The following is a 260,954-nucleotide window of genomic DNA, read 5'->3' as shown; positions in this document are numbered from 1 at the left end:
GATTTTATACTACACCATGTAGGCGGCCTGACCACTTCAGGTAATAAAAACAACCACATTCTATGCTAAAATGTTCAAACTAATTGTCCTCATACAGCATCTCGCATGGCCTGGCGTGAGAAAATTGCACTTGTATTCTTATTTTTATTCTCTGCCGCCTTCTTTTGCTTTTGGTTAGAATATATATCCAGCCTATTTTGTGATCCTGAAAGAACATATGACTTTGATACAGTCTTTTCCAACGAATCAAGGTTTACTGCCATCAATGGAAAAGCAGTCAACTGGCATCATTATGAAGGCCCACCTAATCCAATGATAGACTACGTTAATCAACATGCTCATCAAGATCTGTCCTGGAATTTTCCTACTTTTTTAGACAATCGTTTTGACTGTCTATATGGTAAAGAGGATCAAGTGGCTGCTTGGTTAGAACATCTGATGACTACTGATATTGGCTATAAATTCATCGATGGGGAATTAGAGAGTTGCCCTATACCAGGTGCTCGTAATATTACAGGTGGTCCTTGCTTTTATGGCAATGCCGTAGAGGAGACTTTGAATACGCTGCTTATCCAAGGAGGTAAAAAAATATAAAAAAAAACTTAATTTGTGCGCCCATAAAAAAAAAGGTCATTTATACGATTTTAGATATCATGTATAATCCAACTGAAATTTACAAGTTGTATAACGCTTTACCTACACCCACCAATTCTACGAAACAAGCATTTGTCATCTTGGATGGATATGCGCTGGATGTAACAACATATTTAACCATGGCAACCAACATTGTCTCACTTTCATCCACCATGAGCTCTCGATCATTTGCGCTCGACCGCATGTTTTTACCGTTAGATTTGACCATGTTTCTCTACATCAACCTAGGACGAGATATAACACCTTATTTTGCAGGCAATGTCAGTAACTCGGATCTGTATCGAAAATGTCTTGTTCAGTTATTTAAAAGAGGGGTTGTCCCATCCTATGTGTCATCAGGATGTTTGCGTATTAACCCAGCGCTTTGGGCTACCATGGGAGCTGGGTTGCTGTACTTCTTTGTCAAGATGAATTTAGCTTACCTTTCTCGAGTTTCGTTTGTTCAACGTTTATTGTTCTCATCGGCGCCCGAAAGTTCGGCCTTCTTGTATAGTGGCGGTGGTAGTCGTGTATGGCCGCATACGATCTTAATGGTACCGTGCTTTGCAGAGTCAGCAGATACCTTGAAACAGACTTTAGATACGCTTTCGAGATCCGCCTATGAAGATGATAAAAAGCTCTTATTGTTCGTATGTGATGGTATCACCACCAGCGCGCAGGAACAGAAAGAAACGCATACTTTGCTATTGGAATACCTTGGTTATAGTTGTACAGAAGATCCGTTCCCTCAGCCTTATACTTCTTTAGGTCAAGGGCGTAAACGTACCAACTATGCAAGAGTCTATTCTGGGTATTATGAAACAGGTCGTAATCGGGTTCCTTACCTGGTTATTGTGAAACTAGGTCAGCGACAGGAGCAAGTGAGGGAGCTAAAAAAGAGGGAGGCGCCACCTGGGAATCGAGGTAAACGAGATTCTTTAGTGCTTGTATTTGGGTTTCTTGAACGATGTATGAACCTTGCAAATAATTTGATCACACCGTTGGATTATGAGATCTTTAACCAATGCTATAATGTACTGGGTATCGATCCAAGGTACTTTAAATATATTCTTGTTACAGATGCCGATATCCAAGTACAGAGTGATGTCGTACAAAAGTTCGTCACACGCTTGGAAGGAGACCGCAAGATGTTGGCTGTAAGTGGCCATGTACGACCTGCCAATCCTGAAGAGAACTTGACAACCATGTTACAAATCTTTCCTGTCTATATGGCATTTTATTCTTGTCTGGCATATGAAGCATGTCTAGGTAGTGTCATGACCATTCAAGGTGGACTTGTCATGTATAAAATATGGACAGAAAATGTGCCTCATCCCACAAAAAAATTCACCAAGAAATGGAAGTTATTGCAACAACAACAGCAACAGCAGAATAGTAACCATACATCTCAGCAATCGTTTCATACCCATAAATGGCCTAAATTAAGTGATGAGATTATGATTCGTAACCCGTTTCAGGATCCATCTACCACCCGACGTAGTAGCTCAAGTGATACTACCATCACTACCACCACCACTTCCTATCATCATGAACGACCTGATTCGCGTTTAGTTTTGTCCGCACGCGTGGATATTCGAGCATGCTGTGTTCATCCTACAGTACTTAGAGGAATTAGCACACCGCAGGCAACTACCATGCATATGCAAAGTGTACTATTACTAGGCGAAGAAAAGATGATGCCGATTGTACTACTGAAATCACACCCAGGACATCGACTTGGGTTTGAGCCTGATGCTGTGGGATATGCCACATTACCCACCAATTTTTTCGCTTTGCAAGGTCTTCAAGCTCGAAATATTCGAGCAGCACTTCATAACCAACTTGAGATGCAGCGTGTCTCTTGGCAATTGGGTATCACGTATTGGATCCTTTCAACCACCGAAATTCTAGACCTGATCTTTTCCATGCCGGTCATTGTTTACTTGTATGGCATCTTTGGTCGATCCGTGAAACAACGTGCTATTGCCTACATCATTATTGCGTTATCATTTACAGGTTTGGTTGTATTGCATATCCTGTTTTTTCTGTTCCGAAGGCAATTCAGGTACATTCTTTGGTTCGTTCTGTACTGTCTTTTCTCTCTGCCCTTATTTGCTATTTGGTTTCCATTGATTTCTGTTTGGCAAAGTGACAGTGCGCATCAATGGTATGATGTTTGGCCCATCCAAAAGGGGTATAGTGGCAACTCTAGGCTGCATGGTATCATTGATACAGATATCCATAAAAAAGAAGACGCCGAAAAAAAGGACGAAGATACGGAGGACAATTATAACGATGATGTACCTCGTCTGAGATTAAGTGAACACGAAGTAGTAGAAGCAAGAAGAGTACATCAAGCTGCAGAAGCTGCATTAGACTCAAACTTTACTGGATTTACAGGCTTTGTGGATGCAGATGTCTTGCCCGGTGAACCTGAAATTACTTCACCTCCATTAGCTCAAGTGAGAGACGGACTCCATTTGACACGCATTACTACTAATTATAGACCCCCTAGTGTAGAACTCTATGGTGGGAGCACATGGAGACAACGATACCCCAATGAAAAGGAGACCTCGTCTCCTATCCAGTCTTTTCCGGACACATATAACCCATTTGATGACGAGTTTCAAACAAGAGCGCAATCAGAAGAAAGTAAAAGACATCGACAAAGCCATTCACAGTCTTCGTATTTTACCTATCTCTCACGTAACAGCTTACAACAAGATACAAAGGCAGCGCCTACGGATACTTTACCTAGCAGTTTAAACAGTAGTGGATTTGCAAAAATTCAAGATGGTGGTGGATATGTAGAAAACATGATGATGACAGATGTATCACCTATTATTGTAGATGAACGAAAAGAAGATACACAATTTGATAGAGCGTCGACTACCCTTTCGATTAAATCCAATACGTTTTCTGTCATTGCCCATCATACTTTACACGAGGACGAAGAAGAAGAGGAGGAAGAGTTGCCACGACATCAAAGATTAATGCATTATGAATATAAACCGCGTACACCGGGAGCTGATGAAGGACGAAAGACGGCATTACATAATTTTAGTAGTTCAGTGAATATACGTCAAACCAATGATGCAAGGCGATTATTGATTAAACATGCAGTACCTTCTTCCAACTCACTTTCACGTCATTATGAAGCGAATCATGCTCCTCCTATCAGCCTGCGTACTCAACCGTCTAAAGTGAATTTGATTACGCATGATATGACTATGCCAGAGATACAACATACCATCAAGGCAGAAATCAAAAGTTATTTATTAAAAGCGGATCTAGCTACCACGACACGAGCACAAGTCAAGTTACATCTGGCACAGCATTTTGGGAGTTTAAGGATAGATGAACAGGATGATAAAATGATGGATTTTATTAGCGATTGTACAGAACAAATAACATTTGAATTACTGAATTAAATTAATAAAGAACGAAAGGCTTTCTACAGTCAATAATAATAATAACATACACTTTTAGTTTTTATACAGTGACATATTATTTATTTTTGATTTTAAACTTGTTTCAAATGGACTACAACACTGCTATAAGCCTGAATAGTTAAGTAAGGCAAGTTTAAACCGATGTTCATCAGTGCACCACCCGTCATTTTTCCTTCGAAAATGGTCTTGGTAGGATCACTGCTCCAGATATTGACACTGTATTCTGCATCGGAAATTAAATCACGCAACTTGATAGGAGGTAAAGGAAACCAGAAGGGACTATATTGTCTAAAAGCCAAAACGACCGATTCATCCATCTTCTTGGTGGTAGATTGAGTCACAGCGGTGTAAGTCTCGGTAGCAGATGTCATCTTGTTTGCATGAGGAGGCACCACCAACCAGTTCAAGTTACCCTTTTGAACAACGTGTTGGAAACTCTTGTAGATTTTAATCCACCCCTTGTATTCCTTGAGTTCGGCATCGGAAAGTTTATTCAGGTTGGAGCCAATACCAAGTGCACCCATGAAGGAGACGTGGAATCGGTAAGAAATGGGGTAGACAGTACGGTCATCATTTCCGGGAGAATCTGTAACCCAACAACTCATCATATCAGGGGGGATAACAAGGGAGCTACCATATTGTATCATTAACCGAGCATCAGGTCTTGTATTATCACTTGGCCAACTGGAATCTACCTTTTTTAAAATAGACATATCCGCTCTTCCACCACCACTAGAACATGTTTCAAAGCGTACACCTTCCTTTTTGACCATCTCTACGAGCTCATAAAATGCATTGACATGACCGACCCAAACCTCTTGACCAAGAGCCGAACCAGTATCGGAGAGAGGGCGATTCATATCCCATTTGATAAAGTCAACACCCACTTCGCGGATCGTACTCAAAACAAGATCAGCAACATATTTTCTTACATCGGTTCTTGTGATGTCTAACACGAGTTGGTTTCTTTCCAAATGTCTTGTACGTTCATCATAATGATAAACCCAATCAGGATGTTTACGATACAAGTCAGAATCGGGGTTGACCATTTCAGGCTCAAACCATAGGCCAAACTTCATGCCTAGACCGTGAACATAATCAGCCAAGGGTTTTAAACCATTGGGGAATTTGGTGGTGTCAACAAACCAATCACCGAGACCAGCATTATCAGCATGACGACCTTGAAACCAACCATCATCCAGAACAAAAAGATCAGCACCCATATCAGCAGACTTCTTGGCCATTTCCATTTGATTCGTGATATTGACAGACATTTCATAAGCTTCCCAACCGTTGTACAAGACAGGTGAAAGTGCGTCAGGGTCAGACACAAGGTCGGTGTCTTTGTTATCCCGGATATGATTTGTCAGTAACTTTCTTGCACCCGATAAACCGGCAGGTGTATAACCAGCTACAAAAGTAGGCAACTCTAATTCTTCTCCCTTTTTTAAGTCATAACCAAAATCGCGATCATGCATACCACCAATGATGGTTACTTTGCCTTCGGTATCTGTATGTACTTGAATTTTCCAATTGCCACTCCATGCAACAGAGCCAAAATAAACGCCATTGTCACTATGTTCACCATCGCTGGAAGTATCCTTGACAGCAAAATAAGGGTAAGCACGAGCAGAGGGAATACCACGAGTTGATTCTAGTACATGGGAAGTACCAGGATGAAGCGTGTGTCGTTGAACCTGTGTCTCCGCAGCCCAAGCACCAGCTAAAGTGACCAGCTCACGGTTGGCGTTACCAGCAGGAGGAAGAATATGCCAAGCAGCAGTCAATGCTTTTGAAACATGATAAGATTCCTTGGTTGTTGCCTTGATCACCGCGCTTCTGAGAATTATGTCATTTTCCACATCGATGGTGTAAGAGAGTGAGACCTGGAAACCTCTATGCGCTTTGTCAGTTAATACAATAGTCAACGCATTCTTTTTCAAGTGAGCGCCCGTATAAATCAAGTCCAATTCACGTGTACCATTTTCAAAACGTGTCCGCAAGACATCAGGTCCATAACGTAAGCCACCAAAGACAGGAAATTCTTCATGGGCAGCAGTGATAGCAGGTTCTTGGGAACCTCTTTCGACAGGAAGTTGAACAGGCAAAGTGATATCGGCCATGGAAGTCAATCGGGGACCCCAATATAAATTCAAAAGTTCAAGTGTGTCCGGAACGACCCCGACCACGTACGATGTATGTGTTGTGGTTAGAAACCAAAGCTTGCCTTCTTTACTGGCGGTAATTCCAGTTTTAAGTACGGATAAAGCTGTGCATCCATAAATCAGAATGATGAAAACAAATGAATAGAGAAGCATTTGTCTAATGAAAATTGAGTTTTACTTTAATTGTTCATTGTACAATAGAAATCAGCCTTTATATACAAGTGTGTATACTTGACGTCGTTGAATCAAAATTTCACAAGCTCCGGGCGGTATAAATTTACGTAAGCCAGAAGAATGCGGAAATCTTTTCATGCGCGTGTGTATAGCTTAAGTAATCAGGAGCTAGTAACGGGAAGGATAGAGATATCCAAACTATCGTGGGACAATTTTTGTTAGTTAGAAGCAGGTTAATATCGGTGAACTTTAATTTCAATTTTTTGTTTGGTTGTGTTATATCAGTTCCTCTGTACTCCCATTAAGCCATATTTATACTTATTTAACCGCCTTGTAAAAGATAAAACAATAAATGTTGCTACTTCTTCCGTATTGAATTGAATGATTTCAAAATGGTTATTTGTAACAGATATGCGCAAATTTAAAGTCAACAACTTCGGCATCTTTTTTTAAAAAAAATCTCTAGATCCGTGGCTCTATGAACTTTTAAATCATTTTTAGTTTTATTGTTTTGATCATTTGAGGTTACCCAATCTAGTAGCATAACTTGACGAATGAAAAGACACTGTTTGCCTTCACTGAGAGTGCATAAAGATGGCGCTATGAGAAAAAGAACCGGAACCAACTGCGCGCTGCTTAACAAACGTACTGTCAAATACCCACCCACCGCGGAATCATTCTATCAACCGAAGTTACCTGGTATACCCATTCTCGCTTGCAAGAGTTCTTTCTCATTTTACTTTCTCCACACGTTTTAATATTTATGTCTACTGCTCCTCCCCCCCCCCCCTTATTTTTTCACACTGGCAGTACAGCATATATTTGAAATGAAGTCGCATTTGTAAAATAATAACTTCAATAATCCCGAGATAAATTCGTCTGACAGTTCATGAAGAATTCTAAAAATTTGATATGCATAGTAATATGCATAGTAGCACATAATCGTCATAGTGGTGTCACCTTTCATAACCTGGCTTTGTAAAAATTTTAGGAACTGCTTCATCTGGGAGACATAGTTGGTCTATTTTTTTAGGCTGAGATGTCCATGAATATTACTGGCTTCAATAAAACTCGCATAAGTTTACCAAGTAAATACTTCCTTCAAATTTGAATCAAATGATTTGAATTTAATTTATAATACTACATACTAAACTCATGCTTTAATGAAATCCATGCTTACGAGTACAAAATATGTTACATACTTTACAAATGCATATTGAAACTACATGATTGTCCTTTCTCAGATATGGTAATTACATAATACGTGACGGCTTTTCGCTGTTTAGAGCTGCTTCAGAGTGTGGCTTTGTAGAATGGGTTTGAACAAAATTATAAGCAATTTTTTTCCACATAAACTTTTGATACACTTTATAAACAACTTTGAACATGGATCTCTTTCATTTGCTAGGTGGCGGAGCACGATTCGATAAAAATCGATTCAAAAGCGATGTAACCCTTTTTGAAGGCGAGAAGGAAGCTAATCAGAAACAATCCAGAAAGAAGAATGCAGCTGTTGTCGATCCTAACGTTCGTTCTCAGTTGCTTGACGAAATCGATTTCTTCAAGACAACTCATACCATTGTCAGCAAGAAACCTAAAGCTGATGACGATAGTGAGTCTGAAGACGAAGAATTAGTCGAAAAAACCGAAATTGTGAAGCCTAAGAAAAATTCGGCCAAAACGACCATTTTTAACAGCGTGGAAGAAGCCAAAGAATTTAGAAAGCAACACAAAATAAAGGTCTATGGTACCGACGTACCTAACCCTTTCAGAACGTTTGAAGACTTAGCTTCACCAGCATACAACTTGAATCCCGTCCTCTACAGAAATTTAATGAATATGAAATATAATACACCAACACCTGTCCAAATGCAATCTATCCCTATCATGATGAACGGACGTGACCTCATGTCCTGTGCTCCTACTGGTTCCGGTAAGACCATGGCTTTCATTCTTCCTATTTTGCAAGATTTAGAAAAACCCGAGAAAAAGACTAGTTATCGTGCCTTAATCATTGCACCTACCAGAGAATTGGTTCAACAAATTGCTCGCGAAGTGAAGCACTTAAGTCAAGGCACCAAACTCCGAGTCAATGTTTTGACAAAGGCAACTGCTGCTGATAAATTACAAACCCCCGAATCTAGACAAAAGTTTGGTACGTATTGCATAACGATCCAGAAAATTAAAACGATAATTGACTAATACGCCGAAAATAGATATTTTGATTACCACACCATTGAGATTAGTGTACGCTATTAAGGATAAGGAAGTAGATTTGTCTGCTGTTAGACATCTTGTTCTTGATGAAGCAGATAAGTTATTGGATCAAGGCTTCTTGGAGCAAACCGATGAAATTTTTGCCGCTTGTTCTGGAAACAGTATTCAAAAATCATTATTCAGTGCCACATTTTCATCTCACGTCGAAGAACTCGCAAATACTGTAATGAAAAACCCTATTCGTATTGTTATCGGTGCCAAGTAAGTTAACTTGGAGTAAGGATAGTATCAGGTGCTGATCTGACCATATTATTTTTTAATAGGAACGCTGCTACTGACACTATTAAACAAGAATTATTATTCACTGGTACAGAAGCAGGAAAGATGATCGCATTACGCCAATTGGTACAAAAGGGTATTAAGCCACCTGTTTTGATCTTTGTTCAGTCCATCGAGCGTGCCAAGGAGCTTTTCCATGAATTGATTTTCGATGGTATCAATGTTGAAGTTATCCATTCCGACAGAACCAAAGCTCAGCGTGATAACATTATTGATCAATTCCGTGTTGGTAAGATTTGGGTCTTAATCGCTACAGAATTAATGGCGCGTGGTTTGGATTTCAAGGGCGTTAATTTGGTCATCAATTACGATTTCCCTCAAACTGTTGCAAGTTATATTCATAGAATCGGTCGTACTGGTCGTGCTGGCCGTCAAGGTGAAGCTGTCACATATTATACTCAAGATGATTTACAATACATGAAAGGTGTCGTTAACGTCATGAAAGAGTCTGGATGTGATGTGCCTGAATGGATGCTGAACATGAAGAGTTTAAATCATAATCAAAAACAAAAAATGCGTCAAGGTCTCTCTCGTGACCATATTGATAGTACCTCCAAGTTTGACAAATATAATCAAACCAAAAAGAAGTAAGTTCTCAGAATGGTTGGTTAAACGTTTATTAATTTAACCTTGTCACCAAATAGGGAAATGATCGATGCATCCAAGAAACGTAAGAGAGTTGCTGCTGAGAAGGAGAAGAAGGAGAGAAAGGAAAAGAAAGAGAAGAAGGAACAAGATAAAAAAGAAGCTTAAAATAAAAAGAGAACCCTCCCACTTCTTACTGTAAATACACATTTCTTTATCCCGATTAAGGAAATACGACGAAAAAATAGAATAATAACCTGCATATTTTAACTTACCCATCAATAAAAGACGAATTATAAATAGTCTTTATTCCCTGACAATTTAAAATATACATCCTCAGTAAAATCTGATTCTAGTTTACTCCAGTTATCAAATTGTTGTAGCCAGTGATTGTCGACCAAGAACCGTCATAAATACAATGCGATTGTTTCAGCTGTAAGTGGAAATAGTATCCAAACTCACGTTCCTTCCTCAGTCAGATTAACTGACTAAAGTCTTATAAGACCCATCTGGATCCTCAGAAAAGGTCGTAAATTAGAATTTGAATGCTACAAGAGAAATACAGAGGCAACCGATAATGATTTCATAAACGCAGCCATAAATGCTGCCACCTTTTCATATATTAAAGAAGACAAAAAATGAATTTAAAATAGGTTTTATTATGGTTTTTAGGTATGAAGTGGTAAGTATGATAGGATTGGGAGTTTCTTCAAATTCCTGTTGATATTTTTAGACTCATCGTATTGTCTTTTTGTTGTTGTTGTTTTAAATAATTTAAAGGTTGAAGCTAGCGGATTGACGAATATCACGACTGGAGGCACCAATATGAACGGTGAATTTACCAGAAGGAATAACCCAAGCCTTGGCATCAGTATCCCAGATACTGAGTTCGGTCTTGGTGAATTCGATATCAACATTTTCCTTTTTACCCTTCTTCAAGAAGACTTTTTCGAAACCACGGAGTTGTTGAGGAGGTGAACCAGCACTTTCAGGGAATGAGATATAAGCTTGAACAATTTCAGCACCGTCAACCTTACCGCTGTTTGTGACAGTAACAGTAGCCTTAACACTAACGTCAGCATTCTTCTTAGCCTTGCTTACTTTAACCTTCAACTTGCTGTAACTGAAAGTAGTGTATGACAAACCATGACCGAAGGGGAACAAAGGTTCAATCTTGGCGTGGTCAAACCATCTGTATCCGACCAACAACTTCTCAGAGTACTCGATATCGAACTTGGGATCAGGCTTAACATTGTAATCGGTAACTTCCTTGGCAATAGTGTAAGGAAGACGACCAGATGGGTTGACAGCTCCAGTAACAACATCAGCAAGAGCATTACCAGATTCTTGACCAGCAAGACCAGGCCAGAGGACAGCCTTAATGTTGGGATGGTCAATCCAGGGCATGAGAGTAGCACCCACAGAGTTGATAACAACAATGGTGTTTTTGTTAGCATCAGCAACAGCCTTAATCTTAAATAGTAATATATGTTAATAACCAGGTCTTTTCATGTATCTAATCTTTTGATAGCGTACCAAGTTGTCACCATTGTTCCACAAACTAAGATTGTTACGATCACCAACATTTCCATCAAAGACAATATATTCTTCGCCAGAATCTGTGGCAGAGAATACAAATGCAACATCAGCACCTTCAACAGCAGTAGCAGCGGCTTCAAGATCCCAATCGCTGTCAGAGGTTTGGATCTTAACACCTTTACCCAAAGCATTTGTAAGACCAGTAAGAGGCTATGAAAAATTTTAGTCAAGAGTTTCGATAATTTAGTAATGTAATGGGCTTACATCAATTAAGTAAGGGAAATCGGCAGTACCGGAACCCCAACCTTGAGCGAGATGACCATCAAGACAACCGTGATCGGCACAAGCGTCCTTACCGTTAATACCACTGAAAATAATAGTTAGAATTTTGAAGTTTTAAATTTAGTATTTTAACTTACGAAGCAGAAACCTTGATACCACTACCAACAAGAGCGATACTCTTGGTTGACTTGGAAAGAGGGAGAATGCCTGAATTCTTGAGAAGAACGTTAGAGGCAGCAGCCATAGAACGAGCTAACTTCTTGTGATCTCTTTGAACGTTGACAATTTCAGCTTCGTCACGGTGGAATGCATTGATTTTAACGCTAGGGAAGTTCTTGTCTTGGCCAACCTTGTACCATGCAGCAACAATACGAGTTACCATATCAGTTACACGAGATTCGTCAACAGTCTTGGCATGTACAGCATCAGTCAAGTTCTTACCGAAGTAAGAGTCATTAGAATTGAAAGTAATATCACCAGGCATGGTCATATCAAGACCACCATTGGCAGAGGGTACAGTTGACATAGTAGCAGACCAATCAGATTGAACAAAACCCTTGAATCCGAGTTCACCCTTTAATACTTGGTTTAAAGTGTAATCATCTTCACAAGCCCAGGTACCGTGCAACTGGTTGTAACTACACATAATGGAGCCAACACCGGCCTCGACAGCACGAGCAAAGGGCCATAAGTAAACTTCATGCAAAGTTCTTTCATCAGCATTTGAGGAACTGTTTTTACGATTAAGTTCTTGATCATTCAAAATATAATGCTTGGCTGTAGCAATAACACCTTCACTTTGAATACCCTTAACACTTTCAGCAGCAAGAACACCAATCAAATAAGGGTCTTCTCCACCACTTTCCCAACCACGACCACCTTCGTTTGAACGACCGAGATTCATAGCAGGACCGAGAAGAACATGAACACCCTTGTCGTAAAATTCTTGACCGAGATATACACCACGAGCAAGAATAGCTTCTTTATCGAATGAAGCAGCAGCATTGATACCGGCTACACCAGAGGTGACATTGTCAGCAAAACGCATACCAAGAGGAGCATCTTGTAAACAAAGGGCAGGGAAATCAGGCTTAGTGATAGGATATGTGTTACCGACACAACGACCCATCATCCAACCATCACCGGTGGTGATGTTAACCTTTTGCTCGAGAGACATTTGGCCAACGAGAGCCTTGGCTTTAGTGTAGGCATCATCCCAAGAAAGAACCTTTTTGGCTTGAGCAGTATTGACGGCTACTAAAAGAGTTAATGCAGTAGCAGCGAGAGAAGTAAAATGCATGTTTAAGGATAAGAATGCAAAGATAGTTTGTTGGTTTTAATTTTGTGCGATTTCTCTTTTGCTTTTATATAAAAAAAAAAGTAGAAAGGTTGTGCATGAATTCCTGTTCCTCAACGTTATACAAGCCCATACTGCTTACGGGAAAAAAAAGGCCCCAGGATATTTAATTCGTTCGTGTTTTGTACTTTCAGGGTTTTCGTCTAATTTCCGGAATTGGCGTGGGCAACAATGGTAGTTTGCTGGTAATCATTTTCCAGTAGCTAAGAACACAAAAACATGTTTAAATTTTTTCTCATGAACAATTTAATACAATTCTCCGCTCAATTTAATAAAGGGACAGATTACATAATCTTGCTGACATTGTATAGCTTAAAGGCTTTCATACTCTCAATGTTCACGCGTTTTTCATATCATATTTGTCTTTACATCCCAGATAGAAATTGTGATTTTATGAATACTGACTCATAGTCTACAGCAATACTACGCAAATGATTGAAGGGAAGGAAGGGTATAGAGAGTATGTATAGGGGCAGTGATCTCATCTTGTGAGATGACAGAAACCCGATCAAAATCAGTCGAATAAAATTGCATAATGCTCACGTATTAAGAATCGTGTGTAATGGCATTTCTTCCCATTTTCCCCACCATTTCAATCAGGTGCTGTAAAAAAGAGAAAAAAGCGTTCTTTGGTTTTTTATGGGTATGAAATTTTATTCCGCTTTCTCCACATATTGGTAATGTGTCACGAATATATTGCGGCTTAACCGTAAAGTCAAAAACTATGTCGAACTCATGAAAGACAATGTTTTCGTAAAGGTATAAGCGGTAAGAACACGTAAGGACAAGTTATAAAACAATATTTCGCTGTAAATTATCATATGATTGGCAGTGACGACTATATGCTGTGCACAAAGAGACGTTTTTGGACGGAAAGGATCCGGTAAGCCATTTTATTACCCACAACCCCCCCAATGTTACTTTAATTGTTCTAGAAAGTCTACCCAGACAATGCGTATATTCCGTGCAATTCCAGTGATTGCTTATAAAAAAAACTATGTAGAAAGGGTAAAGAAGAGAAGGAGAGGATTCGCTGTTCTCAACATTTTAAATTAATTAGAAGAATAAAAGACAGAGCGGACTTGACACAATTCCTTCTGAATTACATGAATCCTATTCATCCGAATAATGGGTATAGATAACTATCATGCCCACAATTAATATATTTCCTAATTTTTGGGAAATAATTTTTTGTAAATAGAATGTCTAGATATATGTTTTATGAGAATTAAGCCTTGTTTATACCGCCAACATACTTGTTCTGGTTAAACGTAAACTTTAATCGGACTACTGTGAATTATACGTATTATAGGTTAGCGGAACTGTCGTACCGTATTACACCAGTCTGGTTGACTTTAATTCCAATTCTTTCCCGTGCTTACATAATTGTAAATTTGCTTTTGAAAGTTGGTTACATACTTCCCTTCGCTTTACTTACAACACCAAGTGCAGCTATGGCCGTTTTTTTCAGAATAGAAGCTAAAAGGTATCGATGAAAAGTATATATACTCTCTTACAAAAGAGTCGCATGTGATTGTGTAGACTTTTGTTAAAAAATTGGTGCCACCGTAATAAATGGGTCGAGAAGCTACAAAACTCTTGTTTCACAGCAAGGGTATGTATATCGTCATTCACATACAATTACCGTGTATCAAAAAACAATGAGGTGATTATTCCTGTAGTCATGCCTATCACGATTCCAAATTTTTTTTTTTTTTACATTTGTTCTGCAGTTAACCGTAGCAGTGCTATTCTTTATTCATGAATCTCTTTGGGGTAATATTGGCTCAATTTTTAAGTCTTCATGATCACTTACAACATGGCAGAGCTCCGCCGAATAATTTAAGCCGGTCTACGGATAGATGTGTAACTCCAAACTAGCTTCGACAAAATACATCGCTTATAAATACGTCCCTCAAAAACGGTTGCTGTGTTTTAAGAGTCAACACCCATGTTTTGAACGTAAATACTCATGTTTTGACGCGAATACATAAGATAATATAAACAATGCACTAACAGACAATTGGTAAAAAAAAATACATAATATATTCAATTGGTTGGTGTATATTTTTCAATACCCCAGATACAATTACGGTTTTTTTTTGCGATTTGTAATTGCTTGACAAGCATTTTAATTGACTGTCCCAATATTAATGGATCATGCGGACCCAAGCTATTTATAAACGTAATAGTTGCAGACAAACAAAATGTATTTATAGATTCATGCTTCATCTGTTATGTTTTTTTTCGAAAAAAAAAATACATGCGATTTGACAGATCTTAAATCCGCAACTTATTAACTGATGTTTTAAGTAAACTACTGGTCATAATTGAAGGCTTGAATGTTATTGTTTGGATCATCTGTTCTCGACTAAAATGGGGGATAACAAAAATAATCGGAGCCACAAACTTAAATTGCAAGCAGTGACAAAAAAGAGTAATTCGACACCAAAATCTTTTCCCCTGAGTATAGGTATAATACAACGAAAAATTTCATGCCAGTAGAACGGCTTTGGCTCGGAAATGATGGGAAATATCAAGTGCAGGCATCATATGTATGTCTTTTCCAAGATAAAAAAGTAAAACTTCGAAAACCTAATGGCGCCATGATTGCAATACCTCTAAATCTCTTATGTTCTGAAGACATTGCCTTCATTGCGACTCAATCGAAATTGCCAACTAGAGATTCGACAATAAAAAAAACTCAGAAAAGTAAAACCTTGGTAACGCCAGAACTCTCAACAAGCTCTTCTTATTTTTCTGGAGAGACGCTGGCCCATACTGAGAGCCAGAAGATTGAACTCGATCAGAGACCTCATATTGGCTCAGAACCAATGCCACTTCAAGTGACTACATCAGCGAATCGCCAAAATGTTCGACATTTAAGTGAAGATGAATCAACACAAATGATACCCAAACGTTCACTCTCTTCAATAACTGATCAATTCAAACGCCAAACATTTCTAGTAGAAAGTCGACAAAATGCATATATCGATATTAAAAGTCTTGCTAATCTCCCGAGCAGAGCTGCAAGCTTAATTTCATCTTATTTAGATTTCCGATCACGACTTCGATTATCGTGTGTCAGCCGTCGATTACATCAAATTGTTTTCAAACCAGAAGTCTGGGCAACTGTCTCGTTTTCGAAATCAGATCACTATATGGTCAATGACGAATATTTTTACCAGGCAGTGGTATATTTACAACAAAGGGGAAGTTTACAAAAGGCAATTAAACACGTTGAATTGGATGGCACAGTGATAACATCTGCCTCTGTCTTACTTGCCGTAAAGTATCTTGAAAATTTAGAATTTATATCAATCCAAGGATGTTGGAGTGTATTAACATATCAGCTGGCAACAGAATTGACAAAAGTAGCGGCAAGGCATTCTGACAAGTATCCATCCAAAATATCTAAAGTCACATTGGGTAAGGTACTCCATCGTGGGCCTATGAGTACAAATGTTGCAAATGAGAAAACCTGCTTAGATAGCAAATCATTTGGTCAAGATGCCTGGTTCATGAATGCTGCATTAAACAAGTTAACTGGTAAAAATGTCGCTTTCGATGTGGTGACTTGTGGTAATTGTCATATTGGTGCGGCCTCTCAGGATTTTGTATGCGTTTCTTGTGGAATTTTACCATTAAAGAAATGTGCGGGTTGTGCTCCTCGTTGTGATAGGTAAAAATACGCAATGTGAATTTATTGACTTGTTAAACTCATCAGATAACTAATTTTAGATGCGGCAACCGAACTTGCGGATTACCGACTTGCAATGACCCTAAAATTAAAATTCAGATTGCCCGATGTGGTCGATGCGAAGCGACTTTAGCTTTGTGTAATAGAGAAAATAGCAAAAGCTGCCAAGATGCACGTAAACCTTGCGAATCATGCCATCGATTATATCACGTTCGTTGTCGTACCACCGATGGCACATATTTATCAAACCAATGTACAGGATGCGGTGTTGTAGCTTGTCCGCATTGTGATTTAAGCGGCTGTTCCGGTGGGTGCCATGGTCAATGGTGCAAGAAGTGTGTCTCAAATGTCCATCTAGGTCACTGCAAGTGTATTGTTATACAAGGCAAAGCTGAAACTTCCGTTAAAAGTATGATTAAGAGAAATGTTTGCGGTAAATGTCAAAAATCTTGCAATCGGTGTGGAATCGATCATTTTTGTGATCGTTGCTTACATCTACACAGCGTAAAATGCGCTTAAACTTTTTTTCTCTTTTTACTATAATATACACATATCAATTTTGGCATTTAACAACTCATAACACCACCCTCTTTCCCCATTTAAAACACTCCTAATATCACTATCATTTTATAAAAACTAGAGGAGCATTTGAAAGCCCCGAGTTCGTATGTTAAACCAATAAGAGTATCATAATATCAGTGTAAGTTTAAAAGATCTTGAGATTTCATATCTATAAGACTTTAGAATAATATCGAATAAGTATTTGAATAAATATAGAATAGACTATAGTTATTCAAAAGAATGTTAGTAAAAAAATCTTAAATTTGACGATTGTCAAAATATCATGTAATACGTTAAATTGCTTGTTCCGACTAATGGTTTTTTTTTTTTTTTTTTTTCATTTTTTTTTTTTTTTTTTTTTCATGAAATTTAAACATTCAATGAAATCTCTTGTAAATTGTCCTTTATCCCGCCTTTACTAAATTTTAACGCCCTTCCAAAATCTTTTAGGCTCGAATGTATCGTGGTGCTCTTCATGGCAATGGTCGTGATGTGAGCAAACAAAATTCTTAATCCGTAAGTAATAAGTATTTCATATCTTACAGGTTCTATAAGAAAATCTTACCAAGATATGGATCAGGGTGGTTTACAGCCACATCATGATAGACAATATTTTGTAATGTCAATCTCCTCGAGGTAAAAATCAAATACTTCTAGTTTAATTTATAAATAAACAGACTACACATGAAAGCTTAAAAAAATTTAAGAAGATAAAACTTACGTATATTTTAACGAATATAAAACTCCGGAAGTATGTTATCAGTTTAGTACTGGCTACTTTCATCACCCCTTTTTGTATCCTCTGTTCAAAAGCAACCTTCTTTAATTTAAAATATTTGTATAAATTTTTATTTTTAACTACTGGTAGTTTTTTTGTCTCAATGGCTTCCCGAAAACGTATAACATGCATTTAGTGCTTAATTGGATTATAACCTTCAAAGCATAAAAATACGTTCAATTCTAATTAAAGAGCCCGTTCGATCATATGTTAATTATACATTAATATTTTCATGTGCGTTTTTCGTTTGTTGATCAAAAAAGGGGGTATGTTTTTGTTTGATAAGTATTGATGCTCCATCATGTAGGCGTTTGGTGATTATATTCACAAAATAAAGCTACCCTGTGTCATTGTCAACTCGAAAGAAAATACTTCGATTACTGATTATTTGCATTGGTACTTAGTATTAGTTTTATGAAAATGTGCAAATAATTCTAAAACATGAACTGTTTCATGTTTGACAATATTCAAAGTCGCTCGACGGCTGTAAAAACATTAGGCTAAAAATATAAAACAGGTTTGTACCTTTGCGAAGGCTGGGAATTTTGATTTACTAAACAGTAGCGTCATACATTTGTTTGTTTCAATAAATATAGAATAGATGATTTAGACGCAGTTTATCACAGGTCGTTTAATGATATTAGCAAACACAGCACCTGATAAGGATCTAGATTTTAAATGTTTCTTTTAAAAAAGTTGCGTCGCACTGGGAAGACTCGTTATCTTTGATTTCGACTCATTATAATGTTGCCAGGGTTTATCAAAGTTCATCATATGTAAGTCAAGTTACCAGAACTTATGAGAGTAAATAAAAAAGGCGCCGCAGTCTTAATTTAATTTTTTAGGATGAAATATTTACGCGTATTTTGTTATGTTTTTTGCAATAAAAACAAACGTAATTAATGTGCCTAAGTCATTTCATTTATTATATAATTATATTTGCAGTTGTAACGATCTGATATTGGAACTGTAATCATATTCTCTCGACATGATATCCGAGCCTAGAATGTAATTTGCACTTACAATACGTCGTCTGATATATAAAAAGAGCGGTATGTTGGACTAAGGATACTAACTTATACATGCTTGGAAATATTTGATGCGATTTAAGTGATACTGGAGAAATAAATCATGCAATAGCTTTTCAAGTCGATTGTTTTGTCAATTAACGTTCCAGATGTGGTCCCTGATTTAAAAAAGTATGTTGTAGGTAGCGCTTGATTCTTTCCTGTTATTTGTATTAGGAATGTTAGCGGATAAACAATAAAAGAGGCTGCAAACATTTTTTTGGTTTTTGGACTAAGATACCATTCTAGAACATGATTAATGTCATATTTGATACAATTTTATCAGTCGCACAATTTGTTCCAAGTCTGGAAAATTATGCCCACCTTCATGCCCCTGTATCTCCATGGTTAGTTACAAAATTTCATAGAAATTTAAAACAAAGGGTCGCTCGAACAGAAACATGAATGCAGAATAACAAATCGTCGTGCACTGCTTGTTCAGTTAAACAAAACTTTGTGTACATGTAGATAGAAACTATCTTACTCAGCCTGTGTGAATAATAAAGCAGGCTAAATAATTGTGCTACTGTTCCTACTGAATTATTCGTCAAAGATGTGTGTAATCAAAACACAACATCATCGTGATCACGGGTGATGTAGAGCACAGGAACGAGGGGAGTTTTTTTTTTTTTTTTTTTTTTTTTTTTTTTTTTTTTTTGTCAGCGATCGGTATGACCAATAACAAATTTGGGTGTATTATGTAACGAGGGTTGCCATTTGATCTCCGTGTTTAGACACTAAGAAAGGATACCCTTCCTCCGCACCGCTAAAGAAATTCTACTTGAAATCCACTAAAACTTATAAATGAAACATTAAAATGTAAATTGGTTAGCCTTACCTAATTTAGATTACTTCGGGCGCTCAATTCACAAGAAAGAAGTTACCCAGGTCGTTTTTTTTTTTTTTTTTTGATGAAAAATGAGCAAGAGACGATTTTTATTAATATTTACAGTGTATGATAATAGAAATGTACAAATAAAGAAGGTATTAAAATATTAAGGGAAGGAATAAACAGAAGGAGTGATGGAATATACAATGAAGTTGCTATACTGTTGAAGTTGAAGGAGATAAAATAATTGGTAACTGGTTGTCATTGGATCTAGTAGAAATGAGAGCCGAGACGGTGTTATCAAGCATAGTTGAGACGGTGCTTAAATCATCTGTGATAGGATCGCCTTGTTGAGATAATAAGACAGCTCTTCTTAGGTCTAAAAATATCTCCATTTGAAATTCGATTTCTTCCAGCCACATTTGCCAACAATAAGAATTCTTACTCTTTAAAGAATTGTAAAATAAGATTTGTTGATATTGTTGCTGTGGTTGTTGTTCTGAACGTTTGAATTTTCTTTTTTGTGGGTCTCCTGCAATATCATCGTTAGTGTGAACGACTTGCTGGAATGTCAAAAAGAAGAATTGAATACGCTGCCGAGTGATGATATCCAAATCATTAGCCGAGAGTAAATCAGTTTGTACTAGGGTGCCAATAAATCGAATTAAGATGCGAAAGTTTAAGCGTAAGAATTGGTTATGTTGCTGAACGGCAGCCAATGCGGTGACTCGGGTTGATCGCGGAGAAGTGTTTAATAAAAGTCGACGTCTATGATGATTATGGTAGCGACTAGATAGACTGTCTAGATGGCGATTAATATGGTTCAGTAATAGTCTGTGGTGTATTTCAGTGGTTGGTTCAGTCTCAAAAAGAGCAATCATTGTAGGATAGAGAGTGGTTAAGAAATTTGTCATTAACCTGCCTGTTCTTGTTGGATAGAATTCAGTTACCAGCAAATGTTGATTTTTACTGAGGTTAGTAATGGTGGGTTGGTCTAGAATTGCTGATGTGGTCTTTCGATTTTTTTGCAGGCACAAGTCCGTAAAGGTCGAATGCTTACGCACGGTGTCAAGCAGAGGATCAAGAAACACATGATCGAGGATGATGCCAAGGGTTTTGTCAAGAAAAAAGTCTAGACAAGGCTCCCAATTTTTGAGAGGCGATCGGTCATAAATTTCTACAGCCAATCGATTTGATACGCTTTGTATAATGGTTTGGTCGATGGCGTTATTTTTGTTATATCCATGTCGACTAATGTAGGCTAGCGCTGCATGTACAATATGGTTGAAGGCGTTGAGCTGTGGTCTTGATAGATCAATACGGTATCTATGCCAAATAATTTGATGTGATAGTGCTCTACAATGACGAGAGCCTGTTGCTAAATACCAAAGGTCTGCGAAACTAAGATACTCTGATATTTTTAACAATAACTCAAGTGGTAATTCTAATAAATTAGGTGGTCGATAGTGTAAATGATTGTTTGCCATAATTATAATAGAGAAGGAGAAGAAAAGAGGAAAAAAAGGGAAAGAAAAAAAAATAAAAGGGGGAGATTATAAAAATGATGATGGAAGAACGTCGATCGCAATCGAGACCCTATTAAGTTTTGTTCTGGGTACTTTTTTTTTCACAGTTATTAGAAACCAGCAAGCAAAACTTGACATTTGAACTTTCAATTTCATTACCAGACTAAACTTTAATTGGTAACTATGGGTGGGTCCAGAACAAACCCGCTGTTTTGATGTAATACAGGAAAATTTATATTTAAATTGTCCTGTCTTTGCAGCTTGCGTATTAAAATTGGGAGCTGCTTGCATATTTTTGCCACCTTTGGTCAGTCTAAATAAGCTTTTTTCTAAATAAGTTCCTATCCAATTACAAAAAAAAAAAAAATGAAGTAATGATTTTCTCACTTTTTTTTTGAGCCTAATATTCCACTCATCGAGTCCATTCGCAGCTTGGAACAGAAAATACTCACATGATTGTGTGCATAGACAGCCTTTTGCACCCCTTTAGCTAATGTGTATTTTGCTGTATATAGGGACTTTTTCAAATGTATAAAATACCTAGTATATTTTTGTCGGCCTTATGAATAGTAAATTAGTCAGTTATTGAGATTATATAAACATCCGTTAAATAAATAGAGCATAAAGTTCTTGTTATGATTAATGAAACATCCGGTGCCTACCAGACCGTTCGAAGATCTTTTGACATTCAAGTTCAGCCCTTTTTTTTTTTGAAGCTAAGATAAGGGTCCCAAACCAAACGAAATCCCGCGGATGGTACTACGCTTTCAAAGAAAAAAGTAAATATATAATTTGTATTGTACGTCATGAAGATTATTCTGTCAATAGAATTATGCATAACAAATAGAAGTTTTTTTCAAAAATAACAAATCTGCTATCAATATTGTCATATCATGGTTTAATCGTACGCAGGTGTAATGCACTGTAAATTTACGAGGTCTTTCTTTTCTTCTTTTTTGATGTATTGTTTGTTATTATGGTGTGTAACCAAATATGCGCTGGATAAAAATAGAACAGCGAAGAATATATGTCATGTGAATTTTAATGGTATTAAGATGAATTAGGTGTATTAAATGTATATAAGGCAAATAATAGAATTACATTAAAAGGGAGTATGTAAATGTGTGATATTATGCGGTAATGAATCAATTAGTAAGTAAGGGTGGATGAAGGGTAAAGGTTATATAATTACAATGTGTTTCTAAAAGGTGATTTACCATTCTTTCATTGTTTGACCGAGTGGCGTATAATTAGGAGGGGAAGAGATGGGCGGAGAAGTACAACTATCGCCCGAGCAGTCCATAGACATAAATGAGTTATTCGGTGATCTTTGTAATATAGAGAATTGTATATCTTGTTCCATAACGTCGACTAAAGTACGAGCCATCTCACAATCGTATGTGTAATTGACTGAAGATTTTGAGATTTCTAATGACTGTAATAATCCGAATTTCCCAAGCTCATAGTAACGGTCATTTGGGTAGCTCAGTAGTTTACGATAAATGATGTTCGCAAACAAAAATCCCATCAGTGGAACATGACACTCTTGTTTTTGTTGAACCATGCGCTCGAATATTTGACTAATACTCTTTGCCGCATTTAGACTAGTGTCTAGGCAACGAATTGAGATTGCTGTACCTGGTATACGATCCATTGGAACAAATGCTTGATATAAAATAATTTGATTTATGCTGTAGTATGCGTGAACGATATTGATGGAATAACTTGCGAATGATTCAACATCGATTTGGAAGTCTTCACTCAAATGTCCAGTTGTTGATTGCGATAATGTTGGTGGATCACAGCACGACTGTTTGTTATTCGTATTTTCTAAATGCGGTGATTGCCATTCAATAGGGAGACTTTGATGAAACTCCTTTAAAGTTTCCTGCATGACTAATAAATCCTGAGGTAAACTGGTATCTGGGCGTCCGTTGAATTGATAAGAAATGAGTCTAGCCAAAGATTGATCACGAAGAACTTGTAAGTTTATAAGATAAACCCAAGAATTCCAAACATAGTAATGTATAACTTGTTCTTTATGTTCCTCACCGAGTTCAGAACTTAAAGTTGGATCAGGACGACGTATCAAATTTGGAATAGCACAATTCGGTTTGCACTGACTTAACCCTTTTTGATCTCCACCGGTACTACCTTGTATTGCTTTATACCACGTATTAAAGTAATATATACACCAAACGAGCATCGATTCGTATTGGGTTAATTCTCGTTTAGCATCGTAAAGACCAATTTGCACCGCCATTGTATAAGCGAACCATTCATAGTAATAAATGACACTAGTGTATCCGTTTTGATAATTACAGTAAGACAATAAAAACGCACCTTGGCAACGCTCAAATGTTGGTTCATCAAAACAATCTGATAGCTCTTCACGACCTCGGAGAGAATAAGCAACCGACAAGGCCTTTCCCATGTTATATTGAGGTGCCTGAGATGATGGACGCTTACTCCAAACATGCATTTGGAATGCGTTTCTTGCCGCCATCGCACAGACCGCATAGATTAAGACTTTTTCAGGGCGCTTTTTTGGATCCGGACTACGGTAACGGAGCAAAAAATCTGATGTGTCGATAATAGGTATTCTGGTGGATGAACAACATGGTGTACGACAATATAGCTCAATTAAATTATCTGTCAATTCTTGTGAAATATCAATAGGATAATCTTGAGGCATAGCACGAACTGAACTTGACCATGCATCCCAAATATCAAATCCAGACGTTGAATGGAGTAAGCTAGTGCTATCAAATTCCATAATAGGCACATTGGCTAAGTCTGTAGATGCACTATGCTGATCATTGTTTTGGGGGTTTATTGTCTGTTTGAGCTGGTCCATAAGTTTTGAAAAATCACTACACGAATTAACATTGGTTTCCAAAGATAACTTTTTCTTTCCAGTTGTCAAGTTCCACTTCGTCTGATACGGCTTAACTTTGAGTGAGTAGTTTGCTTTAGCAGATAATTCCCTTGTCCGCTGAGAAGATTCCTTAGACATTCGATCAATCGAATCTTGCCACTGATCCATTACTGTATTCATTGTTGTCAAAACTTGAGAGACGTGATTTGCTTTAGGCTCTGTTTTTTTAAACTCGCATTCAAAATTATTTTCCTCGCAGCGACTACACCGCGGTAGTGTCAAATCACATTGTTGTAAATCCTTAAAACATTTGGTACAGGGATAAACCGAGAAGCTATTTGTTGAAGCAACTTTCCTTCTTCTCACTCTTCCTGTTGGTTCTTCGTCCATCATCATATCGTCAGTATAAGTATCCTCGGAGTAAGTGGAGATCACACTTTCAGCAAAGGGTGAGCTAACTTCATTTTTCGATTCGTAAGGTGCCACCTCTCCAGTCTTTAAACGGTCACCAAATTCCTTGATTCTAACGTCTAATGTCTCTGTAGCCTGCTGCAATTTTTTTAGTGTAGGTGCTGCTTCCGGGTAGACACAGTCAATCCCTCTACGATGACAACGTGAGCACGACGGCTTTCTTCTGTCGCAAGCATGTCTGAATTTTAAACTAATTTAGTCACACATCATCTTGCCGATCTTGCCATCATCAATCTAAAATACCTGAATCCTCGACAACGAAAGCAAGCAGCTCCCAGATTCGCTTGTTTGTCTGAAATTGTTGGATCAGACATCTGAAAAAAAAAAGCAGAATCAAGAAAAAAGGGGTACAAAATCAAGGTAACTGAAGTTAAACCGGGAGAGGAGGTTATTTGTTTGCACTCAGAGTAACTAAACCCGGTTGATTTATCATCCAAATTATTTATATCTATGTCGGATTGCTTTTGCAAAACGTGCATTCCGATTCAATTGCATTATGCCTTCATATTTTCTGTCACCACTTGTCTTATTGTATCGAAAAAACATTGGGGCTATAAACTTTTTACCGTGATGTGACTGTTCTAACAGCCGTATTTGGTTTAACAACATAGATATTCAATCAATAAGGGTTGACAATGATCTTGTGTCGTAAAGTGAGGTCAAATCACTACAAATTATCAATACAGTTGAGTGTTACACCATAAGTGGTTTCACGTTCGGGCCATTAATCGCCGGCCAATTGTTCCTTCCCTGCTTTATTTATTTATGTAGCACAATTTAATGGTGCTACATCTGATTTTACACTTGCCACTTTGGTAGTGAACACACACTTGTTCAACTATCACAATGACATGTGAGTTGTGTTCAAGATTTATTGCCAGACCATTAAACATTACCAGCTCCTTAAAAGTAAAGGGAGTAACGGGCGACCAAAATAACTGTGGAAAAATCAACATTAGTAAAGGCACAAACCATATTAACAAACCAACTCCTAATTTCTATTTCTGTAATTTGGCGTTAATGCTGCTGCTGCCATGCTAAAAAAAAAGCTACTGGCATAAAGCATGGCTTTTATACTGATGTTTGGCTTTATCTCGTGTGAAATGAAGAAAATTAAATGATAACGAAATGCTAAGCATTGCTGTCGTTTGTGGTATCCAGCAGAGTCTTTTCGATTCCAAAGAAAACTACAGTTCTGGTTATTTCCTTGTAGGCTGATACATTCATATGTTTCGTTTATAAGAAAATCACAAAACCAGCTGATAGGGCGTAGTCATGAGGTTGTTATCAAAAATATTTCTATTGCCAAAGAAGTTACAAAAATCTACATTATTACGGTTATTACGATTATCTAGACGTGAATTTAAAAATTGATTGCTATTAAATGCTTGAAAAAATAGCATATACCCAGCTTAGGTAAAACCATCCAAGTCAAAAATCACGATTAAAATTACAACGAGATTTATTCAAATCAATCTACTTATGATACTAACCAATTGAAATACGCGTTCCTTTTCTCTACCAGCACAAGATATACACTTGTTTAGGTATACGTAATATTTTCATCAATCTTGAATGATATACTATTATTATTATTATTTATTCATGATATTAGTTGCATTGATTTATAAATTAAACAGGGTAACTTATGACAATAAAAGAAGCAAAATAATACAATGGCAGTGCTCCATAGCCTCATAATAAGTTGACAGTATTATCTAAAAGCATACTAAATGAGCTATTGCAGTCGATAATGTCGTAAACGTGTCAAAATGGACAATATTTTACCCGAGAAAGCCTACGTGTTATACCGTTTACACTTTTTATATGCGACACAATACGCGGTAGTTGTTGTCAATAAATATAAAATATGCTGTAACCAAGAGTTTACATGTAAACAAAAGCCATTGTGTGCACAGGAGAAAATCTGCAAAAGCTAATACGGGCCGCATAAATTCACCGATGAAACATAAAACTTTCCTTTTTAGACGGCCGAGAACAATTAAATTATAAACAAAGCCCTTTTCTTTTTTCTTTTTTTTACAAATTTGAACAATAAGAGAATATCTAATACATGTCCGACATGGCGCCGCTGCTCTCTTTGTTTGCTATAATACCGGTTCTGCTTGGAGGGTTTTATTATTATGCCCACCAGCGTACTTTAGGACACTTGGACATTACAACCTCTTCCGTTGCGTACAACCGTACCCGTTACCATGACTTGTTAGATTGGGATAAATATGCACTTACAATTGAAGGGGAACCTACACAGATTCATTCGGGGGAGTTTCATTACTGGAGAGTACCTGATAGAGAACGTTGGTCGCCCATTTTGAAACAGTATCGTTCAGCAGGTTTCAACACCATTAGAATCTACTTCCATTGGGGTTATCATTCTCCTGATGAGGGAATCTACGTATTTGATGGAAACAGAGACATTGACTATCTTCTAACGCTTTGTGAAGAGTTGAACCTATTTGTATTAGCAGCTCCAGGACCTTATATCTGTGCAGAAACTCAAGCTGGTGGTTACCCTGGTTGGGTTGTGGCCAAGAGAGAACTGAATATACGTCATAATTATATTATGCTGTGGCGTGTGTATGACGAGAAATTTGCAAACTATGAAATTCAATGGATGAACGCCATTTTACCCATTATCGCCAAACATCAAATTACCTCTAACACGGGAGATAAAAAAGGTTGTGTATTGGGTGTACAAATTGATAATGAATTATTTGAAAAGATGGCAGGTATGTTACCTATCGGTCTTCACGATCAAATGCGCGTATTGGCAAAAGCAGCAAGAGATGCTGGCATCACAGTCCCTCTTTTTACAAATGATGGGTTTGAAGAAGGCGGTTGGGTACCACGTCCAGAATTAGACGAAAAGAGTGGTCAAAAAAAGTTTGGTATTGATCTTTATGGTTTCGACAAATATGTTAGTAAGTACGATTTCAGAAACATTATAAAAAAACAGTGAACTGATTCATTGCATGTTCAGTTTTTGCGCCTTCTAGCTCTCCTAAATCTTGGCTGATTAATAGTGGTGTGTCTGTTGGAGATTGGGATGAATGGGAGCCTAAAAATATGGAGAACTCGATGGATAAACTGGAAACTACCATTCGTAATTTTGGTGGTGGAGCTAAAAAGGTAAGCTGGCTTCATTCGCGAAAGGACCCAAGACTAAGTAAATTATAAGTCTCCATTATTTATTCCTGAACTCCAAGGCGGATGGTTTAATCATTATCAACTTCAACATACTTACGATCAAATTTTTGATTTTTACGGCCCTGAATACACCAAACTTTTAGTAGAGACCTCGTTAGCGCAAGGTGTGACAATGACTAGTGTTTATATGATTTACGGTGGTACCAACTGGGGCACTCTTGGTGATCCGTAAGTTAGTGTAAGGTTATCTGCTGCACTTAATTAATTATCTGTATTCTAGCGATGTGTATACCTCTTACGACTATTCTGCTTGTATTCGTGAATTTGGTATGCTCTCATCAAGGGGTAGAAATCTTCGTAAAACTATGCTCTTTACCCGTTCATTTGATCCCTTTTTCACCAAAACGGAAAGAATCGATCACCCTAAAATCAAGACTTCTATTCCCCATACTTTAAATTTACAGCGTCAATCCGTATCCGGCGATCAGGAGGTTATTTTTACCTTTTTCAGAAATTTTGATCGTCAAAGACGCGAAACGTTTGATGTAACAGTAGAAGAGAATGATGGTAACTTTACAATGGGCTGTCATTTACCTTATAAAACCTCGTTTATTGCTGTGGGTAATTATGTTGCACAAAATGGTTTGCACTTGCTCATGTCAACTATTCCTATTTTGACCCGTATTGTAAACAAGCAAAGTAATGAAGAAGTTTGGATTGTGGAACCTAATCTCGTTGGTGCTATGGCTTTTAAGGAATCAAAAATTACTATCACTGGTAATATGCAAGACAGCACTTTGCGTACTGACGGCCCCGCTATGGTTCTTTCATTTGAAAAAGACAACGGATGGACCAAAATCGAAACTTCCACTGGCAGTCTTTACATTGTTGGCCTTAATAAGCTTGATTCCAGTACTTTATTTGCTGAATTTGAAGAGCCTTATTGGAACAAAGGTAAAAAGAATTATCCCTCCTTTGCTGCTTGGGGTGCCGATAGTTTCTATTTTGATAAGAATATCCAAAAGCTTGAAGTCAATCATCGTCCCACTGAAAATACCGCTCATATTATTTCGTTTGGATCTGTAAATGATCCCCGCCTAACCAAGACTGTTGGTTCTTATGATCTCCCGTTCATTCGCTCGATTGAATTTAATGACGATGTCAAGGCCAGTTTACCTGTTGAAATTACTTTTAATAATTGGGAACAGCGCACGACTGAATTCGAAAATATGCCCTGGGAAGATTTGAAGAGTTTAAAGACGAATGGAAGCTTAACCTTTGATGCTATTGACTATCATTATCTTAGTGGACATGTATTATATCGTAAGGTGTTTAAAACGCCAAGCAGTGCCAACCCCAAGGTTACATTATCCCTGAATGCTCGCCATCGTGCTACGGTTATTATCAATGGTGTGATTATTGGTGGTCATACCACTTATTCTCGACAATTGTTTATGCCTGGGGCCAAAATTGGACCTGACCCGTGGTTTTTGGATACACACAAATATGATCTCACACCTTATCTTTCTCGTGTTGACCAACTTGAAAACCAACTGATTGTACTCGTTGAGAGTTTTGGGTTAAATCGACAAGCATTTATTATGAATGATATTCGTAATCCTCGTGGAATTACAAAAGCCAAATTGAGTGGAATTAAAGAACAAGGAAATTGGGAGATTGCTGGCGTTGATGTACGTAAATTATCAAATCCTTTTAGCTCAACCGGTTTCCCAGATGAAAAGGAGTCTACAGGTTGGATCAAATTGGCAAATGAAGAAAAAAAGGAAAATGTTTACGAAATCCCCATTACTGTTGCACAGGGTGTACAGTGGTTCCGGTTCCGATTTGATGACATTCTCAAAAGGTCTACTTCGTACAACGTACCCCTTCGTCTTCACATGGATGGTGAATGGACTGCCATGGTGTTAATTAACGATGTGCTTATTGCAAGATATTACGGTAATGGTGATGGACCTCAGCACGACTTTTACATACCTGATGATTTGGTCAAAGAAAAAGATAATGAAGTGAAAATTCTTGCTTACACTTGGAATGATACAAGAGGAAAGCTATTTATTGCTGGTTGGCCGGTATTGCCTGATAGTGGCAACTTAATTACACATTTCGACCAAAACAGTAAACCTGCTGAATATATGATTTACAAGGATCAAATTAAATTTTAAAAATAAAAAGATTCGCACAAATTAAGGAGATCCTGAAAGTGCATATCTTGCTGAATCCGGGTAATGAAAGAGGAGCTAGTAATTATTTTTATTTGATTGAGTAATATACCAGAACCAATGTTTATAAGAGCTAATTACACAATCGAGTGAAAAACAGAGGGTGGTATTAAAAAGGGCCGAAATTGCCATTTTCACTTGTGTCTGGAAATGACGGTAGTTTGGTATGGCATTACGTATACCCAAGACTTTAGATATTCTAGACTTCCAAAGACTTTAGACAGTGATAAGTAACTATAGGGATGTCATGTAAAAACAAATATATAAAAAGAGGAGAGGTTAAACTGGCAGTAACACGAGTCCTTCCAAAGGGTCTCTTTGTCTCTCAATTAATTTATAGTTAATTTTTCGGAACCCAAATGGAGCCCCAATCATTCAACATGTTTTCTTTGTGTGCCATTATTACTTGAGCAATCTCGTTTTTCTTATTCTCTCTATCTCTCTCTCTCTCTCTCTCTCTTTCCTTTCCTTTCCTTTCCTTTTCTTTTCCCCTTTTTTTAGTTATCATATCTTCGTGCACCACGCAGAAAAGACAGGATTATATCCAATCAATTACAAAAAGGATATAACTTTACGAACATTGACATAACATATTTGAATAAAAAAAAAACTCCAATATAATGGAAGATCCACAATCTTCATTAGCTCTTGCATCTCACCATTTTGACAATGGTCAAATAAAAGTGAGTTTTAAATGATATGTAATGAAAAAAAAAGGTTGTTTGTATTTATAGAATTTTTTTTTTTTTAGGATGCCTACAGTATATTTTTATCCACAGCCCAAAGTGCTATAAAACCGTTGTTTGACGTTAAATTTGTCCATAATTGTAAGTAATTCATTTTCCAGATTGAGAAAGCATACGCTTATGATTTTTTTGTACAAAATAGCGATTGTATCGAAACCAGCAAATTCTGTAGCATTATTATCTATATTACATACATGTGTTGATCATATTGAAAAGATAATGGAATATCATTCACCTACTACCAAAATTGCACCTCCTTTACCACCAAAACCAACTCATGTTAGCAAGCCGGTCTTGCCACCTAAACCCACCTCCAAACTTCCTCCTATACCCATTCCATCAAAGACGACACCACTTCTAATGAAACGATCTGTATCAAACAGAGGTAAAAAATAAACATTGATGTTTGTTATGTTTTTGACGCAAATTTAATCATATCCCCAATTAGAAAAAGTAACGCCATCAACTACTCAACAACATACCCGATCCAATTCATCGATGCAAAATAATTTATCAAGCCCACAACCTGAATTAAACAGTGAAATAGCTGACGGGGAAATTGACCCCACGCATCTTGTTCCTGCCCAGACAAGCAATAGCGATAGTTTAACACCCACTGGTGGTTCCAACGGGATTAAAACTGACCACATACCTCTTATACCCGTACCGCCTCTCCTTACAACACACAGGGTATTACAAGCAAAATTAGATGAGCTTGAGTCATCATTAAAAGATTATCGTGTGCGAAAACAACAGCTGAGTCGAGGAGAAGAACAGCAATTTAACTATCAGATGACAGAAATTGAATTAAATGAAGCCATTTCCAAATATACCCCATTTGTGGCAGAGGCGAAACACACGCTAAATAGAGTTCGGACATTATACATGAGTGCCGCTACTATACCTAGTATACTTCACTTCGCGCCTGGTTTAGTTGCTTACCAAATCACAAGAATTGAATCAGCCATCTTTCTTGCTATTCCTAATCACGCTTTATTATCTCACGCTCCCAAATCACCTCACCCTCGCGTAGTCGCTTCCACCGATTTCTTTAATTACATAACTAGACTAATCGAGCATTCGATTTTACTGCCACAAGAAGCATCTGTGCGTGCTCAGCATATCAATCATTGGATTAAAATTGCCAACAAATGTCAAGATTTGAACAATTATCAGACACTCAAAGCTGTTGTATCTGCACTAGGAACTCCTCCTGTTCAAAGGTTGAAACGCACATGGGCGTATATCCCAAAAAAAAGCTTGGGACGATTGGATGCAATGAACGAGCTCATGTCTGAGCATAACAATTACGGAAAATATCGCGAACATATGGGTCTTGTATCCACTGCCGTTTTAAATGGCAAAAGTGTCAACTTGATTCAGTCTGAGCATTACAAGAGACCGACAGTTCCGTTCTTGGGCACTTTCATTCACGATATGACCTATCTGCTGGCAGCCGTAGGTCAGCAACAGCAAAAGACAAGTACCGAGCCTCCCAGTATTCCCATGAGAACCTCTTCAAGACAATATCATGGTAGTGTACAACCTCAGCATCAAGATCCTCGTATCAATAAACTTTTGGAAACCTTAAGCAAGTTCCAGGCAACTCCGACTTATGATAGAAAGCCCAATGTGGCCAATGCAAAGATGATACAAAAAAGTCAGGGCCAAGTCCGACCTTCTTTGTCACAGGCTATCCATCGTAGTAAGTCTAGTTTTGGTCGATTAGGAGGCGCGATTGGTTTCGGCAATAGTAACACAGCAATTAATACCGTCGATGGTAGCACAACAACCGACTATTTCAATGGAACCAGTCATGGAAGCGAAACCAGTGCATTCGATGGTACAGGCAAAGATGATTTTGACACCGAAGAACAACAAAGCTTAGTCACACAATACCTATTGATGCGTTCTTGGGTGAGTCAAAACACAGTAGACGAGCTAAGTTTATTACGCGAACCTGCATCTGCATCTAGTAAAATTGGTTCGGGAAGATCAAGCAGTATGGGAAGTCATTATACGAACTCCGTGATGAGTAACACAAGTTCATTGATGCGTATCAACAGCAGCCACAGTCCGGCTACAAGTAGCACTCTGACGTTTGCCTCTTCAATGTATGACAACAGTAGACCTGCTAGTTTTGATGATTATCCTTTGCATTCTCCCAGGTCCTATATCTATGGAAGAGAATCTGCAAACACAGCTCCTCTTACTTCTTGTTCAACTTTGGAAGATAATGATGATGATGAATACGATCTTTTACCGCACCATCCAGTTATTGTGTCACCGCAGGATGGCTCTTGGAATGAATCCATGTATAACCAAGGTAAATGATTTTGTGTTTCGAAAACCAGACAGATGATTAACCCCCTCTTCTTTTTTTTTTTTAAAAAAAAAGAAAAATTACCAGGTGCACCTTTAGTACCTCCCAGACCTATCCCTAATAATCAAACACCGATTGCAACTTCCTTCAAGACCATTCCCCCAAGAATGTCATAGAAAACCACTGCGAACAACTTAAGGATAATGTTATTTTTTTTGGGGGGGATATCCACTAAATAAAATAAAGTTTCTTTGTATCCAATCCTTTGCATGAATATAAACCCAATGGGTTATTTCAAGCACGTACACACGTGCGTGATTGGTATTTTAGATTGAGAAAGACTTGACATTCCGCCATTTTTTTCACGTGTAGTAGTTGAACTAAGTACACCTTGTACAAGAGACTCGGTAAGATTGACGCTTGATGCCGTGAAAGGACTTCTCCGAAAAGAAAGAGAGAAAAAAAATCCCACATTCTTATAACTCTTAATAATCAAGTATGAGGCCTGTATCGCGACCCCCCAGCTTACCTTTTCTTAGAGTTTGTCCGGAATTTTAATTTTTGAGGTTCGAATATGATAAGAGGTAATGCCTTTATGGCACCCCCCCCCAAAAAAAAAAGAATTAATGGTCGAACATGACTTACTGAGACAGAGGTTCACTGAACGCTGTCTTCTTTTCTCAGGCTCTTTTTTTGCATGGTTTTGGCAATGAGTTGCTAATATAATCGATACTCTCAAGATTTTGTTAAATATATAACCCACCCGAGGGACAGACATGACCCGTAATTTTTAAACAATTTTTTTAATGTGCAGTAGATTAATTTTTTCCCAAATTGGTGTTCGATAAGGCTATTGTTCCTTAAAAAAAAATCCAACTTTTTTCATATGCACTAATGAGAACTATTTTCGTCTTTTTATAACTAGGCTATTTTTATTTGTAAGGTACCGTTTAGGCGACTGTTGGATATTTTTTTTTTTAAAAAAAAAATAAGGACAAGTTAGTTTAAAGAATTGTATCACAGCGTGATGTGTCAATGTTATGACAAACGTTTGCATTTGGAAATGTTGCGCTGCATTTAAACTCGTTAATTTAAACCTAAAAATATATCACTGTAAAAGAGAAAAATAATCAAGAATTTCGTTTGAAGACAATCATAATAATTTATTTGTTATAAAGGGTGAATTGGGGGGATAAAGAGAAGAAGATGGTACAGTGAGGATGATATATAAGTGTAATTATTTTTTTTTAGATTTATATTTAGAAACCAGTCATGGCCAAGACAGCAGCAGGGATAGCCATAGCAACACCAGAGATCATGTTACGAGCAGCACCGGAGGCAGCGCTATCAGATGAAGCAGATCCACCGGCAGCGGAGTCAGTAGCACTAGCAGCGTCAGAAGAACCCTTAGCTTTACCAGAGGCAACGGCAGAAGGGGCACCAGCAACGGCAGATGTGGCTTTGGAGCCAGCAGAAGCAACAGCAGATGTAGCTTCAGAACCAGCTGAGGCAGCAGCAGAAGGGGCATTAGCAATAGCAGATGTGGCAGCAGCACCAGCACTAGCAGCTCCAGATGTAGCAGCTCCACCAACACTAGCAGCGGCGGATGTGACAGCAGAACCGGCACCACCAGAGGAGGTATCTTCTCCGGCTTCTTCAGCAGCACGCTTGGAAGGAGGTGCAGAGGCATCACCACCAGCAGCAGGATCGGCAGTAGCATCACCACCAGCAGCAGCAGGATCGGCAGAGGCATCACCACCAGCAGCAGGGTCAGCAGTAGCATCACCACCAGCAGCAGGATCAGCAGAGGCATCGGCACCAGCAGCAGGGTCAGCAGCAGCATCACCGCCAGCAGCGGGGTCGGCAGAAGCATCACCAGCAGCGGGGCTAGCAGAGGCATCATCAGCAGGAGCGCTATCAGCAGGAGAAGCTTCAGAAGAATCTTCAGCAGAAGAAGAAGCAGCACCTTCAGTAGCTGTGCTTTCCTTAGAGTCCTTATCACCTTCCTTGGAGATAGTTAAACCACCAATGTAGGCCATTTCAGATGGGCTCTTACCGACAGCAAGAGAATAATCGGAACCTTCAGTGGTATTCTTGGGAACATCAACAGTTGTAGAACCAGAAGCGGCATCGATTTCAGTAGCTAAAGCTTGAACCAATGTAAGAGCATTAGGATCACCCTTCATTAAGTTGACAATCAATTTATCGACACCATCTTGAACGTTTTGCCATGCGATGGTTTCAGAACCACCAATCTTCCAAGTAGAACCTTCAATGGGATCTGTGACAGATACAGGACCAGTCTTTCCAGCTGAAGCATCACCAGAAGCGCCAGAGGCACCACTAGCAGCAGGGTCGGCAGCAGGAGCAGCAGGTTGTTGAGGAGCAGCTTGAACGAGAGCAGCGGCAGCAACAATGGTAGCAAGGAAAGTAGTAGAGAAAGAGGTCTTCATTGTGTGTGTATATAAGTTGTTAATTCGATGTGAAATAATGAAGAAAAAAAAATTGGAACTGAATAGTGGGGGTTTATATATGTTTTTTTTTTTTTTTGAAAATGATGGTATCATTAAAACGTTAATCATGTTTTTTTAGTGTGTTTCTGATACTATTAGTTGCCAAGTTCAAGTAATGATGGGATATAATTGACTATTAGATGTTTGAGTTTTTTTTTTTAGCTTGCAAAATTTTAGTTTGGCGGAGATGATGTCAGTGATTTTACCTTCTAAATTATCTTATTCTTCGAGAAAAAAAGATAGTTTATCTAGAGCCGGACTTTACCATAAAGAATAAACCAGCATTCACTCAACTAAATTTTATAGGCTTGTATTTTCGGAACGTCCCTCAAACTTAACAAGAAAGCGTGAAAGGTTTGTTTCAGTTAATTATCGTTACTCTTTCTTATGGCCAATAAGCAAGGATCGCCAAGATTTTTTTTTTTTTTCATTTTCACAGCGGAATTTGAACGGTTTTTAAATTAATGGGTTTAGGGCTAATGGATGACGATCACTCTTTAGCTTAAATATAGCGAATCTTTTAATAGAAACATCAGCCCAAAAAAAAAAAAAACGTCACTCGTAGTTCGTATTGATCGTTTAAAATAGCATAATTAGAAATCTATTATTTAATAAATCAGATAATAAAAAGTTACCGTGCCTTACAGGCAACTTGATGATTTCGAACAATCAAGAGCTGTTCTAGCACTTGGTTCTGTGAAACATATCGCATAATATTAGTTTAAGTGTAACAAACTTTGCGAATCTAGAAGGTAGAAAAATATTTATAGATACACAACAACAACAAAAAAAGACTTGATGTTTTTCTTTTATAAAATAGCCTAAAAGTCTAGCATCCTATTTTATGAATAAATGAACCAGTCGGTTAATTCGTAACTGAATGATTTAGCCTAGCAAAATAGAGTGGCTTCGTTTTCATTAATTTGATATTAGTGAGGGATGCCCACATTTTCAGTCATTGTGCAAAGTCCGTCGTCAAGGATATCCAGAGCATCTTTACTAAAGATAAAAGTGCCCTGAACGTGTCCAAGTTTATTATTGTTACGTACACGATTTCTCTCATCGGGATAAATGCACAGGTGGATTTAATTTTTTTAAAATGAAGAAAGCTGTTTTTGTGTTGATCTACTTATCATGATGGCGCCTTTTATCATAATAAACAAACAAAATTTTGGGTGTATTTTTTGTTTTTCCCATCTGTTATTGTTTACATTAACGAACATGTCACATGTAACCGGAGCTACGGTTACGAATTGGGCGGATCGGATTGTATTTTACACGGCCATAATATTGTTTTCGGATTGTGCCGTACTTTTTTTATTCTTATAAATATTATTGTTTTTTTTGTTTTTCGTTGTCACTATGTTCCAATTTCGATGAATTGGTCAAGATCAATTCGCATTGTTCTAGATTTTGCCAGATGTTTTTTTTTTCAAAGAAAATAACGATATATTATCTTTTTTTATTATTATTATCGTAACTAAACAATAGCGCCCGATGAATAAAGATAATATTATTTGTTGTGCATTATGAATTATGATGAATACAAAATAAGGAGTTCTTACACTCTTGTTTAACAAATACGCACGGCCGAAATTACGCTTACGTGCCTAGATCTATTTTATAATTTATTATCGTGGAACAGATAACAAACAAAAAAAAATCAAAGCTAAAATACAATGAATGTCTATTTTTCATAAGTTATGGGTGTCTGGGATCTCGACCTAAATGTAAAATTTCACTTTTCTTTTTTTGTTAGATGAAACGCTATAATGTTGATAATTGACTTGTCAATATAAACCATGACTCTGGCGTAATGTTTTTTAAACAAGACAACAAAGTGTGATCATTTGCGCTAAATTTTGTTGACAGATGTAGGTGTTTCATCTGTACTTTTTCTTCTTTCCCCTGAGGCTTCACCCATCATTTATTTACTTTTTTGTCCAACAATCAACATACTTGTGTGACCATACATTTGGAGTCGTTCTCAAAATGAATTCACTCTATTCATGAATGCAATGCGATATGTAATCCTATTAGACAGTGGATATATAAAAATGTCATTGTCAATTAAAAAAAAATTGACATACAATATCCAAGAAAGAAGAAAGGAAATTGCCCTGTTTGTTATTTTTACGCCAGAGAAGAAAAGATGATACACAAATGAAAATAAAAAAAAAAAAGTATAAATACGATCGGTTTTTGGGATGATAATTTTCCTTCCAATTTAATCAACCCTTCAACTTAAAAATGCCCTTCATCAGATTATTAACTTCAATTGCTACATCAACAAGTCAAAGCAATACTAATTGTTCTCATCTGGAGCTTCCTGTCAATAGCATGTTTACACCAAAGCCATTAGATTTATCGCAAGGACAATGGTACGTATTCAATAGAATGCGTTTTTTTTTAAAAAAAAATACATGAAAACTAATGGATAGTAATTATAGTTCATGGTGTGGTAAATACGGACATGGTCGCGGTGGGTGTCCCTACTTGAAGTAAATCCCAAAGAATTTACATACTATGCATCGTAGCCGCGGAAAAAACAAAAATCCCAAAGAAAAAAAAAAAAAAGAGCCCTAGCTACAAGATTATCTTCCAAAAAAAAAAAAGTTTCTTCCTTTCCATGTACAACCTTTCTCCAAACCCAATTTGTATCTATATTATCATTATTGCATCTTTTTATATTTATCAAATAAATTATAAATCATCTTCTCACTATATAAAATGTTCTTATGCATACGTCCGCTCACGTGTTGACTATGAGGCGTTAATTTCTATATATCACAATAATAAATGATTGGCAAACCGCTAATACGTAAAAATAAGAGTTCTGATACAGATTGAATATAATATAATTTAAGGCTTTGCGTTTTCTGACGATAGTGTTTAGTATAATTTTAAGACAAATGAAGGAGTTTATGGAGAAAGACCGGGTCGCACACGCCTTCAATTCAACGGCATAGATGTTGACTGTGCAATAGCACCAGTCAATATTTATCAATTGCATCATTTTGTTTTTTTTTAAAGATAGTCTGAAAAAAAAAAAAGAAACTGTTTATTCTATCCTCTTACCTATATTTCTCCTTTGTTTACTATGTTTCCCGTTCTCTCCATTTGCAATAAAATCAAGTGTTAGGACTGTGAGAAGAGCTTTTGACTCAAGAGCAATTAAACTCATGTGAGCAGGACCCGAAACACGGCGTAAAATTGTCCAACTGTTTATAGGTCATTAATGGTAGCTTCTTTGTATGTTCTACCAGCAAAACATCTCTAACTGGCGTTTCAGAAAGTACATATCAAGCAATGATACAAACACAGCAGGGAAAGAGAGTACATATGATGCTGTCTGCACAGAATGAGGTAAATCGGCACAAGAACGTACCGTGAATATGGAGAAAATAGTTTATCGTGACAAAATCAACATTTGGGCTTCTCAATTAAAAAAACAATTGGCTTTTAATACTACTGTCTCTAGCTTGAGTAAATTAGAAAGCTTGATAATTACAAACCGTGTTCACTGGCTCATAAGCATCGTCTATGTGATGCTGTTGCACACGCTAAATAACCATGTCCCATTGATTCATGCAGTTTTATCAGCAAATACCCAGCCCAAGATATACTAGAACTTTGAGGGATATCACGCTTCATGATTGGGTTATGTGTGTTAATGGCTTAATGCGGTACTATATTGTAGATAGCTGCGTACACTATATATTTTTGTGACATTGTTAGACCGATCCCAACATGGTTGACACCTTTTTTTTCAATGAGGAATCAACTAAAACACTGTAAACAATTCAATGGTGTCTTCAACAGTTGTGGGGTGTCAGGCTGCACTCCAAGATCTTTCTACCTGACCTTAGCTTCGTTAATCAGTTTACACTCCAATGCCTTCTTCTCAACAGCTGTAGTTTTATCTATTATGCGTTCTTATGATTATAGTATTGAGAAGGAACAGAGCGTGAGAGAAGCTAATTTACAACATTGCCCAACTAGATCAATCCTTGTGTTGAAGAAAAATAAGCTCTCATTTATACATAAAATATGATTGAGGGCGTGTGTAGTGTAATTCTTTGGATCTGATGACGTAAAAAAATAGGATTTTTGCACTCAGCCTTGGCCCTTGTGGAAAACTGGGGGATATTTTCTAGGTAGACAAGAAAAAAAGAAAAAAAAAAAAGGGCCCACAAAAAAAAAGGTTTCGTTATTTATTGTTTTCTCCCCACTCTAATTTAAAAAATCACAAAAATGGCTTCAAGGCTTCTTTCTAATACCCTTCAAGCTAATGTTAGCTTGACCAAGCAGGTACATAAAGAAAAAGAAAAGAACAATGTGACACTTCTTTTTTTTTTTTTTTTTTTTTTAATTGACATTATTGTTAGTTCGTTCGTCCTATGGCCACTGCTGCCAAGCAAGCTACAGCTACCCGTGTCACCAACTTGCCTAACGGTCTTACCGTTGCCACCGACGAAAACCCTTCTGCTGGTGCCGCCACTGTTGGTGTTTGGATCGATGCCGGTTCTCGTGCTGAATCCGCCAAGACCAACGGTCTTGCCAACTTTTTGGAACACGTTGCTGTCCAGGTAATGCTCTCTCTTTTTTTTATATATATATTTAGAATTGGATGGAAAAATGCTGTTAGACGAATCAACAAAAAAATACACTCATACACACTCATACACACACACGCACGCACACACATATATATATTTAAACGAGAAAAAAAAAGAGATTGAGACGGGGGGTTGTGTGGAGCGACATTACACATCTTTTTTTGTTTGAAAGAGTTATACGGCATTTTTCACGACATGGGTTGAACATGAAATTAACATTTTTTCTTACTTTTTTTAGGGTCAAGCTGCCAAGTTTGAAAAGATTGGTGGTGTCCTTACTGCCCAAACTGGCCGTGAATTCACTTCATTTGCTGCCAAGACCTTGGGAGCTAATGTCGGACAATCTGTCGAAGTTCTTGCTGATCTCATCCAAAACACCAAGATTGATGCTGCCACTGTTGACAAGCAACGTCAAGCCATCTTCAAGCAACAACTTGCTGCTGAGTCTGATTATGAGTCCGTTGTTTTCGACCATTTGTATGCTACTGCTTTCCAAGGTGAATCCTTGGGTCGCCCTGTTGCTGGTATTAAGGAAACCGTTGAAGGATTAACCGCTGAGGATTTGATTGCCTTCCAAAAGCAATACTATGGTGCTGACCGTATGGTCTTGGTTGGTTCTGGTGATGTTGATCATGATGCTCTTGTTCGTCTTGCTGAACAAAAGTTTGGTGGTCTTCAAGCTGCTACCCCTGCTGCTGCCAGCCCCAAGGCTATCTTCACTGGTTCCGAAGTTCGTCTCCGTGATGATGTTTTACCTTTGGCCCGTGTTGCTCTTGCTGTTGAAGGTGCCCCTTACCTTTCTGACGACTACTTCAAGTTGCTCGTTATGCAAGCCGTTATTGGTTCTTGGGATAAGGGATTAGGTGGTGCTGCCAACCTTTCTTCCAGATTGTCCACTGTTGTGAACACCAACCATCTCGCCAACTCTTTCTCTGCATTCACCAAGGGTTATAAGGATACCGGTTTGTGGGGTATGTACTTTGTTACTGAAAACAAGGATCAAATCGATGATTTCGTTCATTTCACTCAAAGAGAATGGGCCCGTCTTTCCACAAATGTCACCTCTTCTGAGATTGAGCGCGCAAAGCAACAAGTGAAGGCTAGTTTGTTATTGAGCCTCGATACTACCTGTGCTGTTGCTCAAGATATTGGTTCTCAAGTCCTTGCCTCCGGTAAGCGTTTGGATGCTCAAGAATTAGAGTCTACTATCAACAAGATCTCTGCTGATGATGTCCGTAAGGCCGCCAACAAGTATTTATGGGATCAAGAAGTTGCTGTTGTTGGTCAAGGTCCTATTGAATGTTTGACTGATTACCTTAGAGTTCGTGGTTTCATGGCATACAACAGGTAAATTATTTATGACTGTACTTTTACAAACATGTATATCTAACACATTTATTATAATTTTTCATTAGATTCTAAACTATACAATCTATAAATTCAAAATAAAAAAGAACGAGAAAAAAAGATGATGGGGAAAGGCTTTTTTTGAATATGGACACACACTACTTCTTTGATTTTTCTCCCAACCTTATCTTCTTCTTTTTCCTCCTACCATGTAATAAAAAAAAAAAGATACAATAAAAAAACGACAAAGGTTTTTTTCCCTTCTATTTCAATAGGGAACCACAGAAGGAACGTAAATAAGGCGTGTCTAAAAGGTAATGACGTACAATATCTTCCACTGGGGTAATCTTATCTAGTCTCCAAAGACCCCAATGAGCAATACCGTTAATGAAATAATGGAAGAAATAGTAACATACACCAATGACGTAGCAATGCAGCACCATTCTCACAATACCTGAATTCATGGCAGGTAAATGCAAGACCTTTGTGTAAATGTATTTAACGGCTTTTTCCAATACCACCAAAATACCATGTGTACAAAAGAAGATCATTTGATCTCCTATGAATGTTTTCTTGTACAGTTCCCATCCAGTGTTACACAGGACAACATATTCGTGTGTCATGCCAGACACCACAAAGACAGCCATGGAAGCAAGACCAATGGCTAATTGCTTGTATTTTGGGTTCTCGTTGGTCCATGTACGAACGATATAATAGAGAGGTTTGAATGCACTAGCGACCCAAGCAGGACGTAATATACGGTGCCAACGACTTGACCAGACTTCTTCCAGAGACAATCCCAGTAGTGGATAATCCATCATGAGTCTCCAATTATCTATGACGACGAGGGTTACACCAACCTGCTTTTTATTGTCATATTTTTTTTTTTTTTTTTTTTTTTTTTTTTTTTACCTGGGCAATAGGTGCCGTGTTCTACTGCGATGCAGTACAGTAATTGCATGACTTTACCAGCAAAATTTAGCAGGCAGGATAATGCATTGACGACCACCAGGAAAAACACAAAGGACTGCAGCAGATTATTTTTCTGCATGAATAAGATGTCCTTTGCGGAAAATGTTTTGGCCCACGCTGCCAAGGCATCATACACCATAGCGTTTAAAATAATAGGCGGTAAAAGATGATAGAATTTTTTTTTCTATGATATTCATCGGGTCCCATTAGTTTTTTTTTACAATGTGACGCATGTTCTTCCAACATTACCTCTTCTTTCACGGGTCGGACCTTTGTCTTTTCACGATGGGGTTTTAGATCTTTTCTTATGCTCGACCATAATTCAATGTTTAATTCAGAAGCTGTAATGTAAGACTCTTGTTTATATAATAAGGGAGCTATCCAAAAAATATCAAGGAAACGTAAAAACATCACAAATGGAATGATTTGACAAAATACCGAAAAGGAACCTTAAAGTCAAAAAGTCAATAAACAAAAACAAAAAACAAAAACAAAAAAAAGCCGTGGTGCATAATAAAAAGCTTTTCTATGTCTTATTTACCATTCTCTTCATCACAATACTTGTACGGAAAATATAACAGACTGGTTAAGAGTGGCACGGAAAGCATTTGCTTGATTCTTGTGGTTATCACATTCACAGGTGTCACTGCTAAGCAGCCTAATAGCAATATCGGTGCAAGTGCATAGATTCCAAATTGGACAACAGGTAAAATGATACGGCCAGCTTCATCATGGATATTCATATTTTGAATAATGGAATAATAATAAAAAAAGAGAGTCTCTAAAAAGTTTGAATCGAAACTATTTTATTTTATTGACTAGTCCATATAAAAAACAACCCGAGATTTTAGCGCTGGGGGAAAGTACAGTCTTTCCCAGAGGTTGGGGACGAAGGGAAAATTTATCAATCCAATAGGCTATCTTTGTAACCTTATAAATATTATATTACAAATCTTTAAAATAAAAGAGGTTCAACATTAGTTTCCTTCAAAAAATGTAAACCTTCTTCTTTATTTGATACGGAATTGTTAGTCCGCCGTTACTCAAATATTGCTCAATTCAACATCATAAATAAGACAATAATTTCAATCAAATGTAAAATAATCCTTAATTTTATTATATGAATGATTTTGGTGTTTATTTGATTTGGTATCTTTAATTATAAACTATATGTGTTATATAGTTTAGACATTAAGACACCATCAAATATTATGTAGTAGAGATATTAACACAATGCGTACATAGACATCATCGAAACACCAAGTAACTTCAACAAAGGCTTCAACACTGACAGTCCGACTCCTTCGCTTTTCCCAACACGTAGCGTCTACACTCACGTCGATACTCGTGCTGTATTCACTTCGACACTGGTTGAGTCCCTGACTTAAAGTAGGGCACGATGCACTTCCTTCAACACTGGAGTGTGGGCACTGACATGGACACTTGCTTCGACACAGGTTTAGGCACTGGCATGGTTGCACTCGCTTTCAACACTGCTTTGGGCACTGGCGTCTACCACATGAGGGGTATCTGCACTGGCGTCGATACTTGTGCTGTACTGGCACTGACACGTGTTTTGGCACTGACATGGACACTCGCTTCGACACAGATTTGGTAGGCACTGGCATAGTTGCGCTCGCTTTTCAAAACTGCTTTTGGCACTGGCGTCTACCACTTGAAGGGGTTTCTGCACTGGCGTCGATACTTGTGCTGTACTCGCTCTAACACGGATGAAGGCCCCATGGAGGGCGCAGTCGCTTTCAACACTTGTTTTGGATACTTACACTCGCTTCGACACAGATTTAGAGCACTGGCATGGCAACTCGGTTTCGCATTGGCTTGCAACTTTGCTTTCAACACTGCTTTGGGCACTGGCGTCTACCACTGTAGGGGTATCTGCACTGGCGTCAATACTCGTGCTGTATTCGCTTCGACACTGGTTGAGTCCCTTAAAGTAGGGCGCGATGCACTTCCTTCAACACTGGAGTGTGGGCATTGACATGGACACTTGCTTCGACACAGATTTGGTAGGCACTGGCATAGTTGCACTCGCTTTTCAAAACTGCTTTCGGCACTGGCGTCTACCACTTAAGGGTTTCTGCACTGGCGTCGATACTTGTGCTGTACTCGCTCTAACACGGATGAAGGCCCCATGGAGGGCGCAGTCGCTTTCAACACTCGTTTAGGTACTTACAGACACTCGCTTCGACACAGGTTTAGGCTTTTGGCATGGCACTCGCTCACACTGGCTCGCAACTGGCGTTCAATACTGCTTTCGGTACTGGCATTCGCAAACGGAAGGGTAATTAATGAAGCAAAAGAGAAGGATAAAAAAAAAAAAAAGACTACGCCCTCTATTTTTAAGAAAAAATCCGTGACTGCTGTACTGCGCAGCTGGTCGGAGGCCAAAATAATATAGGCGTGTCTAGGTGGGAACGTAAAGGGGGTTATCGAAAGAAGGTGTACATGGATACGGTGGGAGTGATGAATATAATAAAATTGTGATTGACTTAAGACCATGTCATTCCAATTGCCATGTTTCAGAATTCATTGCCTATTCTTTACCAGATTCAATCACCAAGATGTTTTAATATAAAACAGCGGCGTCCTCCCTTCTGCGATGATCGTTTCTCCATAAGTTAATTAAAGGATTACCGAGACTTATTTCTAAAATACTTTTTTTTTATCTATTATTTTACAAATATCAAAATATCACAACGTTGGTTAGCTTACATTTGATTGTAAGTCTGAACCATGAAAATCAGAAAATAATGATGCTAGGAGTATTATTAAGAGTATATTGTTAAGAAAAAATGTCATTACCTTTCTTTTGCAGCATAAAAGTGGCTACTTCACATTTATAACCGAGCGAGCTGCAATCAATGCTCGATCCAAAGCTCCCTCGAATTCAAAAAAAGTAGCGCGCAAGATCGAAAAGTTCGAACACTAAACACTATATATTTATAACACAATTAACCATAATGACCAGATTTACCCTTCATGTCAAAAATATTTATTTTCTAACCATCAAACTGTAACTTCAAGCACAGAAGGGCAGGATTTTGAAAAAAAAAAAAAATCTACACTATCCGGAAGCTTTTCTATGAAATAAAGAACTTAAGACAAGATTTGAGAATGATTATAAAGTTTCCCATGAAAGTATAGTCAGAATGAATTCATGCCTAAAAAGTTACGGTCTGCGAAAGTCTGCAAGACAAAACTTGCTGACAACAATGGTATTAAGCCCCACTATTTAAACAGTTGTTACATCTGTAATCTTCTAAACTCGCCCGATGCAAAAATTGTTTCAATGCATTCCAATGCTTACGCGTCAAATAATGTCAATGTAAAAGGACGTCTTCTGCTGTATGCTATTTGTCAACTATACCGATGTAGGATAATGCTTTTTTCCACAAGATCAAACGCCGTAATGATAGAATGTCTTATCGAGATTTGTATATTTGGTTGTGGAAAGTAGGTATCCGTTAACTCATACACTATTTCTTTATCAGTTGTATAATTTATATCAATATATAAGTAAATGAACCATCTACATTAATATCTAGCTGTTCTATTCTCTCTACGGGTAGCTAATCCATAAAGAGAACTATTAATATGAAGTGTCTCTTTCTTATAATTTTTGATCTGATCTGAGAAGATTCTCTTCTCGATCGGTGATATCGTAACTCAGTGGTATAGCATTATGTATCCAACTGTCATTCGTATATCGTATTTAGGCCAATCATGCAATCTTTAATATAGAAGTATGTACTCGTAGTAGGAGAAGTTGTATAGCAGTATACAAGCGTATGCTGATATGCAACATCAAAGGTTGTTTTAATTTCATAATTCGTTTATTTAAAGGATTTGCTTAATTGTTCTTAAGTGAATCGTACCCAAATACGACAGGACAGACAGGTGCAGTGATCGGATCACATGGCCCTTTAAGTATGTCGATGAAGAGAAAATTGGCAGAACATGAGTGTTATTATTATCTAGATACAGATGAACAAGTGGTGGACAAAGTGTTTGAAAAACACACATAAAAACAACGTGCCATTGCACGATTACAGTTGCCTCAACCAACTGAACAAGAAAAAAGAGTCAAGTTCATGCAATTGTTCCAAAAGATGTATCAGCACATGGAGCAGGATACAGCATTTTGTATCACCACAGATTATAGAAGCAATGCGCGACGTGTAGCGTAAGTACTGCATCTATTTCATAATTTCTACAACATTATATGTAACTCTTTCCTTTTGAAAACGATTTAGACTTCGCGAGAAACGTCTGGATTACAAAAAGAAATTGAAGAAAGTTGGCCTGTCTGAGATTCCAATGGAAAAACGATGGAGTATCGAGGATGAGCATGAGTTGGAGCAAATAGCCGATGCAACTCGTCGTGCCTTTATTTTTGCATCTGTGAAACAAATAAATTCGCATCCCTTTTTGGACGATGTCTTATTTTTTTGAGTGGTGCTACACACTGTTTCTTAAATAATTTAATTTTCTGGAAATAAGTATGACTTTATTTGGGGGGTACCTATTTATAGCTTTAGATAGATCCAATATATCTACGAACCCCTTTATTCAGTTAATAAGGGCTCGAGTAGTTGCAATCTGAGTCGTATTCAGGAAGACCACAAAACGGACTTCTAATCTTTAACTCAAGCCAAGCTGATCAGAAAGTGTCAAACTGCAAAAAAAAAAAAAAAAAAAAAGATCTGACGAGGCCTACATATCCGGGGGGTTCGGTATTCGTGCTTCTTATTCGAAGCTTGCAAGAATTTTCTACTCTCAATTCCACAGGAAGGTCGCCCAAGTTAGTTTCGTTAATGTCAATTGAGAAAAAGGCCCTTTTTTCTTTTTGAAGAACTCTGGATGCTCCGAACTTTAAGGTTTCATAAAGTGGATCGCACAAACACAAACATGGATTGGATTTTTTTTTGCGCCCTTTCCTGTGTTAAGATATGGCGTTCAAGTATAGTGATTATGGTATAATCGTTAGCATAGGTAACAAATGAACAATACTCCACAGCAGTGTGATTTATTTACGAGTGCGACATGCACAGATTTCGGCACCACATTTTCAGGGTCGTGTTACGCTATTGAAATATTCCAAGAAATAAACGGTTAAATTATTTGAGACTAAAACTAGATATCTTTTTATTAAATGGAAAAGGGGATCCTTTTTATAAGGAAGGATTGAAATAGATTGTTATCCGGGAAGATCAGATGGGAGCGTGGATTGGAAGTAGACATTAATATCTTGATCAGTTAATGGTTTATGTTTCAGTGCTGGGTTGCTATTAAATGTCAAGTAGATTATAGGCTGGATATATAGTGTGTATATAACTGGTAAAATGTCTCCAAAAGAGTTGAGGGAAACAATCTACCCCAGCATTATTCATGTTACTGATTGGTAAGTTGATAAAACAAAGTCCATAATCTTCATACGAATATTTAAAACATTTAGGCCGAAGCAAAATAACTTACAGCATAAAACACCATCTATCATTGTATGTGATCGGAACTTCCACCTTTTACATTGGGGAATGAGTGCCTTTAACTTTATACAATCTGGTCAAGTAAAGGATACTCATCGAGTCTTTGAAAAGTTTAAATTGCAACTCCCTTCGTCCATTGCACAAAAAGGAGCTTTCCGTTGTACTGGAAATACTAGCCAGCTCGAACTCTTATGCCTAAGAGCTACAATTGATTACTTTAGGGAGCTTTTCGATCATACAGCTAGAGCTATGCAAAATGCAAATATAGTAAATGGTTTAAAAATTGACAAAGAAGATATTCGTTTTATTATCACCGTCCCAACACAGTGGAATGACGTTCAAAAATCGCTTATGCGTTTAATCGCTATTGAAGCAGGGCTGATTTCCAAATACGACAATGAAAACCGTTTGAAAATCATTAGCGAGTCTTCAGCTGCACTCCTCTATTGTGAACGAATACCCGATATGAAAACATCAAAGATTAAGGATACCGAGTATGTGATTATGTCAGAGGGTGAGAAGTATATGATTTGTGATGCTGGTGGAGGAACGGTTAGCATTGCTGTCTTTGAAGTGCTCAAGCAGAGAGACCAAGATGGCAAGGAAAGTTATTGTAGATGTCAAATTACCGCAGAAATTCGAAAGAACTGTGGATCGGAATATTTGGATCTTAAAATGAAAGAAGTCCTTTTGGATATTTGTTTTGGTGCCGATAAAAAATCGTGGAAGGACAACAAGTTAAAAAGAGAAGAGCTTGCATCAATTATAGCACCTCTGACGGACCAGTTTCTCGTAGACAAGGTGAGTATAATACTTATAATCATTTATGGCTTCTGATAATATTATATTCTAGACAATTTTTGGACAAGCTAAGAGAGACTTTCTTCCTGATTGCTGTCGTAAATTTCGAGAAATGTATAGCGGCAACAGTAGCGACAGCAACTACGACAGCAACAGTGAAAGCGACAGTGAAAGCGATAGTGACAATGAAGGCGGAAGAAGTTACCCCAATAGGGTTCCAGAAGCAATTCCTAGTTGTGAGGGCTGTAATTTTAGTGAGGGACTTGACGAAAAGTACGTAGAGCTTGATGATTTTGGTGATGGTAAAGTTTCCATTCCAGCATTTATATCGTTCTTCCTATAATGATTGTGTTTATAGATACGGTATATTTAATTACGTGGGGTAAAATATTGGATGAGCTCAAATTGATGCGAGGTCTGGACGGTGATATAATTACAGACGAAGGTGTAACGGTCGAACATGATGAAAATCATTTTGAAATTCGACTTTCATACAAATTCATGCGAGAAAAGGTTTTTGATGAAGTTATCGATAACACAATTGATCTTTTGAGGAGACAAATAAAGAAAGCTAATGGAAATATTAAATACACCTATCTGGTGGGAGGCTTTGGCGGATCACCATACTTGCGCAAACGTATTCTAAACGAGTTTCCTTTGGGGCACCCATTACACATCGGGAGTTTAATCCAGGATGATCGAGGTGATACAGCAGCAATGCGGGGTGCCTTGATTTATGGTATTGAAGGCAGTAGATATGAGCCTCAATCTGATGTTGTACTTTACAAATACGAAAATGTTGCCACATCGAAATACAATACCCTTGTTTGTTTAGGTGAGAAATAATATCGACATGATTTCACAAGTGACTTATATTGTTATTTTATTTGTAGATATGGGATACAATGGAATTGTATGTTCTTATAGAGATTTAAGAAATAATGATGATAACATGACGGACATTGTGGATTGGTAATAAATTGGAGTATAAGTTATGAAGTATATTTAACGTGTGTAAATAGGCCTGGTTTAGATTGGGATAATCCCACTATCCCCACAGCAAAAGAAACATTAGATGGAAAAACTTTATGGGGAGCTCAAGTTAAAGAGACTGACATCCGCAAGCCAGAGTCATTTGTTACGTTGAGTAAGCTTATGTCTGCTATGAGGGGGAGCTTCACAGCATATCTAGTTGACTTACTCAAACACGTGCTGGAACATGTGCACAAATCAATTATAAAGACTAATCCGGATCTTTCAAATAAAGACAAGTACAGATATGTTATCACTATGGAAAACTGTTATCAATTCTTTGGCAACAAGTCCGAAATGCGTGAAATTGCTCAACTCGCCGGTATCATTAAAGAAGATGATTCCGCCAAACGACTATTGCTTATTCGCCGAGAGGATGCAGCAGCTATATATTTTGAAAAGAACAAATTCCCTGGAAAAAAGGCGCAAAGTAACTGTTTTCTTCAAATAAGCCTGTATCACGATACCTGTCATTTGTCCTTACATTTATCAACCCAGATTGCCGGTAATGACACACCAAAAGACAGCGATGCTAATCGATCTGGGAAAGGGACTTCAGATAGGTTTAGAAATGTCCGAAGCATGAGGTCTGCTACATTTGGATTTGATTTTGTTGCTAGACTTGTTACAAATCTGAGCTTCTTTATATCTAATACTGTATGTTGTAAATATCAGAAATCCCATAACACAAATGACACAGCTTATATTTTGGAGCTTAGACAAAACTTTCTCGAATATTTAAAAGTCTGTAAAAATAGTAGCGCCAATATTATATCGGTTATTGACGTTACTATAGAACAAACTAGATCATGACAGTAACGAAGCACAAACTATCCCGGTGACTCAATCGCCAGGCTGTCAGGTATCTATTACGAAATACGAATTTTTGGAACATGTTTTTTGGCCTGCTATACGTGATTTGACTTCAGCAATTAAGTGTAACGGAATGAAACGTAATGTGTTTCGTCTATTTGACATCGATGGTATATTTTTATCCGGCTTTTCAGTAGACGCAAAGAAAGAAACGAGTGATTTTCTTGAAAGGATTGTTATAAAAACTTTGTCCGAGGCTCTGAGTATCCCAAGAAGCCGTATATGTTTGTCTGATGCCAGCAGTAAAGAAGCCTTATTAGGTGCAGCGTACTATGGTAACTACCCCGAGATCTTTACAGAGCGGGTTTCTAGAAGGTCTTATGCTATTCAGGTTTGTGGTTACAAACGTCAAAAGTTTGAATTTGACACAGAGAGGAACATAACGAAAATAAAGCTAAGGGGAAAAAAAACGTGAAGAATGATATATACAATGAAGAGGCAGCAAATGCATACAGTGATGTGGCTAAACCAGTGAATCTATACTATCAGTCATCCTATAATTCATCTTTAAAAGATAGTGATTCTTTAAGAACCCCGGACGATGTAACATTCCTTATTAGTAGAGGTGACAAGATTTCGGCGCACAATCAAATGCATGGAATTTTAAAGAGATTTTATGCCGAGGAAGAATGCATCGTTTATGCCTGTAAGTCTATATCACACATTGTATTGTGTTACATCCTCTTATTGACCCTTGTATCTGATTGAAGCAATTTACTCTTCTGATGATCCTAACTATATTGAAAACGGAAGCAAACATGATCTTTCAGGCTTTTACAAGATCCACCAATTCGAGCTTTATATTAAACGCGATATAGAGGACCCAACCACTATAGCTCCTGGATCTCGACTTCATTTTGATGTAAGTCTAAAGTTTGATAGAGATGAGTCCATATTCGAAGCTTTTGCTAGTTCAAAGCTTGGACAGAAGATCCCCGAATTTCGATTTGAAGATCAGTTCTTGGTAGCAAATATCTACGGCGATGAAAATCGGATAATGATTGAAGAATCACAATTGACAAGGACGGAATAATACAAAACTACTGACCTATAAATAAATATTTGTATACGCCACTTTTTTTTTGTGTGTTTCCTGCATAAAACCTTTTGGTCAATTAAATAAAACTAACGAGTATAAGATTTACCTTTGACTAAATACAGATAGGTACACAGTTATCTACCAATAAATAGTTGAAGGCAACTCCTTGTCCTTAATTTTAACAGGATGTGTTAGGTTTTGATACAAAATTTTCACATATTCAAAAAAAAAAAAAAAAAAAAAAAAAAAAAAAAAAAAAAAAAAAAAAAAAAAAAAAAAAAAAAAATTCCAGACATATGTGACAGATGATACCTCCTTGTGGGTCACAGTTTTGTAAATAAAACAAAATGCTCAAGATGCCCCACCCCAAATCATTGATACTCAGCTGTAATTTACCATCATAAAAACTGACCTCCTTATAAGCCCTCATTGCGTGGCTTGACCACACGTTACCTGAAGCGCACAATCCAAGTCCTCGACGAAGACAAAAAGCCAGGTGATGTACAAAGCCATGATCCATGTGAAGATGTTATTGCCAGTCTAGAACTACTGGAACGAAAATTAGTTTATGAATCAACCGCTCTGATTTTGGAATAAATCTATACCTGTTGTTTCCCGCCTTGGGTTAAATGAATACTACTCGTTAGAACTGTTTTCAGTCAACTTTGTCCTATATCAGTGGATCAGATACATGAGTATTCTAATAAATCTTTAGTGTTACGATACACCTATTTATCAGATCATGCAACGGTTACTAAAACTTGTTTTTTAAGTGTAATTAGCAGTAGAACATAATAGTTATAGTTTATCATTTATTCGTTATCTTTCTAATGAATAAAATACAATCCCAATATGGAATGTCTTATCGATATTTGTATATTTGGTTGTAGAAAGTAGGTATCTATTAATTCCTTTAAACTATTTCTTTATACAATTTATCAGCTGTATAATTATATCAATATATAAGTAAATGAATTATTTATATTAATAGCTGTTCTATTCTTCCTATGAGTAGCTAATCCATAGAGAGAATTATTAATATTAAGTTTCTCTTTCTTCTAATTCTTAATTTGTTCTGAGAGGATTCTCTTCTCAATCGGTGATATCGTAACTCTGTGGTATACAAGCGTATGTCGATATGCAACATCAAAGGTTGTTTTAATTTCATAATCAAGAAAAGATGGGTGTATGTAAGTGAAAAAAAAAACTAGTGATGAAACGATTGTTAATTTGTTAAAAGAAGTTGAATCTATGTATGATAAGAAATGGAAACAATTTTCTCATCAAGAACAGTAATACCACGAATAGCAGCAGCGGTAAAAGCTCTTTGTCAAATCGATTTGGTGCAACGCTATTCAAGAAAAAGCTTCTTACGGGAGCAATACCAATTATAAAACAAAAAATTGAACTTATGCTGCATAAGAATGAAGTTAAAGGCATGTCTGCATAAGCGATATACGAAAATCAGCCATGTGGCTATACAACAACATTAAACAATTGAAAGAACAAAATTTGATCAATATCCATGATTTGGCCAATAACTTATTGAAAAGTGTGTTAATAATCAATCATCCAGCAATAATATCAGTGATTAAAAAAAACAGCAAAAAAAGTAATGATCAAAGCAGCCATAACTGAGGAAGAAAAAAATGACACGGGCTACAGAACAGTGAGAAAAACACAAGTCAGTAATCAATAATAAGTTCGACTATGCCATTCTTCGTAAAAAACGATATGTTACAAACAGCATGTAAAAAATCAATATTAGGTCTTATGCTGAAGCTATTGAAACGCTAATTGAAATTCTTTTTTCTGGGAAAAGCTTAACAAGACTAAATACGGCCATTATCAACGATACTTTTATAATGCTGGATGTCATAGATTCTAGTAATCAAAACATCGGAAAAGGTGAATAAGATATTGCTAATTTTGTCGAATGATTGAAACTTTGACATCACTGGAAGAAGCAGATTTGTTTTCGTATGCCGGTTTTTGGACTTTAATGTCAACATATATAGGCAAAAAATGTGTCGATAAAAAAAAAATAACTTGTAAGCATTTCATTGCATCCTTGTGAGGCCGCTTTGCTAACATATCTTCAGTTTTATTGATGCAATCAATGCCAACATGAATGAGGCTGATGCTTTTGATTTTATTACTACACTTGCTCTTACTAGCGCTTGTAAACAGTGCCACACAAATTTTGAGAGCATGTGGTCAAACGAATCCTACAAGCAAGATCTAAGAGTGGTGGTAACTTTGCTGCTTATAATAAATCTTGCAAAGAAGCGGTTTTTTTGGCTCCAGAAAAAAGGCACATTAGGGATACTAAAAAAAATCTCAAAGGCTAAAAAAAACCCAGTTGAGGAAGGTTTTTTTGAGACGAAAAAAAAAAAAAAAAAAAAAAAAAATGGAAACTCTCTTATACTCGTGATGTATCAAAGCGGTAAAGACAAAATGCTACACAATCAATCTATTTCCTTAAAGCCTAAATCACGATTTGTAGTTTCAAACGAGATGAGAGAAAGATTGAAGAAGGATATCATGTATCCCTGCACCAAATTTATATTAATCCAATCGGTCTTTTGAAACAATTATTATATTACAAATCTTTAAATAAAAGAGGTTCACGTTTCTGTTTCCTTTGTATACCTTTCAAAAAATGTAGAGCTTCCGCCCGTTACTCAAGTATTGCCCAACTCGACATTGTGAGTAAGACAATAATTTCAATCAAATGTAAGATAATCCTTAATTTATTATATAAATGATTTTGGTGTTTATTTGATTTGGTATCTTTTATTATAAATGATATGTGTTATATAGTTTAGACATTAAGAATAAATAGACACCATCAACTATTATGAATGATCCATGTGCATTAGAGATATTAACATAATGCGTACATAGACATCATCGAAACACCAAGAAAGGCTTCAGCACTGACAGTCCGACTCCTTCACTTTTCCCCACACGTAGCGTCTGCACTCACGTTGACACTCACGCTGTATTCACTTCGACACTCGTTGAGTCCCCTGACTTAAAGTAGGGTGCGATGCACTTTCTTCAACACTGGAGTGTGAGCACTGACATGAACACTTGCTTCGACACAGATTTGGTAGGCACTGGCATAGTTGCGCTCGCTTTTCAAAACTGCTTTCGGCACTGGCGTCTACCACATAAGGGGTTTCTGCACTGGCGTCGATACTTGTGCTGTACTCGCTCTAACACGGTTGAAGGTCCCATGGAGGGCGCAGTCGCTTTCAACACTTGTTTGGGCACTTACATTCGCTTCGACACAGATTTAGAGCACTGGCATAGCAACTCGGTTTCGCATTGGCTCGCAACTTTGCTTTCAACACTGCTTTAGGCACTGGCGTCTACCACATAAGGGGTTTCTGCACTGGCGTCGATACTTGTGCTGTACTCGCTCGAACACGGTTGAAGGTCCCATGGAGGGCGCAGTCGCTTTCAACACTTGTTTGGGCACTTACATTCGCTTCGACACAGATTTAGAGCACTGGCATGGCAACTCGGTTTCGCATTAGCTCGCAACTTTGCTTTCAACACTGCTTTAGGCACTGGCGTCTACCACATAAGGGGTATCTGCACTGGCGTCGATACTCGTGCTGTATTCGCTTCTACACTGGTTGAGACCCTGACTTAAAGTAGGGTGCGATGCACTTCCTTCAACACTGGAGTGTGGGCACTGACATGGACACTTGCTTCGACACAGATTTGGTAGGCACTGGCATAGTTGCACTCGCTTTTCAAAACTGCTTTGGCACTGGCGTCTACCACTTGAAGGGGTTTCTGCACTGGCGTCGATACTTGTGCTGTACTGGCTCTAACACGGATGAAGGCCCCATGGAGGGCGCAGTCGCTTTCAACACTGGTTTAGGTACTTACAGACATTCGCTTCGACACAGGTTTAGGCTTTTGGCATGGCACTTGCTCACACTGGCTCGCAACTGGCTTTCAATACTGCTTTCGGTACTGGCATTCGCAAACGGATGGGTAATTAATGAAGCAAAAAAGAGAGAAGGATAAAAAAAAAAGACTACGCCCTCTATTTTTAAGAAAAAATCCGTGACTGCTGTACTGCGCAGCTGGTCGGAGGCCAAAATAATATAGGGCGTGTCTAGGTGGGTAAAGGTGGTTATCGAAAGGTGTACATGGATACGGTGGGAGTGATGAATATAATAAAATTGTGATTGACTTAAGACCATGTCATTCTAATAACCATGTTTCAGAAGTCATTGCCTACTCTTTACCAGATTCAATCACCAAGATGTTTCACTATAAAAAAGCGGCGTCCACCTTTTTGCGATGATCTTCTCTCCATAAGTTAATTAAAGAATTCTGAACCAATAAAATCAGAAAATAATGATGCTAATAGTGTCCTTAAGAGAAAATGTCATTACCCCTCTTTTTGCAGCCTTAAAGTGGCTGCTTCACATTTTATAACCAAGCGAGCTTCGATAAATGCTCGATTAAAAGCTCGCTCGAATCAAAAAAAAAAAGTGGGGCGCAAGATCGAAAAGTTCGAACACTAAACACTTTATATTTATAACAAAATGAACCATAATAATAAGATTTACCCTTCATGTCAAAAATATTTATTTGCTAAACGTCAAACTGTAACTTCAAGCATAGAAAGGCAGGATTTTTGAAAAAGAAAAAAAAAATCCTACACTATTCAGAAGCTTTTCAAGAATGTTCTACTTTTAATTCCACACGAAGGCTTCCAAACTTATTTTCGTTAATGTCAAATGAGAAAAAAGGGTCCCTTTTTTTACGAACTCTGGACACTCCGAACTTTAAGGTTTGTTGTATAGGGATTTTAATTACCTGAAGGCTTAATAAATGGTTCTTTCGTTACTCTTCCTTGACTATAATCTAATTTTCCAACGTCGTATGGAAAGTATTAGATATCGCACGAATTGGGGTTGTAAAAGGACTTAATTTTATCAGGTTTCCAGTTTTACGATTTTATATTGACGATGTGGGTGGGTATAAAGATAGGTATGAGAAAGGTGACGCAAAGCGGATATAATCTCAAATGGTCGAATGTTAGTTCTTCCTTGTTCCTTATCCTCTCTACGTGACTCGTACTACCATATCACAGGTTTCATAAAGTGAATCGCACAAACACAAACATGGTTTGGAATTTTTTTTTTTTTTTTTTTTTTTTTTTGCGCCCTTTCCTGTGTTAAGATATGGCGTTCAAGTATAGTAATTATAGCTATATCGTTAGCATAGGTAATGACTGAAAAATATTCCACAGCAGTATGATTTGTGTACTAATATGACTTGCCTAGACTTTGGCACCACATTTTCAGGGTCGTGTTACGCTATTACTAGCAGATTGTCACCAAAAGAGTTGAGAGAAACAACCTACCCATCCTTCTTTCATGTTTTTGACTGGTAAGTTAATAAAGCAAAGTTCTTCAACCTCCATATAAATGTTTGCAACCCTTAGGCCTAAGCAAGATAACTTATATCATAAAACACCATCTATCATTGTGTGTGATCGGAACTTCCACCTTTTACATTGGGGAATGACGGCCTTAGACTTTATACAATCTGGACACGTAAAAGATGATCATCGAGTCTTTGAAAAGTTTAAATTACAACTCCCTTCGTCTATTGCACAAGAAGGCGCTTTCCGTCGTACTGGAAATACTAGCCAGCTCGAACTCTTATGCCTAAGAGCTACAATTGATTACTTTAGGGAGCTTTTCGATCATACAGCTAGAGCTATGCAAAATGCAAATATAGTAAATGGTTTAAAAATTGACAAAGAAGATATACGTTTCGTTATTACCGTCCCAACACAGTGGAATGACGTTCAAAAATCGCTTATGCGTTTGATCGCTATTGAAGCAGGGCTGATTTCCAAATACGACAATGGAAATCGTTTAAAAATCATTAGCGAGTCTTCAGCTGCACTCCTCTATTGTGAACGAAGACCCAATATGAAAAAATTAAAGATTGAGGATACCGAGTACGTGATTATGTCAGAGGGTGAGAAGTATATGATTTGTGATGCTGGTGGTGGAACGGTTAGCATTGCTGTCTTTGAAATGCTCAAGCAGGTAGACCAAGATGTCAAAGCCGGTTTCCATAGATGTCAAATTACCTCAGGAATTCGAAAGAACTGTGGATCCGTATATTTGGATCTTAAAATGAAGGAGGTCCTTTTAGATATTTGCTTTGGAGCAGATAAAGAATCGTGGAAGAACAACAAGTCCAAAAGGGAAGAGCTTGAAACACTCTTAACACCTCTGACAGACCAGTTTCTTGTAGAAAAGGTGAGTATAATACTTATAATCATTCATGGCTTCTGATAATATTATATTCTAGACAATTTTTGGAAAAGCTAATAGAGACTTTCTTCCTGATTGCTGTCGTAAAATAGAAGAAAGATATGACAGCAACAGCAGCGATGATGTTAGCGACAGCAACTGGGAGAGCGGCAGTGACAGCGAGATTCCTATTTGTGAGGAATGTAATTTTAGAGAAGGATTTGACGAAAAGTTCGTGGAGCTTGATGATTTTGGTGATGGTAAAATTTCCAATTCAACATTTATGTCGCTCTTCCTATAATAATTGTGTTTATAGATACTATATTTTCAATTACGCAGGGTAAAATATTGGATGAGCTCAAATTGATGCGAGGTCTGGACGGTGATATAATTACAGACGAAGGTGTAACGGTCGAACATGATGAGAATCATTTTGAAATTCGACTTTCATACAAATTCATGCGAGAAAAGGTTTTTGATGAAGTTGTCGATAATACAATTGACTTTTTGAAGAGACAAATAAAGAAAGCCAATGGAAATATTAAATACACCTATCTGGTGGGAGGCTTTGGCGGATCACCATACTTGCGCAAACGTATTCTAAACGAGTTTCCTTTCGGGCACCCATTACACATCGGGAGTTTGATCCAGGATGATCGAGGTGATACAGCAGCAATGCGGGGTGCCTTAATTTATGCTATTGATGGCAGTAGACATGAGCCTCAATCTAATGTTGTATTTGACAAATACGAAAATACTTCCACATCGAAATACAATGCCCTTGTTTGTTTAGGTGAGAAATAATATCGACATGATTTCACAGGTGACTTATATTGTTATTTTATTTGTAGATATGGGATACAATGGAATCGTATGTTCTTATAGAGATTTGAGAAATAAAGACGATAACATGACAGACATTGCAGATTGGTAACTAATTGGAGTATAACTTATGGGGCATATTTAACGTGTGTAAATAGGCCTGGTTTAGATTGGCATAATCCCACTATCCCCACAGCAAAAGAAACATTAGATGGGAAAATTTTATGGGGAGCCCAAGTTAAAGAGACTGGTATCCGCAAGCCAGAGTCGTTTGTTACGTTGAGTAAGCTTATGTCTGCTATGAAGGGAAACTTTAAAGCATATCTAGTCGACTTACTCAAACACGTGCTGGAGCATGTGCATAACTCAATTATGAAGACTAACCCGAATCTTTCAAATAAAAACAAGTATAGATATGTTATCACTATGGAAAACTGTTATCAATTCTTTGGCAACAAGTCCGAAATGCGTGAAATTGCTCAACTCGCCGGTATCATTAAAAAAAATGATTCCCCCAGACGACTATTACTTATTCGCCGAGAGGATGCAGCAGCTATATATTTTGAAAAGAACAAATTCCCTGAAAAAAAGGCGCAAAGTAACTGTTTTCTTCAAATAAGCCTGTATCACGATACCTGTCATTTGTCCTTACATTTATCAACCCAGATTGCCGGTAATGACACACCAAAAGACAGCGATGCTAATCGATCTGGGAAAGGGACTTCAGATAGGTTTAGAAATGTCCGAAGCATGAGGTCTGCTACATTTGGATTTGATTTTGTTGCTAGACTTGTTACAAATCTGAGCTTGTTTATATCTAATGCTGTATGTTGTAAAGATCAGAAAACCCATGATACGGCTGACCCAGCTTATATTTTGGAGCTTAGACGAAACTTTCTCGAATATCTAAAAGTCTGTAAATCAGGAGCGCCAATATTATATCGGTTATTGACGGTACTATAGAACAAACTAGATCATGACAGTAACGAAGCACAAACTATCCCGGTGACTCAATCGCCAGGCTGTCAGGTATCTATTACGAAATACGAATTTTTGGAACATGTCTTTTGGCCTGCTATACGTGATTTGACTTCAGCAATTAAGTGTAACGGAATGAAACGTAATGTGTTTCGTCTATTTGACATCGATGATATATTTTTATCCGGCTTTTCAGTAGACGCAAAGAAAGAAACGAGTGATTTTCTTGAAAGGATTGTTATAAAAACTTTGTCCGAGGCTCTCAGTATCCCGAGAAGCCGTATATGTTTGTCTGATGCCAGCGGTAAAGAAGCCTTATTAGGTGCAGCGTACTATGGTAACTACCCCGAGATCTTTACAGAGCGGGTTTCTAGAAGGTCTTATGCTATTCAGGTTTATGGTTACAAACGTCAAAAGTTTGAAATTGACATAGAGAAGAGCTTATCAAAAATGAAGCTAAGGGGAGGAAAAAACGTGAAGAATGATATATACAATGAAGAAGCAGCAAACGCATATAGTGATGTGAATAAACCAGTCAATCTATACTATCAGTCATCCTATAATTCTTCTTTAAAAGATAGTGATTCTTTAAGAACCCCGGACGATGTAACATTCCTTATTAGTAGAGGTGACAAGATTTCGGCGCACAATCAAATGCATGGAATTTTAAAGAGATTTTATGCCGAGGAAGAATGCATCGTTTATGCCTGTAAGTCTATATCACACATTGTATTGTGTTACATCCTCTTATTGACCCTTGTATCTGATTGAAGCAATTTACTCTTCTGATGATCCTAACTATATTGAAAACGGAAGCAAACATGATCTTTCAGGCTTTTACAAGATCCACCAATTCGAGCTTTATATTAAACGCGATATAGAGGACCCAACCACTATAGCTCCTGGATCTCGACTTCATTTTGATGTAAGTCTAAAGTTTGATAGAGATGAGTCCATATTCGAAGCTTTTGCTAGTTCAAAGCTTGGACAGAAGATCCCCGAATTTCGATTTGAAGATCAGTTCTTGGTAGCAAATATCTACGGCGATGAAAATCGGATAATGATTGAAGAATCACAATTGACAAGGACGGAATAATACAAAACTACTGACCTATAAATAAATATTTGTATACGCCACTTTTTTTTTGTGTGTTTCCTGCATAAAACCTTTTGGTCAATTAAATAAAACTAACGAGTATAAGATTTACCTTTGACTAAATACAGATAGGTACACAGTTATCTACCAATGGATAGTTGAAGGCAACTCCTTGTCCTTAATTTTAACAGGATGTGTTAGGTTTTGATACAAAATTTTCACATATTCAAAAAAAAAAAAAAAAAAAAAAAAAAAAAAAAAAATTCCAGACATATGTGACAGATGATACCTCCTTGTGGGTCACAGTTTAGTAAATAATACAAAATGCATGAGATGGTCCACCCATATCATTGATACAGCTGTAATTTACCATCATAAAAACGGATCTCCTTATAAGTCCTCATTGCGTGGCTTGACCACACGTTACCCGAAGCGCACAATCCAAGTCCTCGACGAAGACAAAAAGCCAGGTGATGTACAAAGCCATGATCCATGTGAAGATGTTATTGCCAGTCTAGAACTACTGGAACGAAAATTAGTTTATGAATCAACCGCTCTGATTTTGGAATAAATCTATACCTGTTGTTTCCCGCCTTGGGTTAAATGAATACTACTCGTTAGAACTGTTTTCAGTCAACTTTGTCCTATATCAGTGGATCAGGAACATGAGTATTCTAATAAATCTTTAGTGTTACGATACACCTATTTATCAGATCATGCAACGGTTACTAAAACTTGTTTTTTAAGTGTAATTAGCAGTAGAACATAATAGTTATAGTTGATCATTTATTCGTTATCTTTCTAATGAATAGAATACAATCCCAATATGGAATGTCTTATCGATATTTGTATATTTGGTTGTAGAAAGTAGGTATCTATTAATTGATACTATTTCTTTATGCAATTTATCAGCTGTATAATTATATCAATATATAAGCAAATGAACCATTTATATTAATATGCGGTTCTATTCTCTCTATAGGTAGCTGATCTATTGAGAGAACTATAAATATTAAGTTTTTATTTCTTATAATTCTTGATTTGATTTGATCTGAGTTGATTCTCTTCTCGATCGGTGATATCGTATAACAGTATACAAGCGTATGCCGATATGCAACATCAAAGGCTGTTTTAATTTCATAATTTATTTATTTAAACGATTTGTTTATTTATTCTTAAGTGAATCGTACTCAAATACGACAAAATTAAAAGAGAATCAGGCAAAAAGAAATTAGGAAAAGATGGACGTAAGTGGAAAAAAAAACTATTGATGAAACAATTGTTAATTGGAAAAGAGAAGAAGTCGAATATATGTATGATAATAAACGGAGACAATTTTCTCATCAAAAACAATAATACAGCGAGTAGCAGCAGTGGTGAAAGTTCTTTGTTAAGTCGATTTGGCGCAATGCTATCCAAGAAACAGCCTACGGGAGCAATAAAAATTGTAAAACAAAAAATTGAGCTTATGCTTCATAACAATGAAGTTAAAAGCATGTCTGTATAAGCGATATACCAAAATCGGCCATGTGGCTATACAACAAAATCAAGCAACTGAAAGAACAAAATTTGATCAATATCCATGATTTGGCCAATAACTTCTTAAAAAGTGTGTTAATAATCAATCATCCAGCAATAATATCAGTGATTAAAAAAAACAGCAAAAAAAGTAATGATCAAAGCAGCCATTACTGAAGAAGAAGAAAAAAAAAGACACGGGCTACAGAACAGTGAGAAAAACACTCAAGTCAGTAATCAATAATAAGTTCGACTATGGCATTCTTCGTGAAAGACTCGATATATTACAAACAGCATATAAAAAATCAATATCATGTCTTATGCTAAAGCTATTGAAACGCGGATTGAAATTCTTTTTTCTGGGAAAAGTTCATCAAGACGATACGGCCATTACCAACGATACTTTTATAACGTTGGATGTCATTGATTTTAGTAATCAAAACATTGGAAAAGGTTTACAAGATATTGCTAATTCTGTCGAATGAATGAAACTTTGACATCACTGGAAGAAGCAAAATTGTTTTCATATGCCGGTTTCTGAACTATAATGTCAACATATATAGGCAAAAAATGTGTCAATAAAAAAAAATAACTTGTAAGCATTTCATTGCATCCTTGTGAGGCCGCTTTGCTAACATATCTTCAGTTTTATTGATGCAATCAATGCCAATATGAATGAGGCTGATGCTTTTGATTTTATTACTACACTTATTCTTACTAGCGCTTGTAAACAGTACCACACAAATTTTGAGAGCATGTGGTCAAACGAATCCTACAAGCAAGATCTAAGAGTGGTGGTTACTTTGCTGCTTATAATAAATCTTGCAAAGAAGCGGTTTTTTTGGCTCCAGAAAAAAGGCACATTAGGGATACTAAAAAAAATCTCAAAGGCAAAAAAAAAACCCAGTTGAGGAAGGTTTTTTTGAGACAAAAAAAAAATAAAAAATGGAAACTCTCTTATACTCGTGATGTATCAAAGCGGTAAAGACAAAATGCTACACAATCAATCTATTTCCTTAAAGCCTAAATCACGATTTGTAGTTTCAAACGAGGTAAGAGAAAGATTGATGAAGGATATCATGTATCCTGCACTCAATTTATATCCATCTAGTAGGTCTTTTGAAACAAATATTATATTACAAATCTTTAAATAAAAGAGGTTCACAATTATGTTTCCTTTGTATACCTTTCAAAAAATGTAGAGCTTCCGCCTGTTACTCGAGTATTGCCCAACTCAACATTGTGAATAAGAATAATTTCAATCAAATGCAAGATAATCCTTAATTTATTATATAAATGATTTTGGTGTTTATTTGATTTGGTATCTTTTATTATAAATGATATGTGTTATATAGTTTAGACATTAAGAATAAATAGACACCATCAACTATTATGAATGATTCATGTTATGCATTAGAGATATTAACATAATGCGTACATAGACATCATCGAAACACCAAGAAAGGCTTCAGCACTGACGGTCCGACTCCTTCGCTTTTCCCCACACGTAGCGTCTGCACTCACGTTGACACTCACGCTGTATTCACTTCGACACTCGTTGAGTCCCCTGACTTAAAGTAGGGTGCGATGCACTTTCTTCAACACTGGAGTGTGAGCACTGACATGAACACTTGCTTCGACACAGATTTGGTAGGCACTGGCATAGTTGCGCTCGCTTTTCAAAACTGCTTTCGGCACTGGCGTCCACCACATAAGGGGTTTCCGCACTGGCGTCGATACTTGTGCTGTACTCGCTCTAACACGGTTGAAGGTCCCATGGAGGGCGCAGTCGCTTTCAACACTTGTTTGGGCACTTACATTCGCTTCGACACAGATTTAGAGCACTGGCATGGCAACTCGGTTTCGCATTGGCTCGCAACTTTGCTTTCAACACTGCTTTAGGCACTGGCGTCTACCACTGGAGGGGTATCTGCACTGGCGTCGATACTCGTGCTGTATTCGCTTCGACACTGGTTGAGACCCTTAAAGTAGGGCGCGATGCACTTCCTTCAACACTGGAGTGTGAGCACTGACATGAACACTTGCTTCGACACAGGATTGGTAGGCACTGGCATAGTCGCACTCGCTTTTCAAAACTGCTTTCGGCACTGGCGTCTACCACTTAAAGGGCTTCTGCACTGGCGTCGATACTTGTGCTGTACTGGCTCTAACACGGATGAAGGCCCCATGGAGGGCGCAGTCGCTTTCAACACTGGTTTAGGTACTTACAGACACTCGCTTTGACACAGGTTTAGGCTTTTGGCATGGCACTCGCTCACACTGGCTCGCAACTGGCTTTCAATACTGCTTTCAGTACTGGCATTCGCAAACGGATGGGTAATAATGAAGCAAAAAAGAGAGAAGGATAAAAAAAAAAAGACTACGCCCTCTATTTTTAAGAAAAAAACCGTGACTGCTGTACTGCGCAGCTGGTCGGAGACCAAAATAATATAGGGCGTGTCTAGGCGGGGGAGTGATGAAATATGGGCTGGGATAACATATCTGGGGGTTACTCAGACCTTTGGATCCTTCAGTGATTGGATATTGAATTTAAAAGTGACACTCAGCAGCCAATATATTTTTGATCCAAAGGCTGTTATTAAATACATTGACCAATAGTTTCTGAATCCAAAGGCTGCAGTTCAAAGTTCGACAGTTGCTGTTAACTTGGCATGAATGTAAGGACATATTCAGTACACCATCTTTATAATGGGTGGTTAATAAAATTCACTAGAGCCGACCACAGTTACCGAACTTCAATAAGAAATTTGGCCAATGGGGTAATATTTGATATGATTTCTTTATGACAACAATGTTATATAAAAGGGCTCATTATATACTTTTCTTTCTATTAATTAATTTAACTGTTGAAAGTTATTCGACAATTGAATACAGTTCTGTCTCCTCATTTAAACAATGGGCTCTCTGAAATTAGCTGTATCAAGATAAAGACTTGTTGAATTTATTGCATCAATAAAAAAAAATCATGATAAAAAAAAACGGAGTCAAAAAGAAGACATAAACAAAAAAAAACACAATCAAAAAAAACACAATCAAAACAAAACATAATCAAAAAAAACATAATTAAATGTTATAGAACAATAAAATACATGTGCATGATATTTATTTTTAGAAAATGAACCGTTTTTAAAAATACCAAGAACCCGTTGGCTCTTTGGAAAAGTATTTAAGAAGTACGTTACTTAACGGAGGTGAGCATCCCTCCTTTCCACTTTTACATACTTTTTTTGTTTTGAATTGACTGACTTTTTGCTTATGAGCTTAAACGATACCTACAAAAACAAATCGGTGCGTGAAATTATACAAATGATGAAGGAGCGAAAGAAAAGGGCCATTCAAGCAAAGGAGGAAGGCGAAGAAGAAAACAAAGAGGAGGATAACGAAGGAGAATACGAAGGTATTACATGTCTCAAAATTTAAAACTTTTTGGTGATGACACTTACCCTTTTTTTTTTTTAGAATATGCTGAAGATCCTGGCCCGAGTACACCAGTTAAAAGAAGAAGGCAAAGCAGAAACAGAAAATACCAAGAACTTTTTGAGAAAAAAATGGAGAAGGAAGCGGGAAGACTTCAAAAGAAATCTAAAGTTGTTGCTGGTGATGGCGCAAAGAAGTGTAAACGATGTACAGAGGCAGGCGTTTATAATGAGGAAAGAGCTCATACCACGACTAGATCCCCATTGTGTCCTTTTCATCAGACTACGAAGCAAGAGGCAATAACTGCTGCATTAGAGACAAAAATCACTTCAACATTTACCAGAAAAATTGGGTTGGAGGCATCACTTACTTCCAATATGGATGAGGAAACAAAGACCATCTTTTGTGACAACGTTTTGACGCTCGTCAACTTTATGCGCGAGACTGCAATAAAATCAATGTTATTCGCAAATTTCTATATTTTAAAACTATTACAAAAGAACAAGGCTGACGAAGACTGGGTGCTGCCAATGATATTTTTTTCTCCTGTATTTTTCAAATCCTGTCAGCAACTGGTTTGTGGGCGTAATATGAGCAGCAATAACACAATGTTTGATAAAGCCGATATAATTGAAAGTTTCAGACAGTACAAATTACTGTATCCGGGAGGCTCACAAGTTTCTACCGATACTGGCGGAATATTTTACGGCAGTGCCCAATCTAGTTTAGCAACACAGAGCGCCACAATTTTCTCAAATCATGTAGTAGAAAGTTTTGAAAAAAGAATGAAGTCATATTTTATATTTTGTCTGGCCAACGTAAGTGACCCACTGTGTTAATTACTTAATCATATACTTACATTATCATTGTATTTAGTTTAAGTTCACAAAACCGGAAAAAGTTGCTCTAGCGGAATACTTGTTTAATAAATGTACAATGCTCAAAACACCTGTTTGGCCAACAAATATGGTGTCCTCTCCTGCACTCACGGAATACTTGCTGGCATTAATAATGATGTTCAAGGTTAGCAGCGTCCATACACCTTTGACGGTCTCTAAAATTTCTGAAAATCCCGGTATTGTCATTACAAGCTTGTTTAAAATCTTAAGAGCTACGGAAATGTCCAATGTGGCTCAAACTGTTGCTGCGGAGGAGCCTCAAGATTCTGTATCTTTACCTTGGGTTTACAATATGTTGAGCATAACCTGTGAAAATGAAGTTGAAGATATCAACAAAAGAAGACGGTCAGCTTTGGCAAGAAAGATTCGAAACGCTATTAATTCAACAACACCTGTTGCTTTAAGTAAACCATCATTCCTATCTGAAGTGAACTTTAACAAAGTACAAGAAAACGTTGGAGCAACACGTCTGCAGTTAGCACAGTCAAGAATATACCTCTCCGATCCTGAAACCAGAGACCCAGATGTTATTATACCCGAAAGAAAAGATTGTTTTATACCAGAAAATTTCTCTATTCACCATTCCCGTAAAACGTTTTCCATGATGCCTCACTACGGACTGAAACGCCAATACGTAACAATTGATATTGCTACTTTAAAAATTCTTGTTAATAGATCTGACAATATCAAACGTATTGCAATTTATGATCAATCGCTGGATGCATATGCCCGAGATTCGACTTACTTCATGAGTCTATTTGATTTGAAAAAACTAGGACAATCTGGAAGGTAACGATTCTGTCTTATAATTTTGGTTCATATAAAAAAAATAACATTTTATATTATTGCAGTGTCACTGAAATGCTTAACAGAAGAAAAGTCATGATGCGTAATATACTTTGTACGGACGGGCGTTCGGCTGACTTTTTGTTTACCAGACCTGCAGTTCCCAAGGACAATGAAGATATAAAGCTTGAAATGAACGATTTTGAAACATGGGAGATGCAAGACGTAGTCAGATTGTGGGGTGCTGATCCGGGTGTCACTGACATCTTTGTTGCGAGCGATGGAAATGGAAATGATGCGCATGAAATAAGGTCCATATCGACAGCGGAGTACTACGTTAAAGCTGGCTATAAAAAAAAATCAGGTAACAATGAATTCGCTCAAGCAAGAAGAAGGGATTACTACAATTGAAACGAATATTCCAACCCATCGAACTTCAAAGCTATCAATCTTTGAACAACATTTACAATATTACTTCACCCATCTAGACACGCTATTACAATTCTATGATGGTCGATTTACGGATCTTCGTTTCTCTAATTACCGTGGTCAGCAAAGAATGGATAATGAACTTGTAAACATATTTTGTTCAGGCGGTAAAAAATATAATCCGGACAATAAAACCCATCCGCGCAGAAATAAGGCAGATTACAAGCAAAGGCGCGAAAAGAAAAAGAAAAAGAAGAATAAGAAAAAATTGACTTTGCAGGTGGGAAAAAGCTCACTATCGGCGCCAGCAACAGCTTACACTACTGTATCTGTAACAACGAGCGGCCCTTCAACCGAGACTCAAAATCAGAAATGGAAGAAAGCTCCCTTCAAGAACGAGAAGAAAGTGCCTTTGATCGCCTTAGGAAATGCAGTATTTAACGTGACAATGAAAGGAAAGCAATCTGGTATGCTTCGTAGGTTAAGGAAAAAGATATAAGAAGCAAGCACCCTAAAATAAATCAGCGATCAAAAATTGAAAAATATCGCAAACAAATTAGAGCGGAAATAACGATCTTTTTTTTAAAAATATCGCGATTGGCGATATCGATCAAATTTTCCAAAATATCGCGATTGGCAATATCGATCAAATTTTCTAAAATATCTTTATTGGCAATATCGATCAAATTTTCTAAAATATCGCGATTGACAATATCGATCCTTAAATCAAAAACAAAATATCGTTGGATGGGGTAAAAAAAATGGGGTAATCGATAATCGATATAATATTACTTTTACACTTCTGCTAAATCAGTATGCAGGCTTGAAATTGATACGTTTATATATATTGGGAAAAACAAAATTTTATTTATAAAAAAAAGTAAATAACATCAAATCTGATCATGATGGACCTCTTCAAATATGGAAAATGACCAGTGAAATATGACCAGAGGTAGACATAATCAGAGGAACTACGATAGTGACCACACGAAGACCTCAGAAGAGCAGCAGTATCACTTACCTGCAAAAATATGATTTACGTTAATAAGAGAATAAATTATCATGTTTAGCAATGTGTACCTTTACAAAACCGTGGGATGTACGAGCCTCAAATAAACAGTAGTATCAATCAGCTTTAAAAAGTTGGGTTAACTTAATAATAAACAAGTATACCAAAGTCAAGTTATTTACCTTTCCACAAGTAATCAATGTATTGATTTCTTTAGCTATAAAAATGTGCTAATAGATATAAGAAAGTAGTTAGAGTTCCTTACCGAGCAAAGAGCATTGGTCTGATGATATTATAAAGTTGTAACACGTTTATTATTAGTCACATAACTAAATCTAAATTAATTTAAAAATGGTTATGATGAATCAAATACCATTAACTATTCGCATATACATACATTAACCTGGAAGAAAAAGAAATGGGGAAAAAGAATAAGAATAAAAAGGTATAAAAAACAAAGTTTGTTTAAATAAGAAAAAAAAAAATTCAGACTCAATTCTTTTTTTTTTTTTTGGCAACGCCGTACGGGTTGATTATTTTCTACAGCAACTGATTCATCAGTCTTGTAAATGACAGATTCAAGGCACTCTCCTATTTTTTTTTTTTTTTTGGCAAATCTAAATTCATGTGTGCTCACTTAAAGTAATTTGGATGTCTCGACCTGTTGAAAACTGGTACGTGTGTAAACGCTTGTTCTTTTTTGACTTTACATATCAAGAAAGTACTCCAGGCTCGAACTTCGTTTTTGGTAAACTTATAAAGAATCATGACGTTTCCCCTTATTCAAAGGCCATCCCGCGCATGATGAGGCAGAGCAAAAAAAAATTGTCGTCTTTGATGCAAAGGACCTTGTGTCTACTATTGGGTTGGTGAATGGGGTCGACAAGTCTAACAACAAATATGTAATAAAAACTAGTAAGGCTTTCAAAGTCGATAAGAGTAGTATTACCAGCAGTGTTGGAAAATCATTAAAACCCACAGTCACATGTCCCCTTTTCTCATTTTACTTACGTAATCTGAAGTGGTCTTTTTCTTACCCTGGCTATCATCCCCATAAACTTTTTTTTTCTTTAAAAAATCACGCTTATCTATTAACATGGTATTGCTACATCTATTTATTTATGTATAGGTTGTTTTTATAGAGATTTGAAAATTTGGCTTTGCGATCAGCGATCAAAAAATCAAAAATATCGGAGATATCGATATTTTCGATTTTTTGAGCGATATCGCCAATATCGATCAAAAAAAACATTTTGATTGCTGATTTATTTTAGGGTGAAGTGCAGATGAAAGGCTAATTCTGGTGTATACCGACGAGTACCTTACTTCACAGGTAAAATAATGAACGATTCGGATTGTCACAACGGCGAACGTTTTGGTTAAATTTTGTTTCCCGAACACAAATTCAACCCAAATTATTTGGCGTCTCAGGAATATGATCAAAATTATTTTAGCATTTTGATCACTTTTTGTTATATATACCAAACATTTGGTGTAATTACACAAAAAATGAAAAATATTTTGGTGTTATCTGACAAATTTTTGGGGTTTTAACATAAGCTTTGATCACAGAACCAGAATCGATCAGAATAAGTTGCGTTTCATGACCATAGTTTGTGTCATAGGACAAGTATTTATGTTGCATGATAAATATTTCTGTAACGATATGCAAATATGTTGTGTTGACACATCAAAATTTTATTAAGAAGCCATGTATTTTGGTTATAAGTAAAAAACATTTTGGTCATACGAAATATATCATTCAATTGTAATATTTTATAAGTATAACATATAATTTAAGAAACGTTTTATTTAAAGGATGCAAATGGATGTGGATATAGAGTATAATATATTTAAATGGGTCAATTAAAGTGTTATTAAGCTAGTGAATAATGTTAGTTATACGACCTCTACGTAATCATACCTTAAATATAGATATATTTGAATGTGTCTTTTCAAAATTATTTTAAACTAGTAAGGGAGGTTAGTTATACGGTATAGGTAGCATGATATATGTTAGGTGCAAAAAGTACCTTAGGGTTCGAGCGTATGATATGCCTTTATGTGAGTTTTTACATATCTACAATAAATAATACTTTAATGATCCCAATATTCAAGATAATGTAGTATAAAAAGAACATAAAAAATGGATATTAGCTTCTTAAATCAAGAGAAAATGTATATACCACCCCTCTTTTTCCAAATATAGTAATTACCACCCCTGTTCGGTCACGCCGGACAGTAAATGTCCGGTGGAAGTGGATCACTTAATACGCATTTATTAGGCTCAATTGTGGATCACTTTATACGCATTTATTAGGCTCATTTGTGGATCACTTTATACGCATTTTTTAGGCTCATTGTTGGATCACTTAATACTAATTTTTTAGGCTCATGTATAGTGTATTTTTGGATCACTTAATACTTAGTTTTTAGGCTCATGTACAGTGTATTTTTGGATCACTTAATACCTATTTTTTAGGCCTATGAACCAGGTCCGAATAATTGTTTGAGGAGGGGCGGGGGGGGGGATTTAGGTACCATTTTGCTTTTTCCATTTTACAATTTACAACGATTATATAAATAAACAATCAAGAAAGTATTGCTGAAGGCAAGAGTCTTATTGTTCCTAAAAGAGTAGAAGTAGCCCCAAGAAATCCTTTAATCGAGATACTCTTCATAAAATTGAACCAGTCAAAGAATGAAGTATCACTTGAGGAAGTTGATGTCGAAGATGTTGATGACACATTAATTAAAGACAAGCTGACATGTGGTAAGTGCCATAAGACGTTCAACTCGAGATCATCCCTGATCAAGCACTTGAAGGTCAAACACCATGTTGTAATCGTTGGTGTCAAGCATGGGCGTCCTGACCAAGGTGGAAGGCTTGCATACTGTATCCGCCAGCAGCAAAAGAAGGTCGATAGAAATTCCGTTTTGAGAGTCGACGAAAAAAAACTTAAGAAGCAAATAAGGAAACAAATCAGTTATGAGGCGGTAAAAGCCAAGCAGAGAGCTGAGTGTGCTATGTTGGAGAGTAAGGACCTTCTTGAAAACCTTAAGGTTTTATGGGATACGTCTGATGGTGTATGAAGACCAGATTTTGCCTATGTACAATATATTGAAGATGTCTCTCCCATTTACCAATGTCTCATCACCAAACTATGTTTGGAAGATTCATATGTATGAAAATATAGTGAGCCTAAAACATAGGTATTAAGTGATCCAAAAATACACTGTACACGAGCCTAAAACATAGGTATTAAGTGATCCAAAAATACACTGTACATGAGCCTAAAAACTAAGTATTAAGTGATCCAAAAATACACTATACATGAGCCTAAAAAATAAGTATTAAGTGATCCAACAATGAGCCTAAAAAATGCGTATAAAGTGATCCACAAATGAGCCTAATAAATGCGTATAAAGTAATCCACAATTGAGCCTAATAAATGCGTATAAAGTGATCCACAATTGAGCCTAATAAATGCGTATTAAGTGATCCACAATTGAGCCTAATAAATGCGTATAAAGTGATCCACAATTGAGCCTAATAAATGCGTATTAAGTGATCCACTTCCACCGGACATCTACTGTCCGGTGCGACCGAACAGGGGTGGTAATTACTATATTTGGAAAAAGAGGGGTGGTATATACAGGCTCTCTAAATCAACATAAAAGATTCTTACATAAAATAAAAGGGTATACAGGTAGGGAATGAGCGAACTCAATAGTATAGAAAGCCTGTAAAATAAGTAACGACATTAGTATTTACATCAAAAAACAAAAGCAGGACTTACCGATTGATTAAAGTCTTTTTGTAAAGTATGTAAAAGAAAGAGAAATAATAGTAAAACGACGGATCGCGCACCATTAGTTTTAAAAAAAATAGCCTAGCGTAAATTAGTGTGATTTTTTACAAAATTATTGGTCTAATGAAATTTAGTGTGATTTTAGTAGATTTCATAACATTTATTTATAAAAAAAAAAAAAAAAGAGAGAGAGAGAGAGAGAGAGAGAGAGAGAGAGAGAGAGAGAGAGAGAGAGAGAGAGAGAGAGAGAGAGAGAGAGAGAGAGAGAGAGAGAGACTAAAAAGAGATATTAAAACAATGTCCTTAGCTCGACCCGAAATGCTTGGTTTGTTGGAAAGGTGCAGTGCTTTATTCAGCATAAGCAGGAAAATGAGGTTGCCTTCTTGGCAGTGATTGAGGTGATGGAGCAGCACAGTCTTGACAGTCATGGTGTTCCTGTTGTGGTTGAAAACACAAAAGATAAAGCCTATCGCAAGATTGCTGTGTGTGATGTGACCGTCACTGTTGAATGTGTTGGCCTTGTGCAGTACTCGGCTACAAAAAGTAAATTCAAAGTCGTGTGGCCAAAAGCACAATTTCATAAAAAGCTTGACCGAAAACTTTGTGGCCAAACAACTGATTACTAGTAAATAGAATAAAAAAAAATTTAGACAGAGCTCAATATTTTCAGTTTTTGGAGTCTGGAATTTGCAACATGTAAAAAAAAAAAAAAAAAAAGAGGATGGTAAAAAAAAAAAAGCGCAAGATTTAAGATTTGTGTATTTCTTGACAAATTTGTGTTATGCGACCAAAACTTTGGTCGCCCGACACAAGTTTTGGTTTTTTACATAAATAGTTCGCCGTTGTGTGTTGTACTAGATATTAATACTTTAATTTAGATGTGTTCCAATCCTTCCTGCTTGCTGAAAACACTGGAAAATGTTCGAATCCCTGATGTCGGAAAGATCCACAATTTGTTGACTTGCAAAAGTTGTAACAAATTATGGAATAGAGATACCAACGCGGCTCGAAATATTTACTCTATTACAAGTTTCATGCAAAAAAACAACAACTTACGTCCAAGTAGATTCCAAAGACCTGCAACAGACCCCCAATCATCCATATCGTAAACATATGTTGATAGTTCGGTAAGTCAATATATTTAATTCAAAAAAAAAAAAAAAAAAAAATTGTAATATATACGATTTATTCTCCCCTCAGACATGTCCCCCGTGTCGAAATATAATAAAATAGTGATTGACTTAAGACCATGTCATTCCAATTGCCATGTTTCAGAGTTCATTGCCTATTATTTACCAGATTCAATTACCAAGATGTTTTAATAAATAGAAAAGCGTCTTGAGTATTATGGTAGTGGTTTTATTAGAATATATATAAGGCTTATTTTCATGATCTGCCTGACATTGAAATTTACTTGGATTAAGCTTTGTTCATGAAGAGTGCATTCTATTTTCCAGTATACCTTACTCAAAGCCAGCTGAAAGACTAATGGCTCATCATCACTCAAATTTTAAAAGAGGTGGTTACTCGCACGCATATAAATCGTCGTCAACTGTGGCTAAAAACGGGGTTTTCTATTTGACACTCCTATCATTAGCCACAATTTTAAACTAATGCATGTCATCCTTAAGTATAGTATTGAACCTTCCCTAATCATGGGTAAAAAAAAAAAGGGCTGAGTATGCTCCCTTAAAAATTCATATGAGGCTTACAACAGTGGGCTTAGATGTAATACCCCCCCCCCCAAAAAAAAGGGAGGCGGTGGCATTTTCTTGTATGGTTACAAAGAAGGAGAGCATATTTCAATCGAGTCACAGTCAGTTGTTGTCAATAATAGGAAATAACTTTTTTAGGGACTTGGCTGATTTGAGATGACACTGACATTTAAAAAAAAATACATTTTTTTTAAAAGGAGAAAAAGCATGGGATGCAATCGAGAAATGTCGGAAATGACTATTTAATTATGGGTTTTTTAGAGCCTAATGTCGTACGGGGGGAAATTTTAGATCATTACTTAGGGGAAAAGTGCTGTCAAAGAGGATCTTGTCATTGGTTCTATTGCCGTATGATAATTTAGCTGTTTAGCGCTCTTCTTGTAATATACGCTCTTTTAAAACTTTAGATTAAAAAGCTTATTAAAAAAAAAAAAAAAAACCAAATAGTAGGAAGAGGCCAGCCCCCTCACACTTTTTCTTTTATCGTTTATAGAGTCATGACACCCGTTTGTGTTATTCATTTGTCAGCAATTAAGAGATACAGGGTGAGGAGAGACCTATAGCAAATATTTATAGTTGTGTAAAACAAATTAATTTAAAACATTAGAACAGAGCTGTCATTTTTTGAGAGTTAATTTTAAATTGTTTGTTGCTAAAACGGGTTCTATTTTAGGCCCACTTTTTTTTTTTTTTGACCAATGAGGAAAAGGGTAGAGATGTTCTTCTAGTTTTTTCTGTTGTGATATAAAAGAAGAAAAAAGAAGAAATGTACAGAAAGAAAAAAAAGGAAAAAGAAGAATAAAGGAGGAGGAACCAATGATATGAAATTTAGACGCGGGTATAAAGACAGACATAAAGGACGTGTTGAATCCATAACATATTATTGTAGTATTCATCTGAATTTTAAAAATGAATAATTGAGACCAATTGTTCGGTAAGGAATTTCTGGACTTTTTTTTTTTTCTTGGGGGGAGGGATTATTTTATTTATCGGCCCATCAACACATAAAATCCCCTTTGATGATTTATAAAAAGGACATGACACATATGTTTTCTCCCATATGTTGTACGACAGACTTCAATTTATAGCCGATGTAAAGTGTCACATATGAAACTGATCTATTAAATATCCACTGGCATACTCGCATAAAAAAAAAAATATATATAGTTGAGAGCTAAGATATATTTGAAACATTCCGCTTTTTTTTTTTTTTTTTTGTTCTGACTTTTTACCAAATTTAAACACATTTCTACCCTCACCAAAAAGTCGTAGGCTCTAAATTGGGCTTATTCCCCCGAGGATTTGTTATACAGGTCCATCAAGTACGACTCCAATAACAAGTTCACCACACAAAAAAAAAAAAAAGGTGTTCTTTTTTTGATATTCTTTCCCTTTTTAGGCAATTTGGTCCCTTCAGGTTTTTATGTTGTAAAAATATTGATTGTGTGTTGTATAATAGTACAAGGGCGGGGGAGGGTGGGGATGGGGGGGGGGGGTTCAATACCTTGCCCCCCTCCTCCCCTCCCCCCAAATAAAAATATTTCTAGTGTGACACAAAACACCGCCTAAAGGTTTTTTATTTGAGCAGATGGTGGTACTTGATTAGAGGAAAACGGTTAATTGCTTGGATATACGTATAGACGGCCCTAAAAAAGAAAACTACTTTTTCCGATAATGCGGGGTAAGCTAAAAGAGAAAGAAAGAGAAAGAAAGAGAGAATGGAATGACCACATGCTGATGAACAGAGATCAATGGGAAAATCAAATCAGAATAAAAAAGAAAAAAGATTGAATGATAATGACGTTTTTATCAATTGTTATCCATTAACACCCGGAAAAACATCATTAATGCAAAAGTTAGATCATTACGTAACATGACGAGTCTCCCCCTTTTTTTTTTTACTCCCGTGTCATAGTCATGATGAGCCACGATTCTTTCGTATTGATTTCATGCTGATGAACACAAGAAAGGATCAGATCATTTTTCACATGAAATAAAAAATTATTCTTGTAAAGTATACCCCTTTCATGATAGAATATAAATAAGCAGCTTTAGCCCACATATTCAGTTTGTACTACGTGATTTTTTTTTTTTTTTATAATACATTTTTTATTACTAATTTAGCATACAAAAAAAGGTTTGCTTTTTATCGATCAAAAAAGAGTCATATTTTACTTCCCCTAATAAAAGATCTCTCTTAATGAAAAAAGAATGAAATAGAACTTTGCTCTTTTTTATTTTATGTTTCGAGTGATTGCACCACGTTACAATATTCCAGAAGCATAATCGGCTCATAATAATTCAAAATAAAAAGGGAGGGGGGATGTCAAGTAGAGAAGAAAAAAAAACTCCCATTTTTTTCGCGTAATACAATCTAATTCGCCCGGGTGGCTTACTAAAATAAAAATCTCCCCCCCCCCCTTCTTTTTGAATCTTTTTCATGGATGATGGCACCTGCCTTATTTTCTTGCGATATGGAATTTACCGGGACAAAGTCACAGGTCAAAGAAGCTCCCTTTTTTTTCTTGGGGAAAAAAAAAAGAAGATCGTGAAAACCCGGGAAACAAAACTTATTGTAAAGGGGGATGGGGGTAGGGGGTAAAGGGCGGTGCGCGCGAGGGAAGTGAGGGGCGCGTTTGGATGGTACGTTTCATTGTCAAATTATTATTATATATTTCTGGGTTGAATTTATTTTTTCTTTCTAAAAATACCCTTTATTATTATGCAAATTTAAGTGCGTACACGGTTACCTTAAACTGCCACTTTTTTTTTGCAGTAGTAAAAATATACATTTTTTTGAAAGCAACCCATTAACCTACTTCATGATTCAGGATCTGACTCCCCCCCCAAAAAGAAATATGGTCAAAATCATGAAATGCAACTTTTTTTTTTTTGTTTGGGCTGACTGACCGATATCAACCGGCATTTGTACAACTTGCTGTTGCTTCTTGATTGGGGTAAAGTTTAATAATTTCGGAGTTGAAGTTTTTTTTTTATTATAAAAAAAAAAAAAAAGAAAAAATTGGGAATTGGAATTAGAAAAAATTAATTATATATACAAATTAATAGTAAAGGTTACTTTTTTTTTGGGGGGGAAAGAGTGTTATGTACAATGAGAGGGATGAATAATTAATTTACAATAGATAATAAAAAAAAAAAAAAGGTATAATTTTTTTTTTTTTTAGCAGTCTTCAATGTCGGGTAAAGCATCCAATCTCTTTTGAAGACGAAGTAATTTGGGTGCCATGGAGGATTGAAGACCTTCACGTGTTAAGAGATCGTTTATCTGGGCAAGAAGTTGCATGAAAGCATTTGCGCAGTCATCCAACGCTTCACGTGCAGTAACAAGATCTCCTGAGTAGTAGGATGATCCCTGTGAATCTTCAGCATAGTTGATCTAAAAAAAAAAAAGAGAAATGTTATTAAGATAATTAAAAAAAAGTGGTTGCTTATAAAAAAAAAGTTACCTCATCTACAGCAAGCGTGTAAAGGGATTTAAGCTCGTCCAGCTGCTTATAGTAATCACATGTAGCCGTGCAGACAGTGACAGGGGCAGCCGCTGTTGCTGTTGTAGTAGTGACGGTGGCGGTGGTCGGTAAGTTTTCTTCGGATGACATGTTGGAACAGGTACTTCTGCGAAAGAATGGAATCACTTGACGAAACTTATCTGCGATACTGACGTTAGACTCGTAAGTACCAACAGATACGGCATCACTGTGTTTTCTACGTTTTTGATTCTTTATGTTGTTATTGCTGTGATCTTCAGCACTGCTGCGTCGTCTTCTTGGTTGAGGTGCATGTTCGTGTGTAGGAGATAATTTAGTGATGAATGTATTCCATTTAGATTTTAATAAGGTAGGAGCAGGCATAGTTGTAATTTGCATTATCATTGATTTTGATGTATTAAAAAAGAAGGAAAATAATAATTGTAATTTAAAAGAAAAAAAAGGATAATAATAAAAAAAAAATTTTTTTTTCTTTATTTATAATAAAAATGGAGTTAATCGGAGGGAGAACCAAATCGGAAACGAAAAAGCAAAATGTGTAACAATCAATATTTATGGGTGGGGGGAGGGGGCGGTTGATTAACTTTAAGCCAAAAATGGTAACCATCGGTTACTGGAATAATAAATAATACATTCAAATTACATAACTCTTAAGAGCCATCAGCTGTGGGTTGGGTAAATCCCCCCATTATTTATTTTTTAATTTACCATTTCATTATTTATTTTTTTAATAGCCTAATGCTCCTCCCACAGGGTGGGAGCATTGCCTTAAATCGGTACTACAAAAAGATAACATTTACCGCATTAAGAACAGAGACTTCATTTTACAATCCAATTCAATAATAGATGAGGGGGATGGGAATAGTCTTTATCTACCTTGTGAACACGGGGAAGGTTTTTGTTTAGCATATTAAACACTCACATGTGCTACTTGTCTTTTTAGCATTCATTTCTCTCATCCCATAGAACCACATTTTATTTTATTTTCCCTTTGTGCCACGTATATGTGCTTTACATTGGTTCATTATCTTCTTTTTGTTTCCGTTTACGGAAATTCTTAATGATGAAATTCTTAATGATGAAATCTTTAATATATACACACTTTATAATTACCCATAAAGGAGATAAGCAGCTCTTTTTTTTTTATTTTTTGCACGCGACTATAAATTATGGCTGAGAGACAACAAACCATTTCAGTAAATCAATCTTTTTATTAGATCCTTGTTTATTTAGCCTCGTCTTTTTGACTCCGATGATAGTACATATATTCACACACCCCGTTTTCATGCGCATGAATTCAAATTTACTTCTCCGAAAATTATTGGTTTTTTGACATTTGGAATCTTACTAAAACTGGGCTTGTACCCTCAAGTACGTGTGTGATATATATTGCGCCCCCTTTTCCCTCCCGCCGAGCTGGTTAGACGGGGATTTAAATAGGTGTCGGATGGGGTTCATCCTTAATACACACACATACAAGATAATAAAAAAAAGGGGAGGAAGAGAAGAAAGGCGGACTTTTTTTTTAGCAGACATTCTCTATTACACAAAGGTTGTCAAACCCAGTACAGTGCGGCTGGTAAAAATTGTCCGTACATATTGAAACGATTTCCGAAAAAAAAAAAAAAAAAAAAATGGCGCTACCCTGAAAAAATGGGATTTTTTTTTTAAAAAAAAAGTACTGTCCCCCCCCCATTGCTTTGGATTATCGAATGATAAAGAATAAATGTGGAACATGTTATGAAGAAAGAGAAAGATAGACCCCCGAGTATACTCTACTACGAGATAACCTGGGAGACGGACCCAAAGTTGCTTGTAGACTGAATTTATACCCATTTGTTATTTCTAACAGACAAAAATAATAAAGTGACATTTAGGAAAAATCTAGTTTTTTCGCGATCAGATTGTAGTGGGGGATCCGCCATTTTGGAAGAAATCGCGTATCCAACCATCTTTGACATACTGTTCCGCTGTGATAAAGGAACAAAGACCACGGAACATATACAACCGGAATCATATCAAGAATGAGAAGCTGGCATGTGACAATGGAAGGCTGCTGAAGTAATAGGTATACTTTGGGACTTCTTTATTTTAAAGTTCCGAAGCTTGGTATATAAATATCAGGTTTTTTTCACTTGTTTTAATAAATTTCATTTTTCTATCTCGTATATATATACATATACACGTTCAATTTCCCTCAGTCGTAAAAATGTTCCATCTTCAAACCACCCCTTTTCTCCTTCATTCTATTATTTTACTATCACTGCATACCTATCATTATGACGTGTGACTTTTATTGAATCTTCAAAATGTATTTACAAATATTGGCCCGCATTTAACTCTTTTTTTAAAGCTCAGTTTTTTAAAGATCCGCTAACGATTAGACAAAAAAAAAAAAAAAAAAAAAATTTATATGCAAAAGGAATATAAAAATGAACCCAATGACGCTATGAGTACAATTAGAATAATCAATTCGTCATTGTACAAGAGTGTGTTACCGGTTGATGTAGCGGTAGGAGATGGTTTGTGTCCATGATTTGTATTGCTATCATCACATACGGATCTAGACTTTGGTGTTTTCACATTTCCGTCCGTAGTGTAATTCGTTTTGGTCAGTACGGTGGAATAGCCAATGGAATCCAGTATCCTCAGAATACCAGGACCGATGGGTGAAAGATAGAGCTGCTCGACGACGGTGTTATTCACTGTGCTCACATTGTATTTGATGGGTGGTATCTTGTCATAAAACTGTTTTACCAGATCTTCCAATGTTTCGCCATGATGATAGGCTTGAGTCATCAAGAAATCAGGTGTTGTATCATACTGCTCGTCTAAATGTGAAATCATCAATCCTGGCCTATTGAGGGTTGGATCGATTTGTTCATCGGGGGAGCGTTCGAATAAATCAGCTCCTGTTAATAAAGTCATGCTCTTGTACGTCTTGTTTAGATACGGTATGCTATTGTAACTACTATCGGCTACCGTAGGTGGCTGGAACAAGAAACTGACGGTCTCAGGTTGTGACATACTTATCCATAGCTTATGTGCTGTCCTTGATTGATTAGCGGCATTGAACGATTTGATAAAGTTTAGAATGAAGGCATTATTATTCTGTACACAGAAATCTTGCATTTCAAACGCCAAATCCGATAAAGGTGACGTATTGGTTACATTTAATTCGGTATCGACATTGACTAAATATTTATCAAAGATCATGGTCGGTTGAAATCCAGTGACATAGGTAGGACCGGTGTCCTGATTGATATACCAGTATGGACCTGGCGTCACAAGTTGAAGTTCCAATGGATCAATGATCCCATCCACCAGTGTACGAAAGGGAGAGGCATCTGTCCAGAAATAAGCAGCCCATGAACTGAGGAATCCTAGGCCATGTAGTAGTTCATGTAAAACCACATAGCGAAAATCCACTTGATGTGGTTGAATCGGATGTGGGCTAGTGATATTTTCGTTCTTTTTTTTTTAGGGGGGGGGGGAAGAGGCATAGGTTGTAGTTAATAACCTATGTATGCAAAAAAAAAAAAGAGTGGCCAATTTTTTTTTTTTTAATATATAAGATATACGTACGATAAACCAGAATTTGCCATTGGGCGGTGTACCAGAACCATTCCATCCATCCTTCATTTCTTGTTCAATATCAATACCATTCATATAGGCATCATGATTGATCTCTATTTCAATGTCGTATTTAGCCCATACGGATGTGCTACTGTAGGGTGCTAATTGTTTAGCCAGTGCTTGCGGATACACATAATTCAGATCCGCCCCATCTTCAAACGGCAATGTAAACTAAACTCTATCGAATTAAAAGAGATCTTTTTTTCTTTCTTCTTATTCCAACCTTAATTTATTTTACCTGAGATGTAGGTGTACCCCACCCTAGAGTGTCATTAGCACACATCTTTTCACAAAAGCTGTAATAAGTCACTTTAATTCTGCGTATAGAAAAATTGTTTTTTTTTAGTGATTTAAAAAAAAAATATCATGAAATTCATTTTTTTTTGTTTACAGTAAGTTGATTTTCACATTAATAACCCGGGTAAATTCATCAATGGCCGCTCCTACTGCTCGGCTAACCTTGATACAGAACTCATGGTTGACTCGACACTCAAGATCGTATTGTACAAGAGGATCGGATGTATTGGTATATTGCGTCGTAACATTGTTGTTATTGTTATTATTATTATTATTGGGAGTGGTTGTATTAATAAAAGAATGAGAAGGTGTACTCGTACTACTTGTAATAGAGGTTAATATGCTTAATGGTAATGTCATGGTAGGTACAATGTATGAGGGCGAGCTATTGTCGGATAAGGAGGTGGAAGGAGACTCTTGACTAGTCGTACTTTCTTCTGTCGTCAATGGGTCTGTCCATTCACTGAGTGCCATGGCTGCACTATGCTTATTACTTTTTGATTTGCTCGTTGTTGTTGCTGTTGTGGTTGTTGTCGTGGTGGTGGGTGTTTTTTTAGTGCTTCTTGTATGAGTGGTGTGTGTGGTGGTTGTATGAGTAGTAGTGGTTGTGTGAGTTCTGCTTGTGGTAGTAGAGGTGGGTTCCAGTAAATTGTAGTGTATTGTTTCTGTTCCATCAAACAAGTCCATGGCGTCTTCTGGCGGTGTGACAAGCACCAGATCAAGATTGGCACCATGAAAGAAATCGAAATCGACTAATTGAAATTCTGCTAAAGGTTCTTCAATCTCGTCTGCTTTTGTTCGTACAATGGCAAGAAATATTAAAAGTAACGTTTGTAAAACTACACTCCGAATGTTACTTGGTGTAATATTCATTGTGTGTATGTGTGTGTGTGTTATGTGTGTTTGAAAATGGCCAAAAAAAGGTAAATATAAATAAATGAGACTTATTTTTAAAACGACCCAAAAGGGTTATGGGAGGGGAGACAGTCACTTTTACTGATATAAAAAAAAAGAAGCCCTTTTTTATAAGAAGATAGATTTGAAAGGGGATGCTATCTATGTCAACAGTTTTTTTCAATTATTTTGTTTTGACACCTTAAAATGACATTTTCATTTCAAATTTGTTATGTTACATTGTTTGTATGTTTCACAAACTTTTTTGCGGTATAAAAAATTTATACTTTTTTTTTTTTTTTTGTGTGGCAGAGTTCGAAATCATGATTGATTCTTTTTGCCTTTTTCCTTTACAATCTTATGGTAGTCTCATAAAAAGAGAAATCCCCCCCTTCTCTTCCAGTGGCAATTTTAATCGTTAAATATTACAAGTTGATTACTCCCGCCTTTCTTATTATTATGATTTGACGCGAGTTGATGACATTCCGAATACCTCTCACTCTTTTTTATTATTATTACTTTTGTGTTATTTCGAGGTCATTGTATATTTTAGTACAGAACTTTTGATTTCTCCAAAACATTGAGCGTATGCTAGTTACGGGATGGGATTTTTGATTTTTTTTTCAAAATCTGGGAATGAAAGAGCTTTCATTTTTTTTTTTTTTTTTTTGGTATTGAAAATATGTAGAAATAAGGGCATTGCGAGACATTCTTTTTTTTTTCAGTGATGATGAACCCTGAAGAGTATCTATTAATAGACAAGTCAGTCCAATGAACATGACTTGTCTATCACATGCATAATTTTGATAGAATATATAATATCATTGTTGAATTCTTACCATTTTATTTATTGCTGTAAAAATGGAATTCTGATGTCCTTTTGTTCTTCTTTTGCCTTGACAATAGTGAGACACTGCATCGTCATTATGGAAACGAGTTCAAGCTTCTTCTCTTTTGTATTTCAATCCGAACTTTTATTCTCGGTCTAGATTTTAGTTTTTTGTGGGGGGGGTATACGAATGTGTAGTGATAAGGTCATCTTTTATGCCGTCACATTGTATATAAAAGAAAAATGACATGTTGGAGACACAAGATGATCCTGCTTTATTACCCGTCATTTAGCCACTCGAGAGAAAATAATTTTTTTTTCTATTTTCTACTCTATGAGGGAGAGAAGAGGGGTAGGTTCATTTCCTCTGTTAAACCGTCAAAACCAGCTTTTTTCAGAATAAAATTATGCGACTCACTCCCATATTTTTGTGGGTGTTGACGGTTGTTGATTTTCTAACCAAATGTTATCTTTTTTCCCGGACCGGCAAATGATTTTAGGTTGTAAGCCGAGATAAGACGAGTCTGTCTTGAGATGCAGACATTTATAAAGACAATACGTCTTCTAAAAAAGATCAATGATTGAGACTCCTCAAGAAGACACATTATGAGAGACTTTATGTAGATAGTTTGGATGTAAATGATTTATCATCTTTACATTGGTTTTTTTTTCCCTCCCTTTTTCAACATTTGGGGTTTTTTATTATTATTATTATAATTATGCAACTTGGTTCTAGCCCCTCCCTTCTCCCTCCTCCCTTTAAGTTTTTCTTCTGATCCTTTCTTATTTTTTTTTTGAAGTGTCTAAATGCCTGAAACCCAAACTTTACAAGTTTCTTTTTAAGAAAAGAAGAAGAATTGAATGGTCTCCCTTTACAATGAATTCTAAGTGAAATAAAACAAATTGTCTGAAGGGGGGTGTTTGATGTATTATCATTGATTTATTTTATTCCATGTATTACAACTTTTACATTACATAGATTACAAAAAAAAAAAGCCACATCTTATTCGGCATATCTGCATTGTTGATAGGCTCGTCTCCTTGAATATATAATTCTATAGAGATCTTCTCGTGCGAACTCTTTCTTTTCTTTCTCTCTCTCTCTCCTTCGTGTGTCATTACTCTGCCTCTAAAAACTTCTACCCCTTCCCCCCCCCTTTTTTTTTCCCACTCTTGCCTTTTCTATAGATCTCCTCTCTCTTTTCCAAAGAACTACTTCAAATAAGACTATCAACATCGATTTCCTTTTCTTTCTTTTTTTTCTCTCTCTCTCTCTTTTCGTGTGTGATAAATACTACTAAAAAAAAAACGAGGTGTGCGCTGGTGAGCATCCATCATACATAAAATGTCCCAATTTTTACTTTTACAAAAATACTTTCAAAATATCAAAATCCGACCCTTCATGGATGGATTGAATGAAACCGTGTTTCAAGGGTGGTCTCAGATGCATAACCTACTCTTTTGGATGGTCTCCGTGATGAGTAACCATTGGAAGCTGAAAGGAAACGGGCATCAGACGGCGGTGATGAACGGTACTAGCTTTTTATCTGTTGGTAACGGTGGTAGTGGTGATGAGACCGTCCCATCATCACCTACAAAACCATCCCTGCATAAACATCAGCATAATATAAACAGAGCACATAAAAGTCCACAGGCAGCGATAAAGCACTCATCCTCTTTTAACCCAGCAGCAACTGTACCAGGAACGATCCATTTCTTACAACAGACAAAACCAAAATCGAGTTTGGGAAAGATGAAGCATCCGCTCGCTACCATAGATACGGGTGCTAATTATTCTAGAGAAAAGGGAAAGGTGGTTACAAAAAAACAGTCGCTTACATCCATGAAGAACCAAATGTTATGGTGGAAACAAAAACTTAGTCATAGGCCGTCAGCCGAAGATATGATGATCTCTCCTACAGCGACAACGATGATGACAACAAGCATGTCCAAAAAATCCTTTTTACGCCGTGGTAGTGGTGGTGGTGGTGGCAACACTAGTGACAGTAGTAGTAGTAATAGTAGTAGTAGATCAGAACCACCGTCACCCACCACTAGCTCTATATTAAAATCCATTTCCTTTAAATTAAAACGACAACAAGAAACTGTGTCGGATTCGACTGAACATCTTGGTATGCGTCGTCTTTCTCTCTCTCATTTCAAAAGAAAGAACTCTTTGGATTCAATATTAAAATAAATAATAATAAAAAAAAAAGCTGTTTCACATTTTTACTTTATACCCGTGGTCATTTACCAAGAATGGGGGTAAAGGGCCACTCGCAAAGGAATGTCTGTTTACGCACACACACGTAATTTTATATATATGTAGCATTGTTTTTTGTGAACCACGTGCTTAAACCTTTTTATAAATGACGTGAGAGGATAGAGTTAGCATAAAATTAAAAAGGTTTGAATGGGGAGATCTTACAACATTTGCATATATTTTATGTGATAGAAAAAATCTTGTTTTATACGTACGCTAAAAAGACCACAACGACCCTCATCCGAATTTTTTTTTTTTTTTTTTTTAATTTTAATTTCATCCCGCAACAAAAAAAAAAATGACGTTCTTTTGAATCATCCATGCTGCTGCTGAAAGATGTTGTCACTGTGTTCAATTCAAAAAGGATGGGACGAGGGGAGTTCCAAAAAAAATTAACATACAAACAAATAAGTTATTGAACGACTAAAATTCAGGAACCAAAAAATACAACTATAAAAACAAGAGATTTTTAATTTAACAGCGTACTTTAATTTTTTTTTTTTTTAATACAGGCACAAGGTCTACATACACTTTGACTTGTGCCCGATGGTGAATGACATGCCCACCTAGGGTCCAATTACTTTTTTTTATCTCCCTTCATCCTTATACTTTAATATTTATATATAAAGAAAAGAGTAGGATTTCACACTCTTCTCTTTTAAGGATGGTTAAACAAGAATGATTTACAGGAAATAAATACAAATGTAACATGAATGGCTTGGGGAGGAAAAAAAAAAAAGATTTTCGTTTAGAAAATAAAACGTGCACGCAGACCCAAAAGACGAGTTTAAATTAGGGTTTCCTTAATATTTCATTTAATCTTTTTTCTTTTCTTTTTTTAGTCACTCTTTCTCCCCCTTCCCCCCCCCCCTTTTTTTCTTCTTCTTCTTCCTTAGAATTACGATTTAAACATGCATCTGTAAGAAAGAAAGGAATTAGCTGATGACGAAAAAAAAGCTTTTCACAATGAAGAATAATGCCAAAAAAAAACTAACCCCCCTTATTTTGTGGTTGCTCTAGTTACGTTAAGCATGCTACACTCATCAACAATTGCTATCCCGAGAAAGAAGGTGAGAAGGGACCACGATCTTCTGAATTGAGTTATTTGGTATTTTATGCCAGTTCAAGACCTGTCAAGCTTACAAAAGTTGGATTATTTCTGGAAAAAAAGGTCGAGCGTGATATAGCCAAGGGCAGAAAACAGTAGGCAATTTTTTATTTTTTATTATTAGAAACTATCGAAAGCGCACCTCTATTTAAATTGACACCCTCCCTTTCTTGTATAGAAGCAATCAAGTTTCCTTGGAAATTATCAAGGCGTTAATTGAAGCGTGTCATCGTGATTTAAACTTATTCTCTAAATACGTTGTGAAAATCATTGACATGATGTTGGAGACCAAAGATATCGAAATTATCGATCTTGCTTGTCAAGTGGTAAATTTAAGAAAGAAAAAAAAAAAAAAAAAAGGAAAACAGTCAATTAATATGCAATCCTTAAAAAAAAAAGTTTGTTGTATTTACAAATTATCATGATGGTTCTACTTTAGGTGTAGATGCTGAACTCACAAAAGATTACGAATTACTCTTGCAGAAATTTGCAGGATTTTGCGCCTATGAAAATGCATCGGACGAAACTTTAAGATTACAGTAAGAAAAAAAAAATCATTTTGTTTACTTTAACTAATATGACGTTTATTTTCATAAAGAATGATGTATATAGGTCAACGTGCGTTACAAGCGGCAGTAACATCCGTTGCTCTTCAAGCCTCAGACTTCAAAGTTCAACTCGACCTGATTTTATCTCCTCTTATCATTACACTTTCGAAATCCACAAATCCAGCCAACGCATTAGCCCAAAGGTATGATTTGTTATAGATATATATAAATTCGGAAATAACACCCCCCCCCCTTTTTTTTTTCTGGTATGCAGTAATCATGATGTGGATATGCAACAATCAGCCATTGGACATGAAACATTGAATGCACATGCTGTAGAAATTTTGGCTGCAAAAACAGCAGCACTTATCTTTAGTAAAGCAAACGGTGCAGGAGTAAAATCTTCGTTGGGTCCGATTTTCACGTAACAATAAAACACAAAAAATTGGCTTAATTAGGATCATTTATACTTACTCTCAATCATATTTAACCCTCCCATTTAGATTTATGGATTCCGAAGAAAAATGGTGGCCACCCAATTTTGCTGTATCCATGATGGAATTAGCACTCGAATCACTTCAAGTAAATTATCTATCTACATATATACTAAAAAAAAAAGGAAGGGAGTATCTAATTTTTAGATGATAGCCTCAATATCGATACCTTTTAGTTTCTGAATTACTTCAACAATTGGAAAGTTCAACAAAATCACCAGGCACCCATTATAATATGGAAAAGCATGCTTCATTAGTTTCCATTCTGGACACCATTTTAAATGCAAATATCCCACTTGTGGGTATCTCTGTACTTGAAGTCCTCAACTCACTTTTCACACACTTGATCAAATCTGTCCAAGACGGTCATTCGTTCAGAGAGACAGAACCTTCCGATGTATCCGGTTCCATGGAGTACGTAATTCAACAAGGGTTAGTGCATAGTATCAGTGGCATGGCGTCACAGACCTATTATTTGAATCAATTGAATGATATAACGGGTTATATCATTTCCAAATTACGTGTGGGTCATCATTCATCTGTGGATGTCATGGAAGGTTTACCCATTGTCGAGTATCGAAAAGTGGTGCTTCAATGTTTGGATCGGGTCACGGTATCTTCTGCCGCAGCAGAAAAGGAATCCAGAACGGATGACACAGAAAGCAATAATGAAAATACACCGGTTTATAATCATTCGGTTACCATGGATGCTTGGGTACCAGCATTAGGTTTATTATTGGATGAATCTCCAGGTATATATAAAATGGAAGGGGGTTCGCATCAAGGTTATCTCTTCTTCTTCTTTACTTACCCTTTCTTTATAAATATATATACATATGACACACAGAAACACGAGTTGATTTTGCATTAACTCTTGTACACTATTTGGAAGCGACTTCCGAAAACGAAATTGCTTTAGAGTAAGTTGTATTCAGACACGTTTAGGTAAAATTTTATTGGATTAACACGTGTCCCTTTTCCTTTTTATAGGCCCTATCCCAAGGTAATTTTTTTTTTGTTAATTCATGTGTGTTGATGTTACAATAGGGATACTTAAAACCAAATGATATTTTTTTATTTGTTAAATATAGCACACTTTGAATCAACATGGTGACGTATTGCTAGTCAATGCACTTCATCAATCGATTGTGGACTGGATCCAATTACCCAATCTTGATGTACACGATGTTGTTTCCGTATACAAGATATTAACAGCACTGACCAAAAAATTTGGAGCGGATGGAACGATCAAAGCGGTACCTTTAGTATTTAAGCTCCAATCGTTAGTGAAAACCTCAACGATCAAGAACACAGCCCGTCAACGCGCTGTAGCTGCCATTGTGGTAGAATGGCTTGCGATGGTAGGTGAGTTCTATCGTATTGATAGTTTGATCCAGTACGCTGAGGACTTGAAAGCCGAGCGTATCCGATGCAATGAATACTCTCCCGTGTTCATGGTGGAACATGTGGGGGATCACAATACGTTTGAGAATTTGGAGCCCGATAATACGACACCTGTGGATAAATACGCGGATCGACATTTGGTTGTGGAGATGTTGTCAAAGGATGGACCCTTGAGAGATGAAGATGACACGGAAGGAACTGAATTGGATAGTAAACTTTTGGTTGAGTGGGGTTCGGAAGCTTATGGTAATGATTTTGGGATAGGATGGAACATGTTCAAACATGTACTAACAGTTTGTATAGTCAATCATGATCGTACCTTCAGAATTAGAACTTCTCGTAATTTGAGTGACTTGAAAGCTAAATTAGCGACCCCTTGGTCTCATACTGAAGTGAATGTAAACAATGATACGACGATATATATATTGACAGAGGTACTAACATCCCCCTTTTTTTTAAAATAGAGAAATGAACCTGGTAAAAAGCAAACTATTCGTGTCGAGAATCTGAAGGAGGCTTTAGTAGGACAGCCTCAACAAAGCGATGCTTCAGGATTGCAAACTTTGACAAATACATGTCTTGCAAAGAGACCTAATGAAACGATCTCTGATATGAGCTCTCTTCTTCAATCTCTTTCATTAGGCAATGATATCTCAAAGTGAGTTTTTTGTTTTATTATTTTTAAAGTATCTATTCTAACATTTTCTTTGATATTAGCACTACATCTTTGGTTAACCCTCCTTATAAATAAAACAAGATTTTTTTTTTGACGCAGAATGAATTATTCTGCATAATATAATGATAGTAGGCCTCCTTATAAAAATAAACTTTCTCTTCAATGAATCGTACCTCAGTGCTGGCTAAAGATCAAGAAAAAGTTTCATCTGTAATTGTTAAATATCACACATAATGCATTGTCGTACATACATGCGGATTATAATTCCAGTGACTGTGACTTTGTTCGACCTTGGAAAAAAAAAAAAAGTAAGGAATATTTTTTTTCCCTTCTTTGTTCTTTTAAATATACTTTATACAACATGGACGTCATTGTCAACGTCGCAGAAAAGAGCACCGAGCAATTCATTCAATTCTTTTATCCTAATTACGATACACAACGCCAAGTAAGAAACTGTTCTTTTTTATATAATCTAGTTTTGATCTTTATTATTCAATGTCTATTTTTTTTGGCGTGGTGGTTAGAATCTTGGAAATTTATACCGTGAAACTTCTGCAATTTTATGGAATGGTAAAGCAAAGAATCTTATCGTTGGGAATGAGAGAGTCAATATGCTAATGTCAATATAGGTAACGCATTTGGAGCCCAACAGTATTCTGAATTTTTAGGCCGTTTACCATTATCTCACCATGAAGTGGATGTATACGATTGCCATCCTCTCACAGCTACAATGAATGCACAAGGCTCTTGTGGCATTCTGATCAATATTGCAGGCACTGTAAAGTACGGTGATAACCCCTCCAAGCGTACATTTTCACAGACCTTTATTCTGATGCCAGATGAAAAACAAGCAGGAAACTATTATGTTCAGAGTGATAATTTCAGGTAAAGAGAGAAAAGAGTCGATACATGGAATACTTTACTCATTTTTTTTCTTTTGGATAGATTTGTTTAAAAAAAAAATAAAGATAAAAAGATCCAAAAAAAAAAAAAAAATGTATATAACAAAGAAACCTACATCAAAATCGAAACCTTTTTTTTCCTCTTTTTTTTTTATGAAAAAATAAATACCAGCATTCGAATATTAAAATGGACAACGATTCAGACACTGTTAGAAAAATATGTAGATAAACTGATTCAATGAGGACGAGTAGGAACAGATGGGATTAATTTCAATGGGATTATCAGGATGAGCAGATTTATTTACATATCGAGTGAACGACGAATAGCACTTTCAAATTATATCAGTAAAAGAAAAAAGTGTGCAAAAACTGAAAAAAAAAAGTGAGCAAATTTTTTCTTAGCGTGGATAACAGTATGTGTAGTCTTCACAAAAAAAAAGGGGGGAGGGCAACAATCAATCCATAAGAGTAATTTAAACATTGGAAAACTTCATCAACTATAGATATTTAAAGGGCTTTCAGTTGAAGTGATTGTCAAGACAAGGAAAAGAAAACAGTTAATTATTATTGATTACAAACTGAACGAGACAGCCGTCAAAAAGTTAAAAAGGACCCAGAACGTGTTGAAAGCGACTGCAAACGACAAGGTCCGTACCTGCGAATTATATTATAAGTTCATCTTTGATAGTTATAAGATTACTTTAACTCAAAGGGGCTTGTACTGGATTTAGTACACCTTTATGCGGGACACTCAACAGCTCTGTTCGTCACTAAATGATATTGAATGATAGCTTGTTCTGGAAAATGCCTCTCATTTAGAAAGTCCAAATTTATGTGTTTTTTTGTTACTATTTCTCAACCAGAACCAAAACTGAGGATGAGAAAAAACCCAATTAGCCAATCGTCAAATCATGTCCCACGTGTTATTATGCAAGTATTATAAAACTTTATTTGCTTCAGTTTGTCGAAGCAACCAGACCATATAACTTGTCGTTATGTCGAGGTTTCCCTAATGTTAAACAAATAGCCAGTTTTAGCTAAAGAATATGAAATCAAAGGACGTTTGACGCTCGCCACATTAAGGCTACACTGGGGTTTAATTTTAAGAGATGACTTTCGATTTTTGGTGATTTTTTGTACTTCTGCATTGATTACTGGATCTTGACATTCAATAGTAACAGTGACTCCTATATGCTCTATCTGAAGACTAACTGTGAAGTGAATTAATTTTCCATCCATTCCAGCCACATACGGCATAATAATTTTGGCTTCTACTATTTTATCATGATTCCTAGTTATGTATCTACTGTTGGCATAATCTCTACTGTCACAAGAGAAGATCGCTGGAATAAAAGTTAGCCAGTTTTGAAGAGCTAATTGGAATTACTATTATAAATACCTATTACTGCAGCTTTGGGGTATACAACATGCACATCTTTCTTATAAACCGTTTGTCGCTCGCCCTCTAATACTTGACCTCTTGTTACAAAATATTCTAAGCGATCTTTTTCAAAATTTTCGTCTCCGTCGGGGCCTTTCACTCTCTTCTTAAATGAATCCGCCAAGCTCTTAATAAAAGGTGCTTGTACCTCTAAACCGAGGGATTGCCCAGCAGTTCTTCTTGATATCATACGAGAATTTAAGGCATAAGAAGCAGCACCGTGAGAAATAGCTGTACCACCCTCATAAGGAACGCTTACATGACACACACCTTTATACTGATCTTTGATGCATTGCTGCAGATATCTGGATTGAGAAAAGCCACCAACCATCAAAATTGCGTCAACTTTTCTGCCACCTTTTCCGGCTTGCTTTAATTGATTATCGATCAGAGAAAAAATACGTTGAACGACAGGGTCGAATATTTGCTCTTTCATATCTTGATTTTTCATTTTAAGCGTTGTATTTCCATTAGACAGTCTGTACTTGGGATTACTGAAGGCATTTATAATACCCTTTCCAGGTAAATTAATATCGTAGTAAGTATCACCATTATAATCAGGCATGAAATCGGGCTATTTTAAAAATCATGTTAGCAACATCTATATAATAAAAGTAGTGTTTATTACCTTCTGGTTTTTAATAAATTCCTGCATTATATCGTCTAACTGGATATTTGATCTATCAATATCTATTCCGAAGCTACGATAAAAATCGAATATGTAATTTTTAAATCTCACATCGAGATAAGTTGATCCACAAGTATCACCAATGCCATCATCGATTTGGGAAATCATTGACTCCTTTTTTTCATTATATTGCAAATTAAAAGTAACTAAATCAACAGTTCCTCCGCCAGCATCACAGACAATAAAATTCGTACCGTCTATGCTACCTTCTTCCTTATTGAAATATTCGGTAAATTTATTTTCACATGACAACGCTGCTGCCTCAGCCTCACTGATTATAAGAAGCCTATCTAACTCACTTCTTGTTATCATTCCAGCTTCAACGACAGCCTGAGCCATAGTATCCCGCGCTGACGCATTCCACATTGCTGGTATAGTAATCACATATCTCATTTTATATTTTTTTAAAAGTCTTGCTCTAGTAAAGTGGGTGAAGTTATCATCCATTTCTTTGGTAGCGATGTGTTCGATGATATGATTTTTGAAAAGCTTGAGATAATCTGCGATAATTTGTACTGCAAATATTTCTTTTTTTACGTCCTTCTTTGGGCCCTGTTTTTCAGTAAAACCTACTCGCTCCTTCAATTTTTGAATATCATCATTTCGACCATAAAATTTTTCTAAAGAATCCGGGCATAAAAACAGCTTGAAATTTCCCAGAAGACTGAGATCTTGATGGCGCCTGGCTTGAAGCTTTGCCTCTTCACCCCAGTATTTTGGCTTCATATTCTTGTCGTACATTAACAAAGTAGGGACTTTCTCGAACTCGAGTGCATTACCCTCTGGCCTATATGTAAATTTTAACTTAAAATCCTGTTATATAAAACTCTTAAACAAAACATTACCAATCTTCTTTTATAGTCTTGATAATCTTTGTCGTTACGGGGTTTCCTTTATTATCCCTTAGTTTGATATAAGAGCATCCAGAGGAAGTGGTACCAAAATCTAAATAATCAAAAAAATTGAGAGATATTTTAAAAAATAGTTGGAGTTTGGAGACTTTAGCAAATACAAACCGATTGCAACAATAAAGTCGTAACCATCATTCCCGTTAACGATATCACTAGTTTCTTCCAAAATAGTTTCTTGTGCAGACGTTTTTTTGTCAGAAAAAAAAGGAATTTGTGATTTGTAAGTGCTTAGTACAGAAGATACTGCGCCGGAGGAAATCCTATCGATTGAATCTTCAACAAAAGAATGAGAATATTCTAACTTCCCCTGGTCGACCCTTGTAAGTTTTTCAGCCAAGTATGCATCAACCCCGTACCTTCCAGAGAGAAAGATCCAGCATGGGTTATGAGTTTCGTCAGCATTTAATATCAAATCAGTTATGCCTTTGATAAAGGGCTCGAAGACAATTCTGTTGAGTTCTTCATAAGTAAATTTAACAACATCGTTGTTAGCATCCACTTGTGAGAAGGCAGGCGTTTCTGGAGCATCCATGGTAAATTTATACTATTAGAACCATTAGATGGGAACAAGACTTAATAAAAGTGGCATATTTTACCTTAATGTCTTCTGTGAATGCGTTGACAAATTTATCGATCAGTGAAGTGTTTAAGTTTAACTCTGTCATATGTTTCGTCAAGTGGTCTCTAAACCTGCCCTCCAAATTCATTGATCCTTGTGTGAAATCATCAAATACTTCCGTAACGGTGCTAAGGGACTCATTAGAGGCAGCATGGATTTCGGCTATTCCAACAGACGCATCGCTTATATTGCAGACAAGATAGTTTTGATTATTTTGAATTCGGGTTAAATTTCTGTCAAGGGAAAGTTGGTAATGAGCTGTAGCAACTGCTTCAGTAACAAATGAAAGCCGGTATTCAGCCTCGGTCTCATCGATGATCCCGGCCTCGATAAAGCAATCTTTCATAAATTCTTGCCGACTAGTTGGACAAACAAGACAATAATGAATAGTGTTGATTTCTTCATATATAAATTCTTCATTAACAAAAATTTTGAAATATTTATTTTTGACAAGTTTGTTGTGTTTTTGCAATTTTTGAATACCAAGAGGAACAAAGTATTTTAAGTAATCAGTGACAACTTTTTTGATCGTCAGACCGTTCATCAGTTGGTTAAGCATTTCATTTGAAGTCTCGATATCGACAAGATAATGGCCAATGTTGGCTAAGTATACACCCTTATTGTCGACGTCTTCGAATTTCACACCGCATAATAGATTATCATCCTCGTCGCTTGGATACAGAATGGAAGAAAGGAATTTCCGAGAAGAGTAGTTTTGAGAATTTTTCTTTGAAACCTTCTCCGTATCGTTCCTATACTAAAATCTTAATATTCAACGCGTTAACTATACGTCTTCTGCGACATCAGTACCAAGATAAAACGGTGATAATATTGAATGGGTCTTGTACATGAGCAATTGAAACTCCTGAAGTGGTAGATCCAAATTCTATTGTATAAAACGTTGTAATATTTGGCTATGTATTTGTTGTATTACCACTAACCTATACCGACAACATAGTTAATTTGTTTTGCATTACTCATATTTTAGAACAAGCTAAAAATTGGAAGAAGTAAAAAAACGATGTAAAAAAAGACATTTTATTACACCGTGTTTTTAAGTTGTTCCGCGTCGTACATAATGTGTGCTACCACGACTCAGCCAAAATGATCACAAAGTCAAACAAATAAAATAATGCAAACAAACACTGCCCTAATTTCTGTGTTAATAACACCGATATTTAATAACTTGGACATTTTATTTGTTCTCCTGGCTGCTATTTCGATAGGAACAGTCATTAGCAGCTGCATTTAGGTAGCGCAAATCGCTCAGTACAACCGCAGAAGAGCTCTAATACGAAATTGAGTAATTTGGGTACCGCTGTTCATAACTTATTATGCTGGAGATCGTGCCATTCGTCATTTCCCATCAATTTTCGGTCAGTCAATTGGTTTTTGTCTATTTAAACTATTGGCATTGATCCCTTATGTTTCATAATCTCCAAGGATAGAATTGGAGCTAATGATATCTTTTTTGGGTAGTTACTATGTGATTACTTTTTTATGTTTATGACATAGGTGAATGGTTGATCTACATTTTAATTTTAAACCAGAAAAGAAGAGAACAATTATCTCGTATATTAAAAAAATACATTCTCTTAGACCCAGCTGGAAATTTCCAAACTATCCACGTTTTCATCTCTACAGATTGCCAAATCTCCAACCACGACTCGCTCATTGTCTCCATATATATTCGCCACCAAGAATTCGTCTCTGAAACGAAATACAGGAATCTCGTTTCCAAGTTTTGTGCCAATCGTAGCTTCAAATACGACTTCGTTATTATCAAGTATTATTCTGATATCGAAGTGAAGGCGGGAGTCAGGTGCTACGGTTATCGGGTTGTCCTCATCGCGCTTGATATATATTTCAAATTGATGAAGCTTGTTAAACCTTCTTAGATCAACCTTAACTTCATGTTCAGGTAGTACAGAATCTTCGGTGTAGTATACAGCTGTTTATCTATGTCAGTATAAATCTTTCTAATATATTTATCATATCTCAGGGTTACTTACTTGCATAAACAATACACTCTTCTTGGGAATAAAATCGTTTAGAGATGCCGTGTATTTGATTATACTCTGAAATCTTGTCGCCTCTGTGGATAAGGAATGTTGCATCATCGGGTTCTCTTATAAAATCGTCATTTTTCATAGAAGAATTGATAGGTGATTGGTAATACAGTTGGACAGGTTTTGTGTCGTTAATAAAAGCATTATATGCTTCTTCATTGTAGATAGCATTCTTCATGCCCCTTCCTTTCTTTTTTTTTAATTCCAAAATAGTGTTTTCGACATCCTTCTCAAACTCTTGGCGTTTGTAACCTCGTACCTGAACCACATACGATCTTCGTGATACTCTTTCTGTAAAGTCTTCGGGATAGTTTCCGTAATGTTCAGCTCCCATGAGAGCTTCTTTACCATATTTTTCAGATGGTAGAATGAGTTCAGCTTGAATGTTCATGACCTTAGATATATTCTTGATAAAGATCTTTTCAAGAAAATCGTTGGCCTCCTTTTTAGCTTTTACCAGAAAACCCGTTAAAAAAACCTTGTCAATATTAAATAAGCGTGCCATATTTGCTTGAGTTGCAAAACGTTGTATTTTAGATGCCAAATCACGGATAGCAGGGAGAAAGATGTGCTCCAATAGATCATACATTGTAATAGCAATTCTGCAACATCCTGCCTTACTTAAGATAATGGTTTGTATTTCATTATTGCTAAAGTCCAAGTTATACTATACTAAAAATGTTAAAACCAAATTTTTTCTTATCTAAAATTATTGACCTTCATGTACTCGAGAAAACCTTTTTTGAGTTCCGTACGATAAGTAGGACTATATTTGCTATGAGATTTTGAATCTGCACAAATGATATAGGCAGAAGTTGACACGAAAGAATCCAAACTGGCAACAAGTTTTTCGACAAAGTTGAAAGCAAACGTGGCAGAGCGCATACTTCTCACATTTCTGAAGCGACTTATAATTTTCTGAGAAGCATAATTTTCGACTTTAACGTATTTTTTTTTATCGTCTCCTTTGATTTTGGTTGATTCGTACAGTGCTAAATGACATGTATCATGATATATACATATATGAAGAAAACAATTGCTGTGCCCCTTTCTATCTTTAAATTCGGTCTTTTCAAAATGCATAGCTGCTGCATCCTCACGGCGGATAAGCAATAGTCGTTTCGGGGAGTCATCTCTTTTTATAATACCGGCAAGTTGAGCGATTTCACGCATTTCGGACTTGTTGCGAAAGAATTGATAACAGTTTTCCATAGTGATAACATACCTGTACTTGTTTTTATTTGAAAGGTGGGGTTTAGTCTTCATGATTGAGCTATGCACATGTTCGAGCACAAGTTTCAGTAATTCAACAAGATATGATTTAAAAGTTCCTTTCATGACAGACATAAGTTTACTTAGCGTAACAAACGACTCTGGCGTGCGGTTATCAGTATTTTTAACCTGAGCTCCCCATAGAGTCTTTCCATATGAAATTGTTTTTGCCGTTGGAATCATAAAGTTCGCTTCATCTAAACCAGGCCTATGTACATATCTTAGTTTTGAGTTGTAATATATTGAAGCATAACTACCAATCCACGATTTCTGTCATATGATCATTTCGACCTCTTAAATCTCTATATGAGCACGAAGTCCCGTTATATCCAATATCTACAGTTGGTAAGTAAAAATGGTATTACTGCATTCGATAAAAAATACCTAAGCAGACAAGGGTATTGTACTCAAAAATGTCGGGACTCTGGTAAGAATCCATTACAACATCAGTTTGAGGTTCTATTCTACTACCATCAATACCATAAATCAAGGCGCCTCGCATGGTTGCTATGTCTCCTCTCTTATCAAACATTAAATCTCCAATATCATTAGGAAACTTGTTTAAAAGACGTTTTTGGAGATACGGAGACCCACCAAAACCTCCAACCAGGTAAGTGCGAGTAATCTTTCCGTTGGCCTTCTTTATCTGTTTTCTTACAAATTCAAGTGTATTATTGATAACTTCATCAAAAATCATTTTTCGCATAAATTTGTAAGACAGTTTGATTACACATCGATTACGCTGAACCTCGATTGACACGTCGTCTATATTTTTTTGCGGTTTCAGTTGATCCAATATTCTACCTTGTGTAATGAAAAAAAACATATCTACGAACGAATAATTTTAAAAATGAAGATATGGGTAGATGATCGAGATGCCTACTTTACCATCACCAAAATTGTCAAGTTCTACGAACTGTGCATCGTTTCCATTCACAAAGTCACAAATTTCGCATGCAGGGATCATGCTTGGACCATAATCTGAACAGTCACTATCGCTGTCATTAAGGTCGTACAATTCACGGCAGCAATCAGGAAAAAAATCCTTTCTGGCTTTTCCAAAATTTGTCTACACTTGAAGATTAGAAAACCCAACAGTAAATAACGGCTTTATAATTACCTTGTCTACGAGAAACTGGTCCATTAGTGGGGCTATCAATAATTCAAGCTCTTTTCTCTTGGATTCGTTATCCTTCCAAGCTTCTTTGTCTGCACCAAAACAGATATCTAAAAGAACCTCATTCATTTTTGAGTCTAAATATGTTGATCCGCATTTCTTTCCGATGTCAGCCGTAAGCTGGCATCTACTAAGTTGATCATTTGCTTTTTGATCACCGTACTTCGTCATGTCAAAAACGGTAATACTAGTAGTGGCACCACCAGCATCGCAAATCATGTATTTACCTTCGGTGTTACTATCTATTTTACTATAGTCCAAATTTCGCTCACAGAACAATGCAGCGGCTATGGACTCATCAATAATTAACAGTCGGTTTTTGTGATCGTCTTCCGATATAAGACCAGCCTCCTTAGCAATTTTACGCATAATAGCTCTTTGAACATCATTCCAATGTCTTGGGACGGTGATAACAAAACGAATGTCTTCTTTTTCGATTTTTAAACCGTGAGCCATATTTGCATTCTGCATCGCGGTGACAGTGTGATCATAAAGCTCTCTAAAAAAATCAATCGTAGCTCTCATATTTAAAAATTGATCTATGCTTGTGTTTCCAGTTGGACGAATAACGTCTTTTTGTGCAATAGATGTCGGCAGATCATGTTTATACTTTTCAATGACTCGAAGATCTTCCTTCAATTGATTAAATTTTATGATGTTCAACGCGTCTTTTCCCCAATGGAGAAGATGGTGATTCCGGTCATAAATAATGGTAGATGACGTTTTCGGTTTCAAATCATTTTGTTTCGGCCTAAAAATGCCAAATATTAATAGAAAGGGTAGAGAGGTTTGTTTATTGGCTTACCAATCAGTAACATGAAAGATACTAGGGTACTCGGCTTTTCTCAGCTCTTTTGGTGTCATTCTACCGGTTATAGCATAACATGCCCCTGAAAAAGTGGTGCCGAAATCTGAGGAAAGTATCTGTGTAAATAATCATACTTTTTACTAATATTTTTGTTTATTGATTTATTACCTATACTAACAATTAGACCATAATGGTCAAATCTAAACGCCATTTTTAGCAAGGAGAAAGGGAGAAGAGACAAGAAAAATATTAAGAATAGTGTTTATGCTTGTGTGATCAGGTTAAGTCATTGTGTATGCTTGTGCGATACAGGGGCTTTAAAATAGGTTTAACAGCGGATTTCCAACCTTTAAAATATTAGCCCTATTTTTATTCTCTTTCAAAGAAATGAACATCAACGACCACAAGACACTGCCAACATTCATATGAGATCGATGTTGTGATTAATAGTAAGACTATTTCGCGCTCATCTTATTAGAAGAGTGTACATGGAACCTCCAGTCCAAGTCTCCGTTGTGGATGATTCCATATTAGGGAATTTGTTTGAAACGGAAAGAAAAGGCTTACAATAGCCACAAACAAACTGTCACTGTCACTCTGTCTCACTGTGTCTTATGACCTAATAATATGTTGTCGGCCGAACATCTTGACCTCTCCTATAATTCTTTTCTTGCGGTATGCAAGTTTTCTGATCAATATGGAAACAATAGCTTTAAATAAAGTTCGAAGTCCGTTTTATGCTCTTTCGACCTTGTAGAATACAACTGTATTCCAAATACTCGAATTCGCATTGAACAAACAAAAGTGTTCGTAAATATATTGTATCTATCTTAAACCACAAAGAAGTATTCGACGAGATATTAATAACCATTTCAAAAAAGAGAATACATAATTTAGAAAACGGTGTGTAGCATTTCTCATGAAATTAAATATCGTCTATGCTGTTAATACGCCCGAATAAATACCCCATTGTTCTTTGATTGGAATCTTGGACAAGTCAACCGGCTTTGATTTTTTATTATAGTCCACATGTTTCTATTTCTATTGATGTTTTTTTTAAAAAAAGCTTCTAAAAGCTTTTAAAAACAATTACCCACCCAATATTAACGAGATCCAGCACTCCCTGTTAAAATAAAGGACGGAGAGTAAACTTCGGCAATCTGCTGGTAGATATTAGGGTACCTATCCGCTATTTAGGTGAAAGCAAATATTAGAGTTGTTGGTCTTATTTGATGACCAAAAGGGGTTTTTCCAGGACAAAAAATGGTTCTCCTTTTTATAAATTGCCACTCTTTTGTTTTTCGTTTTTGTTATGTATTTATTGTGATATTTATTTATAAGTCGGTAGTGTTGTGCTATTCCGTCCTTGTCAATTGTGATTCTTCAATCATTATCCGATTTTCATCGCCGTAGATATTCGCTACCAAGAACTGATCTTCAAATCGAAATTCGGGGATCTTCTGTCCAAGTTTTGAACAAGCAAATAAGCTTCGAACATGGTCTCATCTCTATCAAACTTTAGACTTACATCAAAATGAAGTCGAGATCCAGGATCTATAGTGGTTGGGTCATCTATATCGCGTTTAATATAAAGCTCGTATTGGTGAATCTTGTAAAAGCCTGAAAGATCATGTTTGCTTCCATTTTCAATTGAGTTAGGATCATCAGAAGAGTAAATTGCTTAAATGTACAAAAGTTAATATGAGAATTCAATATAGTATCATGTGTGATATAAACTTACTGGCATAAACAATGCATTCTTCCTCGGTATAAAATCTCTTTGAAATTCCATTTATTTGATTGTGTTCCGAAATCTTGTCACCTCTACTAATAAGAAATGTTACATCGTCAGGGGTTCTTAAAGAATCACTATCTTTTAAAGATGAATTATAGGATGACTGATAGTATAAATTCACTGGTTTATTCACATCACTATATGCGTTTGCTGCTTCTTCATTGTATATATCATTCTTCACGTTTTTTCCTCCCCTTAGATATCCGATAAAGTTTCGTCTAAGCTCCAAAATATAAGCCGAGTCAGTTGTATCATGTGTTTTCTGATCTCTACAACATACAGTATTTGATATAAACAAGCTCAAATTTGTAACAAGTCTAGCAACAAGGTCAAACCCAAATGTAGCGGATCTCATGCCCCGGACATTTCTAAATCTATCTGAAGTCCCTTCCCCAGATCGATTAGCATCGCTGTCTTTTGGTGTGTCACTACCGGCAATCTGGGTTAATACATGTAATGACAAATGACAGGTATCGTGATACAGGCTTAAAGAAAACAGTTACTTTGCGCCTTTTCTCCAGAGAATTTGTTCTTTTCAAAATATATAGCTGCAGCATCCTCTCGGCGAATAAGCAATAGTCGTTTGGCGGAATCATCTTCTTTAATTATACCGGCGAGTTGAGCAATTTTACGCATTTCGGACTTGTTTCCAAAGAATTGATAACAGTTTTCCATAGTGATAACATATCTGTACTTGTCTTTTTTTAAAAGTTCCGGATTGGTCTTCATAATTGAGTCGTGCACATGTTCCAGCACATGCTTGAGTAATTCAACAAGATATCCCTTAAAAATTCCCTTCATAGCAGACATAAGCCTACTCAACGTAACAAACGGCCCTGGATCACGGATGCCAGTCTCTTTAACTTGAGCTCCCCATAATGTTTTCCCTTCCAATGTTTCTTTTGCTGTGGGGATAAAAGGATTATGCCAATCTAAACCCGGCCTATTTATACACGTTAAATATGCTCTATGACTTATACTCCAATTAATTACCAGTCCACGATGTCTGTCATATTGTCATCACTATTTCTTAAATCTCTATAGGAACACGCGATCTCGTCGTATCCGATATTGACAAATAGAATGACAGTATAAGTCACTTATAAAATTATGTCGATATTATTTATCACCTAAACAAACAAGAGCATTGTATTGCGATGTGGCAGCATTTTCGTATTTGTAAAGTACAACATCAAATTGAGGCTCATATCTACTGCCTTCAATACCATAAATCAAGGCACCCCGCATTGCTGCTGTATCACCTCGAATATCCTGGATTAAACTCCCAATGTGTAATGGGTGCCCGAAAGAAAACTCGTTTAGAATACGTTTGCGCAAGTATGGTGATCCGCCAAAGCCTCCCACCAGATAGGTGTATTTAATATTTCCATTAGCTTTCTTTATTTGTCTCTTCAAAAAGTCAATTGTATTATCGACGACTTCATCAAAAACCTTTTCTCGCATGAATTTGTAAGAAAGTCAAATTTCAAAATGATTCTCATCAAGTTCGACCGTTACACCTTCGTCTGTAATTATATCACCATCTGGTCCTCCCATCAGTTTCAGCTGGTCCAAGATTTTGCTCTGCGTAATTAAAAAAACCGTATCTATAAACACAATCATTATAGGAAGAACGACAAAAAAGCTGAATTGGAAACCTTACCATCACCAAAATCATCAAGTTCTACGAACTTTTCGTCATATCCTTCACTAAACGTACAACTCATACAAATAGGAATCCCGCTATCACTTTCACTGCTGCTTTCCCAGTTGCTGTCACTTTCACTGCCGCTTTCGCAGTCGCTGTCCCTACTGTTGCCGCCATATCTTTCTTGAATTTTACGACAGCAATTAGGAAGAAAGTATTTTTTAGCATGTCCGAAAATTGTCTGGAATATGATATCATCAGAAGTCATGAATGAATGTAAATATTATACTCACCTTGTCTAAAAAAACTGGTCTGTCAGAGGTGCTAAGATTGTTTCAAGCTCTTCCCTTTTGGACTTGTTATTCTTCCACGATTCTTTATCTGCACCAAAGCAAATATCCAAAAGGACTTCCTACATTTTAAGATCCAAATATACGGATCCACAGTTCTTTCGAATTTCTGCGGTAATTTGACATCTACGAAAACTTTCCTTGCCATCTTGGTCTCTCTGCTTGAGCACTTCAAAGACAGTAATACTAACCGTTCCTCCACCAGCATCACAAATTATATACTTCTCACCCTCTGACATAATCACATACTCGGTATCCTTAATCTTTGATGTTTTCATATCGGGTATTCGTTCACAATAGAGGAGTGCAGCTGAAGACTCGCTAATGATTTTCAAACGGTTTTCATTGTCGTATTTGGAAATCAGCCCTGCTTCAATAGCGATTAAACGCATAAGGGATTTTTGAACGTCATTCCACTGTGTTGGGACGGTGATAATAAAACGAATATCTTCTTTGTCAATTTTTAAACCATTTACCATATTTGCATTTTGCATAGCTCTAGCTGTATGATCAAAAAGCTCCCTAAACTAATCAAGTGCAGCCCTTAGACATAAGAGTTCGAGCTGGCTAGTATTTCCAGTACAACGGAAAGCTCCTTTTTGTGCAATGGACGAAGGGAGTTGCAATTTAAACTTTTCAAAGACTCGATGAGTATCCTTTACTTGACCAGATTGTATAAAGTTAAAGGCACTCATTCCCCAATGTAAAAGATGGAAGTTCCGATCACACACAATGATAGATGGTGTTTTATGTTGTAAATCGTTTTGCTTCGGCCTAAATGTTTTAAATATTTGTATGAAGATTATGGACTTTGTTTTATCAACTTACCAATTAGTAACATGAATAATGCTTGGGTAGCTTGTTTCCCTCAACTCTTTTGGAGACACTTTACCAGTAATAGCGTAACACGACCCTGAAAATGTGGTGCCGAAATCTGTGCATGTTGCGCTCGTAAATAAATCACACTGCTGTGGAATATTTTTCAGTTATTACCTATGCTTAAGATAGCACCATAATCACTATACTTGAACGCCATATCTTAACACAGGAAAGGGCGCAAAAGAAATATTCCAAACCATGTTTGTGTTTGTGCGATTCACTTTATGAAACCTGTGATATGGTAGTACGAGTCACGTAGAGAGGATAAGGAACAAGGAAGAACTAACAATCGACCATTTGAGATTATATCCGCTTTGCGTCACCTTTCTCATACCTATCTTTATACCCACCCACATCGTCAATATAAAATCGTAAAACTGGAAACCTGATAAAATTAAGTCCTTTTACAACCCCAATTCGTGCGATATCTAATACTTTCCATACGACGTTGGAAAATTAGATTATAGTCAAGGAAGAGTAACGAAAGAACCATTTATTAAGCCTTCAGGTAATTAAAATCCCTATACAACAAACCTTAAAGTTCGGAGTGTCCAGAGTTCGTAAAAAAAGGGACCCTTTTTTCTCATTTGACATTAACGAAAATAAGTTTGGAAGCCTTCGTGTGGAATTAAAAGTAGAACATTCTTGAAAAGCTTCTGAATAGTGTAGGATTTTTTTTCTTTTTCAAAAATCCTGCCTTTCTATGCTTGAAGTTACAGTTTGACGTTTAGCAAATAAATATTTTTGACATGAAGGGTAAATCTTATTATTATGGTTCATTTTGTTATAAATATAAAGTGTTTAGTGTTCGAACTTTTCGATCTTGCGCCCCACTTTTTTTTTTTTTTGATTCGAGCGAGCTTTTAATCGAGCATTTATCGAAGCTCGCTTGGTTATAAAATGTGAAGCAGCCACTTTAAGGCTGCAAAAAGAGGGGTAATGACATTTTCTCTTAAGGACACTATTAGCATCATTATTTTCTGATTTTATTGGTTAATTAACTTATGGAGAGAAGATCATCGCAAAAGGGTGGACGCCGCTTTTTTATAGTGAAACATCTTGGTAATTGAATCTGGTAAAGAATAAGCAATGGCTTCTAAAACATGGCTATTAGAATGACATGATCTTAAGCCAATCACTATTTTATCATATTTCATCACTCCCACCGTACCCATGTACACCTTCTTTCGATACCCCTTTGCGTTCCACTATAGAACAATTGGGTTTACCCAGACAGTACCTAGATACGTCCTATATTATTTTGGCCTCCGACCAGTTGCGCAGTACAGCAGTCACATATTTTTTTGTTGAAAAAGAGGGCGTAGTCTTTTTTTTTTTTTATCCTTCTCTTTTGCTTCATTAATTACCCTTCCGTTTGCGAATGCCAGTACCGAAAGCAGTATCGAAAGCCAGTTGCGAGCCAGTGTTAGCGAGTGCCATGCCAAAAGCCTAAACCTGTGTCGAAGCGAGTGTCTGTAAGTACCCAAACGAGTGTTGAAAGCGACTGCGCCCTCCATGGGGCCTTCATCCGTGTTAGAGCCAGTACAGCATAAGTATCGACGCCAGTGCAGAAACCCTTCAAGCGGTAGACGCCAGTGCCCAAAGCAGTGTTAAGAGCGAGTGCAACCATGCCAGTGCCTAAACCTGTGTCGAAGCGAGTGTCCATGTCAGTGCCCACACTCCAGTGTTGAAGGAAGTGCATCGCGCCCTACTTTAAGTCAGGGTCTCAACCAGTGTAGAAGCGAATACAGCACGAGTATCGACGCCAGTGCAGATACCCCTCCAGTGGTAGACGCCAGTGCCCCAAAGCAGTGTTGAAAGCAAAGTTGCAAGCCAATGCGGAACCGAGTTGCCATGCCAGTGCTCTAAATCTGTGTCGAAGCGAGTGTCCGTAAGTACCCAAACGAGTGTTGAAAGCGACTGCGCCCTCCATGGGGCCTTCATCCGTGTTAGAGCCAGTACAGCACAAGTATCGACGCCAGTGCAGAAACCCTTCAAGTGGTAGACGCCAGTGCCCAAAGCAGTGTTCAGAGCGAGTGCAACCATGCCAGTGCCTAAACCTGTGTCGAAGCAAGTGTCCATGTCAGTGCCAAAACACGTGTCGGAGCCAGTACAACACAAGTATCGACGCCAGTGCAGAAACCCTTTAAATGGTAGATGCCAGTGCCCAAAGCAGTGTTCAGAGCGAGTGCAACCATGCCAGTGCCTAAACCTTTGTCGAAGCGAGTGTCCATGTCAGTGCCCACACTCCAGTGTTGAAGGAAGTGCATCGCACCCGATTTTTAGACAGGGTCTCAACCAGTGTCGAAGTGAATACAGCACGAGTGTCGACGTGAGTGCAAACGCTACGTGTTGGGAAAAGTTCAAGCCTGTGTTAAAGTTACTTGGTGTTTTGATGATGTCTATGTACGCATTGTGTTAATATCTCTACTACATACCACGAATCATTCATAATATTCGATGGTGTCTAGTTATTCTTAATGTCTAAACTATATAACACATATCAATTATAAATAAAGATACCAAATCAAACAAATACCAAAGTCATTTATATAGTAAATAAAGGATTATCTTACATGTGATTGAAATTATTGTCTTATTCACGATGTCGAGTTAAGCAATACTTGACTAACGGGCAGAAGCTCTACATTCTTTGAAAGGTATACAAAGGAAACATAAACGTGAACTTCTTTTAATTAAAGATTTGTAATATAATAATTGTTTCAAAAGTTATTGGATTGATATAAATTTGGTGAGGGATACATGATATCCCTCAATCTTTTTCGCGCCTCGTTTGAAACTACAAATCGTGATTTGGACTTTAAGGAAATAGATTGATTGTGTAGCATTTTGTTTCACGTAAAGTGTGGTCAAGTCACGCAATGAAGTCTTATAAGGTGGTCCGTTTTTATGATGGTAAATTACAGCTGTATAAATGATATGGGGTAGGGCATCTTGTGCATTTCGTATTATTTACTAAACCGTGACCCACAAGGACGGTATCATCTGTTACATATGTCTGGATCTTTTTTTGTATATATGAGAATGCTGTATCGAAACCTAACACGTCCTGTTAAACTGACGGACAAGGATTTGCCTTCAACTATCTATTGGTAGATAACTGTGAGTACCTATCTGCTATTTAGTCAAAGGCAGATCTTATACTCGTTAATCATATTTAATTGACCAAAAGGTTTTATGCAGGAAACACACAAAAAAAAAAGTGGCGTATACAAATATTTATTTATAGGTCAGTAGTGTTGTGTTATTCCGTCCTTGTCAATTGTGATTCTTCAATCATTATCCGATTTTCATCGCCGTAGATATTTGCTACCAAGAACTGATCTTCAAATCGAAATTCGGGGATCTTCTGTCCAAGTTTTGAACAAGCAAAAGCTTCGAATATGGTCTCATCTCTATCAAACTTTAGACTTACATCAAAATGAAGTCGAGATCCAGGAGCTATAGTGGTTGGGTCATCTATATCGCGTTTAATATAAAGCTCGAATTGGTGGATCTTGTAAAAGCCTGAAAGATCATGTTTGCTTCCGTTTTCAATTGAGGTAGGATCATCAGAAGAGTAAATTACTTTAATGTACAAAAGTTAATATGAGGATTCAATATAGTATTATGTGTGATATAGACTTACTGGCATAAACGATGCATTCTTCCTCGGCATAAAATCTCTTTAAAATTCCATGCATTTGATTGCGCTCCGAAATCTTATCACCTCTACTGATAAGACGTGTTAGATCTCCAGGGGCTCTTAAAGAATTTCTATCTTTTAAGGATGAATTATAGGATAACTGATGGTATAGATTTACTGGTTTATTCACATCACTGTATGCATTTGCTGCTTCTTCATTGTATATATCATTCTTCACGTTTTTTCCTCCCCTTAGCTTCATTTCCAATATGTTCTTCTCTGTGTCAATTTCAAACTTTTGACGTTCGTAACCACAGACCTGAATAGCATAAGACCTTCTAGAAACCCGCTCTGTAAAGATCTCGGGGTAGTTACCATAGTATGCTGCACCTAATAAGGCTTCTTTACCGCTGGCATCAGACAAACATATACGGCTTCTTGGGATACTCAGAGCCTCGGACAATGTTTTCATAACAATTTTTTCAAGAAAATCACTCGTTTTTTTCTTTGCGTCTACTGAAAAGCCCGATAAAAAGATGTCATCGATGTCAAATAGACGAAACACATTACGTTGCATTCCGTTACACTTAATTGCTGAAGTCAAATCTCGTATAGTAGGCCAAAAAACATATTCCAAAAATTCGTATTTTGTAATAGACACTTGACAGCCTGGCGATTGAGTCACCGGGATAGTTTGTGCTTCGTTACTATCATGATCTAGTTTGTTCTATAGTAACGTCAATACCCGATATAATATTGGCATTCCTGTATTTACAGACTTTTAGATATTCGAGAAAGTTTCGTCTAAGCTCCAAAATATAAGCTGGGTCAGTCGTATCATGGGTTTTCTGATCTTTACAACATACAGTATTAGATATAAACAAGATCAGATTCGTAACAAGTCTAGCAACAAAATCAAACCCAAATGTAGCGGATCTCATGCCCCGGACATTTCTAAATCTATCTGAAGTCAATTCACCAGACCCATCAGCATCGCTGTCTTTTGGTGTATCATTACCGGCAATCTGGGTTGATAAATGTAAGGACAAATGACAGGTATCGTGATACAGGTTTATTTGAAGGAAACAGTTACTTTGCGCCCTTATTCCATGGAATTTATTCTTTTCAAAATATATAGCTGCTGCATCCTCTCGGTGAATAAGTAATAGTCGTTTGACGGAATCATCTTCTTTAATGATACCGGCAAGTTGAGCAATTTCACGCATTTCGGACTTGTTGCCAAAGAATTGATAACAGTTTTCCATAGTGATAACATATCTGTACTTGTCTTTATTTGAAAGATCCGGATTAGTCTTTGTAATTGAGCTGTGCACATGTTCCAGTACGTGTTTGAGTAAGTCAACTAGATATGCTTTGAAGTTCCCCTTCATAGCAGACATGAGCTTACTCAACGTAACAAACGACTCTGGTTCACGGATGCTAGTCTCTTTAACTTGGGCTCCCCATAAAGTTTTTCCGTCCAATGTTTCTTTTGCTGTGGGGATAAAGGGATTATGCCAATCTAAACCAGGCCTATTTACACACGTTAAATATGCTTCACTAGTTACACTCCAATTAATTACCAATCTGCGATGTTTGTCATGTTATCGTCTCTATCTTTCAAATCTATATAGGAACACGCGATCCCGTCATATCCCATATCTACATATAAAATAACAATATAAGTCACTTGTTAAATCATGTCGATATTAATTATTACCTAAACAAACAAGGGCATTGTATTGCGATGTGGTAGTATTTTCGTATTTATAAACTACAAAATTAGGTTGTGTTTCAAGTCCTCTACCATCTATACCATAAATTAAGGCACCCCGCATAGCTGCCGTATCACCTCTATTATCTATAACTAAATGTCCAATACTAAATGGGCTCCCAACAGGACATGCGGCCAGAATGCGTTTTTGCAAGTATACTATTATACCGAAACCCCCCACCAGATAGGTACACTTAATATTTCCATTAGCTTTCCTTATGTGTCTTTTCAAAAGACCAATTGTATTATCGACAACTTCATCAAAAACCTTTTCTCGCATAAATTTATAAGAAAGTCGAATTTCAAAATTATTGTCATCATATTCGACCGTTACACCTTCGTCTGTAATTATATCACCGTCCGGACCTCGCATCAATTTCAGCTCATTCAATATTTTACCCTGCGTAATTAAAAAAACCGTATCTACAAACACAATTATTATAGGAGGAACGACAAAAAAGCTGAATTGGAAACCTTACCATCACCAAAATCATCAAGCTCTACGAACTTTTCGTCACGTCCTTCACTAAAAGTACAACTCTCACAAATAGGCATATCGCTGTCACTTTCACTTTCACTGCCGCTGCCGTAGTTGCTGTCGCTAATGTTGATGCCATACATTTCTAGAATTTTACGACAGCAATCAGGAATAAAGTCTCTCTTAGCTTGTCCAAAAAATTTCTAGAATATAATATTATCAGAAGCCATGAACGATTATAAGTATTATACTCACCTTGTCTACAAGAAACTGGTCTGTCAGAGGTGTTAAGAGTGTTTCAAGCTCTTCCCTTTTGGACTTGTTATTCTTCCACGATTCTTTATCTGCACCAAAGCAAATATCCAAAAGGACTTCCTTCATTTTAAGATCCAAATATACGGATCCACAGTTCTTTCGAATTTCTGCGGTAATTTGACATCTACGAAAACTTTCCTTGTCACCTTGGTCCCGCTGCTTGGGCACTTCAAAAACAGCAATGCTAACCGTTTCTCCACCAGCATCGCAAATCATATACATATCACCTTCTGACATAATCCCATCTTTGGTACCGTTAGTCTGTCTTTTTATGACATCTGGTTTTCGTTCACAATAAAGGAGTGCAGCTGAAGACTCGTTTATGATTTTAAGACGATTTTCATTGTCGTTTTTGGAAATCAAACTCGCTTCAATAGCGATCAAACGCATAAGCGATTTTTGAACATCATTCCACTGTGTTGGGACGGTAATAACAAAACGTATATCTGCTTTGTCAACTTTCAAACCTGTTGTGATAAGTACATTTTGCATATGTTTGACTGTATAATCAAAAAACTCCCTAAAATAATCAATTGTAGCTCTTAGGCTTAAGAGTTCGAGTTCGCTAGTATTTCCAGAACGACGAAAAGCCCCTTTTTGTGCAATGGAAGAAGGGAGTTGCAATTTAAACTTTTCAAAGACTCGATGAGTATCCTTTACTTGACCAGATTTTATAAAGTTTAAGGCACTCATTCCCCAATGTAAAAGATGGAAGTTCCGATCACACACAATGATAGATGGTGTTTTATGTTGTAAATCGTTTTGCTTCGGCCTAAATGTTTTAAATATTTGTATGAAGATTATGGACTTTGTTTTATCAACTTACCAATCAGTAACATGATGGATGGATGGGTAGGTTTTTTCTCTCAACTCTTTTGTAGACAATCTGCCAGTAATAGCGTAACACGACCCTGAAAATGTGGTGCCAAAGTCTGGGTATGTCATATTAGTACACAAATCATACTGCTGTAGAATATTGCTCATTTATCACCTATACTGACGATATAGCCATAATCGCTATACTTAAACGCCATATTTTAGCACAGGAAGGAGCGAAAACAAAATATTTCAACCCATGTTCGTGTTTGTGCGATCTACTTTATGAAACCTTAAAGTTCGGAGCGTCCAGAGTTCGTAAAAACAAAGGACCCTTTTTTCTCATTTGACGTTGACGAAACTAACTTAGGCAACCTTCATGTGGAATTAAGAGTAGAAAATTCTTGCAAGCTTTGAATAAAAAGCAAGAATACCGATCCCTCGGATCTGTAAGCCTCGTCTTGTCCTTGCAATTTGATACTTTCTGATCTGCTTGGCTTGGTTTAAATATTAGAAGTCCGTTTTGTGATCTCCCTGAATGAATATGACTACTCGAACTCTCATTAACTGAATAAAGGGATTCGTGGATATACTGAATCTATCTGAAACCAGAAATAAGTACCCCCGTCCCCAATAAAGTAATACGTATTTCCAGAAAATTAAATTATTTATGAAACAGTGTATAGCACCACTCAAAAATAATAAGTCATCGTCTGAGCTGTCAAAATGCCAAAAAGGGATGCGAATTTATTGTTTAACAGATGCGAAAATAAAGCCACGACGAGTTGCATCGGCTATTTGTTCCAACTCATGTTCATCCTCGATACTCCAACGCTCTTCCATTGGAATCTCGGACAGGCCAACTTGCTTCAATTTCTTTTTATAATCCACACGCTTCTCGCGAAGTCTAAAAGGAAAGAGTTACACATAATGTTGTAAAGATTATAAAATAGGTGCAATACTTACGCTTCACGTCGTGCATTGCTTCTATAACCTGTGGTGATACAAAATGCTGTATCCTGCTCCATGTGCTGATATATGTTTTGAAACAATTGCATGAACTTGACTCTTCTTTCTTGTTCAGTGGGTTGAGGCAACTCTAATCGTGCGATAACAAGTTGTTTTTGTGCATGTTGTTCAATCACTTTATCCGCCACTTGTTCATCTGTATCCAGAGAATAATAACACTCATGTTCTGCCAATTTTCTCTTCATCAACATGCTTAAAGGGGCATGTGCTTCGATCACCGCACCTGTCTGTCCATTTCTACTTAAATAATCCAGGACGGTTTCTACCTGCGAAAGTCCTGCCAATCCATAATTCAAACCATAAACTAATTTTCGTTCCAGTAATTCTAAACTGGCAATAGCATCTTCACATGGATCATGGCCTTGTACATCACCTGGCTTTTTGTCTTCATCGCGGACTTGGATGGTGCGCTTCAGGTAACGTGTAGTCAAATCACGCAATGAGGGCTTATAAGGAGGTCCATTTTTATGATGGTAAATCACAGCTGTATCAATGATATGGGGGTGGCGCATCTTGAGGCATTTCATATCATTCACTAAACCATGACCCACAAGAATTGTATCATCTGTCACGTATGTCTGGATCTTTTTTTGTATATCTGCGAGTGTTGTGCTGACACCCTTGAGAGATTCCGCACTCACACCACTGATGTGTGTCACGTAGTCTGTAATTTCTTCGCTTGGCATCACAAATTCATTGATCAGTTGATTGTGGTCTAAATATTGGCATAAGTGTTAAGTTGATAGCAAACAATAAATGAAATAACACATTACTTCGATCGATAAGAGCTACTCTTGTAACAGCATACCCATCGACGGTTTTACACTATTTGTCAAAAAGTAAGTATCTTTATCATCCATTGTAATCATCTTACCATCTCACAATCCAATGCCACCAGATTTTTGGGTTGTAATCCAGTACCAGGTAATGTATCAACCCAACCATCTTCCAACTCACTCTCGGGGTCCATGACTTTGGGAATAGGAAAATCTTCAAATTTGAGTGTATCCTTTTCCATCAACAAAACTTCAGGGACAATAGCTCTTTTTTGATCCGGGTCTTTTTTTTTTTTTTTTTTTTTAATGGTTAGAAATTCTGACATGTCTGTACCTCCATCATATGCTTGCCTTTATCTTCTTCTTCTCGTTTCTTTTTCAATTCACCTTTAGATAAGGGTACTTCTAACAGATCCAGGAAACGATCATGAACTCGCTTATACTGATCAAACCCTGCAGCACTGATAAGACCCAAGACGTCTTGTTGAATAAAAGGGAAAAGAGGATCTTGGGTCATCTGTTGGTAAACAAGTGGGGCGCTTGTTTGTGACAAGACACGGGCTTCCATGGGCAGACCCATCTCGTTGGGATCGTAAATAGGTACATCGATCAAAATGGTTTTACGAATGGGTAATATTCCAGGGAAATCAGGTATCTCGGCAAGTTTGGATTGTTTACGTGATAAAGCTGTCAACAGTAAACCACGCGCATCCTTCATGGACGCAAAATCGTTCAATGGTTTGAAAAAGATCTTGGGATGAATAACAAGTTCATCGTTTACAAACTCGTAAGCGAGGCCCAGTTTACGGGCTCTGGCTGCCTTCTTTTTTTGTTTGGCGGTTAAAACGTCACTATCTGATTTAGGCTTTTTCGTAGTATCTGCATCTATAGAAAAATTTGATTGAGTCGAATGATCCAGACCGCCCTTCATCGTGCATACCACTTTGACTCATCGTAAGAGGTCGTTTGACGGGTGGTTCGTTCGAGATCTCCATTCAAGTTGAAAAAAAAAATGTAACCCCCCAATAAAAAAAAAGTATGCAGGTAAACAAAGGAGGGAACAGCGGCCAATCAAATCATGGTAAACGCTGAAAACATGAATTCTACCATTTATTTGTAGTCAATCACACTGTTGATGGCTGTAAAGGTGCATAGATTGTCGAAAAAAATGTAAACGCATCCCGTTGATCAAACCTTCTTTTAACGACATGGCTAATTTTAGTTTTCAATTTACATTTATTTATAACTATACCTGATGTTTTAACAGCATTATCTATCATTTTCTTCTAACGACTTTAGCAAGGATGTATCTTTATATATTGCTTTCTAGCAAGCATTAAACCAAATACCTGAATAGCGTGTTCACGCAGTGACATTGTGCGGGGCCGAGGAAAACATGTCCTAAACTCCGATAAGCCCGTTTGTTAAATGTTTTTTTTTTTTTTTTCAATTCGAGACCGAGGCTCTTTTTATAACCAATGTCAAGCAAAGCAGTTATTGAAAATTCTGATCAAATAACGATCTTGCGTATCAAACGTAAAAGAAATGAAGAGCCTTTAGATGCATTGCGTATGTTTTACCAATCTTACCTTTTAAAAGATATAGAGAATACAATGTCATTTATGCGTTTAATATAGTCGTTCACCAAGAAAATGAAAAACGTAGTAAAAAGAACTCTGAAAAGTTGAAGAATAGCGTATTAAAAGGTAATGATAAATACTTGAGGACCTTTGCACATTTTTCTTTCTGTTTTTTCTTACATTTCTGTTCATTCTCGTTCCTAATCTTTCTAGTGTCTGCCGCTGCACTTCCAACCTTGTTTCGTTTGGCCGAGACGGTCGAACAAAAGAGTTTTTCCGATTTGAACGAAGCCAAAAAGTTAAAAGTAAGGTGCCGCTGCTCATCAACATTTTACAGAGCCATAAGCTAAAGTTACACATGTCATAGGATCGTATTTCGAGACGTATTCAACCAGGTTCAAGTAGACCCCAAACACCCACCACTTTAGAAGAAAAAAAAGATCGCCTTGTTAGAGAACAAAAAGTGAGTTTTGATAATGGAATGTATCAGGGGTAGCTGCTGACATGACAATCGATCTTAGGAAGCTTCAAGTAAAGCTAGATACAGAGTGATTCACCAAAACAGATCAAGTCCGGATGAAGATGCTCCACCAGTGTAAATTAAGAAAAAAAAATGAACATGTATTATTATGGCTAACAGATATAAATGGAATAGTGTACAAAGTGCGGCTGAAAAGGCAGCCAAAGACCTTTTCCAAATGTATGAGGCTGTCAAAGACGAGGAGACCTCCAAAGCAAAGTATGTCTTGTCTAATTATTTTTCAGTAATTATGCACTAAACAGTTTTTGAAGTTTGTTTATGGATGACGACACGGAGGACCCTGATGACATAATGTGTAACTTCATTCCTATGGTCAAGGAATATTTGACATGTAAGTTTTTCTCGACATCTTGTTTGATAAGAATGCTGATGGGTTTACTTCAATAGTGCAAGAAAGGGAAACGGAGAAGGAAGAGGATTATGTATATGATGTTTATTATAGAGACGATAACAGTTTTGAGCAAGGCATCAACTCAAAGAATGTTGGTTCTCTTGTTTGGTTTGACGATACTTCAGAGTATCTGGATGATGATTCTGACAGCGAATTGGGAGATGATGTAGATGAGGACTCAAATGGTAAATATAGACTAGAAGCGCATTATGCTATGCTTGTATAGTGATAATTTTTTTAAAAACATTTAAGCTGAGGACTATTACCAAAACGACTATCCCGAAGAGGAGGATAGTGATGAATTCGAAGACCGTAAGTCCTTTTCGTCATACTCATGACTGATTTATTAATATTTCTATATGTATTTATACAGAAAATGGGTTTGAACTTTCAAGTGATGAAGACGATTATGTATTGTAGAATTTGATAAACTCGACTTAAATACTAGACAGATAGTCAGCAGGAATCGCTTTTTTTTTTTTTAAAAAAAAAAAATGTTTTGTGCATGATTGAAAAGTATACTGGGTAAACAACTCACTATTGTGTAAAATAAGAGCTTAGGCATATTTATTTTAGTAAGAGCTGAGTAACTATTGTTCTTTAATACTTATGAAACCAGGAAACTGATCTGGAAAAAGAGAGAATATCGGACTGCTCCTTGTTGTTTAGTATGCAAAAGGATCGGCCTGACATCGTGATTATACCTATAAAAAAACGAGATAATTATGAATATTAATAAGTTTGTACTGGAATTAATTGCATTCGTTTCTCTTCTGAAACCGACGCCAGTTAACCGATCAGGCTACTCAGTGTCTTCAATGTTGTTAAAACCAAAATACGTAAAAATAATCCATGGGGTATCAGTCCTTAGGGTCCTTGTTGAGGAATAGTGTTAGCAATCCCAAATTTAACTTTGTTTTTTAAATGGATATTGCAAATATGTACCACTCTTGATTCTACCACCTATTTGATCCGCAGGTATACATATAGAGTACTCCCAAAAAAAGACTTAACTCGTTGCCCCGACAAGTGAGTTAAATTTATTAGAACTATAGATAGCGATAAAGGAACAACCCATATATTCGTTAACGAAGTATGCCCTATTTGTTAATGATTTACTTTTTGCCTTGTTTGTATCGACAATTGTTTTAAAAAAGCATATATTTTTCGGACAGCAGTAAAAAATTATACGGAAAAGTTAACAGAAAACTTAGACAACGACTGTCATTTACCAAACAATACGAGAACAATACTAGTTTTCATTTTAAGACGTCCAAATTCCAAAATGCCGTAGGATATTTCATCAACGGAGGCAAATTTCTGCCATAGCAGTTTTAAAAGCATCCTTGGTTTTAGGGTTAAAAGTATTCAAGGAAGTAAATGTTGATAAATATAAAAACGGTGCTTTCTTTATTGCACTTTAGCTAACCAGTTAAATATATAGATCAGTCTATAAATAAAACCCGTTCAAACACTTTTTCCTTCCCTTCTTCTATTCATTTCTTTATGTATACATTCATATATGACACGACATTTTTTAGGGAAGTGATAAGTATCGTGAAAAGGTTAGAACGGTCGTCCCAATAATTTTGTCGCCTGGAGTAAAACAAAATATCGTCTAATCAGAAGTAAAATGTCACCCTACAAAAAGATAAGTGTCGTTTTACAAGTAAATCGAAATAGCGGGAACTTAATTCATTATCAAGATAAAGCTTGTATTTAGAAGCTTCCCCAATAAATAGGTTTTTGAAGAAGAAAGGTAGGTCATCATTGTACTTGTTGGTTTAAGATAAAAAAAAATGGTGTGATTTAATAGAGAAGCAAAAGAGACGAGAACTGGTGGGCACTTGTTATGGTTCATTCAATTTCAAATGAATCTCAATTAAGTGAAATAACCAGCTCTTTAAATATTATACAAAATAATGTGATGTGTCCCCACCTAAAGCTTTATTTACATAACACATTTTAAAAATATAGCTCCAATTGTTGTATGAGATTGAGCTCTTATTCCAGTACCTTGAGAGGTTACAAGTCTCGTTTATATGCATATACGCGGCTGATTTTACTAAAGAAAATCCCCAAAAACTTAGTTAAACTTTCAACCACATCTATGACAGTGTCATGTGTGTCACTATCAACGGGATTTAAGGAATGGTCTTTGTTCTCTTCAATAAATTGCTAGGCCGACCTCTGTCGAGCGACATTGAGGAGGATTGAAAGACAGTTTCAGGCGGCTAAGTGATTGTGCAACATTGAACAGACTATAAGGTGGTCAGAATCATGGGTCTATCTATTAACTCTTACTCTTTCTTTATTGCTATCTTAGGTCTATATATGGCTTTTTATCAAAGCGACTACAGTTTTATTGTGAGCCTTGGTAAGAAAGGTTCTTTTACAAAAAGGAAGTTATGTTTACATAATTCGTTGAATAGATTTTGGCAACAGCTTTTCAGGGACTTGTTGTGCTATAACACCTAGACTTTCATCGAAACAATCGAGAGCATCAGAATACCCAGAATTTCTCCATGTTAACAATTGGTACATCAAAAATAACATCATTCATTCCTCGTTTTAACATTTAACTTTAGGCCAGAACAATATGAATTTCAACGTAAAACACCATCCATCATTGCGTACGACCGAAATTTACACCTTCTGCATTGGGGAATGACAGCATTCAACTTAAGAAAAAACGGTCAATTGAAGGATGATCAGCGAATTGTAGAAAAATTCAAATTTGGTCTTCCAACATCTATTGCTCAAAAAGGAGCTTTTCGTCCGGCTGGTAATACAAGCATAAATCAGCTTATAAATATGAGAGCTGCAATTGATTTTTTCAGAGAAATTATGGATCACACTGTTGCCAACCTTTTAAACGACGAAAAAGAAAATATTCGCTTTGTAATCACTGTCCCAGAACAGTGGAATGATGCTCAAAAGTCGCTAATGCGCTTTGTCGCTATTGAAGCAGGATTGATTTCGGAGGACGATTTTGAACAGCGGCTACTGATTATTAACGAGTCTTTGGCTGCATTGTTATATTGTGAACGAAACACAAACATTGATGGCAAAAAATATAATGATAAAAAAAATGAATTTATGTTGAAGAACGATAAATATATGATTTGTGATGCTGGCGGTGCCACTGTCAGTATTGCTGTTTTCGAAGCAGCCCAGCATAACAATGATAATTTTCGCAGATGTCAACTTACTGCAGGAATCGAATATAATTGCGGATCAGCTTTTTTGGATTTGAAAATGAAGGAGGCTCTTTTAAATATTTGTTTTGGCGCAGATAAAGAAGCTTGGAAGGATAACAATTCAAAGAAAGAAGCACTCGAGTTATTGATAACACCTTTGGTAGAACAGTTTCGCTTGAGCAAGGTATTAAAATCATAATATATACTTGGCATTTGTTAATCTTTATGATAGACAAATTTTGGAAAAGCAAAAAAAGACTTTATACCCGATTGCTGTTACGAAATTCAAGAAATGTATGACTCCTATAACAGTGATAAAGACGATGATGGTCCAGTCGTTCGGGGTATTCCAGATTGTAAAGCATGTGAGTTTACTAACGGGCATGATGAACAGTTCGTGGAACTTGACAATTTTGGAGATGGTAAATTTCACAATCAACAATCCATTCATGTCCTCATGATTATAACTATGTTTGTAGACACTTTTTTTGTTATTACACAAGGTAAAATTTTGGATCAATTGAAATTACAAAAAGTGCTCGTCGACGGTGTGAAAGTTGAAGTTGATGATACTCAATGCACAATCAGACTTTCTTACAAATTCATGCGTGAAAATGTTTTCAACCAAATTGTTAAAGACACTCTGAGTCTTTTAAGAAGACAATTAAAGAAAGCTAACGGAGGTATCAAGCGTACCTACATGGTGGGCGGATTTGGTGGATCACCATACTTACAAAAACGTATAATGAAAGAGTTTTCTTCTGGTAGTCCATATGACATAGGGGACTTAGTTGTAAATGATATAGGGGATTCGGCAACAATGCGAGGTGCCTTAATTAATGGTATTGATGAACGTAGAAAAACACCCCAATCAGACATTGTAGTGGATTTATACACGACAAATTACATTGGGAAGTATAATGTTTTCATTTGTTTAGGTAATATGCGGGAATGTTGAGATAACTGATGGCTAATATAGTGGTATTTTACTTTTAGACATCGGGTACAACGGAACCGCATGTTCTTATAGAGATTTAAGAAAATGTGGCGACAAAATGACAGAAATTATAAACTGGTAACTAATTTCATTGTACGTTATTATGGCTTTAACGTATATGTATAGGCCTGGTTTAAATGAGGAAAGATTTATTATTCCCACAGCAAAAGAAACTTTGGATGGAAAAACTTTATGGGGAGCGCAGGTTAGAGAGAGTGCCAACCGCAAACCAGAATCATTTGTGGTACCGAGCAAACTTATGTCCGCTCTAAAAGGAAGCTTTAAAAAATATCTTATTGAGTTCCTGAAAGCTGTGTTTGAGCATATACATAGTGTAATTACGGAAGGGGATCTAGATCTTTCCGAAAAAAGCAGGTGCAGATATGTTATCACGATGGAAAACTGTTATCATTTCTTTAATAGTAAGCAAGAAATGCGTAAAATTGCTTTGTTAGCAGGTATAATTAATGAAACCGATTCCTTTGACCGATTACTCCTTATCCGTCGAAGTGATGCAGCAGCTATACATTTTGAAACTACCGAGTATTCCGGAGAAAAAGCGCGCAATAACCTTTTTCTTCAAATAAATCTGTATCACGATACCTGCCATTTGTCATTGCACGAGTCGACTAGGATCACTGGTTACGACGATATAAAAGAGAGCAATAATGAAAGTTCTGACATATCCACCTCCAACAGGCTTCGAAATGTTCGAAGCATAAGGTCTGCTACATTTGGATTCGATTTTATTGCTACACTTGTTACGAATTTGAGCTCATTTATATTTAATTTATTTTGTTGTGAAGATCAAAAATCTCATAATAGAACTAACGTGGCCTATATTTTGGAGCTTAGGCGTAACTTTCTGGAATACGTGAAAGTATGTATCTGTATGAGTGCCAATATCATTTCACTTCTGACATTCTTATAGGGAAAACTAGATTTCAATAGTAACGAGGCACAAACTATCCAGGTAACTAAATCCCCAGGTTGTCAAATATCCATCACAAAGTATGAAGTTTTGGAGTATGTTTTCCGGCCTGCCATTAGAGAATTGGCTTCGGCTATTAAACAAAACGGAATGCAACGCAACGTGTTTAGTCTGTTCAATATCCACAGAATTTTTTTATCTGGTTTCTTAATAGAGACGAAAAAAGAAACATATGATTTTCTCGAGAAAATTGTTTTAAGAACATTGTCTGGGATTTTGGAAATCCCAAGAAGCCGTATTTGTTCGTCTGCTGTTAACGGTAAAGAAGCACTATTAGGTGCGGCGTACTATGGTAACCACCCTGAGCAATTTACAGAACGAGTCTCCAGAGGTTCTTATGCTGTTCAAGTTCGTGGTTATAAATGCCAAGAGTTTGAGATGGATGTAAAGAAGAATATATCGGGAATGGAGTTAAAGGGAGGAAAAGACATGAAGAATGATATATACAATGAAGAAGCAGCAAACGCTTTTATTGACGAGAGTAAACCAGTACAGTTGTATTATCAGGCCTCTTACAATCAATCTTTAGAAGATAATAGTTCTTTAATTTCCCCTGGCAAAGTAATGCTCTTTATCAGTAGAGGCGATAAGATTTCGGCGCATAACGAAATGCATGGAGTTGCAAAAAGATTCTATGCTAAAGAAGAATGCGTGGTATATGTTGGTAAGATTATATTACATACAGAGTCCCATCATATTTTTGTAATAATTTCTCTATTTAACCAATCAAAGCAATTTACTCTTCCGAGAATTCTACTTCACCTAAAAGCAACAGTAATGTTGATCTTACAAAATTTGACAAAATCCATCAGTTCGAGCTTTACATCAAACGCGATAAAGATGACCCAACAACTACAGATCCCGGTTCCCGTCTGTACTTTGACGTATGTTTAAAATTCGATAAGGAAGAATTTCGCTTCGAAGCATTGCCTTGTTTAAAACTTGGACATAGGATTCCCGAGTTCCGTTCCCGAGATGAGTATCTGGTTGCAAATATATATGGTGATAGAGACCGAATTAAAATTGGAAATATAGAAATTGTTCCAATTGAGGCAAACGTTTTACAAGTTGCAGATAGTTAAAAGGAGCCAATAAAGCATGGGTTATGTAACAAAATTTTATTCCAGTGATATTAAAACAAATGCCTGGCCAAAAATATACACATTTGTATACGTGTGTAGAGTATATAGGAAAGTTTAATTTCTTCAAATTTCTTCTTTCAGATTCACGATTAAATGAATGCGCTTACTTATATCTGCGCTATCACTATTAAGTGTCGTATCTTTATATTTTGAATAATTCCAATAACTCAACGCAATCACGGTAGTGTCGACGTACGTATTAGTTTTAAATCTCGCCATTTGCCATAGTGCACAAAAAGAAGTAGTCTATATAAAAAAATACCTTGTTTTTTAACAAGATAATTTACCAGAACATACTGGATGACTTCCAAAATACAAAATAGAATTAAATAGAATAGAATTAACTTCGGAAATTTGATTTTCCGAGTTAATTTTACTTCTGTTCCAAAACACTGAAAATAGAATTAACTTTTTTGACCCGTACCATATATGCAAAACTCTACCTAAACAGCTATATTATCAGATGACAATGATGTTTGAATACATCCAGACACCGGTAACCAAGATAGTTTAACTATTATCAATGATGCTCCTTCCGTTCGCACTAAAACCCATCAGTTTTATATGCACAGTAGCAACTCACTGTTACTTCTCCTGAAAGGGCAAAAAAGACGGTTCTCAGAAGCGTAAAAGAGCCAAATAAATAAACTGTTTTGATAAATATTATTCATAGACCTTATATTTATTATCTAAATGTTATTAGCGTTTATCAGAAATGAATTATTTAATAGAAAGATGATTTTTTTGTTAATTTTTTTTAATTCGGGGGGGTAGGGGGGTCGAATTAACTTCAAAAATTTAAGCGGTGAAATTTAAGGTTAATTCCCCGTTACACAACCCATTTTGCATTTTGGAAGTCATCCATTATTAGCGTTTATCAGAAACAAAGTATTTAATAGAAATGTAATTTTTTTTTTTGGAGTTAATTCTATTTTAATTCGGGGGGGGGGGGGGTAGGGGGATCGAATTAACTTCAAAAATTTAAGCAGTGAAATTTAAGGTTACTTCCACGTTACACAACCCAAAAAATTAAGTCTATTCTATTTAATTCTATTTTGCATTTTGGAAGTCATCCACTATCATTCAAACTTATTTAGTGTGAAACAGAGCTGTTGAGTGCATCATTATCAAAAGTAATAACTACATTGTAATCTGCGAATGGTCCTGACAGTAAAATATTTCATTTCTAATATTTCTACATAGCAACTGTCCTAGTTATTCCATCAAATCTTGACTGCTGTAAAAAAAAATTGGGCGTAAGACGTCCAGTCTGTCGTATTTGACGCCTAATTCCACGAATATAATTACTCTTATCTTGTCACTCAATTATAATACATATAACCTATGTATTATAAGTACCATATTGCGAATACATTCCTATTGGTACGAGACAGTACCAGCTCCCTCATATGTCAAACTGAGATCAGATTTCATAATCGTTCCTGGATTGGTCGAGTAGCTGCCGAATCTTCTGGTTTCTCACAAACTATAATGCTCTAGAAGTGCCGGATACGGGTCAACTAGCTTCTTGTATATAACGATAAGCTATGTTTCATATGTAACTGATTTTTAAATCTAATTCTACCATTTTCCCAGTTTGCGGGTAAATAGTCAATTCGATCTACGCAGGAATATAAAAAGGACCTCTATTTTTATCATGACAAACTCTCCAACTTATAATAAAGGATTATAGAGTCTCATTTCTTTACTTGCTTTATTTTCCCATTTACATTTCCCTTTTTTATCTTCAATTATCACACAGTCAACGATAAATGGCCCGTTTATGACGCATATCTGTAAGCCTTTTCCCTCAGTTTTATACTGTATGTAGAATCATCGCCAAATAAGACTTACAGGGCTGGGATTCTATGCTTGAGCTTCTTATTTTGAAGCTTGCAAAATATTCTCATCCCTAATCACACGAAGGTTGTCCTAGTTAGTTTCGTCGATGTCGATGTCGATGTCGAATTAGGAAAAAGAGGTCGTCATTTTTTTCCAAGGAATTGTAAAAGCCCGAACTTCAAGCGGATCGCACAAACACAAACATCAATTAAAATATATATATATATATATATTTCGCTCTTTCCTGTGTTAAGATATGGCGTTCAAGTATAGTGATTATGGTATAATCGTTAGCATAGGTAATAACTGAACAATACTCCAAAGCAGTTTGATTTATTTACAAATGCGACATGCACAGATTTCGGCACCACATTTTCAGGGGCATGTTACGCTATTACTGGCAGATTGTCTACAAAAGAGTTAAGAGAAACAACAATCCCAAGGATTTTGCATGTTACTGATTGGTAAATGAAAAAATAAAAACGAAGTCCTTTAACCTTCATATAAACATTAAAAACTTTAGGCCAAAGCAAAATAATTTACAGCAGAAAATACCATCTATCATTGTATGTGATCGGAACTTCCACCTTTTGCTTTGGGGAATGAGTGCCTTAAACTTTACAAAATCTGGTCAAGTAAAGGATGGTCATCGAGTCCTTGAAAAGTTTAAATTACAACTCCCTTCGTCCATTGCACAGAAAGGGGCTTTTCGCCGTACTGGAAATACTAGCCAACTCGAGCTTTTATGTCTGAGAGCTACAATTGATTATTTTAGGGAGATTTTTGATCACACCGTCAATGTCATGCAAAATGGCAATATAGTACAAGATTTTAAAATTGAAAAAGATGATATACGTTTTGTTATTACCGTCCCAATACAGTGGAATGACGTCCAAAAGTCGCTTATGCGTTTGATCGCTATTGAAGCAGGGTTGATTTCCAAATACGACAATGAAAATCGTTTAAAAATCATTAGCGAGTCTTCAGCTGCACTTCTCTATTGTGAACGGAAACCAGATGCGAGATATGGAATTATGTCAGAGGGTGAGAAGTACATGATTTGCGATGCTGGTGGGGGGACGGTGAGCATTGCTGTCTTCGAAGTACCCAAACAGGGAGACAAAAATTACAACGATAGTTTTCGTAGATGTCAACTTACCGCAGCAAGCCTAAAGAGATGTGGATCTGCATATTTGGATCTTAAAATGAAGGAGATTCTTTTGGATATTTGTTTTGGTGCAGATAAAGAATTGTGGAAGGATAATAAGTTAATAAGAGAAGAGCTTGAATCATATATAGCACCTTTGACAGACCAGTTTCTTGTTAGCAAGGTAAGCGTAAAAGCAATACTCATTCGTGATTTCTGATAATATTACACTGTAGACGATTTTTGGAAAGGCCAAAAAAGACTTTGCTCCTGATTGCTGTCGTAAAGTTGACAGCCATAGCGACAACGATAGTAACCACAATAGTGACTACGATAGTAACCACAATAGTGACTACGATAGTAACCACAATAGTGACTACGATAGTGATTACGATAGTGACTACGATAGTTACGACGAAGATGGAGGATATAGATATAGAAATCGCTACAAGAATTCACATGTAATACCCGTTTGTGAAATGTGTACTTTTCGTCAAGGATGTGACGAAAACTTCGTAGAACTTGATGATTTTGGCGAGGGTAAAATTTAAAATTCAGCATTTGTGTCTTGATTTTAACAATGATTTTGTTTGCAGGCATGGTTTTTTCAAGTACTCAGGGTAAAATATTAAATCAGCTGAAATTGCGGCAAGGCCCTGATGGTGTACCAATTACGGAAGAAGGTGTAACAGTCGACCTTGGTGAATATCATTTTGAAATTACACTTTCTTATAAATACATGCGAGAAAAGGTTTTTGATGAAGTAATCGATAATACAATTGATCTTTTGAAGAGACAGATAAAGAAAGCCAATGGAAACATCAAATATACCTATCTGGTGGGAGGTTTTGGTGGATCACCATACTTACGTAAACGTATCCTAAAAGCATTTCCTGTTAAGAGTCCACTATATCTTGGTGTTTTGATCCAGGATGATAGAGGTGACATAGCAGCAATGAGGGGTGCCTTAATATATGGTATTGATGGCAGTAGATATGAGCCTCAACCTGATGTTGTAGTTTACAAATACGAAAATACTACCACGTCCCAGTACAATACACTTGTTTGTTTAGGTGATAAATAATATCGACATACATTTACTAGTGACTTATATTGCCGTTTTATTGTAGATATCGGATATAATGGAATCGCGTGTTCTTATAAAAATTTAAAAAATAACGATGATGACATGACAGACATCGTAGATTGGTAATTAAGTGGATTATAACTTATGGGGCATATTTAACGTGTACAAATAGGCCTGGTTTAGATTGGGATAATCCCACCATCCCCACAGCAAAAGAAACATTAGATGGAAACACTTTATGGGGAGCTCAAGTTAAAGAGACTGACATCCGCAAGCCAGAGTCGTTTGTTACGTTGAGTAAACTTATGTCTGCTATGAAGGGAATTTTTAAGGGATATCTTATTGAATTACTAACAGTCGTGCTGAAACATGTGCACAGTTCAATTAAAAAGACTAATCCGGATCTGTTAAATACAAACAAGTACAGATATGTTATCACTATGGAAAACTGTTATCAATTCTTTGGTAACAAGTCCGAAATGCGTGAAATTGCTCAACTTGCCGGTATCATTAAAAAAGATGATTCTCCCAAACGACTATTGCTTATTCGCCGTGAGGATGCAGCAGCTATATATTTTGAAAAGAACAAATTCCTTGAAAAAAAAGCGCAAAGTAACTGTTTTCTTCAAATAAGCCTGTATCACGATACCTGTCATTTGTCCTTACATTTATCAACCCAAATTGCCGGTAATGACACACCAAAAGACAGCGATGCTAATCGATTTGGGGAAGAAACTTCAGATAGGTTTAGAAATGTCCGGAGCATGAGATCCGCTACATTTGGGTTTGACTTTGTTGCTAGACTTGTTACAAATCTGAGCTTGTTTATATCAAATACTGTATGTTGCAAAGATCAGAAAACCCATGATACGGCTGACTCAGCCTATATTTTGGAGCTTAGACGAAACTTTCTCGAATATCTAAAAGTTTGTAAATACAGCAGCGCCAATATCATATCGTTTATTAATGTTACTATAGGACAAACTAGATCATAATAGTAACGAAACACAAACTATCCAAGTGACTAAATCGCCAGGTTGTCAAGTATCTATCACGAAATACGAATTTTTGGAATATGTTTTTTGGCCTGCTATACGAGATTTGACTTCAGCGATTAAGTGTAACGGAATGCAACGTAATGTGTTTCGTCTATTTGACATCGATTGGATTTTTTTATCCGGCTTTTCAGTAGCAGCAAAGAAAGAAACGAGTGATTTTCTTGAAAAAATTGTTATAAAAACATTGTCTGAGGCTCTGTGTGTCCCAAGAAGTAGTATATGTTCGTCTGCTACCATCGGCAAAGAAGCATTATTAGGTGCAGCGTACTACGGTAACTATCCCGAGACCTTTACAGAGCGGGTTTCTAGAAGGTCTTATGCTATTCAAGTTCGTGGTTACAAACGTCAAAAGTTTGAAATTGACACAGAGAAGAGCTTATCAGAAATGAAGCTAAGGGGAGGAAAAAACGTGAAGAATGATATATACAATGAAGAAGCAGCAAATGCATACAGTGATGTGGACAGACCAGTAAATCTGTACTATCAGTCATCCTATAATTCATCTTTAAAAGATAGTGATTCTTTAAGAACCCCTGACGATGTAACATTCCTAATCAGTAGAGGTGATAAGATTTCGGAGTGCAATCAAATGCATGGAATTTCAAAGAGATTTTATGCTGAGGAAGAATGTATCGTTTATGCCAGTAAGTATATATCACACATTGTATAGTATTACATCCTCTTAGTAACTTTTGTATCTAACTGAAGCAATATACTATTCTGAGGATTCTACTACAATCGAAAACGGAAGCAGACAGTATCTTAAAAGCTTTAACAAAATCCATCAATTCGAACTTTATATTAAATGCGATATAGATGACCCAACCACTACAGCTCCTGGATCTCGACTTCATTTTGATGTAACTCTAAAGTTTGATAGAGATGAATCCATATTCGAAGCTTTTGCTTGTTCAAAACTTGGACAGAAGATCCCTGAATTTCGATTTCAAGATCAGTTCCTGGTAGCAAATATCTACGGCGATGAGGATCGGATTTTGATTGAAGAACCACGGGGACGGATCAATACAACACTTCCAAACTATAATCATAATTACAAAAATGAAATAAATGTATAATTGAAAAATAAATATTACAAATATGGACTTATAAAAAAGTCGATTTTTCCCCCATTCGATCTAAGAGTAAAAGGTAGCTTATGTTACAACAAAGTAATTAGTAACTATAAGGAAAAAAAATATGTAGAACAAATCCCATTTTTGATCATTACGAAACAGAAGGGGTCAATGCTAATAGATAATTCGTAAAGATAAAAATTAGATAATTGGCTCAAGATTCCTGGTTTTTTTTTTTATGTGTGGGTGTTTGGCTAAAAGTACACTTTTCTTGCCCAAAAAGTCTCGAGCACAAAAAATCGTCCCTGCAAAGTTTAGGGAATTTGGCTGGGAAGAAATTCCCGGGAACTTTTCTTAAAAATTAAGGAAATGATTTTTTTAATGTTTGGCACCCCCTATTTTTTAATGTTTGGGATCCCTTATTATGGAGCTACCGCACGGTCGTACCAAGCTTTTTATGTGCTACTTGAATGTAGCAGTCAATTAATTAATCAAAGAATATTTGCATCGAAATAACAGTAAGGTAAACAAATAAATTGTCCCCGATATTAAATATCAGTATTATGTTAACAATTGGCGATGTTTGTTCGCACTGCTGCATCTGTTCAGCTTCATCTAACTATTTGTAATTTTTTGGCTGAGTCGCGGTAACACATATTATGTACGACGCGAAGACCAACTTATATGAACAGGGTGTAATAAAATGTCTTTTATATCGTTTTCTTACTTTTTACAATCTTTAGCTTGTTTTCAAATATGAGTAACGCAAAAAAAATTAAATATGTTGTCGGTATAGGTTAGTGGCAATACAACAAATACATAGCCAAATATTACAACGTTTTGTACAATAGAATTTGGATCTACCACTTCAGGAGTTTCTATTGCTCTTGTAGATGACCCATTTGATATCACTACTGTTACGTCTTGGTACTTTATATTGTAAAAATATAATTGACTTTACAAATATTAAGCTTTTAATATAGGGAGGATTCAAAGAAACGCTTTCAAACATTCCATTCTTCAATTTTATATCCAAACGACGACAGCGATATTCCATTATGTGGTGTTGCATTCGAGGACGTCGGAAATAAGGGTGTTTACGTAGCCAACATCGGACAGTATATTGTCGATATTGATGCTTCGAATGATAAGCTTGGCCAACTGATGAACGGTCTGACTATCAAAAAAGTTGTCGCTGATTTCTTATACCACTTTCTTTATCTTGGTATACAAAGACTAAGAAGGCATGACAAACTTGTCCAAAATGAACGTTTTCAAAATTTTGTTACAGAAGAATTTTTCGAGGAAGAGATTGATGCCATACGCTATTGTCTCGTTTGTCCAACTGATCGACAAGAATTTATGAAAGATTGCTTTATCGAGGCCGGAATCATCGAAGAGACCGAGGCTGAATACCGGCTTTCATTTGTTACTGAAGCAGTTGCTACGGCTCATTATCAACTTTCCCTTGACAGGAATGTATCCAAAATTCAAAATGATCAAAACTATCTTGTTTGCGATATAAGCGATGTCTCTGTTGGAATAGCCAGAATCCATGCTGCCTCCACTGAGTCCCTTAGCACCGTTACGGAAGTCTCTGATGATATCACACAAGGATCAATAAATTTGGAGGGCAGGTTTAGAAACTACTTGACAGAACATATGACAGAGTTAAACTTGAACACTTCACTGATAGATCAATTTGTTAATGCATTCACAGAAGACATTAAGGTAAAAACTTGCCACTTTTATTTACGTTTTATTCCCATCTAATGGTTCTAATAGTATGAGTTTACCATGGATTCTCCAGAAATGACTGCCTTCTCACAAGCGGATGCTAATAACGATGTTGTTGAATTTACTTATGAAGACCTCAACAGAATTGTCTTTGAACCCTTTATCGAAAGCACAACTAACTTCATATCAAATGCTGGCAAAACTCATGGCCAATGCGAGATCTTTTTCTTCGGAAAATATGGTGTTGATGCATACTTGGCTGAAAAACTTACAAGGGCCAACCCGGGGAGGTTGGAATATTATCATTCTTTTATTAAAGATTCACACGAGAGGATTTCCTCCGGCGCAGTATCTTCTGTATTAAGCACTTACAAATCCCAAATTCCCTTTTTTTCTGACAAACAATCGTCAAGACAAGAAACTATTTTGGAAGAAAATAGTATTATCATTAATGGGGATTATAGTTACGACTTCATTGTTGCAATCGGTTTGTATCTGATACAGTCTCCAAACTCCAATTGTTTTTTAACATCTCACGATTGTTTGCTTATTTAGACTTTGGTAACACGTCCTCTGGGTGCTCATATGTCAAACTAAGGGATAATAAAGGCAGACCGGCAAGTACACAAAGTATCAAGACTATAAAAGAAGATTGGTAATGTTCATTTAAGAGTTTAAAACTCCAATAATAATATATTAAGTCAAAAAATTATAGGCCAGCGTGTAATGCACTCGAGTTCGAAAAAGTCCCTACTTTGTTAATGTACGGCAAGAATATGAAGCCGAAATACTGGGGTGAAGAAGCAAGGCTTCAAGCAAAGCGCCATCAAGACCTCAATCTTTTGGGAAACTTTAAGCTGTTTTTACGTCCGGATCCTCTAGAAAAGCTTTATGACCAGAACCATGATCTGGAAGAAACGAAAGAGCAGGGAGAGTTTGTTAATGATAGAAACGAAACGAGAAATTTTACTGCGGTCAAAGTAATTGCTGATTATCTCAAGCTTTTTAAAAATCACATCATTGAGCACATCGTTACTAAAGAATATAATGATAACTTCAACGACTTTACCAGAGCAAGACTTCTAAGAAAATACAAGATGAGATATGTGATTACTGTACCAGCGATTTGGGATATGCCAGCGCGAGATACCATGGTGCAAGCTGCCATTAAAGCTGGAATGATAACAAGAAGGGATTTAGATAGGCTTATTATAATCAGTGAGGCTGAGGCAGTAGCATTGTCATGTGAAAAGAGATTTACCGAATATTTTAATAAGGCGGATGGTAGCGTAGACGATACAAACTTTATTGTCTGTGATGCTGGCGGAGGAACTGTTGATTTAGTTACTTTTAATTTACAATACAATGAAAAAAAGGAGGCAATGCTTTGTCAAATCGGCGATGGTGTTGGTGATACATGTGGATCAACTCTTCTCGATGTGAGATTTAAAAAGTACCTATTCGATTTTTACCTTAGCTGCGGAGTAAATATCGACGAATCAAATATTCAGCTCGACGATGTTATGCAAGAATTCATTAAAAACCAAAAGGTAATGAACATTACTCTTAATATATAAGTATTAATAACACGATTTTTAATAATAGCCCGGTTTCATGCCCAATTCGTATGGTGATAGTTATTACGAAATAGATTTGCCGGGAAAGGGTGTTATAAATACTTCCAGCAACTCCAACTACATATTGGCTAATGGAAATACAACGCTTAAAATGAAAAACCAAGATATGAAAGAGAAAATATTCGACCCTATTGTTGAACGCATTATTTCTCTGATCAATAATCAATTAGAAGAAGCCGAAAGAGGATGCGCAAAAATTAACGCAATTTTGATGGTTGGAGGCTTTTCACAATCCAGATATCTGCAGCAACGCATCAAAGATAAGTATAAAGGTAGGTGTCATGTAAGCGTTCCTTATGATGGTGTTACGACTATTTCTCACGGTGCTGCTTCTTATGCCTTAAATCCTCGTTTACTATCAAAAAAATTTGCCAACCAATCCCTTGGTTTACAGGTAAGGTCACCTTTTATGAAGAGCTTGACGGATTTGGACAAGGAAAAAATCAAAGGCCCCGACGGAGACGAAAATTTCGAAAAAGATCGCTTAGAGTATTTTGTAACAAGAGGTGAAGAATTGGAAGGCGAGCGACAAACGGTACACAAAAAAGATGTGTATGTCGTATACCCCAACGCTGCAGTAATAGGTACTTACAATAATAATTGCAATAAATCCCTCACAGCTGCTAATTTTTAAATCAGCAATATTTTCTTGCGATTCCAAACAGGATGCTAACAATAAATACCTTACTACAAGTCATGCTAAAATAGCGGAAGCCAAAATTATCATGCCATGTATGGCTGGAATGGATGGAAAATCAATTTACTTCACAGTTAGTCTTCAGATAGAGCATATAGGAGTCACTGTTACTATTGAATGTCAAGATCCAGCAATCAATGCAGAAGTCCAAAAAATCACCAAAAATCGAAAGTCATCTCTTAAGTTCAAGCCCCAGTGTAGTCTTAATGTGGCGACCTCCAAACAACCTTTGATTTCATATTCTCTAGCTAAAACTGGTCATCTGTTTAATTTTCGGGAGACCCGAAAGTAACGATCAGTTGCACATTTAGATATTTTTCTTAAAAAACGTAAGAAAATAAACTTTATCATATATACTTGGAGCATTTTTCATTTTAGTCCTGGTATTGGGCCGGACATAGAAACGAAGTAACATACAAACGTGGGCTTTTTGAGCGAGAGACTTTTCCAGAACAAGCTATTATCCCAACAAATTTAGTGACAAACAAAGTTGTTAAGTGCCACGCATGAAGGTGTACCAAATCCGCCACTGGTCCCTTTAAATTCAACCGATCATATTATTATCAGAGATGAATTGATATTATGATACTATAAGTTTTTAGGTTTTTATTACATTCATATCTGAAAAAATAAATAGGGATCTAGACTCTTCCTTTTTTTTTTTGGTGAAATCTACACATACGGTAGATATCACCTTCACTTTTTCTAAACATCATGGGATGATCTATTTACTTTTATAATATATATTTCGCTATTGGTACATGATACTACTAAAAACACTGATATGTAGGTAATTAACAGGTCTAAAACTGCTTGTATGTACGCCTAGTGTTAATTGCAGGTGGCTCCATTCCAAGTAAAATCTCAAATATTATGATTGAATAAGCAGTGAAATTATCCTGACATAAGCCAGATTTTGTTTATCAATCTATAAATAAAAGCCGTTCACACACTTTTCCTGCCTTTTTCTTTTACCTTTTGCCTATTTCCTTTTTTTTTTTTTTTTTTTTTTTTGTTAGTAAGAAAGAAAGCCGTATATATTGTGAAAAGGTTGGTTCATAATGACTTTTGTTTTTCTAGGGAGCTCTACAATATTATCTCTTTTTTTAAAAAGGGAAAAGACTTCTCCCAATCTGTACAATATCACGGATAATGCTAGTCTTCGCTATATGCTGATGACCCTTTATGTCGTGCTTTTGGGTTTTGGATGGGATCAATGTAATTCACATAATACGTATTATGATCTTGTTTTAGAATATCAACAAAAATCACGTATACAGGGATATTTTTTCCATCCAAAAGTAAAAGATTGCGTGGCTCTAAAACAATTTTAGTCTTTCTATGGTCCGTGATGTAAGAACTTTCTATTGTAGTAATTGATCTTTGCTAATAATCTTGAACTTGTAGCTTGTTGTAGTCAACTATGTCCAAGTGCTCAGCCAACAAAAAACGAGGCTTTACAATGAGAGTATAATGTCGATGAAAATGAGGAGTACGAGGAAAAAGACTTTTGTCTTTTTTTTTTATTATTCGATTTTCTTTTACAGCTATCAAAAACTCATGCATATCTTTTCGATGCTAAAATAGACAATTCCGGATGGGACTACATATGCAAAGTATAGGCCCCAATTCTGGAAAATCTCTTTGAATGTTCTGGACTAAGGCTGAAATGGTAGAATCCTCTTTTAATTGCATCAAGCCATTATGCACAGTTTACTGACCATCTTTCATAAAAAATATCAGGGGCGATATAAAGATTGCTTTGGTCGGCATAGAGATCAAATTTGACCTACCAATAGCGAAAGATGAAACGGCATAACGCTATAATCAAAAAGCACACAATAAAAACAACGACAACAAAAAACTAATTTTTGAAATATAGGTGGGTCGTCAGAAGAAGAAGCCGGATTTGTTTTATTCTGGTGGTGGCCGACTTGAAATCAAGTTGGCTTTCCTTCATAGATAATTGAAGTAAAGCCTTAGGCTTTTTGCCAAGTAAAATAATTCGAATGCCTGTCAGCCTATAGTCTCGGCTGATCTTATTTTGTATCTCCCTGCTACTCATACTGATTTTAGGCGGCTAAACCAGAAAATATCATTAGTCACGATACAGGATATAAACCTGTGTCTTGCCAGACATCCAACGCTGTATTTAATGCGGTATGTCTCCATTGATAGAGAGTTAGAAATAGATACATCTAAATCTACTAGTATTATACGAATCGAACAAGGAAACGCAAACCTCTATTGGACAATTGAGCCGCATTACCATTGATGATGCAGTCGTCATGGCGGAGAAAAAACTGATTTTTAAAATCTCCTCGAATTTGTCATTGAAAGTTGTAAAGACTTGAACATTTACTCAATTGAAATGCGTTTTTTTTTTTATAAATGATCACATATTTAACAATTGTGGTCTCCGAGTACTCCAAAAGTGCGAATCATGCTATCGATCGTATCTGCTCGATAAGTACATGATGGCTACAATCAAGTACTTGCGCAACGTCAACTTCAATATCACCTTCTTCCCTGAAGAAATTGAGCTCATTTACATGACCATTCAATTGAAACAAAGAGGAATAAATGACAGTAAGCACAAATACAATGCTGACAAAACGCTGATAGCCAATGATTACTCTGCTACGAAAATTCTATTGGCTGAATATAAAATAACGTAAATTTCTCTTTGGTTTCCATTGTTTGCGATCGTACGATACGTTTTGGTTGCGCCATGATACATCTAGTTCGTATTTAAACTAATCTTTATAGACGCTCACAAAACGGCAACCTAATTAAAGCCTCAATGAATGACATTATCAAAAAGAATTTTTTGGTAATGTGTCTTGCCGAGGGGCTAGAAAGACAGAGACGAGGTTGAACTTAATACATTACTATCGAATATATTATAACTAAAAACAACATACGAAGTTTAATCACAGAAAGCAAATTAGACGAATGAAAACAAAATACGTTGTCTAATATAGTCATACCACGTAGTCTTAATAATAAAAAAAAAGGGGGGGGGCTACGGAAATGGATCATCTTTTCCAATTTGTCATGTAAAAATAGACTATGCTTGTTGATGAAATTTGTGGGATACGTTATGGGCTCAAGACTAAAAAGAATTAACCGATGTAATGGGATGCAGAAACCAAAACAACACCCAAATATCACAGCTGTTTGTATTATCAATGTATACAATTCATCACAAACATTTATCCTTTAGTTTTTCAAAAAGTCCTTATACAAAAAGAACCAAATAACAAGCGAAGTCAAAAGACTGTAAGCGATTCTTTTATCTGTCATGATCAGTATCCTAACTTTTTAAAAAAAATGCGTCCATGCCAACAGATTTAAAAAGAAAATGACATCAGGCGATACTTTAATAAAATCAATTGGCCACTGATTCGATATCCAATCAATGAAAGGACCCTAAAAGGTGATTCCACGTAGCGCAAAAGTAAAAAAAAAAAAAAAATGCACCCCGCTCGCATTACAAATACAAAGAGTGGCACGTTTTTTTTTTTTTCATATTTCTTTCGTGTTATTCAAATGCATTCAACGAAATTACTGTTATACTCACTCAGTGTTATCTCACTGGCAATTTTACCTAGTCTTCAACATGATGTGAAGGGGCCTCAATTTCCTTTACAAGAACCAGCACCTGTCAATTTTGTACAAAATATATTAACTTCTGACAATGCCAAAGATTACTGCAATGTAAGATAGCACTCTCTCTTTCTTTTAATGACGCTTTTATTCATACTTTTGTAATTGATAAAAAAAATAGCCTTCTGGACAGATTAGAGACACTTGTTGTGATTACCAAAGTATTGAAACGATTCAAAATGACGTTTTCGACAAAGTTCAAGAATTAGTTCAAACCAAGTTCTTTCGTTATTACAGAGTAAGTGATTACCCCCCTTTTTTTAAAAAAAATGCAGAGTGAATAACCCCCCTCTTTTTTTCAAAAAAAAAGGCAGATTTATGGAAAGATTGCCCTTTTTGGAACGAAGATGCACTATGTACAAACCGTGATTGCTCTGTCGCCACGACTGACGAGGTTTGTCGTTATATTTGTAATTAAGAACACCGAAATTAAAACTCTACTATAGCAACTTTTACCAGCGGATTGGAGAAAGGATGCATTAAGTGCTATTCAATTATCACCAAAAGGATCCGTAAGTTGGATTTATTTTCCCCTGAATCTATCGCCTGATCTAACGCATTTTTTTTTTATTGTAAAGCTTTTCCAACCATTCAAACAATGCTCGTACAAGGATCAAGATTTCTGTCTTGTAGATGATCAATTGGACTCTGATAGTATGTACAAACGCATTACAAATAAAAAGAGTGTTACTAACTATATATACATCAGGTGTTGTCTATATTGATTTAATGGATAATCCCGAGCGATTTACTGGATATGCAGGCCCATCATCCGGACGAGTCTGGAAAGCCATCTATGAAGAAAACTGTTTTGATATTGTACACCAAATGACAGAAGGATGTGAGACATGTAACAATATTATGAATTTGGGAGAGAGCAAACAAAAAGCAGCCCCTTTTGCCCACGTACCTGATAAAAAAGCTGAATTGCAACGATTCTTGAGTGATTTGGCGGAAGAGTCTGATGGTGGTATGGAAAGTAATGATGAAGTGTGTTTGGAAAAACGTGTTTATTATCGTTTGATCTCTGGTCTTCATTCGTCCATTTCCATCCATATCTGTAATGAATGGTTTGATAGAGAAACAGGTGTTTGGGTAAGATTCTTGTTCATATCTAAGGTCGTGTAGCTGATAAAAAAAATTATCTTTTTGTAGGGCCCTAATTTGGATTGCTTTGTCAATCGCATTGGATCTCATCCTGAACGTCTTCAAAATGTATATTTCACCTATGCGCTCCTTTTAAGAGCCGTTCAAAAACTCGGACCTTATCTTGATCAATATGATTTCCGCACTGGAAGTAATGCAGAGGATCAAAAGACGAGATTCATGGTTCAGGATTTAATTAAGAGCACGGATTCATGTCCATCCACTTTTGATGAAAAGCTAATGTTCAATGGTCCTGAAGCACAGGTAAAAACGACTAGAAAGAAAAGGATAGAGTTTTAAAAATTAACCTATCCATTGTATTAGGTTCTCAAGAAGGAATTCAAAGACCATTTCCGTAATGTATCTAAAATTATGGATTGTGTGGGTTGTGAAAAATGTAGACTCTGGGGTAAAGTTCAGACCGTTGGTTTGGGAACTGCATTGAAGGTCTTGTTTTCGTACGAGGATAAATCATTAAAGTAAGTCCAGAATGACTAGAAATAAAAAAAAAAAAAAAAAAAAAAAAATAGATATACTGATTCAGGTTCTTCTTTTTAGCCCTATCACCAACCCAGATTTGTTTGAAAGAGGCGAGATTGTAGCACTCTTTAATACATTTAATCGATTTTCAGAAAGTGTTCATGGAATTAAAAGATTCCGAAACTTGTATATTGATAGAATGACACCAAAGGTAAAGAAAGATACATAAAGCGGATGCAAAGGGGGGCTAATATTAATTTATTTTTACTAGTTGACTTTGGCCCAAAAGATCACGCTTCATTTCCGACAAGTGTTGTCCCATTTACTGACACTGCTTAAAAGTTGGAATATACCCGTCCCTCACTCTCTTGAAATTTTAGCCTCCTAATTTTTTTTTTTTTTTTGATACTCACATCAAAATAATAAGGGGGTTTCATTAATTATTTTCATTTTCTCAAGAAATATTTTCTCATCCTGAGAAAGAAAAATCTTGCTCAGAAAAATTATATTTCTCAAAAATTGAAGCAATGTTATTGATTAAATTTATGAGAAAAAATCATGAGAATGAGAAATAGTTAATGAAACCCCCTATAATAAAAAATGACGTTTTTTTTTAAATATTTGATTTGGATTTTAATAATCTAGGTAGAATATAATCCATCCTTTCAAGTCCTGCCTCCGTAGGACGAATACCACCTTTAGCCCATTCGAATTCAAGTTCCTGTGGCACGTAGAGTTTCATCTCTTTACTGTTCTCATCCGTGATTTCTCCTTCATCCACTATAAATCCCGACTGTATAAACATCTCAAGTGCTTCCTTATCCAGATACTGTTTTTTTTTTTAGCAAGTCAATCATTTTGTGATGCAAGATGTCATACAAAAAAAAAATTATTTACCTCGTCTAATTGCTTTCCTTGTGTCATGGCTGAAAACCTTGATCTGGGAATACCCATACGTGTACGCATGCCAAACACAATTAATTCCTAATCCATTTTTGTCAGATAAGCTTACTCGATAATTCCTATCTGTATGTTTTACCTCTGCCATATCTTGTACTGATAATGGTGTCATCTTGCGTATACTATGAAAGAATTTAAGCATACACAATCTGTCCATTTTTGTTGCTCTAATTTCTTTACCCTTCACCTTCCGCTTCACAAAGTGCCATATATTTCTCTGGATGAAATTCCTAACAGGGCAAATGAATAAAAACAAAAAATACGACCTTGCTCTCTCTATTTTACCCCAAATGTTCTAACGCGTTGATGATCTACAAAATCCGTCAAACGACCATGTGCTCCAGGTCCAATACCTAACCTTATAACAAATTAAAAAGGGGGAAACAATGAAACAAAACAAAAAGAGGCCGTACCTAAATAATCCATGCCTTGCCAATAAGAAAAGTTATGACGACTGATAGCAGCTTGATGTTTGGCATAACTAGAAACTTCATAATGTGCATATCCAAATTCTTTTGCTATTCTTACGGTTTCTTCATACATATCAGCAGCTAAATCGCTGTCTGGCATAGAAGGTATCAGTCCTTTTAAAGACTGTTTATGCAACCTTAAAAAAAAAAAAAAAAAAAAAAAAAAAAAAAAAAAAACTTATTAGCCTTTCTTTTTACATACATAGTATACAAGTATTACGGCGTGCTTCTTTCCAAAGTGAGTTGATACATGGACATATGATCGCCTGCAATATCTAAAGCAGCCTATATCACATCAATATCAAAGTACACACATATATATATATATATATCAATGTGTACACTCTATATACCTTTAGTTCATTTCTCCAATCTAACCATTTTAAAAAAGAAAAGGAAGCAACTGAGTTATACAAATGATATGATATGGGGGCGGGGATAAAGAATACCTTGTAAGTTTTGCCCAGGACGAGCATAAATTAAATCAAACGTGACTCTTTCCTTGTGAAAGATCTCTTTGGCCATGGATAAAGCCTTTAATGCGTCCATACCCGAATGATCACGACCTAATACTTTCAGATCCTTGTTATTAAAAGACTGGATACCTAGTGACAGTCGATTGACGCCGGCTTCTTTAAATCCTTGTAACTTGTGCAATTCTATCGACTATGGATATCATGAGTTTGGTGAGGGTTATATGCATATGAAATAATTTACGGTAGGATTAGCCTATAAAAAAAAAGTGTAAAATGGGATTTAATTTTAGAAAGAAGTATCTACAGAAAGAAAGAAAAAGAACTCACCTCCATGCTCACTTCAACATGCTTGTTTAAACCAACATGCTTATCGATTGTCTTTAATATGGATGCGATACCAGATGGCTTTGCCAAACCTTAAAAAAACAGAAAATCAACAATTCGTATGTATACACTGTAAAAAAAGAAGAGGGGTACTTACTGGGAGTACCACCACCAAAATAGACAGAATGTAAACGTCTGTTTTTGAAATTATATCGAGGATTATTCAGAAAATACTCGAGTTCTGTGGTCATGGCTTGTACGAGTCTATCATGGGGAGGCTCTTTCGGATTGACATACTTGTTGAAATTACAATAGGTACATTTACTTTCACAATAAGGCCAATGAATGTAGATTGAAAACAATTGACTTGAGAATGCTATGTGTAATAATATTTTTATTGTTTAACACGGGGGGAGTGTCTTTTTTTTTATTATTATTATTATTAGCTACCGTGCGATTCATATAAACCTCTCTTTTGTTGGGGACTTGGCGTAACGACTCTATTAGCTAAGCGTAACATTTTGACAGGGAGGGAAAATAAGAAAAATAAAAAGGGAAATATCCCCGCGCAAATTTTACCTCTCACACAAACCCTTTTTTGCAGTTCCACAACTTTAAAAAAAAAAAAGTCCCCATTTGAACAAAATGCGTAATATAAGAGACAAATGTAATAGCCTTTTTGAATCCTCGTGTTGGTGTCGATCGTCGGAGTCATACTGTCATTTTAGGAGAATATTTAGCCAAGACGTATGTGTGTGTGTATTCAAGTAAATGGAGACATCACAGTGTATTTGTAGGTACTTTTATTTTATTTATTTTTTTGTGAAAAGAAGGGGCAGAGGGGATGTAATGTGTGTGTGTGTGTGTGTACCATGACTGTTGTAAAAGTAGACCCTGATTCTATTCATGCTACATGATCGATCAAATACTATTTTTTTTTTGCTCAGCAATTTTACTCATTTATGATTCACAGAGTGTACAAATTAGATAAGCAATTACTTTTAGTCCAAGTTCATGATAAAGGAAATTTATATGAGTTCTGTATCAAGATTTCATTGATTCATAGTCATGTGTGACAGAATAAGTAAACTAAAAGTGTGGCATTCATTTCACACGTACACGAAAAAAAAATAATAGAAACACGCACAATAGGCGCGCGAAAAAAAAAAAGAAACACCATTTTAGTCCATGACGTTTATATAGGTCTATGTTTGTGTGATCTCATAGGTTACCATAAAAGGTGAAAGCACGAGCAAAAACGTGCTTTGCATTCCACATAGTAAGACAAAAAATTACTATATTTATTCACATGGATTTTCAACCCCCCCCCCCTTTTTATGACGTGCGAGAGAACAAAGGGGAAAAAAAAAGGTTTTTGGAGAGAGCCAAAAAATTTATTAGTCACACAAAAAAAATTGCGATTTTGATAAAAGAAGAAAAAAAGAAGAAAGAGAGACATAATGGGGGGGCTTACAAAGGGTAGAAGAAAAATAAAAAAGGGGGGGTTAGGGTTCTTGTGCTATTTACATTATAGTTTTCTTTGACTTTAACAGGGCACGCCCTTTATCCTATAGAAAATAATTGTTGAAGCCAAAGTCACACCAACTATGTAGATTTTTTTTTTTTTTTTTTTGGCATAATAGTAAATAAAAAAAAAAAAAAAAAAAAAAAAAAAAGGTATATCTTTTGTTGTAGGAGGGTTGGGCCTAAAAGGGTATCAGAAATGGGCGGGTGAAAGAAAGGAGAAAAAGAGAATGGAGAAATAGAAAAAAAAAAGAGTTTTTTGTTTTTACTGATGCCAATAATAATTTGCACCTAAAATTTAAAAAAAAAATATAAGTAAATGCATCTACATGTGACAATAAAAAGAACTCACCAGTGGTGTTCAAGTCTTGATGATGTTCCTGCATGATGGAATTTAAAATATCAAGCGAGGTTGGCTCATAGGGTGGTGGTGGTGGTTGTTGTTGGCTTAGAACAGTGACTTCATTATTCGTATGGCTACTACTACTTCTACCCACTGGTGTACGTAAAGCAGGAATTGAACTAACATGTTCAAAGTGATCATAGGTATTATAGTACTGCTCCGTGCCAAAGGGTGATGTCGTGATATCAAACTGAGTAGGAACAATTAAGGTTTCATTATTGTCATTATCAAAAGGCAGCGGTAATTGGTCCGAAAGAGGAGTAATACTATTCTGTCGAGACTGGACAGGTGTAATAATGCTATCTAAGCCATTCGTGGTTGGCTGATGACTACCGTACCTATGACGGTGCATGGGCTGCTGTCGATGTATCTCTTCATTATGGTTATTAGAAGGTGCATGTTGCTGCTGCTGCTGCTGCTGCTGCTGCTGATAATGATGATGATGAGGTTGCTGATGGTTACTATTCGTTGTGTAGTTTCGCTTTCTTTTCTTCATGTGTGTCTCCATCTCTTTTGTTGTGTTGGGAGAAAGAAGATGATTACTGCTACTGCTACTAGTGTTGCTATGGACCGATTCGTCATCTCTTTGTCTCTTCTTTATTTGCTGCTGATGCTGATGCTGATGCTGATGCTGCTGTTGCTGAGGTTTGATCTCAGATACAACTTCGGATGCGGTAGTCATGGTAGTGGTGGCGGCAGAAGCGGCAGCGGCGGCGGCAGTGGCAGCGGGTTCTTCGGTAGCTATTTTTGGAGGCAACAGCGAGACAGGCAAGGATGATTGGCGTAATTGGGGTTTCAATCTACTAGGGAGTCTTCTTGATTTAATAATGGCGCCGCTTGTTGTTGTTGTTGTTGTTGCAGATGATTTGACTACAGTTTGGTTAGGTTGCTTTTGAGTTTTAGTTGAATCTGTCTCGACTTGCTTCTTGATACGTTTGGTGGAATTCTGTGCCTGTCTTAGGAGTTGAGCGTTCTCTACTCGCAAGGCATCCAACTGATCTTCAAAGTCAGTCTGTCTCTCGACAGCATTGGATACTATAAATAAATAAAAAAAAGAGTTAGAATGCATGATATATATATATGTGTGTGTATGTGTCAATGGTTACCGAATTCAAGTGATTTGGCTACAATCATGCTTTTGCTGGGTCGACGTATTTGTTGTAGAGCAGGCAAGACATGAGCGAGTTCTTGAAACTTTGAATTCAAGCCCTCTCTTCTTTGCCTTTCGAGTGCATTATGCGCCGTTCGTTTCTCAATATACGCCATGTCTTCACTATATATCAGTTTAGAAGAATGGATTAGATAAAGAAAAAAAAAAGGATGCATGTCATCTGATGTTTACCTTTCGTTTAATGTATTTGAAGTGGATAGGAATGAGATACCGAGTGGATAGTTTGTGGAAGAAGATGCTGTAGGAGGAAACACTCGTTGTCTAATATTCAGTGTACTTTGACTGTCATTCATGGTAGGTGATGTTGAAGTTGATTTGCTTTTCCGTTCCGTTGACATGAGGAGGACAGGGAAATTTGTGTGATTTTGGCTGTGGAGGATTATTTTGAGAGTGCTTAAAAGATAAGAAGAAAAAAAAAAGTTTTACTTGTGAAAAAAAATAAAATGATAAAAAAAGAAAAAGTGGAGAAAAAGGGAATGATTTATATAAGAATTTGGAAAAAAAGAGTTGATGGGCCATTTTCCTTAAGGGAGTCGGAGTTTCATTGATATTTGTATGTATTTTTTTTTTTTTTTGGTGGTTGCAAAATCATATATCCGTTTGGGAAAAAAAAAAAGGTCTTTAATAAGGCATCGATCGGTTAACCATTACGTTTTTTAAGATGAATAGGAACGCACCTGTAAAAAAAAAAAAAAAATACACTAAATATATTGGATAATCTCGTAGAAAAGTGTCTGAAAAGGAAAATGATACAACGGCCAATTTGCCTTTTAGCTTCATACGATCTAAAGAACCTTAATTTCCCTTTTTCGTATACAATCAACTATTTTGCTCATCGTAATTTTATATGTAATTGTTCGATCTGCATATCTTCTTTTTTTTTTTTTTTTTTCTTTCTCCCCCTTTCGTAACCAACACTTCTCCCCCCATCCCCCACCCATCTCCCCCCATTTCCTTTTTATTTTATTTTTATATTTATTATTGTCATGAATATCTTTTATTCATGAAAAAGAAGCAATCTACCAGAAAGTTGCATTAAATTGTGTCATTTGATCTGTTACAGCGACGTGCATTGTACTTGGGGTAAAATATCAGAATGAAATGTATATGTGGAGAATACAAGGGAAACAAAAAAAAAGACTCTAAGGGGGAGGCGTTTGGGGGGTGTAGGTGTGTGTGTGTGTGTGTGTGTGTTTGTTGGGGGATCAGTCAGATCCTAAATTGACCAAATATTGTGAGTGGAATAAGATCGCTCAATCCAGTAATTCACGTGTACGAATAAATTATCTTTATTTACTGTTTTTATTATTACTCGTACATCACATTTAAGATCACATTTGCACTGAAAAAAACACTTCAAGTTTATTCTGATTTGGCATTGACCTTTTTTTTTTTTTAATTTTATAATTCATTGATTGTTCTTACGTGGCCATCAAGAAAACACTAAAAAAAAATTTCTTCATTTAAACATCACACTGTTACACAATGTGTAGCAGCATGGCTCATTTTAGTAACTTAAAAGAATAATAGAATAATCCCAAACAGAATAATAAAAGAATTACAATACAAACTAGGGTAAAAATTCATGGTAAGATCTCTCTCTTTTTAACCCCTTCCAATCACATCATATGAGATTTATAAGAATTTACAAGGTAAATCATCTATCAACATGAATGACACTCTTTTTTCTAGCTTTAAAACTATGGGGGAGTCAATTCTCACTGTTTGTTGGTCAAAAAAGGCAATAAAGGAGTGGGCTCAGACAATTGTTCTCTTTTTTTAGTCTTCGATCGATTGCTAGTTCACTGTACATTTCGCATTTTTATAAAAAGTATATAAAGTGTAAACAATCAATCTTTCTCTCTTCATCTTTTGTAATTCTTTCTTTTTAATTTTCTTTTAAAGTGACAGGGGGGGGGGGGCATAGTGTCTCTTCCTAGCTGCTGCTTACCTTTTCCAGGTAGCTGATTAACACACATTAGCACACACAAAAAAAAAAAATGTTATTTATGTCCCTTCCTGCTGTGCTCTCTTGTGTGTGTGTGTTTTTTTTTTTTTTTGCTTTTCCGATCGGCCATGAAAGATGGTGAAGGGGATCGAGGTTTTCAATGATTTTTACCGATGATTCATCAAGTGTCGGGCAAATCCTTTGAAATCGGGGCGCTGATGCAATTTATCAAATATACACACACAGATAGACTTAATATAAATAAATGTTGATCACAGCCCATCAACTGTCTGGGCTTGCACACATTCCCACATGACGTTCTTCAATCTACCACACAAAAAAAAAATTACGTATCTCGCAGTAGAAGAAAAATATGGAAAGGTAGAATTCCTTATATGGAATAGCCAAATTTATTTTATTTTTTTGCTTTTTTAAAAAACTTCTCCACACTCCGGGTCTAAAAAAAAGTCGCGAAAATGAAATACAGTGGCTTCCAGTAAACGTATATTTTTAGAATCACGTGATGGTCTGTCTACACATCGATTGACATGCCCATATTCGTCTAAACTTCATAGGATAATTGATTTCTGTTTTCCACAAAATCTGAAGATAGACACAATTAACAAGTTCTGACTTGCTTGGGAGGTTTTTGCAAGTGTTTCTATAATAAGTAAAGGCTCAAACATTATGGATAATAAAATAGACAAATGAAATTATCATTGACTTGTATCTCTTATTAAAGGTTCAGAATCAATTCTCTTGATACTAAAAAAGTAGCAGAGGTTGCAATGAATTTTTCTGTCGTAGCAAACGTTGACATCTTCGAAACTTTCCATTCTTTTCAAAAGCTTTTCCATGTTATCTTCTGTATATGTATGACAAAAGAATATACATATTGCATTTATGTTTTCAACTATGACTTGGCTGCTAATGTTGGTTGAAGTTGATGGAGAAGTTGGAATTTTTTCTATTATACATATACACGGAGATTCCCCACGCACACACACGTACTCAAATTGCTTCTAAGGACATTATAGAAGAGTCGTCATACAAGTCTAAATCATTTTAATCAAAACAATATAAATAAAACTGTGTTCTCGTTTACGTAATATACAAGCACATAAACAAGGGTATTGCCTTATTAATTACATCACGGGGGGATATTACTACCGCTGATGATTTCTTTACCGAGAGCAATTATGTGTACACTTGTCTTTTTTTGCTGAAAAAACAAGCAAGAAGTTTTAATGTAGACTGTCCACAGTGTTTTTGCAGAGTGCCTTTATGGATTTATATCACACCCTTTTTACTAAGCATAACTCACTCTGGGCTAGATAATAAACTATACACACATAAAAAATCCGCTGATTTTAATTTCTTATTGACTGAATGCCTTTGCAAAAGGTGTACAAATGATGTATAGAAGGTATTAGATAAGAAATGGATCATGGGTAAGTGGGCGGTTTTGTTGATATTATTATCGCGATTCTGCACATAATAATTTAGGATGAAATTATATGCACATAAGTATAAAATATATATTAAACGTATTCTAAATATAAAATAATGCTGAATGATGTGACATGACTTTTATTTATCCCATATTCATACGATAATCCCATTTATTATATATATATAAAAATACCTGCTTTTTTCCTATTTACGAATAATCCAGTAAAAATAAAATTCCCATCACTACCTCCTCCAGAAAAAAAAGTTAAAAATGCACGAGGGGGGAAAAGAAGGGGTGTGTTGGGGGGGGGGGGGAGAGAGAGAGAGAAGCAAAATTTCTCTCCCTGCAAAAAAAAAAAAGACCACTCTTTTTTATCTTTTAGCATGATGCATAACAATTGCTATTTGGTATCAGATGCAAAAGGTCAGTGCATTTATCATGCATATAACTACTGTACATGAGTGTGCGTAAAAAACTCTAATTTTTTACACTTTTTTTATTTCAGTCTGTCCACAGAGAGTAATAGTGACATGTCTTTTTTCTTTTGTATATGTATTTCATATACACATGTCATCATGAGTGTATAGGGAGTGATTTGATGGGATACAAAAAAAAAATCCCCCTAAGATCTACAGCACTAACAAAAAAAACCTAGTAGTTTTTGTGGAAAGAACAAGAAAGAAAAATTTCGTAAACTTTTTATTATTATGACGCAGACCAATAGTACCTGAGAAAGAAAAAATAACTGGAATTTATATTACCTCCCTAATTTACATAGAAGAGAGGTCTCAGGTTAAACTACACTAACTCCTCCTCCTCCGTTGTAGATTAAACCTGGTTACTCACTGCATACCACCTTGTACATCCCCGTTTGTTTAACATGTTCTAGCCAATCATTTATTCTTTAAAATCGTATCATGGGGGGGGGGGAACAAGAAACAGTATCTATGAATAACATGTATCTCTCTTTATTTTTTGCATTGTAAATATCAGTTTTTAACGCTCTAATTTATATTACAGAATTTCATCGTCACTTTTACCCCCCCCCCCTTCCCCGTCATGTCATGATTAAAAAAAAAAGACAATAACATTGATCTTGATCGCATTAGGAAATAATGGTTGGTGTTACATTCAATGATTCACCTTGGCGCAATGACAGTTTTAAAGATCTAAAACCACACAAAAACCAAAAATAACTTGACGCTTCGCACGAAAGGTGCCGGTTTTACATGCTTGGTTACTCATATCCACACGTGCATCTATATAAAATCTTTCTCTCTCTCTCTCTTACTTATTCCCCAGTGGAAGAATCGACCAATAATGTCTGATAAATAGTAATTAATACATTTTAACGTGGCATTTGGATAAGCGGGTTTCTAACGCTTCCAAATATATATATAAAAAAGCAATGCCAATGTCTATTAAAAAACATTTATGCCAGTAATAGAATGATTGATTGAATTTGGACAACATGAGTCAGAAACCATCTGGTTATTAAAATTTACGCATGTAAAAGCAGATGAGTCACACTCTTATTTTTTTTTTTTCAATCATTATTAACATCTTTGTAAAGAGAATGCCCAAGTCTAGCTAATAAAGTTCTTTCCCTAGAAGACAATAATGTTGAAAGTCGCCAAAAAATATATATATATATATTCAGAAAAACATTCAATACGGATTTAAAAGCGTGTTTTTATTTCCACGAGTAGGATTTAAAACGAGTTTTACTCTGAGGAAACGTTCTGGGCACACTTCTTACCTGTGCAGCTATAGTTGTTAGTTGACTATCTGTATGTATGACTATTGAACATGTCGAGTTTATGACGGCACTATTTCACCCAACTATAGACGTAAATCACATGTAATCATATATTATGACATCGTGCTACAACCTCACTCCCCGCAAAATCAAAATGGGTGTATGTTATGTAGGTATTCTGCCAATAATGGTTTGAAACAGGGTGATTGACTTCCATATCATTTAACCTTCTATAACGGAAGGATTGGTTATGAAAAATGCTACGGTCATTCTTTTTTTTTTATATATATATATATTTTTCCTTTGTAGCTGTCAAAGTCATGATTGGACAGAAAAAGGCTTATTCATGTGCGTAAATAGATTTAATATAACGAGAATAAAAAAAAATGATTGTATAAATCTAAAAGCCCGATAGACTTTAGAGGGCATCTACCCTTTTTTTTAACTGGTTCCTTGTAAATTATTTATAAGCCGTAATGGGGAAAAGAAAAGACCCGGCTTATTCGGATTAGAAAGCATTTTATGATGGATAGAATATCCTTGTACGACATTACATTGTTTAAGGATCGTCAAAAAAAGTATAAAAAAAAAAAAGTGTCTTCTAATAACGGCTAACCTTATAAGGTTTTAAAATTATGCCAAATTGAACTCGTATTTTCTACTTAATGAGTGAAATAGTGTGAAATAGGTAGGGCCCATACACACCCAATGAGCCAATCAAATCTACGCGATTTGAAAAAAGTACACGCGATACAATTTAAACTTGCGCAGAAATTGGCACTATAAGCACAGTTGTCCATTATTATTGCATTGTAGCCTATAGTTTACTTTCAAGCAGCTATATATATATATATATAAGGGGGGGGGGGATGCACATAATTAAGCGTTTCTAAATAATGAGATGAACCAAAAACATTTTAGGCAGCCCGATAGCTGTAATTCTTTATCTAGCATTCATGGTGAAAAAAGAAGATCCTACTACTGAATCTAGGCCAAAACATGAAAAAAAAGTGTGTGTGTCTGTTTCTCGGTCATGATACTTTTGTTACACCCGAGACTGATTTTTTACCCGCTCTATTATATCTGTGGCATAGTGACCCGGGTGACTGTCACCCCGTTCTTTTTTTTTTTTTTTTTGATTTGCTTCTCGACGCGTTTTTCCTTGGAGATTAAGAAGAAAGATGGGTGTGGAAAACAAGTAATTTTGTGTGGCCTATCCGAAAAAAGAAAAAAATAACAATAGTGCACCCTGTTCCTGGGCCAAAGAAGTATCTTTTGTTAATTGGCCAGGGCTCCTTATATTTTAATAGCTCCGCTTTAGTACTAAAATGCTTTTCCAGCTATCTTTCTTTCTTTTTAAAAAAAAAAAAAGTTTTTCTTGCTTTCCTATAATTCATCTTCTTTTTTCTTCCTTCCCCTCTCTCTTTTTTTTTTAAAAAAAAAAAGAAAATGGAAAATATAAACAAAATTGAAGCAAATCGTTACAGAATTCATCGTAGCACAAGCGACAAAACTTTAAAAAACTTTAACAAGAGAGCCTTGATAACTGACATTGTGAAGAAATCAACTAACCCAACCTTTTTGAGCAAGTTTATGATCAATAGACGTGAACCTATGGTCAATGCTCCTGTTTATATGAACTTGGTTAAAAAGGCTGAGACATCCCCTAGTGCAAATCCCGATGATGATATTACTGCGACGGATAAAAATGACAGTACTGTCACCACCACCACTAATGCGGCCGCGGAAACAACAACTACCAATGATCAGGTAACTTAAGTTTTCCGTCCCTACCCCCCTACCCCCCGGAACTTGAAAAAAATAAATGATTATATTCTAATACTATCTAATTTTTTTTCAATTTAGAAAAAAACCTTGACTACAAAAGACACTCCTACCACCATCGATTCAGTATCCGAAATCACGACGAAAACGTCCGTTCCTGAGAATACCAAAACGACAGTCAAAAGAGACATTACCACTGTAGATCCATCATCAACAAAAGTCGTTTCCGCTGCCGTCACCACAGAGGAGGATCCCAGTAATACAACCACTGTCAGTGATACCTCGAAAGAACCCGTCACCACCACCACCACCACCGGTTCCAAAGCTACCACCACCGAAAAACCACCCGTCACCACCATTGAACCTCTTGTCACCACTACCGAGGAACCTGTAGTTACCACAGATCCACCCGTCACCACCACAAAGAAGCCTTCGGTTGTTGCTACAACGACGACTGAAAAACCTACGGTGGTCACAACAAAAGAGCCTGCCGTCACCACCAGTGACCTGCCTGAAATTACGACCAAACCGCAACCAGTAGAGCCTGCGACTACCACTGCAAAGCCTACCACCACCGTGCCGCAAACCACAACCACAGCTGTCGCGGTACCAACAACAACGACGACTAAAAAACAAACGAGTGTTGTGGAACCCACGACCCAAGTTTCCAGTAGCGTAGTACCACCACCGCCCGTTGTCACCACCACTACAAAGAAACCCACTACGACCACGACCGTTGCTCCAGTGACTACACCCCCCATCATTGCTTCAACTACCACTACGGCTAGTAGTAGCATTGCTATCAGTAGTACGACACCTTTATCGAGTAGTAGTCTTCCTATAAGTAGTTCAGCATTACCAGTCAGTAGTAGTAGTGTGATTGCTCCCGTAGTTCCTTTAACAAGTGATGTATCAAGCTCAGCTCTAGTTTCTCCAACAGGATCTCATTCCTCGACAATACCATCATCTACACTCGCAGGTTTGGTTCCATATAAATTACTGGGATCGTGTATATGTATACTGATACTGTTTCCTCATCTTTTTTTGTAGCAAATGGAGCAGATAATGAAGCTGGTGGTAGTACGATTAATAAAGGTGCAATTGCTGGTGGCGTTGTCGGAGGTGTTGTGGGTGCAGCATTAATTGGTAAAAAAAAAAAAAATCTTATGTACAGCCATGTGTCTAACTTTTTTTTTTTTTTTAAAAAAAAAAAAAAATTATTTAGCTGCCTTGTTATTCTTCTTGTGTAGAAGATCCAATCGTAAGAAGGAACAACGAAAGAGTGGGGATAATGATATGTATCAATTTGCTGCTGATGGACCTCAAGCTTATGGTGGTGGTGGTGGTGGAGGAGCGGTGGCAGCTGGAGCTGCTGTTGCTGGAGCGACAGGAGCCCGTGCTTTTGTACCACCTGCACAAGGTGGTAACGTAACACCTTATGATGATGACTTTGTCACGACACGTCAACCAACGCATGATGACAATTACTATTATGCTTCCACTACACCTATTGGCGGCAATTATTCACAGGGAGATGGAGACTATTACAACCCTAACCTTGCATACCAGGATGCTCCCTATCAAGATGCTCCATATCAAGACCCACATGCTGTCTATCAAGACCCTCATGCTCCTTACCCAGATCTTCATAATGCTCCGTACCAAGCGCCTGCAAATAACGGCGGCTATTATGGTGGTTATCCCGATGCAAATCATAACGGAGGATATTATAACGAACAAGGTTATGATTCCGGCAAGACGTATCCTGCAAATGAAGCGGATACGAGACATGCGGATTATGCATTTGCTGCTGAAAATGATCCTCATCATCATGGCTATAGCAAGCCTGATGCAAGAGAGTAAAATTTTCGGCAAAACCGTGATCAACACACGCACACACACACAAAACACCCCTCACTCTTATTTATAATTCCTTTTTACCATGTATATTAATAACCTATTTTTCACTAGAATCTATAAAATACTTTAAACATTTAACAGAAAAAAGATACCAAACATGTATACAGAGCTTTTTTTTTTTTTTTTTGGGATTGTTGTTGTATTTTTATTGGAGTTATATAATACCAGGTGTCCAACAAAGAAAGAAAGAGGGTGGTAAAACTTTTTTTGTTGTATTCCACTTTTCAGCAAGTAAGCTAAAAAGATCAAGATATTTAACGGTAACGACGGAGAGAGAGGGTGTTGCGACGCTTCCAGGTGGCACGACGACCAGAACCCTTGGTGTTGTTGAAACGATGACCCTTACCGTGACCACGAGACTTACGACCGATGGCAGTAAGACCACGGGCTTCACGACGCTTGTGGACGGGGTTAGCAATCCAGTTGATGTGAGCATCACGACGGATAGCCTTGTGAGAGGGATCGACGAGGATAACCTCGAAGTACTTGTAGGTAGCATCTTGGTTGACCCAGTAAGAGTTCAAAACACGGAGGTTAGCACACTTACGACCGATACGTTCCTCAGCGGTGGAACGGAGAGAACGTTGGTACTTGAGTTGGTTAACACCCTCGTTGACAGGCTTACCGAAGGTAGCACCCTTGTGAACAGGTCTCTTACGACCACCACGACGGACACGGATACGGTAGATGACAAAACCTTGCTTGGCCTTGTAACCTAAACGACGGGCCTTATCGGGACGAGAAGGGCGAGAAGCACGATGAATGACACTCAATTGTCTGAATTCCCAACAACGGACACGGAGCAAGAAACGGGAGACATCGGATTGCTTCTTTCTGGCAAGTTCCTCGAGATACTTGTAGGCTTTTTATTTAAGAAAAAGAATTAATATAAACTGTCTTGTATTTCCCCCAAAGTTTAAAGAAACTTACCACCCATGACTATTCAATGACAATAAAAAAATAGAAAAAAAAGAATGGAATGCATAGATTAGTATAGGGTACAAAATAATTGAAAAAAAAAAAACGTCGAAGTTATTTTGAATCAAGAAAGAATAATGGTGACATGGATCGGATCGATTAGAAAATTGTTTCAATAATGATTTACAAAATTACAAGAGTTGAACACATTTTCAATTTCTTTTTTTTTTTTCCAAAGGATCAAATCCATTGATACATCCATCCATCCATTTTTTTTTTTTTTTTTATAAATCATCCATTCATTCTTTACTGTAATTCGAAAAATATAACTTGTCGACGCTTTTTCTAGTTTAATCATCTTACCTAAAAGATATGATTAAAGAGGAGGTACTAGTCTTCACAGCCGAAATTCTAGGTCTTAACACAATTTCGGTCCCCACTCTTTCCTTTCTCCCCCTCTCTCGGGCGATCAGGCTTGGAGCAATACTTTTTAAATCTCAGACAAGGACAAAGTTCGACTGAACCGACTGTTTTGAACTGATTAGTGTATGAATCGTTTGGAGACGTTATAACTCCCTCCTGTTGATAAACAGTCTTTGATATTTGTGTTTCCATTTTTGACATGCTTCAGACATACTATCAGTTCCTAATTCAGATACGTTAGGTGGGACTCCCTCCCTGTTTGTGCAGAAACTGCTCCTATCGATCATCGCCTTACGTACTCGAATAAATAAAAAAAAAAAAAAAAAAAAAGGATGACGTCAAAGTTTTCCTTGGGTGTTGAAACCCGTGACTATAGAAACATTTCAAAAAGTTTCCTAGTGATTTGCATCGTCTTGAGCTAGTAGTTATACCGAAGCATCTGTTGCTTTTTGTAATACAAATTTTGCTTTAGTTGAAACGTATACAGATACGGTCATAAAAGAAAGTAATATCACGTACCAATTAATTTAGCGCTTTTCTTAGGGACAGTCAAAGTGCACGTAGTCGTAACGTAAGATCTGTGATCTGGATGTTCTGTAGACCTGGGAACAAGAATATACAATCCAAAACAATGTAACAAGTACGAAAAAATTTATATTGAATGATTTGTACAGTCCCCTCCAAAAAGAAAGTTCCACCCTATAACTCCGACATGTATCCTAGATGTATGTTCCATCTTCTTAAGCAAACCTCTTTCAAATAACACTACGTAATATAAAAGACAGTACTGAACATTAGGATATAAATTTTATTAAAAAAAAAGTATTTTAGACAAACGTAGGTTTACTCAATAGTGAATTGAGTACTCTTTGTTTTTTATTACATCGTTTATGCGTTTAGGCATGGAATCGACAAGTTTGTTAATTTTTCAACTTCTATCTTTCTACATTCATTTACTACGTGCATCTGTAATGTCATCATCCAAACTTTCTCTATTGGATTCAAATCAGGAGATTGTGGCGGCCAGTCTAAACAAATAATACACATATCCTTCTTCCATTTTCGAACTTTTGAAGTGTGGACCGGTGTATTATCTTCCATGAGAATTGCTGAACTAGTGCCATTATAAAAGTCCTTCAAAACAGGTTCATATAATTGATTTACGAATTGAGCACTAGATCTTTCACCCTTCTTAAGTAAAACCAAATTAGTGCGACGATTATATCCAATACCACCCCAGACAGATAAGGAGGATCGTCCACTCTGAAACGTTGGTGCCAAACATGACGGAATCATGACTTCATTGGGCCTGCGGCGTACCCGAACAACACTAGAACAACTGCTGGTTTGAAAGCTTGATTTACTCTGTAAATATAACCTTCCTTCAGTCTTCCAAACTCCGGTTTTGATGCTGATTTGCAAATTCTAGACATCTTCTTCTTTGGTTCTCGATAATAAATGGCTTTTTGGGGCTATACGACTGTTCAAATTGAGCTTTTGAAGCTCTTTCCTGAATGTGTTGATGCTTGCATTGACATCGACGTTGGTCATGATTTCATTAAGAGTACTAGGTTTATTTTTTAGTACATAGCGTTGTAACGCCCTTTTGTCCCTGTTGCTGAACTTTTTTGGCCTTCCAGAAGTTGCTTGTCTTTGATATGAACCAGTTTGTTTAAAGTGTTGGATGGCGCGACGGATAGCAGTTCTTGAAAAATTTAATTCACGAGCAATTTGTGAGATGGGAGCGCTTTGATTTGATTTTGCAACTGCGTAAGCTTTTTGATCAGGTGTCAATTGAGCCATTTACTCAACTATAGGAGAAAACAAAAGTGAGAGTGATGAGCATTAGATCTATGAAACCTATCCTTTAAAAAAGGGTCGGAGTTACAGGGTGGAACTTTCTTTTTGGAGGGGACTGTATTTGGTTCGACAATTCTACCATCACTCCTTCGCCTTTAAGCTTGTTTGATCTTAATCTTACGCAAAACTATTAAGGTGAAGTTCAACAAGCAGCTAACAATAAGCTATAACACACATATACTGGTTTAAACTATGATGGTTGTAATAAATTTGTATCTAGTTCAAGCTATTTAAGCTATATTGACCTCTTGGTGTCTGTTAAAGTGTCATAATCCCAACATTACGACTACGCGCACCCTGGTTGTCCCTAAGAAAAATGGCTGTCCCCTAAAAGAAAATTTGGCTGTCCCTAAGAGACCCGTAAACAGAAACCACCCTCACAATGCTTTAAGTAACACTACACATGCGGATTGTTTTTTCATGGATCTATCAACTCATAACAATGGTAACAAGGTCATTTTATGTAAAACAAAAGCAAGCATCATGATGCTTAAAAATCGCGTAGATATAGACATGAATTGAGAAATAAAAGACACATACAACGAGTAAACATCCCAGGTTCCTGGTGGGAGTTTAAGCAATTAACTTAGTGTGAGCAATAAGAGACTTAACAATATTATGCTTGCTATTACTTGCCGCCCCTAAACTTCAGTTTTAAAACTTTCAGTAAGTGTGATGGTTATGGGGGAATCTCCTCATTCATTGTTATAACAATCCCTTTGAATTTTGATACCGCTATTACAATTTCGCTTCTGGTCTCCCCCTACCCCCTTTAATAAAAAAAATCCCAAATGAAAGTCTTTCACTCATTCCGTATATGAGGAAGTTTTGGGACAGAGAGGACTATGCGATGGATAGAGCATGCTTCTTATTGGTTTTGCATGCAAAGTTGTCCTACTTTTAAAAACAAACACAAACATTAGCAGCCTACAAAACGAGTTATTTAAGTAGCACTGTTGGTGGGAGCAATACAAATATATCCGCCTCATGATTATAAGACAAGAAGGATTAGTTCAATTTGTATTCGCATTCACATAGAAACAAGGCAGCAGCTCGAACAAGTTGTGATTTGATGGCCGAGAAAAAAAAACCAATCGGGGCAAAAATCCGGGCCGGGCTAATTCAACGACCGCCGTGTTCCAAGTTTGATGTGAGGATATACGGGACAGCAACCAATGTAATAGTCCAATCCTTCCTTTTATTCGACAGTATGTATACCGATAGGATGCATGAAAAAAAATAAAGACAAAGTGACAGAAGACAAGAGAACATTACATCGATTATATGATTTCACGAACCAAATCCATACCACCAACACAAATAGATGGATTGATGAAACAGTTGCAGATTTAAAAATGGATGGATTTTTACTTATATAATCGATTGTGTGTTGCCCTTTTTTTTTTATTGTCTGGTCATTGAGTTCTTTTATTTTTTTGTGCATTCCATTCCAAAACAAAGCCTTAGCATAGTACTAATGATCCTCCTCTCTTTTCTTATTATTTATTATAGTCTGTTGAGCAACTATGGTCAGATACGCTGCTACTCCTGCCAACCCTGCTAAGGGTAAGTTTTTTTTTTTATTTAAATTTTTTTTTTTTTTTTTTTTTGTAGAGTCGAGAAACTAATAAGTATTTTAGCTTCCAAGTCCAGAGGTTCTTATCTTCGTGTTCACGTAAGTTAAAAGACAAAGAAGCGCAAAAGCTAAATTCACTGAGACTAAACGTTATAAATTTATAGTTCAAGAACACTCACGAAGTTGCTGTTGCCGTTAAGGGTTTAAAGTTAAGCAAGGCTTATACTTACCTTAACAACGTTACCGAGCACAAGCAAATCATTCCTTTCCGTAAGTTCAACGGTGGTGTCGGTCGTCATGCCCAAGCCAAGGAGTTCGGTACCACTCAAGGTCGCTGGCCCGTTAAGTCTGTCAAGTTCGTCACTGACCTCTTGAAGAACGCTGAATCCAACGCCGAGGTAAGAAAATATTGTAAACTTTCTTGGTATTGTCGTACTTTGTTTGCTGAAATCAGGTTTTTTTTTATTATTATTATTATTAGGCCAAGGGTTTAAACGTTGAGGAACTTTATATCTCCAGCATCGTTGTCAACCAAGCCCCCAAGCATCGTCGTCGTACTTACCGTGCTCACGGTAGAATCAACCCTTTCATGTGTTCTCCCTCTCACATTGAGGTTGTCCTCACCGAAAAGGATGAGGTCGTTCCCCGTGCCGATGACAAGAAGGTTGTCAAGCTCAACGCTCGTCAATTAGCCCGTAATGCTCGTCTTGCCCGTGCTTAAACTTTTGTTTTAGCTCCTATATAAAATATATATGCGTTTACCATAGCAAAATTATTCTGTCTTTTTTAAAACAAAAATTAATGTCTTTTTTAAACTTTTTTGGGTTGTATTTTGTTTGTTAGTGCTAATTTATTAGCCACACGAGAGATGTATTTATAAATATACAGCGGGTTTAAACAGAGATAAGTTGATTGTTTACCTCGTGTTTTGTTATTGATTTGAACTAAGAAGTTCTGTTAAAAAAACGGAATACTCGGACGTCTTGAAAAAAAAAACTCCTGATTATAAAGTTTTGGCAGTAAATAAAATTGGGTGATGAGGCAATTGACTTGAAAGTCTTCTTGCTCGTTTGTCTTAGTATCTCGTTAAGAGCAGCTTAAAACGAGATCAAACAAAGCCTAAGAATATCCCCGGATGAACAATACATGGTATTATATTGTATGTACAAATAAAGGGTCCGATTATTTATTGCTTAATCATAAGTTGTATGCATGTTAGTGCACTAGTAGACTTATATAAGCTTTAATTGAAGATTCGCGATCTCTGGTAATACAACGAACCCTTCTGATAATATCAATAGTAACATACTTGCTCTTTCTGTAACATATGTAGCCTAATGTAGCATATCCATGCTGACTTACGTACTTACACATAGGTGGTACACCTGCAATTGCATAAATCTTGCAGCCTACGTGGATGGGAAAAAGCTTATTTCGTCGCCGTTTATGCCTTTAGTTTATAAAACATAGCACATCTAGTATAGTAATAAATTTAAGTTGTATAATGAGAAGCAATATGGCAGGAATATAAAAGTGATGGGATGATGAAGGGTTTGGTTACTGAGGTACCTTATCCAGCCGATGGGAATAATTTAAATCGTTCTGTGGCAAACTTAGCGCAACTTAATCGCCACAACGTTTTTAAGGATAAGTGCCTTATCACTAACTTTACATTTCAAGGTACTTGACGAGTCGCAATTAAGCAGCTCAAATTCCTTTCTGAAATAACTCCAATTTAAATTTGAGAAACTGTTCTTATAAACCCCAACCGCTACATAAAACGTACACTAGCATTAGTAAATACTGCTTCATTTTGCAAAGACGACATGCTAATAATATATTTTTAAAAGTCCTTTTGATTGATAAAATCGAATGGTTATTGTAAAGTATGCTGTAACACCATGACATATTAGGGACCAGCAATGAAAAAAAGAGAAGAAGGATGGCTACATGTGCTTAATTCAATTTTATTTAAAAGAAAGAAAATGTTTGATTTGGTTGTTAGTGTGGATGATGGGAAAAGAGGGAGGGGGGGTGCAAATCAAAAGTTGTCCGAAAATTGCCTACCATGGGTTAAACATGAGATTTTTATGTCGGTGTTGCTATAATCTTCGTGATATTGTCGCACAATATCAATAAAAAAATTATTGGAACCAATCCTATATCCACGAATGCTTTTTAAAGTTATTTACAATTTCTTTTTTCTCTCTTTTTCTTTTTTAACATAACAGAAAGAAAAAAACAATGTCAGATACAAAGCCTACAACTCAAGTAACTCCAGATATTACTACTACACAAGATACTGTCATTGAGGGTTTAGAAGTTTCAAAAGCCGCTGCTGAAATTACAACGGAAGAGGAACCAACACAAACGAAAAAATTTGACGATCAAGATGATGGGGAATCAGCTAGTTCAAGTGACAATGAGGAGGTTTCAAAGGAATTGGGTCTGGTAATTAGTGCTCTTCAAAGCACTGTAAAGCAAAACCAAGAGGATAAAGATACTGCTGTCGAGCATAAGGAAGAGACACATGAATGTGAAGAGGAACTTCACAGTGGTGATGATATTGAAAGTGATACCAAGTCAGTAACAGATGATACCAAATCAGTTACATCGGTAGCCACATCAGCATCAACCAATGTTAGTTTGGAAGAGGAAAAGGAGATCGAGGAGTCTGCTACTGCTATTGATGAGGTAAATGCTAAACCCCAAACATTCGAGGAAATCGTTCATGATATTTTACCACCAACCCCCGGTGTCGCTCCTCAAAGACAGACCTTTGATTTCGGTGGTCGACAAAGCGAAGATGTCGGGGATGTTGAAAGTTACAGTGCTAATCTTATTGCTTTGAATAAAATTGATACTAAAGAGATCAAAGCAAATTTACTCTCTCCTCGTCAACAAGAAAGAGCAGGTAAATACAAGATATATTCTTGTTTGATTCAATCACTTACCAATTTTTTTTTCAGATGAACCTGTACTTCGTGCCGTGCGTCACCTGTTTAACAATAGATTTATGAAGGCTAAAAAGTTATTTGAAAAGCAAGCTGAAACGTATGTACCATATCATGCTCATATTATGCTGATGAAGAAGCCAAAACTAACTTGATATTAGTGATCCATTACACGCCTTAGGGCTCGGTTCCATGGCTTTTTTAAAAGGTAACTATGACACAAACAACAACTTTATATATAAATCTTCCTTTGCTAACTTTATTATTATTTTATAGCTGTAATGGTATGTGATGCATGATCATATTTTTATTTTATTATTGCCAAATACTAATGCTACAACAAATGACAGACCACGGATGATGTAATGGTAAAGAATGCCATTGATGTTCTCACAACAACATACAGTATCGCCAACGCGCAAATTGATGTTGCTACCAAAAAGTCTGTCGGTGACACTGTGTACCAAGCCATGAGCTCGTATTATAACTACATCAAATTTACACGTAAATCAGCCGGGTTACCTTCTAGTCCCAAACCAGCCACTTTAAAATCAATCCAAAAAGATGGAATCAACTTTATTCCTAACGGTGTGTTACGTGCTCACGTGGCCAAGGCGGAGTGCTGTCTCCAAATTGCTATTTTACAATTGTTGCAAGAAAATGTAATGGGATATATCAAATGTGGAATGAATTTGAGAAGAGGTAATATAAGTTACTATATGATGGAGTTTTAAGAATACAGATTACTCATTCTTGGCGGTCCTTTTTTATTTATTTAGCTTATGCAAGTTATAGTTTGGTATGGCAGGAATATAAGCGTATGGGACAAATTTATCATGATTTCATTGACCGCGACACTATATCAGGCATCCAATTTGGGTAAGTACCACTATTTGTCTTTTTTTTTACCAAAATAACTAGCATATTCATCTTTTTTTTTTTCTGCAAAAGTATTGGTGCTGTTCATCTTGTTTTGTCTACACTCCCTCAAAAAATTCTTCGTATTGTTTCTGCATTTGGTTGGAAGGCTGATAAGCACCTTGGCTTTGCCTTATTAAAATTATGTTTGGAAGAAAGAAGAATCCGATCCCCAATGGCTTCGCTTATGCTTTTGGCTTATTATACCGTGCTTACATCTTTATGTCCACAAATTTTATCGATGGAATACACACAACCTGCTATTGAGACTTTATTGGATGCCCAAAGAACATATCCCAATTCAGCTTTCTTCCTCTATTTCGCTGGTCGTACATCTCGTCTTGCTCGTAATTTGACACTTTCAACCCAATCTTTTACCTATGCAATTGAAATTAGTAAGAACGAATGGGCTGAGGTTGAGGTCTTGCATGCATGTAGTTACGAGATTGGGTTCAATCACATGATGGAACATAACTGGGAAGAAGCTGCCAAGGTGTTTGATCAACTCTATAAAGAAAAATACTGGTCCCCTGCCATTTTCCGCTACTTGACTGGTGCTTGTTTGGATATGATGGGAAGTCGTACAGAAGCTATTTTGGCCTATGCTGAAGTTCCTCAATTAGTTGGATCGAAAACACACAGTACCTCATTAATGGAAAAGTACGTATTGCGTAAAGTTACTGCTTTCCAAGACTGCGGTTATCAAGATATGGAAATGTGCCTTTGTGCTTTAGAATATCTTTGCTTGTTTAGTGGATTTGATTTCATGAGTACGGAATTATTGGAGGAATCACTTGAAAGAGTCGATCAAGCCATGGTCCAAATTATGGAAGCCGAAAAGACGGAATTTGGTATTCGTACTCGAGAGTTGTTACCCGAAACCCCTCCCCCCAAATATTTTGACCAGCGTGGAGCTTTACTCTTGATTAAATCAGCATTGTTCAATGCGATGGGGCGCTTCAAAGAATCCATTATTCATTTGAATTGGATTATTGATCACAAGGAACAAATCGAGGTTGATAAATGGATTGTACCATTTGCTTTCTGGGAAGCTGGTGTAACAGCTTGGGGCATGGATAACAAAACCCGTAGTAGATCTTTCTGGGAATCTGCGTTGAAGTTTAGCAAATATGATTTTGAGTATAGATTAGCTCTTCGTGTTAATTTAGCCATCACAAAAGCAGAGGAGCTGGGTGTTCCACAGCCTCAAGATCCCAACCCTGCTAAACGACATGCCGCCTCAAAGAAGGACCCTATTATTACACTGGATTCCATTCAAAGTCGACAAAGTACCTCTGATGAACCTGCCAGACCAGCTTTTGCCTATCCTATAAACCTTCCTCATAACTCCCTTGCCTAAGTAATTTTCTTTACTTTCTAAATTATCACCCTTTAGCTCTATATCTAATAATATGTATATTTGTTTTATCCTATGATTTTTTTTATTTCGAAATGTGTTATTAGAAGCTGTTGTCATTTTTTTTTTTTTTTTTACTTTTTTTTTTTTACCATTATAATTGATATGTCAGATTGTACTCTACGAAGGACTTTCTAATAAAGATTGTACTGATGGATAACGATGTTTTACAGATCACATGCTTAAGTAATCAACTTTATTTTTGCAGCGGGACAAGATCACAACAATCGCCTTTAACCAATGATACAGATAAAAAAAAAGGTAATCTAATCATTGATTTTTATTACCCGGGGATATTTACTTTCTGTCTTCTATCGGCGCTTCCTTAATATAGAGTTGTCTTGTTGATGAATCTTAAACCTTGTTAAAGTATATTCTTAATTAATTGCTACATGCTCTACATAGCATGTTCGAGCATAAAGACTATCAAGGAAATAGTTACATTATTGTTGTTGTCATGAGTAAGATGCTGATACTAAGCTACGTTCCCGTAGAAATGTTCTGGATCTGAAGTTTTATGTTACTTTTTGCCGATGGTTCTTTTGATTTTATCTTATCGCTTTTTGTGTAACACGGTGTCTCTCTTGTTTATTTGCCGGTGAACCTTGGCTACAACTACTATATTCCAGACCGCAATGGCCTGATTCCCTTGGGTAACATCAGATAACATGGAAACTGTAACAAGAAGTGGCTGTTAGAAGGCAGTACAAGATTGTATGAAGACGGAATGGAAGGGAATAATGCACAATCCTTGTTTGACAGGTGGCTAGTTTACCCAATACCTGATTTATAGATCAGCAATTATTTTTGTAGCTGAATCATAAATATTGCTAAAAAGGCCTTTTTATCACATGACCCTCTAAAATATTTAAACATTACAGTTTTTTAGAGCAAAAAGGACATATGCTTACTGCTCTTGTTTAAATATTCTATTGCTTTACATAAATTAAAGGTAACAGAAACTTGAGATCAATAGTTACTCAACTTCTATTAATTCCATAACTTTTTAAATAAATAAACATGTAAAAACTATGCCTTTTTTAGAATACCAATAATTAAGTGGTGGACTTTTTCAGTGTAACCAGCGTTTTTTTTTTCTGGGGGGATTTTTTTTTTTCGATATCCCGCCTGTATGTCCCGCCCGTGCTACCATTTACTTTTCTGCATAAACAGGTCTATGTACCCGTGTAAAAATAAAGGGAACGTTTAAGAGCTTGACATCATTTTACTGTTAAATCATTGAATGGGAACAATAAGATTTGGGAGTTTAATAAAGGGTAGTTATTTATTGAGTATGAATAGAAGATTAAGATAATTTATAATATGTGCAGTCTATGTCGCTAAAGGAACACACTCAGCAGCAGGAGCCGAGCCAGAGGAGGATGGAGTAATCCAAGAATTGATATTTACATAAAGAGTATAGATGGTGATGCCGACACCGAAAATGGCAAGGATGACATCCCAAACCTTGGCCCATTTCTTAGTGGTGACCTTAAAGTGGAACATGCCAGGGAAAATAAAACAGAGGGGCATACAAGCAATAGAGCCTACAAGAGCAACAAACTTATCCAGGTTGGCAGCTCCTACTCCAAAACTGACAGCAGCACAAACTAAAGGAACGATGGACCGACTTAAATTTTTCAACCACTTAAAACGCTTATTGACACGACCACTTCGGTTAGGACCAAAAACGCCCTGCTCAATGATTTGCAAGGGGGGGTATAACATGAATGGGGAAGTTAAAATCATGGCCAAAGAATATAATAGCTGGACAGTAACAGAGAGTGGGACCTTGGGTAAATTGGCAACTACACTTGCTTGAGTGTTCTCTCCAAAGGCAACGTAGCCAATGATACCAATCAAGATAAAGATCAAGGTAACGATCAGCATGCCGATGTTTAAAACACGGGGAAACTTTTCAGGCTCCTTCATACCTTCGATTACGGGGATAACCATACCGATACCTTCAAAAGAGAAGACGGCTGTACCAATCTATATAAGAAAAAATTATTAAAATTCCGGATATTTGGATTAAACTAAAAAGCGCACTTACCATCAATGCAAAGTCATTCGGGTTAATCATACGAATATTAGGACCAGGACCATTTCTAGCAATCTCGTCGGAGCAAAAGTAAATGACACAAACAAGACCAAAAAGAATAAAGATATCAGCTACAACAGCAAGCCAAGACAGCTTTGCAATTTTACGAACCCAGCAGATGGGAATAATGACTATGAAACAATGGACATTTAGTTATGGTTGAACAAGATGCTTATTCTGTGTGTATTTTACCTGCCAAGACCATCCAAATATAGTACTTGCTTTCAATTGGGGAGCTGCAGTTCGATAAGGTATCAGCAGCGATACCAATATTTTCAGAAATAAAGATAAGATAGGAGGCAACAAAACCCATTTGTGAAAGACACAAGAAGAATTGAATAATGTAACGAAGCCAAGAGCCGTAAAGAGCCTGTGCAACATCACCATAAGATCCACCTACTGTTTGTTGTGCCTTGACTAGAATTTGGAAAGCTGCCAAACAAACAAGTGCAACAAAGATCATGAGACAGATTGAAAATACAAGACCACCAGATACAAATCTATAGAGTAACATACAGGTTAAACTTAAAAATCAAAAAAAACGTGAACACTACACTTACGATCCTGGTAAGAAAATAACACCAGTACCTACAAAGGCCTTTAAAAGCATAAAAAGAGCTTTGCCGGGGGAACCAGTTCCTTCAGGGACATGCTCGATTTGTTCATCGGATATAGTGCTTTCTGCCTTTTCATTGTCATAGATACGATCACCAGGATAGAACTGACTGTTTTCACGGTTTGGTATTGGAGTTTCATACTTATTGCTGTGAATAGACGCTGGCGCTATCACACTGAACTCGCTTTGTTTTTTTGTCATTGGGGGTGGATTTGACATTTTTTTAATTTTTATGATTGATGGAAAAAAAAGTGAAGTTGGAAAAATAAATCGAATCATTTTGGCCCTTTATATAAGTATCAAAAAAGGGTCTAAAAATTTATAGTGCATGCTCATCTTTTTCGTCAAATTGTTTTTCTGCGGGGCTGTTTTGTGATGTGTAAAAAAAATCCGGGGAACTCCGTAATTACATCAAAATAAAGAAGCAACCACCAGACCCTTCTTGGGTACATTCTCCGATACACCTCTTTATGCGTGAGAAAAATAGGTAACCTACAGCCTATTATTTATTGTACATCGTAGATAGAGTTTTACACAGAAGATTACTGAGTGTAAAAAATAAATATAGTTACGGTTTTAAAAAATGACCTCATCATGAAAAAATGTCCCTCTTTTTTTCCAATTGGTCTTGAAGTTGATTCGTCAAAAGCCAAAACAAGATGTATGTCCGCTTTTCTTTTTCATTAATGTGCACTTCTCCACATGGGAAATATAACAATGTGGTCTTTAAAAATAGATGAAACAAAAACTGTAAACATTACTTTCCTTACCCTATAAAATTATGTATTACATCCCTGCATTTGATCTTTCTAGACAAGTACGTATTGCGCAATAACTAATAAGGCGCGATAAAATAAGCTATAAACCGAAAATTGTTCTATAAACGGGTCATATACCATCACTCATGACCTTATTTAAATAGTCTCGCTGATTTTTATAGGTGCCTTTTCCAAAGTTGGTAAAGAACGAATCAAAATCATCAGGTACTATTGTTCTGATTTACAATACATGTAACTTGAAACAGTATGGACTGTGATTCCATGATAGAATTGGGACAATCTACCCTCTTACTAAAAACCACCTTTCCACATCAAGATGTCTTTAGTACGTGTGTGTGTGTGTGTGGGTTTACTTTTTTTTTTTTTTTTTTTTTTTTTTTGACAGGCACTTTCACACTGTGGTGTTAGGCTGAAACAATCCCTTTCAACTTTGATATTTCCTTACAATCACAAGCATTATTATTATTTTTACAGTTTTTTATAGGGTATTTTTGAACTTTTTTTCAAAATAAAATGTTATGCTTAAAAAGAAAGGGGCTAGCAAGTACATGTTATAAAATCTACTCTTTTCTTCATTATATTTCCAAAACAAAAAGCTTTTCCTTGGACGCGTATAATTTTAGCACTTATTCGTGGTGAGGGGGTCGAAGTCCAACTTTCTTGGGAAAGATTAAAGGATGCAATTGAGCGAGGTACGTAATGGCCCACCTAAAATTTCAAAATAACCGTGTTATTATTATACAGCAAACCCGGTGTCCTTCATCACTTACATTAAATAACAACAGACAATAGACATGATAATAACAGTTCGGATGACACTAAAAAACTTGTTAAAAAAGGGTGTTCTAATGTTTCCAACCAATTCTTTACATTACGTTTGGTCATTTCCTTTAGGGGTTAATACATAGGTTAAACCACAAACAATAGCAACACCAAAGAATGCCCAAATAATGTTGTATCCTGACATTTTTAGTTCTGTAAATGTGTATCGAGTGAAAACAGGAATGAAACTCTCAAAAAAAAATATTGAAACTCGAAAACGGCGAGAGATTGGAGCTCCGGTGACGTCGCTTCTACTATTCTCGTGTGATTGGCTAGTTTAGATAACTTCAGCTTTAACGTCTACCTTCCCATCCGGTATTGCACTGTAATCCTGCCACATGTCTATCTTTCCTGTTGATTTTTCAAATTTTATATTTCTTGCACATTCTGTTCCTATGGATAAATTCCGATGGCTCGGGAAAAGTGGTGCAATGTCTTTTTTTTCCTTGAACGATCAGAATATTGAAAACGGGTCTCTTAAGGATAACCAAATTTTCTTAGGGACAGCCATTTTTCTTAGGTACACCAAGGGCGCGCATAGTCGTAACTTCGGTTTATAATACTTTAATAGACATCAAGAGCTCGATATAACTTATCATCTAGAACTAGATACAAATTTATCATAATCAAACTAAATGTTAAACCAGTATGTGTGTGTTGTAGCTTTCTTCCAGCTTCTCATTTGGATCTTACCTTATTATTTTCAATAGGTGTTTTTCTTAGATGTGCTTCTATATCTTTAAGTCCGGTACAACTGTAGTCGAAGTAGAATTTAGGCTTCGAAGAAAAAATGGCGCCAGAAATAATAGATTCATTTAATGAGCCTATTGCTTGAGACATTCCATACATACTTAAGGTGCATTCGTTTTGTAAAGCTTCCATGCTTTGTAAAAATATATTGTAATCAAAGTCTTTATGGATCGCTCTTTTAAGGCTCCTACTGACTGTACGGGAGTCATCTTCTACTGAATCTGTATTGGCAATAACTATTTCTGTATCATTTTTAGACTCAAAAGAGGGAATAGAGGTGCTGCTGCTGCTTTCTGACCTATTACTGTATGATCATTTTATTGTTCGAGCTTATGTCAGCAGACAAGATTTGTCTGCGTATAATTACATATTACTAGTTGGATCGTAACCTCATGGTTATCGTCCTGATTGAAGCATTTTTATAAGTATTTGGTTACAGCCTCTTAATTGCCATTCAATTGGTTATAAAATCAATTACAGCCTCTGGATCGCATATCTATTGGATTCTGAATATTTTCACGGGCCAATACAATTAGGATCCAGAGGTCTGTATTACCCCAGCTATGTTATCCCAGCCTAATTTTTTTTGAAATTCACATATCATACGTGAAGGCAATTTTATTTTGAAAAAGCTGTGTGAGTAGTTATGAGAAATTGCAAGCTACTGAAAGTAAGATTAGGGTAATCGAACCAAGCTTTTAAAGTAACAACTAGTGCACAAATGTTAAATCAACACCCTAGCGAGGTATAAGAAATTAAATACACCGGAAACCAAACTTTACTTTTGACAAATAGGCATCAACTGTTAGATATAGTTTTACTACACTATTTTCAGAAACATATTCTTGGACATTCCACATATTGAGAATAATTTAATATGCAAACTCCGCTTTAACCTTGAAGATCAATTATCAATTTCATTAGGAAGTACGCCCGCTAAGCTAATGCCATTTTTGGATTCACTAGAAGTAATAACATCATCAAGTTAAGTTAAACTCGGTCGCGTTTATCTCAAAAATTAAGCCAGAAAAAGTGGAATTGAGCCTGATTTTAGAGGGTTTAGATGTTACAGAAGTAAAAAAAAAGAAACCCCGTTCAATATAAAGCTGTCAATGTATCTATCATCAATAGCTAGGCTACCCAAACCAGGTTTTTAAAAATTTAATTGTGTAAGCCGGTTCTTACTACAACTCATTAGCAGCAGCAAAGAATTTACACTAGAAGTCCATGTAAATCTTCAATGTACAAATCAGCCTTGTGTTTCTGTAAATGTAATGCATGCTTTTTAGTAGCTGCTATGTGGACCAAAAGTTTTAAGCTCGGTCTTGTTTATAACCGCATTCTCGCAATTCACATCAAAATAAAATCAACAACATTATTGAATAGCATGTTAGTAGAAAAGCTGTCCAACCACAATGTGTGATGAAGCGGAATTGAAATTCCTTCTACGAGTGACTGTCCCGCTTCTGTTGTGATTGAGCGTTGCTTGTCGGCCCTATTGTGACTTTTGTGGGGGCGCATCGAAAAAAACCCAAACCATCTTTGTCTTTTTTATTAAAGCAAAACAAGAGAAGTGAAGAAAACCCGTTTCTTTTCCTGTATTCAAGTTAAAATATATATAAAAAAATAGTATATAAACATAAATTATTCAAAAGGTAAAGAACATGGTATTAAACCTCAATATAGCTATTAGTTGAAATAACTCTTTAAACTTTATTAACGCGTAATCTTAATTCTTAGAACAAATGCAAACGTCATCTCCAGCAGAAAACGAAAGCAAATGGAAATTTGCCCAATGCTTTGGTGACAAGGGCGAATCAGATGATATTACAGAAGGTAGGTTCCAATTCACAAAAGTCTAGATATCGGAAACTATTCAAAAATACTGAATTACTTGTTTTTGTTATTTATTATTAGCTGATATTATCTCGGCTGTGGAATTTGATCATACTGGTGACTATTTAGCAACAGGTGATAAAGGCGGTAGAGTAGTCTTGTTCGAACGGAATGAAAGTGTAAGTTTTTACCGAAATATTGTTACAAATAATCACATTTTTACTCAACACAATTTTTAATTCAGAAAAAATCTTGTGAATATCGCTTCCACACCGAATTTCAATCCCATGAACCCGAATTTGATTATTTAAAAAGTTTGGAAATCGAAGAAAAAATTAACCAAATCAAATGGTGCAAGAGACAGAATTCGGCACACTTTCTACTTTCAACAAACGGTAAGGAAAAAGGCAATGAAGAGACCTCTGCTATTTGATTATTTATCTATCCCTTTTAGATAAAACAATTAAGCTTTGGAAGGTATACGAACGGAGTTTAAAGACTGTCAGTGAATCATCCATGATGACTGATGTTGATATGCCAACTGCCGTCGTTGGAAGCTTTGGTGCACCAACTCACTCGTCGCTTACAATGCCCAAAATTAGTCATCAAGATAGTATTGTAGCTGCCATCCCAAGACGTATATATTCAAATGGTAAACAAAAAAAAAGTGACGCGGAGTGTCAAAGTATTAGCATAATGACCCAGTTCTTTATTAGCTCACGCGTATCACATTAATTCCATTTCAATCAATTCGGATGGAGAAACATACATATCAGCTGATGATCTCCGTGTCAATTTATGGAATCTTGACATTTCTGATCAAAGTTTCAGTAAGTGCGCTATAAATGGGCTCATTTACGCTATTTTAACACTACATCTTTTTTTAGATATTGTCGATATTAAGCCTGCTAATATGGAGGAGTTGACCGAAGTGATCACAGCAGCCGAGTTTCACCCTGACCAATGTAACTTATTTATGTACAGTAGCAGTAAAGGAACTATCAAACTGGCCGATATGAGAGAATCCGCTTTGTGCGATCAAAATGCAAAAGGTATTCGTTCGCTGTAACTTTCCTTTTCTTGTACATTCACTAACATTAACCAGTATTTGAGGAGCCTGAAGACCCTTCTAACAGATCTTTCTTTTCCGAAATTATCTCTTCAATTTCCGATGTCAAATTCAGTCAAGATGGTCGTTATATCTTATCTCGTGATTATTTGACTTTGAAGATTTGGGACATCAACATGGAAAAGAAGCCTGTCCGCACTATCAATATCCATGATAACCTCCGATCTAAGTTGTGTGATTTATATGAAAATGATTGTATTTTTGACAAGTTCGAATGTACATTCAGTGGTGACGGAAGGTAAAATTATATTTGTGTAAGGAGACCCCACGTACGACTGACAATTTGTTTTGGATATATTGATAGAAATATGATGACAGGTTCATACAGCAACGATATTCATATATATGGCCGTGATGATGATAGTGAGGTGACCTTACAAGCTGATAAGAGTGCTTTTAAGGCGAAGAAATTAGGGTCCTCAAAGAACAAAATTACAATGAGTAGCGGTAATAACCGTACCTCCACAAGTATGGGTAGAAAAATGCGATCTGATGATTCTGAATATATGGATTATAATAAGAAGATTTTGCATTCTTCTTGGCATCCAAAGGAAAATACCATCGCTGTTGCTGCAACAAATAATCTCTTTATCTTCACGTAAGCTAAAAAATTACAATTCTATATTCACCGTATTTACATTCATCTGGTTTTTCTTAGTGAATGATTTTAACCAAAAACAAAGACTTAACAAAAATAACAAAAAAAAATTGTAATCTCCCTTTTTAAAAAAATTGATCATCATATTACACCTATATCAAAAATGTATACATTTCCCTCTCATTATACAACTTATGTTTTTTTTACATTTATAAAGAAATATTGGGTTTTTCTTTTTTTTTTTTTTTTTTTTTTTTTTTTTCTAATGATATATTTTAATGTGGGTAATAAGTAAATAGAAAGAGAGTACTATTTTTTTTAAATGCGTGTTTGAAAATATACTACATACGAACACTTGTACCTGAAGATGTAGATACAACTGGACTCTTTTTCAGTATAGGGGAATTTGTTCGACTTTCTTCAACGTCATCTAAAAGTGGACGAGAGAACCTTCTGTTATTATTATGGGTAATGATAGGTGCTGAGAAACTGGGGCTTTGTCTTCCTTGCTGGTAATATCCCATGGGGGAGGAAGGTGGTGGCGGTCCATACACAGGTCGAATATTATTACCGTAGCCGGGTGAATGAGGGCTTGCGGGTGCGCTGTGCATGGGTGATAAGAAAGGTTGTGGTGGTAATGACAAGAGTGGGGGTGGGTTGGGTGAATTAGGTATTTGATTAAATTGCTGTTGATTATGTTGCTGTTGCTGTTGTTGTTGCTGTTGCTGTTGTTGCTGTTGCTGTTGCTGTTGCTGTTGTTGTTGTTGTTGTTGTTGATTATGCTGCTGTTGTTGCTGTTGCTGTTGAAACATGGCCATGCCCATAGGGGACATTGGGCTCATTGGGCCCATAGGTGACATGGGCATCATGGGTGGCATCGGACCCATCGGACCCATCGGACTCATGGGCATGAAAGACGGATGCATCATTGGCATAGGAGGCATACCGTAACCATTTGCGTACAACATCATCTAATTTTTATATATTAATAAATGCACATACAACCATTTTTTGTATTGTTTTGTCTACCTGATGCTTCATAAACTGATGTTGCCTTTGCTCAAAGATTCTTCTCTCTTTTTCTCTCTCAAAGCGGTCTTGGCCTATTTGTGCATGGTGTTGATTCACACGCTCAGTGACACGTAGACCGTTGCCTTCCTTTCGATCCTTTTCACGTTGTGATATCATACCCACAAGACCTCCTCGAGGTGCTCCTTGCTTTTTGGTTGAAACTTGTATAAGAGGTTGACCTGTTGCCTTGGCATATTCTATTTGTTCCTTGGCACTTAATTGCTCTCCTAAGTAAGTATCCAATAAACTATTTTGAGGTGCAAAATTATCACCCAATGAAGGAATCAATGGTCCATCAAAGTCCGAGTCATATGAATCATCATCGTAAGGATGTCTAATCTTGGGTGCAACTGGTACTTCCTCTACTACTTCCTCCACTACAACTTCCACTTCCTCTTCCCACTCATTGTCCCATTGTTGACTTGTATTTGCAGTATGATTGAAGCTTGAGGCAGTCGATTTGGATTCTGTGGGGAATGGTGAGGATCGGTGATGATCAAAACTGTTTGAGGTAAGCTTTACATTGGCTGGCAACGAGTATTTGCGTTGCTCAAGGGGCTCGTCCAAGAATTTCATAAAATCAGTTGTTAAACTAAAGTCTCCAAATAAAGAAGAGGACTGAGGATTATTACTATTTGAAGGAGGTACTGGTGACGAGATCGAATGGTGACCAGCAGAGGAGGAGGATCTTTGCTTTTCTTTACTGGTGGAAGGCATTGAGGCTTTACGAGTATGTAATGAGATATTGGATATATCTTCGTCGGGTTGACCAAACATGGTAATTGAGCTATTATGTCTAGGTCTTTGCTGGCGACTACCTCTTGTTGGTAGAGTCTTGGATATACTGGATGCATTCACTGCAGCTGCAACTGCTGCTGCTGTAATATTTCTAGGTACATCGAACCCATTGCCAAAATCGAAATCAGGAATAAGACTATCAGCTAAAGAGTCATTGGTGGTGGTTGCCGGCAATAATGATATGGTCGTATTGGTTGAGATGCTTGTTTTATCCTTTTTGCAAATAGGTTCGTCGTCACTATCTTGCTCTTCATCTTCCTCATCACAGTCGTCTTCTTCTTCTTCGCTTTCGTCACTTGAATCAGCAACATGTCGCGCAAATTTAAATGGCGCCGGCTGATCATCCAAATCCAATTTTGTAGTTACATCAGCCGGAGATACGAAAATTTCATCTGAGGCTGCCTTTTGTTGCTGTTCCTCTGCTGACAACACTGTAATTAAGGGTAGACTATTTGCTCTAGTACCCGTCGGTCTCCTAGTAATCGATACAGCTATGTCCACCTGCTTCTTCATAATGACACTATTCATGATATTTTCAATATCTTGTCTAGTGATTAAAGAAACATCCATGGCTTGAATGATTTCGTCGGTATCCAAAAATAATTTAGGGTGAACGGTCGTATTAATGTCCTGAGCTGGCTCACCAAAATTAAGCGCCTTTTGATTAATTGAATCATTCAGTAAAGCTTCTGGGCGACCATATAATTTAAAAATATCATACACAGCCAATAACCACTGAATGGTCAATTGACTATGGTCTGCCATTAACCAACAGTAACCTTCATCCTCATTGACTAATGTTGAAGACAAAGCCTCGCTGGAAGTTGCAGCTATAGCATTTGTATTACTGCTTGCTTTACCATGCTTCAATTTACAATCGATTCTGATCATGGATCCCTTTTCAATGAGCTGCGGTGATTCAGGATAAACAGCATAGGCATGAGTCAATTGGTACAAAGTCAAAATAGGGGTCTTTGATTTCTTTGTTTCATATAACAGGATATGTTGCTCGTTCAACTCTGTGGAGGAGGAGGAGGATTTTTTGCCGAACCTCTTGTTCTTTTGCTCATCCTTCTTTTTATCGACTAAAACGACCCAATACTTCTGCCAGATAGATGTACCGGGAACTCTGACTTGAAGAAAAGTGGAAGAAACATTGTTATGCTTTGTTGACGTCTCTTCGGTTGATGATAGGGAAGAAGAAGATAGATTTTGAATACTGTTACTGATGTTGCCATTGGATAATAATCTCAAGGTAAACAGCTGGTGTAATTTCTGCTTTTCAAAGCAAGAAAGTCTAATTGCACTCACCCATCGAACCATGGTTGGATCATCTGAAGTTTCAAAAATAATAGTAGATGATTTCTTGTTATAGATCGAGAACAGATGTTTCTTCTTTTTACCACCGTCTGTCATGATCGAATTAGAATACACCACTGTTGTATCCACTATTTGAAGATAGGTCGGCATGATGGTTGAACCAGGTAATTCAGTGTCCCATAAAGTTAGTGTTGAACCAGATAGCTCAGCGAACATCTTTGTACGAGCTTTTTTTGTATTATCCTCGCTGTTGCTATTATCTGAATTATGCTTCATCAAATAGCCTTCAATATACATCTTTTGAGTATATGTATCAAAAAGACGAATAAAGGAAGACATTTCGGATGACGTTGTGCTAGTATCATTCAAAATAATGGGAGAAGAGGTGGAGGAAGTAGGCGTGGATGCTTTAATGAATCTTGAAGGTCTTATACTCATCATTCGAGATTGTGTATTTCGAAAAGTTAAAGGTCGAACAGGCACTTTTAATGCTGAATCCGAAAGTGAAGCCTGAGTCAATTTTGCGGGATGTGGTGGTAAAGGAGGTACTGATAATAACTGCTGACTACTTTCATGATTAATATCACCTGGAGATGAAGCACGACGAAGAAACGGGTTTGGTCTAGGCATGCTAAAAAATTATTAAGTGTATATTCAGTATTTGTATAAATCAAGTATAGATTATTATATCATATTTACCGACTAAATCTAATTGATTTTAAAGAAGAAGGAAAAGATTAAAATAAAAACAAGACAATGCTGTTTGGTTGGTTTTTAAAAAAAAATTAAAAAACTTAAGGGTTAAAAAAAAAAGAGAGAGAGAGAGAAAAAGAGAGAAAGAACCAACGAATTATTATTATTATTATTATTATTATTATTATTATTATAATTGTGCAATAGGGGAGTAACATAACATAGGGATTGAAAGGAGCACTTTTATATATACATACTTCTCCCTCCCACTCATCAAACTATAGGATTCCTATAATCATACAAACATATATATTTATTTATGCCAGTATTCGTTGTAGTATTTGCCATATTGGGAGTTATGTAATATGTATAGCTGGCAATGCATTTAATATAATTTTGTAATGTAACTGTTGTTGTTACAATTACGCTATAGTCAGGAGTAAAAGAAAGCTTTTTTGTATCGCAAAAATATACTTTGCTCTCTTTTTCTATAAATACACCTAAAAAAAACTTCTATATATACCTAATGAAATTTGGTATCGAACAATCAATTATCGTTAAATCACAAGAGTCTCCTGACTGGTAAAATGACAACTGGAGTTGGGTCTGTTTACCCACTATTAGGATATTATCCTTATATGATTTTTTTGACAAGGAGCTTATCTCCAACTCGTTGCTTGCGGGATTATGTGTAATTCATGCTACCGTCTTTAACATGAATCTCATATAACAAAAAGGAGATAAAATCAAAATATACCGAAAGATTGAGGGATCATTATGCACATTCTATTAAGAAAAATCTAGGCATAACTCAGACTCTTTTTGATATAAAAGTAAATATTAGTATTATGCCCTATCTGCTAATAAATTCATAAAAAAAAACGCATAATTTTTAACATGAAACTGCTGCAATAGTGACTCAAAATAAGTATTTGATTTACCAGTGTCAACACATACACTCACACACCTCCGTTTCCCCTTTTTCTCCCTTTTATATTATATATATAAATTTCTTTGCCTCCCACCATTTTAACATAAAGGTCTCTCCTCGTTCTGTATATTCTTTTGTTCTTTTTGTTTTCGTCCTCCTCTTAGTCCCTCGTTCCTTTTTTTTTTTTATGACTGAAACCATGTGGATAATAACAAAGAAAGGGGATTGAGACTTACTTTCGTAGCTGTTTGTCGGAGTTGCCACTCATCAGCCTTGAATCAAAGACATCTCATCGTGTACTTGAGTGCAATAGTAACTCTGATCTTTAAAGCAAAATTCATGGAATATGCAATCTGCAATATAAAAAATGGACCCTTGTCAAATAATGATCTCTTTTTTAAGTTTTCCGGATTTTTGCAAAAAGTACATCAAAAAAGCTTAAAAACAAACCTCTATATCCTATGTGAAGCTTTACTATTCGTGGTTCTGAGTTGTAAATTATGGTCTCCTTTATTTCAGCCTGTCATATGACAAGACATTATGTGAATTTCTTTGGATCCAACAAAAAAAAAAGCCCAAAGTTGGTATTGTGCGCTATTTTTACATATGATTCGTGCACGTCGCAGTCCCCACATAAGAGAAAAACCTTTTAAATTAAAATGCATGAGACACGAACTCAATGCACATCAATGACTAATTGTTAGGGCATGCATATGAGACCTTTATCATCTGCCGATTTTGATGTATCTAATATAATGACGTTATAATAAATTGCAATTTTTCGCTTTTTCTTTTTTTTCTTGTTTTTTCTCTAGTTGCAGTGTGTTTAGAGGTCATTATGTTTTGGTATTTTTTTTTTTTTTACTTGGTTATAGACTTTGCTGTGTTTTTTTAAAAAAAGTAAAAACACAATTCTTATACAGTAAGACAGGTATGAGCTCAAAACAGAACATCCAAATTATGCTTCAAGTATGCATGACAAAAAAATCCGCTGCTATATTATTGCAGCACTACTGAACCCGCATTTATATTACTTGTTTTCGATCTATTTAAGTGTACATAAAAAAAACCCATCGTACATATATGAGCATATATATAATATTATCAATGTTTACGCTAACCTCAACCTTTCAATCAATCTGAAAACTTTTATGAGTATTTGGAGCCGCCAATAATTATAAAAAACATGTGTAAATACAAAGCTTGTATTCAGTGAAAGAATGATTATTAATTTTAATAAAAAAAATCGTCTTTATAACTTTTAAAGTCACAAGAAGAATAGGAGCTTTAGCTCACATGCAAACCAGGATCTACGAATGAAGCCCATTTTAAAGTAGCTGGATATCTCCTTTCTTTTTTATACTGTTCTAATCTTAGATTGTTGTTTGGGAATAATAAAAACAGAGACTTGGAATATATTTTATAACCAAGTGACATTCGACGTAGTATAACGTTGCTTGTCTCCTTTTTTAAAAGATTGAGAATACAAAAGACAAGACCACCTTTTTTTTCCCTGGTCTAATAAGTATTTAGTTCCTTACTTGGGTAATTTGTTGGCGGTTATTTTTATTTATAGAAGAAACAGATGACAGGTGCGCTTGAGAGCTATTTATACCTGTAATTTGATAGCATTTACATATGCGTTTGGGCCATATATACACTGTGTTGATACCAGTTCCAACTTTTTATAGGTCACATATCCATGTTGAATGTGTTGTAAAAATCTGTTTGGTTCATATATCATACGAGCGCGTCTATAAAAACTAAATTACAGCGTGAGTGCAAAATAGTCTATTGACTTTTCACTAACTTGATGGCTGAGACCAATTGGCTGTCTATCGTCATTGCATCATATAAATTAATTAAAATTATGCTTTTTAGGCCCTTCTAAATATGTAATTTTAATGTTACAATTTAAGCAATATTTTACAAACAGTCTATCTGAATGATGAATTTTAATGTTTATTAAAAAGTTGAAATTTCGATTGAATGTAAATGAAGTTACTGAACTGTACGCTAGTAGGATAAACTATACATCTTGAGTATTTTTAGTGTACGTAGCACCTATCATATTTAATATACACACGTGAGATATTTATTTGTTACTTGTATAGACAAATCGACAATTACACCTTTTCTCAAAAATTTGTCGTACTTTAAAAAATTAATATGTCGCATTTTACGAGAAAAATATGTCGCACTTTACCAATTAATTATGTCGCATAATAGCTTTATTTTTAAATAGGTTGCAGGTTCAAACAATCATTAAATTGCTTTACTGAATAACGAGCAAAACCATCAAAAGCCGACTCAGGAATATTTTTAGCACCTTGCTTGATATGCTTAGGAAGATTGCCTTTTTTGAGTACATACTCTCTTTTAACAGACCTCTTCAAAACGGACCAGAATTGCTCAATTGGATTCAACTCGAGGCAAGTACGAAAAGTTATAGCCACATTCTTTGATAATTTCACCGATTTTCTTAGCTGTATGTATGGGAGCGTTATCTATGATAAGCCAGAAACCCTTCATCTGTGGATACTTATCCATTTCATCCAAAATCAATTATAAAATTGACATAATGGTTTGTAACAGTACCTTTGGTGTACTTTTGGCCATTGTTAAGCTTTTTCTTCTTATTAGGTGGTATAGATTTTCTAAGGGAAACTTTAACCAAGCCAAATGCCGAAATTGCACCTAATATTGAAGTACTGTTCGTTCTTGCCGTGAGTACCTTCCCCTTTGCTTTTTCTCCCTTAGGTGCCCAGCCCTGAGATCGCTTCAGGTTGGCGTGGAAACCAGTTTCATCAATAAAGACACAATTTTTCATATAATCTGTGCCTTTTTCTAGCAATTATTCAATCCATTTTTTTTCCTTTCCTCAAGTCTCTCAACCGTGTTCCTCTCAACAGGTTCTAGTTCAACTTTTTCCAACGTGAAAACCATAAATCATACAAAATCTTCAAACTCCATTGGATCTGTCGTATTTGGGTACGATTTACTTATGAATAGATAACTAAATCGTGTAAATAATAAAACATAAAATAAGAATATTCATTAATATTGAGTATCAGCACACATCTGTATACTGATACACAACTTCTCCTACTACGAGTACATACTTCTATATGAAAGATTGCATGATTGGCTTAATGGATAGACAAACGATAGGGTACAATTTGTACCCCTAAATTTAGATATCTTGATTGAATAAAGAAACCCTATTCAATCAAATCAAGAATATAAGAAAGAGAAACTTAATAATTATAGTTCTCTCAATATGGATTAGCTACCCATTGTGAGAATAGAACAGCTATTGTTATAAATGGTTCATTTACTTATATATTGATGTAATAATTATACGACTGTCAGTGTATAATAGAAATAGTGTATGAATTAATGGATGCCTACTTTCTGCTACCAAATATACAAACATGGATAATATGTTCTATATTTGGGATCATAGTTTATTTATTCATAAGGATAAAAAGATAATCTAAGAATGCAATAAATGATCAACCTAAATAAAATGTTTTACAGCCAATTAAACCCTAAATCAAATATGCATCTTTTACAGCTACCGCTGCACAATATCTTATTGAAGAAGATGTGACATTGTAACAAATGTCACATATTAATAAGTGTGTTGCCGATCGGTTGATAAGGGACGACTTCACTTGAAATCAATTATCACGAGTAGAGTTCTAGTAGCAATAAGGCGGGAAACTAAATATAGATATATTCCAAAACCAGAAAGGTTGACTCGACACAACTACGAGGGACAGTTGTTCAATACAAATAGGATTGATTATTTTATAGCAGCAGAGCTCTTTTAGTTTATTTTTGACTTTAATAAAAAGATGGACTTTTATCTCATTACTTTCAAGTTGTACTATTTTGTCAAATACCACAGGATCATTGCCATTTTCGTCAACAATGTTCCCTTCCCCATTTTCAAAGAGGGATCGATAGACCATTGTAATTGATCTAGATTTAATCAGTATTTTGAGGAAAAGATATAACAGTTACAATCACTGATTTTCTATTGTGAGCTGATTTTAAGGATTTCCAAGTTGTATAATTCGAAAAAAACCCTTTTTCTTTTCCTTCTTCATAGCAGCGCTTCCAGCTCATTCCTCCGGTCTTGTTAGCAATAAAATTTTCAACAAAAGTATTATCATCCATTGCCAAGCTGTTGTTGTGATACGTTGTCGTGGTAAGGCTGCTTACATCTGGAGTGTCCTCTATGGGGGTTAGCTCCCTTTGCTTTTCATCAAATTTCCTTGCCTGATGCATGAAAAAGCATTCACCATTTAACGCATGTTGCATAATTTTTTCTGTTGGCTCGTTATTTTCTATACAGTCGATGATTTTACGAAATCGTGTTTTGCCTTTGTAGCATAAATCTTGAATAACTGCAAGTTTTTCCTCTTCGACAGGACATTCGTCTTCAAACTTCTCTTTGGCAATTTGGTACAATAGCTGGATAGTTGGGTCATATTTTTTATCGAGCGAGAGTATACATCTTTTTTGTTGTATGAAGAAGTGACCTAAAGCTACCAACTTTTGTAAAGGAATTTCTTTTAAATGAGATTGAATAGATGTAGCTGAGAGTATCTGACATTTTTTTGCCCAAAATCCACTATCATGAACGTCCAAATAATCTTGATCATGATTCAAATTCGCAAATTTCAATTTAACGTCATCAGTAACAGCTTTGATTGCAATGATGAGCAAGATTGCTGACTGTCCATACTCTTTTTTAAAGGATAAACAATATGTAATTTCTCTTGACATAAACTCGTCATTTACTTCATGTTGCACTTCTATCAAGATTGGTGTTAGATTTTCTGGTTCAACAGGCCTTCTACAACTCGAACCGCGTTTTCAAGGGCAGCCGTTTTTTTAGAGCCATAGGATATCACCCTACAGAGAAAAAAAAGTCAGGCTAACATCAAATTTGTCAAAATGCTTGTTTCAGCTTACATCAAGAAGACATAAGTGTAAGATAAAAAAGTATATCTGTCTAAATCTTCTTGGGAATTCCGTCTGACATCAGCTTCGTCCACCGACTCCCCTTCGAGGAAGGTTGAGACAGGAACATATGGTGTTGTCAAGCCATCGTCCCTGCTTATTCTCTCCTTTGAATCTATAATCTTCTCGACAACCAGCTTCCACTTCGCCTTCAGCTCCTTCAGTGACACCTTTGACATTTCAACCTCCAAGTCCTCAATCAATTTTTCATTCGCCAACCACTTGCGCCTTAAATAACCACCTTACAGACAAAAGTAATTAGTAGACAAAATTTAAATAGAAACGCTTTTCCCCTGATTACCCATATTATTCATCTTCTTCAACGCATGGTATCGCACACCGTCGGTTAAGGTCAACTTTCTGGTTGCAGCAGCCATATTTCTAGTTAGTTTGACATAACCAGAAAGGTAAGACCAAAACCGTTCCATACCTTCGCCATCCGTCAACCCAAAGCCAGGAATGAACCTAGGATTAAACTTCACTTGGCAACTGAATATATGACCATATGCATGGAACACCGTGACTGGAGTTCAGCATTCTAGAGTAATTTAAACACTTTAAAAAAACCAGATTAATTATATTCATCAAGAAAATAAAAACAAGAACATACACAATCACTGACAGGGCGATCATCCTTCAGGAACTTCTCCACATCCTTCGCTTTACTCCAAAGCTCGTCAACTTGATGGAAATGTCTAGACCTCCGTATTTTTTTCAAACGTATTTTTTTATACCACTTACAGAAACTCTAGCCAAGACCAGCAGGCCAGTATGCTTACGACTGTTTACAGTGCAGTCACAGCCATTCACGGTTCTTGAGTTCCAAAATCTCAAGAACCCTGCCAAAAAGGTCGCCCTCCTATAGCAAAGACTAGCCGCAGCCGCAATATCACAATATATCTTTTTTCAATTTAGCTTCTTTTCAAAGAAATACAGGAGTCACTACTAAACTAACCTTTTTATGTGATCAGTTACTTTTATACGATAAAAGAAGCATGTTAAGGGAAGAGAAAAGGAAAAGAATAAAGTGTGTGAACCAGCTTTATTTATAGATAAACAAGCTTATGTCAGGATGATTTCATTTGTCTATTTTATCATCCATAATGTTTTGAGCCTTTACTTAAAATAGAAACACTTGCAAACAACTCCCAAGCAAGTCAGAGCTTGGTAATTGTCTATATGTGTTTCAGTAGTAACTTGTAATGACAGTGAAGCAGATTTTTATGGAAAACAGAAATCGATCATCCCATGAGGTTTAAATGATATGGCATGTCAATCGACGTGTAGACCATCGTGTGATTCTAAAAAGTACGTTTATTTGAAAAAAAAAATACGTTTGAAAAAACTACGGAGTTCTAGACATTTCCCAACTTAATCCACCAAAAAAGGCTCAGGTGAGTTATGAGCACAATTATGGCGCTTCTGGGAAAAGTTTCCATCCATTGTTATCATTGTTCGCTCGGAACCCTAAATCATAGGATTAAGAATTGATATGTGGTGCCATTTTTATAATAATCTTACTAAACAAACAACGCAGGAAGGTGCCAACGTGATCCCATCCAAAGACTGTGCGAACTCCTCCTCAAGTGTTCTCTCGATAGACAGCAATAATCTACAGTAGATGAGATAACACTTGTTCAACACATCTTGACCAAGTGACATCAACTGTAAAAACATGTGTGTAAGCAATCAAATAAAATGTAAATAGAGTCCATGAATTAGTCTTACCTCCTCACCAGAGTCACTATCGGCTCTTCTTGAATTCTGCAAATTCATCCACTCGACCCAAGACGTGACTGAATCCTGGCCGATTACCTTACGGTCGTGAATGGCTTGCAAAAAACCAAAGTGTACAGCACACTTTGGTTGTCTAATGCTGGCAGGCATGAATTGCAAGAGCATTAAAGTTTTCCAAAGAGGCTTGCAATCGCACTCTTGGAATTTCATCTTGACATGGCCTACCTTAAGATGTTTCTTAGTAAAAGTAAACTTTCAGATCGGTCAAAAAAAACTTACGGTGAAGGAAGTATAATTTCACTTCCCGAAATTTCACTTCGTAGTGTTCACAAAGAACAGCAGGTGCCTCAACCTCAACAGCTTCAGCTTTGGGGAATCCTCCCTGCATTGACTCAAAAAAGGCAGCCTTAACACCTTCAAGGTTCTCCTTCCAGTCATTGACCAGTTGCATAGGCTTCATTTGACGCTTCACCCGAGCAGCCTTTTTAGCGGCTTCTTCTTTTGCTGTAGCCTCCTTCTCATTAGCAAGAACTTCTTCCTCTGTCAACACAGGCTCATCGTAACAAATGTTGTCACTCAAATTGAAAAGGTTGTCCTAATCGTTAAGAGCATCTTTTTGAGGCAAAGTCTCATTTTGTTGCGACAAATCCTCAACGGGATTATGGCGACAGACTTCTGATGGTGGGCCAAGTAAATGTGTATCATTTATCTAGTAGGAATTTTTTGGTTTACCGACTGCATGAATTTTTTTTTTTATTTCTGTAAATACAAGATACATCAGGCAGTAGTCCTTAGTTATGTGCACTTTAAAAGTGAAATTACAACACAGACTTGATCTGATGGGAAAGAGAGATGTTTTAGTCATCATTTAAATGTTTGCTGTAAATGTGCCAAAGCCAAGATTTTTGATCCAAATAAGATTTGAGGCATCCATCCAATCCACAATCATAGACTTTTCTTGGCTGTACAAAAACCTATATTATTAGCATATGCATATTATTATTGATACTCATAACGACCACTTGCATGATTTTCATGAATGTATTTCCTGTGTCTTGACAGACCACTAGAAGTTGCGTACACTTTGGTACAATCATCAACTATACACGAGTAATACAATGGACCCTGTTTAAATAAGCATTAGTCGTAGTGAATCCAAAGTTTTAAGAAAAGTTCAACATACGTCGGGGTTATGCTTTATTATCTGATGCTGATTCAAGCTGCTTTTGTACTTGTACTGTTTTTCACATGCGACGATTTCACACTTGTAAGTCCTGCCCTATATATTTTATGGTCTTGTTTTAATACGAGTAAATCACAATATAACTAGTACTTGCATCATATTCATGTATATGTTTGATGTGTGACTTTAAGGAGGACACAGTATTGAGCTTTTTATAACATATTTTACACTCCACTCGATCATCTGGCAGCTACTTTCAAAAACAAAAGGATGTTGATTAAAAGTATCCGTCATATTAATTACGTACATCATAGCTGTGCTCCAATAAAAGATGTCGGTTCAAATTTACTAGTTGAACAAATACTTGTTGACAGACTTCACATTCTAAAAATGCCTTTTTTTTTTTTTAGAAAAAAAAAAAAACTGTTAATATCATGCAGTAAATTATGCTTTTTTTTTTTTTTTTTTTACCTTTTTATACTGAAAATCCATAATCTGAAAATTGGCCGTTAATCTCTTTTTACAGCACTTGTAATAATTTATAAATACAAATTGTTGGCTAGTCAAATCAACTCTGCATATAAAATTGGCTATAAAGGCACTAAAATCAACAACATCGAGGTCGTATGTTGATCGAACCACAGGATACTCACAAAACGCAAGTATTAAATTTAATTGATCCAAATTTAAAGCATACAGATCCCTTTTTTACAAGTTAACAATTTTTCTTTCGTTTCGATACAACAACACTTACTGGCCAATGAGACAAGCTAAAGGATGATGGAGTATGGCATCTTGACCCAGATATTCAAAAAATGATTTGCTTCTCGGGGGCGCAGTCTCCTCTGCTAGGAGTCCGTCTTTACTGGTCAAGAATTTATTCCACCACAAAAGTTTACCATTCATTGGAATAGCTTGACTACGCAAGAGTTGAATTGCTTCCAAGATTACTTTATTGCCCGATTGTGGTCTGTTCAATATTTTTAAAATGGTTTGATTTTTACTGTCCTTGTACACCTCCACCTCTACATTAATAGCTGTCAATCGATTTTGAAACCAAAGAATAATGTCCTCATCTTTGGAAGATATTTCTGCGCACACATACTTGATCCGTCTAGCTTGTATATTACCAGACCAGTTCCATTTGATAGTACCATCAGCCATAAACCAACCAAGAAAGAAGGCCAATATAAAATTTCTATCACCTTCTTTACAGAGAAATGCATTCATTTTTTGTGAGTCAGATTTGTAGAGTCGACTAGATGGAAAGCCGTGATTGAAGCGGATATTGGCAATCCCCTCACTTGTATATTCCCACTTTACAGCAGCATGATAACCAGCTCTAAATCTGTCAGGCTCTCTTGAAGAGTTCACATAGAATCTATCATTTAAAAGCGTTGGTTTTATTATTTAGACCATACACTCTTACATACTGTACATACCCAAGGTTGGGTGCTTTGACACCACATCGAACCAAAAACTTGTACAAAAAAACAAATTCGGTAGAGCGAAAACTAAATCCAATGACATTGTATGCAGTCCTGTTGATTCCATCACCGCCGTATAAACCAAGAAACACTTTTTGAATGTAACTATCTCCATCAAAAAAGTTGTCTGCAAGATGATTTTCATTACCTGTTAATGATACAAACCCCTCATCATCATTGCATTCTCGGTGTTCCTCAATAGTTGAATCCAAAAAATCTCCTTCTAAATAATTCTCATCATCCACAACAATTGTTCTTTTTCGTATTTTACTGACAACTAATCTTTTCAATTTCTTTGCAAGATCTTCCATTTTTTTTTTTTTTTTCTCTGGTATTAATAAAAACTTTGGCTGTCTATATATGTACCTTACCTTGTTCTTGACAACCTTATTTTTTAAAACAATGAACCAAGAAAAAAAATTAATTAGGGGTAACAAAAAAAAATTTATGCATGTTTATATTTTTAGATAATAAATTCACATTTCATTGTGCTTTTTTCTTTATAAATCGACTACTTTTTTTTTTTTTTTTTTTTTTTTTACCTTTTCCTTTTTTCAGCTCCTTTTTTCTTTCACAGTGTCACACACATTTGGGATCCTGCATAATATTTCTATATTTGGTGAATTATATAAACTCCGGTAATTACTTTTTATCGTTTTTCTCAACATCTACATTCTACTTTTGCTTTTTTTAACTGTGCAATCTACTCTATTTTTAATGTTCTATTTACTTTTGTTACTATATCTTTCAAAAACGCAGAAAAAATGGTTTTTGTATAGCAATGTAGTTATGGCAGAAATTTAAATGCGCTCAAGACGCCGATGTGTAGGAGTGGTTAACTTTCGTGATTCGGATTCACGAGATCCCGGGTTCAAATCCCGGTGTCGGCCCATTTTTTTGCGAATTTGGCGGTCAAATTGTGTTTTTTTTTTTTTTTTTTGGATCCGCTGCCGAAGAGATTTTCAGAAGTTTGTAGAGTTTATTAAAGGGTGTGAGGATGATTTTTTGTTCAAGTGGGTTCCCAGATGTAGTTTATTTTATACATACGAAGTTTCTATCAAAAGAAGGTGGGACACATCGAAACAACGATTCGTTGATTGATTGTTCCATGGTGGATTGGCTGAACAATAGATAAACAAACGGTTTTGTGATTCCATTTTAGCGAGAATCAGCTTTATATGTGCAGGTAAAAGGAGTTTATTGGCCAAGAAAACGAACAACACGTTCCTTCGAGGATTTTTTTTATTTTTTTATTTTAAGCGGGTTGCAGAAAAACAAACTGAATAAATTCTGGCAGAGTTATTCCATGTCGTATAAACTCTGTTCCGGTCCAACTTTGAATTAGTAACGAATAGTTTATGGATCGAACGTATCTTTTCCCAGAAGATGGAGAAATTGCATAACTGTAATATCCAATATATGTAAGACAACGATTTCAATCAAATACATTAGTAGATAATCCTTTACTTATTGCACAAATTTCTCTGGTATGCATATCATTTGGTATCTTATTAATTATAAAGGTTCCGTATCATACAGCTGCAACATTAACATAATAACTGGATAAATATAATAGACGATTACTTGATGTGATAAGTAGACAGATATGATAGTGAAACCTTTTACACTGTTATACAGGTGCACGATACATTGATAATGGTCTGAGAAGCAAGATAATGTACGAAATTTTATAATGCAATGTGAAGGCTTACTAATGATTGTGTTTTTATACTGATATTCATAGCTTTTTGAAGGTTGAATGATCGGTTACAATAATACACTTAGCATCAGATGAATCTGTGATTTGTTGCAGCGCAATCCAGCAATGCCAAGTTTTTAGTCTGATTAAACCTAAATTATCCCCAAGTTATCTGAGCGTTAATCAAGTGTTGGAAGCCCCCATTAGACTATATCTTAGCAAAGTTTAGTATAATACATGAATAAGACGATCTTTTGTAGAGTATAATTCTGCGAGTTTTTTTTTTTTTTTTTTTTTTTTTTTTTTTTACATCCGAAGTAATAAGATGTATTGACCTTAGTTTTTATATATGATGGTTGACAACCAGTAGCAAACACAAAGGCAATTTAGATAAACGTGTCAATTATACAAAGGATTAAATCCTTTAAAGAAAAAAAAAGAACATAATATAGTAAAAAATAATTTCAAATTTGCAATGAAATCAGTTACAAACTAGGGCACGGATTACTAAGTCAACATTATCATTAATTATAATTGTCAGAATTAGGAGTGTACCTGTCAGTCTGCTTATAGGTACATCAGTAATTTAGCATTGTTTATCGATCAATAGAAAGAGAAAAAAAAAAGTCAGATATTATTATGTAGCTTAAAAAACTATGTCGGTATAGACTTTGAATACAAGATAAAAAGATGTCTAGCAGGATATTTCAAGAATAACGGCAGCGGTATACTTACAAGCATTTATACTATCGAATGTAACTTTCTATTTTGATACATTGTAGGTTCTATTTCAAAAAAATCCAACAAGCATCGTATTTGTTGCTTTCCTGGATCGGCAATTTACCAGACTTAATTATGCGTACGCAAAAATATTTAATTACAATAAATGTTAAGCTTGGTCGTTTCCTATGTCGGTAAGACATTTTAAGCGTACTTACTGAGATGAAATATACGTTGGGCGTTTTAAAAGATTTGCAAGATTAGAGAGAATCATGCGTTTGAACTGAGCATTTAGATAAAGTCAACATAGTTTGTAATGTAATTATTTATCGATATCACTCATTGCTGGTTAAACCAACGGTATAAAACATACAAAATCTGAATGCAATTCTTTATCGGTGTATGTGTATAAATAGAAAAATGTGCACCGCGAAGATTACAGATAAAAAGGATATCAAAGTTTATTTTATATTTTTATACTCGATCTTTATTTCAAGCGATTTTTTTAGCGAGGCCTTAATATCTATGTAGCACAATAAAAATACAATTAGTTTCTGTAATGTGACAATCAACATTGAAGATTTCTATAAATAGTTGCAATTTTAAGTGTAATAAGACAGTGAGTCTAAATGGTTGCAATCATAAAGAAGCTTTTTTTTTAGCAGTATGCTTGGCTTCATTGCGATATATATTTGTCTTCATGACTATCCAAAAAGACAGTGGTACAGACCCTTTTACTGTTTACTCCAGTTCAACATTATTATTTCTTTGACGGAAATTTTTAAGTATCAATTCAATACATACAGGAAATAAACAAGTCATATATTTAAGAAACTCAAATGTACGTTGATAAAAACAATTGCTTTTCTTTGCCTTAACATGGTATAATTCTCAAAAAAAAAAAACCCCGTTTGGCAAATTAGTGGAGTTTCGTTTATTTTATTACAATGGTGTAATCATTGCATCATCAAATTAATTATAGTCTCAACAATAATCTAAAACTTTGTAATTACTTCTGTCCCAAGTCATTGAAAACTATTTATCATTAGGCATAGACACCTAGTACGCTTAAAAACATTGAAAAAGAAACATTGACTGTTTTTGACCTTGTTCCATAAAAAGTGTTTTGAATTAGTCAACCAAATACGCTCTATTTAGTCTCTTTAAAAGCAAGCAGTAATAAATAAAGCAAGCCTACGCAAATTAGCTCTAGATCAAATAATAGGAGCTCCTTACAATTTATCACTGACACGTAATCAAGCCAGTTTGAAACAGCATGGACCACAAAGCATAAGACCAATGCAAGGCAGCACGTTGATAATTTCTTCCATGTATGAACCATTGCAGTATGGACGACACAGATTACCAGTGTAATACGAGCTACATTATTTCCAAATTGATCGACTCGCGGGTCTGATAGCCAAGTATTTTGATGCTCGTGGGGTAAACTGTAGCACAAAATGCTACGGAGAATATGCCTTTGTAGCATTATCAAAACACTAAATATATGCCTGTAATGAACAGAGCGAAACAAGCTTTTGAATTAACATGACCAGGAAATATATGCATATCGTCTCCTACAATATGTGTTTCTCCCTTACATCAATAAAAGGGGAAAAATGTAAATTTTTGGGGGTCAGAAAAAGACAAGAAGTTCACAGACTCTATCACATGTGTACAAGCGTGTTTAATTTTCTATTATTGGGATTTAACGTGCTACATTTACACAAGTTACACAACAGTTTATAATTTTGATTTTCAATTCACACAAAACTGAGATTTCCTTAAAAAAAAAAAAGTTAATAAATGTTGGTCGCATTCCAATTTTACTTTCCTTGTTCCCTTTTTTTCGTTTTTTTTCTTCTTTACTTTTTTCTTTAAATGTCTTTATTTCAAAGCATGGTTGTATCGGAAGTTCGACACTATGATCATGAAAAATCAAATCGGAATCACTTACTACTACCAACAGCAGCAACAGCAACAACACAGAAAACAAATTCAAAAAATGATAGCTGTCCACCGTCCTATTTGGAAGTGCTAGCAGAGAAGTTTCAACAGCAACAACAACAACAACAACAACAACAATGTACAACATGGGATAAAAAGGCAGGTAACACGTATAAACTCGTCCTCAGAATACAGTTTGAATAACAATTTTATAGTTGCATGAAACAAATGATTTATTAAAGTCTGTAAAAGATACAAGGCTTGTGATGGATTCATTCAACTACTGCTGTCAAAAGTAATTATCTAATTAAACACTTTATTGCTGATTATTAATTGGTTTTCTCAACACTGTAGGCTTGAACATCTTGAACAAAAATTGATTTCAATATCCGAAATGTAAATTAATATTGGACCCCGCTTACTTTTTTGCACACAATTCTCAATCCCTTTTTTTCATAGTTACAGTGATACAACATTCGATAATATATTGAGCCAATCGGATCAAGCGTACCAAAAAGATGCAAATGACAGCTTGACCCGTATGAATCATTCACTTGAAAAACTGATTCAGGAAGCAGAGATGAGTTTGAATACGCGTCCTCATGCATATATGAAAAAAAATCGTACCTGTCCAAAGTTCTCCACCAAGTCAGAATCGGCCGACAAAATCCGTCAAACTCAACAAAGACAACAAAAGAAAAGATATTTACAAAGTCAATGGAAATTGGCTATTGCAATGAAACAGTTTGTCGAAACTGTTCAGAATACTACGGATAATAAGATTCAGACAATTCAACATAATCATATTCATCACCATTACCATCACCATTACCATCTTTATGAACATACCACCAGCATACAAGAAGAAACATTTATGATTACACAAGAGGAAGAGCCCGTTAAAAAAATGACCAGGAGTTCATCTTCCTTACAATCTCTTTTCAAATATGCACTTCATACAGTCGGAATAATTCCCCAAGTAGAGAAGCCGGTTGTAGTAACAACTCATCTATCACAACCCATCAAATTTCGAACTATGTTTTTGGCAACGTTGTTAATCTTAAAAAAGTTTAACAAGAGTCCTATTTGGATTAAACGCGGAAAAATGATTTCAACCCAATGGAAATCTAAGCATCGTCAATGGAGTTTATGGACAAAAAGATCACGTTTATTATTCTTTGTCCTTTATTTGCTTGCTGTTAGAATCAATACCAAATTGTAAATATTTTTATACCGAAACACAACATGTAAATAATAAACATCATATGCACCCCCCCTTTTTTTTATACAGCTGCAGTGGACAGATGCTTATTTCTCACAAGAGCAACAGTATCTGGCTTCTCCCTCTCTTCCTTTCCTTTTGGCTTTACCAAGTCCAGTCTGATTTTTTAAAAGTCTTAATTGTTCAAACTTTAGCTAGGCCAAAAGGTTTATGGCCTGACCTTCCATCTTCTTTTCCGCAGTTTTAACTTTGTGCCTACTCAAAGCCTTTTTTTGGGCTGTAGTAATACCGTATTTACGGAAGACAGATGTCTCGAAGGTTGTATTTTTTTTGGACCCAAAAATAAGCAATACGTATATGCAACAGGTGTTGAATCATTCAATTTCGAGGGAACAGAAAAGTTTTGACCCGATAATTATTATTTTTATAGCAAAAAGAGCCAGTTCATATATCGCTGTTTCTTTCCAACACAACATAACCCTTTTTCATGACATGCATGCTCATTTTTCTGTCCAATATCAATCCGGCGATTATGTGAAGCATTGCGGAGCTCATTTGAGCTTGACGAATCCGCCATCAGCTCATTTAATGTGTCGTACTCGGCAATTCTAATCTTTACTAGGGATGGATCATTTTCCATCTTCTCCTGCTCTGTTTGTTCCGAGCATAAGCAAAAGCGTATTTTTGGAACTACTACCCTTAAGCATTTTGTCCATCTTATTGCTCTTTTACTGCACAGGCTTTCAAAACTAATATGTTTTAGTATAGTTGTTATTGTAACACATGTATTACCATTCATCATTCCACTAATAGAGTCGGAACTGTAACGAAACCTGCAAAACCAGATTTTTTAAAGTTGTTCATAAAATTTATCAACAAACAATTTTGGTATTCTCGGGGACAATCCTAACCTTGAGTATAAAAAGTATTTGTTTGGCTGCTTTAGGAATTTGCTCTCTGATCTCCAAAATAAACTATCATTAAAGCAAGTTTTTATAAATGCATCCATCATCAAACTTATAATAACGTAGATAAACGATTTGTCGATATTGCGCAAATCTGCATTTAAACTTTTAACTATTTTGAGTTGTAAATCATTTTGGAGTTCGAGCTAGTATTTAAAACATTTTAAAAAAAAAGTTACAGTCAACGATTTCACTTTAGGGTGTGAAAAAGCTATATCCGCTGCTATCATGAGACCTCTAGCTTCAGGTCATTTCCACGAATTCCAAGCCAAATCATATCAGATACTAATGTAAATAACTCAGTGGGTTGCGAATAAAAAATGTTTGAGATTTGGCGCAAACGACCATCACCCTCAAGACACGATAGATGTTTTTTTTATGGAAGATGAGTTATCTAAGTGATAACCGTGTACGTGTTTGAATTACTATTTATGGGTAAGAAAAAAATGAGTGTTTTACATCCCTAAATTACTCAAGGTATTTGGAACGGGTTAAAATGACTGCAACATGTGCAATAAATACACACCCGTTTTAATTTTCATGTACATGTTCTCTATACAGCCACAGAGGACATATGTCTGTTTCTCACCAAGACAGCAGCATTTGACTTCTTTCCTTCTTCTTTTCTTCTGGCTTTATCGAACTTAACCTGATCTTTCCAAATTTTTAGTTGTCCAAACTTTAATTTAACCAAGAGATCCATGGCCTGGCCTTTTGTCATCGTATCCGCCGTTTCAATTTTGTACCTACTCAAAGCCCTTTTTTGCGCTTCAGAGATATTGTGTTTGCGAAAGCCAGCATTCCTCGCAGTTTGACGTAGAATATTGCCATACTTTTTTTGCACCCAAGTATCCGCAGCGCGTACAGCAGATGTCATATCATCCGACTCCAAAGGAATAGAAAAAGGCTTGGCCCGATAATTATTATTTTCATAACGAAAAGAACCAGTCCATATATCGCCTTTTCTTTCCAACACAACATAGCCCTTTTTCATGACATGCAATGCACATTTTTCTGTACCAATATCAATCCAGCCATTATGTGAAGCATTGCGGAGCTCATTTGAGCCTGACAAATCCGCCATCAACTCATTTAATGTGTCGTACTGGGTAATTCTAAGCTTTACTAGGGACGGATCATTTTCAGTCCTCTCCTGCTCCTCTTGTATTTCTAATTGTTCCAAGCATAAGTAAGAGAACGTTCAGAATCATCACCCTTAATTACCTTTTTCTCCATCCTGTTGCTCTTTTACTGCTCTGGCTTCCAAAGCTAAAATATCCTGGTCTAAACATGGTTATTATTTAAGGCGTGATTGTCATACTAATGTCTACGTTACCGTTTATCATTTCTCTCGTGCTGAGGCCTAGTAAAGTAGGAATCGTGACTAGACCTGCAGAGCCAGATCTTTTAAAGTTATCCACGAAATCAATCAATAGACAATCTTCTTTTCCAGGGAATAGCCTTAATCCTCTTCCAAACATCTGTTGAAATAACGTGTTCGATCGAGTAGGTCTTCCTAATAGTATACAGTCCACACACGGTATATCTGTGCCTTCCGTCAAAATAGCTGGTATTCGATGTGAATTGTTTGTTATAAGGTTGACAGCGAGCAAAAAAAAAAAAACTTACCACAATTTACCAGGACGGGTATTTTTCCATCTTTAAAATCTTGTAAAATCTGATGCCTTGTCAATGCAGGCGTTTGACTAGTGATAAAAGAGGCTGAAATCCCGGACTTTAGAAAATAATTGCATAGTTTGACAGTGTGATCTATATCTACAGCAAAGACAAGGGTCGACTTTCTTCCTTGCTCGTGAGCGTATTTCTTCCAGCTAGACACGATGACTTCATTTCTTGTATCCGTATTCACTGCACGAGATAGCTCGGACTGTTTAAAATCATTCTTACTGATACCAACATTTTCTAAATCCACATGGGTGTTTACCGTCGTCACTTTCATTGAACTAAGGTATCCTTGTTCAATCATTTTCATGAAATCTACATGGTATGTGATTTTGTCAAATACATCTGAGAGACCCAGTCCATCATGTCTTCGGACTGTAGCAGAGCATCCCCAAACAAGCATCTTTGAGTCAGGTTCATATACACCAAAGTGAGTTAGAATATTCATATATGTCGAGGCGACAGCATGATGAGCTTCATCAATCAAAATAGCCTTAAATAGACTAGGATCATAATTCTCAATTTTTGCAGAATTTGCTCTCCCAAGTGTAGGCACTGATGCTATGATCACATCAGCTTTATCAATATCTACTTTTCTTTTTCCTTGCTCTACATGGACAATCTTTAAATATGTCAATATTTACAGATGAACCACTTTTCATGTATTGCTGCTTACCAAATTGGGATTGTACCTGGTGATTTGATTGTGAGCTTGGTCCAACAATTCTGTTCTGTGGGCTAGTAATAAAACTTTGGTCGCTTTCGAAGTAGGACAGGGTATACGTGGTATAAGATTTGACATGATTACCTAATCAGAAGGGGTCAAAACTACTGTTCCATCGAAAAAAATAAATTAACCATGTACAGTTTTTCCACTTCCTAGAATGCCGAATCTCGTTAGTCTTCAAGTGATACAAGAATGTTTATACGTTTCTACATTACCAACAGGTAAAGAAACAATTTGCTTTCGACAGCCTCGTTCAATTTCAGTTACAGTTGTTGCAATGCACTCTTTTTGGTATGGCCTCAACTTGGCATAAGGAATCGCAGTCGAGCTAAGCCGATATCGGACCAAAGGCTTTATTGTTTGGTGAATCAAATGAAGATTAACATTAAAGAGAAACATGATAAAAAGAAAAGGAAAACGAAAAAATCAAATTTATTTTTTACACAATTCTTTAACAATTGCTCTAGATTTATCAACTCTCTCTAAAAGTGCCTGAGATAATTTCACACCCTCTCTTCTGCGCTGTCTAGCTGTTTCAAACGTACTTGGACATTCCACACCATCCAAACTGATTAAGCCTTGCATGATCTTTTCGGACAAGAAAATACCACGATCTTGTAAAGTCTTTTTGTCGGTAGCATTTAACTTTTTCTTCTTTTGTGCTTTTGTAATTAATCCTTCAAATTCGCTAATTTGTTCCAGAGTGCCGTCCGATAAAGTGTCAACAACTTTGGCAATTCGAGTCATTAATCCATATTCTTCTGGATTTCCTGACGCTGTTTGCTTCACTACCGATTCCTACACGAACCAATTTAATTATGCGACAACGACACAAGTTTGAATTTACTTACATCAACCTTTTCACCGTTTAAAGTAAGAATAGAGTTTTTGCAGACACCAGCGCTTGTTAGTGTAGCCGTGTTATCCTTCATGTTGGCTAAATATACTTTTCGTTAAATTCATCATCATCCCGTCGAGATTTCAACTTACCACCCGACACCTGAAGCTTCATTGAGGCAATAGGAACATCTGTTAAAAGTTTACACTTTTCTTTAAGATCCTTTACCGTAGCCTCATCAAAACCCCTTGGAAACTCCTTGAAGTTCAATTGTATTTTTTTGTTATTCCAAGAGAGTGTAACAGTGGTCTTGATTTCTCTTTCGGAAACCTTGCGGTAGCCAAAGAAAGACTTTAGGCAGGCTACAAAGACCTTCCAAAAGAGAAAGACAAGATAAAATGTACTGTAAATCGACGAAATTTTAAATGAATGTATGTGACGATACAGCTTTTTACACTATTCAAATCACGAAAAGAGAAAGGGAGTTCAGACTTATGTTGTGCAATTCAAATCGATTCCTCATATTTTACCTGTAAAGAAAAACCAAAGAGGAAGGGGAAATGTAAAAAAGAAGGGTGGATGTTACTCAGTGCCTTGTTGCAAATATTGATTGGACCGGCGTTTAAAGTTTCTTTCAAGTCTTTCTTTTCTTTCCTAATCAATTTATTTAAAACATCAACTCGACAGGCAACACAATGCTTTATAATTAAGTAATTCAAGGATGCCCTGAAAAATTTATATTTTATTTTCTATTTATTTAAATCCCCATTTATTAAACCGAATCCGACTGTAGATACCACCGAAAATAAGGAACACTGATACCCAGTGCAACCAAATGAGCTTAGGGCTATACAAATTATTATACATGTAGTCGGCACGAACACCCAATTGGGCTGTCAACCAAACTAATACCAAAAGAACGTATCCAAATACACGATGATGTTTCCATAAACCCTTTGCCCTGGCGACAGAACCATAGATACGTGGTACAAAAGCAACCGTGATACCAAATACGAGTTGAATTAAGAGATAGATAAAAACAAATAATCCCAATTTGCCATGGACGCTATACATTCAGATAAGCAAATAATTCCAGATTGAATAATATTATCTACTATACTTTACGATTCAAAATGAGGCTTTCCAGAGACCATCTTGTTATAAAATATAAAAGAAAAGCCGGTAATAACAGAAGTATAACTAATTGTTTGGATCGCTGCATGATATTTCAATCCGACCTTCTTTTCTGTTACTGTACTAGTGGGCTGTAATAATGCAACACCTTCCGTAACAAGAACGATGAACAGTGTCATGAACAAAGGGTGATAAGTAAACAAATTGAATGGGAGTCTTACAAGGACAGATCCAACCAAGGATACAAACAAGGCCAGACCGGAAATAATACTCCATTTTGACAATCTATCGTTGCGTATAGTTGTATTTAAATTATTATCCACAAGAAGTGGAATCTGTTCATCATTACTGGACATATTCCTAAGTTAGAGGGGGGATTTTTTTAATGTAGGTAAAAGAGATAAAGGTCCTTGTTATATTTTTTTTACAAATTCATACTTAAAGGAGATTCAATTTTGTGCAGTGCATGGACTGCTTTTGGGTGGTCAGGTTACCTGAGTTTGCTTTGGCTGTAAGATAATGTCCGTTTTGATAAATGGCGATTTATTGAAATAAATGATGCAATACACAGTATTAGAGAGAGAAAGGGAAATACTCATTGACTGTTAGGATTAATTAGAGACCTAAAGAAAGGATTGGAAGTCAAGCAAATAATAGTTATTATCACTTACGATTGAACCCACTAGACTTGTGAACGACCCTTAATATTTTGAATAATATGCAGACATACCATAAGTGTAGACTTGGTTTTCTTTTAGAATTTTAGTCTGTTTCACTTTGTGCAAATAATCTAAGGCAGTTCACACAGCGAGACTAACAATCCAAGGTTTGAAAAGGCTATCAAAAGAATTGAACTCTTGTATTATGGACCTGGAAAATTTGTAATCTCGATTATTTCTGTAATGGTAAAGCACAAGAAACCTGTAAGACTAGAGGTACTCAGGATCCTTTTGGATTTTTACACTTAATACCTAGCCATCTTGCTGTGGATTTGGAATTATAGTGAAGACGCGGAGTTTAAGTATTCAATTAGTTTACTTGTTATTGTCGCTTATCTCAAGAGGTCATTAGCTAATGCTGCAATATTTGCAGTTAGTTCAGTCTTTCCAGTAGGCTTCAGGTTAAACGCAGAAAAAGTCCAAGAGTCCAAGAATCGAGCTTTATGATTGGCTATAGGCTCTTCGTGGACTCTTGGACCTTTTTTATTTATTTGTAAGAGTCCTGTTTAATTTTTGGTGTTTTAGTTTACCATGACTGTTTCTTACTGTAAAAACGTTCGCCAGTGAACATAAACTGGATACTAAAAAAAAAGAAAAAAGAAAAACAAATCGACTGTGCGTTTGCAACTTGTTATGACAACACCGAGCTTTGACTCATCCGATACAAGAGCCTTTGTAATAACAGTCCATTTTTTTAAACTTTAAAGGGAATGTCCAGACCTCCGTATTTTATTCAAACGTCTTTTTTTGAATCGCGTGATAATTTACACATAAGTCTAAGAAATATTTTCTTAAAATATGCTTACTATCAGTACATGCTACTACTGATACGCTGATAGACAATTACCAAGTTCCGATTTGCTTTGGGGGGGGGGGTTTGCAAATGTTTCTATTTTAAGTAAAGGCTCAAACATTAAATTAATCTGACATGAGCTCTTGTCTATCAGCTTACAAAAAATCTCGTTCGCACACTTTTTTGATCAAATCATCTTGTAAAGTATGATGTATAATTGTAGTCGAGCTTTGGGAAGGAACGATATTATTAAATGGATCTACTGGGAAAGCGCTCCTTGTGAATTGTGTCGAGGTGTAATCATTTAGAACCAAAAATGGGGGATCAATGTCTTCCTCAATTACAGTCTATATATCCAATAACATTATTTTGCCTTGTTCAAATGCCACTTTTTTCTTTTAAACTTTGTGTATAGCGAAGTGGCTTCCAGGAACAAAACGTCCGAGTCAGAAGACACGAAATACAAAAACGTATACCCCACAACAATAACGGATTCAGACGGTCGAATTGAGCCCAAGTAAGGATCCTTTATCTGTTTCTTTATTTATAATTGTGTTCGATTTCTGCAGCCCCGATAAGTCTTACATTTAAATTTGTTAATCTTTGAGGATATAACGTTGTATCCCCACAGTATGAACCTCATCACTACTGAAACGAAGGTGACTATTGGCAATTTCAGGCACAAAAAAAGTAAACCATTCTCTTTGATTTCCTTAGCTTGTTCATTAAAGTGATGACAGAAAAAAAAATCTGAGCTTTGTTAAAACTCCAAATTAGAACTTTGTTCCAGGATCATACTGTCTTCGTCAACAATATCGTACATGGTTTTCGGCCTGCCATACCCATCGACATCAATGCCATATCCATCATCATACGTAAACTGAATACTGATGAAATCGTATTTTTCCTTGCATAGTTGCAATAAAGAAGGAAAACCAGCACCAGGAATCACTATATTCGCTGTGGTATACACGTTGCTCCGTGATCGGTATGTACCAGACGTTTTTACATTGTGATCTAATATTTTCTGAAAATAGTGTATAAGATTCTCCTGTTGTAAATTTATCAAGTGACCAATTGAGGCTCAAAAAATGGCCAATTGCATTTTAAAAAAACGACGAAAATACAGTAAGCTTTTTAACACTTGGAAACAGTGAAGCAGTGCTATAAAAACGAAGAGATTGATCTTCTTCTATAACTCTATTTATATCCATGTTAATACATTACAAATGAGAAACCTTTGGTTTTCATTCCATCATTTAACAACTGCCTTCTTAAAGCCCAATAGAATGTTTGTAAGGAAAAAGGTAGAAGGTACGTGTCACAACTTGACTGCTAAAAAAATTAATTTTTTTGAAGAAATTTTTTACGGACCCCAGTATTATAAAAGCCCTTCTTCTAAACAAATATTTAGTTCTTTCTTTCGCTTTACATATTTAAAAATGGTTGCCTAGTAAGTTATTTTGTATTGAATGATGACGATATAAAATTATCAGGAGCGCATACTATAATATGCAGTAAAGTTCTTTTACACTTTCTAATCCAAAGATAAAAAGAGCTTTATTGTCTATAACCTTACTTCAGCTCTGCATACTGGGTATTGACACTATCCTGGAGATTTTGAAGGATTTGAAGTTTAATCAGTTTCTCAAAACTTTTTTACTTTTAATATTATTCGTACTTGCATATTCAGGAACTTTCCTTGTCGGTTTTATTGAATGTTCTTTCTGAATTGCATGCTACTGTATATTTCGTAAATTATTTTCCTTTGGAAAATATATTTGCTACCACTTTCACCTTTTTTTATCTTTAAAAAAAACTGAAAGGATTTGTAAATTGTTTAAAAAAATTTTTTTTTTTTACTTTTACTAAATATATTTATGTCATTGAAACGCTTTTGAACGATTTTTACTTTTGGTGATCGTATCAAAGTTTAACACTGTGCCCCGCTTTCTTTAGTAACGTTCCTACTGTCAATGACGTTCTTGTCCCCGAGACCCTCTTGAAAAAGAGAAAGTCTGATGCTGATGCCGCTTCTAAGGCTGCTGCTCAAAAGGTCGAGCTTCGCAAGGCAAGTTATTTTTTTATATTTAAAGTTCAAGAAATATATATGTATGATGAATTGGGATTATCCCCATCCTATGGCTAGATTGCAGTCGATGTTGCCTATATGTTAACCATCTTTCGGGTCTGACTTATATATATTTCTTCGAACTTTTATTTTCACAATTAATTTCAGAACACGTTTCTAACCTATTCATATCTTTCACAGGCCAAACTTTCCAAGCGTCGCGATCTCTTCAAGCGTGCTGCTAAGTATGATGCTGAATACAAGGCTGCTGCTCTTAACGAAATTCGTCTTCGTCGTCAAGCCAAGGCTGAGGGTAACTACTACGTCCCTGCTCAAGAGAAGCTCGTTTTCGTTGTCCGTATCCGTGGTATCAACAACATTGCCCCTAAGCCCCGTAAGGTCCTTCAATTGCTCCGTCTTTTGCAAATCAACAACGGTGTCTTTGTCCGTCTTAACAAGGCCACATCTGAGATGCTTCAATTGATCCAACCTTATGTCACTTATGGTTTCCCCAACATGAAGACCATCCGTGGTTTGATCTACAAGCGTGGTTATGCCAAGGTCAACAAGCAAAGAATTCCCATCACTGAGAACTCTGTCATCGAAAAGTCTCTTGGCAAGTACGATATCATCTGTGTTGAAGATCTTATCCACGAAATTGCTACTGTTGGTCCTCACTTCAAGCAAGCTTCCAACTTCCTCTGGCCTTTCAAGCTCTCCAACCCTAATAACATGTGGAGATCTCGCAAGTTCCTCCACTACATTGAAGGTGGTGATACTGGTAACCGTGAGCAATTCATCAACAACTTGGTTCAATCCATGAACTAGATTATTCCCATCTTTCATTTTCGTGATAAGTCCTGTTCATAACTATCTTTTATAGTGTCAAATAAATTAATAAACTGATTACTATATAACTTTGTATATCCATTTAAAAAAAAAACTTTTCTTTTTTGCTTTTGAATTCCATAATTTTCGTTAAGTACGCTAAAATATGATAGTTTCTACACGTGTTTCTCAAATTAAAAAGACGCGTGCAATTATTGATTTGCATCGTGCTCATTTATCTAGGGTCTATTTTTGTTTAATTTACAAAGCACCTCCGAATTATTATCCGGATTGTTTAATTTGACGCTCGCTGTGGACTTAAATGTATTTTATCGCTTCACATCTTTTTATAAGTAAAACACAACTGATTAAGACTTGTACTCACTTATACTATCTAACATTGTAATAGTTTTTACTAGATTTTTATATCTGCAATCAGTGTTTCACTCAAAAAAGACATTTATTTGTCTAAAGAAACCACATTACCATCTTTGCTTATTTTTTTTACTGACGCTTCATGCAGAATCTGTGATAGGTACAGATACTGTCTGTCACTGAATGGTATTTTCTCTACGCAGGTTACCTTGGTTCTACCGCTAAAACGGTTTTGTCGTAGGCTACTCTATCAAAAATCCAAAAATTACGTCATTGTTTAAAAAACGTGGCCCCAATTGTTTATCCCCAACATGTATGGAAGGGATTACTGTTAAACACAAATACTATTACGAAATATAAAAAAAAATGTATATATATTTATAGAGTACAGATAAAGAGAGGGAAAAAATGCAAAAAAGAAGATATGTGATGGTATAATTTTTGTTTTGTTGTTTAGTTTAAATCCATTTGTTCAGGTTTCTTTACGGTTCGAGTAACACCAACGACACGAAGACGATTCAGCCACAGTTCCGCACGTTCAATTGTATCAGAAAAGACCAGGGCAACTGATTGAATCATTTCAATAGATTCACCGCCAAAATTTAATAGTTTGATTGACGTATCATGGATATGAGAATCTGCTGGTGCGACTGAGGGAGAAGCAGCAGCAGCAGCAGCTGGTGAATTTAACATGGCCCATCGAGTAGGTAAAGCCAAGATAAAGCCCCTGACAGCCGCTTTTGCTTGTTCAGGTAAACCTGAACCAGCATATTTGCTTATCACTTCTACGACTTTACGAAGGGTATCTACAATTTCTTTTTTAATTTGTGCTAATGTGGAAGCATCGTCATGTGTTGTCATTGTTGTTGCTCCTTCTTCTGATTCATGATGATTGGATGCTAAAGACACTAAAAATTTACGGAGCAAATTCATCTGCTGATCGATATGCTGCGAAGCGTACTGTAACCAAGAAAGACAATATCTCAAACACTTCATGCTTTCTTCACTAATCACTGCTGCTGTTGTGCCTGCTGCTGATGAAGCATGCATCACTATCTGATGCCATTTGCTACGTCCCATCGTTTGTTGTCGATGGTGTCGAGTAGGAATTGGCTTTGTAATTGCATAAGGTCTATGAGGCGATGTGGATCGAGAGCAGTTTCTAGATCGGTTTTTTAACACTAGTGAAATGTTAGTAAAATTTTTATTTTTTAATACATGTAACATACATGAAGTTTCATCACGAGAATCTTTTCTTTTATAAAGCATGTTTTCATGGTCATCAAGTAACACACGGGAGAGACGCAGTGTGGTGGAGGAAGCATCATCATCATCATCATCTTCATCTTTGGGAGCAACATAATCAGGGTATCTTTCTTCCAGCTAAATATTTCTTGTTAGTATATATGAAAAAGATATATTTTATAATAGTTTACCCTGTCAAGTTGTTTGCAACCCCATTCATCAACGCCAGATAACGCATGCTTTCCAAATTTGCCATAGATAGGAGCTGCAATGGATTCTACCATTTCAGCACCATATTTAACCACCGAATTTGAATTCTTGGAACTTTCGTAAGCTCGTAAAGCAGAATTTACAAGAGGTATGTTGGATACTCGGTGTATAAAATGAGATGATCTTTGCTGGTGGTGCATTATCTGATCTTCATCCATGGTAGATTCGCTGGAGAAAGAGAGTCTGTCATGTGCAAACGAAGAAGAGGTTGGTGTAGGCAGTGGTGAACTGGGTGTGGTAGATGGTGTGGAAAGAGGAGGTAACGTTATCATAGGTTTGTTGACTAATACGTATATATGTTAATAATAATAATAAAGGGATTATAATAAGTAATTCTTACCGTTCACACTGGATAATCTGGCCATATCGCCTAGTACCTCGGCAGCTATCTTTACATCGGGGTCTTGTATATCATTAGGTGTGATAATTTCTTCCTTTTCATTATTAATGAGTTGTGTAATAGACATGGGTGAGCTATGGTTTAAAGTCATTGTTATGAAAAAGCAGAAGAAAGAACTGAATATATTTTTTTTTTTGGGGAGAATGAAAATAAATAATAAAAAAAACATGTGAAACCATGATTCTTCACGTGTCACTTGTAGCAAATAGTAAATTGCATGAGATACCGCCTTTATCTATTTGCTATCAGATATCTACTATATAATCATTTTTTTCATACACAGATATATGATTATCTATTTCATGTGCAGAATGCGTGTGTGTGTGTGTGTGTGTGTGTGTGTGTGTGTGTGCGATTACATGTATTTCATAAACAATCAAGGAAAAAAAAAATTGTTTTTTTATTCACCCCAAACTTTTTTTTTGTGTGTCTATTGCATGATCAACTATGCCTAGAAATTGTAAGTTCTACATCCGTTTCTTACCATATAAAGACTAAATCCCCCTTGTAGATTATTGTGATTTCTGTCAGTGCACATTTCCGGACAATGTAGTTAATAGAAGAAACCATAATGGCGGAACCTCTCATGTCAACAATCGTAAATACCATTACGACTGGTTCAAAGGTTTACATTACCCCCTTTTTAAACTGTTGTTAATGTGTTACTAAGACGTTATTCTAGAACCTTCCGTCTTTATTCAGGAACAAATGGACAAACCTCCTTGTAGGCACTTTCAAAGAAGTCAAGGGTACTGTGAATTTGGCCTGTTTTGTAAATATAGTCATATCACACTTGATCCCAACACAGGTACCAAAAAAATTTTTTTTTTTTTACCCCACACAAAATCATCTTGTTTGTTTTAAACAAAAATATCAATTTAGGTCAACCGATATACCCACCTGAGCTTATTCAATGGTTTCAGCTTAAACAGCAAGAAGCCAATTCACAAATCATAAAAAAGGAGCCTAAAAAAACTAGATATCGATTGCCAGCTGGTTGGAAAGTTAAAGAGTTGCCTCCTTCATTAAAACCACCACCCTCTAAACATGGATATGATTGGAGCAATGTAGGCACATGGTAGATTTATTATTTTAATCCATTTTCAATACAAAATGTCGCTTGGGTGTTGTAAAATAAAGTCTTTCAATAGATTTCACATTGAGACAATAGACATTTAATTGGTATTGTTGTGTCTGACTACATTCATCCAAATATCTGTAATATGCGTCTCTATCTACTGTGACTAAATCTCCCTTGATTATGTCTCCTCCGTAATATTTAGTAGTTTGTTCTTGTCCGAAAAAGTTGATTATAATAAACAAGTAACTTTTCACAATCTCAACTGCTTGTGCACAAAATTCGTGTTTGTCAGCTGGTCTTGTCACACGAGGCATGCCAATCTCTTTTAAGGATATCTTCATGCAGCCAAAGACTGTATGAATCATATTCAGATCGATGATCACCGTATTATCCAAACATTGATTATTCACAAAAGTGCAATTGTCCATTTCAAAGCACCCAATGTATGGAAAACTGTTTGACAGAAAAGTGATAGCATTTGTGTCCAGACAGCTTTTTCTGAACCCCAAGTGCCTTATACCATCCACTTGGTTCAGCTTCTTATACAGTTTATAATGTAATTCTCCTCCATGAAATGTTACTTTTTTTAATTCTTTGCAAGAGCCTAACACGAGGGGTATGAATTCATCAATATGCTTTGCGACTGCATGTTTGCCCATCAAAGAAACATTCATTTCGTCAATGTGTTGGCTGATACCAGCTAAAGTCTTTTGAGCCTTGTCCATCCTCTGTCTGACAGTTTTACCATTCAGGTTATAGATCAACTTTAGCTTTTCTTGCCGTCCATCGTCGTTCGTCACTTCTAAACTCACTGAATTTTCTCCTTCATCTAAAATATTCGTAAAAGCCAGGTCAAAAGCTTGTTTCTTATCATCGATCCGAGAGTAGTATATATTCATCATAGTCACAATGTCAATATCCCTGAAATAAACAGAATAACTAGGTATTTTACACACATAGCTAAAGAATAGTTGAATTCCGTCAAATGACATTTTGCTAATAGGCCATGGTTTGGATTTCAACACTTTAATGTCCAATATCTCCAATCCCGTGAATTTATCAATAATGAAGGAGAAATCCAGGTCGCGGGTAACTGGCATATTTTTTAGCTTCAGCTTTTTGAGATGTGGGTAACTATTGTGATTCGACTGGTCTGCCAGTTGTTTGTTTTTACGGGCAGCAGATTGTTGTGGTTTAGGAGCATGGAAATCGACGTCCAGGCTGATAAGATTGGATAAAGCGTTCACGATCGGATCTGACTCAACAATGTCCTGGATGACGTGTCGACTGATATATAAGTGTGCCAGGTTTTGAAAGTCTTTAAAATGATGCTTATAGTCGCTCACTTTTCTCTTCAGATAAAAGTGCCGAAGACTGTTTCGCATGATCCAAGCACACGCATAATAACTGTCATAATCGTCTTTGTTAAAACATTCTGCCAAATTGCGTAATGCCCATCCTTGAGGTCGCTGTTCTAACACCATGCGTAAATAGATCCATTCGGTAGCAAATATGAAATTCGTGCGTTGAAAACAGAATTCTTCTACGCCTGGACAATGTGTCATCAAGAGATGTAAAGGATCGGTGGCCGGATCCAGTCGCATTAAGTTGTCAGGAATTTTTAATCGTGTCACTGTAATTTTCTTTACCCATCTTCCTGGTAGAAATGTCGAATGCACTAACGTATCAAATATCAAATTATCAAATATGTTGTCTGTAAAGCCAATGTCTATAGAAATCTCCTTATATAGGATGATTTGCATAGTAGTGAACCAGTATTTGCATACAAATAGACAGTCGTATTGATCTTTGTTCGGAAGCCATTTAAATATAGCTGTTAGCAGCTCGTTAGGCAGCGTGTTTACTTTATTCATGAAGAAGACGGCGAAAAATGGATTTGTTTTTTTTTTTTTGGAAAAAAGTGTCTACCATCCAAAGTCACGAATTTAATTGGCTCTTGACTCGTGTGTATGAATTGCAAACATGCAAACTTCTTGTTTATCAGTCAAATACGCGCCCTACTCGATTTAGAATTTACCGCCAAAATTTTTTTTAACTGCATTTTGTCATTAAGGGGGATTTGCAGCTACACATGATTTCGGAAAAGAAAAGTTGTCATAAGACACAAACAGGTTTAATAATTGTTTCACATTAATAAGGTGTAAAATAATAATACTACACTGCTATTTGTTAAGGAGATAAATCTAGTAAACAAGACTAAATATCTAGAGAGGTACGTATTTTGCTTTGAATTTAAAAGTGCGTAACAATATTATCTTGTTTTGCGAGGCAATTTATTTACAATAGTTTGAATTCACGTTAGTACGCAATATACCAATAAGATCATCGATTGTATCCATTGCTTGTTAAGCAAAGGTCCACAAACATGTAAATAATACGTGCCACGCTAAGAAAATGCAACGGTTTTTTATAGACATTAACCATTACATTCGATGCCCAAAAAATGCTGCAGGAGAATAGAAACTAGCCATCCTCGCATTTTCCAAATTGCCACTAGAGATTGCATAACAATATGTTCCTGATTTCAACAATGAATAACTGTTTATTAAAATATAAGTAAATGTGCGATGAAGTATGTACAAGGAGTGTGATATAAGGATGTATGGTGCGTGAGATATTTAAATGCTTTAATTTTGTAATTCTCCATTATTTCTTAATGCAAGGGCTAACATTTCACGCATGTTAACATACTTCTTGGAGAGATCTTCATACTCTTCCTCACGTTTAGCTACTCTACGTTCACTTTGTTTTAATTTATCTTGCGCCTCACGTATGGATCTTTCTGCATTTTCATTGAACGACGACGCATCTTCTAATTGTTTTTCTAAATTTTTTCGGTGTTCTGCTGCCTTTTGTAGGTTGAGAGCAATTTTGTTAACGTCGTTCTCCAGTTGACAAATTCGACGAGCGCGGTCCTCAGCCAAGGATTCTGCATCTGTCATCTTTTCACACTCTTGTTCCAACTGTTCCATTTTATCTTGAGCCATATTTAAGGAATGTGTTAAATCGTGTATCTCGCGATTCTTTCTCGTCAATTCGGCCCGTGCATCTCTGATTTCACGCTCATGCATGTTGATCTTTTCCGTCAAGGATTCGATATAATTTTCAGTTTCAGACTGCGATTTTTCTAAATCAGTACTTTGCTGTTTAGCTTCCAATAATTGCTTTTCTGTCGTTTGTAATTTGGTACGAAGAGCTTGAAGACGTGCTTGTTGCTGCTCCACTGTTTGGTGAGCAATTTCTTCACGTCGTTCCATTTCTTCGTCCTTCTCGTGCAATGCATTTTCAAGGGACTGTACGTGTTTAGCCGAATCTTCCAAAGTGAGACTCATATCTTCAAACTGAGCCAGAACTGAATTTTTCTCGTCTAGTTCGGATTCCAGTTGCTTGTTCTTATCTTGTAACTTTTGAAGGCTGACAAGCGTCTCTTGTAAGCGAGCTCCAGTGTCTGATCTTGCAGATTCTAATCTAGCAATCTCCTCTTCATTTCGAGCAGCTTCACTAGCAACTTGGTTCATTTTAGAGATAGTTTGCTGGAGATCATAGGCTACTTTGGATTTAGTTTCCTTGAGATCGGTGATCATTTCTTGTACATTTCTCAGCTGATTGAGTTTAGGGCGGCAGTCCTCCAACTCATTGGTAGCATCTTCAATCATACGATCCTTTTCTGAAAGTTCATTTTCATAGGCATCAATACGTTGACGATATTTTTCGATTTGTTGTGTATAATAATTCTTGGTATCCTCCATGCGTGTTTTTTGATCAGAAACATATTGATCATATTGTGCACGTGTATCTTCCAATTCCAAACTGGTGTGCTCAAGTTCCACGTCTCTTTGTGATAATTCTCGTTTATATAACTCGATATCTTGTTTATATGCGTGTACCTGTGTTGCATAACTTTTGATTTGAATTTCCAACCTTTCCTTGCTTGATTTCAACTCTTCAATTTCTGTCGCACTCTTTTCCAATTCGAAGGTAACGCGTGCTAGTTCAGGTGTCTTATCAGAAATTTGGTTTTGGTACGTTACATTTAACTCTTTATATCTCTCTAATGCTGCTGATTTCTCCTTGACATCCATCTCTAATTGATTGATTTGATACTCATAATCCAGCTTCATTTGGTTAAGTTGACTGCGATTCAGCCTTAAATCGTACAAAGCAGTTTCTAATTCTGAAGTCTTCTCAGAAAGTTGATCTTGACATGCTTTAAAAAGAAGTTGCTCTTTTTTCAAATCATTAGACTTGCGCTCCATATCTGCTTCCAGTTGCTTAAGGCGATCATCCTGACCCAACTTCAGTTTTTCAACTTGCGCACGATATTCATTCAACTCTGTATTGGCGTTGTCTTGCCATTCTAAAAGTTCATTTTTTTTTGCATTGGCTTGTTCCAAATCTACAGTCTTGTGTTTGACATCCTGCTCCAATTGTTTTATACGGTCGTCCTGGCCCAATTTTAACTTTTCAATTTCAGCACGATAAACATTTAATTGTAGATTGGTACTATCTTCCCGTTGTAAAAGCTGGGCTTTCTCCGTATGTAGTTGTTCTACTTGTGCTTTAAGTTGTTCGATCTCCAAGGTTTTAGCATGAACATCCTCTTCCAACTGCTCGATACGATCATCTTGACTCAACTTCAACTTCTCCAGCTCTTTGTTCTTTAAATCAACAGTCTCTTGTAGTGCCACAATTTTGTTTGAATACCTTTGGTTGTCTGTAGTCAAGCCTTCAATCTCAGTTTCGAGACGTTGCTTGACAATGGCTTCCATGCTTTCTTTTTCATCAAGATTCATTTGACTGTCGGCGATTATTTGATTCTTTTCTCTCAAATCCTTTTCAAGCTCATGGACATAATCATCTTTTTTGACCAATTCGCTTTCAATTGCTTCTGCTTGCTCTCTCAAGGAATCATACTGTTTACGGTCCTCTTCGATGGTATTTGTTAATCTTTCACTGTAAGTAGTTTCATCTTTTAGTTTTTGCTGCAAATCGTCGATGTAACCCTTCTTCTCCTCAAGCTCTTTTGAGAGTTCATCTACTTTAGCAGCTAGTTCCTGACCTTCTCGCGAATCCTTTGAAAGTTCAGCCAATTTTCTTTTGTGGTCTTCTAAAGATCGTGTCTTTTCTAATTGGAACTTGGTTCGTAATTGAATATTCTCGTATTCTTTCGCGGACAGCTCTTCTTTTAAATGTTTAATTTCTTGATGTGCTTCTTCCATAGCCTGAGTATCCACATCCTCTAATTCGACGCTGGGTGTATGTCCCTCCTTATATTTCGCCAATTGTTCAACAAAAATGGTTTCTCTATTTTTGTAGTTTTTTGTCAACTCCAACATCTTGTTTCTGGACTCCTTATTTTCCTCAAGCAGTAACTCTGCTCTTTGCTTCCAAAATTTGCCTTCGTCGTAACTCTGTTGTACCTTGTTTTGTGCTTCGTTAATGATATCCTCTGAATTAGCTTCTCCTTCGATCAAATCCGTCACATTTTGTTTAATATCATGGAAATGTTGCACTGCACGTTTCTTAGTTTCAGTAGTTTCTTCCCTCTTGTCGTGCATAACTAAATTTTCGAGTGCGTGAACATTTTTTAAAAGTGAATTTAACCGTCCATGACCTGCATCATCAGTCGAAGTCACTGAACCCGCTCTTGCTGTACGGTTTTCTGTAAACCCGGGTACCATACGTCTGCTGCTACCAGGTGTAGAGAGTAAAGACAGGCGTGAAGTAGACATGATACTCGTTCGGTGGGTATCGATGCTACTTTCTCTTGCTCTTTTTCGAGCCGTGGGAGTACCTGAAGGGGTGTATCCTATAAAAAATATGTTAATGTCACTGGAATGACTTTTTTATTAGAGCGCTTAAAGTTTCATTTACTACTGGTGTTATTGAAATTGTTATTTGATTTCTGCATTAACTGTTCGAATTTAAGAATAATATAAAGCAGGAGTATTGAAACCAACAGTTGCAAAGACGCGAATTCAAAATATAACTTTTTTTATTTATTTATAGACAGTCACTATAAACCTGCAGCACTTTTTTTTAGCCGAATCCGTAAGATGACATAAGCGGAGAGCCCAGACTATCTACTGGAAGAAGCCTCTTTGACCACAAACATGTGGTTACGAAGTTCGTTTTGTTTAGTAGTGCCCAGATTAAAGCATTCTCCACGGCAAGTGGTGGATACTCGACCACATCCATAACAGCTACGAAAATAAAAGTCTTAGGTATTTTCATACACAAGGGTGATGCTTACTTACAATGACCTTCCGCAATGACATTGGATATGGTTGCATCCATCCTATTTTATGCACGTTAAAATTTTATTAAAAAACAGATGTAGGATGAAATACAAATATATTACCTTCATCTGAACGAAATATGAGCAACCAGGGCATCGTGTCCAGCGATTAGCTTTTGCTAGTGCGAGAGTCTTTTGTAGCTCTTTGGTATCGTCCCTTACAAATGTTTGTCCTAGCAAAGTGTGAATATTATATGATATTAAATTAGCGATAAATTTACTTACCCGGGTGCCATGGTCTTTGACAAGCAATGCAAAACCCCCTGCGACATTCATAACACTCTGAAAAGGTACAACGTCTAGTTAAGTCATCTTCTACATCAAATAGGCCGAGGCAACCTTCCAGTGGACAGTATACCTATTATAAAGATAATTTTGTTTTAGTAAATAAAATTTATCACTGTTTTTTTGGTATCTTTATATAAAATAAACCAAGAACCTTGTTCTTTATAAAGGTTTTAATGATGGCACGGTGCCACCAGTTTTCAACTTCTTCTTCAGAAAAAAGTTGGCGAAGAACCGTGTCTGTATCTTGGAAGACATGTTTGCAGTTATAAGCAGGGCATACTATGGGATCAGAGCTATTAAAATGGGCTGTTTTTAACAAGTCGTTAAAGTAACGGATCGCACAGCCATGGCATGCTGAGTGCTCACATTGAGCAGAAATGTCAGATATAGGCGGAGCGTCCAAACAGATAACGCATTTTCTACGTGAGCTTTCTCCCTTGGAATTTGACATTCTTTTGAAAAGTATTTATGAAAAAAAAAAGACGAGTTTTTTCAATTATTTATAATGTGTTTTTTTAAACATGCGGTATCTTTTTTTCTTGTATTTAATTCTTTTTCTAAATGATTTATCATCAAAAATTATTACTTATCTATCGGAATAATGATTCAAATAATGTATACAGCAAAATATTGCATAGGGCGAAGATAAAATTATTTTCTTATTTCAGAAGATACTATACGATTTGGATCTAATAACTACCAAAGGTTTTAATAGGACCAAACCCTAGAATGACATCGACCTAAAACATCAGCTTCGAAATTGACACAGATATATATTACTCAAAGCTGATGTATAATATATGAGAGAGAATTTCCGAAAACATCATTTCATTATATTAAATCATTTTACTTTTCTATTTTTTCTGTTTTGTTTCGCATTCAGAACGAAGTTACAAATAACAAAGAGAAAAAAAAAAAGCAATGCATTTATTTTTTTAAATATTTTGAAGCAAGAGCTCATAAATACAACCAGGCCAAATGTAATAGAGTAGTAAGCAATTATAGTAATTCCGTTAATTAGTTAACAGGGAAACATCAGATTACGTAGCTCCGTTAACTTTTTTTCGTCCCAAAATTCGCATTGATCCAAACAGTCGTCTACCTCACGACCGCAATGGTAACAGCTATTATTAAAGCGAGCAAGGTTATCTTTTGTTTTTTAATTTTTAAAATCAAACTTACAAATAAGTTCCGCAATAACAAGTCATATGAGAACACCCAGCCTATTTTTGGTCAGTTTGTATGTGATTAATCTATATGTGATATATATATACCTCTCTTTCAATGACTTGACCACATCGAGGACAGCGGGACCAGTTATTGTGTTTAGCTTTTTTAAGTGTCCTTTGCAAGGCTTCCTTATCATCGTATACTTTGATCCTACCTGTTATAGGTGGTCAGCCCGACCTGTAATACGTTTTTAATAAAAATGTTTACCTGGATGCCAAATAGTTTGACATGTGATGCAAAAGCCACGGTGACATTCATGGCACTCAGCAAATGTACACTGTTTGGTATGGTTGAAATCGACATCAAAGACAGCATGACAATTCTCCATAGGACAAGACACCTATCATCTATTAAAATCATATGAGCCAGTTTCAACACCAAAACACTACCTTATTAGCGATGTAAGCTTTACTACCAATGGCACTAGTCCACCACTTCTCTGCATCAGCATCTGAAAAATACAAGTCCATAACTTGATCAGAGACATAATACTCTTTACAACCTGGACTGGGACATTGTATAAGATCGTAACTCGTGTAACGATTATCATTTAGAGCATTGGTGAAATACTGATGGACACAGTCCTCACAAATAAAATGCTCACAATTGTCAGTGCCAGCGGAGCAGAAGTCTGTTTCATAAGATTTTTCAAGGCAAATAATGCATTCAAACATCTCTTTCTTTCTCTTGAAGGAATATTCAGTCATTCTATTTTTTAAATTGATTATTTGATGAAGAAGAGAAACAATTAGTTTTAGATTCGGTTGGATGTTTTCAGTTATATGGCAGCTCCAACCTATCATGTTCGACAGTGATGGAGTGATAAATATTTATTTGGGGTGTCTGTGTCTGTGTGTGTGTGTGTGTGTGTGTAGGAGAGGTTGTGGTTATATAGGAGAAGAGAGATAAAAAGGAGAAAAAATGATAATAATAATGCGATAAAAAACATGATAATAATAATAGTAATAATTATAAAGGGTACTTAGAGTTGGAGCCTTTGGAAAGACAAATCGGTATTATTGGACACAGAGAAGTCTGTGTTATTTGTGGATTTGTCAATATTCTTGATAAATGGATGGTTTAATCGGACAAGGGTGTAATATATGTCTAAAAGACAACATGCATCACAGGCTTTTTTTTATTAATGTGTTAGTATCATCTGCTCTTTTTACTTGTATTTCTTTTGATACTTACATGCATAGATGGATTGCTCTTCTGTTAAAGGTCGTTTTTCCCAGTTACTAAGCTGTTGTCTCTTATTCAGAGTCACACCAAGAAAAGTGGAAGTCGCACCAGCTAACCCCCCTACAATTGGTTGGCCCTGATTGGTTAAAGTAGGCATTGTTTTCAGGGACTTTAAATCAAGCAACCTAGAAACCTGCCATGTTCGAGACGATGGAATAGATGAATGCAACAAATCAAAATCGCCATGGAAGTCGTATGCTGCAATGGGATAATTATTTAACATCGGCTTATACAATTTACATAGGCAATTACTTACCAATTTTCAAAATCTGATCATCCTCAAACAATAGTTGCAGGATTTTCTCAGTGATATACAAAAGTTGTGTATTCTGGGGTAGAAACATGGTCTTCAGGTCCAACAAAAAGACATAATTATCAATGTCACAGGCTATTTGCATAAGTGCTGTCTTGACTGTTGTTTTGGCAAAAGTTGGTACCCATTCTGTATCGATACCACAAATATTGGAAATGGACAATATGTCCTTCATATGCATAAGAGATGCATGAGAGTTTACCATCACTCTTTGTGCCTGTGGTGGTAAGGTATAATAAGCAAGGCCGTTGACATTTGAAGCTTTTTTAGGTGAAAACATACTCCGATGACGAGACATTTGTTCACCTTTCACAATACCCAAGAGGCGGTGATTGATAGGCAATGCATTGTATCTACAATAGAATTCTTGCTGCTTGTATAAGGAAGCAAAATGGGGAGGAGCCACAGTGTCACCGGTATCAATTAATTCCTTAATCGCTAATCTTGCCAATACCGGGTCATCTTCACACACAAGATCGATTAGACCATTGAAATTTGAACTGGCTTCAATCGATAAATCCCCGTCTTCCGCTTGTTGGATTGCCCGTTGAGCCAAAATAAATCTTAGACATGCATACCTCTGTGATAATCCAATAAAGTAATACTCATCCTCTTGTACAGCATCGCATTCTTTCAGTATTTTAGCACCGCAACTGACAAGATCCTTTTGGAACTTTCTTTCCTTGAGTCTTGATAGTTGCTGGGTTTGATCTGATCCATTGTACAAGTCAGCCAGATACTTTCGTGGGATAATGTCAAGCCCACCAGCATAGTTAAATCGTAATTGCTTATTGATAAAGGACAATAATTCTTTTTGAAGTATAGGTTGACCTTGCATCAATGCGGGTAAAGAGGTCCCATGCCCAGCGGTGAAATATTGATCCGCAATCGAATTGGTGGGAAATCGTGCATAGAGATTTAGCTTTCTGATGCAGGCAACGGTTTCATCATAATGGCCATGTTTCATTAAAGCCTTGCATAGTTTTACACCTTCATCTTCATATTCACATCCTAAGGAAGCTACATTTGATAACTTGTAAAGATCCATGGCATAGTAGACAATGACGGGCGAAGGAATGTTATCAATCATATGTATAAGCTTTCGCTGATGTTGATGAGTCAAGTCATTTCCTTTCACGACAGTGGCTGTTTGGGCCGCAGGCAAAACATCATCATCAAAACTGATCAGATCGACCTCGATATCATCGTCCAAAGATATCAAATCCCTTTCTACATCTTGCTGTCTTTTATCTATGGGAGTCTCTAAAAACCTCGCAAGCGCAGTGCAAAAAGTACTTGCTAAAAGTCTTCTAAATTTACTGGTCAAGTCTTTATTCTTCGGGTTATTAGAGAAATAAATCGAAAGCGAAGATAGTGTATTCTAAAAAGAAAACGAGTGTGAGGATGGCTATAATATAGAGAGAGAAGAGACTTACAAGAACAAAATCGCAAGGGTCAGCAGCATGACACAAATGATCTTTTAATCTCATTTCTATTGACATTGCCTGTGTTTCAATATCACGAATACGAATAAATATTTCACAACTCTTATAAACATCAACGAGTTTAGAGACTAGAAGGGTTGCATTCATCTCTTTACACATGGTGACAAGCTCTTTATCCGAAATGAATTGTAAAGAGGGTTGTTTGACCATAAGTTTCTTTTGCTGTAATATAGGCATGATCTGAGTAACATGATGTTGAAGAGGAGGAGGAGGGGGTGCAACTCTCTTTGGTATATTAGCCTTCATGGTACGAATCGAATTAGCAGAAATAGATATCCTTTGTTGGGTCTTGGAATTAGCTTTTGTTGAAGTAAAAACCCATTCTTCATCTGAGGAATCCGACTCCAACTCTCCACCAAGACTAGCCATTTTCTTGGTTTAGAAGAATGAAGAAAAAAAGAAAAAAAAAAAAGAAAAAATAAAAAAAATATAAATTGAGCGGTGTATATGATGGCTGGACAGCCAAGTGCAAATGATAACCATATGCGAAAAAGTCCAAACCTTCGCTAGAAATAGTGGTCACATTTAGCAACTTCGTCACTGCCCGTTGGTTCTCTTTCATTCAAGCAGCAAATAATAAAAACGCTTTTATCTAAGAAGGACGAGGCTACATTATTTAAGCCAGTGTTGTATTGGCTGATTCTATAAGTGAAAGCAGGAAATGCCTGCTGAGAAAAAAGTTGAGCCATCCCTGACAGTGATATTACCAAGGTAGATTCTACGTATCTCGAGACATCACTGCTCTTTGTGGTTCAACCGAAATGAGGGTTAACACACCGAGATGATCTCTTGTTTGTTACCTTGACAGGTTTTACTTAATGTAGTTTCTTTGGATGGTATGCTGTAATTTATACAGGTCTGAGACGTATTGTTCTCGTTTACGACATAGAATAATGCCGTCTCTGCCTTATTTTTTAAAAGTCAGGAAATTCGGCTCGTTTGTGTTGATATGCTATTCATTGTTGATCTCGATTAAAGGAGGTTAAATTCTACTATTCCTGGTAATTCAGCAAAAGAAAAGCAACGAAGAAGAAAAACTACTGGGATAAACTGAAGGGAGCTCAAGCCTCCGAATGAGATCTTAGTCCCTTTCCTTTGCACAAGATTAAACCAACTTAAATATCAATAATTTAAATTATGAGTCTTAATTGTCACATATACTCTTCGTTACTTTCATACGAATATGCTATTTTATAAGAAATTTAGATCCAAATATGCAGAGTCAGCGCTACTAACACACATAGTTCCTAGCTTGAAGATCTTGAGATGATTGCTTGTTCTAATTGTTCTGTAACGTTTCTCCTAACTTCTGTGGGCCTGTTGCAGGTCATCCATAGATACACTTCAGTGATAAGTTTATTCATTTTTGGTCGATTTTACTCTTTTCATACCAAATCTTGTATTGCTCATGGACCAATTTTTTTTTTTTTTTTTTTTTTTTTTTTACAATACGAACCGAAACTTTCTGAAAATAGTATACCAAATAAGTTTCAGTATACTTATGATGAATATGTTAAACAAAAAAACAAGCCACGAATAACAAAGAGAAAGGAGGAACAGCCTTAGCACGGCTTTGTAAATCTAAAGGAGAGGGATGCGCGTCTTCATTTAACTACCAATCATATTGCGCTTATCTCAACCAATCATAATATCAATATAACCCCTCACAACTTGAGTTTTATATTCCTATCCTTTTTTTTTTTTTTTTTTTTTTTTTTTTTTTGGCTTTTCTGATTATAACCATGTCTTATTTTCCACATGAACTTGAACCTTGTTTAGCTCGATTAGGAATAACTCCAGAAGGTTTTTACTATAATCTGTTTTTCTTTAACATACAATTGCCATGACCAAAAAAAGTGTTTATACTCATCTTTAAAGACTAGATAAACCTTCTTTTATTAGAGAAGTTTATGCAGTTGACGACATCGAAACTTTGCGACAAATTATTATAAGAAAAGAAAGAGAGAGACAGGGCATTGCCAATGATTTAGATGTAGCTGCTCGCATTGGTCTAGTTATCTCTGAAACAAATGAAGCCATTCAAATAAAGGTACATTACTACTTTTTTGAACACTAAATAATCAACAGCTAATCATATGCCATAGCTCGAGCAGTTAGAGAGAGAAAATCGAATGTTTCAAGAAGAGTTGAGATCACGAGCAAATAACACTAAAAAGGACCACAACAGCAATAGCAGCAATAACGAATTGCTTTTATCAGAGGAAGAGGAGCGCATATATTTAACACAAGAATTAGACCAGGCACGAAGAGAATTAACGAAATTCAGAAAAGAAATGGATGGACTTTCTGCTCAATTAAATGACATGGCGTCTGAAATGGTATTCTCATTTTTTTTAACAGTTGTCTTTTTATCTCACCTGTTAAAAAAACTCAATATATTAGATTGATTCTCGTTCTAAGGTTAGTGTTTATGCAAAACGATTAGGTAACAAGGGAAATATAAATAAATTGTACAGTAATTAACATGCGTTTTTTTATGTATAAAGCTGAAGTGGAACAAAAGTTGGCATCGACAAGGGATGTAAATGCAAGTTTACAGTTTCTACTTGATAAGGCTTTAACATCGCAAAAACAATCCAGTTCCAATACATCACATCTCGTCAAAAATATCCAATTAGACCTATCTAGAGTGGTGTCAGAAAATGAGCAATTGAGAGCAAGAATAGCGGAACTGGAGCATCAACAAGTGGAGTGTGAGGAGAAACTGGCTTCCATGGTTATTCAGGCACAAGAATATGCATCTAGATTGGAGCAGGCTCAAGATACCATTCATAATTTGAGTGAGCCTAAATTACTTGAAGAAGATGAATTATCTAGCTTAAATAACCATAGCGGATTCAATTCATTTTCTGTCTCTTCACAAGATGGTACAACAAAAGAGTCAGAAATAACCAAGGGCCCGGTATTTTCAGCAGAGTTTAGACAAGAAATGCAAAAAGAAATTGAGAGAAACCTTAATTTAATTCGTCATCGAATTATCACGGCGGACACAACACATGTGGAAACTAAAAAGAAATCACAGGAAGGATTGAAATACCTAGTATCCGAAAGAGAAAGTGGCGGGTTAGCAAGCTTATCTACCAGTACTAGCTCTTCTACCAATTCATCTATATTATCTACCGTGATGAAAAAAGAAATGATTCATACCACATCAACATCCATTATAAATACACCCAACAATAATCATACTATAAATAATACTCATACAACAGAAGAAGAACCTAAAGCGCCTGTTTTAAGACCGGCAAGTTTCCTAACTGGATTTGGCGGATTTGGTTCAGAGACTGGATTAGGAATGGGATCTGGTTTTATTACAAGAGGAATACCACCAAGAACTTTCACTACCTCTTCCACACAATCATTATTGTCATCTTCAAGAGCCAATAATGAGCCTAGTATATCCACAAGATTTTTCCAAAGACTTGCTTCCAGATTAGATGATTACGATAAAAAGCCTTCCAATTAAATAAAAAACAACAGCAGGGCTGTCGTGTAATTTTTTGGCGGTATTACCATACCTTGACTGACCAGATCCAGATATTGCATTTTTTTTTCGCAGTGGCTGGAAGTTGATATTCATATCTGTAGCGAACATAATAAGCTGTGTTTATGAGGTAATCAGTAGCATTTTTGTTAGAGATGTTGGCCGTATAATACTTCTCACTAGCTTCTTTCGAAGTGATAGTAGGTAGGAATAAAGTAATATAAATGTTCGTAAAAAGCCTGACCTAGATTATGCTGTTGCCAACTAAATATCTAATTGTGCGTCCAACTAAATGACTAATTAATCTATGCAACGAAAGGAGGAGTTATAGCTAAATAAAAACAAAAAATGAATAACGTTGATCTATAGAGGGGGAGTGAAAATACACAACTAAGCAAAGTATTTGGTAGATATGGTATTGAGACTTATTCTTCAAGAATAAACTAAAAGTATTGGTATTGGAATTCGATTGTTCCTTTTTATAAACATTATTGAAAATTGTTTAATAATTCAAGACTTAACAAAAGACCGGGGAACGAAGCATAACGATATTCCATCTTCGAGCAGTATTTTTCTGGATGAAAAGGCTTTGTCTCAATGAAGATCAGAGAGACACTCCATGGGGGCATCTATCGGTGACCCTCATCTTTTTTGAATAATAAATTTGACGATTGTCTTAGTGGCAAACCTATTTGATACAAACAACTTTCTTTCGCTTATTTCGTTCGTAGACCATCAACTTATACGAAAACACCTAAAAAACTATTAAATATAAGGGATTGACACCCCAAAGGGGCAGAGGTAGTTTTACTAAGTTTCTAAGTGACCATGAAAAATCTGAATTAATCATTTAAGTCTTCAGTGTATTTACATAATATATATAGTATTAAGTTCATCAATTCACACTAACATATTACTAAACGTAAACATCTTTTTCACTAAATCGTTCAAAATATTTAGTTTTCCGTTATGTTTTAACTACGTTCTAATAGATATTACATGTATTTAACATGCTTTTCATATCTTCTGGGTTTACATATGCTTGGAGAATCAATGATTATTAAATTATAATAAGGGATCAATCTATCTCCAAGACTGCACAAACAATTTGTATTTACAATACTTGATTGCATAGTATAAGCAGATTATAAACAACACTTTTGCTACTAGGTGATATTGAATAGTAATCCCATCACACAGGCTTTGTTGTTTAATATATATGTTATTTAGCTGGGTTTGCTTTCATTCTGGTATTTGATTATAATTAAATTTCAAGGCAATTATCAATTGTTTTAGTTAAAACTTGAATAATAAACAGATTTCATATTTATGTCGCGTCTTGAAAACGATTGTAGCTCAATTACGGCAATCAGAAAACAACTGTATATTAGTATTTAAAAATATGAAAGTCGAAGAGACGAGCTGATTATAATAGAACTGATGCTAAAATTTAGTGTTGTCTTTGGTGGGTAAAATAATACCGCTCTGTTGTGTTGTACATATGTATATTGAATAAATGTATTGACGTTATATGTTTGTAATCTAGATCGAAAATTACCAAATATGTATTGACTGCTACCAGACTTTTGAACTGTGCGTGTTGGTTACTATTATGTTATGGTTAACTTATTTTAAGCATATTAGGAAGAGTGCCATTCTACTGTACAGAGCAAATGCTTCACACATAATTCATAAAAATAAACTGCACATTTCAAAATGTGATTCAAGCATATACAAATGCATATACGTATGTGAAATCATTGGAATCCCTTTAAGATTGCTCAATATATCGCAATAAAGTAAGAACTAAACGTTAAATTAGAGATTTAACAGCGTAAGTTTTAGATATGTTGATAAATAAACCATCTTTAGTGGATTCTCATGGAATATGCATGTATCATTATAGAGTTTATCCATTACTAGAGATTTAGTTATGTCCCCTACTAACCCAGCCAATGGATCCAATAAACTGGATTAATATATTTAAAGTGCCTTTTTAAACAATATCAAGAAAAATGCATTTTATATGTGGGTGTCCATGTATGTTGCCTAAATTAAAAAAAAAAAGAAAAAGCTCATTTGTAGAACTCAATGCGATTTCTGATCACTGTTATGATTATGATACACGAAATACTGTTACAAAAAATCTCATAGTTAGGAATAGTTTGATAAAATTATCGAACAAATCATATTACGATGATACATACAAGACGTGAATAGCTCTTCTAATATACCAGGTTAAAACCGTGATTAATAATAAACAAAGGACAGTTCTAATACAATATCTACACTATGAATTTAGACAAATTGGAATTAATTTCGGACAGATGCAAAAATAGATTCAGGCCATTAAAAAAAATTGAGACTTTGGAGCTTTTTTTTTCGGACGAATATAAGAAAAATAATTTTCATTTGTTTGAATTTAAAGTGATAGTACTGTATAGATGACATCGATAGTCTAGAAGAAAATAATGTAATTCTGATAATCGCCATTATTGGTGCGGTTTATTATTTTCAAAAGAAATTTATGCCGGTTCTTTTTTTTCCCTATTCAAAGCTTAAATGAGCTCATATGCAAGCTGTCAGAAGTAAATACCCCTTAAAGTGCTATAACTAGATCCCATCTAAGGTGTGTCTCTGTCAGATTTTTTTTAGTCTCGCTAAATTTCTATGCGTTCTTAATATAATAATGTGAGGTCCTTCTTAGTTCACAGCGAGCTTTGTGTACTTTTTTTTTTTTTTTTTTTTTTGAAAAAGTGGTAATTCTGATTTCATGCCGCCTGTATTAAGGTTTGAAAAATCGATGCACTAATTTTTCTTCAAACATTTAATTTGTTATAATAAATAATAGTGTCAGCGCAATGAAAAGATAAATAATAAAAAATAAAAAGCTTGAACATAATGTCAATCTCTGAAAATGTCATATGAATTATTTTTAGTGTAAGAAAGGTTGAATATGCAAAAAAATAAAAGTAGAAAGAGAAATGGAAACGAAAAAACTCAAATTGTTTACAACAGTGCATACATGACTTTGAAGTAATTAGTAATATATATATATGGTAGAATTAAAGAGACGATATCTTTATGCCGAGAAGCATAAGCCATTTGTACATCGTTTGAATTAGGAAGACAAAATGTGAAAATATTAATAGCTTTAGGATTGTGAATGTAACACATGTCCAGTTCTGTCGCACGAAAAGAAATCAAAGTTCATAAGCCATCGACCCCACAAACCAACAGGTTTATAATGTTTTATTAACCAAATGATGCTTGATCTACGATTGAAACGTTACAATTAAGATTCAATCTTATTAACTTATATGTATATTGCTTTTTTTTTTGACGTACTACTGTTTATATACTCGGAAGGCCTTATGATTAAGCAGTTCCAACGCACAACCGGAAAATTGAAGGTGAAGGGAATTCTTTTACCCAACGTTATGGATGTAACCATTCTTTTTTTTTTTTATTTATTTATAAAGTGAATCACCAATTATTCTCATTTTCTCTCTTCCATCTATTTTAAGTTAATTATGATGGCCGACAATCAAAAGTTAGATAGGCCAGATCAAAAATCTAGCAAAGATTCACAAAGTACTCGTAATAGCGGTGATTTAGAAGATGACCAGAAGACGTTTCAGTGCACGGAAGATATCATAGAGGAAGAGCAACACAATCCAGAACATTATCCTGGGGTTTTAGAGTATGCTCCTTTTCCAGCATTGGGCTCGTTGGAAGAAATTACTCAGACATTGTCACGAGTGAAATCAAATCAAACTCAAAAAAGCGAAAAAAATAATGCATTTACTACGGACTACATAAAAGAAGATGTCAATGCTTTCAAGCAAGAAGCTTACCATACTGACGGTATCCGCAACCCGGGGTGGCTTACCGTTCTGTCTTGTTTTCTTGTCAACTTTTTTGTGTTTGGTTCTACCTTTTCGTGGGGGATCTATCAAAAATTGTAAGTCCTATATATTTTAGTTACAGAAAGGTATTCGGCTTAACATTATCATGATAGGTATATCAGTGAAGTGTATGCCGGACAGACTAGTCTGTTAAAAATTGCGTTTGTCGGTACATCAGCAAGTGCTCTGCTACTAGCTCTTGGTATGTTTATTACGCCTGTGATACAAAAGATTGGCTTTAGAGGTACAATGGCCATCGGCACAGTCTTCTCTCCATTAGCATTAATTCTAGCTAGCTTTGCAACAGAGCTTTGGCATGTTTACCTTTCCCAAGGAGTTTTGTTCGGTCTTGCGTCTGCTTTTGTATTTTCACCGTCAGTCACATTACCATCGCAATGGTTTACATCGAGAAGAGCTTTGGCTACTGGTATCGCTGTTAGTGGTTCAGGCGTCGGAGGTGTCTGTCTGTCTCCTATGATCCAGAAGCTCATACTTACAATTGGATTTAGAAATACATTGCGTGTACAGGGAGCATTTGGTTTCGGATTATTATGTATTTCGACAGCTTTGGCTACCTCCCGTTACCGTCCCCCTCCGTCGTCAAACGGAAAAAACAAATGGTATCACGTTTACGATGCGAGCTTGCTGTCCCGGCGTTTTGTTTTATTGTTATGTTTTAGTTTTTTCGTTCCGTTCGGATACGTGGTAATGTCAAAAGTAATATAGCTAAATCGAAAAATATATTCACGATTATTTATTTTAAGGCACCTTTCTTTCTAGCCCCGTCATACTGTGAATATATCGGATTGGACGCTTCTACTGGTGCAGTTATGATCTCCGTAATGTCGGCCGCCAATGCTATTTGCCGAATTGCGTTAGGCTATCTTGCGGATCGCACAGGCCGTTTTAATGGATGACTTCCAAAATGCAAAATAGAATTAAATAGAATAGACTTAATTTTTTGGGTTGTGTAACGTGGAATTAACCTTAAATTTCACTGCTTAAATTTTTGAAGTTAATTCGACCCCCCTACCCCCCCGAATTAAAATAGAATTAACTCCAAAAAAAAAAAAAAAAACATTTCTATTAAATACTTTGTTTCTGATAAACGCTAATAATATGCAGATAATAGATATGAGATGTATGGATAATATTTGTCAAAAACGTTTATTTATTCGGCTCTTTTACGCTTCTGGGAACGGGTGCCTTTGCCCTTTTCAGAAGTAGGAATAGGTTGCTAATGTGCATATAAAGATTATGGTTTTTAGTACGAATAAAAAAAACATGATTTATAATAGTTAAACTACCTTAGCTACCGATGTCTTGATATATTCAAACATCGCTGACATCTGATAATGTAGTCGGTTAGATAGAGTTTATATATATGATACGAATCAACATATTGATTAAATTTACCGTCTCCTTCAACTCGTTGAACTCCTTTTTGACATCATTGAGTTCACTTTTGAGGCCATTTTTCACACCATCCAGGCGAATGTTGACCTCCTCAAATTGATTGTCAACAGCTCCAAGACGATTTTCAATCATTTCCAAATTGACATCGGTCACGTTGGTCATTTCGGAACGTGTGGTTGGGACCGATGGTTTTGGTTCATTTTCTCCCCGAAGAGACAACGCAATTGCCTCAGCCAGGACACCAAAATGGTTGTTGAAGTCCTCCATATGCTGGTGGGTATTTTTGGACTTCTTTGGCATTGGCACCGTTCTACCAACTGCACGAGGAGATGCCTCACTCTTGTCACTGTCTGTTAAACTCTGCTCTACCAGATCATCAATTGAGCGAAAGCCGCTACCTCCATGATGCATGCGGCTTGCTTTCTCTTCATCCTCGGAATCCGTGTGACCATGAAGCTGTGATAAGCAGCCTTTGATTGCAATTTGGTCCTCAATTGTTTTTGCATCAGTAATCAAAGTAGTTGGGGTTGAGTTGCCTAATAGATTTTTTTTGTTTGTATCATTGTTAGCAAGATTTCTTTCATTACACCTCGAATTATATGATAATTTACCTGTTGGTGCTTTTGCCGTTCTCAATGTACGATAAGCCGCCTTCAAAGAGTTGCCGCTACGCTCATAGGCAACCTTCGTTCCCTTGGTTCCTGTTTCCAACCTGATGGCCTCGTTTTCTTGTTCGACAATTTTTTTTTGTCCAGCCATATATATTTGGCTTACACGGGACCATTCGTCCGCTCCACTTGGCAAAACCTTCTTTACTATTTTCAGTAAATAGGTTTTTTCATCTTTAGTCATTCTGACAGATCCTGTTACGTTGCCCATTGTTATTTTTATTAAGTTATATGAAAAGAAAGAAAAAAGGCTTTTTTAAAAAGCGAAAATTATGGTTTTTATAACACGTTGTTTAATAAAGCACGCTATTATGTCAGACTTGTTTGAATCAATCATCTTGTTGGGATAATATGGCGTGACTTATGAGATTCGATGTTGTGGAACCCAATTGTTGTCACTTTTGTATTGGTAACGAAATACAAGTTAATCTCTCTTTTATCATCCATTTCCTTTTTCTTTATCCCCTTTATATTTTTGATACAAAATGCCCCCTATAACAAAGCGTAAATTAGCATTATTATCGCATATTACTTTGCTTTCTGCTGCTGCCTATCAGTACATGAATTATCTTGAATCTCAACGCCGTATTTCTAAACGATTCTACACAACGTCAAAAAGTCTGCATTCACCTACTAAATCGGCTGCTAAAAGGTTGCTTGATGGTCGTCAGGATGATGCCTTTATGTGTCATTTTGGTTTGACGACTGGAGCATTCGATCAATTACACGAAGAATTCCAAAAAGAATATCCAACCGAATGCACGGCTGGACGTAAAAGAGTACTTGACACGGTGATGACACTTGCTTTGGTTCTGATGTGGTTGCATAACACCATGAAGCAGGAGACACTCTGTATAATATTTGGTGTCCCTGCTGCAACACTCAGTAGATTTAAAACTATGGGTATTCAAACCCTCTTAAACGTTTTTGAAAAAAACAAAAAAGACCCTCGTTGGAAAATTGGTTGGCCCACTACAGATGAAATGACAACGTTTAACGATATGGTGCTTACGAACACCACAAATGACTTTGAGAAACAGGTGTTAGAAGGAGTGTTTGGCTTTGTTGACGGTCTTAACCTTAGAATACAACATCCTGAAGACCCATTCGAGCAAAATGCGTACTATAACGGATGGAAAGGTGATTGCTATGCCTCACAAGTTTTAGTATATACCCCGGATGGCTGTATCGCCTATGTGAGGTAGGATTGACATACTTGTTTGATTCTCTAAACAAACAAAACTAAATTGACTCTTTTTCTTATAGATATAACTGTCCTGGTTCTTGGCATGATGCCGAAATAGCAATTCCACTTTACGAAAGGTTTCTTGCTTACAAATGTCCAAGCCCTTTCAAGCTTCTTGCGGATTCTGCTTTCCCTTGTAAGCGAGAGTTTGAAAACAAAGTGCTAAGTGTACCAAGAGAAAACGCAATTGGCATTGAAAGAGCCAACGTGCAGACACAAAAGAAACATGCTATCATTACCAAGCATAGACAGGCAGTGGAATGGGGTATGAGAGCCATACAAGGGTCTTTTGGAAGACTTCATACCAAGCTTCCTTCGGATAAAATTAAGCGTTATGAAATCTTGACCCTTGTATGGAGACTACACAACTTCAGTGTAAGAACGGTTGGCGTCAACCAAATTAATACTGTTTACTATGCTAATTGGAAGGCGAGAGAGCAAGAAATTTTGAATTATGAAAATTAATAAAATTTATTGAAAGTTAATTCTATTTTATGGTTTTGGAACAAAAAAAAATTAACTCGGAAAATCAAATTCCCGGAGTTAATTCTATTCTATTTAATTCTATTTTGCATTTTGGAAGTCATCCAATACAATGTTTGTCTGTACATTTTTAGCAGGTAAGATTAATTTTAAAAATATTTTTATTTTTTATTTTACTGAATACTTTTATTGAAACAGGCGTGTTCACAATGGTGATTTGGGAATTTGCAAAAAGTTATGCTCTGTTTGCGGTTTATTGTGTCTTGTATGGATTAACCGCTGGTGGATTTGTGTCACTGTTACCTGTAACGTGCGCGGATATTGTGGGAGTTGAGAACATCCAAAGAGGTCTAGGCATGGCTTACATGACTACAGTGATTGGAAATTTACTTGGCACCCCGATTATTGGTTTACTTCAAAGTACGTTTGGCTGGACAGCAGCTATTCAATTTGCTGGTTCCATGTCTATTATATCAGCCTTTTTTATGATTATACTTCGTATGAGTATGTCTAAAGGCAAATTACTAGCTAAAGTTTAATTTTTTTTTTCTTTTTTGCATTTCATTTTTCATTCCCCACCTTTAATTAATTCATAATTTAAATTTTACTGTTTTTCCTTTCTCTTTTTTTTACTACTGTTCAATTTTTTTGTTATTTTCTTACTCGAAAGAAAAGTGGAATAAATGCATCGGCATCAACCACCAGATGCCTTTTCAAAAACTCTGGAAAGCAAACACCGTTCGTCTTATATACAGCATCTGCAACATGAAGAAGACGGTGGTGGCTCAACTGTAAACAGGCTTTCGCGTGTTTTCGAACCAGTTGCTCATCTCGAAAAACCTAAACCAGTACTACCTTCAAAACCTCCTTCTTTGAGACCTAAACGTATCGAACAAGACGACGCTATTGACCAGACGCCCATTGCATTTAAAGACATTAGAGCAAGATTTCAACAAGAAAATACTATCCCTATAAAACAGGTAAATACACACTTTATTCCGAGGTAGTTTATATTTTAATATAACATAACTCTTATAGTCATCCTATCGACCACCAATACCTTTAAAGCCGTCTAAGACAGGGCCACCGACACCAGCGAAGCTAGTATCTACGGCTAAAACTGGACCGCCTGCTTTACCGGCAAAACCAAAGTTAAATTTTCGAAAAGAACAGCAAACAGCACAACAATATAACCCACAAAGACAATCATCGAACTCATCCTCATTATCCGTTGATACGGCCAATAAAAGTTTACCCAGCCCACATATAGTAACTTCGCCTTCTTCCATGTTACATATTCCTGTCATGATCTCTCGTACGACCACCGGTAATAGCAGTATAAAGAGCAGTACATCCACTTCTTCGCAAAATTCATCATCGACAAACTCTAAACGTGGTTGGCACATTAGTAGCTGGTTCACTAATCAACAGCAGCAACAGCAGCAAATAGACCATGAAAACCTTAAAAATTCGATTACACGGCCTAACTCTGGTGATGATATCACTTCACTTTCTCCCCAAGTCACGGGAGGGGCAACAACGAAAAGATTCAAGGTCATTCAAGAGCTGTTAGAAACCGAGAGAACTTACAAGAAAGATATGCTCTTATTGAAAGAAATTTATTATGATCAAGCTACAACTTGCTTTACCAAATCAAACGTCCGACATTTATTCTCAAATTTATTGGATATCATTGCATTTGAAAAGACATTTGTTGCTGTCTTGGAAAACTCATGTGAAAAGGACTGTGTCGGTACAGCGTTTAGAGAATCAATGAGTTCAATCGATAGTATTTATAGCGAATACTGTAAAAGACATGAAGATGCTGTGTTGAAATTGCAGGAATTGGAATCTCAAGCGGAAGTTCAGGCATTTTTAGCTGTAAGCTTTCTCACTTTCCCCTTTCATGGAAAAATTATTTGCTAACAAGATTTATCTAGAAATGTAAAGAGCAGATTCAGGGTAAAACGACTAGTTGGGATTTGGGTAGTTTATTAATCAAGCCAGTTCAACGTGTTCTCAAATATCCTTTGTTATTACGAGAAATTCTGGCATTGACTTCTCCTACTCATAATGATCACGATGATCTTTCTGCTGCTGTCAAGGAAATACAAGAAGTAGCAGATAACATCAATGAAATAAAAAGAAGAAAGGACATAGTAGAAAAAATTGTTGGGGACAAAAAGAAAACCGACATCAATGTAAGTTTTTTTTTAAAAAAAAACTAAAGGAAAAAGCTTGTCGTCATAAACTAACTTATCCATTTGCAGGTTGTGTAAGTAGATCTCTTTGTCTTACACTTCTTCATATTAACGCTCTATTTTTCTTTTCTTTATCGATAGCCATGGTATTAATAAACGAATCACCAGAAGAGCTCAGAAATTCAAACAGGCGACAGGATTTGCAATAGAGCCCACTCACGATTTACTGTTTGAAGCATTGCATGTAAAATTTGAGGAACAGCAAGAAGATATACGTCAGTTAGCTAGAGATGTTCAAGGCTGGGTACGACATGTTAAAATTGGATTCGATAATCTTCAACAACTGGCCTGTAGTATGGAGACTTTGTATGGTTCGTGGGGAGGAGTAAGAGTGAAAGGCTTGACGAACATCAATGACTTCCATAAAATGGCTTCATATCTATCCGCAACACTATCTAGGGAATTGGTAGGTATTATCAAAGCTCATCAGGATGAAAAGACTAATTCTTTAATAGGACAATGACGTACGTGGATTTGTATATAGTCGAATTGATGATTGTCTCAAAGTGTTTGAAAACCCTACCCAAGTTATAAATAAACGTGCACTGAAAATGATTGATTATGACCGAGTCCGAGACCTAAAATCAAAGGGCGATATACCAGATAAATCATTACAGGAATCGGCAGATGCTTACGTTTCTATTAATGCTCAACTCGTGGATGAACTACCCAAATTCTTCCAGCTGACCTCGCAATACTTTGATATTCTGACAGGCGGATTAGCTTTGGTTCAACTAAAATTCTTTGGATTAATGCAGCGTGAATGGGTCAAGTTGGTGGAGCAGAATTTAGGTATGCAAGCAGCATCCTCTTACGAAGAAATTGTGACAAAACATATGGATAGATTCGATAAAGTGGAGGATATTACAAGCAACATTAGTATCATTCACAAACAAAGATATACAAATAGTCTGATAAGTACATCATCGACAGCGTCACTACCAATAAGACAGCGATCTCAAGATGTGTACTCTCAAAGATCTATCGCTGACAGTGGTAAGTCACATATCTTATTTTTATGACGGCATCACTGACATCATATCATCTAGACACATATACAAATTCATCATTTATTAGTAATGTTTTTCCACCCTCCCCACAAGCGACCAAGATAGAGGATTTGATTGATCTAGAGCAGGATGGTCCAGTTTTGACGTCCAAAGATTTTGAGTGTGTTGTACTTTATGATTTCGGAACGCACGAGGAAGAGCGATTAGATGTTAAGAAAGGGACGATACTTAGAATCAGTCAAGATGAAGATTACATTGATCAAAATTGGTGGTTTGGCACAACAATTGACGATCATCGTTCTGGATGGATACCAATCAACTATTGCAAAAGACTCTAACACAACGCCATCCCTTGAAAAAAAAATGTATAATAATATCCTAATACCTTTATAATTTGTAAATATAATAAATATAATAATCCTAAATACGACTAAACAACCATGACTAAAGTTAAAGAAACCACCAAACTTAAAGCCATAAAAAGTATAGTAAATGACGTAAAAGATTGCGTAAAATATTATGCATGTTAAAATCAAATCATGTTAGTCTTAAAGTAATATTTGTTGGCCTCATCCATCCAAAAGCTCTTGAATTCATCAAGACCTGAGATCTAGGATAGATCATTTCCCTCTGTCAGAAATATTATACGTCTCAAACGGAGAATTCTAATCATTGCCATGGACTGCTTGTCATTGACATTGGCTGATTCAACCTGTTATACAAATTATCGTGCACGCTTAGAATAAATTTTAATCAGCGACGGAATAAATAATTGCATAAAAAAATTAATTTTCCATCCATAGCCTACAAATGAAATGAACTAAAGAGAAATATATCTGTTATCATTAAATGGGTGTATTGCTAAAGTAGGAGAAAAATTTATCAATAGAAAATGTGTCATCACATTAAAGGGCACGGATAAGTGGCCTATTGTATGCGTCTGTAACTCATATATTTACTTCATCTAAAAGACTAACCTGCTTGAGCTTGCACTTAAAAATCGACCCATTAGGTTTAAACCAAATAACTACTGTCTTCTTTTTAAGCCTATTTTGATACGCACAAATGAGAAAACTTGACATTGTTGTTACTCACCCATAAAGGGGGCGAGGGGTAGCAAACCTCCTTATTTTTCTCTTGTCAGCACTCTTGATGTGTTGCTTTACCACGAGTAAATTAAATACCACTACCTCCTTGTCTCCCTTCCTGCTGTTTATTTTCTTTTTTGTCTTTTAAGATAGTTAAAGGTATCATCTAAGTATAGCATTGCTCTTTCAATTGCAGTTTCATCCTCTTGTTGCATGTGCCTTTTAATTTTTCAATTTGGTTTGCCGTATTATCACAATTCGAATCAATAGTCTCTGCTTTTTCTGATTCTTCTCCAGCTAATTGTTCAGCATATATTCTTGCTACTTTGTATAAGAGCTGCATAGTATAATTATCGGAGCCGTAGTCAAGGTACGCTATCGAGACTTTTTGTGAACATAAAAAAATACTAATAGCTGCTAACGAATCAAGTTGCTCAGCCTGGTCAATCTTTGATAATGTAATAGAAGACATTATTAAACAGCGTTTAGCCCAGAATAGACATGTCACTTCTAGGCAATGCGGGTAGTCTATCGCCGGGGTTAATTTGCTGGTTACTGATGTGGTTACTGTAGATACGCCAATTAATAAAACAACTGGGTATTTATTATACTTTTCGTAAACCAACGTGGAGTTGCGTACTGCGCAAGACATGTATTTTTTATTCACACCTTTTTGGACTTCTACTATTATAGGTGGATAATCACTAAGGGGTATTTTTGGGAGGCTTTTCTCGAAACGATTTGATCAAAAATGACATTTTATAATTTTCCTGTCAAAGAAAAGTCCCAGGCACTTTAGTCCAAGAATTCACTTGGTGCAGCCATGTAATGATCCCGTGGGCTATTGTTAATAGTTTTGCATAAAATGTTGATGACTTTGTCATTCGTAAGTACAGCTTTGCTTATTAGATCTGTCCCTGGAGCAAAATTTCTTGAGAGAGAGTAATCTGTTTTTTAGGCGTTCTTTAGAATGCCGATCGGGACCTGCGGCCCTCTTGTGATTTAGTTTTTCTTTTTTTTTTTACCATTCGGGACTTACAGTCTCCCTCTCCCAAGTGTACATTAAATCATTAAATGCTAACAAAGTATGTGTGCGTGTTTTTTTGCCGTTCAGGACTCACAGCCCCTCTCTAATAAATTTATTAAACTCATTTATCAATTTTTATTACGACTGTGAACCTTAAAATGATGACACTTTCAAGCACTGTTTTTCGACGACACAGTATTTTTTTACCCTTTTTACTTAAGCTTTCTAAATCCTTAAACTACGTGAAGAACGTCAAAAACAGTAAAAAAAAATTGTCGTTTAGAACAGTCTCAACCAAAGCATGTCACGATAATAACATCATGCGCTATTTGTACAAGTGCAATGCAAAAATCCCAGTTCCGCTGAATGACATATTTGGCGGAGACTAAATCCAAAACCAGAAAATACACGGCGGGTTTTAGCAACCACTCAGCTTTGATTGTAAATAGAGTCACAGTCTAGCGTGACCTTTTTAATGTTGAACTAAGTTGGGTAATGAAGACGCAAGCAGGTATTGGTGCATTTTTCCTTTTTTTTTCTTTTTTCCTTTTTTTCTCTCTTTTCAAACATAAAAAAAAGACAACTATTCTTTCATTTCACTCTCTTTTTTTTTAACAATATGGCTAATATGAACAACAATAATATGCAACAGCAAGATTTAACCCGAGGTAAGATAAGCATGTAATACTTGTTCGTGAAGAAATGCTGATATTGTTTTGAGCAGGCCGTAAACGCCGAAATTCAGAAGATGAAGATATGATCGAGTGTAGTTCGATCAATAAACATCAACAGCGTCGATCAAGTAAATGTCTTAAAATAAGCGAGTTGAAAAGACATAAATCAGGTGTTCAAAAAAGATCTATTAGAGGAGCTTTATTAGGTACGTAGTAAATAAATAAATAATTGTTTGTGTATTCACTCCTTTATTTCGCTCTCTTTTTTCTCCTATAGAAACCATGGACAAAGATGCATTGATTAATATTATAAATTCGTTATTGAAAAAGCAACCCGAAGTGCGACAAGAAATAATGAACTATATTCCTGCACCAACAATTTTATCATCCATGAATGTATTGATTGATTTAGAAAAGAAGTTCATGAACAGTTTTCCTTTTAATAAGAATGGCCCTGGTAGGGATGATTATACTTTTTCTAGAGTACGAGAGTATCTCGCTGATCTTATCGTAAGTAAATATTTTTAGTTAGTAGAGAAATATTTTAACACATTTTTTTCTAAACTAGGACACTATTCTTCAATATGCAAATCATTTCACCTCTTCTCAAGTCTTTCCCTCGACTTGTTTTTCTTTTCTGGACCATGCCACACACATTGCACACAGAATACCTAATTGGGACAACGATGAAAACAACGCCTTGAAGAGAAGCTTATATCAAGACTTAAATGATTTTTGGAAGCTTGCTATCCAGACCACATCATCTAATTTACGTCAAGGTGAATGCTACAGCCCTGAATCCGTTAGTGAATGGGCTAAAAGGTATAATTTTGAATCTCCATTACCAATCATGTTTATACTAAATAACCTCTTCTCTTATCAGTCTTGCTCAACACAATAGCTTCACCAATGGCTATTATTTTACAGAGTCCGTACATGAATTTACCAGACAATTAGGTTACATGATTGGCTTGCCAGACACAACCGAAGAAAACAGCATTATGAGCATTGCGTCTTCAACAACTACAACTCATATCGCCCCTTTAAAAACAACTATCACTACCTCCATTGTCGGTGACAGAAGATAAAACCTCACGAATTTATAAAAAGCTACCTCATTTTCTCATCCATATTCCCCCCACTTCTTTCATCCAATACACACCCCTTATTCAATAAAAATAAACTTTCTTGTAATCTGACAAGGACAAACCTCTCCTTCTTTTTATTTTTTTAGTCAAAGTGGATTTGTTTGGTCATTGCAGACATTAACATAATCTTGTTCGATCGTTTATCTTAATTTGCTCACATTGAACCACATGTGTCCTCTTCCGACAACTTATAAACGGTACTAACGTCGAGACATTGATACAGATTCTATTGTTTGCATCTTAGCATCCACAAGAAGAAGGGTTATTTCACATAAGTTCAGCACCTTATCTTAAAAAGTATCGTTTTTAGTGAAGAGCCACAATTATTACATTAAGGGTCATTGTCAGTGTGGAAGATGGCGAGGCTAGTCATTCCTATTTTTTTTTCCCTTTTAAGAGATCCCTCCTTTCAACGTCTTGAAGACGATGTGAAATCATTACATATCGATGGTATTTAATACGCTACAACAGTACTTTACTTTTAAATGTACTTCAAACACACTGAACTTAAGCTGAATATATCACTGTATTTAAGAACTGTCGTTACCTTTTTTTTGGTGTCTTAGATGTTGTTAAATAATTCGAGTTTTTCGTCAGCCACAAGAACCTCGAATCAGTGGTTGGGTACATTTTTGTGGTTTAAGGTGATGCTGTATATTTATAAACTATAGGTAAAACCAAACAGAAGAACAGACTAAAGTCTATTGATCGTGCAATAAGACGTATATATATTGCATATCATAATTCCTTCACAGCAAAATGAGAGCATAACCGTATGAAGGGTAAATATTTACGAGAATATATAAAAAAGGTACGTAATTTACTATCGGCCATCTTTTTCTCTTAAATATTAACAAGATATAAGGAGATGGCAGACAAGGGTTAAAGTGCCATTAAACTAAAATCTACTGGGTTTCTAATTTCAAGTATACAGACTGATTGTGCCTAGACAGTATGGAGTTTTGGACCTTTTAAAAGCAAGTTTGGTAAGGGTTCTTTCAGTATCAACAGTGAACAGATTCATGTTATCGCCTGCTTTTGTGCCTTATTCCAGAGTCCGCACAGGTTTTTAAGACATTGTGACCAATTTTGGATAGGCGCATGTCAATCGGCCGAATAGGCAAAAAGGATATTTAAGTCTCCTTTTAAATCATTGTATGTACATCACTTATGATGATGCATTTATCTAGCATGGTCTAAATACAATGGACATTAAATTTGTAGTTCTGGTACATATATTTGTTTAGAAGTTTGGCATGTATTTATGCTTCGACTGCCAAGTAAAATCCGAGATCAAGAAAATATAACTGATATGTCCTGAAATTCCATAGTTTGATAAATGTGGCTGCTCTGCCAAGATGACGAAGATAGACTCGAATATACCACTTGATGTAACATATAACTGTAAATAGCATGGCTCTATAATTAAAGTTGTTATTGTTTTGCATATTTGCTATAAAATATTAAAAAAATAAGCTTTCTTGGCAATGTGGCTTGCATGTTGCAATAAAATTTCACCATATAAATCCTTTTTTATTTTTATTTTAGGCTCTTTTTATTTTTATTTTTTTTTCTTTTTTTTCCTTAATTGAAACTTTTAAAAAAATAAATGTCTGCAACACCATCGCCACCAGATTCACCTCATTCTTCTACCAGCACCAAAAGAAAGAGCGTACGACCTCCTTCTATCGTCGTGGAAACGCTAGGTGCGACTACCTCAGAAACAAAAGAAGGCTTACGCAAAATAAATAATTATCTACTCAAGAAGGAAATCGGTAGAGGCGCTTTTGGAACTGTTCATCTCGGTATAGATGAGAACACAAACACGGAATATGTGAGTATTTTTTTACAGCAAGCGCGTATGTGTTTTGTAACTGACACAGATACATAGGCCATTAAAGAGTTCAGTAAATCGAGAATGAGAAAGAAGGAACAAATGGATCTGTTCCGTAGAGGTGGACCAAGAGGACGCGGCCGTGTTATGGGATTGGGTGTTGGACGCGGTGCAGTGGCAGCAGCAGCTAAAAGTACAAACCCGCTTGATCTGGTACGAGGTGAAATGGCTGTTTTAAAGAAATTGAACCATCCGCATATCGTTCGATTATTTGAAGTTTTAGATGATCCTTCAGGTGACTCTCTTTATATGGGTGAGGTAAAATAAAAGGATGAATGTGATAGGTGGATCCTAATGTATTTTTGTACATGTAGTATTTGAAATGATGCATAAAGGTGTGCTGATGGAGATCGAAGTGGATGAAGTTGCTAAACCTTATTCCGATGATATGGCTAGAAGATATTTTAAAGAAATGATGCTTGGCATTGAATATTGTAAGCCACTCGGTTTTTAAATGGTCTATTTATATACTAATTATACTAGTACATGCAAACGATATTGTGCATCGTGATATTAAACCGGATAACTTACTATTATCAAAGGACGACGTGTTAAAGATTGTTGATTTTGGAGTGTCCGAGATTTTTGTGAAAGGAAACGATAGATTGAAGAAATCCGCTGGCAGTCCTGCATTCATGGCTCCTGAATTATGTGTTGCAAAACATGGTGAGGTGTCTGGTAAAGCCACAGATCTTTGGTCAATGGGTGTTACACTGTATTGTATGATCTTTGGTAAAACTCCGTTCGTAAGCGGTAATCTGTTGGAATTATATGACATGATCAAAGAAGCACCGTAATTTCTCTTTTATATCATTAGTTTCTGAAGAAGGATACTAAACCTTTGTTGCATAGGATCGAATATGGAAGTATATCTGGGAATCTGTTAGATTTATTTCATAGGATCCTGGATAGAAATCCAGACACGCGTATTACAATGAGGGAACTTCGTGTAAGTAGAATTGTACTACATGACGATTGTGTGTAATGTTAAATTATATTTACAAATATTAGAACCACGCTTGGATCACAAATGACGGCACCGAAACAATGATTTCTGAAGAGGATAATTGTGATGTTGTGTCTGAAGTTACCGAAGAGGAAATGAACAATGCTATTAAAAGCATTGCAAGTATTTTCGCTGTGGTAAGTACAAACTCTTTTTTTTTTTATTGTAAAAGTGTATCTCACATTTATCTTGATTAGATCAAAGCCGTATCTAAATTTAAGCGCCATTCCCGCTCCTTATCTCAACAATCACTAAACAAGATGATGGCCGATGTTAAAAGAGAAGATGCTATCAAGGACGAAGAATTAAACGCTGCCACCAGAAATCTCAATGTTTAAAAAAGCCACTCACCAAAATAAAAGCGCATTAACAAATAAATGCGGGAGACTAAAATTGTTCAATAAAAAAAGGGGAGGGAGGACTGCGTTGGAGTGTAAACGATATATTTTTTTTTTAAACATGTTGAGTAAAAATGATTTGCGCATTGTGCCTTATGAACCAGGATTGTTGGTCATTATAAATGCATCATCTTTAGCAAATCTACACCAGTTTGTTGAGGATTGGCTTAAAATTCCAGAATTACGGCGCCCTGGAAGCAAAATTGAAAATTATAAACATCTAGACAAAGCAGGCTTCATTTTTCAAATGACGAAGATCGATTGGGTAATTCTCCAAATAATTTGCCTTAAGCCACTTCTGACACTGACCTGGTCTACCCTAGCCTAATGGTCTCACTTTATATCAAGTTTGTCAAATGAAAATGTCAAGTAAGTTGTTTCCAATAGATTCCTGGTAATTTGCTCAACATTACGTTAGCTCTTATAAGTAGACGAAGAAAATGTTGGAATGTTTTTAGACTCACCGGAAAGGTGAACAGAGGTTTAGATATGGTGGACATAAAAAGAGGCATGGAAAAGCACCTAGATTTATTTTTTCAAAGTGTAAGTTTACATACACCTTTTTAAAGAAGCACACCAGTATATTCATAAAAACCCTGTGTAGTATGCCTATGGCGCTCGAGAGGCTAGCTCAGGCGTTTTTAAATTTACCCTGGCGATTGCAGACAAAAGAAAAAAGGACCCTGTTTATCCAGACTACAGATTCGGATGCATGATCTATTACATGGAATCCAATGTTTTGGTTTCAGCAGAATATATATTGACCAAGCCAAACGATGTACAATTTAGAGAAGCGGTTTTGAATACATTTTCTGCGAGCGGAATGCATATAGAACCAATCCAAGATATACTGGTCAATACCTTGGGTCATTTTGCACAAAACGAAACGTCAGAAGCTGTGTTTGCAGGATTTTCAAAAAATGGTTTAGACGCCAATCCGCTAGATATCAGGCAAAAGAGACATTTGGCCTTTGAAGAGTCGCGTTTAACAAGTGAGGAAAAGAAGCGTATTGTGCCTATGGATTTAGATAAGTTAGAACAGAGGTTTGATAGTATGGGAGGAGACTTCTCGTGGAAGTCTCTAACGGGTCATAGAAGAATACATGTAGATGTAAGTGTTCTTATACATAATATAAAAATCATGTGCTTATTATGTCATGCATTTAGTTGGATTTACCCTTTAACAACAATGGTGACACAGATCCTTTGACAGGATTTGAAGATAGCGATATTAAAATAAGCATGGCCATGTTTGGAGGAAATATAGGAGAAGGAGTAAAGGAACTTATTCAACAGGGGAAAATAAAAGAGAACCCACCTATATGGTTGAAAGGTTTGTCAGTCAGTAATGCTAAAAGATTGGTGGTCAATTCTGATGGCGTCTCCAAGGAGGTCAAAGAAGCAGTAAAACATAAATTTGTCTGAGTTTAAACAATAAGACACATCCCCCAGGGCTTAAACTTTTGTCTTTCTTTTTTTTTCACATTCACTCGAATAAAAAATAGTGCTTTCTTACACAATATGTTTATGAGACAAATTACCGAAATTAAGGTTGCTTTGGCTCCTTTCAACACTGCCTCCAAGTCCTCTAGGTAATATAATTTGACAGTAACTTGGATTTTGCTGGTTGATTCTCATATTTATATTCACCCCCGGTTAATGTAGATTGTTTTTAAATCACGTAAACACCAATGGAGCTCGTAAAGTCAACCCCACCATTAAAATTGCCACTAACGTCTTATCGGATCCTGCTGCACCTTCTCACATTCAAGTCGTTTATCGTAAGTCATTAGCATGGACGATGCCGATTTAAGCTTCTGACGTTTTTCTTTCTTTATTAAAACATAGGTGACGGCCAAAAGATCGCTTTGGACTCTGACAAAATGAAGATCAACAACATTTTGCAAGTCGTTAACAAGCACGCAAAAAAATTAGAGGAAATCGAACAAGCTAAATCTTGGTAAAGAGGGAGAAAAATGGTCCCTTTAGGATTTTTACTGTAAATACCAAATCATTGTGATTTTCAAATAAAGCAACAAAAATAGAGAAGAAAAACATGGAAAAGAATAGACTAGGGTTTCTTTCTTTTTATATATGCAATGGATATAGGATGTTATCAAAGTAAGGTTGATTTTTGGGCCATTTTTCAGGCACAAGATGTTATTCTTGTGTGCGACCCTATGAAATGTTGAAATATTTAGAATGACGCCAAAAGGGTTTTTTATTTTGAGGGAATATAAAAAAAAAAATCCATCTTCGTTAGCGGGATTATCTTCGCCAATACTGGGCCCACCTATGCACTGTCTCCAAAATTTGGGGGAATAATGCATTCACACTTTCAGATATCAGGCCTCTGAAATGAGCAATAGCTGCTTCTTCAGACAAATCCAGCCGAAATTTCTCTTGGACCTATGTTTTTATCTATTAGTAAAACACATTACGTTCCCAGTGGTATTTTTAGGTACCTTCATGACAGCTTTATCTGGTTCAATTTTGATATCAGGGATATTAGCATCCACCATCAAGGCAAATAGATTGAGGATAAGGTTTGCATTTCTACGCAAAGTGATGAACGCGGTGTAGCAGTATTGCTGAAAGTTCATGTAATGCTGAGAATCCGCACCACCCATCGCTTCAATCATCTCTTTACACAGTTTCATAGGAGGTGGGAATGGCTTGGGATCTCGACCAAGGATAAATCCGAAATCAACATGGAATAAATGTCCATCGGGTGATAAGAGTAAATTATCCAAATGTCGATCACCCACACCCAACAAATACGTAATGACACAGTAGCCCGCTATAATGATACAAAAATTTTTTAAAAAAAAATTGGAATAATACACTAATTCGTAGAGATCATACCACAACTGCGAGTATAAGTTTCCATCACCTTTGGATCAATACCGTATACGTTATTGGGCTCGCTGCTAGGATGGTGCTTTTTGAAGAAACTACGAACATTGTTCTGATGCTCATTCAAGACAGCAGCTAGAGAGCTAGACTGTACAAATTGCATTAATCCATGCTCTGGCCCTGTTGCAAGCACTTTGTATGGGGTTAGTTTTAGATCCAAGTTTTCCTTCAGTAATAATTTATCCATTAATGAAATGATCTGGATCACAAGCTGATCTTGTCTTAGATCATCCCCCGTCTTGAATAGAACTGGGTATTCTTGCTCGTCGGCGCATTTAAATACAAGTCGTAATGGTTGCAGATTACTGTTAAAAATGCCACATTTTGCTAGAAGTAGTGATAGAAGTTTAGAAAGAGGACAAAAAAAGGGTCATGTCAGGTATAAAATAATTACCAGGTACCAGACCCGATACTTGTTTGGTGGGGTCGAGTGGAAACGATAGAGGAATAAAATCATGAAGTGGTCCCTTTGGGTCACCAATCACTGAGCGTAACTTATCAATCTACAGTTACATGTTATTAACAGATATTTTAAACGATGATATATATAGATTACCTTTTTCATGCGCCCGTCTTTCGAAGCGCGAATGTTTTTAGACAGCTTAGACAATTCGTCAATTAATTGACCTTGACGCCTGAGCTCGTCCCTTCTGTCGTATCCATCGGGTATCTATTTTTTTTTTCAGTGTTTAAACTGATAATTTTTTTTTCCATATTCAAATATTTTACCTCCAATAATTCTCCAAAGAAATGAAATGCCACCTTGGCATACATCTTGCCATACTTTTTATCCTGACATTCGACCATCACATACCAGTACAGATAAGTACCAAGAATTGGATTATTGATAGCGCGTTCAATTAAAAACTGTACAAGAGAAGAGTCGTACGAGGCTTCTGTCTTGTCATCAATGCGTTCAAATTTCAAGGCTTGGACAAGCTGTAAAAGATACAACAAGAGATCCTACATATTATGTGTTAAGGGAACGTCTCATACATGTATTTTATACCACGTAAATAATATTTACATCATCATCTGCTTTTCTTAATTGGTCTACAGCATAGGTACGAACAGATCTGTTTTCAAACTCTTTTCCGAGTAACTCCAATGCATCATCCACATCGATATCTACCCAAAGGGGTAATATGTCGACAGCTTGTCGGACTTCAGTAGGGTCTGTCCAAAGTACACATTTCAAGAATTTCGTTAATCCCTATATAAAAGAAGATTAGGTGTGTCGTTTATTAGTTATGTATTGTTTACATACACGTTTATCCCTCGTCAAATAGAATCTAAATTTCCAGACCAAATCTTTTTCTTCTGGCGTCAGCGGTTGTGTAGGAGGGTATGACATGATGCTCTACATTAATGTAAGTATAAATCCTCCTTTTTTAAAAATAAAGTGTCCTACATTCAATTCATCGCGGATTTTTGGATTCGGTTTAAGATCTCTATCCAACGGTCCGTTGCGGTGACTACGTACTAAACGACGATGCTTAGCTTCGACAGGATTATCTCGTAAGATGTCCGGATCAAGTACGACGGAATAATGTATATTCTGGAAATTGTCTCTGTTATTTGTGTCCAAACTTGTATTATCGGGGTAAATAGGTTGGTTCATGGCTGTTATCATGGGGGTCTCTTGTTGAATTTGGGATTGCAGTTCGTTGGTTGTTTGCCCTCCATGATGCAATATTGAAGTAAACGGACCTGGTAAAGAATATTCCTGTCACATTTTATTAACCCTTCGTTCTTCACATTGATATTTTAAAAAAGTTATACCATTTCTCCATAGACTACAGGAAAATCGAATTTGGGAAGATCTATATAAAGTGCTAGCTCGTTGGATACATTCGAAGCATTCTAATTAAAGCATGAAGTATTATGCACTGCATCAAAGAAAAAAAAATCGGTTATTATTACCTTGTGTATCATTTCAATTTGTCTAAATGCCAAATTATCCAACCACTCTACAGGTCGAATATCACCACAATCATAACGCTTGACGAGCTATATATGTACACATGTTAAATTTAGTTTCGCTCCAGCGTCTCCCTTTTCTAAACCTTTTCCAATTTGTTCATATCATTATCGTCGTTATGCTTCAATTTACTCGGTGTTGTTGTTTCATGATTTCCATCCGCTTCACAATCAGGCCACAAATACAGCTTGTGTTTACCCTTTCGTAAAGTACTAGTATCTGAGTTGTTAGAAAAAAAGAGCACAGATTGTATCGTCTTTTTTGTACACTTACAATTGTTTACCGAATAAGCGTAATGTGGTCCCTCCTATTGGTTTTACTTTACGAGGTCCGATACTGGTATCCCACACAGTAATAGCGAACTGTGCAGAAGCAGGCAAATCACAATATTTGATTGGTAAAGTTAACCATTCGTTCCAGCTAGAAGGTACCCGACATGTTTTAGTTTGAAATGTAAGGGAAAGAAGAAGAAAACTAATTACCTCCATTGGTTTTTAAAAGCTTTGTAACTTGTTCGAACAGGTACAGTCAATGGTTTATTGTCACCAAAAAGCTGGACAGTAACGAACAGATCGGGTATAACACTACTTATAACGTTTAGATTTCAGGCAAATGTGAATAGAGGGAGGAGGAGTACTATACGTTGTGCTTAAATCGCGCTTCCGCTCTAATGTTGCACTAAAAGAGGTACAAAGATAAGCATAGGGAACTAGGTCGAATTTTTTATTATAGACCTACATTCTAATGGAAACAGGTAATTGAACATCTTTAGTTAAACAGTATGAGAAATCCATGGTTATTTATTTATTTGAAAAAAAAAAGTGTTTGCATATAAAAGACAATGTGACGTTCATGAACCTACACTGGGAAATTTTAAAATCACTATGTGTAACTCATAGTATAAACTTAAACAATAAATGTTTTTATCAACATTGCAAAGCTCATAAAACCAATAAATCAAACTACATTTTGCTATATCTCATTCATTTATTTCACACAACTATTTATTATTTACGGTGCCTATGCTAAATGTTTGTAATTAATCAAAATCGAACTATGGCATAGATACAGTCACATATAAATGAATTTCGCACACTTCCATTTTTAAGACAATTTTCCGTTCCCCTTTTTTATGAATACTCTCTCGTTTCTTCCCTACTTTTATTATTACTTCAACATGCCCTTAGCAGATTCAACAAATATTATATCTGGCAAGCAACAAAAGAGGATAAACTTTGGGGGTACTTATTCACTTCATAAGCATGGTGTATCTTTAAGTACCATTGTAAAGGACACAGGTTTGCCAAAGTCTACTGTGTATAGTGTTATAAAAAGAATAAAAGAAACAGGTAGTCCTTTGCCAAAAACATTATCTGGAGTATCCAAAGAAGTTGACGAGAGAGCCCAAAAGCATTTGGAACACGTTATCAGAAAGGACCCATTTGTCACCTATAATGATTTGAGACTGGAATTGTGAAAGGCTGGCATTAACGTATGTAGAAGGTCGGTTATCTCTTCATTGAAAAATATGGGCTTTGGATCCTTTCGTGAGGCTCATAAGACACGTCTTGCGGAGCATTACAAGAAAAAACGGCTTGTTTGGGCCAAACCTCACGTCCATTGGATCAAGGAGCAGTAGAGAAGCGTCGTTTGGTCCGATGAGTCACGTTTTTCCATTACAGGCAATGATGGAGGTAAGCGATTACTTTGTAAAACCGGAAAAAGATACCTGGGGAATCATACTGCTCCAACAGTAAAGTGGGGCGGTGGTGGGGGTAATGATTTGGGGTTGTTTTTGGCCTGGTGGTTTCGGACATCTAACGATCATTGATGGTACTACTGATCAAGACAAGTCTATCAATGCTTTAGCAGGTGATTTCGACACTTGGTTCAACAACTTGAATGACTGTGGTAATAAACTTTATTCTACAAGAAGACGGAGCCAGCTGTCATACTGGGGCTTATGCGAGGTGGTGGAAAGAGAGTCGCCGAATCAGAGGTTTTGAGTACTGGCCTGCTCAAAGCCCTGATTTGAACCCCGTCGAACATCTTGAGCTCAAAATACGTGAAAGAAGACAATCGTTAAACAATATCAAAAATTTAATGGCAGTTGTTAAAGAGGAATGGGAGAAATTATCCATTGAGCTTGCAGATAAATTAGTCTCGAGTATGACAGAAAGATGTCAGGATGTAATTGATGTTCGTGGTGGTCCAACCAAATATTTACAAACTATGTATTTAAATATAAGTATATTGGGTCTATTTGAAAAAGTTTTCGTTCTTTGTGATTTTTTTGGGCGACTAATGGATATTTGGATGTACGTTATGTTTTTTTGGTTGAATTTGAAGATTTTATTAAGCGGAAAGAATGCAAAGGGCTATAGTAGTGTACCAAATTGATATCAGGAGAAAGATGAGGTAATTAGGAGCTTAAGAATGTCCAAGAGATCAAGCTAAAAAAAATAGTGACCACACGAGATAGAAGTTCGTTAAAAATAGCATTTTTGTAAAGGATTATAATACAAACATTCATAATTGTTTTAAATGAAAACCCAGAACAGATGCTTGCATAGTGCCGAGACGGGAGGCGTGGGCAACACAATGGTAAATTACTTCGACATCGCTGCATGGACGAATGCTTACAATGTAGGATTCCTCAACTTGAAGAAATGAAAATAAAAGGTAAGAAGAGGGCGCAGAAACGGACGCTTACATGCTACCATACAAAGAGGTTGTTCACCACCAATGCAGGATTCCTCAACTTGAAGAAATAAAAATAAAAGGTAAGAAGAGGACGCAGAAACGGATGCTTACATGCTACCATACAAAGAGGTTGTTCACCACCAATGCAGGATTCCTCAACTTGAAGAAATAAAATTAAAAAGGAAGAAGAGGACGCAGAAACGGATGCTTACATGCTACCATACAAAGAGGTTGTTCACCACCAATGCAGGATTCCTCAACTTGAAGAAATAAAAATAAAAGGTAAGAAGAGGACGCAGAAACGGATGCTTACATGCTACCGTACAAAGAGGTTGTTCACCACCAATGCAGGATTCCTCAACTTGAAGAAATAAAATTAAAAAGGAAGAAGAGGACGCAGAAACGGATGCTTACATGCTACCGTACAAAGAGGTTGTTCACCACCAATGCAGGATTCCTCAACTTGAAGAAGAAAAAATAAAAAGGAAGAAGAGGACGCAGAAACGGATGCTTACATGCTACCGTACAAAGAGGTTGTTCACCACCAATGCAGGATTCCTCAACTTGAAGAAGAAAAAATAAAAGGGAAGAAGAGGGCGCAGAAACGGATGCTTACATGCTACCATACAAAGAGGTTGTTCACCACCAATGCAGGATTCCTCAACTTGAAGAAGAAAAAATAAAAAGGAAGAAGAGGACGCAGAAACGGATGCTTACATGCTACCGTACAAAGAGGTTGTTCACCACCAATGCAGGATTCCTCAACTTGAAGAAGAAAAAATAAAAGGGAAGAAGAGGGCGCAGAAACGGATGCTTACATGCTACCATACAAAGAGGTTGTTCACCACCAATGCAGGATTCCTCAACTTGAAGAAGAAAAATAAAAAGGAAGAAGAGGACGCAGAAACGGATGCTTACATGCTACCATACAAAGAGGTTGTTCACCACCAATGCAGGATTCCTCAACTTGAAGAAGAAAAAATAAAAAGGAAGAAGAGGACGCAGAAACGGATGCTTACATGCTACCGTACAAAGAGGTTGTTCACCACCAATGCAGGATTCCTCAACTTGAAGAAGAAAAAATAAAAAGGAAGAAGAGGACGCAGAAACGGATGCTTACATGCTACCGTACAAAGAGGTTGTTCACCACCAATGCAGGATTCCTCAACTTGAAGAAGAAAAAATAAAAGGGAAGAAGAGGGCGCAGAAACGGATGCTTACATGCTACCATACAAAGAGGTTGTTCACCACCAATGCAGGATTCCTCAACTTGAAGAAGAAAAAATAAAAAGGAAGAAGAGGACGCAGAAACGGATGCTTACATGCTACCGTACAAAGAGGTTGTTCACCACCAATGCAGGATTCCTCAACTTGAAGAAGAAAAAATAAAAAGGAAGAAGAGGGCGCAGAAACGGATGCTTACATGCTACCATACAAAGAGGTTGTTCACCACCAATGCAGGATTCCTCAACTTGAAGAAGAAAAAATAAAAAGGAAGAAGAGGACGCAGAAACGGATGCTTACATGCTACCGTACAAAGAGGTTGTTCACCACCAATGCAGGATTCCTCAACTTGAAGAAGAAAAAATAAAAGGGAAGAAGAGGGCGCAGAAACGGATGCTTACATGCTACCATACAAAGAGGTTGTTCACCACCAATGCAGGATTCCTCAACTTGAAGAAGAAAAAATAAAAAGGAAGAAGAGGACGCAGAAACGGATGCTTACATGCTACCGTACAAAGAGGTTGTTCACCACCAATGCAGGATTCCTCAACTTGAAGAAGAAAAATAAAAAGGAAGAAGAGGACGCAGAAACGGATGCTTACATGCTACCGTACAAAGAGGTTGTTCACCACCAATGCAGGATTCCTCAACTTGAAGAAGAAAAAATAAAAAGGAAGAAGAGGACGCAGAAACGGATGCTTACATGCTACCGTACAAAGAGGTTGTTCACCACCAATGCAGGATTCCTCAACTTGAAGAAGAAAAAATAAAAAGGAAGAAGAGGACGCAGAAACGGATGCTTACATGCTACCGTACAAAGAGGTTGTTCACCACCAATGCAGGATTCCTCAACTTGAAGAAGAAAAAATAAAAGGGAAGAAGAGGGCGCAGAAACGGATGCTTACATGCTACCATACAAAGAGGTTGTTCACCACCAATGCAGGATTCCTCAACTTGAAGAAGAAAAAATAAAAAGGAAGAAGAGGACGCAGAAACGGATGCTTACATGCTACCGTACAAAGAGGTTGTTAACCACCAATGCAGGATTCCTCAACTTGAAGAAGAAAAAATAAAAGGGAAGAAGAGGGCGCAGAAACGGATGCTTACATGCTACCATACAAAGAGGTTGTTCACCACCAATGCAGGATTCCTCATCTTGAAGAAAAAAAATAAAATAAAAAGCAAGTATATGCTGCGCCATTTTTATTTTTTATTTTTCTGTTTCTGTCTAACACTGAAGTTCCGGGTCGGGCTGATTTGTGATTGTGCCTTAACAAAATAAAAAATAAATAAAAAGAGTTTAGAAACTAACTCTTACAAAGAGAGTTTATAAAGAGGTTGTTTCGTGCGCGATGCTTAAACCTCACCAAAATAGTGAAGTTTTATGACAATTGGATGAAAGACAGTACTAATCTTAGTTACGAATAGAAGAATAACTAAAATTCCCAAAACACTGATACAATAACTATGGATTCTTGTAAAGCTATTATAATTAATATATCTGATAATAGAGCAATGACAATTAAATACACGCTTACTGTTGTCTAAGGAGACATGGCAAATCGCGCAACTGATAATCATACTTTTGGGTGTGAATGAATTTTCTTCAACACTTCTTTCATTATCAATAAAGGGAGCCATCGGGAATTTATTTTATAATAATCTTTTTGTCTTCTTCTTAAACATAAATACTTTTCAACAGTGCAGTTTAGAAAGTACATTATAAGGGTTAGTTAATAAACTGTGGGGCACCTCTCTTTAGTCGGTCACCAAAACTAATTAGAACAGACAACATCAACAACCAGTTCTTCGAAGAAAGATGCATGGTCTTTTGCGAATACTTTGCATCGGCTTTACCGGCTTTTATGAAAGAGATTTATATCGAAACGCTCGCAACATGCTACACTTGGCTGAAGGAATAAAAGAATATAACCCCTTATGCTCTCATTCGGCCTTCTTTTATGAACGGTGCAATAAGGACCTCAAGAATGTCTGAACAAACAACAAGCCCAAATATAAACACACAGTCATGTCGACCTTTTTGAAAATTGTCTGTCACGTCGACCTGACTCGGAAATTCCCTTCATTGGGACTTGGTAACGATTTGGATACAAGGTTGAAGAATTTGTTTATCGGTGTTGATATCCATGCCACCCAGCAATACTACGTGGAAAATATTTTGAAAGCGGAAATCTTACAGTCCGTATCCACTTTTGAAATTTTTGAGTTCCTAGCATACGGCGATACAACGATTCCAAGTCATGAAGTGCTGCCCCCAAACACTATCCTGCATTTAAAGTTCAACAAGAAACGACTTCGACTGTCATATGCCCAATTCGGTCACCCGGTTGATTATTATCGCTCTATATCCGTGGAACTTGATAGTTGTTTGTTGAAGGGTACTCAACCCGAAAGTAAGGTAAGCAACCTGATAGTAAAGTTCAATACGATCAGCATCATGGGTCACAAGTACAACTCAAATGAAACTGCTTCAGCCAGAGGTAGTTTCATCAGAACATATTACAACCCCAACGTTTGCTTGTATGTCTCCTCAATTGCGGCCTGCTCAGATCAATTTTTTTTTCAGACATGACGTACGTCTTCATGTCGAAGGTGATCTTTATGTCGTCTCCACTTTCACCTTTGCATTTGTTCATTTTTACAAGCCTCACCAAGCGTTGATCGCCACGTTCAATTCGATCAACAGTGGAGTTTGTCAAAGCACTTTTGAAGACGAGTCTAAACTTTTTATCTTTCCAATCCCAAACATTCACTCCCCTATTGGTATGTACTTTGATGTTTTGAGTCATACCAGTATCCATAGAAAATTAATAGAACAATAATAAAAAACAATTATCACTCTTAATTTGACTTTTTGGTTTACAGGTTTTTTTTTAAAAAAACATTTCAGGATTAGAAGTTAAAAAAGCTTTTTATGCACAATCCATTATGAGTAATCTAATAGTATAGTATGGATTCAAATAGATTTTCCCTCTTAAATGGACTGTAAGAACATAAGATGTAAAACGACCCGAATGTCTCTTTGATGAGGAAAAACCTGGGAAGGTTAAAATGAATTTTTTAACCATCAATGCAAGATATATGTATGATCTAATGCAACTCTTTACTATTCATTAAAGCGCTTCATAAACAACAAGCTAATTCCTAAATGGTTGAAGGATTAGTCAAATAATGTTTGTACTTTAATTTTCCTCTTATCAGCATAATGAAAATAGATATGAGCGTTGCGATTGCTTTCAATATTAGAAATAAAGTTGAAGTTGGGATTATGAAGTGTAAATCTACCATGACGTTTGTAAGCTTGCACAAACGCAAATGCATCGAAAGTGGCTTCATGTTGGATTTCTATCCTATGATCAACAGTTTCAGTGAATAAAAAACCCAAACTGTCAACATTAACTTGCAGACAGATAGATTGAAATCGTTTTTTTTTTATCGTTATTGATTTGCAAATACAATTGTAAGTACCTGAATGGAATGCATTTACGATTGTGCTCTTTGTAACATATATACAGTAAATACCATAGGCTGGCTTGATTGGTCAATCTCCTCATACCTGTCAATAGAAGTTGAGTGTTGAGAGTGGGTTGAGTAAAGTTGAAGTCATGGCGGCTTCTAACGCCGTCAATCTCTCCAATTGTCTTGATCTTTGATAAGGCATTCTGCGATAAATTCTCCAAAACCACCACCGTCATGATCAAATAACTGTGGCTAGCGTGTAATTCTTATCCATTTTTGCAATAAACAAAGACAACATGCCAAATCCAAAAGTCCTTGAACATTTATCGGGACGAATTGTACTCCATAACTTTAAGATAAGGGTACGATACAAGGGTCCCAAATGTTTGACAAGAAACCAAGATTATATCTAACGCTTGGTTGATTTTCGTTAGAAACATCTTTTTTTATTAACACCACCCAGCTACTTTTCGTTTTGTGAAGATATTCTTCGATTCTTTAGCATCATAACGGGCAACAACATGATTACCTCGGCAGGTAATAATGATTATAGTCTGACTATCATAGGCGCTATTAGCACATACATAACGAGCGTAAACAGAAGCCACGAGGGTGGCTATGAGGCCGAGAGAAAGTAACATCAATTGAATTTTATAATCAGCTTGACATGATAACTAATACATTATGATAAATGATTTAATACCTATGATTAGGATTAGTGCTATCATTATTATTTAGTTTTCTTCAAAGAAATTGGCCTTTGTATGATTCAAATGTAAGGAACAATACATAATTTTCTTCAATTCAGTTAGGCTAAACCTAAAATCCAAGACAATGTATTCAGATTTACTTTGTAATTCAAAATCTCCACGCTTGGGCTGACATCCCCCCAAAAAAAAACTCAAGATAGCTGCATAAGGACCACAATCTGATAAACGACATTTTTAAATGATCATACACCAGCAATATTCGGTAATAAGATGCAATGCAAGGGCAGACAATACTATATAAAAAGCCGCCTGAATAAGGAATATATACTCTTATTTAAAAATTGTTTAATGCTATCAATGCTCGCTACTTTTGTTAGACGAGTTTTAATTCACGGGATAACGTAAATCTATAAAAATTGACGGAAAAAACTTTCCCGCGAGCGTACAAAAAAAAAAAAAGAATAAAACAGGGGGCGATTCAATAAGTAGATGCATCACACAGGCTTATTGTTTAAAAAAGACACCCATTCTTACCGAAAGACAATTTCATGCAAAAAAAAAAAAAAAAAAAAAAAAAAACTTTAAATGGGACACATGATCAGTAAATTATCTCGGTAACCCATGCAAACAAAAAAAAGATGTATGCACGATACGATGGATGAGAACAAAAAAAAGATGTAATGGGAAGATACGTGATTTTGATGGATTGATAAGATGACGTCTGTAACACAACAGATGGTAATCAGGGTTTTCCCCGACCTTCCAAAAAAAAAAAAAAACGTTGCGCAAAACTAAACAAAGTAATAACATAATCAAGAATTTAATTGGTTCTTATTTTAAGGGTCAAAAAATAAAATAGTGATATTCGGATTAATAAAAATCCCGCGGCAAAAAAATAATAATTTGTGTTATGTTGTGTTTGGGAGTGTGTATGGGGGATAGAAGATCTAAAATACAATAATATTTACAAGTTTGAATTTTTTTTTGTGTGTGTGCGTGTGTTTATGTGTGTGTTTGTGTGTGTGTGTAATTTCTTGCAGTGACATTTTATTTCTTGGCAGCAATCATGGCAATGATAGCAGCACCAAGTCCAGAACCATCTCTAGCAAGATCAAACTTGACCTTGGAACGAGCCTGCTCACCAAGGACAGCAGCTAAAGCATCGCCCATATTGTTTCCAAAGTTGGGATAGAACTCAAAGAGAGAACCGTCAATAGCCACAATACAATCATGACCAACCTTACCAGTATGGGTCAAGACACCCGCAATATGACAAGAAGCTAAACGAGCAGCACGAACACCAACAGCGTTACAGAGTCTCTTGACAATTTGACGATCTACCAAAGTAGTGCTAGGAATACTCAAGACAGACTCCAAAATATGTCCCGTATCACTTAAATCATCCGATTCATCTACTTCGATGGTGGACATGTAGGCAGTTTCAAAGCTCCAGTTCTTGTTCAAGTCATTGGAGGATTCACCGTTGAATAAGAATTGTTGATCAATCAAATCAAGCATGGCATTACGTGTAATCTCACCGAGATACATACCAGCTACCATCTTTTCATAGAGTTGTTGATGGACATTGATAGATTCACGATCCATCTTGTTGTCATAAACGTTCATGGGGAGAACGCGACGCTCACAATCAAATGCACCACATTCCATATTGATAACCATTTCCTCATCCTTATTACCTGTCCATTTCTTGACCTTGCTCATATCTTCGTAATAAGAGGCGTTGAAACCTGTACCCATAATGACACCCATGGTGGTTTCAGGATGCTTATAGGCATATGCCATCAAAGTACCGACGGTATCATTGACAATCTACCAAAAAAAAAAAAAAAAAAAAAAAAAATCTATTAAATTTATGGTCTGTACATTTTGTATTGTATTCACTTACAGCAGCAATGTTGACATTGATGTTCTTGCGACGGAAGGAGTCTTGCAAAAGAATGGTGACGTCTTTACCGACGGCACCGGAACAGTTAAAGCCTTTAGTCCATTGCTTTAAGACACCGCGGTTGATGGAAGTTTGGAGAACAGGGAAAGAAAATGTGTAACCTAGTTGGATGACTTCATGAGATTCACTAGTACCATTTTCGGTCAAGAAACTGTCGACACAGTCAGCAATGAAATCACACAAGTGACGCATAGGGCCGGTCTTTAATTCTTCAGAGACAATGTATTTTTGTTGACGAATGGTGTGTTCACCAGCGCCTAATAAAGTGACGTGACAGACACGTAAATTGGTTCCACCCAAATCAAGAGCCATGAAAGAACCCTTTTCATCACCTGTACAACGACCAGCGACAAAAGATGGAATCATGGCAACTTTTTTTTTTGTTAGTATCTCTTATATGTATATATACTATATCATCTAATATTTACTGGTAGCACCCTGATGGTCTAAACCCTTTTCCATTTCAATAACAAATTGTTGAACAATTTTGGATAAGCGATCATCAGACACGGTAAATGCATCAACGATTTTGTTAACAGCGACGGTTTGAGCTTCAGTCATGATTTTTAATTTAATATATATAAAATAAAAAAAGAAAAGATGTGGGAAAAAAGTGGTAAAAAGATGAAAAAGAAAAAATTAGAGAGAGAGAATGAAAAACTTTAGGCCTTTTTATAAAGCTCGCACACCCTCCCCCCCACATAAAACATACACACGCACGCACCGGACGTGACCGTTCTCCACCATTTTTTCCCGGGGCTGGGAAAATAAATCCCTTTTTTACTTTGTTTTTACAAGGTTTTCCCTTTTTTTCATTGATTTAAAATAAATGACCTTTGGGTATGCTGTATAACATACACACATGAAGTTCCTATTTCTATCATCAACCCACTTTTTTGCTTTGCGCTTGTCATTAGAATTCTTTCATTTATAGTCACCATCCAAAAAAAAAAAGAAGGTTTGAGACAAACCACGACCCTATAATCTTTCATCTATTTGGCATTGTCATGGTGACAAATATCCAATCAAAGTTGTGAAAAATAAAAATAAAGGTACTCTGTGCGAGTATTTTTTTATTTTTTATTTTTTTTTTATTTTGTGTTTGCTCTCAGTCATCTATCTAAATGAACATGCTACGACCCATGCGACTGTATTATAGTCAGGTGCGTTTGTACTCTAGTCAAACACTTGTTCAACTCCAACACGCCAACGTGTTTCGGTTTGGAGCAAAAGAACCTGTTTTCCAAGACCTTTCATTTACCCTCAAGAAGGACGACCGACTGGTGATTGTGGGTCCTGTCAGTGCTGGTAAAACCACACTAGCACAAGTAAGCGAGAGAGAGGGTCAAAAATGACACGCGATTTTTTTTTTGATATATTAATATCTTTACCATTAGACGATTGCTGGTAAACACTCGATTCAGCCATTATCAGCAGCCAAATGGCCAATTATTGACCCTTCTGTGTCACCTTACGCATCAGATCATGTTCACCTGGTATCCTTCAAGGAAAACTCTGGACGCTTTTCGTACAATAACCATTATTACCAAGAGAGATTTAATTTCAGGTGAGTTCCTTCCCAACGATCCAATTAAAAAAAAAGTCATGCACATCATGTATATTAACAAAATGATATACAAGTGACCCAGATAACGATGTGACTTTAAAAGACTATTTATCCACAGATGAGGATCCATCCAGTGTATCGGAAGTAGCTAAACAATTGAATATCGAGGAATTATTACCTCTTTCATTTGTAAAGTTATCCAATGGCCAAACTCGACGAGCAAGAATTGCACGCGCTTTATTAAATAAGCCCAAAATGCTTGTTTTAGACGAACCACTTAGTAATGATGATAAAAAAAAAAGCGGGAAATAAGGAACTGTAAAGAATTCACACACACACACGCACACGCACACACACAATTGCGTCTTTTTTATTATTATTATTAGTGGGATTAGATGTTGAACATCGGCAACACTTGCTGGATGTATTAGGAAAGCTTGTTATACCTGTCGTTTTAGTGCTTCGACCTCAAGATGAATTTCCTAGTTGGGCTACAGACGTAATGCAGTTACAAGAGATGAAGATTGTTTGGCAAGGACAACCCCAAGATTATCAAGAAAAACGAAACCAATTATTAACACAAAAGGAAGAAGAGATGGATGTGTATGAAGCACCTGATACCGACAATAACGAATCGATTGTGGAGATGAAGGATATCAAGGTGACTTACAGTGGACATCCAGTATTAGCGGGAATCAACTGGACAATTCGAAAGGGAGAACGATGGGCACTGATGGGACCAAACGGGTCAGGAAAGACAACATTATTATCCCTTGTCACAGGTGATCATCCCCAGGCTTACGCCAACAACCTGTCCCTATTTGGTCGTCAACGGGGTACGGGAGAAAGTATCTGGGAAATTAAGGAAAAGATTGGAACGGTCAGTCCCGAAATTCACCTTTATTTTAATCAGAATTTGACAGCTTTGGAAGCGGCGGGTACAGGGTTCTTTGATGTGGTTGTTCCCAGACCCATCTCAGAGAGCCAATCAGAAACCGTCTCTCAATTATTTAAGGAGTTTGACATTCAACCTCTTTTGGAGCAGAAATTACAACACATGTCCACAGGTGAGCAACGTATGGTACTTCTCGTACGTTCATTAGTAAAGATGCCATCCTTGATTATTTGGGATGAACCCTTTCAAGGTTTAGACGACACGATGATTACAAAAGTCAATGAGTGGTTAGAAAAGCACATGCGACCGGATCAAACCTTGATCATGGTCACTCATCATGAACAGGAAATCCCGCGTGCAGTCACCAAACGCTTTCAACTTTGATGATAATAAAAAAAAAGGAGAGTTTAATAAATGGTATAATAACAAGTCTATTGATGGGTTAATTTGTAAGTTTTGTGCCAGTCTTTTAATTGTTCTAGAACAATAAAGGTGACGATTGTGTGTGGCCCTAATCGGACAAAAGCAGGCATCCAGCCACGGAAAAGCGACCCAAATCCTTCCGTCCGCATCATGTGCAACATGATTTTCACTGGATGTCGACCATCATGCATGTGTGCACTCATAATACGTGTCTTGACCACATCTAGCGGTGAACACACCGTTGTCGCCACCAAACCCTACAAAAAAAAAAAAAAAAAATTAAGGTGAGTTTTTGTTTATATATATATAAAAAAAAGCACAAGCAACTTACCGCTAGTAGACTAGCTGCGAAATGAGTCATTAATCCGTCATGAAAATGAAATTTATCTAGTAGACCCTGCTTAAAAAGATCATAACTCGTCATTTGCGACACAGTAATTAAGACGGCTCGATGTGTACTGGATCCAATGCCTCGTAATAACACTTGAGGACCTTCCTCTCGACAGATACGAACCATACCATCAAGCACATTTTTGTAATTACGACGTTGATTGGGCGGTAGTTGACCATCGTTCTGCATACGTACGTTGACCACATCACTAGGGTTACCAAATGCCCCACCCAAAACACCTGCCATCGTTGAGCATAATAGCAATTGACGTACCGTTGGTTCTATTCCAATGATGATAAATACAAAAAAATATGTCAAAAAAAAAAAAAGACAGAGCTTACTTTGGTCCCCTGCTACCGACCACTTGAATTGATCATAGAGTCCAAAACGTATGGTAGAATAAGTGCCCTGTCTTAGTAGACTGGCAGATAATCCACTATAAAGAGCAGTGATACCTTCTGTTCTGCTGATAGTCCACATGGTTTTGAACATGCGTGCAGGGCTCAGCAATTTGAATTCAGACCATGCTGTGCTATTCTCTACTCGTAATGTCTGAAGTCGTACTTTGGTGAGATCAAAAGGGTGTGAAACAAACGTAGCTAAACAAGAAGCTGCACCACCAAACCAAAAGGGTGACTGCACTTGTTTTGGTTTGGAGATATTAATTGTGTCAATACAAGGCCTACTTGCCAAAAGCATTTTTCTTTTTTAAGAGAAGAAACAAAAAAAGAGAGACAACAACAAAAATGGAAAAAGTCACATATTTTTTTTTTTTTTAAAAATAGTCAAATTTAGGGCCCTCACAAGCAACAAAATTATTTTTTTAAAGATCCCGATTTAGGACTTTATTATTATTTTTTTTATTTTATTTTTTTTTGTGAAAGGTTACAATTTTGCCAAATAGATGAATAAAAAATTAAATGGATATATATAGGCGATTAACAATAACATCGAATTTTCTCCAGTGCCAAAATTTTCGAAATATCCCAATAAAGGATTAAAATCCAACGACCCCAGAATCCTTCTATCAGATGAAAAATCAGCCAAACTGGGCTACTGAACTCACCAATGTTTTTGTTTTTTTTTTTTTTTGATAAAAGAGTTGTGTTTGTGATCCTCTTCGTTTTTCTTTACCAATTCTTAACTATTTAATTTTATTTAACAAAATGCCTTTCCAAAAGTACACTACCATCGTCATATGGGATTCAGCAAGCACCAACGTTTTGATCGAGTTGTTTTCCGATTACGTTGTTGTCGGTAAAGTGTAAAAATGTCTGATTCCATAATCATATTCATATCATCATTAAGTCCAAATAAAATTTATTGCGATTCAGCAATTACTGTGACAATTTGAGATAGGTTCATTTTGTTTTCTCTAGAAATAAAAAGTATATTGAAACAATAGAGTCCTTGAAAAATAATAACAGATAGGTTAGCATTTTGAGTGAACTTTATATTGTAATCGTTCAAAAAGGGTCATTAAAAAGCAACGTCATGGATTTTGGAAAAAGCTCTCTTTTGGAAGTCTGAAGTAACCTTTCACAAAAAAAAAAAAAAAAAAAATAATAATAAAGTCCTTAATCGGGATCTTTAAAAAAATAATTTTGTTGCTTGTGAGGGCCCTTAGAGTTTCATTTTTCCAACCCTTGGAACGGCGAATCATCTATTTAGGGGTTTTTTTATTTTATTTGGCAATCTTTTCGGTCAATTCAGGAATAGCCTTGAATAAATCCTCAACAAGTCCATAATCAGCTACTTGGAAAATAGGTGCATCGGCATCCTTGTTAATAGCAACAATGGTCTTGGAATCCTTCATACCAGCAAGATGTTGAATAGCACCAGAGATACCTATCCTCCTTTTTTTGTTAGTCCTCCAAAAAACCCCTTTTTCTTAATAATCTCTATATTCCCACGCTCTTCTTTTATACTAACCAACAGCAACATAGAGTTCTAAGTGTAAAAATAATAGGCTTTTAGTGCTCTCCTTTTTATATGTCATATTTTACTTACCAGGTGCAACAATTTTACCGGTTTGACCAACTTGCAAGGAATTGTCAACAAATCCTGCATCAACAGCAGCACGGGAAGCACCGACTGTTAAAAAAAAAAATAGGGTTTATATTAGTCATAAATTCTCACAGGCACGTGATATCAAACTCGTCCATCCGTGCGGTTTCCTTGCTTACCTGCAGCACCAATCTTGTCAGCTAAATCATACAACAAGGTGAAGTTTTCACCATTCTTCATACCACGGCCACCACTGATGACACGCTTAGCAGTACCAAGATCAGGACGATCACTCTTTTGGATCTCCTCACTGACCCATTGGGTCAAAGAGGGCTTTTCAGCAGTAGGTGCAGCTTCTTCAGGAACACTGGATTCGTTGGAAGAAGCAGCAGCTTCAAATGCAGTACCACGGACAGTAACTACCTTGATCTTGTCACCAGACTTGACAGTAGCAATAGCATTACCTATCATACTATTATTAAAATCCTATACTTCTTTTTTTTTATGGGGGGGCTGTACATATAATTTCACTTTACCGGCATAAATGGGACGAACAAAAGTATCTTCAGCTTCAATACCAGTGATATCAGAGACAGCAGCAACATCCATCAAGGCAGCAGCACGAGGAAAGATGTTCTTACCAACAGCGGTATGACCAGTCAATAAATGAGTGAAGCCAAATTGAGCTTGAGCAGCCACAAGAAGAGGAGCAATATCCTCGGGTAAATTGTTGGCATAGGCAGCGTCTTTAGCAGTCAAGATTTTGGAAACACCAGCTAACTTGGCAACTTGTTGAGCAACAGCTTCAGGGGCATCACCAGCAACTAAGGCAGTAACGGAACCACCTAATTGACTAGCAGCGGTTAAAGCATTTAAAGTAGCTCCTCCAATGAGTCCATCCTTATGTTCAACAAATAAAAGTGTGTTGGCTCCTGCACCAGTTGCATAGAAACGTTGAGCAAGTCCTGCCTGTGTCAACTCATGTTAGTAACCTCTTTCACTTTTATTATGCCATTAAGAGAACTTACTCTAAGGGCAATACGTGTAGAAGCAAACATATTTTTTAAATAATAACAAGAAAAAATAAATAAACCTGGGGAAAAAAAAAATATATATGTATTATCAATAGATTTCTCTTTACATCTCCGAAATCCAATTTGCCCTGATGTCAACGTCACTTAAATTCACATGCACTTTCTCTCTCACGCTTTTTTTTTGGTCCTATTTTTTTTTTTAAGCTTTTTTTTTTTTGGTTCCTTGCATTGTCATGGGTGGGAAGCCAATCAGAAACGAGTTTTTATTTTTTGCATTATTCTCTGAACGCGTTCTTACAGAGTGTATGACGTGACATTTTTATTTTTGATCTTTAACCTGTCCCTCAATAAAACCGCAAGTCACTTTTTTTTTTTTTTTTTTTTTTTTTATAAAAAAAATAAAATCAAAATATTCTCTTTCATTGACAACACAATTTTATCATCATGGAAGGGTTCAACGACAGTTACAATATAGCATTACAAGCCCTTGGCTACTTGACACAAGCATATACATTCTGTTACTTGCATTTAAAGGAACTGAATATTAACTTGCCTGCTCCTGATCAAGTAGTGCAAGTGACAACTTCATTTATTACCTACATTGTTTCTCATTCACCCACCTTCATTCAACAATTGGTAGACACATTCTCTCAATTACCCATCGAATCCAACTATTTTACCATCATACTTCTTCTTATTATTGCCTATATCGCCTACTGCTTTATCTTGGCTACCTTCCGTTGGGTCTATCGACTCGTGTTTGGATTTGTCCGCTTCAGTTTCTTTTTGGCTCTGGTGGCAAGTCTCGTTTACGTTGTTCAACAATATTTGGCTGGCGCTGCTTTATTTCCCGGTACTTCTACCACAACTTCTCCCACCTCTCCTAGATCACTTTAAAAAAATCAACGGACTTTTGAGAGACCACGTTACAAAGGAATCGGTATCACCCCTTCCCCCTCTTTTTTTTTTAGATAGTTGACTTCTTTTTTTGTTTTATACGTGTATATATTATTGACAAAAATAAAGAGTAGAATCTTGAGTTTACTTTTAGTCACGACATATTTTTTAACTGCGGATTATTAGCGGTTTCTATTGCGGAAACCTTATTAGATCGAACGCTCAAAACAAACATTTAGTAGATCAAATCGTTCATGTAGGTTTGATACTCAGAATAGATTTTCGAATGGTGGTAAGAGCATTGCCTCAATTATTAATTAAATAGAATCTTTATTTATTTAGACTCTACGGGTAAATTTAATTTTACTATTCTCGGGTACAACTACCATGGATGTGTAATCAGGTTTAGGCACATTGGGTGTAGTTCCTTCAATATCAAACTTCTTGACAAATGTACCAATGATTGCCTTAAGCTGTAAATAACCAAACTTTTCTCCGATACAACGATGGCGACCTGCACCAAAGGGAAGGAAAGGACTGCGGGATGAGATACCGACTGCACCAAAACCATAATCGATGTTAGCATCGTCTCCTTGCTCGTATTGATGAACGGGATCGGTCTTTTCGGACCAACGATAAGGGTTCCATTTCATGGGTTCATTGAAATACGTGGCATCAATTTGGGTTACACCAGGAGCAGCGCAGATATAATTACCTTGAGGGATCATCAGCCCAGATTTTTCATGCAACATATCTTCATTCACTACGCGACGCATCATGTTAAAAATAGGTGGATGAAGACGTAATGTCTCTCTCACAACATCTTCTAATAACTCCAACTTGTCCAGATTCTCATACGTAAATTCTACCTGCAACGATCCCAACTTTTCAATCATTTCTTCACGAAGTGCCTTAACAATATCCGGACGATGTGCAAGTTCTAAAGAAGCCCAAGCTGAGGTGGTAGAAGATGTATGTTGTCCACCAAATAAAGCAGCGGTCAAAATACCACAGATTTGTGCATCAGGAACTGGAGATCCATCTTTGTATTTAGAATCCATCAAACTTTGTAAAAGATCATCATGCACTTCCTTATTATCCCGTCTATTCTTGATAACCTTTTCGTACACCACAGCTAATTTCTCACGGGCTTCATCTCGTTTACGATAAGCTGGAAGCGGTAAATTAGGAAACATGAAATTGATGGGTCGGAATCCTTGATCTAAATCATAGTAGAGTTGTGCAACACCATCATCTAAAGCATTACGAATCTCAGGTCCCAAAAGAGCACGCGAAGCCGTGTTAATAATCAAAGCACCAAACATATGATAAGCATCAATCTCTCCAGACTTTTCAAACTTGTCAAAAAATAAGTCGCATTCTTCCAAGATTAAAGGTACATCCTTTTTAAAAGTCTCGACATTCAGACCAGCTTTGATAAATCGCTTTTGTTCCATAAAGATACTATGAGCTGTATCAAATACAATGTCCTTACCAAATACATATTTTGTCATGTCATTGTAGGCAGCAGCGGCAGAGGCATGCGTTTGTCTTGCGTTAAACACAAATTGGTTACCATCAGGACCTAAACATGCAGTCACCTTCTTGTTCATCAATTGAAAGGTAAATACATCGCCATAAATTGCTTGACAACTCTTGAGGAAAGAAATTGGATCTCTATGACGTTACCCATATCATCAGTATTTAAAGTTGCATACAACTCTTATTTCTTTTCGGGGGCTCTATACTTACTTTCCGAATTCAATCGCGTTGCCCATAAATGGTACATAGGAAAAAACAGTAGGTACCATCTTGGAATCTTTACGAATAAACTAATTTTTTTTTTTTTTTTTTTTTTTTTTTAGTATAAAAAATGTCTGTGCGTTGTTAAAAGAAGACTTACGGTTTGAGAAGAAACATAAAGTGACCAATAAACGACAATACCAATCAAGATCTTGTAAAACAAGTTGACTTCCATAAACGAGAATTGCAGAAACTCATTATATCCTTTTGAAATCAATGTTGATACAATAGCCATAATGTAAGGTTTCTTTCTTTTTTTTTTATTAAAGGGGTACAAAAAAGATAAGAAAAGCCAAAAAAAAAAAAGAAAGGCTGTTTTAAATATGAAGTCCGGAGTCTAAATCATTTTTACCCGGTGTCCATCACAGACACCTTCTCAAATCGAACGATTTTTTTTTTTAATTTTAACTTTTTTTTTTTGTAGGTGGAACCACTTGCAGAAGAAATATTTAAAATGTCAA

At 36.3% G+C, this 260,954-nt stretch overlaps 81 protein-coding genes and 1 non-coding gene across 82 annotated transcripts in view; 42 read left to right on the top strand and 40 right to left on the bottom strand.

Annotated features, from left to right (window-relative positions):
• The window catches only part of EV154DRAFT_602635 (chitin synthase-domain-containing protein), a 4,243-nt gene extending 130 nt beyond the window's left edge, over nt 1-4,113 (top strand). Inside the window, exons 1-3 of the mRNA XM_051607307.1 lie at nt 1-40; nt 98-580; nt 649-4,113. The exon at nt 1-40 is cut by the window's left edge and continues 130 nt beyond it. Coding sequence (XP_051457750.1) covers nt 1-40; nt 98-580; nt 649-4,064 — 3,939 coding nt within the window. The 3' untranslated portion in view covers nt 4,065-4,113. The remainder of the gene's footprint in view (nt 41-97; nt 581-648) is intronic.
• A 19-nt stretch (nt 4,114-4,132) lies between these two features.
• Nucleotides 4,133-6,807, bottom strand: EV154DRAFT_508762 (alpha-galactosidase). The gene has a single exon (XM_051601542.1). The coding sequence runs from the start codon at nt 6,401-6,403 to the stop codon at nt 4,157-4,159; it is 2,247 nt and encodes a 748-aa protein (XP_051457749.1). The 5' UTR covers nt 6,404-6,807; the 3' UTR covers nt 4,133-4,156.
• Nucleotides 6,808-7,810: 1,003 nt separating this feature from the next.
• On the top strand, nt 7,811-9,571 carry EV154DRAFT_420586 (P-loop containing nucleoside triphosphate hydrolase protein; the record flags this gene model as incomplete). Its single annotated transcript, XM_051595960.1, has 3 exons — nt 7,811-8,579; nt 8,641-8,902; nt 8,965-9,571. 3 exons carry the CDS (start codon nt 7,811-7,813, stop codon nt 9,569-9,571), a joined length of 1,638 nt encoding a protein of 545 aa, XP_051457748.1.
• A 633-nt stretch (nt 9,572-10,204) lies between these two features.
• On the bottom strand, nt 10,205-12,714 carry EV154DRAFT_602632 (glycoside hydrolase superfamily). Its single transcript, XM_051607306.1, has 4 exons — nt 11,524-12,714; nt 11,369-11,471; nt 11,102-11,314; nt 10,205-11,038 (listed from the first exon to the last, which is right to left on the bottom strand). The coding sequence occupies exons 1-4, from the start codon at nt 12,684-12,686 to the stop codon at nt 10,340-10,342; spliced, it is 2,178 nt and encodes a 725-aa protein (XP_051457747.1). The 5' UTR covers nt 12,687-12,714; the 3' UTR covers nt 10,205-10,339.
• Nucleotides 12,715-15,238: 2,524 nt separating this feature from the next.
• EV154DRAFT_563459 (uncharacterized protein) lies at nt 15,239-16,576 on the top strand (the record flags this gene model as incomplete). Its single annotated transcript, XM_051605788.1, has 2 exons — nt 15,239-16,418; nt 16,485-16,576. 2 exons carry the CDS (start codon nt 15,239-15,241, stop codon nt 16,574-16,576), a joined length of 1,272 nt encoding a protein of 423 aa, XP_051457746.1.
• Nucleotides 16,577-19,744: 3,168 nt separating this feature from the next.
• On the bottom strand, nt 19,745-21,245 carry EV154DRAFT_508756 (uncharacterized protein). Its single transcript, XM_051601541.1, has 2 exons — nt 20,743-21,245; nt 19,745-20,691 (listed from the first exon to the last, which is right to left on the bottom strand). Exons 1-2 carry the CDS (start codon nt 21,163-21,165, stop codon nt 19,894-19,896), a joined length of 1,221 nt encoding a protein of 406 aa, XP_051457745.1. The 5' UTR covers nt 21,166-21,245; the 3' UTR covers nt 19,745-19,893.
• A 993-nt stretch (nt 21,246-22,238) lies between these two features.
• On the bottom strand, nt 22,239-24,913 carry EV154DRAFT_227076 (uncharacterized protein). The gene is made up of 2 exons (XM_051594483.1): nt 24,797-24,913; nt 22,239-24,731 (listed from the first exon to the last, which is right to left on the bottom strand). The coding sequence occupies exons 1-2, from the start codon at nt 24,865-24,867 to the stop codon at nt 22,418-22,420; spliced, it is 2,385 nt and encodes a 794-aa protein (XP_051457744.1). The 5' UTR covers nt 24,868-24,913; the 3' UTR covers nt 22,239-22,417.
• A 1,649-nt stretch (nt 24,914-26,562) lies between these two features.
• Nucleotides 26,563-29,977, top strand: EV154DRAFT_602629 (glycoside hydrolase superfamily). The gene is made up of 4 exons (XM_051607305.1): nt 26,563-27,495; nt 27,555-27,703; nt 27,753-27,949; nt 28,002-29,977. The coding sequence occupies exons 1-4, from the start codon at nt 26,628-26,630 to the stop codon at nt 29,902-29,904; spliced, it is 3,117 nt and encodes a 1,038-aa protein (XP_051457743.1). The 5' UTR covers nt 26,563-26,627; the 3' UTR covers nt 29,905-29,977.
• Nucleotides 29,978-30,351: 374 nt separating this feature from the next.
• Nucleotides 30,352-33,339, top strand: EV154DRAFT_508751 (ras guanine nucleotide exchange factor domain-containing protein). Its single transcript, XM_051601540.1, has 5 exons — nt 30,352-30,644; nt 30,713-30,788; nt 30,850-31,092; nt 31,156-33,033; nt 33,106-33,339. Exons 1-5 carry the CDS (start codon nt 30,582-30,584, stop codon nt 33,204-33,206), a joined length of 2,361 nt encoding a protein of 786 aa, XP_051457742.1. The 5' UTR covers nt 30,352-30,581; the 3' UTR covers nt 33,207-33,339.
• A 4,436-nt stretch (nt 33,340-37,775) lies between these two features.
• EV154DRAFT_602626 (uncharacterized protein) lies at nt 37,776-38,274 on the top strand. Its single transcript, XM_051607304.1, has 2 exons — nt 37,776-37,924; nt 37,994-38,274. The coding sequence occupies exons 1-2, from the start codon at nt 37,794-37,796 to the stop codon at nt 38,046-38,048; spliced, it is 186 nt and encodes a 61-aa protein (XP_051457741.1). The 5' UTR covers nt 37,776-37,793; the 3' UTR covers nt 38,049-38,274.
• Nucleotides 38,275-39,719: 1,445 nt separating this feature from the next.
• EV154DRAFT_226986 (Metalloenzyme, LuxS/M16 peptidase-like protein) lies at nt 39,720-41,678 on the top strand. The gene is made up of 4 exons (XM_051594480.1): nt 39,720-39,854; nt 39,932-40,132; nt 40,401-41,509; nt 41,578-41,678. Exons 1-4 carry the CDS (start codon nt 39,798-39,800, stop codon nt 41,582-41,584), a joined length of 1,374 nt encoding a protein of 457 aa, XP_051457740.1. The 5' UTR covers nt 39,720-39,797; the 3' UTR covers nt 41,585-41,678.
• Nucleotides 41,568-42,817, bottom strand: EV154DRAFT_227002 (uncharacterized protein). The gene is made up of 2 exons (XM_051594482.1): nt 42,422-42,817; nt 41,568-42,344 (listed from the first exon to the last, which is right to left on the bottom strand). The coding sequence occupies exons 1-2, from the start codon at nt 42,618-42,620 to the stop codon at nt 41,773-41,775; spliced, it is 771 nt and encodes a 256-aa protein (XP_051457739.1). The 5' UTR covers nt 42,621-42,817; the 3' UTR covers nt 41,568-41,772.
• A 3,614-nt stretch (nt 42,818-46,431) lies between these two features.
• Nucleotides 46,432-46,954, top strand: EV154DRAFT_563449 (uncharacterized protein; the record flags this gene model as incomplete). Its single annotated transcript, XM_051605787.1, has 3 exons — nt 46,432-46,497; nt 46,555-46,685; nt 46,756-46,954. The coding sequence occupies 3 exons, from the start codon at nt 46,432-46,434 to the stop codon at nt 46,952-46,954; spliced, it is 396 nt and encodes a 131-aa protein (XP_051457738.1).
• Nucleotides 46,955-47,377: 423 nt separating this feature from the next.
• On the top strand, nt 47,378-49,493 carry EV154DRAFT_508726 (uncharacterized protein). Its single transcript, XM_051601539.1, has 4 exons — nt 47,378-47,499; nt 47,845-47,903; nt 47,958-48,789; nt 48,842-49,493. The coding sequence occupies exons 2-4, from the start codon at nt 47,845-47,847 to the stop codon at nt 49,130-49,132; spliced, it is 1,182 nt and encodes a 393-aa protein (XP_051457737.1). The 5' UTR covers nt 47,378-47,499; the 3' UTR covers nt 49,133-49,493.
• On the top strand, nt 49,344-51,540 carry EV154DRAFT_508716 (uncharacterized protein; the record flags this gene model as incomplete). The annotated part of the gene is made up of 6 exons (XM_051601538.1): nt 49,344-49,624; nt 49,683-49,761; nt 49,812-50,565; nt 50,618-51,041; nt 51,089-51,340; nt 51,405-51,540. Coding segments are annotated over exons 1-6 (1,763 nt in total), but the record flags the coding sequence as incomplete, so codon positions are not given.
• Nucleotides 51,541-53,860: 2,320 nt separating this feature from the next.
• Nucleotides 53,861-55,780, top strand: EV154DRAFT_551663 (uncharacterized protein; the record flags this gene model as incomplete). The annotated part of the gene is made up of 7 exons (XM_051604999.1): nt 53,861-53,986; nt 54,402-54,445; nt 54,641-54,775; nt 54,809-54,969; nt 55,101-55,170; nt 55,241-55,379; nt 55,403-55,780. 7 exons carry the CDS (start codon nt 53,861-53,863, stop codon nt 55,778-55,780), a joined length of 1,053 nt encoding a protein of 350 aa, XP_051457735.1.
• A 1,258-nt stretch (nt 55,781-57,038) lies between these two features.
• Nucleotides 57,039-60,609, top strand: EV154DRAFT_420603 (uncharacterized protein; the record flags this gene model as incomplete). The annotated part of the gene is made up of 4 exons (XM_051595961.1): nt 57,039-57,112; nt 57,213-58,035; nt 58,396-58,720; nt 60,161-60,609. The coding sequence occupies 4 exons, from the start codon at nt 57,039-57,041 to the stop codon at nt 60,607-60,609; spliced, it is 1,671 nt and encodes a 556-aa protein (XP_051457734.1).
• A 2,811-nt stretch (nt 60,610-63,420) lies between these two features.
• Nucleotides 63,421-65,519, top strand: EV154DRAFT_551661 (uncharacterized protein; the record flags this gene model as incomplete). The annotated part of the gene is made up of 7 exons (XM_051604998.1): nt 63,421-63,504; nt 63,612-63,694; nt 63,895-64,029; nt 64,287-64,474; nt 64,684-64,789; nt 65,087-65,130; nt 65,327-65,519. The coding sequence occupies 7 exons, from the start codon at nt 63,421-63,423 to the stop codon at nt 65,410-65,412; spliced, it is 726 nt and encodes a 241-aa protein (XP_051457733.1). The 3' UTR covers nt 65,413-65,519.
• Nucleotides 65,520-65,534: 15 nt separating this feature from the next.
• Nucleotides 65,535-66,377, bottom strand: EV154DRAFT_508669 (uncharacterized protein). Its single transcript, XM_051601537.1, has 3 exons — nt 66,261-66,377; nt 65,920-66,172; nt 65,535-65,746 (listed from the first exon to the last, which is right to left on the bottom strand). The coding sequence occupies exon 2, from the start codon at nt 66,166-66,168 to the stop codon at nt 65,929-65,931; it is 240 nt and encodes a 79-aa protein (XP_051457732.1). The 5' UTR covers nt 66,169-66,172; nt 66,261-66,377; the 3' UTR covers nt 65,535-65,746; nt 65,920-65,928.
• A 459-nt stretch (nt 66,378-66,836) lies between these two features.
• On the top strand, nt 66,837-67,202 carry EV154DRAFT_508660 (uncharacterized protein; the record flags this gene model as incomplete). Its single annotated transcript, XM_051601536.1, has 2 exons — nt 66,837-67,095; nt 67,182-67,202. Coding segments are annotated over exons 1-2 (251 nt in total), but the record flags the coding sequence as incomplete, so codon positions are not given.
• Nucleotides 67,203-68,850: 1,648 nt separating this feature from the next.
• EV154DRAFT_551659 (uncharacterized protein) lies at nt 68,851-70,119 on the bottom strand. The gene is made up of 4 exons (XM_051604997.1): nt 70,025-70,119; nt 69,279-69,296; nt 69,196-69,243; nt 68,851-69,025 (listed from the first exon to the last, which is right to left on the bottom strand). Exons 1-4 carry the CDS (start codon nt 70,109-70,111, stop codon nt 68,873-68,875), a joined length of 306 nt encoding a protein of 101 aa, XP_051457730.1. The 5' UTR covers nt 70,112-70,119; the 3' UTR covers nt 68,851-68,872.
• A 605-nt stretch (nt 70,120-70,724) lies between these two features.
• On the top strand, nt 70,725-73,972 carry EV154DRAFT_551658 (uncharacterized protein; the record flags this gene model as incomplete). The annotated part of the gene is made up of 7 exons (XM_051604996.1): nt 70,725-70,741; nt 70,989-70,996; nt 71,610-72,100; nt 72,141-72,226; nt 73,133-73,368; nt 73,496-73,521; nt 73,704-73,972. The coding sequence occupies 7 exons, from the start codon at nt 70,725-70,727 to the stop codon at nt 73,932-73,934; spliced, it is 1,095 nt and encodes a 364-aa protein (XP_051457729.1). The 3' UTR covers nt 73,935-73,972.
• Nucleotides 73,973-77,512: 3,540 nt separating this feature from the next.
• Nucleotides 77,513-78,488, bottom strand: EV154DRAFT_508645 (uncharacterized protein). Its single transcript, XM_051601535.1, has 2 exons — nt 78,008-78,488; nt 77,513-77,937 (listed from the first exon to the last, which is right to left on the bottom strand). The coding sequence occupies exons 1-2, from the start codon at nt 78,428-78,430 to the stop codon at nt 77,722-77,724; spliced, it is 639 nt and encodes a 212-aa protein (XP_051457728.1). The 5' UTR covers nt 78,431-78,488; the 3' UTR covers nt 77,513-77,721.
• A 1,885-nt stretch (nt 78,489-80,373) lies between these two features.
• Nucleotides 80,374-83,046, bottom strand: EV154DRAFT_508643 (uncharacterized protein). The gene is made up of 5 exons (XM_051601534.1): nt 82,993-83,046; nt 82,074-82,902; nt 81,921-81,999; nt 81,632-81,853; nt 80,374-81,517 (listed from the first exon to the last, which is right to left on the bottom strand). The coding sequence occupies exons 2-5, from the start codon at nt 82,850-82,852 to the stop codon at nt 80,456-80,458; spliced, it is 2,142 nt and encodes a 713-aa protein (XP_051457727.1). The 5' UTR covers nt 82,853-82,902; nt 82,993-83,046; the 3' UTR covers nt 80,374-80,455.
• Nucleotides 83,047-84,839: 1,793 nt separating this feature from the next.
• Nucleotides 84,840-85,875, top strand: EV154DRAFT_464369 (uncharacterized protein; the record flags this gene model as incomplete). The annotated part of the gene is made up of 1 exon (XM_051597665.1): nt 84,840-85,875. A coding segment is annotated over exon 1 (828 nt), but the record flags the coding sequence as incomplete, so codon positions are not given.
• A 1,371-nt stretch (nt 85,876-87,246) lies between these two features.
• Nucleotides 87,247-90,181, top strand: EV154DRAFT_420574 (uncharacterized protein; the record flags this gene model as incomplete). The annotated part of the gene is given in 11 exon segments (XM_051595959.1): nt 87,247-87,399; nt 87,473-87,612; nt 87,672-87,824; nt 87,896-88,045; nt 88,125-88,203; nt 88,270-88,867; nt 88,963-89,035; nt 89,051-89,054; nt 89,390-89,765; nt 89,823-89,917; nt 89,984-90,181. Coding segments are annotated over 11 exon segments (2,019 nt in total), but the record flags the coding sequence as incomplete, so codon positions are not given.
• A 359-nt stretch (nt 90,182-90,540) lies between these two features.
• EV154DRAFT_464368 (uncharacterized protein) lies at nt 90,541-91,281 on the top strand. Its single transcript, XM_051597664.1, has 4 exons — nt 90,541-90,640; nt 90,720-90,765; nt 90,825-91,080; nt 91,141-91,281. Exons 1-4 carry the CDS (start codon nt 90,557-90,559, stop codon nt 91,148-91,150), a joined length of 396 nt encoding a protein of 131 aa, XP_051457724.1. The 5' UTR covers nt 90,541-90,556; the 3' UTR covers nt 91,151-91,281.
• A 1,111-nt stretch (nt 91,282-92,392) lies between these two features.
• EV154DRAFT_602615 (uncharacterized protein) lies at nt 92,393-95,757 on the bottom strand (the record flags this gene model as incomplete). Its single annotated transcript, XM_051607303.1, has 8 exons — nt 95,698-95,757; nt 95,567-95,642; nt 94,734-95,508; nt 94,243-94,681; nt 94,072-94,171; nt 93,167-94,013; nt 92,504-93,112; nt 92,393-92,440 (listed from the first exon to the last, which is right to left on the bottom strand). The coding sequence occupies exons 1-8, from the start codon at nt 95,735-95,737 to the stop codon at nt 92,393-92,395; spliced, it is 2,934 nt and encodes a 977-aa protein (XP_051457723.1). The 5' UTR covers nt 95,738-95,757.
• Nucleotides 95,758-96,177: 420 nt separating this feature from the next.
• EV154DRAFT_226518 (uncharacterized protein) lies at nt 96,178-100,543 on the bottom strand. The gene is made up of 9 exons (XM_051594479.1): nt 100,251-100,543; nt 100,080-100,185; nt 99,218-100,025; nt 98,986-99,166; nt 98,482-98,862; nt 98,355-98,433; nt 97,543-98,305; nt 96,769-97,492; nt 96,178-96,707 (listed from the first exon to the last, which is right to left on the bottom strand). Exons 1-9 carry the CDS (start codon nt 100,291-100,293, stop codon nt 96,352-96,354), a joined length of 3,441 nt encoding a protein of 1,146 aa, XP_051457722.1. The 5' UTR covers nt 100,294-100,543; the 3' UTR covers nt 96,178-96,351.
• A 1,477-nt stretch (nt 100,544-102,020) lies between these two features.
• Nucleotides 102,021-103,273, bottom strand: EV154DRAFT_226509 (uncharacterized protein). The gene is made up of 4 exons (XM_051594478.1): nt 102,871-103,273; nt 102,381-102,820; nt 102,158-102,305; nt 102,021-102,095 (listed from the first exon to the last, which is right to left on the bottom strand). Exons 1-3 carry the CDS (start codon nt 102,888-102,890, stop codon nt 102,229-102,231), a joined length of 537 nt encoding a protein of 178 aa, XP_051457721.1. The 5' UTR covers nt 102,891-103,273; the 3' UTR covers nt 102,021-102,095; nt 102,158-102,228.
• Nucleotides 103,139-105,039, bottom strand: EV154DRAFT_508624 (uncharacterized protein). Its single transcript, XM_051601533.1, has 6 exons — nt 104,869-105,039; nt 104,704-104,809; nt 104,426-104,649; nt 103,962-104,377; nt 103,834-103,937; nt 103,139-103,704 (listed from the first exon to the last, which is right to left on the bottom strand). The coding sequence occupies exons 1-6, from the start codon at nt 104,909-104,911 to the stop codon at nt 103,500-103,502; spliced, it is 1,098 nt and encodes a 365-aa protein (XP_051457720.1). The 5' UTR covers nt 104,912-105,039; the 3' UTR covers nt 103,139-103,499.
• A 3,332-nt stretch (nt 105,040-108,371) lies between these two features.
• Nucleotides 108,372-111,912, bottom strand: EV154DRAFT_464359 (uncharacterized protein; the record flags this gene model as incomplete). Its single annotated transcript, XM_051597663.1, has 4 exons — nt 108,372-108,790; nt 110,232-110,574; nt 110,908-111,739; nt 111,839-111,912. 4 exons carry the CDS (start codon nt 111,910-111,912, stop codon nt 108,372-108,374), a joined length of 1,668 nt encoding a protein of 555 aa, XP_051457719.1.
• Nucleotides 111,913-112,477: 565 nt separating this feature from the next.
• On the bottom strand, nt 112,478-114,689 carry EV154DRAFT_508601 (uncharacterized protein). Its single transcript, XM_051601531.1, has 6 exons — nt 114,529-114,689; nt 113,940-114,473; nt 113,687-113,871; nt 113,586-113,637; nt 112,750-113,527; nt 112,478-112,690 (listed from the first exon to the last, which is right to left on the bottom strand). The coding sequence occupies exons 1-6, from the start codon at nt 114,581-114,583 to the stop codon at nt 112,531-112,533; spliced, it is 1,764 nt and encodes a 587-aa protein (XP_051457718.1). The 5' UTR covers nt 114,584-114,689; the 3' UTR covers nt 112,478-112,530.
• Nucleotides 114,690-114,971: 282 nt separating this feature from the next.
• EV154DRAFT_508596 (uncharacterized protein) lies at nt 114,972-116,650 on the top strand. The gene is made up of 10 exons (XM_051601530.1): nt 114,972-115,157; nt 115,226-115,294; nt 115,382-115,473; nt 115,536-115,631; nt 115,690-115,763; nt 115,824-115,907; nt 115,961-116,040; nt 116,097-116,285; nt 116,353-116,412; nt 116,474-116,650. The coding sequence occupies exons 1-10, from the start codon at nt 115,067-115,069 to the stop codon at nt 116,518-116,520; spliced, it is 882 nt and encodes a 293-aa protein (XP_051457717.1). The 5' UTR covers nt 114,972-115,066; the 3' UTR covers nt 116,521-116,650.
• Nucleotides 116,651-118,133: 1,483 nt separating this feature from the next.
• Nucleotides 118,134-119,944, top strand: EV154DRAFT_226206 (uncharacterized protein). The gene is made up of 5 exons (XM_051594476.1): nt 118,134-118,477; nt 118,533-118,638; nt 118,689-119,594; nt 119,695-119,722; nt 119,780-119,944. The coding sequence occupies exons 1-3, from the start codon at nt 118,381-118,383 to the stop codon at nt 119,497-119,499; spliced, it is 1,014 nt and encodes a 337-aa protein (XP_051457716.1). The 5' UTR covers nt 118,134-118,380; the 3' UTR covers nt 119,500-119,594; nt 119,695-119,722; nt 119,780-119,944.
• Nucleotides 119,945-120,881: 937 nt separating this feature from the next.
• On the top strand, nt 120,882-122,417 carry EV154DRAFT_226225 (uncharacterized protein). The gene is made up of 3 exons (XM_051594477.1): nt 120,882-121,177; nt 121,239-121,952; nt 122,021-122,417. The coding sequence occupies exons 2-3, from the start codon at nt 121,379-121,381 to the stop codon at nt 122,368-122,370; spliced, it is 924 nt and encodes a 307-aa protein (XP_051457715.1). The 5' UTR covers nt 120,882-121,177; nt 121,239-121,378; the 3' UTR covers nt 122,371-122,417.
• A 2,212-nt stretch (nt 122,418-124,629) lies between these two features.
• EV154DRAFT_420532 (uncharacterized protein) lies at nt 124,630-128,234 on the top strand (the record flags this gene model as incomplete). Its single annotated transcript, XM_051595957.1, has 4 exons — nt 124,630-124,691; nt 124,796-125,587; nt 126,032-126,381; nt 127,822-128,234. Coding segments are annotated over 4 exons (1,617 nt in total), but the record flags the coding sequence as incomplete, so codon positions are not given.
• Nucleotides 128,235-130,056: 1,822 nt separating this feature from the next.
• EV154DRAFT_226109 (uncharacterized protein) lies at nt 130,057-133,086 on the top strand. The gene is made up of 6 exons (XM_051594475.1): nt 130,057-130,368; nt 130,448-130,861; nt 130,930-131,029; nt 131,090-131,924; nt 131,980-132,588; nt 132,706-133,086. Exons 2-6 carry the CDS (start codon nt 130,450-130,452, stop codon nt 132,712-132,714), a joined length of 1,965 nt encoding a protein of 654 aa, XP_051457713.1. The 5' UTR covers nt 130,057-130,368; nt 130,448-130,449; the 3' UTR covers nt 132,715-133,086.
• A 3,061-nt stretch (nt 133,087-136,147) lies between these two features.
• EV154DRAFT_508561 (endoplasmic reticulum Oxidoreductin 1-domain-containing protein) lies at nt 136,148-138,407 on the top strand. The gene is made up of 10 exons (XM_051601529.1): nt 136,148-136,428; nt 136,499-136,615; nt 136,688-136,771; nt 136,824-136,889; nt 136,956-137,031; nt 137,087-137,472; nt 137,533-137,787; nt 137,848-138,002; nt 138,082-138,214; nt 138,275-138,407. The coding sequence occupies exons 1-10, from the start codon at nt 136,261-136,263 to the stop codon at nt 138,389-138,391; spliced, it is 1,557 nt and encodes a 518-aa protein (XP_051457712.1). The 5' UTR covers nt 136,148-136,260; the 3' UTR covers nt 138,392-138,407.
• Nucleotides 138,408-138,589: 182 nt separating this feature from the next.
• On the bottom strand, nt 138,590-140,785 carry EV154DRAFT_508556 (coproporphyrinogen III oxidase). Its single transcript, XM_051601528.1, has 13 exons — nt 140,684-140,785; nt 140,391-140,609; nt 140,237-140,325; nt 140,151-140,162; nt 139,883-140,099; nt 139,787-139,806; nt 139,654-139,718; nt 139,377-139,570; nt 139,249-139,316; nt 139,144-139,193; nt 139,043-139,085; nt 138,901-138,987; nt 138,590-138,832 (listed from the first exon to the last, which is right to left on the bottom strand). The coding sequence occupies exons 1-13, from the start codon at nt 140,751-140,753 to the stop codon at nt 138,617-138,619; spliced, it is 1,350 nt and encodes a 449-aa protein (XP_051457711.1). The 5' UTR covers nt 140,754-140,785; the 3' UTR covers nt 138,590-138,616.
• A 1,030-nt stretch (nt 140,786-141,815) lies between these two features.
• Nucleotides 141,816-143,805, bottom strand: EV154DRAFT_226016 (uncharacterized protein). Its single transcript, XM_051594474.1, has 3 exons — nt 143,503-143,805; nt 143,267-143,433; nt 141,816-143,195 (listed from the first exon to the last, which is right to left on the bottom strand). Exons 1-3 carry the CDS (start codon nt 143,667-143,669, stop codon nt 141,940-141,942), a joined length of 1,590 nt encoding a protein of 529 aa, XP_051457710.1. The 5' UTR covers nt 143,670-143,805; the 3' UTR covers nt 141,816-141,939.
• A 6,030-nt stretch (nt 143,806-149,835) lies between these two features.
• Nucleotides 149,836-151,620, top strand: EV154DRAFT_226001 (uncharacterized protein). The gene is made up of 3 exons (XM_051594473.1): nt 149,836-150,261; nt 150,358-151,255; nt 151,327-151,620. Exons 1-3 carry the CDS (start codon nt 149,941-149,943, stop codon nt 151,524-151,526), a joined length of 1,419 nt encoding a protein of 472 aa, XP_051457709.1. The 5' UTR covers nt 149,836-149,940; the 3' UTR covers nt 151,527-151,620.
• A 686-nt stretch (nt 151,621-152,306) lies between these two features.
• EV154DRAFT_543743 (60S ribosomal protein L15) lies at nt 152,307-153,133 on the bottom strand (the record flags this gene model as incomplete). Its single annotated transcript, XM_051604566.1, has 2 exons — nt 152,307-153,058; nt 153,127-153,133. The coding sequence occupies 2 exons, from the start codon at nt 153,131-153,133 to the stop codon at nt 152,451-152,453; spliced, it is 615 nt and encodes a 204-aa protein (XP_051457708.1). The 3' UTR covers nt 152,307-152,450.
• Nucleotides 153,134-156,604: 3,471 nt separating this feature from the next.
• EV154DRAFT_225942 (50S ribosomal protein L22) lies at nt 156,605-157,924 on the top strand. The gene is made up of 4 exons (XM_051594472.1): nt 156,605-156,963; nt 157,038-157,072; nt 157,138-157,371; nt 157,455-157,924. The coding sequence occupies exons 1-4, from the start codon at nt 156,924-156,926 to the stop codon at nt 157,692-157,694; spliced, it is 549 nt and encodes a 182-aa protein (XP_051457707.1). The 5' UTR covers nt 156,605-156,923; the 3' UTR covers nt 157,695-157,924.
• A 1,232-nt stretch (nt 157,925-159,156) lies between these two features.
• EV154DRAFT_551637 (uncharacterized protein) lies at nt 159,157-162,277 on the top strand. The gene is made up of 7 exons (XM_051604995.1): nt 159,157-159,887; nt 159,943-160,027; nt 160,089-160,135; nt 160,204-160,211; nt 160,278-160,629; nt 160,707-160,806; nt 160,879-162,277. The coding sequence occupies exons 1-7, from the start codon at nt 159,218-159,220 to the stop codon at nt 162,203-162,205; spliced, it is 2,589 nt and encodes an 862-aa protein (XP_051457706.1). The 5' UTR covers nt 159,157-159,217; the 3' UTR covers nt 162,206-162,277.
• Nucleotides 162,278-163,594: 1,317 nt separating this feature from the next.
• Nucleotides 163,595-165,180, bottom strand: EV154DRAFT_420629 (transmembrane amino acid transporter protein-domain-containing protein; the record flags this gene model as incomplete). The annotated part of the gene is made up of 4 exons (XM_051595963.1): nt 163,595-164,254; nt 164,316-164,494; nt 164,556-164,863; nt 164,924-165,180. The coding sequence occupies 4 exons, from the start codon at nt 165,178-165,180 to the stop codon at nt 163,595-163,597; spliced, it is 1,404 nt and encodes a 467-aa protein (XP_051457705.1).
• A 1,204-nt stretch (nt 165,181-166,384) lies between these two features.
• EV154DRAFT_563422 (ATP synthase subunit H-domain-containing protein) lies at nt 166,385-166,725 on the bottom strand (the record flags this gene model as incomplete). Its single annotated transcript, XM_051605786.1, has 3 exons — nt 166,385-166,466; nt 166,529-166,576; nt 166,634-166,725. 3 exons carry the CDS (start codon nt 166,723-166,725, stop codon nt 166,385-166,387), a joined length of 222 nt encoding a protein of 73 aa, XP_051457704.1.
• A 450-nt stretch (nt 166,726-167,175) lies between these two features.
• On the bottom strand, nt 167,176-167,724 carry EV154DRAFT_563421 (uncharacterized protein; the record flags this gene model as incomplete). Its single annotated transcript, XM_051605785.1, has 3 exons — nt 167,176-167,211; nt 167,274-167,634; nt 167,705-167,724. 3 exons carry the CDS (start codon nt 167,722-167,724, stop codon nt 167,176-167,178), a joined length of 417 nt encoding a protein of 138 aa, XP_051457703.1.
• A 1,159-nt stretch (nt 167,725-168,883) lies between these two features.
• On the top strand, nt 168,884-171,138 carry EV154DRAFT_443214 (protein phosphatase PP2A regulatory subunit B). Its single transcript, XM_051597013.1, has 10 exons — nt 168,884-168,985; nt 169,071-169,166; nt 169,248-169,345; nt 169,411-169,561; nt 169,621-169,818; nt 169,883-169,996; nt 170,054-170,218; nt 170,272-170,533; nt 170,600-170,893; nt 170,954-171,138. Exons 2-10 carry the CDS (start codon nt 169,076-169,078, stop codon nt 170,958-170,960), a joined length of 1,380 nt encoding a protein of 459 aa, XP_051457702.1. The 5' UTR covers nt 168,884-168,985; nt 169,071-169,075; the 3' UTR covers nt 170,961-171,138.
• A 57-nt stretch (nt 171,139-171,195) lies between these two features.
• EV154DRAFT_588536 (uncharacterized protein) lies at nt 171,196-174,848 on the bottom strand. The gene is made up of 2 exons (XM_051606831.1): nt 171,923-174,848; nt 171,196-171,864 (listed from the first exon to the last, which is right to left on the bottom strand). The coding sequence occupies exons 1-2, from the start codon at nt 174,710-174,712 to the stop codon at nt 171,235-171,237; spliced, it is 3,420 nt and encodes a 1,139-aa protein (XP_051457701.1). The 5' UTR covers nt 174,713-174,848; the 3' UTR covers nt 171,196-171,234.
• A 4,893-nt stretch (nt 174,849-179,741) lies between these two features.
• EV154DRAFT_399960 (uncharacterized protein) lies at nt 179,742-180,566 on the bottom strand (the record flags this gene model as incomplete). Its single annotated transcript, XM_051595262.1, has 1 exon — nt 179,742-180,566. A coding segment is annotated over one exon (825 nt), but the record flags the coding sequence as incomplete, so codon positions are not given.
• A 784-nt stretch (nt 180,567-181,350) lies between these two features.
• On the bottom strand, nt 181,351-183,145 carry EV154DRAFT_508526 (uncharacterized protein; the record flags this gene model as incomplete). The annotated part of the gene is made up of 5 exons (XM_051601527.1): nt 182,757-183,145; nt 182,469-182,698; nt 182,262-182,405; nt 182,117-182,207; nt 181,351-181,427 (listed from the first exon to the last, which is right to left on the bottom strand). Coding segments are annotated over exons 1-5 (723 nt in total), but the record flags the coding sequence as incomplete, so codon positions are not given.
• A 2,819-nt stretch (nt 183,146-185,964) lies between these two features.
• Nucleotides 185,965-186,037, top strand: EV154DRAFT_t61. The gene has a single exon. It is a non-coding gene; the product is annotated as a tRNA-Pro (tRNA).
• Nucleotides 186,038-189,416: 3,379 nt separating this feature from the next.
• Nucleotides 189,417-190,801, top strand: EV154DRAFT_508524 (uncharacterized protein). Its single transcript, XM_051601526.1, has 4 exons — nt 189,417-189,672; nt 189,729-189,808; nt 189,868-189,909; nt 189,973-190,801. The coding sequence occupies exons 1-4, from the start codon at nt 189,448-189,450 to the stop codon at nt 190,733-190,735; spliced, it is 1,110 nt and encodes a 369-aa protein (XP_051457698.1). The 5' UTR covers nt 189,417-189,447; the 3' UTR covers nt 190,736-190,801.
• A 56-nt stretch (nt 190,802-190,857) lies between these two features.
• Nucleotides 190,858-191,597, bottom strand: EV154DRAFT_508520 (uncharacterized protein). Its single transcript, XM_051601525.1, has one exon. It carries the CDS (start codon nt 191,535-191,537, stop codon nt 191,160-191,162), a length of 378 nt encoding a protein of 125 aa, XP_051457697.1. The 5' UTR covers nt 191,538-191,597; the 3' UTR covers nt 190,858-191,159.
• Nucleotides 191,598-192,070: 473 nt separating this feature from the next.
• Nucleotides 192,071-194,529, bottom strand: EV154DRAFT_508518 (P-loop containing nucleoside triphosphate hydrolase protein). The gene is made up of 6 exons (XM_051601524.1): nt 194,321-194,529; nt 194,060-194,191; nt 193,330-194,005; nt 193,037-193,267; nt 192,925-192,984; nt 192,071-192,870 (listed from the first exon to the last, which is right to left on the bottom strand). Exons 1-6 carry the CDS (start codon nt 194,507-194,509, stop codon nt 192,254-192,256), a joined length of 1,905 nt encoding a protein of 634 aa, XP_051457696.1. The 5' UTR covers nt 194,510-194,529; the 3' UTR covers nt 192,071-192,253.
• On the bottom strand, nt 194,518-195,607 carry EV154DRAFT_508514 (uncharacterized protein). The gene is made up of 3 exons (XM_051601523.1): nt 195,101-195,607; nt 194,962-195,047; nt 194,518-194,908 (listed from the first exon to the last, which is right to left on the bottom strand). Exons 1-3 carry the CDS (start codon nt 195,120-195,122, stop codon nt 194,543-194,545), a joined length of 474 nt encoding a protein of 157 aa, XP_051457695.1. The 5' UTR covers nt 195,123-195,607; the 3' UTR covers nt 194,518-194,542.
• Nucleotides 195,608-195,654: 47 nt separating this feature from the next.
• EV154DRAFT_508511 (eukaryotic cytochrome b561-domain-containing protein) lies at nt 195,655-196,480 on the bottom strand. Its single transcript, XM_051601522.1, has 2 exons — nt 196,074-196,480; nt 195,655-196,014 (listed from the first exon to the last, which is right to left on the bottom strand). Exons 1-2 carry the CDS (start codon nt 196,436-196,438, stop codon nt 195,702-195,704), a joined length of 678 nt encoding a protein of 225 aa, XP_051457694.1. The 5' UTR covers nt 196,439-196,480; the 3' UTR covers nt 195,655-195,701.
• Nucleotides 196,481-198,838: 2,358 nt separating this feature from the next.
• EV154DRAFT_464314 (ribosomal protein L30, ferredoxin-like fold domain-containing protein) lies at nt 198,839-200,608 on the top strand. Its single transcript, XM_051597662.1, has 4 exons — nt 198,839-198,908; nt 199,009-199,047; nt 199,554-199,665; nt 199,867-200,608. The coding sequence occupies exons 2-4, from the start codon at nt 199,037-199,039 to the stop codon at nt 200,491-200,493; spliced, it is 750 nt and encodes a 249-aa protein (XP_051457693.1). The 5' UTR covers nt 198,839-198,908; nt 199,009-199,036; the 3' UTR covers nt 200,494-200,608.
• Nucleotides 200,609-201,164: 556 nt separating this feature from the next.
• Nucleotides 201,165-202,917, bottom strand: EV154DRAFT_508505 (transcription factor Opi1-domain-containing protein). The gene is made up of 4 exons (XM_051601521.1): nt 202,724-202,917; nt 202,305-202,666; nt 202,098-202,251; nt 201,165-202,049 (listed from the first exon to the last, which is right to left on the bottom strand). Exons 1-4 carry the CDS (start codon nt 202,872-202,874, stop codon nt 201,322-201,324), a joined length of 1,395 nt encoding a protein of 464 aa, XP_051457692.1. The 5' UTR covers nt 202,875-202,917; the 3' UTR covers nt 201,165-201,321.
• Nucleotides 202,918-203,230: 313 nt separating this feature from the next.
• Nucleotides 203,231-203,865, top strand: EV154DRAFT_563413 (uncharacterized protein; the record flags this gene model as incomplete). Its single annotated transcript, XM_051605784.1, has 4 exons — nt 203,231-203,243; nt 203,295-203,408; nt 203,466-203,591; nt 203,666-203,865. The coding sequence occupies 4 exons, from the start codon at nt 203,231-203,233 to the stop codon at nt 203,863-203,865; spliced, it is 453 nt and encodes a 150-aa protein (XP_051457691.1).
• A 10-nt stretch (nt 203,866-203,875) lies between these two features.
• On the bottom strand, nt 203,876-206,224 carry EV154DRAFT_481342 (uncharacterized protein; the record flags this gene model as incomplete). The annotated part of the gene is made up of 2 exons (XM_051598387.1): nt 203,876-205,542; nt 206,167-206,224. 2 exons carry the CDS (start codon nt 206,222-206,224, stop codon nt 203,876-203,878), a joined length of 1,725 nt encoding a protein of 574 aa, XP_051457690.1.
• Nucleotides 206,225-211,479: 5,255 nt separating this feature from the next.
• EV154DRAFT_588503 (uncharacterized protein) lies at nt 211,480-212,408 on the bottom strand (the record flags this gene model as incomplete). Its single annotated transcript, XM_051606830.1, has 5 exons — nt 211,480-211,595; nt 211,654-211,694; nt 211,746-211,855; nt 211,909-212,041; nt 212,091-212,408. 5 exons carry the CDS (start codon nt 212,406-212,408, stop codon nt 211,493-211,495), a joined length of 705 nt encoding a protein of 234 aa, XP_051457689.1. The 3' UTR covers nt 211,480-211,492.
• A 64-nt stretch (nt 212,409-212,472) lies between these two features.
• EV154DRAFT_508502 (uncharacterized protein) lies at nt 212,473-215,193 on the bottom strand. The gene is made up of 4 exons (XM_051601520.1): nt 214,696-215,193; nt 213,203-214,640; nt 212,896-213,144; nt 212,473-212,832 (listed from the first exon to the last, which is right to left on the bottom strand). Exons 1-4 carry the CDS (start codon nt 215,131-215,133, stop codon nt 212,684-212,686), a joined length of 2,274 nt encoding a protein of 757 aa, XP_051457688.1. The 5' UTR covers nt 215,134-215,193; the 3' UTR covers nt 212,473-212,683.
• Nucleotides 215,194-216,473: 1,280 nt separating this feature from the next.
• EV154DRAFT_508500 (uncharacterized protein) lies at nt 216,474-218,389 on the top strand. The gene is made up of 5 exons (XM_051601519.1): nt 216,474-216,567; nt 216,648-216,814; nt 216,870-217,103; nt 217,168-217,210; nt 217,272-218,389. Exons 1-5 carry the CDS (start codon nt 216,507-216,509, stop codon nt 218,249-218,251), a joined length of 1,485 nt encoding a protein of 494 aa, XP_051457687.1. The 5' UTR covers nt 216,474-216,506; the 3' UTR covers nt 218,252-218,389.
• A 3,336-nt stretch (nt 218,390-221,725) lies between these two features.
• On the top strand, nt 221,726-223,187 carry EV154DRAFT_508495 (major facilitator superfamily domain-containing protein). The gene is made up of 3 exons (XM_051601518.1): nt 221,726-222,233; nt 222,291-222,882; nt 222,942-223,187. Exons 1-3 carry the CDS (start codon nt 221,803-221,805, stop codon nt 223,092-223,094), a joined length of 1,176 nt encoding a protein of 391 aa, XP_051457686.1. The 5' UTR covers nt 221,726-221,802; the 3' UTR covers nt 223,095-223,187.
• Nucleotides 223,188-226,102: 2,915 nt separating this feature from the next.
• On the top strand, nt 226,103-226,529 carry EV154DRAFT_563404 (uncharacterized protein; the record flags this gene model as incomplete). The annotated part of the gene is made up of 2 exons (XM_051605783.1): nt 226,103-226,127; nt 226,189-226,529. 2 exons carry the CDS (start codon nt 226,103-226,105, stop codon nt 226,527-226,529), a joined length of 366 nt encoding a protein of 121 aa, XP_051457685.1.
• EV154DRAFT_508484 (uncharacterized protein) lies at nt 226,407-229,806 on the top strand. Its single transcript, XM_051601517.1, has 7 exons — nt 226,407-226,970; nt 227,029-227,871; nt 227,931-228,191; nt 228,228-228,232; nt 228,333-228,657; nt 228,707-229,247; nt 229,301-229,806. The coding sequence occupies exons 1-7, from the start codon at nt 226,674-226,676 to the stop codon at nt 229,597-229,599; spliced, it is 2,571 nt and encodes an 856-aa protein (XP_051457684.1). The 5' UTR covers nt 226,407-226,673; the 3' UTR covers nt 229,600-229,806.
• A 775-nt stretch (nt 229,807-230,581) lies between these two features.
• EV154DRAFT_402610 (uncharacterized protein) lies at nt 230,582-231,055 on the bottom strand (the record flags this gene model as incomplete). Its single annotated transcript, XM_051595307.1, has 1 exon — nt 230,582-231,055. A coding segment is annotated over one exon (474 nt), but the record flags the coding sequence as incomplete, so codon positions are not given.
• A 1,210-nt stretch (nt 231,056-232,265) lies between these two features.
• EV154DRAFT_225477 (Cut8 six-helix bundle-domain-containing protein) lies at nt 232,266-233,286 on the top strand. Its single transcript, XM_051594471.1, has 3 exons — nt 232,266-232,560; nt 232,619-232,872; nt 232,934-233,286. The coding sequence occupies exons 1-3, from the start codon at nt 232,333-232,335 to the stop codon at nt 233,136-233,138; spliced, it is 687 nt and encodes a 228-aa protein (XP_051457682.1). The 5' UTR covers nt 232,266-232,332; the 3' UTR covers nt 233,139-233,286.
• Nucleotides 233,287-234,807: 1,521 nt separating this feature from the next.
• Nucleotides 234,808-236,436, top strand: EV154DRAFT_563400 (kinase-like domain-containing protein; the record flags this gene model as incomplete). Its single annotated transcript, XM_051605782.1, has 7 exons — nt 234,808-235,032; nt 235,090-235,345; nt 235,407-235,526; nt 235,576-235,885; nt 235,945-236,041; nt 236,104-236,235; nt 236,296-236,436. The coding sequence occupies 7 exons, from the start codon at nt 234,808-234,810 to the stop codon at nt 236,434-236,436; spliced, it is 1,281 nt and encodes a 426-aa protein (XP_051457681.1).
• Nucleotides 236,437-236,822: 386 nt separating this feature from the next.
• Nucleotides 236,823-238,187, top strand: EV154DRAFT_225364 (uncharacterized protein). Its single transcript, XM_051594470.1, has 3 exons — nt 236,823-237,607; nt 237,664-238,088; nt 238,162-238,187. The coding sequence occupies exons 1-2, from the start codon at nt 237,209-237,211 to the stop codon at nt 237,919-237,921; spliced, it is 657 nt and encodes a 218-aa protein (XP_051457680.1). The 5' UTR covers nt 236,823-237,208; the 3' UTR covers nt 237,922-238,088; nt 238,162-238,187.
• Nucleotides 237,991-238,573, top strand: EV154DRAFT_443183 (uncharacterized protein). Its single transcript, XM_051597012.1, has 3 exons — nt 237,991-238,088; nt 238,162-238,277; nt 238,345-238,573. Exons 1-3 carry the CDS (start codon nt 238,018-238,020, stop codon nt 238,458-238,460), a joined length of 303 nt encoding a protein of 100 aa, XP_051457679.1. The 5' UTR covers nt 237,991-238,017; the 3' UTR covers nt 238,461-238,573.
• Nucleotides 238,574-238,627: 54 nt separating this feature from the next.
• Nucleotides 238,628-241,974, bottom strand: EV154DRAFT_225312 (kinase-like domain-containing protein). The gene is made up of 14 exons (XM_051594469.1): nt 241,876-241,974; nt 241,667-241,755; nt 241,479-241,605; nt 241,336-241,422; nt 241,195-241,275; nt 240,824-241,138; nt 240,680-240,772; nt 240,440-240,625; nt 240,142-240,375; nt 239,969-240,082; nt 239,807-239,915; nt 239,362-239,739; nt 238,962-239,296; nt 238,628-238,905 (listed from the first exon to the last, which is right to left on the bottom strand). Exons 1-14 carry the CDS (start codon nt 241,879-241,881, stop codon nt 238,765-238,767), a joined length of 2,295 nt encoding a protein of 764 aa, XP_051457678.1. The 5' UTR covers nt 241,882-241,974; the 3' UTR covers nt 238,628-238,764.
• Nucleotides 241,975-243,922: 1,948 nt separating this feature from the next.
• EV154DRAFT_563394 (uncharacterized protein) lies at nt 243,923-246,961 on the bottom strand (the record flags this gene model as incomplete). The annotated part of the gene is made up of 25 exons (XM_051605781.1): nt 243,923-244,053; nt 244,107-244,154; nt 244,208-244,255; nt 244,309-244,356; nt 244,410-244,457; nt 244,511-244,558; nt 244,612-244,659; nt 244,713-244,760; nt 244,814-244,861; nt 244,915-244,962; nt 245,015-245,062; nt 245,116-245,163; nt 245,217-245,264; nt 245,318-245,365; nt 245,419-245,466; nt 245,520-245,567; nt 245,621-245,668; nt 245,722-245,769; nt 245,823-245,870; nt 245,923-245,970; nt 246,024-246,071; nt 246,125-246,172; nt 246,226-246,273; nt 246,428-246,475; nt 246,904-246,961. The coding sequence occupies 25 exons, from the start codon at nt 246,959-246,961 to the stop codon at nt 243,923-243,925; spliced, it is 1,293 nt and encodes a 430-aa protein (XP_051457677.1).
• A 1,287-nt stretch (nt 246,962-248,248) lies between these two features.
• On the bottom strand, nt 248,249-249,036 carry EV154DRAFT_551616 (uncharacterized protein; the record flags this gene model as incomplete). The annotated part of the gene is made up of 2 exons (XM_051604994.1): nt 248,249-248,740; nt 248,898-249,036. The coding sequence occupies 2 exons, from the start codon at nt 249,034-249,036 to the stop codon at nt 248,502-248,504; spliced, it is 378 nt and encodes a 125-aa protein (XP_051457676.1). The 3' UTR covers nt 248,249-248,501.
• Nucleotides 249,037-250,311: 1,275 nt separating this feature from the next.
• Nucleotides 250,312-252,290, bottom strand: EV154DRAFT_551615 (hexokinase-domain-containing protein). Its single transcript, XM_051604993.1, has 3 exons — nt 251,905-252,290; nt 251,417-251,847; nt 250,312-251,340 (listed from the first exon to the last, which is right to left on the bottom strand). The coding sequence occupies exons 1-3, from the start codon at nt 252,035-252,037 to the stop codon at nt 250,558-250,560; spliced, it is 1,347 nt and encodes a 448-aa protein (XP_051457675.1). The 5' UTR covers nt 252,038-252,290; the 3' UTR covers nt 250,312-250,557.
• A 1-nt stretch (nt 252,291) lies between these two features.
• EV154DRAFT_508464 (P-loop containing nucleoside triphosphate hydrolase protein) lies at nt 252,292-254,337 on the top strand. Its single transcript, XM_051601516.1, has 4 exons — nt 252,292-252,804; nt 252,874-253,043; nt 253,118-253,323; nt 253,430-254,337. The coding sequence occupies exons 1-4, from the start codon at nt 252,601-252,603 to the stop codon at nt 254,320-254,322; spliced, it is 1,473 nt and encodes a 490-aa protein (XP_051457674.1). The 5' UTR covers nt 252,292-252,600; the 3' UTR covers nt 254,323-254,337.
• EV154DRAFT_508461 (mitochondrial carrier domain-containing protein) lies at nt 254,338-255,491 on the bottom strand. Its single transcript, XM_051601515.1, has 3 exons — nt 255,094-255,491; nt 254,693-255,033; nt 254,338-254,618 (listed from the first exon to the last, which is right to left on the bottom strand). Exons 1-3 carry the CDS (start codon nt 255,449-255,451, stop codon nt 254,370-254,372), a joined length of 948 nt encoding a protein of 315 aa, XP_051457673.1. The 5' UTR covers nt 255,452-255,491; the 3' UTR covers nt 254,338-254,369.
• Nucleotides 255,492-256,295: 804 nt separating this feature from the next.
• On the bottom strand, nt 256,296-257,855 carry EV154DRAFT_508459 (uncharacterized protein). The gene is made up of 6 exons (XM_051601514.1): nt 257,788-257,855; nt 257,296-257,728; nt 256,939-257,223; nt 256,763-256,846; nt 256,685-256,702; nt 256,296-256,600 (listed from the first exon to the last, which is right to left on the bottom strand). Exons 1-6 carry the CDS (start codon nt 257,815-257,817, stop codon nt 256,437-256,439), a joined length of 1,014 nt encoding a protein of 337 aa, XP_051457672.1. The 5' UTR covers nt 257,818-257,855; the 3' UTR covers nt 256,296-256,436.
• Nucleotides 257,856-258,199: 344 nt separating this feature from the next.
• EV154DRAFT_508457 (uncharacterized protein) lies at nt 258,200-258,910 on the top strand. Its single transcript, XM_051601513.1, has one exon. The coding sequence runs from the start codon at nt 258,238-258,240 to the stop codon at nt 258,688-258,690; it is 453 nt and encodes a 150-aa protein (XP_051457671.1). The 5' UTR covers nt 258,200-258,237; the 3' UTR covers nt 258,691-258,910.
• Nucleotides 258,911-259,028: 118 nt separating this feature from the next.
• On the bottom strand, nt 259,029-260,668 carry EV154DRAFT_420518 (cytochrome P450; the record flags this gene model as incomplete). Its single annotated transcript, XM_051595956.1, has 3 exons — nt 259,029-260,367; nt 260,443-260,522; nt 260,594-260,668. 3 exons carry the CDS (start codon nt 260,666-260,668, stop codon nt 259,029-259,031), a joined length of 1,494 nt encoding a protein of 497 aa, XP_051457670.1.
• Nucleotides 260,669-260,954: the final 286 nt, after the last annotated feature.

This window comes from Mucor mucedo, assembly GCF_025094135.1.
Source record: "Mucor mucedo strain NRRL 3635 chromosome Unknown EV154scaffold_44, whole genome shotgun sequence".
Lineage (NCBI taxonomy): Eukaryota > Fungi > Mucoromycota > Mucoromycetes > Mucorales > Mucoraceae > Mucor > Mucor mucedo.
The sequence above is the reverse complement of the archived record's forward strand: the minus strand, read 5'-3'. Positions and strand labels throughout refer to the sequence as shown.

Coding starts and splice junctions, on each gene's coding strand:
- EV154DRAFT_508762 (XM_051601542.1), bottom strand. CDS start 6,403: ATGCTTCTCTATTCATTTGTTTTCATCATTCTGATTTATGGATGCACA.
- EV154DRAFT_602632 (XM_051607306.1), bottom strand. CDS start 12,686: ATGCATTTTACTTCTCTCGCTGCTACTGCATTAACTCTTTTAGTAGCC. Junction 11,472..11,523: donor GGTATCAAGGTTTCTGCTTC/GTAAGTTAAAAT, acceptor TATTATTTTCAG/TGGTATTAACGGTAAGGACG. Junction 11,315..11,368: donor ATTTCCCTTACTTAATTGAT/GTAAGCCCATTA, acceptor AATTTTTCATAG/CCTCTTACTGGTCTTACAAA.
- EV154DRAFT_508756 (XM_051601541.1), bottom strand. CDS start 21,165: ATGGCAAACAATCATTTACACTATCGACCACCTAATTTATTAGAATTA. Junction 20,692..20,742: donor TTGATCCTCTGCTTGACACC/GTGCGTAAGCAT, acceptor AAAAATCGAAAG/ACCACATCAGCAATTCTAGA.
- EV154DRAFT_227076 (XM_051594483.1), bottom strand. CDS start 24,867: ATGTCTGATCCAACAATTTCAGACAAACAAGCGAATCTGGGAGCTGCT. Junction 24,732..24,796: donor TTTCGTTGTCGAGGATTCAG/GTATTTTAGATT, acceptor TTTAAAATTCAG/ACATGCTTGCGACAGAAGAA.
- EV154DRAFT_602629 (XM_051607305.1), top strand. CDS start 26,628: ATGTCCGACATGGCGCCGCTGCTCTCTTTGTTTGCTATAATACCGGTT. Junction 27,496..27,554: donor TGGTTTCGACAAATATGTTA/GTAAGTACGATT, acceptor TTGCATGTTCAG/TTTTTGCGCCTTCTAGCTCT. Junction 27,704..27,752: donor TTGGTGGTGGAGCTAAAAAG/GTAAGCTGGCTT, acceptor GTAAATTATAAG/TCTCCATTATTTATTCCTGA.
- EV154DRAFT_508751 (XM_051601540.1), top strand. CDS start 30,582: ATGGAAGATCCACAATCTTCATTAGCTCTTGCATCTCACCATTTTGAC. Junction 30,645..30,712: donor TTGACAATGGTCAAATAAAA/GTGAGTTTTAAA, acceptor TTTTTTTTTTAG/GATGCCTACAGTATATTTTT. Junction 31,093..31,155: donor ACGATCTGTATCAAACAGAG/GTAAAAAATAAA, acceptor ATCCCCAATTAG/AAAAAGTAACGCCATCAACT.
- EV154DRAFT_602626 (XM_051607304.1), top strand. CDS start 37,794: ATGCCCTTCATCAGATTATTAACTTCAATTGCTACATCAACAAGTCAA. Junction 37,925..37,993: donor GATTTATCGCAAGGACAATG/GTACGTATTCAA, acceptor TAGTAATTATAG/TTCATGGTGTGGTAAATACG.
- EV154DRAFT_226986 (XM_051594480.1), top strand. CDS start 39,798: ATGGCTTCAAGGCTTCTTTCTAATACCCTTCAAGCTAATGTTAGCTTG. Junction 39,855..39,931: donor ATGTTAGCTTGACCAAGCAG/GTACATAAAGAA, acceptor CATTATTGTTAG/TTCGTTCGTCCTATGGCCAC. Junction 40,133..40,400: donor TGGAACACGTTGCTGTCCAG/GTAATGCTCTCT, acceptor TACTTTTTTTAG/GGTCAAGCTGCCAAGTTTGA.
- EV154DRAFT_227002 (XM_051594482.1), bottom strand. CDS start 42,620: ATGGTGTATGATGCCTTGGCAGCGTGGGCCAAAACATTTTCCGCAAAG. Junction 42,345..42,421: donor ACACGGCACCTATTGCCCAG/GTAAAAAAAAAA, acceptor TCGTCGTCATAG/ATAATTGGAGACTCATGATG.
- EV154DRAFT_508726 (XM_051601539.1), top strand. CDS start 47,845: ATGTCTCCAAAAGAGTTGAGGGAAACAATCTACCCCAGCATTATTCAT. Junction 47,904..47,957: donor ATTATTCATGTTACTGATTG/GTAAGTTGATAA, acceptor TAAAACATTTAG/GCCGAAGCAAAATAACTTAC. Junction 48,790..48,841: donor ACCAGTTTCTCGTAGACAAG/GTGAGTATAATA, acceptor ATTATATTCTAG/ACAATTTTTGGACAAGCTAA.
- EV154DRAFT_508669 (XM_051601537.1), bottom strand. CDS start 66,168: ATGAAAAGGACACAATGGGGATCTAGTCGTGGTATGAGCTCTTTCCTC.
- EV154DRAFT_551659 (XM_051604997.1), bottom strand. CDS start 70,111: ATGTTAATAGATAAGCGTGATTTTTTAAAGAAAAAAAAAGTTTATGGG. Junction 69,026..69,195: donor CATTGATTACTTGTGGAAAG/GTAAATAACTTG, acceptor ATATTTTTGCAG/GTAAGTGATACTGCTGCTCT.
- EV154DRAFT_508645 (XM_051601535.1), bottom strand. CDS start 78,430: ATGATAATGCAAATTACAACTATGCCTGCTCCTACCTTATTAAAATCT. Junction 77,938..78,007: donor ACACGCTTGCTGTAGATGAG/GTAACTTTTTTT, acceptor TTTTTTTTTTAG/ATCAACTATGCTGAAGATTC.
- EV154DRAFT_508643 (XM_051601534.1), bottom strand. CDS start 82,852: ATGAATATTACACCAAGTAACATTCGGAGTGTAGTTTTACAAACGTTA. Junction 82,000..82,073: donor AATGTGAAAATCAACTTACT/GTAAACAAAAAA, acceptor TTCTATACGCAG/AATTAAAGTGACTTATTACA. Junction 81,854..81,920: donor GGGGTACACCTACATCTCAG/GTAAAATAAATT, acceptor GATAGAGTTTAG/TTTACATTGCCGTTTGAAGA.
- EV154DRAFT_464368 (XM_051597664.1), top strand. CDS start 90,557: ATGGACGTCATTGTCAACGTCGCAGAAAAGAGCACCGAGCAATTCATT. Junction 90,641..90,719: donor ATTACGATACACAACGCCAA/GTAAGAAACTGT, acceptor CGTGGTGGTTAG/AATCTTGGAAATTTATACCG. Junction 90,766..90,824: donor TTCTGCAATTTTATGGAATG/GTAAAGCAAAGA, acceptor ATGTCAATATAG/GTAACGCATTTGGAGCCCAA.
- EV154DRAFT_226518 (XM_051594479.1), bottom strand. CDS start 100,293: ATGGCGTTTAGATTTGACCATTATGGTCTAATTGTTAGTATAG. Junction 98,863..98,985: donor ACTTGACAATTTTGGTGATG/GTAAAGTAGGCA, acceptor AAAAAAATATAG/ACGACGTGTCAATCGAGGTT. Junction 98,434..98,481: donor CAATACCCTTGTCTGCTTAG/GTATTTTTTATC, acceptor TACCAACTGTAG/ATATTGGATATAACGGGACT.
- EV154DRAFT_226509 (XM_051594478.1), bottom strand. CDS start 102,890: ATGACAGACATCGTGGACTG. Junction 102,821..102,870: donor ATGACAGACATCGTGGACTG/GTAATTAATTGG, acceptor GTGTATAAATAG/GCCGGGTTTAGATTGGCATA. Junction 102,306..102,380: donor CTCTGGAGAAAAGGCGCAAA/GTAACTGTTTTC, acceptor GATTGCCGGTAG/TGACACACCAAAAGACAGCG.
- EV154DRAFT_508624 (XM_051601533.1), bottom strand. CDS start 104,911: ATGGCGTTCAAGTATAGTGATTATGGTGCTATCTTAAGCATAG. Junction 103,938..103,961: donor TTCGAAAGAACTGTGGATCC/GTATATTTGGAT, acceptor CTTAAAATGTAG/GAAGTCCTTTTGGATATTTG. Junction 103,705..103,833: donor TTAGCACCTCTGACAGACCA/GTTTTTTTAGAC, acceptor AATTCAAGAAAG/ATATGGCGGCAACAGTAGGG.
- EV154DRAFT_508601 (XM_051601531.1), bottom strand. CDS start 114,583: ATGGAGATCTCGAACGAACCACCCGTCAAACGACCTCTTACGATGAGT. Junction 113,638..113,686: donor TGGCATTGGATTGTGAGATG/GTAAGATGATTA, acceptor TTTGACAAATAG/TGTAAAACCGTCGATGGGTA. Junction 112,691..112,749: donor AGCAATGCACGACGTGAAGC/GTAAGTATTGCA, acceptor CTTTCCTTTTAG/ACTTCGCGAGAAGCGTGTGG.
- EV154DRAFT_508596 (XM_051601530.1), top strand. CDS start 115,067: ATGTCAAGCAAAGCAGTTATTGAAAATTCTGATCAAATAACGATCTTG. Junction 115,295..115,381: donor GAAGAATAGCGTATTAAAAG/GTAATGATAAAT, acceptor TAATCTTTCTAG/TGTCTGCCGCTGCACTTCCA. Junction 116,413..116,473: donor TAGTGATGAATTCGAAGACC/GTAAGTCCTTTT, acceptor GTATTTATACAG/AAAATGGGTTTGAACTTTCA.
- EV154DRAFT_226206 (XM_051594476.1), top strand. CDS start 118,381: ATGGGTCTATCTATTAACTCTTACTCTTTCTTTATTGCTATCTTAGGT. Junction 118,478..118,532: donor CAGTTTTATTGTGAGCCTTG/GTAAGAAAGGTT, acceptor TTCGTTGAATAG/ATTTTGGCAACAGCTTTTCA. Junction 118,639..118,688: donor TTTCTCCATGTTAACAATTG/GTACATCAAAAA, acceptor ATTTAACTTTAG/GCCAGAACAATATGAATTTC.
- EV154DRAFT_226225 (XM_051594477.1), top strand. CDS start 121,379: ATGCAACGCAACGTGTTTAGTCTGTTCAATATCCACAGAATTTTTTTA. Junction 121,953..122,020: donor AGAATGCGTGGTATATGTTG/GTAAGATTATAT, acceptor AACCAATCAAAG/CAATTTACTCTTCCGAGAAT.
- EV154DRAFT_226109 (XM_051594475.1), top strand. CDS start 130,450: ATGACTGCCTTCTCACAAGCGGATGCTAATAACGATGTTGTTGAATTT. Junction 130,862..130,929: donor CGACTTCATTGTTGCAATCG/GTTTGTATCTGA, acceptor TTGCTTATTTAG/ACTTTGGTAACACGTCCTCT. Junction 131,030..131,089: donor AAGACTATAAAAGAAGATTG/GTAATGTTCATT, acceptor AAAAAATTATAG/GCCAGCGTGTAATGCACTCG.
- EV154DRAFT_508561 (XM_051601529.1), top strand. CDS start 136,261: ATGCATTCAACGAAATTACTGTTATACTCACTCAGTGTTATCTCACTG. Junction 136,890..136,955: donor AATTATCACCAAAAGGATCC/GTAAGTTGGATT, acceptor TTTATTGTAAAG/CTTTTCCAACCATTCAAACA. Junction 138,215..138,274: donor TTGATAGAATGACACCAAAG/GTAAAGAAAGAT, acceptor TATTTTTACTAG/TTGACTTTGGCCCAAAAGAT.
- EV154DRAFT_508556 (XM_051601528.1), bottom strand. CDS start 140,753: ATGTTACGCTTAGCTAATAGAGTCGTTACGCCAAGTCCCCAACAAAAG. Junction 140,610..140,683: donor AGGTTTATATGAATCGCACG/GTAGCTAATAAT, acceptor TATTACACATAG/CATTCTCAAGTCAATTGTTT. Junction 139,086..139,143: donor TGTGAAGCGGAAGGTGAAGG/GTAAAGAAATTA, acceptor ATTCTTTCATAG/TATACGCAAGATGACACCAT.
- EV154DRAFT_226016 (XM_051594474.1), bottom strand. CDS start 143,669: ATGTCAACGGAACGGAAAAGCAAATCAACTTCAACATCACCTACCATG. Junction 143,434..143,502: donor TCAAATACATTAAACGAAAG/GTAAACATCAGA, acceptor ACTGATATATAG/TGAAGACATGGCGTATATTG. Junction 143,196..143,266: donor AGCCAAATCACTTGAATTCG/GTAACCATTGAC, acceptor ATTTATTTATAG/TATCCAATGCTGTCGAGAGA.
- EV154DRAFT_226001 (XM_051594473.1), top strand. CDS start 149,941: ATGGAAAATATAAACAAAATTGAAGCAAATCGTTACAGAATTCATCGT. Junction 150,262..150,357: donor CAACAACTACCAATGATCAG/GTAACTTAAGTT, acceptor TTTTCAATTTAG/AAAAAAACCTTGACTACAAA. Junction 151,256..151,326: donor ACCATCATCTACACTCGCAG/GTTTGGTTCCAT, acceptor CTTTTTTTGTAG/CAAATGGAGCAGATAATGAA.
- EV154DRAFT_225942 (XM_051594472.1), top strand. CDS start 156,924: ATGGTCAGATACGCTGCTACTCCTGCCAACCCTGCTAAGG. Junction 157,073..157,137: donor GTTCTTATCTTCGTGTTCAC/GTAAGTTAAAAG, acceptor ATAAATTTATAG/TTCAAGAACACTCACGAAGT. Junction 157,372..157,454: donor ACGCTGAATCCAACGCCGAG/GTAAGAAAATAT, acceptor TATTATTATTAG/GCCAAGGGTTTAAACGTTGA.
- EV154DRAFT_551637 (XM_051604995.1), top strand. CDS start 159,218: ATGTCAGATACAAAGCCTACAACTCAAGTAACTCCAGATATTACTACT. Junction 160,028..160,088: donor TTTGAAAAGCAAGCTGAAAC/GTATGTACCATA, acceptor ACTTGATATTAG/TGATCCATTACACGCCTTAG. Junction 160,630..160,706: donor TGGAATGAATTTGAGAAGAG/GTAATATAAGTT, acceptor TTATTTATTTAG/CTTATGCAAGTTATAGTTTG.
- EV154DRAFT_443214 (XM_051597013.1), top strand. CDS start 169,076: ATGCAAACGTCATCTCCAGCAGAAAACGAAAGCAAATGGAAATTTGCC. Junction 169,346..169,410: donor TGTTCGAACGGAATGAAAGT/GTAAGTTTTTAC, acceptor TTTTTAATTCAG/AAAAAATCTTGTGAATATCG. Junction 170,219..170,271: donor GTGCGATCAAAATGCAAAAG/GTATTCGTTCGC, acceptor AACATTAACCAG/TATTTGAGGAGCCTGAAGAC.
- EV154DRAFT_588536 (XM_051606831.1), bottom strand. CDS start 174,712: ATGCCTAGACCAAACCCGTTTCTTCGTCGTGCTTCATCTCCAGGTGAT. Junction 171,865..171,922: donor ATCAGTTTATGAAGCATCAG/GTAGACAAAACA, acceptor TATAAAAATTAG/ATGATGTTGTACGCAAATGG.
- EV154DRAFT_508524 (XM_051601526.1), top strand. CDS start 189,448: ATGTCTTTATTTCAAAGCATGGTTGTATCGGAAGTTCGACACTATGAT. Junction 189,673..189,728: donor GTACAACATGGGATAAAAAG/GCAGGTAACACG, acceptor ACAATTTTATAG/TTGCATGAAACAAATGATTT. Junction 189,910..189,972: donor TTGATTTCAATATCCGAAAT/GTAAATTAATAT, acceptor TTTTTTTCATAG/TTACAGTGATACAACATTCG.
- EV154DRAFT_508520 (XM_051601525.1), bottom strand. CDS start 191,537: ATGATGAATGGTAATACATGTGTTACAATAACAACTATACTAAAACAT.
- EV154DRAFT_508518 (XM_051601524.1), bottom strand. CDS start 194,509: ATGTTTCTCTTTAATGTTAATCTTCATTTGATTCACCAAACAATAAAG. Junction 194,192..194,320: donor TTTCTTTACCTGTTGGTAAT/GTAGAAACGTAT, acceptor CCTTCTGATTAG/GTAATCATGTCAAATCTTAT. Junction 194,006..194,059: donor CCAGGTACAATCCCAATTTG/GTAAGCAGCAAT, acceptor ACATATTTAAAG/ATTGTCCATGTAGAGCAAGG.
- EV154DRAFT_508514 (XM_051601523.1), bottom strand. CDS start 195,122: ATGAAGCTTCAGGTGTCGGGTG. Junction 195,048..195,100: donor GAAGCTTCAGGTGTCGGGTG/GTAAGTTGAAAT, acceptor AAGTATATTTAG/CCAACATGAAGGATAACACG. Junction 194,909..194,961: donor TAAACGGTGAAAAGGTTGAT/GTAAGTAAATTC, acceptor TGGTTCGTGTAG/GAATCGGTAGTGAAGCAAAC.
- EV154DRAFT_508511 (XM_051601522.1), bottom strand. CDS start 196,438: ATGTCCAGTAATGATGAACAGATTCCACTTCTTGTGGATAATAATTTA. Junction 196,015..196,073: donor GGAAAGCCTCATTTTGAATC/GTAAAGTATAGT, acceptor CTGAATGTATAG/CGTCCATGGCAAATTGGGAT.
- EV154DRAFT_464314 (XM_051597662.1), top strand. Junction 199,666..199,866: donor AAAAGGTCGAGCTTCGCAAG/GCAAGTTATTTT, acceptor TATCTTTCACAG/GCCAAACTTTCCAAGCGTCG.
- EV154DRAFT_508505 (XM_051601521.1), bottom strand. CDS start 202,874: ATGACTTTAAACCATAGCTCACCCATGTCTATTACACAACTCATTAAT. Junction 202,667..202,723: donor CAGATTATCCAGTGTGAACG/GTAAGAATTACT, acceptor TATACGTATTAG/TCAACAAACCTATGATAACG. Junction 202,050..202,097: donor TTCTCGTGATGAAACTTCAT/GTATGTTACATG, acceptor ACATTTCACTAG/TGTTAAAAAACCGATCTAGA.
- EV154DRAFT_508502 (XM_051601520.1), bottom strand. CDS start 215,133: ATGGCTAGTCTTGGTGGAGAGTTGGAGTCGGATTCCTCAGATGAAGAA. Junction 214,641..214,695: donor ACCCTTGCGATTTTGTTCTT/GTAAGTCTCTTC, acceptor TTTTCTTTTTAG/AATACACTATCTTCGCTTTC. Junction 213,145..213,202: donor TGATCAGATTTTGAAAATTG/GTAAGTAATTGC, acceptor ATCCCATTGCAG/CATACGACTTCCATGGCGAT.
- EV154DRAFT_508500 (XM_051601519.1), top strand. CDS start 216,507: ATGTCTTATTTTCCACATGAACTTGAACCTTGTTTAGCTCGATTAGGA. Junction 216,568..216,647: donor ATTAGGAATAACTCCAGAAG/GTTTTTACTATA, acceptor TTTAAAGACTAG/ATAAACCTTCTTTTATTAGA. Junction 216,815..216,869: donor ATGAAGCCATTCAAATAAAG/GTACATTACTAC, acceptor CATATGCCATAG/CTCGAGCAGTTAGAGAGAGA.
- EV154DRAFT_508495 (XM_051601518.1), top strand. CDS start 221,803: ATGATGGCCGACAATCAAAAGTTAGATAGGCCAGATCAAAAATCTAGC. Junction 222,234..222,290: donor TGGGGGATCTATCAAAAATT/GTAAGTCCTATA, acceptor TTATCATGATAG/GTATATCAGTGAAGTGTATG. Junction 222,883..222,941: donor TCGTTCCGTTCGGATACGTG/GTAATGTCAAAA, acceptor ATTTATTTTAAG/GCACCTTTCTTTCTAGCCCC.
- EV154DRAFT_508484 (XM_051601517.1), top strand. CDS start 226,674: ATGCATCGGCATCAACCACCAGATGCCTTTTCAAAAACTCTGGAAAGC. Junction 226,971..227,028: donor ATACTATCCCTATAAAACAG/GTAAATACACAC, acceptor TAACTCTTATAG/TCATCCTATCGACCACCAAT. Junction 227,872..227,930: donor AAGTTCAGGCATTTTTAGCT/GTAAGCTTTCTC, acceptor AGATTTATCTAG/AAATGTAAAGAGCAGATTCA.
- EV154DRAFT_225477 (XM_051594471.1), top strand. CDS start 232,333: ATGGACAAAGATGCATTGATTAATATTATAAATTCGTTATTGAAAAAG. Junction 232,561..232,618: donor AGTATCTCGCTGATCTTATC/GTAAGTAAATAT, acceptor TTTCTAAACTAG/GACACTATTCTTCAATATGC. Junction 232,873..232,933: donor GTTAGTGAATGGGCTAAAAG/GTATAATTTTGA, acceptor TTCTCTTATCAG/TCTTGCTCAACACAATAGCT.
- EV154DRAFT_225364 (XM_051594470.1), top strand. CDS start 237,209: ATGATCTATTACATGGAATCCAATGTTTTGGTTTCAGCAGAATATATA. Junction 237,608..237,663: donor ATAGAAGAATACATGTAGAT/GTAAGTGTTCTT, acceptor TCATGCATTTAG/TTGGATTTACCCTTTAACAA.
- EV154DRAFT_443183 (XM_051597012.1), top strand. CDS start 238,018: ATGTTTATGAGACAAATTACCGAAATTAAGGTTGCTTTGGCTCCTTTC. Junction 238,089..238,161: donor ACTGCCTCCAAGTCCTCTAG/GTAATATAATTT, acceptor CGGTTAATGTAG/ATTGTTTTTAAATCACGTAA. Junction 238,278..238,344: donor TCACATTCAAGTCGTTTATC/GTAAGTCATTAG, acceptor ATTAAAACATAG/GTGACGGCCAAAAGATCGCT.
- EV154DRAFT_225312 (XM_051594469.1), bottom strand. Junction 240,626..240,679: donor ATTTGACGAGGGATAAACGT/GTATGTAAACAA, acceptor TCTTTTATATAG/GGATTAACGAAATTCTTGAA. Junction 239,297..239,361: donor AACTTATACTCGCAGTTGTG/GTATGATCTCTA, acceptor GTATCATTATAG/CGGGCTACTGTGTCATTACG.
- EV154DRAFT_551615 (XM_051604993.1), bottom strand. CDS start 252,037: ATGACTGAAGCTCAAACCGTCGCTGTTAACAAAATCGTTGATGCATTT. Junction 251,848..251,904: donor AGACCATCAGGGTGCTACCA/GTAAATATTAGA, acceptor CAAAAAAAAAAG/TTGCCATGATTCCATCTTTT. Junction 251,341..251,416: donor TCAATGTCAACATTGCTGCT/GTAAGTGAATAC, acceptor TTTTTTTGGTAG/ATTGTCAATGATACCGTCGG.
- EV154DRAFT_508464 (XM_051601516.1), top strand. CDS start 252,601: ATGAACATGCTACGACCCATGCGACTGTATTATAGTCAGGTGCGTTTG. Junction 252,805..252,873: donor GTAAAACCACACTAGCACAA/GTAAGCGAGAGA, acceptor CTTTACCATTAG/ACGATTGCTGGTAAACACTC. Junction 253,044..253,117: donor CAAGAGAGATTTAATTTCAG/GTGAGTTCCTTC, acceptor ATGATATACAAG/TGACCCAGATAACGATGTGA.
- EV154DRAFT_508461 (XM_051601515.1), bottom strand. CDS start 255,451: ATGCTTTTGGCAAGTAGGCCTTGTATTGACACAATTAATATCTCCAAA. Junction 255,034..255,093: donor GTCGGTAGCAGGGGACCAAA/GTAAGCTCTGTC, acceptor TCATTGGAATAG/AACCAACGGTACGTCAATTG. Junction 254,619..254,692: donor TCGCAGCTAGTCTACTAGCG/GTAAGTTGCTTG, acceptor TTTTTTTTGTAG/GGTTTGGTGGCGACAACGGT.
- EV154DRAFT_508459 (XM_051601514.1), bottom strand. CDS start 257,817: ATGTTTGCTTCTACACGTATTGCCCTTAGA. Junction 257,729..257,787: donor CTACACGTATTGCCCTTAGA/GTAAGTTCTCTT, acceptor GAGTTGACACAG/GCAGGACTTGCTCAACGTTT. Junction 256,847..256,938: donor TGACAAGATTGGTGCTGCAG/GTAAGCAAGGAA, acceptor TTTTTTTAACAG/TCGGTGCTTCCCGTGCTGCT.
- EV154DRAFT_508457 (XM_051601513.1), top strand. CDS start 258,238: ATGGAAGGGTTCAACGACAGTTACAATATAGCATTACAAGCCCTTGGC.